We start from the raw sequence: 285,612 nt of genomic DNA, 5'->3' as shown, positions 1-285,612 counted from the left end.
GGTCCAGCCCGCTGTGGGTGGTGCCACCCTGGGCAGGTGGTCCTGGGTAGAATAAGAACAAACTGAGCAAGCCATGAGGAGCAGCCATGGCCTCTGCTTCAGTTCCTGCCTCCAGATTCCTGCCTTGGCTTCTCTCGGTGATGGACTGTGACCTGAGAGCTGAAATAAAGTTGTCCCCTTGCCCCCAATCCCCCAATTGGCTGTGGTGTTTATCACAGCAATAGAAATCTGACTAGGACACTGGCAAAGCCCTGCAGCTCCCCGGCCGGCCCAGCCTAATGGATCCAGTGAGAGTTACTATCTCAAAAACTGAGGTGGAGAAAGATAGAGGGACACACCCAACGTCGACCTCTGGCCTCCACGTGCACATGCATTCGCCTGCACAGCACATAGGCATACTCACCTCCCCACATACATGTGCATGTCCACATGCATGCGTGCACACCTGTATGCACACATAAATACAAACTCACACACAAACCCACAGAATAATCAGTGATAAACCAGACCATACCTCTTCCTTCACGAACTAGAGACAGTCTGTGATGTTTGTCACACAGTGAGGTGAACTCCGTGCCACACTAAGGGTCCTGCCTCAAAACTCCTGTGGAACTAGCAGCATCAGCAAATGACAATATAAGATGCCAGGCCAGGAACAGAAGTTTGAGGCTGTGCCTCGGGTGCGCAACAAGTTCAAGGCCAGCCTGGTCAACTATCAAGACCCGATCTCAAAATAAAAGGGTGAGTGGAGGGTCAAAAATGACATTCATAGCCAGGTGGTGGTGGCACTCAGGAGGTAGAGGCAGGCGGATCTCTGTGAGTTCGAGGCCAGCCTGGTCTACAGAGCGAGTTCCAGGACAGTCAGGTCTACACAGGGAAACCCTGTCTTGAAAAACAGAAGGAAAAAAAAGGGGGAGGGGGACATTCATGTGGCAGAGAACGGCATGGAGGCATCAGGGCTGGGAGATCTGGGGAGAACACCCTGCCCAGGCTGAACCCAGGTCCTGGGGTGGGAGATTTATGTGGTGGTAGGTGGCTTGTCTAGCAGGTATCAGGCCCTAGGTACAGCCACCAATAAAGGAAGAAAAGAGAGAGAAAGGTCTGGAAGGGAGGGGAGGAGAGGGGAGAGCCACACAGGGGAGGAGGAGAGAGAGACAGGACACAGCTGGATTTAAAGTACAGATAACAAGGATTGAGTTCCTTGTCTATGTGCCCAAACAGTCCTTATGACTCTCATCCTATCTTCTCTAGGGGTCCAACCCTACCCTTACAGAGACACACTGAGCTAGCAATTTTGTGCCTGGTCTCCCCATGTAGGGGTGCTGAGTGCGAGTCCCCCAGGGCCTGGCCTTGGAATCCGCATGTCCCACACTGGCTGGGTGACCCAGTGATGGACAAATCATCAACCTTCTCTGGGCTTCAAACTGCCCTTCTCAGATGGTGACAGCCAGAGCAGAGGGCTTGAGGGGGGACTCGGAAAACTCTGGACAGAGCCCGATGCTGTGTGCCAGCTACGGGAGAGGAGAGTGTCGGTCACCTCCTGATTTGATAACTGAATCCTGATTTGTGATCACAATCTGCCAGTGATGGAGGGATGCTAGACAAACCTGTGACCCCACTCTAGCCCACGAGACTGCAAGAAGTCTGCTGGGATTCATGATCTGGGGAAACCACATCCCTTAAGGACTGAGCAGTACTGTCCCCAACCTTCATTTCCACCTTGGTCGTTGTAAGAATGTAATGTTAGATGCAGTGTTAGAGTCTGGTGTGAGAGCCCAGCTGCTGATCAGGACATGCAGCAGCCCCTCCCCTCTCACAGACACCGAGCTGAGACACTGTGGGTCCCCTAGCCAACAGACTTCCCAGAGCCAGGACCTCCCACCTGGGAAGTGAGTTTGCTGCACAGGGGTGCTGGTGGTCACACATGCTGCTTGCTCCCGCTCCCCTGCCTCCTGCCTGGGAATCAGAGAACAGGCTGTGGGCTTGTTCTGTACACACAAATTTAACTCCATCTCCCAGCAACCTTGGTGGGGGAGGCACATCCAGGTCTGTGACCGTGGCAAAAGAATACAGCAAATTTGCCGCGGGCCCAATGCCGTGGGCTAACCAGAGATGACACAGCATCCCCGGGGGATACTTGGGAGTGATGGAGGTACCCACAACTGCCCTGTTTAGGAAGGTATACCATGTGTGGTAGATGCCTCTTCTTGTGCTCAGGACAACAGGGAAAGATCCAGCCCTGCCTGCCTACAGAACTGCATCTGGCTGTGTCTATGGCCCAGGGAGGCGGGGGTTAGGGGGTGCTGACGGGCTTTAGGGCAGTGTGGGTCCACTCTAATCTGATTTCCTTGCCCTCTGTCCCCTCAGTCACATTTTTATCAAGGGACTGTTCACTTTGCCCATCTCTAAAGCAAATCTCCACAGCCCCACCCCCACCCCTTGAGGTGGTATGGGACACCGTCCCAGGGTGCCACATTCTGCCCGTCCCCCAGCCAGGCCCATTTCCACATGGTGGGCACAGAGCAGAGCACCATCCGCCCCCAGGCGGTTCCAGCTGGAAGCCAGACAGGCTTTTTGCTCCTGGAATGTGGGGCCCACGCCAGGCTGTGGAGAGGGCCCGGCACTGATAAAGACCGCTGACCGCTGCAGAAGCAAGCTTCCTAGAGAACCGCCTTCACCTCTCCTGCCCAAGTTCCCAGGATGTGGCAAGCCCCAGATTCCTGGGTCAGTAGGGCAGGTTTCCCGAATCTTCCATCCCAGTCACACGCATCCCAAGAAAGTACAGCAAAAGCTGCCTGGCTGAGGAATGCTGGGAGCTGATTAAAAATATAAGGGGTATTAAAAGAGTTTTTGTCTCTGGACCTTCTTCTTCGGGGAAGGCCACTTGTTTACCATGCTGCGGCAGCTGTGTCTCTCTACCCATCAGCCCTGTTCCAGGGCCTAGTGGCCTCTGTCACCAGGTCTGTCTCTTTACTGTGGGGTTTGATGTAGCCACCTTCTCAGGGTCACACAGGACACACAGGAAGTGACTGAGTGTCTGTGTTCTCAACACTCACCTTCCCCATGCTCTCAAACAGAGCAGGGGACTTGCTACATCTCTTTGCCCCTCTTTCCAACATGGCCACAATGAATAAATGTCCCTTCTTTCTGCTTTTAGATCGGCTCAGTGGTGGCCAGACCTGACTTGGGGTAAAGGTTCTGACCCCCAAATTCAATAATGACCAAGGGTTTGACGGAGACTGGCTCTGTACCAGCGAGTCCCTGCTCCCTGGTGAGAATAACGTGGAAGCTGGTCCATGTTCTGTGTGGGCCCAGGAGATCTCTGTGGGATTTGGTGGTCATTAGGTCGTGGCCAACTCAAGAATGGCCCTGGGTGGGCCACCTTTACCCAGTTCCCATTCTTTACTTTCTAATGACAACCTAAGCCCTAGCCTGAGACCCAGGTTCTGCAGATTAAAATAGATATGGCTGTCCCCAGCCTGTTCCCAAATACCCAGGATTCAGGAGCCAGTCAACACTCAGACCCGATGTTGGAGCCTCTCACTCCACACTCTGGATCGATTCTCAAGGCTCTAGGCCAATGGTTCTCAACCTTTCTAATGCTATGACCCCTTAATACAGTTCCTCATGTTGTGGTGACCCCCAATCATAAAATTATTTTTGCTGCTACTTCTTAACTGTAATTTTTCTGCTGTTATGAATTGTAACATAAATCTCTGATAGGTAGACTATCTGATATGTGACCCCTGTGGAAGGGTCATTCAATCCCAAGGGGTCGCAACCCCTTGGGTTTAGAATCATTGCTCTATACACTCTATGTCTGGAGCTCCCTCTCTGTTGGGAGCAGTGAGACCCTAGATCCTGAATTTCTTGTAAACAACTTGTTTTCCCCTGATCTGAGTGCCTACAGCTGCTCTGAGCACGAGACCTTCAGGCATTCCTGATGGCAAGAGAGTGGTTTCTGGTGGGTTGGCTGGGGCGTGGCTATCTCTATATAATCTGCCCCTGAACACAATAAAGGGGGCATTCTTGGGGAATTCAAGGATGACCCGTGTCGCTGTCTGTCTGTGTGTGTCTGTGTATTTTAACCTCCAGCCCCCTTGCCCGAAGCTCGCGAACTGGGTGCCAGCGCACAGAGCGCAGACACGGGGGCGCGGTCCACGGCAATTGGAGGTCTCCACCTAGATATCAGCACCTCTCCAGACTCCACTCACAGCTAGGGCCTTTCCTCTCTCTGAATCTGCTGTCCAGACCTCTATGTATTCAGACGTCACCTGCCTGGGTGCTTTCGCCCCATCCCCGCCCCAGGTAGCATTCCCTCACGGTGCCTCTCTTGTGTATATGTAATAGCACAAACTTGTAGGAAGCCACCTGGTTTGCTCAGCTGCTGCTGAGTGAGAGCAGTGTTGGTTTCTATGGACACTTGTTAGAAAAGCCATGGGATGTCTAAGAGTGAGGATCTTCCTGGGACCTAGTTGGGCCTGGGCACCCAGGGAGCACTTCCCCACAGAGGTGAGGCGGGAGCTGAGGTATGAGAAGAGATGGGGGAAGATAAAGGAAAATGATGGGAGATGAGGAAACAGGGCACGCCAATACCCAGAGGTGTTCCAAAAGGATGCAGCCGGGGGCGTCGGGGAGCAAACCAGCTCTGACCCAGGCTGTTCTCACCCTTTTGGACCTACTGTGCGCTGGACTCACAAGCAGCTTGCTGTTCCCTGTCGGCAAGCAGAGAGGGGGGACAAATGCTTCAGCCCAAAGACCAACTCACCCCAGCACAGCCTCAGCCAGCTGAAATTACAGACAGTTCGCTTCTCAAGAACCAGGGTAGATGCCGTGTGGAGAAACACATCAATCACACATGCCTGCACACATATGCACAGACACATACATACGTATGCACATGGGTACATTCCTGCACATACAGCAAACACATACATGCATGTGCATATATATACATGCACATACGTGTGCATACCTACAAGCACATGCACACACAGAGAAAATGAATAATTCCTTCATCACTCACCCAATAGGTATGAAGGAGCCAGGTGTGTCACCTCAGCACTCTGGAGGATGAGGCAGGAGGACAGTGAGTTTAAGGCCAGCCTGGACCTTAATGTATATAATCAAAAGTTCCTCCATCTTGTTATTCCACTGGTCACCCTCCATGCTGGGATCACCCTCCACACTGGCAAAGTGGTAGCCTCGGGGGAGTAAAGAGCTGGGCTAGGCAGAATCACTCACATGGACACTCCCTGGCCCTGTGTGGCCTCTGCCCACTTTGCCCAGAAGCACAGCCTGGCAGGCACAAGAATCTGTTGGGCTCTGTGTGAAGGACTAAAAACGGGCCACATCTCACGCCTCTCCAGCTCAGTGCTCAGCAATCAAAAAAAAAAACAAAAAAACTCCAGTGGACACCGGGCCTCCTTCCTCCATTCGGCCTCAGCAGTTGTTTGGCCCTGTCACCAACACATTCTCAACGACCTCATCCTTGAAGATGGAGTCAAGGGCAGCATGGCTGCAAGGAGCCTGAAGTCCTCTTGGCCCCAGAGAGAAGCCTTCACTTCCAGCTCTCAGTCATGGCCCTTTTTTAAATGCCACCGAGACTTTGTACCACAGGAGTAGCAGGGTGACTGAGAGGCGGCTGCTGCCGGGCCATGAGGGACAGAGGAGGAGACGGTGACATCTCCTTTGAGAAGTCAGCTGATGGTGAGGGCTGAAGGAAAGAAGGTCTGGGGCTCAGTCAGGGGCCGAGCAGGAGCCACACGGGCGCAGAGAGAACAGCTACTCCCTGACCAGGAAACGGGGAATTGAAGTGAGCAGCTCCTGCCACAGAGGCTCCTTCAGTGACCCTCCTTGACACCCTGGAGTAGGAGCCATTGGTGGCTTTAGGAACCGAACAGGAAGTAGATTAGTGGAGAGGCTGCAAGCCAGGGGAGCTCCCAGGTCAACAATGGGGAGGCGTGGAGACTGGCACACACTGACTCCTGCCCAGGAGGACTGAGAGCCTAGGGTGACCAAAACCTTTCTGTTCTGGGCCCACAGCAGCTAGACCCAGGCTCTGGTTCCCGATGGGTGCAGTGTGCTCTCCGTGCTTGTGTTATTTTCAAATTCATTCTTATTATTTTAAATTGTATCTCTGTGAGGGTGTGTTCATGTGAGTGCAGGGCCTGACTGAGGCCGGAGGTTTGCTTTCTGTGTGTGTGTATGTGTGTGTGTGTGTATGCATATGTGTGTGTTTTTAACATTGTGAAAAACAATCAAAGCATACATCAGAACAGGCACTGCCAGTTTGCGGCATTCACTCCACAGAGCCTTGGGAATGGTGCGGCCCAGCCATAGCCTTCTGGTCCAGATTATGCCACCCACAAATAAACGTTTGTTGATTTACTGAACAGCCAACAATAGGCACGCTGAAAACATACCAAACCCACTATTAATCCAACAATACCTGGCTTTTAATTTGATTCTCTTTGACTCATCCTAATCATGCAAGATTCGCCAGCCACTCTAGGTAACAAGATCAAGCACCTACTATGTGCTGGCATCTGGGAAACAGTTGTTACTGAAGGTAAACTAGCCGGACACTGTCTCCTGCTTGGAGTCTGAGGGACCATCCCCAGGAACTACAGGCAGATGCAGGGTCGTGCCTACTGTCCTCACTATATGCCATCCATACCTGTAACAGGGCCTGCACACAGTAGGTGCTCAGCAGGTGAGGAATATAGTAGCTGTTACTCAAACAGGCCGGAAGGGCCAGTGACCATGGACACAATGGCATGTGAGGTGTACTTAGTCCACAGGAGTGGCTGCCTGTGGCATCCATGCCTAGGTGTCTTCACAACACACACAAGCTTCCAAGCCTGAGGTTTATGTTGCAAATGAGTCTGATCTCAGGGAAATTCTAAAGGCTACGGGGTGGGGGGAGACTGGGAAACACTGTAGGAGGGGACACGGGGCTGTGGGAACACATAGTGGGGCTCTCAGCTCCACCTGGGAAGTCGGTGAACCCAGGAAGGAGAAGAAGGCATCTCAACTAAGGAAAGCCAGCTGATGGGATGAGAACATCGCCTCTATACCAGGCAAGTCCTAGCTGGTTTGCTTTCCCGGGTCTCTTGCAGCTACATAGTTCTGCTGTGGGAAATACACAGCTCCTAAACAAAACGGACAATATTGTGCCTCAATAAGGCTTTATTTACAAAACCAGATGAAGAGCCACAGCTGGCCCCCAAACCACAGCTATGGTCTTTTGAGCCCCGAGTTAACTACAGAGTAAAGGAGCAGGGCAGAATGAGCTGCATGGGTCTGTACAGACACCTCTCCTACAAGCATAGAACCCCAAATTCATTGGCTCTGTCGGTGTTTCAAAGCACTTACTATGTGCTTGGCACTACCCATACCCTGAGCAACCAAGAAGGAACCAAGATGAACAGCATGGGGGAGACAGACTCTAACCACATAGAGATGAACAGACAAGCAACTGTGGCCTTGAGGAAGTTACTTAACCTCTCTGGGCGCTAGGAGGCTAGGACACAGCGAATACAGCCTAGTGACTGCAGTGACTACAGTTATTTTAGGTCACTGTCAAACAAGCACAGTTTTTAAAGCATGCAAGTCAAATACCACACAGGAATAGATCGATGCGGAGGGAAGGAGCCTTGGACCCTGAGGAAATGGTAGCCAGGTCAAGGCCGCCTGGACCACATCCTGGGAGTGGGCAGCCTGGAATGAGCTGTGTCTGCAGCCTTCCTGGCCCCGCGGCTGGACGCAGCTAATTAAGAGGATACCCGCTTCTCTGCAGCCTGAGGTGTCTTCTCTAATTAGTCTGAGTGTAGGGAGCTTTGAAATCGAGGATGAAAGGGGAGCTGGGGTGAGTCTCTGGTCACAGGGCAATCAGTCGGGAAGTGGGCTGTGAACTCCAAGAACCTGACTCCTGCTCACACTTGCAGGCCTGTGGGAATTGACCTGGCCCTGCTGCTGAGTGGAGTTTCAGGATGCCCAAGGCGGGGCTGGGGAGGGGTGTCAGAGCCGGCTCCAAAATATGTGTGGCTTCCGCCTCCTCCCTCCCTCTCTCCCTCTCCTCCACTCTCCCTCTTTTTCTTCTTTCCTTTTTTTGTCTGTCCCCCCTCCCCCCCCCCCGCCTTCCCTCAGGTTGCCAGGTAGCCCAGGCTAGCATGGGACCTCAGCCTCTCAGGTGCTGGGATCACAGATGTGTGCCTCCACGCCCTGGCACGTTTTCACTTTCATTGTTCCCAGCCACTGCTCGTTGGCCGAGCCCAGGTGAGTGACTAAGCCCCACTTCTCTCTTCTGAAGTGGATGACTGCCATGCAAGACGCTGCCAAGCACATGACCCAGGGAAGAAACGATGGCCCCACTTGTCTTTGGGACACTTCACCATTGCCTGGTCAGTCTTCCAGATAAGGACACTGAGCCACCAGGGACAGCCAGGCACCCAGGGGGTTCCAATCACACAGACTATGACGGAAAAGGCCAGTCCCGAAGCTATGGTATACAGAGAGGTTAAGTTACTCACCCAAGTCACACGGCAAATCAGGCAGCCTGGCTCCTGGGCCAGCTTCAGCCTTGTGTGGGTGCCTCTTACACCCAGAGGGGACTGGAGAGAGAGAGAAAACTTGGTTTCCTCTTTGTGTGCAGGCAGAGGGCCCCAAGTCTCCCTCTGCCCAGCTCTGTTCTACCACACTGGGTGTTTCTGGGGACTTTACATTTTTATGTGTGTGAGTGTTCTGCCTGCATGTATGTCTGTGTGGCATAGGCATGCCTGGTGCCCACAAAGGCCAGAATCTGGAACTGGAGTTACAGTCAGCTATACGCTGCCATGTGGGTGTGGGGAACTGAACCTGGGTCTTTTGGAAGAACAGCCAATGCTCTGCGCCTCCCCTCCAGCCCCATTTCTGGGGATTTTTTGACCTGGTTAACGACCTCTAGTTTGTGATACATGTGGCCATCAGAGGTCAGGTTTAGTGTTGTTTCTTAGGAGCCATCTACTTGAGTTTGTTTATTGTGTGTGTGCTTATGTGCTTGGGTGCGTGTGAGTGAGCCCTGGCTTGTGGAGGTCAGCAGGCAATCCACAGGAATCATCCCTCACCCTCCACCATACGGGTCCCAAGGACTGAACAGGCCATCAGGTTTGGCGATAAGAACCTCTGCCTACTGAGTTGCCTTGCGGGTTCAATGTTGTTTTTTTTTTCAGGTCTACAAATGTCCAGCTTTTTTGGGGGTGCTGAGGATAGAATTCAGGTCTTCACACCCATGTGGCAGTTGTCCTACTCCCTGGGCCATCTCCCAGCCCGCTGTCTACCTCTAAAGCCATGCGCGTGTGCTGCCCTGTGCCTGTCACCATCCCAGACACTGCACGGGCATGGGCATGGCGCACGCTCCTAATCCTGGCATTTGGGATGCAGAGATGCCAGAAAGATTTTCAGTTCATGGCCAGCGTGTGCTACAGGATGAGGCCCTAACTCAACAAACCAAGGGCTGGGTTGTAGCTCAGTGAGAGGTCGCTTGCCCAGTGGGAGCGAAGGCCATGGGCATCCTCAGCCCTGCAGATAAAACAAACAAAAGCCAATGGGACCTGAACTTGAGAGTCTGAGTGGACGCCATGGGCTCACCCGAGGCCACATCCCGAGTGGACGCTGCAGGCTCACCCAAGGCCTTGAAAATGGCAAGAAAAAGCAATTTTTAAATATCAGAAAGTTGATGAGAAAAGAAAAGATATGGAAGGTGAAAGAGTTTGTTGGGGGCAAAGAGAAAGCGCCAGCTGCCAGAGCCAGGGGTTCTGGGTGTGCAAACGCCCCCAGTGATGTTAATGCAGGAACATTGGAATTTCTTTAAGAACAGAGGCTCTCTCGGCTTGGGGGGTTAGGGTCTTGGAAAATACAATGGCCACCAAAGTGGCCCTAAGCCTATGGCTTCAGGTTTTTGTCTCAAAAATTCAAAGACTGAAATTCACAGACCATGGAGCAATGGTTTGGGGAGAAATTTAGGTGGGAGCCATGCTGTTTACATTAGGCCTGGAGGTCAGCCAGCCAGGGGTGGACAAGCAGCCGCATGGTAGGGAGTGAGCTTCAGAAGAGTGGAGAAGCCCAAGGTCCCAGGGAGGGCAAGCTGGGCTCTGGGCAACACCAAAGAAAGGCAAAAGAAAAGAAGGAAAAGTTGTGCCCGGTTCTGACTCAGGCCCAACAGAACCTGACATCTGTCAGGGCTGTGCTGGGGCGGGATTCTGGGAAGGAAGAACATTCTTCTCATTAGAGGGCCATTTATCCTTCACCTCTGCAGCAGGCTTGAAGTGGCCCCTTGACCAGGTGATTGGCAGGCTGAACTGGATTAATTCTCCCATCCAGAGGCAGACCCCATGTTGTGCTCTGACAATACTGGGGGGGATGAGTGTGTGTGGCCAGATGTTTGTCCTCAGTCATAGGACAGCACCCAGCATGGGCCTGCCTTTGGCCACCAGCTCCAGAGGATGGGACAGTATAGGCAAGTGGGGCTCTGATTGCTCTAGGAAAACTCACGCTTGTGGAGGCTGCTGGGGGCACGGGTCTCTGAGCCTTCCTGTCCACTTTGCCATGATCCTTAAATTGGTATGTGTACATGTGTCTGTATGTATGTGGGTGTTCACCCAAATTGTGTGTATGCAGGTGTACGTGCATGCGGTATGTATGTGTGTTATGCATGTATTGTGTGTGTGCCTATGTGTATGTATGTATATGTGTGTATACATATATGCATGTGTGTATATGTCTGTGCATTTGTATGCATGTATATGTATGTATGCCTGCGACTATGTGTCTATGCATGTATGCTTGTGCTTGTATGTGTATGTCTGTATGTGAATACGTATGTGTACATTATTATATGTTTGTGCATATGTATGTATATGTCTATGCATGTGTATGTGCATATGTGTGTGTGTTAGCAACTACTATGATGTCCACAAGGTGGGAACTAGTTCAACCATCCAGACCACTTCCTTTCACACCAGCCCTCCAGGCAGCGCAGCCCAGAGACTCAGGCAGAGGAAGCCATCTAGAAGATTTTCACAAGCAGAGTGAAAGAGAGTATGGGCAGACAGGAAGGATTAGGATTGGTGACAGCCACTGATGTCAATGGAACTCCACCCTGGGCTGTCTGCACAACCCACTGAGATCCCCAACTACGTGGCAATCTGAGATAAGAGCGAAAGAGCTGAGTCAGCCTGGGGCTCAGATGCTCTGAAATTCCTCCAGATTTCCTACCAGGCATGGGTGCAGCCTGCGAGCCTACTCTCTAGAGGCTGGGCTACATCAGAAGCCCCTATCTGAATGCAACAAGAAGCCACCACCTCTGGGGCTACAGTGACCCCAGAGAGCCCTGAGCACCCCCAGTCAAGGCTGGCATCTGCCCCCTGCTGGCCCATGGTGAACCCCCGGGTTGAACCACAGCTCACTGGCTTTCCTGTTACTTGCAACCAAATGCACTGTGGCCTGTCCTCCCTCCTTGGGACTACAGCCTGCCTGGATCACAGTACACACAGGGACAGACTGAGTCTGGAGCACGGGGACCTGTCCCTGGGGTCACACCATGGAGCCTTGGGTTCCCAAGCTCACCCAGGGCCCTGTCTCTCGGTTTTGTGTTTCCTTCAGGCTTCAGTGGCTCAGCCTTCAGCTGCTCTGAAACTCAGGCACTTCCCATAGGAGGCGGCACTGACCTTTCCCCTGCTCTCCCTGTCTCTGTCAATAGCCCAAGGCCACTGTCCAAGCTTTGGGACCCAGAACAGCTCCCCACATCCTTTGATGGAGAAGATGACCAAATGCAGCTGGTGCTCCCGGGGAGCAGTGAGTCATGGTCACAGAGCTGGGGTCCCTATCAGGAGTCTGCTATCCCGATCACTCACTCAATCACTCCCTTGCTCGGTGTCCAGGCCCCCAGGCTCCTGAAGGCCCTGACTCAGCAGCTTGTGGTCAGCTCTGACACTCAGATCCTTTTCTGCGCGTCTTGTGCCCAGCTGGTGGCCTCTAATTAGGTGTAGTTAATTTCCTGCCTCTGTCCATGTTGTCGGCCCCTATTTTTAGCATATTATGATAAATATTGAAGATGCCATGATTGTGGCAGAGAAAGCTGTTAGCATTCACTATGTGCTGAGTACTTTCATTTTTTTTTTCTTGAAAATGTCCATTTTTTTTTAGACAGAAAATTAAGCTGGGTATGCAGTTTATAGAGTCCCACTGTTATTCCCAAAGCTCCCAGGATCAGGTAAAACCCAGCATGGTAGCTACATGCCCGTGATCCCAGCACTCGGGAGGTTGAGGTAGAGAGACTAGGAGTTGAGAACCATCTGCAGCTGTGGTCCACGGGACCCTGCCTCAAAACCAAACAACAATGCCTAAGGCTTGCAAAAGTGACTCACTTGCCCAGTGTAGCGGAGCTGGAGGCCTTGTGCACAGAAGACTTCAAAGTCTGCCTTTGAAGCACAAAACCCACCCTAGGACACTACCTGAGCCTCGGCTAAGGCTGCTGCCTTGGTGGGGATTATTGCGACCGCTACTGTTTGTTTAAGAGCCATCTGGAGCTTGGAGATGGGGAGTATGTGGCGCCGCAAGGTTGCCGTACAGGACCCAGACTCATCAGTGACTGGTCTTCACATCACAGATGGCTGCCACCCCTCACTCATCACCTCTTCACCCAACCATGTCCGAAGCAGGAAGAGAGGAAAAGGGGCCACCGGCAGCGCATTTGCTTTTTTCTTATCTGAAACAAAACACTTTCCCAGAAGTCTCCAGGAGAGTATGTCCTTAGCCAGAAATGGGTCACAGGACCGCTCCTGGACCAATCCCAGGCCTGGGAAGATGGGCTTGCTATAGTGGGCTTAAATCAATCACACTTTCTTCCCTAGGGCTGGGCCCATGGCCAGCTGGAGGTCAGCATCAGTCAGCTGATGGGAAGGAAGGGCAGGCTGCTCACAGGCCAGTCCCCAGTGCCGGCACTCCAGCACTTTCCAAAGGTACCTGGTTATGGGCAGGGTGTGGGGGGGCGTTAGGAACGGGGTTAGGGGTGTGGGTGGGAGTGAGGGGGCCGTGGTGGGGGGGAGTGTTGGTGTGGGAGTGGGAGTGTGGCGGTGAGGGGGGTTGGGATGGGAGTTGGGGGAAGTGGGAAGGAGGGTTGGTATGGGGATGTAGGTGGGAGTGTGGGGGTAAGGGGGATTGGGGTGGAGGATTTAGGGGAAGTGGGTGGTGGGGGGGTGGTGGGGTGGGAGTTTCCTTGCTGGACTGACAGTAGAGTTCAGTCCCTTCTGCTATGTCATCTCTGACTTGGTGAATTTAGGGTTTTATGGCCTCTCCCTACTTCTCATAAGGTGCCACCACCACAGGGTGCTAGAGTCAGGATGCCCATCTAGTACACAGGTTACTGGAGATTTCGTTTCCCCGTAGGAATTTTCAAAGTTCCCCAAAATATGAAAACATTTTACAAATGTTATATATCTCATCCAAAGATCTTCATTAGCTGGTCATGGTGGAGCATGCCTGTAATCCCAGCACTTGGGAAGCTGAGGCAGTAGGATTGCCACAAGTTCTAGGTCAGCCTGAGCTACAAAACAAGACCCTATCTCAGATAGATAGATAGATAGATAGATAGATAGATAGATAGATAGATAGATAGATAGATAGATAGATAGATAGATAGATAGATAGATAGATAGATAGATGTGGTGGTATAGCCTTGGATCTCAGTGCCTGGGAGTCAGAGCTAGGTGGATCTCTTGTGAGCTTGAGGCCAGCTTGGTCTACACAGTGAGTTCCAGGTCAGTCAGGGTTACCCTGCCTCAAAAGGGGGTCAGGGCTAGAGACATGCTCAGCAGTTAAAAGCATGTATTACTCTTCCAGAGAACCCAAGTCAGACTGCCATGTCTGGAAGTTTACAACTGCCTGGAACTTCATCTCCACTTCTGACATACTCTCTCTGTCTCTGTCTCTCTGTCTGTCTCTCTCACACACACAAACCCACGCATGCAAGCACATGCATACATACACGTGATTAAAATTTAAAACCTATTTAAAAATTATATAGGGCTGGGGATGTACCTCAACTGGTAGAGAACTTGCCTGGCCTGTGCCAGGTTCTGGGTTCTATCCCCACTGTCACCTAGGAAATTAAGTAAACAGGAGAATGCTGAAGGGACGGAGAGAGGGGCTCGGGGGCTGTGGGAGGCAGAACACCTCACCATTTCTGTTCTAGACTCCTCCTTGTCTCAGCCCCAGGAGGAGCAATGTCCGACTGACTTCCAACCTCAGCTGCCGAGCAAGGAAGCAGCTAGCCCCCTGGGGCAGCAGCTGTGGAGATCCTTTGCACACCGTGACCAAGTGTGCAGCCTCGTGCCCACTGAAGCACCAGGTGCAGACTGTAAATGCCAACTGGATTTCAGAGTCAGGGTGGTTCACATGGGGGTGCGGCTCTGCCTCCCCAAACTCTTCAAGTTTTTCCTCACCGACCTCTTTTTCCTAAGGAATTCTTACGTGACCTCAAGAATATAAAGTCAAACAAGTCAAGTGTTTGCTGATAATAAATAGGGAAATTTACTTTAGAACAATTCTTTGGAAGACACACAATTTTAACATTTATTAAGGATGAGAGCTTGGGCAGGTGAAATGGCTCAGTAGGTAAAGGAGCTTGCCACCAAGCCTGACGATCTGAATTCAATTCCCCATGTGATGAAAGGAGAGAACAATTCTCCCAAGTTGTCCTCTGATCTCTATACGCACAACCATGGCACACGCACACACCTGCCCACGTGCATTTCTGTTCACAATGCACACGACCCACTTTTCAAGGTCACACAGTCTCTAAAAACTCAAACAAAAGTTCAGTCTCTTTAAAGTATCCAAACATCAGGCTGGAAAGACGGCTCAGAGGCTGTTCTTCTAGAGGTCCTGAGTTCAATTCCCAGCGACCATATAGTGGCTCACAGCCATCTGTCGTGAGATCTGGTGCCTTCTTCTGGCCTGCAGGCATGCATACAGGCAGAACACTGTATACATAATAAATAAATACATCTTTAAAAAAGTATCCATTCTTTGAAAGTTTAAATTTTTCTCTGAAATATCCAAAATCTCTCTGCAATCCCCAAATCTCTTAACTGTGGGGACCCTGGGGAAAAATAAGATAATAAAATATATTCATGCAGGGCTGGGAAGTGGTTAAGAGTACCGGCTGTTCTTCCAGAGGAACTGGGTTCAATTCCCAGCACCCACGTGGCAGTTTGTAACTGTCTGTAACTCCAGTTCCAGAGAATCTGGGATCCTCCCACAGATAGACATGCAGGCAAAACACCAATACACATAAATCTTAAAAATAATAAAAATAAAATGCATGCCTTCTTACTCTGAGAGGGATGGACCAGAGAAGGACTAGGGCACCATGCAGTCAGACCAAAGCAAAACCAAAATTCAACAGTGCAAAGAATTTGGTGCCTGGTGTCCTAGCCCCTCTGACACCTCCTACCCCTGGGCTCTGAAGACTCCGAGCATCGCACTTCTCTGGCTCTGCCATCTAAAACACACAGCCCGTGCCCTAGGCTCAGGCTGCCTCTAGTCCACAATTGCTGCTGTCCTTAGTGGTCATCCATGGTACTGACATCTCAAAAATGCTGGGGTCTTACTAACAGTCTCCTCCCAGATTAAAACCTTCCATCCTGCAGGGGAGCTCCTCAAGCAAAAAGTAGCTTCAAGAATTCCTTGAAACTTGGCCAGGCAGTAGTGGCGCATGCCTTTAATCCCAGTACTCATAAGACAGAGGCAAGTGGAACTCTGTGAGCTCAAGGCCAGCCTCATCTACAGAGCGAGTTCCAGGACAGCCAGGGCTACACACAGAAACTCTGTCTGTAAAAACAAAACAGCTAACCAAACAACCAAACAGAAAACCTCCCTGAAACTCACCAGATTCACTGGTTTCCTCCCCGCCAGAGTAGACAAAGAAGACTGTCAGACCAGCCTAGCTGCCTGGAAGAGCTTTAGACCAATTGAGGCCCTGTGGTGTGCCTGCAGGCTGTGCAGTGTGCTCCAGGTTCCCAACTTTGCGAGTTGTCAGTCAGGCTGGGATGGCTTTGGTGATGCTGCTGTGTTTGAGTCATTGCTGCTCCTGTACATGACCCTTCACCTATATTCCTGTTAGTAACCCCAATAAAACTCATGGTTCACCAAGTTGGACTCCAGTGGTGTATGTACTTTGGCCTATCTTGGGTTCCCTCTGTGGGTGAGTAGATGTGTGTGCATCTCCCTAGGAAAAGTTTGGTCACCAATAGGTCACTGTGACTGGACTGCACCTTCACCAACAGCCTTTCTTGGGCTCTCTCCAGGGACTCTACCCTGCCACATGGTGCCTGGCCCTGAGGCCCTGGCCCGTCTTCCCATGATCCCTTCAATCACAGAGATTCTACTTTTAGAGTCCACCCCTTTCCCAGCAGCCTCTCCTGCCTCTGTTGGGGCCTCTAGCCCTACCCACAATGTCGAGCCTCAGCTGAACTCCATGTTATGACTTTAGAAACGAGTGTTCCCCCCCCAGGGAAATTCTTACACATTTCCAAGGGTCAGCATGAGGTACCACCTCAGCCTTTCTGAACCACAGCTTTTGTGTGCTGACCCTGAGGAAGCACTTCCCAGAAGACCAGTCTCTTAAGTGTGGCCAAGCCCTCAGCTCCAGCTGACCAGCATTGTTTGTCCCAGCAAAAGCAAAACTTTCGCTCTAATGCATCTGGTCTCCTCTTAATCACAGCTGTGTTTCCGCCCCGGCTGATCAGAAACACAGATTCATAATTCAAAATATCACATAAATGGTCCTGACAGTCTCTTTGCTTCCCTCTGAAATCTCACAAGCCAGGCCTCCTTCCATCATCTACACTACTCTCAAGATTCTTCTCTCCCACAGAGCAACCCACAGAGCTCTGAGCATGAGACAACCTTTCCAGCCCAGAGTTCAGATCCCACCACAATCCTCCCCAAAATACACGGTCATATCTGTCATAGGAAAGTCCCATCCTGGTACAGTTGTCTTAGTTAGGGTTTCTATTGCGATGATGAAACACTATTACCTGCTGTGGAATATTTGTTTAATGATGCAAAGATGTGCTATATTCTTTTATGTTCCATTGATTTAACTCTGTGAAGCTGTTACTTTGCCTGCCAGAAACACCTGATTGGTCTAATAAAGAGTTGAAGGGCCAATAGCTAGGCAGGAGAGAGGGATAGTGGGGCCAGCCGGCAGAGAGAATGGAAAGGAAGAGAAATCTAGGCTCAAAAGAAGAGGAAAGGAATGCGGATTGAGAAAAGGAGAAGGCAAGGAAGATGCCAGGGGCAGCCACGCAGCCGACAACCAGCCATGGAGTTAAGAAGGGAAGAAAGACATATAGATTAAGAAAGGTAAAAAACCCAGAGGCATAAACATAGAAGAGAAATGGGTTAATTTAAGTTGGAAAAGCTGGCTAGAAACAAGCCAAGCTAAGGCCAGGCATTCAAAAGTAAGAATAAGTTTCCATGTGTTTATTTAAGAGCTGGGTGGCAGGCCCCCAAAGAGTAGGAAAAAAAAAATAACTTAAAAGCAAGTCGGGGAGGAAAGGGTTTATTCTTACAAAGTGTAGTCCATCACTGAAAGAAGTCAGGCAGGAACATGGAGGCAGAAGCTCTGCAGAGACCTAAGCCACGCTGCTTTCCTGCTTGTTCCTCATGGTTTGCTCAGCCTACAGTTCTGGAACTCACTTTGTAGACCAGGCTGGCCTCAAACAGGGATCTGCCTGCCTCTGCCTCTGCCTCCCTAGTGCTGGGATTAAAGGCCTGCACCACTACTGCCTGGCCTCAGCATACTTTCTTATTGCACCCAGGACCACCTGCCCATAGCGAACCTGGCCCACAACGACCACTAATTAAGAAAATGCGCTACAGCCTTACCGTAGGCTCTTCCTATGGAAGCCCTTTCTCAGTTAAGGGCCCTAATCCCAAAAGACTAACTCGTGTCGAGTTGACTATCCAACGCACACCACTTCACACACGTGTGGTACAAATGGCCGAAATCCATCGGAAATTCTGCCCTAACCTCAAGCTAAAACTCATTAACAAGTTTTGTTTTTATCAAGACTCTGCAGCCCTGGCTGACCTGGAACTTGCTATGTAGACCAGGCTCACTTCACAACGCTGGGATTAAAAGCTGGCACCACCCCCATAAATGCCTGGCTTTTCAAAGGATTTTTTTTTTTTAATGAAAACCAAGTCAGCAACTCAGACGGTAATTTTAAAAATCAAATATTCTAACATGATCCAGTGAAAGAGACAGTGGCTCACACACACTGAGGCCTTTGCACTCTCTAGTTAGCTGCTATTTCTACAGGAGCAGGAAGCTGTAGAGCAGAAATGCCTCTGTGGGCAACACTCGGTCTCAGGTCTGCGCTGAGTGCTTTGGCATTGTTTGTGGCGTGGTGGCGGACGGGCAGAACTGAGGCTGCAGGCAAGTCGCAGGTGCAACAGCGAGCGCCACCAGAAACGTGGGTGGTGGGGAGTGGTGCTTTAGGTGTTGCTTTTGTTTATGCCGTGGAACCTTTGTTTACTGATATCCAAATGTGTTGCTTTTGTTTATGTTGTATTGGTTTACCTCTGTGAAGCTGTGTTACTGTGCCTGTCTAAAACGCCTGATGGTCCTAATAAAGAGCTGAACGGCCAATAGCGAGGCAGGAGCAAGAGTAGGCGGGGCTGGCAGGCAGAGAGAATAAATAGGAGACCTGAGAAAGAGCAGGAGCAAAGGAGAACAAGAGGTGGAGGCTGTCAAGGGTCAGCTGCCCAGCCAGCCATGGAGTAAGAGTGAAAGATACACAGAAGTGAGAAAAGGAAAAGCCCAGAGGCAAAAGGTAGTGGAGGTAATTTAATTAAGAAAAGCTGGCAATAAACAAGCCAAACTAAGCCAGGCATTAATAACTAAGAATGAGCCTCTATAATTTATTTGGGAACTGAGTGGTAGAGCCCCAACCCCCCAAAAAAAAGCCAAAAGAGTAAAACATCACCCAACACATTTGGCTTGTTAAGTCTCTGATTTTGGATTAAGTTTTGATCTTTATGTGCTTGGAAACCCCTTATAGTTGCTCAGTCTTTGGGCCCCCACATTATCCCATATATACGCCTATTAAACGGGGGTGGGGAGATGGGGGTGGCTAGACCAGCATGCATCTCTTCCTGAGGGTGGGTCCCAATAACCTAACCACCTTCCCGTAGACCCCACCTCTTAAAGGTTTCAGAACCTCCATCCTGTCAGCTGGGGAGCAGGCTTCTAGCTGTGTTTTCATGGAGCCCCTCCTTGCCTGACTGCATGTCTGTCCCTTAACAGGGAGAAATGTGGGCATCTGCCTTCCTTACGGCTGCTCCCAGAGTCTAAAACTCAGTCTAGAGTAAAGAGGAACCTCAGGAAAGCTTTTGGAAGAGGAGGGGCCGTCCCTCCAACAGTAAAGTGGTCAATTGCGCAAATCTGAGTTCAATCCCCTAGGACCTATGCCTGCAACAGGTGTGGTAGTGAGCCCTTGTCAACCCAGTGCTGGGGGAGGGGTGGAGGCAGGAGGATCCCTGGGGCTGTCAGGTCAACCAGTCTGCCTAATGCTATCTCAAACAATAGTATGAAGGTCTGGACACGGGAGAATATCCTTTAACTCCCAGAGGCAGAGCAGGCAGATCGCTGTGTTTGAGGCCAGCCTGGTCTACATACTAGGTTTCAGAATAGCCATCGTGAGACCCTGTCTTAATCTATTTGTTATTTTGTTTGTTTTGATTGGTTAGTTTTTGGTTTCTCTGTGTAGCCCTGACTGTCCTGGAACTCACTTTGTAGACCAGGCTGGCCTTGAACTGCTTGCCTCTGCCTCCCAAGTGCTGGGATTAAAGGTGTGCGCTACCTACACTGGTTTTATCAAGTGAAGAACAATTGAAGTCAATTTACATCAACATGAATACATGTACAGACATGTACGCATACCCCCCAAAATACAGGAGGGGGCATTCTTAGCTGCTCCCAAACACACCAGGGACACCTTGTCCATGTGGCTTGTGTCAGGCGTGTCCCCTCTGAAACAGTCCTGACTCTGTCACCATCCAGAGTTGTCTCCCAGGTCCAGGCAGTCACAGAGAAGAGCCCTGGGCATCAGACTCAGACTGGAGCAAGTGCTGGAGGCTGCTGCTGTGGCCTAAAGAGCGATAGGGAACCAGGCATACCTGGGAGCCCCCATGCAGGAGGCAGAGAAGAAGAATTGCTGAGTTTGAGGTTAGCCTGGGGGTGGTGGGAGAGACCTTATCTCCAAAACCAAAACCAAACAAGCAAACCGGCCATTTCGCTGGAAGAGCATGGTCCCCACGGACCCAAGGAGAAGTATCACATGCTCAGCGTCCAGGGGACAAGTCTGGCATTCCGAGTTCTCCATGCCATGCAACCTGGGGGCCTCTTGGCTTGAACCCCTGAACTCTGGGATGCTATGCCCTCTGTCCAGGATGCCTGTCCTCCCTTCCCTTTGTCCCTCACCCTCCCAGTCTTCCCCTTCCCCCGTGACTCCTCCCTTCCCTCCCCACAGCTCTTTAGTAGGTTCTGCTGTTATTGGCTTTGCTCTCATGTGGACCCAGCTTACCTGAAAGGTACCAGGAAGCCTGGGAAAGAGCCAGAAATGATACCAGCAGCCCTTAGCACCTGCTGTGCCCCAGGCAAAGTTCCCTGTCCTCAGCTCACTGAAGAGGCAGCACTGTGGCCTGCCCGCTTTGCAGATAGTGTGACACTGTGACCCAGTGGATGAAGCCTCAGGGCTCAGCGCAGGAAGCTGCCCTCCATTTTCAGAGCACAGATGGAAACTGGGACCTCATACTTCAGGCTGGCTTCGGGCCCCAGCTCATCTTGTCATTGAAAATAGCATGGTGCCGCATGGGTTTAATCCTAGCGCTCGGGAGGCAGAGACTGGCCTGGTCTACAGAGCAAGTTCCAGAACAGTTAGAGCAACATAGAGAAACCCTGTCTAGAAAAAAAACAAAAAAACAAAAAAAAACCATAGTAAATAAATATAAAATCAAATAGAATTTGCTGAGTATGCCAGGTGCTAACCACATGCATACTATTTGGTCTTGGGTTCTGTTTTGTTTGGACTTAGGTTTGGGGTTTTGAGATGGTATCTCACTAGGGAGACCAGGTTAGCCTTAAACTCAGGACCTTCCTGCCTCAGCTTCCGGAGTGCTGGCATCTCATGTGTATAACCACACCCAGCTCACCTGGTGTTGCTGCAGCCGCCTGCAATATCTTTCCCTCATCACCCTGGGGCTAGCAAGATAGCCCAGCAGGTAAAGGCCCTTGTCCCACAAGCCTAGTGACCTGAATTCAATCCCCAGAACCCACATAAAGGTGGAAGGAGAGAGCTCACCCCCACACCCTCAATACTAATAAATAAAAATGTAAAACATAATAGCGTTGTTGACAAAGAAACCACGGAACAAAATTTACTTTCTAAATTGTGCAAGCCAGTGTTTTCCGCCTTCACCAAGCTGCGCACAGTCACCATGCTGGAATGTTGTCATCACCCCCAAAAGAAACCGTGAACTTCTTAGAAGGCTCCTCCTTCTCCCCTCCCCCCACCTCTTGCTTCCTGTCTCTTCCTGTAAAGGGATCCCACCGCACAGGGCCTCTTCTGCATGCATCACCAAAGACAGTTCATGTTGTAACACACACCAGTTCTTTGTTCCTTTTTGTGGCTGTATAGCACTCCCTTGTAGAAGCTGATCACGTTGTTGGTTTTTCTTTCGTTTGTTGATGGACGTGTGTGTGTGTGTGTGTGTGTGTGTGTGTGTGTAAGAGAGAGAGTCAGGAATTGCCATCATGGAATGGGAATGTCAAGTGTACTAGTGTGTGCAGCAGGGGACTGAACAGTAGGGTCCTGTTCATGCTAGGCGCTCCACTGCTGAGCTACACCCCGCCCCCCTTTTTATTTTAAGGCAGGGTCTCAGAAAGGTTCCCAGGCTGGCCTTGAACTCACTCCTACCTCAGCCTCCCCAGCAGCCTGGAGGACAGGCCTGCACAGCTAGGGCTCATTTGATCTTTGAGGAACTGCTGAGCCATTCTCTTTCTTTAAATCCCCGCCCTCCAGCTGTGCACAGGGGACAGAGCTGCTGCTTCAGGCACACTGCTGGGAGCCCCCTCACCTCCCACATCTGTCTTGTCCCAGTCACTTTGCAGAACCTCACTAACCCCACTGGGTACTAGGAAGCAGCCATGGTAGCTTCCACTTATGCCAAGTTCCAACCAGCAGGAGCCATCTTAGGGCTTGAGTTCAGTACCACAGGTGACCTTAGAGGACTTTCTAGGGAGCAAGACAGGATTGTGGGCTGCTCCCTGTTCATGTGGAGGTGGATGGCACAAATGTGTCCACTGGGTGAGGGTTTATCCCATCCTGTATGTAGATGTGTCTGAGGATACTTTCAGTGTGGTGTTCTTGGGGTGTGGCTGTGTTGAGCAGAGTACATGGTTCATGTTTCTGCCTTGAGGGGTGCATACAAACATCTCAAGGACAGGAAACAGCACCAAGAAACCTGTGTCAGATCCTGGCTCAGTCATGGCCAAGGGTGGGACTTTGGACCAGCCAGTCACTTCAACTGTTTCAGTGTGGACTCGGTAAACACAAGCCACATGGACAAGGTGTCCCTGGTGTGTTGGGAGGGGGGGCTAAGAATGCCCCCTCCTGTATTTTTTGGGGTATGTGTACATACTTGTACATGTATTCATGTTGATGTAAATTGTTCTTCACTTAATAAATCCAGTGTAGATAACACATGCCTTTAATCCCAGCACTTGGGAGGCTGGGAGGCAGAGGCAGGCAGTTCAAGGCCAGCCTGGTTTACAGAATGAGTTCTAAGACAGCTTGTCTGATGAGCCTGCTTCCTGCTGTTTGTCTGGTTCCCCGGCTTCAGGGTCCTCAGAAGGTTCAGGAGATGATACATCTGTAAGCGCACTTCCAGGCTCCGGAGGGACAGCTCACTTGGTAAAATGCTTTGCCCTGAAAGCCTGAGTCCTGGGTTCAATCCCTAGAACCCACACAAAATAAAAAGGCTGAATGTGGTTCTAATGCTAGAGACGCAGGTGGGTCCCTAGGGCTCAACACAGGGACAGCCCAATCTCCTCAGTAGCTCTAGGCCAGGGAGAGAGCCTGTCACAAAAACAAACAAAAAACAAGGTAAGGGCTAGAGAGGTGACTCAGTGGTTAAGAGCACGTACTGTTCCTGCAAAGTTTTCAGGTTTAGTTCCCAGCGCGCACATGGCTCATAGCCACCTGTAACTTCAGCTCCAGGAGATCCAAAGGCCTCTCCTTGCCTCTTTAGATACTGCACATGCGTGGAGTGCACTCACATAGATGCGTGAAATCAAAAAGTAAGCTGGTGTGGCGGCGCACGCCTTTAATCCTAACACTGGGGAGGCAGAGGCAGGCAGATCTGTGAGTTTGAGGCCAGCCTGGTCTACAAAGCAAGTTTCAGGCCAGCCCGGGCTACATAGTGAGATCCTGTCTGGAAAAAAAAATCAATAAATCTAAAAATAAATATTGACATCTAAGGATTGAGAGGTGAGGCTGTTCTCTAGTCTACACCATACAAGCAGATGTGTAGGCAGATGCACGCGTGCATGTGCGTGTAGGAGCGCGCACGCGCGTGCACACACACGCACGCACGTATACACGCATGCATGCATGCATGCATGCACACTCAGAAACGGTTGCAGAGAACTAACTTCCCTGAGGTGTCAGACAGACCTAGAACTCCCTTGAGATACTTCAACACTAAGCAGCTCTGCACCTTTGTACCCACAGCCCCGCCCACCTTCCGTTCTATTGGTCGGTTACCTGGAACAGAATCCTTCAGGTTCCCATTGACTTCTTCCTATAAGATCTCAGTAGCATGATCTTAAGTTGTTTAAAAGACAGGAGGAAGGACCAGTTTACGAGAGTCTATGTCTTCTGACACCTTTGCCCCTCGCCCCCACCCGCCCCCTCCCGCCCCCTCCCGCTCCCTCCCGCTTCCTCCGGCTTCCTCCCGCTCCCTCCCGTCCATGCATGCACGCTCGCTGCTCGCTCGCACATGCGCACTGTCTCTAGGTGCTTCTAGACATCTCTATGCAGGCTGGTGGGATTGTATCCCCCTCTGTTCTGTTTACTAAAAGGTCTAATGACTTGTGTGCTCCCCTGTCCACCTCAGCCTGACTTCCTATTACAGAGTATTTACCGTCCTTCACTTGGTCTGCGGGACTCTCTGTTGTTTGCGTATCTGTCCCCTACAATGGCTCGGAGCCACAGAGGTCAGCTGGGACCCCAGATAAGCTCACCCTCCCCCCAGCCTCCTCCTCCCCTCCCCCAGCCTCCTCCCCACACCCAGCCCCACCCTACTGGTGGCTGTGTTTGGGCCTTTTACAGACTTTTTTTCAAATTGACTTTGGCTTCTTGGCCTGAACTCTGAAGTACTTGAGCAGATAAGATATGAGCTTGGCTGAGGTTGAGGGACTGAGGGGAGGGGAGGCTAGGAGCACAGCTGGGGAGGAGGGGCAGGGCACAGCCTCTCCTAGGAAGAAGGGAGGCTCCCAGTGACAGTGGGCAGAGGACCACATATCCACGGTGGTGGATCCCAAGCTGCCATGGAAGGAAAGGAGGTTGGAGGTGGCCATACCCTGGCCCAATGCCCACAGCTCCTCATTACCTCCTGAGACAGCTAGACCAGACATGCGCTATCTACACAGCCTCCCAAGCTAAACCAGACCCTCTGGACAAGTTACAGCAACATCCTATAGGCCTGAAGGCATAGCCCAGAGAGACCTTGCACCCTGCAGGCAAAGAACCTGTCTCCACGGTACCCGCATGGTGTGGCGGGTCAAATGTCACCCTCTCAACCATGTCGTCAGACAGCTGTAGTCACCTCTCTGTGGGGTTTGCCTGCTAGCAATCTGGGCCAGAGCAGGGGCCAGAGTCTTCCAGAAGGGCTGAGAAGCAGGGAGAAAACCAGAGAGGCAGGACTGGGTGGGGAGGGGCTCAGCTTGCCTAGTTTTTTTTTCCAGCCCATGAGGAGCAGAACTCCAGCCCCAGCATGGGGTAAACCAAATGCGGTGTTGCCAGGATCCCGGCACTCCTCTGCAAGTGGTAATGGGAGAATTAAACTTTAGAGGCATTCTTGCTGGCTGGAGTTCCACCCTGTCTCCAAAAAGTGCTTGGGATCTGTGTATACAGTCCAGTACTGAGTCAGAGCACGGACCCAGCACAGCATGGGACACAACAAGACGTCCCCAGCCATGCCAGGTCCTGTTGGAACTCTCTGGCTCCCCAGGAAATCTAGAACCCTCAAGGCCACCACCCATCCCTGTCCCTCCTCAGCGTAGCCCTCTGCCTGCTACCTTCCCTTCCCACCTCCCACTCACACCTCCTCCTCCTCCCTGATGGTCTAGCTGATCATTCTCCGCGCCCGCCCTGTCCAGTCCGAGCTCTGGCCACTTGTTTGTGACCAGCATGGCCAGAGCCTGAGCTCTACAGCCAAGGCCTAGGATCCAATGCTGCCTCTTAGCCATGCAGCCCTGAGCCTGCACCCCGCCCCCCATATGCATGTCACAGCAGGTTGGGAGGAAGAAGAGGGTCTGTGTTAATACAAGCGCTTAGAACCTCACCAGGCATCCTCGGTCAGGATGTTATTACACCCTGCTCCCCACCCCCACCCCACCCCCAGCCACCACAACAGCTCACTTAACATCTGGTGACCAAAACAAAGCGGCCTTCAAATATGTTCATGAAGATGATGGGGAAGAGGCCTGGGACAGAACAGAGGAACTGTGACAAACAGCACAGGACTAACACATGTATCACACACACACACACACACACACACACACACACCCTCAGGAGCCTGGCTTGGGAGACAGAAACAACAATGGCTTCTTTTACTGTGGTCACACTGGAAGGGATGGAACAAGAAATAGGTTTTCTTCCTTCGTGTTTGATGTGTTTTTCCTAATATTCTCTAATAAGCACATTTTCTGCTAAAATGGGAACAAAGTCACAGCAGATCTAGCCAAGAGGGGCCACAGGCTTTTGATCCATGGCTGTCCCCACACAGGAGCCAGCAGAGGTGAGGGAGAAGCCAGTGTTGGGGCATGGCAGTGCCTGGCCAGGGCTTGGTGCTGGTCGGTCAGAAAGCGACCCCTCCCCCCACTCAGAGTGGAAGATGTTCTGGATGCCACCCCACAAGTGCCTGTTGAGACCCCTAGAGAGCCAAGACCTCTGCTGTGTCCCCTGGTCACCATCACCCCTAACCTTCCAATCCCGACAGGACCTGAATGGGCTTTGTCCCCAAGCTTCCTATCGGCTTTCCATGCAACCCTGTCAAATGCAGGGCCTTATGAAGTATAAGAGTTATTGTGAGGGGAAGCAGATCTCAGGGAGTTGAGTGGGGTCTGCAGGAAAACCCTGGTAAAGGATGAGACGTGGGCATAGGCAGAGCTGGCCTCTGTCTCCACCACAGTGTTCCCCACTTGTGTCTTTGCCCTGTGACGACTTCTGCCATCTTTTGAAGCAGCCAGATGTGACCTTATGACTTTGAACTTTCTGTCCTGCAGAACTGTGGGACAAGATAACCCACAGTTACTTAACAACTACCAGGTCTCAAGTATTTTATAACGGCAACATAGAGTGGAAAAAAGCCCATTTCCCAGAAGGGAAACTGAGGCTCCAACGGAGTTCGCTAATGACAGCTGACAGACAAGCAGAATCTGACTAGAATATGATGCAGTTTTATCCTTGTGTGTGGTCCATGTCTAATGCCCACTAGACTCGACGATGAGCTCCCCAAAGATAGGAATTAGATGCTGGCCTTTGCCATGACCCTAGGACTTGGCCCAAGGATTCAGTAGACAGTGAAGAACCCATGATGATAACACAAGAAATGAACTGACAGGTGAGGGTGTGAATGGGTGAAGGAAGGATAGATAGGTAAATGGTGGGTGAACTGGTTGATGGGTGGATGGGCGTGTGGATGGTGGGTGTGTGTGTGTATGTGTGGAATAGTGTGGGGGTGTGTGGATGGTGTGTGTGGATGGATGGCGTGTGTGTGTATGGCTGGTGTGTGTGTGTGTGGATGGATGGTGTGTGTGTGTATGGCTGGTGTGTGTGTGTAGATGGATGGTGTGTATTTGTACGTGTGTATGTGGATGGATGGTGTGTGTGTGTATGTGTGGATAGTGTGCATTTGTACGTGTGTGTGTGGATGGATTGTGTGTGTGTGTGTATAGATGGTGTGTGTTTGTGTATGGATGGTGTGTATATTTGTACGTGTGTATGTGGATGGATGGATGGATGGATGGATGGATGGATGGTGTGTGTATATGTGAATGGATGGTGTGTATTTGTACGTGTGTACGTGGATGGATGGATGGTGTGTGTATATGTGAATGGCTGGTGTGTGTGGGGGTGTGGATGGTGGGTGGGTGAAGGACAGGTGGGTAGGTGGACTAACAGACAATAGAAGGATGGATGAGCGTGACAGAAATGAAGTAGCCAACGATGAGAAGCGGTAGAGAGTGTGTCTGTCCCTGGAGAGACGACTGCCCTGGGGAAGCGCTGCAGGCCGGCAGCTCTCAGCAGCAGGAGGCTCCAGCCGTGCTCCTTCCCAGGGTTTTAATTGTTTAAATGAAGTCTCATTAAACACTAGGAAATTTCACATTTAAAATGTTTAAAGATTTTCTTGCAAAATTGATTCAGAAACAATGATTTTGGCCCCTGGGGACACCCGCCCCCATTTCCCAGGCACCAGTGTTTTTCGTCTGGTAAAACCATAGAGGAAATGAAAGCCAGCTTCTACTTGGCTCTTCGTCAAAAGCGGGGTAACTAAGTCAGGTGTGTGGCTCGCACCTGTAATCCCAGCGTTCAGGAGGCAGGAAGATTGTGTTGGAGGACACAGCCTCAAACGTAATGTAGCCTGGGATACATAATGAGATCCTGACTCAAAACAACAAAACAACAACGTGAGGAAATGGAAACAGGGCCGACGACAGGGCTCAGTGGGGGAGGGGCTTGCTGCCAAGTCTGACCACCTGAATTCTGTCCCCAGAACCTCCGTGGAGGAGGAGAGAACCCATTCCATACAACTGTCTTCTGACCTCTCTATATGCACGATGCGATGCACGGTGCTTGCTCACACACTAAACAAATACTTGTAAAAAAGAAAAGAAAACTAAGAACAAGGGTGTGTTTGGTGTGAGCGGAGGACACTTGGGGGCAGAGACATGAATGGTGCGTGTTTTCCTGCTGGGCCGCGGGCACCGCGGGTGGGCACCGCGGATAGGGCAAAGGCACTGGAGTTGGACGGCCAGTCAGGTTCAGCGCCTCTCTGGGCGTCCACTGCTGCTCTGTAAGGGCAATGGTGCCTGGTTTCCATCCTCACCTCACAGGCCACTGGTGTGTCCCTGTGTGTGAAACTCTCAACCAGGGCTGGCTTCTGTCCCATACGTAACCTGCCCAAAGAAATACTCAATCGCGGGGGCATGTGGTGCCCTCCTGTAGGGCATCTGGAAAAGTCTAGAAGCAGCTTGAGCTCTGACTTCAGTGGGAAAGGGTACCCTTCTGTTAAACTCCCTGCTGACAGTGCACACACATGCACACATGCATGCACGCACACACACGTGCACGCACACACACGTGCACACACACACAAACACATATCCTTGCTGGATGATGGAGTCATCCTCACGCCCCACGTCCTGGCCTAGCTGAGTTGGAACCACACAGCTCTGCAACTCTGAAGTCCCTGCAGAGAGGTGAAAGCTGACGGGGCTGCCCATGTGCGACAGGAGATAGCCCTCTGCCCCTGAGTCACCTGCCCCCCAGCCAGCAGAATCTTCAGGTCCCAGCTTCATCCCAGGATGCCAGGGAGGCTCTTCACGGCCCTAAACACCCTGCAAGGAACATGTCTCTAGCGCTCCCCCAGTGGCCTGTACCCCAAACGACAAGCACTTCCAGCTGAAGGTGAAGTGTGGGGAGACCCGGATCACTACAGCTGTTCCTCAGGCAGAAGCCTGGCAATGAGGAATCTCAGAGTCACAGAAGACACATGGCTGGGGAATTGAGTCCTCTGTCATTGAGCAGCCTGGAGACCTTGGGTAAATCCTTGACTCCTCTGAGCCTCAGCTTGCCCATCTGTAAAACGGGGATGGCTGGTTGTAAGTCTTGGTGACCGGGTCTCCTTAAGACCACATGATGGGTGATGTGGATCCGGTGCTGTTCCTCAGAGCCACAGCCATTGAAGTTCCATCTTGATACATTCTCAGGGATGACCCTGAACTCTGATCTTCCTGTGGCCGTCTCCCAGGTACTGAGATGACGGGCTCAAGCTGCCACAGCCAATTTCTGCAGTGCTGGGGATCAAGCCCAAGGCTTCCTGAGCCCTAAGCAAGCTATCTACCAATGGAACCACATCCCTAGCTGCAGACTAGAAACCCTTAAATAACTTCATTGCAAAGGCACACACACACAGAAGAGAGCATGACCCGTGGCCTGTGGGGCCCATCTTCGATACATGTTTAAAGCATGTCCATTGCCAGCATATGTGACACCGAAGTCCGCGCTCCCTCGGCATTGAAGAATCCTGACCGTGTGTAAGGGTACACACCTGGCTTTCCAAAACCGTGGGGAGGCTGAGGCAGAATTGAGAATTCCGGGCCAGCTTGGGATACATAGCAAAGCCCTGTTTCAACACAAAAATGTAAAGAACAGTTCCCGCGGATCTGTAAGAAATATGACTGTTCATAAAACTAGAAAAATGGGGGCGGGGGGTAGCTTCTCTAACAGAAAAGCAAGGCGAATGGCCTGCACATGTATTTCTTGGAGCATATGTTTTCATATTTATTTGTCAGGGAAGGGGTATGTGCTTGCCGTGTGTGTGTGTGTGTGTGTGTGTGTGGTCAAATGATGCCTGTGGGAATCTCTTCTCTCCTTCACCACGCAGGTCCTCTGAGATTTGAACTCAAGTCATCGGACTTAGCGGCAATCTCCTTCACCCTCTGGGCCCCCTCACTGGCCCTGGCCAATCATTTTAAAACTCCATCGCTGGCACACAATGAACGAAGTGCTATAGGCTAGACCGTGGGGACCGTTGTCCTCCACTGGTCAGATGGAGACAGAGGGGGCCAAGGCGCCAGGCAGGAAGAACTAGGACGCCACTGAGTAGGCTCCACCTTGAAGAACATTTAGACAATCATCGTGGAAATGTCAAAGGCCCGTGCCCTGTGACCGACAGTGGAGCCTCTGGGAATGCATCAGAGGAAACAGGCCGCTCACTGGCTTGGTGTTAACTGCGTGCGCTTTGTAACTTACAAAGCCTAGAAACACTCCCAGCTATGGCCAGGGAACCAGCAAGGTTCGAGGTTATGTTCAGACGTGGAATGTGTGAAGTGTGTTTTCCGGGTGCTGATCTGGAGCGGGGGTCACCAAGGTGCATTGTTAAGGGGGAAAAGGAAAACAAACTTGCTCAGAACCGGGTGTGGAGCCCGCTGGAGAACAGGAATCTGCTCACGTGTCTAGCGTCTACCTCCTGGCTGGCTCAGCAACAATTCCTGAGACGTGGTGGCCAACAGGGCTTGGGGGAGGGGAGCGTGGAATCCTGCGGCGGCGGGAGCTGTGAAGAGCCCACTACTCCTTCGGCATCCAAGTCCTAACCTGCTAGTTCAGTCGAGGAAGGAAGAGTCATGACTGCAAAGTCTCCCACCCTCCACTCTGTGTCTCCGTTTCCTATATGATGGCGTCCCCCATGTGTATTCATTTCTTAGTTGGTTTTTTTTTTTTAAGATTTATTTTTGTGTGTGTGTATGTCCACGCTCGTGCCCCAGCGTGTCTGGGAAGGTCAGAACTGGCTCTCTCCTTCCACCACGGGATCAAGTTTGTCCAGCTTGGCCGCAAACACCTTTACCCACTGAGCCTTCTTGCCAGCCCACGAAGATTTCAATGACACGAGAGAATAGAATATTGTCAGGAAAGACCTGCTTCAAAACTCAAGTGGGCAGTCCTCCTCCTCTTTCTCCTTCTCTTCCTCTTCCTACTCCTAAGCCCAGGCTGGTTTTCAACTCCCGATCCTCCTGCCTCAGCCTCCTAGAGATTTTTAAATTAAAATAATAATAATCTTTCTTTCTTTCTTTCTTTCTTTCTTTCTTTCTTTCTTTTTTGTCTTTTTTTTTTTTGGTCAGGGTTTCTCTGTGTATCTCTGGCTGTCCTGGAACTCACTCTGTAGACCAGGATGGCCTCGAACTCACTGAGATTCGCCTGCCTCTGCTAATAATAATTTTCAAGGTGCAATTAGATGACTTAAGAAAAAAAGTTTTGAAGTCTCCTGTTTTCTTGCTTAGTGTCTGTCAGAGGCGCTGTGCCTCTTAAAAACAGAATAGATAGTACAGGTGTGACTCGGTCTGGGGCGGAGTTCTGTCTCCCACACACCTGTTGGGACCCCTGAGGCTCCCCAACTCTCTCAGCCTCAGTTTCCCATCTATGATCCGAGGCGTGAGTGTAGAAGTGCTGGTCGGCTCGTGGGCAGCAATGCCTAAGGGGCAACTTGCCTGGGCGTCCGTCCAGATAACTTGGTTCAAACAGGGTGCGGGCGGGAATCTGCGGGATGCTGGCGCTGCGCAGGGAGCCAGGGAGCGTCGCTGCACCTTCCGACCGCTGGGACAGGGCGACACCTGGTGGACATGCCTGGAACTGCTCCCGGTCCTCCGCATCACTCCGCAAACGCCCACCTGTTGTTCACACGGAGCAAGGGGGAGGAGGGTCTTAGAGCGCACACCGCATGGCCAGCACAGAGCCGGTCGTTCCTGGGCAGTGTCCCCGTGTAACCATAGCACACCCAGACACCGCTACGATCGCCCATCCCTCTTTGGAACAAAAGAGGGTCGCAGCCCTGCCTCCAGAAGTCGGGATGGAGCGTATAGTATTTCAGTTTCACGGCCAACTTTTGTGGAGATGTTGTGAGAATTCTTTCCCTGAGGAGAGGTGAACAACGTCTGCCCGCCCCTCCTAAGGTCCCAAGCACAAACCAAAGCACGATTCCCAGTTTATTAGGGTTAGTTACAGAGCATGGGGGAGGGGCTGCTGACAGGCTCATGGGTGACTCACACTGGAAGGTCTGCGCTCAACGTAGATGATGGCTTCTCTCTGGCAAGGCAGATGGAGCCCCTCTCGGTTAACCTCCGCACCCCCCCCCGCGCCCCCTCACCCCCCCCCCCGCGCACACACACTCCAAATAGGGCAGAGTTGCGTTCAAATGGCTGGGGGAGGGGAGGAGCTAAGAAGCTCAGGGGAGGAGCTGGAGCCTCCCTCGCCCACCCACTTCTATTAGTGAAGGTCGGAGGTCCACCGGACTGATGGACCAACCCGTGCAAGTGACAAGGTGGACAAAGATTCGATGAGGACAGCACACTCCAACAGCAGGACAGGCGCCCGGCTGCCATCGCAGGTGTGTGGTAGATGGCTGTAGGAGGATTTTACTAGGTGACCTCCTTACCGGCATCAGACTGGGCTCCTCCCCAGAGAGAATGTAAGCGGAACTTCTGAGCAGCATCTTCAGGAGCCATCCTTGGCTCTCACACGTGCTGCTTTTTCTCTGCAGTGGGAATGGCCTGCATCTGACCAGAGGTGGGCGATACACACAGATGGGAGATGTAACCAAAGGAAGGGACCAGCAAGTCTCATGAGTGGGTGTGGAAGCCCTTCTGTGACCCTAGCACTTCAGAGGCTGAAGCAGGAGCAGGAAGGCGTTCAAGGACAGCCTGGGCTACATGAAACCCTGGCATGGGTGGGGGCTGTCAACAAGCTGCTGAGATTCCGGGGCCTCCGTTGCCCTGAGATGATGTGCACCCTGGAAGGAGACAGTTTCCTTTAAAAGTCAGAGAAGCAACTCAATGATCAAAGTCTCTTTCTGTTCTTCCAAAGACCCAGTGCAGTTCCCAGCACCCGCTTGGCAGCTCACAACCATCTATAACTCCAGCTCCAGGGCATCTGATTTTTCCTCTCTGGTCTCTAAAAGCCTCTCTCTCTCTCTGTCTCTCTTTCTCTCTGTCTCTCTCTCTCTCTCCCTGCCCCTCTCTCCCTGCCCCCCCTCATACACACACACACACACACACTAAATCTAGAAACTAAATTTACTTGGGACTAGGGAGGTAACTTTATTGGCAGAGTGCTTGCCTAATCTAGCATTAAAATCCTGGGTTTGATCCCCAGCACCATATAAGGTGTGGGGTACACATCTGTAACCCCAGGACTAGAAACATAGAGATGGGAGATTAGGAGTTCAACATCATACCAGACTTTTTAGAGTGTTCAGTGACAGACCAAAAGCCTGTCTCAAAAATAAATATCCGCTTAAATAAAAGAAATGTGCTTTTTAAAGAAAAGTGGGACAGAGTTGAGCAGCGCGAGGGGCAGCATTTGTAGCAAAGGCTGTGGCGGATGAAGTTTGGGGAAACCGAACTAGAGCTTTTTGTTTGTTTGTTTGTTTTCTCTGTGCAGCCCTGGCTGTCCTGGAACTTTCTCTCCAGACCAGGCTGGCCAAAAACTTGGGGATTTGCTTGTCTCTGCCTCCAAGTGCTGGGATTAAAGGCGTGTGCCGCCGCCACCCAGCTGGACTCGAGTTTTAAGTGTAACAGTTGTTACTCCAGGTTGGCATGGCTCATGCTGGCATCTCCCAAACATTGCCCAAGTCACGCCACAGAATCTCTGCCTGCCACCTTGTAGCCAGGGTTTGCTATTAGATGCTGCTCAGGTCCCTTTCCTGCTCTCACCGCGTGCGTGGCTCCCTGGTGCCCTCGGGGTCAAGCCCACCCCCATCTTGGCCCACCGAGCCTACCCTCATCTGGTATAAACACCGCTGAGAGAGAATCAGAGTCCAGAGCCACGAGCGATCTAAGTCCCCACACGTAGCTTCTTACATAATCAGCAAAATATTAATTAATACCTATTCTGACCCTGATGACAATATCCCAGAGAAGAAATCTTAAAATAAGTGTTGTTGGCTCTAATCTATTGTTGTTGATTAGTGCAAAGACCCACATGTGTTTATTGTGTTATCGAGCCATACGGCGTAGCCCAAGACGGAGACCAGCCAAGAGGGGCCTCCTGAAGTTGGCAGTCATGGTTAGATGCGATTTTGAAACCATATGGCACAGGGCTCCTCCAGGGGGTGAGGAATGTGTTGCATCTCCGAGTCCAAACTCTTCTGGGTTCTTCTGTAACGGTTGGGGCTCAGGCAGCCAATGGTCGGACATGCAAGTGTGAGGACCCAAGTTAAACCTCTAGTGCCCCCTAAAGGCCGGGTGAGGTGGCACACTCTTGTAGTCCCAGGGCAGGACAGGTGGAGACAATTGGATCCCTGTACTCCACAACCAACCAGCCTAGAAGTCGCGATCTTCAAGCCAGCCAGAGCCCCTGGCTCCAAAAACATGGAGAAGGGATGGCAAGATGGCCCCATGGAGAAAAGCACTTGGCATGCAAGCCTGGCTAGCTAAGTGAGCCACATAAAGGTGAAGGGAAAGAGCAAACTCTACACTGCTGTCCTCTAACCTCCACATGATGGGGAAGCTTCTACATCCACACACACTGTGGCACACACAGAGATACCCACGATGATGCCCCCTCAGGATCACTAGGGAGGCCCACTACTAGCTGAAACTTCCCAGCAGCTCTTGCAGCAAGAATTTGCCCCTTGACTAAGATATGGCTCGCTGATGGACTGAGTGCAGAACATGGGACCCCCCCCAGCATGACTGCCAGCCTCTGATACCTCTGAGGTACAGAGCTCCCCCACCCCCACCCCCAGGCATCCATGTGAACACCGTGTATCACAGCCCAGTACTATGATCTGGATTCTATTCTGCACATGAGATGCTATTCTAATAACACAGCTCTGCGGACGTTCGTGTGGCTTGGAAAATTCCATAGCATGTCTCCAGGAAGATCTCTCTCTCCTTCTCTAAACAGGAAGTGGTAGTTGGGTTTGTTTTCCTCTGTCAGTTTAGCTCTGTGCAGACAATTCTTACAGCTATTGAAAGAACGCCACCAGCCAGAGTCCCCTGGCTTTTTCCGAATCACTGTCTGGCATTGTGAGTCCCAGTGCTCTCATGCCCGGGCTGGCTGAACAGCGGCAGTCGCATATGGGCGTCTTTTGAAAACAGCTCCTGGGAGTTTGGCCCGTTACGCAGAACCAGATGGATTCTGGTGAGCCGTCATTTTAAAAGCCCGCCCACCAGACCAGCTGTGCAGCCATGAGCGGGTTGCTTAACTACTCGGTGCTCGGGGAAACTGAGGACAGCCGCAGCACCTAGGTCTGCTGGGAGGCCCAGGACAGAGAAGATGTGCATATTCGGGTGACCGTGCAAAGAAGCTGACAAATACTACCTGGGGGAGAGGACCACGGGCCCCGCGTGCACCAGGACGGGATGTGGAGTGGGAAACTGCCCCGGTTCCTCCGCAGGAGCATGCGCACAACAGTCTGCCAGGTACCATTCTCATCACCTCGGCAGCAAGGTCCAGGGTCAGAGACGGCACGTGGAAGCAGGATGGGGCCGGTGTGTCTTTCCTAAGTCCATTTCTGTTAGAGATGAGATACCCCGACGAAAGCCATCTACGACTGTCAAGTTACAATCTGTGACGGTAGGTGACTCACAGTGGCAGGACCTTGAAACAGCTAGGCACATCCACAGTCAAGAGCAGAGCTGATGAGTCTGTGCACGCTGGCTAGCGGGCTCGCTTGTGCCCACAGAGGACTGGGTTGCCCGCTTTAGGTAGTGGAATTAACATAGTTAAGGCAGGCCCCACAGAAACATGCCCACAGGCCAGCCTGGTACAAACAGCCCTGCGTTGTGATGCTCTTTCTCGGTGATTTTAAGTTGTGGCAAGTTGGCACCGCCAATCATCACGTGGTGGCTATGCCCTCTGGAGTGCCTGAGAGTGGCTGGATATGGACAAGCAAAGACAATCCACAGGGCAGGCGAGTGCTGCAAACAAGCAGATGTTTCTGTAAGAACCCCTCACCCATGCTCTGTAAGTAGGTCACCCACGTTCCTATGAGAACCTGTGGTACTTTGAATGAAAAGGGGGTTCCATCAACTCGAAGGGACCTCACTATTGTGAGGTGTGTTCTTGTTGGAGTAGGTGTGGCCTCCCTGGAGGAAGCGTGTCACCGGCGGCAGGCTTTGAGGTTTCAGAAGCTCAAACCAGGCCTAATGGCTCACTGCCTGCGGATCCAGATGTAGAACTCAGCTACCTCTCCTATGCCGTCTGCTTGAGTGCCACCACGCTTCCCACCACGCTTCCCACCACGCTTCCCACCATGCTAATGGACTAAACATCCGAACCATACGCCAATCCCGATCAAATGCTTTCCTTTGTCAGAGTTGCTGTGGTCATGGTGTCTGACTAAGTTCTATTGCTCTCCCATGCTCTGTAAGCAAACTCAAGCCATAGGTCACCAAGGTAGATTTAGACGGTTGGTTCTTTGGCCTGTCACTCATCCTGTCAGGGTGGCAAATGATCATCCTGCTCTCACAGCAACAGCCTTGCATCACGGCCTGATCTGAAAACAATACAATCAAAAAAAATTTTTTTTTTCGAGACAAGGTTTCTCTGTAGCTTTGGAATCTGTCCTGGAACTAACTCTTGTAGACCAGGCTGGCCTCGAACTCACAGAGATCCACCTGCCTCTGCAGTCCTGCTTCTAGAACTTGCCCTGTGAGTTCATTCATAGGTGCCTCAGTGACAAATTTGGAGCTAATCACTGCCATTTTTATTTAACTGATATTTATTTATCTGTGTGTGGGGGGGTGCGCATCCCGTGGCATGTGTGTGGAGGTCAGGGGACAGCGTGCAGCGGCAGTCAGCTCTCTCCTTCCACCATGCAGTCTCAGGAACCAAATTCCAGTGACCAGACTTGCTGGCAAGTGCCTTCACCCACTGAGCTGTCTCGCTGGCCCTCGGGAGTTTTAACAACAAGGTCAAAGAAAAACAGATGCCCCTGAATGGAGGGCTGACTACGGAACAACTGTCCCTCCATGAAGCAGAATGGTACAGGGAGAGAGTAAAGACACCAGGCAGGGTCAGCAGGAGCAGCAAACACAAAGGCCCCGAGGAAACTAAAGGGTGCTGTATTTCAGGACCCAAGAGGGACCCTGGGGGCGATGACACGCACCAGGTGGCTGCCAGATGCTTCGGGGTTCTGTGGACCACCATTGAGGAACTGGGTGTCCGGGCCAAGCGTGGGAAAGCATTCAAAAGAGCCTGGCTGGTCCTCATTCCAAGAGCATCTTGCCGCCATGTGGAGAAATTCAGGGAGGAGGCAGGAGGAAATTGTGAGGGCTGCAGGGGACTGGGAGGGGGGGTCTCATGAGATCAGGCCAGGAAGGGGTGTGACAGTCACAGAGCCACCAGCCCTGGTACAGTGTGGCAGGGGACACACTCACCGAGCCGTGGCCTCCAAGATCTGTGAAAGAGACCCAGGTTTAACCCATGCCCAGGGCACGGCCCGAGGCTGACATCAGTAAGCACACACAGGGGTGGCTAGGCCAGATCAGGCAGGGGAACTGATGAGGCAGATTCCATGGCAGAAGCAAGACAGATGGTGGGGGATCCCAGCTACAGCCCCTGCCTATCCCTAAAAGGCAGCTATATGAACACCAAGGATCAGGTACAAAAGCCACACCAACATCCTCAAGTAACCCCAGTCTACATGTTCCTGTGAGCCCTCCTATAGCAGAGCCTATGAGTTCATCTCAGTGCACATGTCCCTTATACACACACACACGCACACACGCACGCACACACACACACACACTTTAATTACTCAGACATCTTGGGTGTCACGTATTGCTCAGCACCCATTACTTTAGAGTGTGTACATGTATACACACAAATTAAGACAGTGGTAGCATGGTGCCAATACCTCCCACCCAACACGTCTCTCAAACCTCCGCAGAGCACACACTGTGCTATTCCAGTTCCATGAGATTCTGGGAAAAGCGAAATCTTCGCTTTGGGTGGTAGACAGCAGTCTGGGAGGCATCTCTAGGTAGGGAAGGGAAGAAAAGAGAAATTTCTCAGGGTCGGTAATGTTCTGTCCACAGATCCGGGGGACACCCAGTGTCAAGCACTTTAAAAGATGCATTTTTATTTTTAATATATACTTTATTTTTATTTTATGTGCATTGGTGTTTTGCCTGCATGTATGTCTGTGTGAGGGTGTCAGATCCCCTGGAAATGGAGCTACAGACGGATGTGAGATGCCATGTGGGTGCTGGGAATTGAACGTGGGTCCTCTGGAAAGGCGGTCAGGGCTCTCAACTGCTGAGCCATCTCTCCATATTTTATCTTTTAAATGTGTGTGTGTGTGTGTGTGTTGTGTGTGTGTGTGTGTGTCCTAAGAGGCCAGAGGCAGTAAGTTCCCTGATGCTGGACTTGCAGGTAGTTGTGAGTTGCCTGACATGGGTGCTGGGAACTGAACGTAGATCCTTCTGGAAAAGAGGGACATGCTCTTGACTGCTGAACCATTCCAGCCTGTAAAGCTGAGTGTATAAAGCTTCATATACTTTACTATGGCGGCGCTTTCAAACAAAACGTTAGGACCAGGGATGCCCTCGTGGTAGAACATTACCTAGCCTGCATAGGCTCTGAGTTCAATCTCCAGCAGTGCATGTATACACTCTCACACACACAGTCACACATACACACGCGCACACACGTGTGTGCACACACACCCTGAATAATAACTCTGAGCCAGGCATGGTGGCCCACACCTTAATCTCAGCACTCAGAAAGCAGAGGCAGACAGATCTCTGTGGATTTGAGGCAAACTCCAGGACAGTCAGCACTATATAGAGAGACCTTGACTAAAAACAGTAAAATAAGATAAATAAAATATAATATAATAATAAAATAACTTCAACCATTGCCCCCATTTTGGAAAGGAGAAAGTGAAGCTGGGAGAGATTGGGTAATTTTCTCTCAACGCTGCCTTGAAACTGGAAAGATGGCTCAGAATTTAAAGCACTGGCCCCTCTTGTAGAGACCCAGGTTACAGCGCTCTGTAACTCCAATTCCAAGGAATCCAACACCCCCTTTGGCTCCTACAGGCACTGCACACATGTGGTAAATAGATATGCTAAACACAGGCAAAACACTGATGGACACACACAAAAATAATAATTAAATGCTATTTTAGCAAACTGAGTCTGATATGGGCTCTGGTCTTGAGATCACAAAGTCAAAGTATTTCAGAGTGTGGCAGGCCCAGCGTGGTGCTTGGAATGCCTGCCATGCCAGCACCTGGGAGGTGGAGACAGGAAGATCCATAAGTTCCAGGTTATCCTTAACTACAAAGGGAGCACAAGGCTAGCCTGGGTTACAAGAGCTCCTGTCTCAAAACAGCAATGTTGGCCATACTAACAAAATGCGTTTTATGACCTGAGGCCTGGTGTGAGCGTGTGAAGTCAAGGCGGGCTTCCTGGAAGAGAAAGCACCTTACCTGACCTCAACTGCAGTGGCCTCATGGGGCCAAATGTGCAGAAGATGGACCCAGACCTGCCTCCACGGGGGCCCACACCAGGGCTGTGGCCATGACGGTTCCCGTCTCTGTGACTGCTTTGTGTTACCATGCTCTGCTTGGTCTGGGTTCCCTGCAGAAATGAAAGTGACCTCTCCTTGGCCTTCAAAATATTTTTCTAATGCAGTTATCTTCAGAGCTGCCGGCCATCAATCACCATTTAGGAACAACCGGAAGCAGAGTCTTCCTCTTCCCAACTCCAGGAAAAAGGAGGAGGGGATGATGGACCCAGGCCCCTCAGGAAGAGCGGGAATGAGTGGGTGTGTCCACAACCAGGCCTGTGCCTTGCAGGCCAGAGGTGTCAGATTCCCTGGAACTGGAGTTGCGATGGCTGTGAGCCATTGGCATGGGTTCTGGGAATCAAACTTAAGTCCTCACTGGGCAGTGGTGGCGCACCCTCAATCCCAGCACTTGGGAGGCGGAGGCACACGGATCTCTGTGACTTTGAGGCCAGCCTGGTCTACAGAGCGAGTTCCAGAGCTGGATCCATAGATACTGGGAAACCCTGTTTTGAAAAACCAAAAAGAAATAAACCCAAACCAAAAACCAAAACAAAACAAGGTCCTCCGTGAGAACAGTACCTGCTCTTAACCTCCCCACCTCCTCTCCAGCCTCCACCTTATCCTTTGAGCCAGTCTCTCACTGAACCTGGAGCTCACCAATTTAACTGGACTGGAAGAGCACCCCACCCCAGGGAGGCTCCTGCCTCTGCCTCCCCAGCTACGGGCCCACAGAGCCGTACCACACCCAACATTTCCCACGGGTACCAGAGATCCAAATTTGGGTCCTTGAGATTATGCGGCAAGCTCTGCATTAATGCGGTCATTTCTCTAGTCCTGGATCTCTGTGTTGTGCTGGGGATGGACATGCGGGAGAGAGACCCCCAAACCCTGCCCGGTGCTCTCCTGCTGAGTCACATGCCCAGCTTGGCACTGGGGGATCCTGGGCCACATTGCAACCCAAGCACTCCCCGTCCTTGACTTTTCATCCCGGACTCCAGTTGCTATCCTGCCTGCTGTAGTAGAAAAGGAAAAGGGTTTTTTAAAATGCTCCACCCAGCCAGCTTGGATGCTGACGGCAGGACGTGGTTCAGAAATAAAGGAAACCATTCAGATCACAGACATCACTTTCTAACTTAAGAGCCAAGCCGTGAAAGTCTCTCCCTGGATTTGGTGACTTGGGGTGTGTGTGCACGTGCACGTGTGTGTCTGTGTGTATGTGGTGTATGCATGTATGTGTAGGTGCATACATTTATGTATGTAAGGTGGATATGTGTATAGGGTACATGCGTATATAGGGACATGTTAAAGGCTTTGTTGTTGAAATACCAGAAGTGGAATCCTGGGCCCTGAGCATGCTAGACCAAGAGTGAGTAGGAGCAGATCTGCCGCACCCTGCCTTCCGGAAGCATAAGGAGTGTGTTTGTCTGTCTGTCTGAGTCTCTCTGAGTTCACATGCTTGCCTGTGTCTGTCTGTCTGTCTGTCTGTCTGTGCCCCGCACCTCCTGTATGGACTCGGGAACAGAAGTGGGACACAGAGGGCTATCAGGAGACAAGGCGGGAACCCGGATACCAGAGCTCAGAACAGAAGCATGGGGAGGGGACCCCTTGTGAGGAAACACCTTGGAAATCACTAGCTCCACACTGAGTCTCCTGTCATTTTGGGGGAGTGTGACCCCTTTGGTGAAAAAGAGAAAAGGCGATTATCAAATATCTATTGTTGAAAGGACAAGAGGCCTTCCTCTTGCCTTGTGTGTTTGTGGCAGTGCTGGGGGACCAAGCCACGGCCTCACACCTGCTAAACAAGGCCCCAGCTGCCGCACAGCCTCAACCCTGCTTTGTCTGTTTTTTTTTGTTTGTCTGTTTGTTTTATTTTTAAAAGATTTATTTTTAATTGCGGAAGGACAACTGTGTGTAGGCTTGTGCATATGAGTACAGCACTTATAGAGGCCAGAAGAGGGCGCTAGATCCCCTGGAGCTGGTGGAGATGATCCTGATGTGTGTGCTGGGCACCTTAGGTCTTCTGGGAAAACAGAGCTCTGAATTCTTGAGTCATCTCTCTAGTTTATTACTTAATTTGTTGGTGTTGTTGAGACCCTGTCCCAACTCAGGCTGACCTCAAATTCACTATGTAGCCCAGGCTGTCCTTGAACTCACAGCCATCCTCCTGCCTCGGCTGTTCAAATGCTGTGATTCCAGAGTGTGAAACTATCCACCACCCCATTCATGACTTTCCTAGGGCCTTGTGAGCACCCAGCTTACAGTTCCTGAAATGGTCCAACTCCTTGACCAAAGCCGTGAGGAAACCAAGATTCTCAACCTGTGAGTGACACCCTGGAAGCTGCCCCTGCCCCGCTTCATTTCAGGCCCCATTACCAAGACACCAGAGTCCCTTCGTCGCTGAAGAGCACAGCTTCTCCTGGAGACCCTGGCTTCAGGCTCTGGCTGGCTCATGGTTTGAGAGGATCTGAAACAGTATGGGGGGAAAGGGGTTGGGAGATAGTTGTAATTTAGGAGTGCTTAAAAGTAGCGGTTCTCCACATGGTCGCCTCTGGTACATAAACAAGGCAGGCTAGGGCCCAAGCTCAGTGCCCAAGGGCTCCCTACTGTAGGGTCCATCCTGCTGCACCCCAGGATAAGAAGCAACCAGGCTGTCAGCCCAAGCGGCAAGCCCCTCCCAGCCACCTTAGACTGGGGGTTGGTGTACTGGGCAACAAGATTGCAAGAGCTGTGGGAATCCAGGAGACTTGAGATGCCTGTGTGAGGTCAGAGGACAGCCTTGGGGGTCAGTGGGTCAGTTCTCCACTTCCACTGTGTTTCAGAGTCTCCTGATGTGCAGGCCAGCCTACCTGGGCCAAGAGCTTCCTGGGGCTGTTCCCTTTGCCTGTCCTCTTCCCACGGCAGAACAAATGCACTCAGTGCAGCCTTTACATTGGTTCTGGGGACTTGAACTCAGGACCTCAAGCTTGTGTGTCCAGCACTTTATTTCCTAAACCTTCTTGAACGCCACCCCCCAGGCTGAGGTTTTATTTTATTGTATATTTTGTTTTTTCTAGGCAAGTCCTGTGTAGCCCTGGTTGTCCTGGACTTGCTTTAAAGACCAGGCTGTCCTGGAATTCAGGGATCTGCCTGCCAGACTGAGTTTTTGTTGTTGTTGTTGTTGTTGTTGGGGTTTTTTTGTTTGTTTTTGTTTTTTTTAGATTTATTATGTATACAGTGTTCTGCTTGCATGTGTGCCTGCAGGCCAGAAGAGGGCACCAGATCTCATTATAGATGGTTTTGAGTCACCATGAGGTTGCTGGGAATTGAACTCAGGACCTCTGGAAAAGAAATCAGTGCTTCCAACCTCTGAACAAGCAAAAAGGACTGAAAAGGTAAACTTTGCTCAAGGTAAGCAGTATTTAATGAAAAATACACACAAACACACAGAGAAACACACACACACACACAGAAGAAAATTTTGGTCTTTTTATGGCTTTTACTTTAGATTCGTTTATTTAATTTTGTGTGCGTTTTCCCTGGGTGTATATGTCTGTGCACAGCATGAATGCAGTACTGGCAGAAGCCAGAAGAGGGCGTCAGATTCCCTGGAACTGAGAGAGTTACAGGTGGTTGGGAGGGGTCATGTGGATGCTGGAGGCTGAAGCCAGGTCCTCTACAAGAGCATCCAGTGCTCTTGACCCCTGAGCTATTTCTCCAGCCCCAATTTTGGGTCTTTGTGGACATTTGTGTGTCTATAAATGCACGTTCCTGTGTGTAGTCTGAGCTCATATCCACAGAGCACATGTAGGGGTCAAAGACAATCTCTGGAGTCTGTCTTCACCTTCTGCCTTGTTGAGACAGGATCTACTGTTCACTTCTCTGTGCGCTGGACTAGCAGCTGGAGACCCTCCTGTCCCACTCCCATCTCTGTGTGGGAGTGCTGAGGTTACAGACTCACGCTCCCATCTCGGGCTTTGTGTGGGCTCTGGGGACCCCAACTCAGGACCTCTTGCTTACACCCAACGGTTCTACTCGGTAATCATCTCCCCCAGAACCTCCTCTAACAAAGGCAAGTATAGAACCTAGCCAATAGCTTCCCGTCAACTTTAACTCAACTGACTATTCCCAGAAAGCCTTTCAACAGGAGGGAGAGACGCCTCAGGCTAGAGACTCAGAGAACAATACCGTGGATGCCATTCCAGTGAAGAGTCTCTTTCTACAAAACACAACAAAGGAGGCCCTGCTCCTGTCCTAAGACTATGACTGATGCCACCAGTGGTTGGCACAGCCTGGTTAGGGATGTGGGGGTGCAGCCTGAGCCCCAAATGGAAAGCAGGAGATTGTTAGTGGGAAAACTGCCTGGCGTGGACTGATCGTGTGTGTGTGTGTGTGTGTGTGTGTGTGTGTGTGTGTGTAAGCCCACATGTTTTTGGGCATGTGGAGGCCAGAAGTCAACGTGGGCATCTTCCTTTATCACTCTTGACATTTTTTTTTGTTTGTTTGTCTTGTTTTGTTTTTCCAGACAGAGTTCTTCTCTGTGTAGCCCTGGCTATAGAAATCACTCTATAGACCAGGCTGGCCTTGAACTCACAGAAATCCTCCTGCCTCTGCCTCCTAAATGCTGGTGTTAAAGGCATGCACCACCACCATCCTGCCTCAACATTGTTTTTGAAGACAGGATCTCTTCCTAAACCTGGAACTCATTAATGAGACTAGGTGGGGTGACCCCCCCCCCAACCCTGCCCCCGGGATCTTCCTGCCCTGTCTCCCAGCTCCTAGCTTCTTATGTGGGTACTAGCGATGCCAGCTCAGGTCAAGCACTGTGCCCACTGTGTGATTTCTTGTAGCCAGAAACACAGCTGGGTGAGGGGCCACACATAACCCCAAACACCGGGATGGCTGATGTAAGTGGAGGAGAGTTCAAAGCCCGGCTGGCCGCCAGGGAGACCCCGCCCCGAATGTCCACAGAGCCTCTCTGCAGTTTTCATCTAAGTGATATCTGGCTTGGTTTAGCCCCCCTGACAGCACACCATGAACCTTGGTAGGGCTCCCTGTGCCAGCAACTCATTGGAGGGTACACAGAAAAGACTAACGGAGGGTACACAGCGAGCCACGGAAGGCAGGCACCTGGCTGTTGGCAAGTTATGGACTCAATACTACCATAGTGGTAGCCAGTCCCCAGTCTCCTGCCTAGGAGGTCAGGGCTGGGGGACTTTCCACACTGTGTAGACAACACCTCACTAGCCGGAGGACGCTGTGCAGCTGGAAGAAGAAGTCTTTTTTTTCTATGTTCTAGGCCATTGCACTCCAGCAGCCAGAAAGAAAGAGCAAAACAACATTTAAATACAGTGAAAAAGAAGGAAAAGCCAGGCGGTGGTGGCGCACGCCTTTAATCCCAGCACTCGGGAGGCAGAGGCAGGTAGATCTCTATGAGTTCGAGGCTAGCCTGGTCTACAAGAGCTAGTTCCAGGACAGGAACAAAAAAGCTACAGAGAAACCCAGTCTCGAAAAAAAAAAAAAAAAAAAAAAAAAGAAGGAAAAGAAGAGGGGAAAATAATGATTACAATGATGCTATGCAGAAAGGGACAGGTGTCACCTGTTAGACGTTGACAGGAACCAGGTGTGGTAGCACTCACCTGGAGTCCCAGCACTTGGGAGGCAGCCACTCTCAGGACAGCCAGAGCTACACTGAGAAACCCTGTCTCAGAGATTAGAAACACAAAAGACCTCTCTAAAGCGCGTCGTCCTTTCAGCGCCTTTATTAACGCCTGTGATAGCCACAGAGAAAGACCTGCTCAGACGCGCTCTGGTCATCAAACTTCATGCCCAGCACGGAGAGCGACTGTAGGGACCTGGGGACACAGTGGGGGAGCTGGTGGTTAGCAGGAGGGAGGGCCAGATTCTTGTGGGTGTCTCGGCTCAGCTCTGCTGACCTCGTGACCTGCCTGTGTGTGACAAGAAGTTCAGCAGTGTCCAAGGCCTTCACTCACTGGATGCCAGTATCAACACCTACATTCAGCCATGATAAACAAGATGTCTTCTGGGAGGGCCGACCTCCACATTTGACAACAACCTGTAAGAGCCGGATAAGCAATGCAGAGGGGAGCGTGAAAACAGGTCACGAGGGCTCAGAACCCAGCCAGGTCCCTGAGGAACTGTCCTTACAATGACAGCCATGTGATGTTAGCACACAGAAGGCAAGAAGAGACGCTTGTACATACACAGCACACGCCAAGGCCTTGTGGCTGTGGATTTTAGACTGAACTGTGGTCACATTTGCCTTTTAATGACATTAAAACATACAAACCATGTGCCCCCCCCAACACACATACAAATACTTATTTTTTAAGTGACCAGGCATGGTGGTGTGTGCCTTTAATCCTAGCTCTCAAGAGGCAGAGGCAGGCAGATCTTTGTGAGCTGAGGCTAGCCTGGTCTTCATAGTGAGTTCCATGCCAGACAGAGCTAGTGAATCCCAGTCTTAGAGAAAAAAAAAAAAAAAAAAAAAAAAAATATATATATATATATATATATAAATAAATAAAAGCAGAGATCAGTAGAGAAAGGCATCCTCCATTGACTTGCAGAGAAAGTGAAGAAACGGTTTCAGAGTCTACTGGAAAGAGTTCAGGACTGGTAGTGCATACTCGAGACACCAGCACTTGGGAGGCTGAGGCAGGAAGATCAAGAGTTCAAGGCCAGCCTTGGCAACGCGGGGAGACCCTACCTCAAAAATAATAAATAAAGCCGGGCGAGGTGGCACACGCCTTTAATCCCAGCACTCGGGAGGCAGAGGCAGGTGGATCTCTGTGAGTTCGAGGCCGGCCTGGTCTACAAGAGCTAGTTCCCGGACAGCTAGGACTGTTACACAGAGAAACCCTGTCTCGAAAAACCAAAAAATAAAAATATATAAATAAATAAAGCACTCTACCGGGCTTCATCAGTTGCATCATAGAGGCGGGCAAGTTGGGGAAAAACCGTGGGGCAAATGTCGGGGTTAGCGGTCGGGGGCCGGGTGGCCACACCCACTGGGGGAGCGGCAAGTTCAAGATGTATAGATTTGGTTGACTAGGTCAAGGCCAAAGCCCTTTGGGGAGATGCTGGGCCTCAATGACCTTTCTGAGCTTAGCTGGTGGACAGCCTACCCAAGGGGAAGGATCCTGCTTGCTCCAACTCTTGGTCCCCTCTCAAGTGGCTGTATTGAATCCTGACACTGTCTCCAAACCTTCAGAGAGCTTCTGAAGCAGGTCTGACAGCTGTCATCCAAGCAGATCTTCCAAAGGCCCTGTGCTCCACACAGTCCTTGGAGCAACCTGGTTGTTGTATCTGTAAAGGGAAATCTTTAGTGGCACTAAGAGCAGCACATGTCCAAGGAGCCAGTGACCCCGTAATTTCAACACTGTGGTTTTCGTCTTACAGCCATGGGGACTTCCATAGAAGTTCCAGTGTTATTACCAAGAAACACTATGAAGGAAAAAAGAAAAGGGTCAAGAAAACAGGCAGAAACCAGTGTCTGCTGGTTTCCAGGAGTTCCCGTGGTGTTTCTTGGTAAAACCATGGGTGGCAGGCCTAGGCGCTTAGCCGCTGTGTGTCCCGAGAAGCCCCTTGTTCATCTGAGCACCAGCTTGGTTGGTTCCTCAGTTCAACCATGGAGGTGACTCTATCTGCCGGAGGGTGAATGCTCGTCCAGTTGCTGCCCAAACAGATGTTCTCGGACAAGTGGTTTAGAGCCACATCACAAGGTCTTACACTCTCCGGAGATGGCAAATATCAAAGTCAGTCTAGGAGCCACTGGCAAAGGGTGGACAGAGCTGTAGCCATGACCATCTTCATCGTCAAAGCCAAGTCCAGCATCCTCCAGTCTCTAACCTGTTTCCTTCTTCAGACCATGCTCTCTGACCTTGTCCTCCATACCTGGTGTTTAAAAGGAGCCTCGCAACGCACAGGGCCTATCTGGAGAGGCCAGGCTGCTTTTCCCACTGAAACGCCTTAATTGAGGTCTTTAGTCATGCATCCAAATCACAAGCCCAGAGTGGAGAACTCAGAGACAGACAGGCACCTCCGGCCAGCTAGCCTGGGGTACACAGGAGCAATGAGACCCTGTCTCAAATCAGGTGGACAGCAAGGATTGACACCCGTGGCTGGATATCCAATGAACCTCCACCTCCACACTATTGCGTGCTCATACCTACAATCACATGCGCACACACATGCATGTACACACACACAAAGGGTATCCAATCAGACTCCACTTCCATACTGAAGCACAATTAATAAAAACTCAGAGAGAGAAATTGGGGTTCAACCTGAAGATCCGAAAAGCAAAGCAGTCAGTTACTGACTCTTACCTCAATCTCAGTCTGCAATGGCGATCCTGCCTCCAGGAATCTCAGAATGAGACTGTGTGTGAGAGCTGTCTCCTCACACTTTATAATCCTCTCTAGGGCTGGGATTAAAGACACGCACCACTGTGATTAAAGGCATGCACCGCCCGGTTTCTATGGCAACTAGTATGGCTACTGGGATTAAAGGTGTGTGTTACCACTGCCTGGTCTGTAAGGCTGACCAGTGGGGCTGTTCTACTCTCCGATCTTCTGGCTAACTTTATTTATTAAAATAAAAATGAGGGGGCTGGAGAGATGGCTCAGTGGTTAAGAGCATTGCCTGCTCTTCCAGAGGTCCTGAGTTCAATTCCCAGCAACCACATGGTGGCCCACAACCATCTGTAAAGAGGTCTGGTGCCCTCTTCTGGCCTGCAGACATACACACAGACAGAATATTGTATACATAATAAATAAATAAATATTAAAAAAAATAAAAATAAAAATGAAATACCACTACACCACACTATGGCATGCCCATTTCTATAATCACGCACACACACACACAAAGGCACAAATATAAAAAAAGACACCAAACTTATGTGATCATGGCAATGTTTTAATCCTGTATGAATATCAATGTGTTGTTACTATTGGGTTGCATGGCAAACAGAATCTAAACTTAGAGGCTGCCCTGGTTAGTTTGAAAACTAACAATTTTTTTTTTAAAAGTCACCTTGACACAACCAAGAGTCACCTGGAAAAATGGAACCTCAAATTTAGGAATCACCTTCATCACATTGATCTCTGGTCATATCTGTGAGAGATTGTCATGACCATGATTGATGTGGGAAGGTCCAGCCCACTGTGAGCAGCACCATCCCTAAGCAGGTGGGTCTGGGCTGTGCAACACACTTAGCTGAGGGGCTGGCAAGATGACTCAGCTGTTAAGAGCACTTGCTGCTCTTGCAGAGGAAACAGGTTTGGCTCACAGCACACACATGGCAACTTAGCAACCATCTGTAACTCCAGTTCCAAGGGATCTGATGGGCACCAGACACACATACAATGAATACACATGCATGAAGGCAAAATAGTCAGACATATAATAAAATAATAAAATAGTTCGGTTCTTTTAGAGGTCGAGCACGTGCCAGTGAGCAAGCTAGTAAGCAGCGTTCCTCCATGGCTTGTGCTCTGGGTTCCTGCTTGAGTTTCTGCCCTGACTGTCCTCAATGATGGTCTGCGACCTGTAAGTGTAAGACGAAATAAACCCTGTCATCCCTGAGTTACTTTTGGTCACGGTGTTTATCAGAGCAACAGAAAGCAAACTAATATGGAGGCTTAAAAACTACAGTTTAGAGCCAGCAGAGGTGGCACACGCCTTTAGTCCCAGCACTCGGGAGGCAGAGGCAGGCGGATCTCTGTGAGTTAGAAGCCAGCCTGGTCTACAGAGCAAGTTCTAGGACAGGCTCCAAAGACTGAGAAACCCTGTCTCAAAAAACAAAACAAAAAGAAAGAAAGAAGAAAGAAAAGAAAGAAAGAAAGAAGAAAGAAAGAAAGAAAGAAAGAAAGAAAGAAAGAAAGAAAGAAAGAAAGAAAGAAAGAAGAAAGAAAGAAGAAAGAAAGGTCACATCTTAGCAGAGGATGTCACTGGTCTATAGTCCCAGCACTCAGAAAGCTGAGATAAGAGAGTCCAGTCTGTCTAAGAGTTCTAGACCGACCTGTGTAAGACAAATCCATCTCTAACAGTTTCCATCTCTACAAAGAAAAACAGTTCATTGGTCCCACGTACAGTTCTGGGCTCAGCTGAGGGACTCTCAGGTTTGGGGACTCTGGAGCTTGTCTCAAGCATATGATCAACAGAGTTGACATCATCATGTCCTGGACTGGCAGCCCACGGTGGAGTGACTGAGAACCTTCACACGGAAGCTCAGGGACTGGGGGACTGGAGTTCAGAGCTTACCCAACATCATAACCTCTAAGATCAGAATAAAGCCAAGGTCAAGGCTAGCCCAGATTGAAATTGGTGAAACCAACTTTGCATGTCCAGGGGGATGGAGCGCTCACAAGGAAGAGTAGGAAGTGCTGTCCCCTCTGAGTTAGGCTGCCCTGTGCTTTCAGGGTGCCTCTTTCTTCCATAAGGGGTATGTCTCTGAGGAAGTTCAACCCTGAGTCAATGCTTGTCCCCTCCTTTAGCTTCTAGAGAAGCTCTCCCAGTTAAAACCCCTCCCACTTCCTGTGCTGGCAGCTCGAGCCCTTGTGTGGACGCTACAGGTCTGCCACCTGGCCTTAGCTTGAGCGACAGTCATGTGACCTCGGCCACGCCTAGGCCAAGTCACACACTCACTCTGAATTTTAAATCTCAGAGGGCAAAACAAAGTTCTGAAAAAAGCAGCTTGCACTGAACACAGTGGGTGACTCTTGCCAGCTGTTGTACCCAGCAACATGCCTGACCAGGCTGGGCCGGCTGCCTAGCACTCTCAACCTTAGAGACAGAAAAGGGATGGGTGAAGCTTCCTGTGCATCACGAGGTTTGTGGATGCATCTTTGACTCCCCTCTCCCTGTCCTTCCATGCTCCCCTAGATTCTACTATCACCCACAGTCTATGTGACTAGGATGTGACTCAGAAGGTAGAGGGCCTTCTGCCTAGCATGCTCACATCCTCTTGAGTGTTATGCCCAAATCCACCAAGTCCCCCAAAAGCCAACAAGGAGACCAATACCCATATGTAAAAGCAAAGAGCCTTTTTTTAATGCAAGTTTGCAAACTCCGTCTCCCCGCATGTCCAACGTATTGGAATAAATGGAGAGCCCCGAGCTCAGTTAGAGTTGGGTTTTATAGTAGTAAAGGTGAGGGTGAGGGGTTTCTGAGGTTCAGAACCCCTGATTGGCTGACATTTGCCTAGGGGTGTCCTGGTGAGTGTGTGCTGGCAGGTGATCCTATCTACAGCGGTTGGAATGTTAGGCATTTCCTTTGGACGGTCTGTTTTTGAGTGGTGCTCAGGTAATCTCAGCCTGTGGTTCCTCCTGCAGCCAGGTAAACTACTGAGACTCTGGCCTCTTATTAAGTTTATCCACGGCTGATAATGGTTGGAAGTAAAGGACTTCCTTTGGGTGATCTGTTCATCATAGCTGGCTCCTACATTTCCCCCGTCACAAGCACCGATGGCAGGACCCAATCTTGGGTCCTGCTTGCCTCTGGTTTTGAGGAGGTATAGAAGGACTTAAATTAATAAATCTATCAATTAACAACTCTGGACCTAGTATATTAACAGGCACTATAGGTAGTTATCTTGTTCCCCATGCCAGGGAGTTCCCCCTTGTCTCAGCCTTTCAACCTATTTTGGGCAGGGGGCATAGGGCATGGAATGATGTGTTCCTTTCCACAACCACTTCAAGCTGACTTTGGGGCATTGTTATCCAGGCCCACGTAGGTTGAAAGGCTAGCCAAAGGTGGTGGAGGGGGGCATTTAGGCAATGGGACACTCATCAGACGTGGTTGAAGGGACAGGGAGCATTCATGTTCATATCAGCTGGACTGGTCCACATCAGCTTTCAGGAAGTTTAGGGCTTGCCACCATTCAGAGCAGCTTGTAGTCAGCAACTGATGCTTAGATGTGTCTGCCTATTGAGATAAGTTTAAACTGGGAACAGAAATTAAAATTTAGAAAAAGAGCAGATAACAGGTGTCTGTAAACAGAAAGAATAGACTCATACCTTTGAGTCCTAGCAAAGATTACAGATTTTGATTAGAAGCATGTATATTTTTCTGCTATCCAGAGAACCATGTATGTATGGTTTGGACAGAGATGTCTTTGGCTCAATGAGAAACACCTTTAAGTTTGTATTATGGCAACCATAATAGATCTAAAATCTTGAGCTTATGACCCACACAGTAAGCAGTCATTGCTCTATTAGCTTATTAGAACTATACCATAGAGGGGGGAAGAAATCAGAAACATTTATTTACATCTTAAGTTATTTTTTTAGACCCTCAAGCTTATGAACTTTTATATCCCCAGACCTTAAAACAGTTTTTTAATGATTTAACAAGCTGACTGTAGCTTTGTGGAAGGATCTGGATACTTTTTGTTGCTAAACTGACATTATAACTGCCTTAGCCATCAATACTATCAGAGATCCTAGAAGGATAAATAAAGTATATCTGATTACAGACCAAATAGTTTCCAAATCTATTAAAAAATGACAGGGACCAGAGTCCATACACAGTTAGTCATACCCAGGTCTCCATAGCATTGGAGGCAGAAATATCCAGAACAGCAGTCTTACTGTCTAAGCCTTTAATCCCACCTTGAGGAAGATAGAAGAAGGAGGGTCAGAAGTTCAAGACCATCTTCAGCAATGTTGGGAATTTGAGGCCAGCCTAGAGTACACAAAACTGTGTTGTTGTTGTTGTTGTGGTGGTGGTGGTGGTTGTGGTTGTTGTTGTTTTAAAGACTGGAGAAATGACTCAGTGGTTAAGATGATATAGTGTTCTTTTCTTTTAATTCTTATTTTATGTACATTGGTGTTTTGCCTGCATGTATGTCTGTATGAGGGTGTCAGATCTTGGAGTTACAGACAGTTGTTAGCTGCCATGTGGGTGCTGGGAAATGAACTCTGTGCTCTGAAAGAACCGCCAATACTCTTAACCACTGAGTCATCTCTCCAGTCCACTGTATACTATTCTTATAGAGGACCAGGTTCAATTCCCAGCAACCATATCAGGCAACTTACAACTGCCTGTAACTGGAGTTTCAAGGGATCTGGTACTTTTCTGGTCTCTATGGGCATGGACACATAAATAATAATTCATGTATATATGTATACACACACACATATATATATTTAAATTTGGCTGGAGAGATGGCTCAACACTTAATGCTTGGTGTGAGAAGTCCTTCTGTATATGTGTTGCTTTTATTGGTTAATGAACAAAGAAGCTGCTTGGGCCTATGACAGCGCAGAATAGAGCAAGGTGGGAATTCCAAGCAGAGATAGTGGAGGAAAGAAGGTGGAGTCAGAGAGACGCCATGTAGTCACCCAAGGAGACATATGCCCCACCCTGGAACCTTACTGGTAAACCACGAGCCTTGTGGTAAAATATAAAATAATAGGAATGGGTTAATTTAAGATGTAAAAGTTAGTTAATAAGAAGCCTGAGCTAATAGGCCAAGCAGTGTTTATATTAACTAATATAGTTTCTGTGTGATTTAATTGAGTCCAGGTGGCCAAGAAACAAATGAGCAATCTCTGCCTAAAAATGCTTTTGCAGAGGACATGAATTTGTTTCCAAAATTTACACCAGGCAGCCAACAACTGATCATAACTCCAGTTCCCAGGAATCTGGTGTCCTCTTCTGGACTCCACTAGCTCCCGCATGAACATGGTACACATACATACACTCAGACACACACACATGCAAAGCAAATAATTCTTTTTTTAAAAAAAAAGTCTTCATATACTAATAGTGAAGTATCTGAAATCAAAAATCAAGAAAGAATCCCCCTTGCAATTGCTCTAGAACACAACAGCAGCCACACCAAGATAGCAAGAGATCAGTCTAACCATGTGTTTGGGTTCGCTCTCTGCTGGTGTGGTACAACACCGACCTGAGCACCAGGTGAAGATTATTTATATTGTTAGATTAGTAAACAAAACTCAGGAGTCGGATACTGGGGTAAAACCTGATAGATCCAGAGAGGGATGGAGGAACAATCAGCTGACCCTGCTTTTCCACACTACAGATTGAAAGGCCCATGAATCTTTCTAAGCCCTTCCCTATCCCTTCCTGTGTCTCTCTATCCTGATCTGGGTCCAGCAAAAACTCTATGGTTAATTCTGGCCAGCTGAATGTTGGCTCCACCCTCTGATTTAAGGTTTGACTTTATTGCCAGTCTCAGGAGTGTCAGAGTGTGATCAAAATATCCTACATTTCCCCCCTTTTGTCTAAATAAAAAGGAAAGGTTTTAACTGCTGAGCCATCTCTACAACCCCTCAAATCTAATCTTTACCAATCTTGATGGTATTCATAGCTTCTCTTCTCCTGTGGAAACAAAAGCAAAACCTCTTTCCCAACATAACACATACCCTCGTTTTCATTCTAAGGTCAACACATCTTTAAAGTATACAGAGAATCAATTCAGCAGTTTTTTCTACTATCCATATCTCTCCACAAATGTCATTCCTTTCTCATTAGTATTTTAGAAATTCAAAATTAATAAAGCATTGTGTAATCTATCTCAGAGGGGGTTTATTACCCCTTTCTGTTGATGTGGGATGTTCTTCTGTATATGTGTTGATTTGTTGGTTGATGAATAAAACTGTTTTGGCCAATGGCTTAGCAGAGCGAAGCCAGGTGGGAAATCCAAACAGAGAGATATAGAGAGAGAGTAAGAGGAGTCAGGGAGATGCCACGTAGCTGCTGAAGGAGAAGGACATGTCAGAACTTTGGGAAGCTCACCAATTGGCCACAGTCTCATGGCAATACACAGATTGATAGAAATGGGTTGATTCAAGACGCAAATGCTAGCAAAGAATACAACTAAGCTGTTGGTCAAATAGTATTGTAATTAATATAGTTTCTGTGTGATTATTTGGGTCTGGGTGGCTGGGAAATGAGTGAGCAGTCTCTGCCTATATTCTGTTTATTAAGACTATCTTGGGACTGGAGAGATAGCCCAGTGGTTAAGAGCACTGACTGTTCTTCGAGAGGTCCTGAGTTCAATTCCCAGCAACTTCATGGTGGCTCACAACCATCTGTTATGAGATCTGGTGCCCTCTTCTCTCCTACAGGCAGACATTCAGGCAAAACACTGTATACATAATAAATAAATTTTTGAAAAAAGAAAAAAAGAAAACCTTTTAAAGTATGATTACATTTTTCTTTAATGACTTGTCCTGCATGATTGTGTAGTATACTGTAATATGTTTTATGCTGTGATATGCAAAAAAACTATTTCATTTACCTAGAGACATGTGCTGGAGCACAGTCAGTCTTAATTTGTGCAGGTATCCCCATGATGGCCATAACTTCTAATAAATGTATAATTACAGAGCATCCTTTTCAGAATTCAAAACAATTGCCCATTGAGATCCTGAATATGTACCTATGTATGGTGCACATACTTTAGTTTTCCAAATTCTGCAAAATGAAACAGGCCCATTTGTTAAATTTTGTTTCTTTGAGTACCCTTGGGGTTACTTCCTGCAGGTAGTGGAGTTTGGTTATACAATGAACAAGTAAGACATTTCCTTATAATTTCCTTGGCGTGTTGCCAAGTAATGGAAAAAACCTTTCTTCAAACCTTTGCTATTAACATGGTGTTTCTTGTGAAATGCTGAGGCTTCTAGTACATTTCCTATCAATAGCTGATCAATTTCATTATTAACTTGTGTTAGAAGACCTGGTAGGCCCATATGGGATCTGATATGTATTATATACAAGGGATGAAGTCTATTTCTTGTAAATGAATAAATAATAGTTAATTATTAATCATCTGGAATAAGTACAGTGGTTTCAATATGTAAAACAACTCTTTCTGCATATTGAGAGTCAATTACTATATTAAAAGGTTCTGGAAAATCTAATAATGCCATGAGAATAGTATATAATTCTGACTTTTGAATGGAATTATAAGGGCTTTGAGCCACTTTACTTAAATTTCCTGATTTATAATCTGCCTTTCTGATTTATTTACATCAGTATAGAATATAGGGGGCTCCAGAAACTGGTTTTCCTCATACAATGTGAATAAGAATCCAATTAGTTCTTTTTAAAAACTAAAATCTCTTGCTTTGGGGATATTTGCTGTGAATCTCTCTCAAGAAATTACCACCAGGTGGTGGTGGCACACACTTTTAATCCCAGTACTTGGGAAGCAGGGGCAGGTAGATAGATCTCTGTGACTTCAAGGACAGCCTGATCTACACAGCTAGTTCCAAGACCCTAGTGTTGTTATACAGAGAAACCCTGTCTTGAAAAACCAAAAAAAAAAAAAAAAAAAAAAAAAAAGGAGAAAAAGAAAAAAAGAAAAGAAAAGAAAAGAGCTGGGCGGTGGTGGTGCCTGCCTTTAATCCCAGCACTCAGAAGGCAGAGGCAGGCAGATCTTTGTGAGTTCGAGGCCAGCCTGGTCTACAAGAGCTAATTTCAGAACAGGCTCCAAAGCTACAGAGAAACACTGTCTCAAAAAACAAAAACAAAAAACAAAAAAGAAAGGAAAAGCCCCAAAAAAAGAAAAAAAGAAATTATCATAAACTCTTTGCCAATATTCATTTTTGTCCATAATGGGGCAATTTCAGCATTAATAAAAAGTACCACAATTTCTGTTGGGTCTATTCCTGTTAATTGAAGTCTCACTTTTCATTTCAGAATCAATTCAAAAACCTTTTCTGCATAGGTTATTAATATTTTATTCTGTTTATCCATTCTAAGATATCATCTTGTCTCTGTATGAGAATTCCAGTGGGAGAGTGCATAGAAGGTAGTATGACTAGGGTACCATGAAACTCTGAATCCAAGAGATCCACATATGCACCCTGTGATTTCTCGTCTACCAAAGTCAATTCTCTTTCAGCCTTAACTGATGATTTTCTCGGACTATTTAAGTCCTTACCACCTTGTAAGGTTCAAAATAAATTACTTAGTTCTTGAGTTGTTAATCCAGTTGTGGACCATAACTAGTAATATCTTCCAGCAATTTTTGAAAATCATTAAGAGCTTGTAATTGATCTGTGTAAATTTGTATTTTCTGTGGTTGAATTTTTTGTAAACTTATCCAATATCCTAAGTAATTAATAGAATCTCCTCTTCATATTTTTTCAGGAACAATTTGTTATCCCCAACATGGCAAAATTCTCTTCATCAAATATTTTTTTCCTAAGGTCTCTGTGTCTGAATCAACTAGTAAGATGTCATCCATATAATGATATATTATAGATTGAGAAAACTGAATTATTTTTATTGAACATTTTACAAAATATTGATACAAGGTGGGGCTGTTTAACATCCCTTGTAAAAGAAATTTCTATTGATACCTTTTAACAGGCTGGGAAGTTGGGCAGTGGTGGTACACACCTTTAATCCCAGAAATTGGGAGACAGAGGCAAGCAGATCTCTGTGAGTTTGAGGTTAGTGTGGTCTACAGAGCAAGTTCCAAGACAGGCTTCAAAGCTACAAAGAAACCCTGTCTTGGAAAATATAATAAAATAAAATAAAATAAAAGAACCAGGCTGGGAATTATAGGTAAACACTGTGAAGACAAATTTATCTCTATCCTGTTCTTTTTATGTAATGAAGAAGGCAAGGGAATTCCAGATTGCAAAGAGCCCTTTGGCTGGATTACCTTATTAACAGCTCTCAAATATGTAACCATTTTCCATTTTCCAGATTTCATTTTAATGACAGAGGAGAATTTCCAGGACTGGTTAATTCTTCGATGTGTTGAGCATTTAGCTGCTCCTGTACCAGCTGTTCTAATGTCTGTAATTTTCTGATGTTAAAGACCATTGTTCCAGGGCTGGAGAGTACTGTGAAAGCACTGGGGAATTCTGGTCCCCTGTTGGCTGATCCAGCAGCAGACGCCAGCCTCCCTGTGTCTCTACCACAAGCTGCAATGAAGCCCATTTGCTGTGCCCAGCTGTGTCCCCTGTGACATTCCAGGTGCTGCTACCAAGGCTCAGGAAAGATCAGATTTCACGGGAACAGGCCAAAGAACAAATCAACTTTGAATATATTCTAAGATCATGGTGTGTGTGTGTGTGTGTGTGTGTGTGTGTGTGTGTGTGTGTGTTTGACACAGAGTCTCTTCTACCTCAGGGTGGCCTTGAACTCACTGTAGCAGGACAACCAGGAACTTCTGATCCTCCTGCGTTCACCTCCCTGGTGCTGGGGTTACAGATGATTACAGATGTGCACCATCACTTTCGTTTCGTACAGAGTTGGAGATGGAACCGTGGCCTTCATGCATGCTAGGCAAGCACTCCACTGACTGCACCGCAACCTTGGCCCCAGATACTTCTAAGTTCCTAGACAGTACCGCAAAGACGCCATGTTAGAGGTAGCCACACGGCCCCACCCCACCACCCCCAAGAACCACAGGACTCATCAGGGCATGAGAATTAGGCAAACGGGCAAGAGCAGCTTAGTGCTATCAGCCATCCTCTGTGGCCCCTTGGAAGCCGCATATCCCTCTGTGCCTCATCCTCAAAGGAGGAGCACATTCACTTCTCAGGGAGGATGTGAACTTGAGTGGCAATGACATAGTCTCACTGTATCCAAATGTGTTTCAACTCGTCGAGGTGTACCCATGAGATAGTAGTCGGTACCCAATATTCTCTGTCGAAACCTCTGCTTTCCCTCTGGGCAGAAGTAAAAATAGTAGGATTCGAGGTGGCAGAAGCAGGCATGGAGGGTACGGCCAGCTGGTACACAGCCCTTCTGCACTCACTGATTCCTCCATGATCTCAGGAGGAGAGATTCAATATCGGCCTGTGCCTTACAAACCCAGAGCCTGGAGTTCGTGAATGTGCCCCAAGCAACCTTGAAGGAATGAGCTTCCATCCATCTCCCTCAGATCCTGCAACCTGCCAGCTTCTCCACATTCAAACCTTGAGAGAGCTCTGATGGCTTAGTGAGTTAGAGAGGAGTCATTCCTGCCCTTCTAGAGGACCTGAGTTCAGTTCCCAGCACCCACATTGGCTGACTTACATCCACCTGAAACTCCAGCTCCAGGAGATCGATGCCCTCTTCTGGCTTCTGTGGGCATACAAACACACACACACGGCACACAGACCACACATATTCTTTATATTAAATGCTCAGTTCGTAGAAACTGTTCAAACTGTGTATTTATTAACATATGTGTGATGTTTTTCTACCATTGTGTGTGCACATGTGTGTATACTTTTCCATTTATGCTCTTAAATTCAAGAAAAAATTTCCAGAGACTGGAATGAAGGCTGAGTGGTTAAGAATACTGACTGCTCTCCCAGAGGATATGGGTTCAATTCTCAGCACCCACATGGCAACTCATAGCTATCTGTAACTCCAGATCCATGGATCTGATACCCTCACACAGACATACATGCAGTCAAAACACCAATGCACAAAGAATATATATATATATATATATATATATATATATATATATATATATATTGTTTTTCAAGACAGGGTTTCTCTGTAGCTTTGGAGCCTGTCCTGGAAATCGCTCTGTAGACCAGGCTGGCCTCAGACTCAACAGAGATCTGCCTGTCTCTGCCTCCTGAGTACTGGAATTAAAGGCATATGCCACCCCCGCCTGGCAATAACTTATTTAAAAGAGAGAGAAAAAAAATAATTTCCAGGACTGGGAATATTCCTCACTGCCTGCCTCTCAGCCTGATGACCAAGTTCAGGTTCCTAGAACTCACATGAAGGCCAAAGTTGGCAGCCATGCCCCTAGAATCCCAGTTTTCCTACAAGAAAGAGGGAAGCAAACACAGGGCAATCTGGCACTTGTGAGCCAGCTCACCTGGCTGATGCAAAGGCATAGAGTCTCTGTCTCAAAGACGAGGATAGGCAGGGACTGACACTGGAAGGCTGTCCTCTGACCATCCCCATTCACACACATGAACACACACACACGTGAACACACACATGTGAACACACACATACACACACTGATACATCACACACTTACACAGGCAGAAAGAGTTCAAGTTTGAAGCCATCCTGTGCTGTCTTGGATGCCCAGGCCTGTCTTAGCTACAGGTCCAGACCCTGTGTCAAGGGAGAAAAGAAAACCATTTGTACATGATCACCATATTCTTAATTTTTTTCATTGACAAGAACTTGAGTTTCAGATTTGGTTCAAAGCTTTTGTTTAGGCTGTCTGTGGGTCCCCCATCTCCAGCGCAACTGGACTGTGGGAGTGGGGGGTGGGGGAGTAGAGGGACGGTGTACACTCTCTCCTCCCTTATTTGAAGCCACAGGAGAGGGTGGAGGCTGACATTCAGCTTACTGACTTCTCCATGGGGCCTGCAGGGAGGTGGCTGGTCCCACTGACCTTTGAATTTAGCCTGGGGAGCTCCAAAGACCCTTAACTTCCTCTTGCTACTCGGTAAAGGACCTAGCCCAAAAGCAGGCCTAGTGGAATCCAGGATAAGAATCTCAAACCTTGTTTAGGTCCAGGACTATCTAGATGGTGCTACTATAGCGGTGCCAGGAGTGTCTGGGTTCTGAGTTCAAAAGAAGACACATCCATTTGGCTGGGAAAGGTTGAAGCCTTCTGTCTTCTGCTGAGGTCCTTGGAGCTGCATCTTCTGAAAGAGGATTGGATGGAAGTACCCTATCTGAGACCCCAGGACAGGTGGTGGGAGACACTGAGGAAAGGAGGGGACATCATGATAGCCTCTCATTGGTCAACTGAATCAGTCCTTCTAGGGATTATGGGAGACTGCCTTGGTCAACTGTCTGCCTTTGAAGCAGGTTGGTGAGCTGGTGAACACCCCTTCCACATCATCAGAATTGAATGCTATAGGGTGCTCCTGAAGACCGAGACCTGCTCTCCTGACAGGGCCCTGGGTGGAGGATCAGAGTCCACTCAGGGGTCTGAGTAAGTGCCCAGCCACAGAGTGTCAGGGAGATTGTCGGGGGCAGAAGAGCTGTGGAGGGTTTGCTGCTGGGCGTAATGGTTTAAGTAAAATGCTGAAGGTCCCCAAGTGGCGGCAGTGAGCAGAGGGCCATGAGACCACACCACAGGTCCCAGAGGGGTGGCAGGCAGTGGGCAGTGGGTCCCAAGACCACGGTAGGCCACGAAGGCAGCAAGTCCCTGGCAGGGAGCCATGTGGTGAGTGAGAGACCAAGACGAATAGGCACAACATGAAGAGTGAAGTTGGATATTTATTTAGTGGGTTATGGAAGGGAAGGGGAGAAGGGGGAAGAGCAGGCTTCTGTCTCTCCCTTTTCCCCACTTCTCCCCTTCCCCCCTCTGTTTCTCTCTCTCTCTTCTCTCTCTCTCTCTCTCTCTCTCTCTCTCTCTCTCTCTCTCTCTCTCTCTCTGCCTCTCTCTTTGCTCTTCCCCCTTCTCCTCTTCACCCTTGTGGCCTTCTGCCTGGGACTGACTGCCTTCATGGCCTGCCGTGGTCTTGGAACCTACTGCCCACTGCAGCCCCACGGGGATCCGCAGCATTTTACTTAGACCATTACACCTGGCCCTGCAGGGAAGCTAAGCCCCAGGTTGTGGGAGCTATTGTCAACCAAATGTAGCCAAAAGTAAGCCTCTGTCATTATTTTCCTAAAGGCCAGGTCTCATGTAGTTTAGGTTGGCCTCTAACTCAATATGTAGCCAAGGATCACCCTGAGTTTCTGATGCTCTTGATTCTCCCTCCCGAGGGCTTGGTTTACAGGCATGCCCCACCAGACCTGACTCACATGGTGCTGGGGGCTGGATTCAGTGCCTTCCCACATGCTGGATGAGAGCTCTGCCAACCAAGCCACATCCTCAGGCCCTGAAAGCATTCCTGAGAAGGGCAGAGGGAGGCTGGCAGTGAATCATCCACGACCCAGAGCAAGAACGGACAAGTGACAAGCAAAGCTAGGGACACACGTCCACAGTTCTCAGAAATGCCTGTGGGGCGAGAACTTGCATTTTAGCTGTGTCCAAAGATGGGGATTGGACCACACAGCGTGGCTGGCGAGGAGCGAGGGAACCAACCTCTGATGACTGACAGAGCAAGTGCTGGAGAAGGGCAGATGATCCAGCAAAGGGAGAAATTACAGGGCTAGAGGAGGAAATGGAGGGCCAGGAAAATGGTGAACAAGGTGATGGGGGGTGGCATATGCCTGTCATCTCGGCATGTGGGAATCTGAGGCAGGAGGATTGCCTCAAATTCAAGGCTATATAGTTCAATATAATGCTCATCAAACTCTCAGCATGGGCTGTCAGCAGTGGAGAGCACCCAGGTGCTTCTTGTGACCACATTTCAAGCTGTTGCCACAAGACATGTGTCACAAACCGGTGGTGGTGTCACACCTTTAATCCCAGTACTTAGGAGGCAGAGGCAGATGGATCTCTGTGAGTTTGAGGCCAGCCCGGTCTACAGAGTCTCTATGTAGTCAAAAGCTACATAGAGAAATCCTGTCTCGAAAAACAAAACAAAACAAAAGGTATGTGTCACACAACAATCAGAAAGAAATTTCGAAAACAATGCTGGGTGGTGGCGCATGCCTTTAATCCCAGCCTTTGAGAGGCAGAGGACGGCAGACAGATCTCTGTGGAGTTCAAGGCCAGCCTGGTCTACAGAGTGAGTTCCAGGACAGACTCAAAAGCTACATAGAGAAATCCTGTCTCAAAAACAAAAACAAACAAAAAACAAAACAAAACAAGAAAGGAAGGAAGGAAGAAGAAGAAAGAGAGAGAGAGAGAGAGAGAGAGAGAGAGAGAGAGAGAGAGAGAGAGAGAGAGAGAAAGAAAGAAAGAAAGAAAGAAAGAAAGAAAGAAAGAAAGAAAGAAAGTGCCCGGCCTTTCCTGCTTGTCTGTCTCGTTTTCTCAAGATGTCCCAGGTTAGAGAGGGATGGGGCTGAGGAGGCAGGGGAAGGAGGATTCAACAGGGCTTGAGAGCTGGGATGGAGCTGACCTCATTTCCCTCTACTCGTTCTCTTCAAGAACCATCTTGTCCTGGATGACACGGGGTGTGGGGGCAGGAGACTGGCTGTGTTCAGGGACTCATTAAACTGGATTTAGATGATTCATTTCTGATATTCATTCAGCAAGCACTCAGGAGATGCCTCCTCTCACCCGGATCCTGTCTGAAGCCTGAGATCTGTGCCCACAGAGTCGATGCCTTCCAACAAGGCTGTCCCACTCCCAAGAGAAGGGCCATGGGAACAACCGAGGTTCCCATGAAGGTGGGAGTTCTGTTTTTAGGCCTCTGTAGCCACATCTCCAGAAATGAAGAAGTCGGGAGTGATGAGGGAGATTTTGACTTAGAAGGGCGTGGGGACAGGGTGACTTGGGTTCTTTCCAAATGAGTGTTCTCAACTTCCAGAGCTGGGGGTGCTGGGGGGAAGGTGGAATACCTGGAGGGAGGTAGAAATCAAAGACAAAAGTCATGGGAGACTGGGGCTGGACCTCAGCCGGCCAAGTGTTTGAGCACCACATAAACCAGGTGTGGTGTACACGTCTGTAATCCCAAGGACTCAGGTAGTAGAGGAAGGAGACTCAGGTGTTCAAGGCCATCCTTGGCTACTTGGGACCCTCTCTCAAAAAGAAGAGAGAGAGAGAGAGAGAGAGAGAGAGAGAGAGAGAGAGAGAGAGGAAAAGAAAAGAAAAAAAAGAAAAGGTCACTATCATGTTGCCAGCCACAAGAAACCAAAGAGCCAACCTGACGCTGCTGCAGACAATGGGAAGGGGGTGTGGTCTCTGTCAACAGGACAAACCTAGTGGTTTTGGTCTCTGCTGTTGTCAAGCCTGCAGGTGCTTCCTCTCCTCTCTCTTTCATGGCAGCTGGTGACACCCCATCCCTCCAGCATGTCTCTTTTCTAAGACGGGCAACGTTCCCAAGAAAGCCCTCAGCAGACTGTGCCTCCTGCCCCCACCCCAGCATTGCCCAACACATCCAGGCCCTGATGCCAAAAAGCCCTGGAACGGGGCCGCCTCCCTTCTTCAGCATGCTGGGAGAGAAGGGGGAAGGGAGGTGAGGATGTAGGCAGTCCATAGAAGGGAGGAGGTAGCCTGTTCCAAGCCCAGCTGCTCCCTGAATACCAGCTTCTCCTTTAGTCTCTAATTCCATGGCTCGGGACTTTAAGACCCAGCTGCAGTTAGGTTCTTTCCAACGCTGCTCAGAACCTAGGGGGAGGTTTGACTGTTTTTATTGGTTGCTTGACAAGTGCTACACACCATTGTTCTTAAGGCCCCTCTTTTCCTTGTCTCCCATATCTTTACCATCTTCCCAGGGTGCTGCTCCCACCCCGGTACCATATGGAGCAGGACACCTAGCTGTGGGAGTGGGACCTAGCCCTTTTTCTTGAACAGCCACCACCCAATGGAGTGAAAGACTACCATGGGTTTAGTAACTGACTAGGGTCCCAGTTGACAGAGCCTCAACTGTTTCTTTGGTTTACGTATGTTTTCTTGACATGTGCACTGTATATGTGTGTGTGATACCCATGGAGGCCAGAAGAGGGCATCAGATCCCCTGGAACTGGAATTAAATACAGCTGTGAGCCACCATGGTGGGGTGCGGAATGGAACCCAGGTTCTTGGCAAGAGCAGCCAGTGTTCTTGACCGCAGAACCAGCTCTCTGGCTGCAGCAGAATTCACTGTAACAACGAGGAGACGTCTGGAAGCAATGGACCAGAGGATCTAGGCACAGGGCTGCATGTGGGTCCTCTGGACATCTCTCTTACATAACCAGCTGTGCATGCTCAGGGTGAGAGCAGGGCAGGTCCTTCTATCTTGTTCTCGTCCATCTTTCCACTTAGCTCTTGTCTGCACAGTTCAAACTCGTGCCCAGTATTTTACATTCTCAGCAGTAGAATGGACAGAAGGTAAAGAGAAGATCCTGAGCCAGGCGCTGATAGCACACGCCTTTAATCACAGCACTCGGGAGGCGAAGGCAGAGGGATCTCTGTGAGTTTGAGGCCATCCTGGTCTACAGCGTGAGTTCCAGGACAGCTAGGTCAGGTCAGGGCTGCACAGTGAGACCCTGTATCAAAAACAAACAAACAAAAGATCACGTGTTCCCCGCACCACGCCCACCCACCTTTAAGGTCAGTTTTTAAAAGTGGGTCACACGTGAAGTCCACTCATAGCCTTTGTACCAAAGTAGCATATTTAACTTCAAAGGGTGCTGAGAATTTAGTCCTAGCTGGATGGGCTAATGTCTAGTTTTAAACCCATTTGTATGAAAAAAGAGAATTAATATTGGATCCAATTAGGATCTGACACAATGGCTCAGTGCTACCAACACAATTCTCAGGAGCTGTCAGGGTAACAGATGGGACACACAAAGTAGAAAAGGAGCCCCCACAATAAATTGTCCACAGTTTTATCCGCAGGGCCACAAGCCCCTTCTAGGTGTTAAGTGTTTCCTGCCGCCCTCCTGCTGGCCTCGCATTCCCAAAGTCAGCTGCTGCTCATGGTAGCCAGCCTCTGTCCCCTGAAAAGGCTACTCTGAGCAAACACCCCCCACACACACTCCCACGCCCCACTTCCTCTCGCCCCTGATGCTGCCCACTAAGAGTCTGGCTTTCTGGTCTACCCCAGGCCATGAGCGGCAGGGACAGCCAAAGCCCTTGGCTCAAAGTTCCACCCTTCGGCGCTTCCCCACAGTCAGGGAGAGGCCATCTGGATAGCTGAAAATACCTTTCCCAGGTCCGGGTCCCTCCACATCCCAAATGGGAGTCTTCTCTGTGGCCTCTCCCCATTCTAAGGAACCTCACCTTCTAGTCAGTGGGAATCCCAGACAGGGGCCATTTTCATCTCCAGATGCAGAATGTGAGTCTGGGCATGGTAACACCCTCCTGTGAGCCCAGCACCAAAGAGACTAAAACAGAAAGGTTCTACAAGAGTTCAAGGTCAGCCTGAGCTAAGGGGGAGACCCTGTCTCTCTGAGCAGATGACCCAGCGTGAGAGCTGAGTTTGAGCCGCAGAACTCGGAGGACGAGGGAGAGATCCAGGCTGAGTAACCGCAGTGCAGAGTCAGGCCGATTCCTGGGCCAGCCAGCCCTGACACCTTGGTGAGCTCCAGGTCAGTGAGAAGCCCTGACTCAAAAACAAGATTGACAGCATCTGAGGAAGGACACCCAAAGCTTCCTCTGGTTTCCACACACACATGTGCACACACTTGCACACACACACACACACACACACACACACACACACACACAGAGGAGCAAAGGCCCAGCCTGGCCAAAGATCTGCTCTGCTTATGCATGCAATCCCCTCACCGCTATGCAACCGAAGACAAATCACAGGCCTCAATTTCCTCCCACCAGGTCATTGCGGAGAGCCGAAGAGATGCTCACTTAGCACCAGAGCCAGTGGGAGGTTCCTACCCAGTGCATATAGACATCCGTTTAACAACCCCTATTACTGGCTTGATGGGCAAAGACTTGCTGCCAAGATTGACCCAAGTTCAATTCCCAGGACCCACCCACACGGCAAAGGAGAGAAGTGACTCCTGCAGTCGCCCTGTTTTAGGACAGGCCGCCATTGGTCTCTCCCAGAAGAACAGGGCAAGACTATACATCATCTTCAAAGAGACTGCTCTGACTCTGTTCTAGTTTGGATTTAAATAAAATGTCCCCTAGAGCCTCGTGTGTCAGGACACTTGGTGCCCGGCTGGTGGCATTATTTGGGTGTTGTGGGGCCTTTGGGAGGTCTGGCTGGTGAACATCAGGTCTCTTGGGGTGATCACTGGGTTATAGCCTGACCCTGTTTCGGGTCCTGCCAGGATGTGAGAAGCTGCATCCCCAAATTCCCACTGCCCAGGATGAAACGGCTCCAGGACGCCTCTCCCACGGTTTGGGCAGTATTGTTTTCTCCCTTGGAGTCATGTGCACCAAACAAACAAATAAACAAACAAACAAACAAATAAATATTATAAATATAAGAATTGAAAACAAGTAAACCAACAACAGCAAAACTCCCCTTGTCCCTTCAATTGCTTCTGCCGGGTCACTAAGACGTGTCTTTCAAGAGCCGGATCCTTCACATCACCCCTCGAAGACCACCTATTTAAAGAGGGCTGGGGATGTAGCTCAGTGGTACAGCTCTTGTCTGATACACACAAGGCCCTGGGTTCAATTCTCCAACACTGCAAAGACAAATAAGAAGTAAAAAGTGATTTACAATTTCAAGATTAATGAAAGTACAACCACCAAGGCTGGGCTGGGGGCGGGGCCGAGCGGTTGTAGGAGTCGCAGACACCAAGCCAGCCCTACTTGGGGCGGCCGAATGAAGCCCCAGAGATGTAAGTTACAGCATGCATTAGGAAGCTTCTAGAGCTAGCTGGTACCTGCACTGTTGACACCACTAGAACCGAATGTACGAAGACCTTACTGCACACCTGGGAGAGCCGAGCACTTGATGCTCGGTTCATTTAACTAATGCCTCTCGGCCTTACGTAAGACAGAAAATTGAAGGTCAGAGAGATGAGGAAGTAGTTTGCCCGAGGCCTCCAGGTTCCAGGTTCCAGGATCCATACTCAGAACAGCAGCGCAACAACTGCCCCATCCCATCAGGGAGGATGGAGAAGTGCCCTGGCCTCTAGCAACCCTCCCAGACTCCACCTTTGCTGAAAGCAGGAGGCCAAACCTCATTTCCATCTCTGGGTTCCACTTCCCTCCTCCAGCCACGCCCCCATGCCTCTCTGCAGCCTTTCTCAGCACACACGTGACTCCCCCTCCCCTCCCCCCCCCCCCCCGTTCCCCTAAATGCCTCCTCCTCCGTCTTTTCTTACGAGACGGCCAGTTTGGGATTATATTTGTGTGTTTATTTATAATGGCTTGGACTCAAGTCTGAAATGTTTTCCGGGGGCGGAGCTTCGGGTGGGGCCACCTCTCTTCCTGAAATGGTACAGAACTCAAATGAACAGAACTTCAGCACCCGACGTTCAAGTCCTGTCCAACTGTGGGCAAGCTCTCTGTGCTGCAGTTCAAATAGGATTCAAATAGTATAGACTTTCACAGTGTTTTTGAGACAGGGTCTCATGTAGCTCAGACTGGACTTGAACCCTCTATATGGCCAAGGATGACCTTGTGCCTCTGGACCTTCAGCCTCCACCCACTAGTGCTAGGGTTACAGGCGTGTGCCACCACGCCTAGTCTTTCAAGTAGTAGATGTCACCATGATTGGCATTCTCGGGGCCACTTGTGCTATTTTTAGAGCTCATGAGAATTTCTGGGGAGATTGTACAACATCCTGCAGGAGGGCACGGACTCTGAGGTTAGAGGTCCGCACTCAAAGCCTGCTTTAGCCTTGCTGGCTGCATGGCCTTGGTTAAGTCATTGACCCCTGTGAGCCTGGGTTCTTTCATCTGCCAAGTTCTCCTCTGGACAGAGATTGGCTTAGAGATGACATATGTCCCTCCCTCCATGCGACTTAGGAGACGACATGCCAGGATGTGTGCTGTGAGAGAGGAAAGCTGACCCAGGACCAAAGCCAGCACAGGGCAAGCAGAGAATCAGAATGACATTGAGCCCCTAGATCACACTGTGCCTGAAGCAAGAGGCTTTTTGACTTCCCATTTTCGTGAGCCAAAAACTTCCCATTTTGCAAAAGCTACTTTCAGTTGGGTTTTCTCATAGGAAATTATCTAGGCCAACATTAAGAGGTTAAGAAACTTGGTCCAGGCACACGGGCTGTGAGACGCAGACGCTGGGCTCGGAAACTCTGACGTGACAGCCACACGCTCTCTGATCCAGGCCAACTGTTGGCGCTGGGATGTGCATTGATTGTTCCTCTTTACTCCCTCTGAGCAGCAACTGTCTACACCTGAGAAAATCAAACAAGGGACTTTGGAGCTTAACTGAAGCCCAGACTGGAGCCTGTGCCTTCCGCTGCCAGTGCTCTGAACTCCCCAACTGGTACTTCATCTCAGAACCTGGGAGGATGGAGCAACCCAGGTGCCCAACTCGGCTAGGAAATCCAGTCTTAATGCTCAAAGAGGCGGGACCACGCCCTTCCTGCCTGTGGGCTCCTAGCACTCAGTAGTTGTGCTGGACCATCGAAGGGATTCAGTCTGTCAGAGGCAAAGAAGCCCTTGTCATCCTGATATCTAGAACCTTCCAAGGACGGGTGGGGGTTTGGGCAGAATGACTTGCAGACTTCCAGCTCAAGGAAGATGGTGTTGGGCAACACAACTCAGCTCCACATAGTCACAAAGTTTACAGTTAGTGGCCAAGGGATGATGATAAAACCACATCAAGTCATAGCACGTAGTAGGGGGTGGGGATGGGGCTGTCAGGGGAGGAGTAGGGACCTCCCAGATGGAGCAACATTAAAATCTTAGCTTCACTGTTACTTTGGATCCTACCCTCTAAGCTACTGATAGGCCAATGCCACTACTGTCCAGGTCACTTGCTGGCCTCGCTCAGTCAGGGGTCAGCAATAGCCCCATGTTTCAAAAACAGCTCTCCTCCTCAACCACACATCCTGGGATGATTAAAAAGTTGACTGGTCACTGACTTGAAGTGTTGATTTCTTCCCTTAGAAAAGAAAGAGAAAGTCGTGAACCTGAGGGAGAACATTGGAGCACTTCACAGGCCTGCCTGACTAGAAAGGGCTTTAGCCATGGTGACACAGGCTGCCTTGTTTACTTTCTAATTAGCCACCATTAGGTTGGCAGGGCCGACTTTGTCCACAGGGCTTCGGGGAAAGTTGACACTTAGAGTCATTGAAGTCTCTCTTTCCAGCAAACATCAGGTGCTTGGGACGTGGAAAAGGAGAGGTTCCGTCCTGCTGGGAGATGAGTTGGCAAAAGCGCAGCAGAGGGGGCATTAACTGCAGGCCGGAGACCTGCTTGGGAAGTGATACTCAGCTTGAGACCTGAAGGGAGAGAAGACACACAGAGGGTCCTGGTAGGGACTGGATGGCACAAAGGTCCTGCGGTGGAAACCAGCCAGGCGTACTGGGGAGGGACCCAGAGTAGAGGGAAGCTGGCGCTGGAGAGAGAGGGTGGGGAGGCAGATGGGGCAGGTCACCATGGTCACCTGGGCATGAGAGCTAGGGCTAGGGATGATCGCTACTTTTTTTTGTTTTTAATTTTCATTTGTTTTTGTTGGTGGTGGTGGTTTTGTATTTGTTTTTTTGGTTCTTTTTTTTGAGCCAGGGTTTCTCTGTATAACAGCCCTGGCTGTCCTAGAACTCACTTTGTAGACCAAGCTGGCCTTGAACTCATAGAGATCTGCCTGCCTCTGCCTCCCAAGTGCTGGAATTAAAAGCATATGCCACCATCGCTGGCTATTTTTTTTTAAATACACACATTCGTTTAAGTGTGTGTGTGTGCGCGTGCGCGTGTGTATGTGTGAGCGTGTGCACGCGCGCCGAAGGAGCACTGGATCCTCCAGAGCTTACAGACAGTTGAGAGTCACTGTGTGGCGACTGGGAACTGGATAGGGTCCTCTGTTAGAGTAATAAGTGCTCCTAACCACAGGGTCATTTCTCCAGCTCTGAACCAGGCTTTTTTTTTAAGCAAAATAAGAAAGCCTCGTGGTGTTTTCATCAGGAAGGCATGGCCATATCCGGTGCTGGTGTATGGACAGTGGACCTATGACACCCCGAGACTCAGTCTCTCCTCCAGAGTTAGGACTTCTGATGGGATTTCATCGTCTGCCACTTCAGTGGGTTAAGTGGGTCCCCGAAAAAGTCACATCACCAGTGTGACCTTATTTGGGAAAATATTTTGCATGTAATTGACTTGGGAGCCTTGGGAGGAGATGTGGATCACTGGACCGGCCACATCAATCTGGGACACAATGACAAGTGTTCCTACAGAACAAAACAGGAAGGTTTGTCAGACAGGAGGAGCAGGAGACGATGTGGAAATAAGACAAGGGTATGGGGATACTGCCAAGGAAAGACAGCTTGCTGGAGACAGAAGAAGCAGAGAAGGGGTCTCGGGCATCAGGAGTACCGCCATGCCAGTCAACTCTGGGGCCTTGTGAACAGTGAATGACTGGACCTGGTGGCACAGGCCTCTCATCCCAGCTTTGCAGGAGGCTGAGGCAGGAGGATCAAAGGTTCAAGGTCTGCTGAAGCACTTTAGTGAAACTGTGTCAAATACAATGTAAAAAGAGACGGAAGGTATGTGGCTCAGGATTAGAGCGACTGCCTAGCAGTGGGGGCCCCGGGCTTCACCCTGAGCATTGCAAAAAAGAAAGGGATGGGGGGCTCCAAGTCACTGGGTGACATCCAGCAGGCCTGAGCAGCACTTGGGTTCAGGATGGGCACGTGATACGTTCATCCACTGAGCTCTGTACACATGGATGAAAGAGTCACCTTTACCCCACTGAGCTACTCCTCAAATGTGTGCCATGGGACAGGAGGCGCCCACCTGCTCAGAGTCTCAGAGCCGTCTACATAGGCAACGGCTTTATTAAGCAGCCTCCAAGGGTGGGGTCTCGAAGTTTTCGGCAGAATAGTCAACTTTAATTTTCTCTTCAGGGAGTACTCTGTTTCTAAGGATATAGCTTATCAGGCAGCTGTCTCCATCCAGCAAGGATTAATGGAATGGCGGGATGGCTCCCTGGGGATAGCTGCCTGCTGGCAAGCCTGACAAACTGAGTTTGATCCCTGGTTCTCACACATGGAAGAAGACTACTGCCCCTAGCAAGTTGTCCTTGGACCTCAAATTGCAGGTGTGCCATGAAAAAAGTAATTGTCTACTTACCCTTTTGCTACTATTTGAAATAGTGGCTGAGCCCCTGATGAACCCAACCACCTTTTATGAGGTAGATGCTCTTTTTTTAAATATATATTTTTTTTATTTTTAGGGTTTCTCTGGGTAGCCCTGGTTATCTTGAAACTTGCTCTGTAGACCAGGCTGGCCTCAAACTCATAGAGATCCAGCTGCCTCTGCTTCATGAGTGCTGGGATTAAACGTGTGCACCACCAGCTGCCCATCCCGAGGTAGGCATATCCCCCTTTCACAATGGAGAAAACCAAGATGCAGAGCTTACCAGGAACCCACCCCAGGCTACATCATGGAACCACAGAACCTGAGTCTGGCCCAGGGCAGCCTAGTTTCTAAACTAGAGATCCTCGGAAGGTCATGATGGAATCCAGCCTCCCTTCCTGTTTGCAAGACTGCTTTGCTCATGGCCTTTTAAAACAGGGTTTTCACTCTGTACCTGGAACTTACTATGTAGACCAGACTGGCCTCACATTTTGGGTGATCCTCCTGCCTTAGCTTCTCAAGTGCTAGGATTCCAGGCATGTTCTGCTAGCTGCTAGCTCAGCTCGGCAATGCTGCCTTGGATAAGAGACTTGTCTCTGTGCACGGCTCCGGTCAGCCCTAAGACGGGAAATCAAAATGCCTCTAGTTGTGGAGAATCAATGGAAACGGGGGCTTTGCACCCCAAGAGCAAGCTGGAGTTTACCACACCAGGAGCTAGCACTGGGCACAGGGCGCTTATCCCATGCAGTCTTCCTTTTTATCATTTGCTGAGCCCAGAGTGCAAGGTAACAACTCCAAATTCCAGCCAAGCTTCCCACAGGACGGCAGCTCACCATTCTTTTACCTCAAGGAGCCTAGGAATCAGATTCAACATTCAGTATTCACCCTGGGCAGTCTGAACACACCAGAGAATTTGTACCTAGATGAGTTCCTCAGGGAGATTTTGCTCTTTCTTTCTTTTTAATGTTTTTGGATTTATTTGTATGAATGTTTTGTTTGCATGTATCACATGTGCCCCGTGTCTTGGAGGTCAGAGAGGGCCTGAAATCGGAGGTACAGACAGTTGTGAACCACCATCACCCCAAGGAAGATTTCATTTTATTTATTTATTTATTTATTTATTTATTTATTTATTTATTTATTTATTTATTTATTTTTATTTGTTTTGAGACAGAGTCTCACTGTATAACTCTGGCTGTTCTGGAACTCATCATGTAGAACAGGCTGGCCTCAAACTTTGCCTCTATGTCGGGAATGCTGGGTTTAAAGGTAAGTACCACCACATCTGACTAGGATTTTCCTGAGAGGAAACTAGCACAGATCCCCTTCGCTCATTCTTCCTGGGTAGAAAGTTCATGAAATTCTCCTGTTTCACGAGAGCAAAGTGGACAGCCGGGTGTTGGCACATGCATGAAACCTGGGAGACTAAGGCCAGTGGATCGTGAGCTGGAGGCCAGCCTAGGCTACATAGGGAATTCCAGGCCAGCTCAGGCTACAGAGTGACTCACAGTCTAAAACAAACAAGAAGCTGGGATGTGGCTCAGTGAGCAGAGTGCGTCCTAGCACGCAAGGAGCTCTGATTTCATCCCCCTGCAACACATGCCTGTGATTCCAAGACGTGGGAGGTGAAGGCAAGAGGATCATCCTTGGCCTGACAGCAAGTTAGGAGGCCAAACTGGTATAGTGGGAGGATCATCTTTGGCCTGACACCAAGTTAGGAGGTCAACCTGGTATAGTGCAACCCTGAGTTAGAAATACGGAGGGGAGCCTGGAGTGGTGGCGAACGCCTGTAATTTCAACACTTGGGAGGCAGTAGTGGCAGGTGGACCTCCATGAGTTCGAGGCCAGCCTGTTCTACAGCGCGAGCTTCAGGGTAGCCTGGGCTACGCAGAGAAACCCTGGGGGGGGTGTAAAAACAGAAAGAACGGGACAGGAAATGCCGCTCCCCCTCCCCCCCAACACAACACCCCAACTACCACGCCTTCGCCACACCTTCGCCACGCCTTCGCCGCGTGACTCAACGGGCACGCTCGAGCCTCGAACTCGCGGTCCCGCCAATCCCGCCTCCGCCCACGCGCCTTGGGCGCGCCGCCAGGTGTCGCCTGGGCAACGGGCGCGCACCCGCCCGAGCGCGGAACCCGAGAAGCGGCTAGCGGCGCGCGCAGCCGGTCATCTCTTTCTAGCCCAGGCCTCTTCCACTCAGCTCCGCCCCGGCCCCGCCCCCGCGGAAGTGCCGGTGAGCCTTCTCGCTATTTGATTGGCCCTTCCGTAAAGAGGGCGGAGCTCACGGCGAGGCGGGGTGCGTACTTCCGGCTGCCGGCTTGACATGCAGAAGCCGCGGCTCGGGAGGCTGGGGCTGCGGTGGCGGCGGGCGGCGGGCCTTGGGGCGCGGAGCGACACGGCCTAGCGCGGCGGACGGCCGAGGGGACGTGGGCAGCCGGCCCGGCCCGCCATGGAGATGGAGAAGGAGTTCGAACAGATCGACAAGGCCGGGAACTGGGCGGCCATTTACCAGGTGCGGAGCTGGGGCCCCTAGGCCGCGCAGTCTCCTCGGCCCTCCGGGAGCAGGAGACCCCTGTCGCGCGACTCCGCCGTCTAGACCCCCCTCGGGGCTCGTACGCCCCCCCTCCCACAGCCGCCTGCTTCTTTCCGCGGACCGCGTCCTCTCCTGAGCCCCCACCCCCACCCCGACATGGCCCAGCCACCCTTTGTCCCCACTGGTCCACACCCCCGCTGCTTCCTTGTCTGGACCGGACCACCTCAGGCCCTCTTCCTTTGTCTCCCGGGGAGGGAGGTGAGCTCGGCAACACCCCACCCCACCCCCGCACATTTCCTTTGCTCTGGCCTCGGTGTGCGGTCGTGGAGGCCCCAGGATGACAGCCCCCTTACCCATTCCTGTCCATTCATTTGTTGGTCGTGAGTTGGGGAGTCTGTTCGACTCTAGGCACTGGAGATGGTGTGTGTTGAACGCTACCGTAGTCTTACCCTGCCCCAGAGAGGAGTAACAGACACTCAAATACAGATCATCGCAGCTGGTGACAAGTGTTGGGAAGAGAAAGACATTTAAGGTGGGGGTGGCTGAACCCAAAGAGTCTGCTGCCTTGGAGAGGGGGATTACGACAGGGCTGCTAGAGAAGGAGGCTTGCTCTTTGAACAGAAAGAACAGGGAGCGGCAAACCGTGAGATTAGACGACTAACCTAGGGGGACACAGATCCCATTCCTCCGGTTGCCAAACTCTTTCCTTCCAGGCAGGGAAATGTAGATGGCCTCGTTCCTTGATGAGTGTCTTTTATCCTTCGGTCGTGGGCTGAGATGGCCCTGTTTTCTGAGATCCGGTCTGCTTGAGGGTGTCTGGTGGTACATAAATAAAATATTATGAAAGTAGATTCTCTCTCTCTCTCTCTCTCTCTCTCTCTCTCTCTCTCTCTCTCTCTCTCTCTCTCTGTGGCTATGAAACAGCGAATTGAAAACACAAAGATGTCTTTACGAGCAACTAAGTCCTCTAAAGAAAATAAGTCTTCCGATTAAATGTCAGTGCGGGGGTTGTGAGGATTAACCAAAACCACACTCGCCCAGCATCTTAAATAAGCATGTGCAAAATAGATCCTGCTCCTTGTGTAAAGGGAGCAGGCAGTTTATTCTGCTTTCAGCTTATGGGTTCAAAGGCAGCGGGTGAGACCCATCAGCTGGAGAATTGAAATCTATTTTGAGCTTCACTTGGAAAAGTAAAAAGCCTCAAGCTGCTGTGTGGTGTGCTGGACTGACAAAAGCTTTTTTTGGGTGGCCTTGATTTCCAGATTCCTTGACAGGGTTCTTTTTACTTGGGCTGTGATGTGGGTCAGGCTTCTTTGGGGCTGATATTTATAGCTAGTGTAATCTGTGTAAGTAGAACAATCAATAGCAGCGTTTGTGTTCCAGGTCTAGTCTCTGAGACAGTTGGATGGATTCCACTAAGGAGTCAGATCTGTGGGCAGATTTTCCACATCAGATTGAGTGCAAGGATAAACCAGGGTGACATGGCGTGGAAATTGTCGTGTCAGTCATTCTGAAGTGTGGATGGTGTTCACTAAACCAACTGGCCCAAGTGGAGACAGTTGGATCTTAAATACTGAAATAGACTGATCTGAGCACATTTGTGCACTCTTAGGTCGGAGTGGCCTGCCCGGACATCTCAGCCTTATTAAGGCTGTGTTAAGAATGCTGCTGGCTCGTAGTGGGCTGCCTTTGGAATCATTTCCCTCGTTCTCCAATTTCTCTACCACACTTAAGCCCCCACAAGTTAGTAAGAGGTCAGAGTCTCCACAGCTTGTTCCAAGTGTCCTCCACCCCCACCATAGGATTTCCTGGTGTGAATATTTGTGTTTTCTAAGATGGATATGGAGGTGTGTCCCTGTTTTACATTTTAAAAGTAGCTCTTTATCTTACAGGTGTACCTTTTTTGGTTGGCTGGTTGTTTTGCCCCCCCCCCCCCCCCCCCCGACAGCGTTTCTGTGTGTAACACTCTGGCTGCCCTGGAATTCAAAGAGATCCACCTGCCTCTGTCTCCTGAGTGCTGGGATTGATTAAAGGTGTGTTGTCACTTACCGGCCAACTTACCCAAGCCATTATTTTTTTGAGTTCAAAGAAATGTGTTGAAATGGTAGTGAAGAAATTGGTAGAAAATGGAAGGATTTTTTTTTTAAATATTTATTTATTTATTTATTATGTATACAATATTCTGTCTGTGTATATGCCTGCTGGCCAGAAGAGAGCACCAGACCCCATTACAGATGGTTATGAGCCACCATGTGGTGGCTGGGAATTGAACTCAGGACCTTTGGAAGAGCAGGCAATGCTCTTAACCTCTGAGCCATCTCTCCAGCCCCTGTTTTTTTTTTAATAAATGTTTGATAGTGTGTCAAAATAAGGGCAGCATTATCCAAAGTCCTACTTGAGCTTGTCACAATTAGAAAGGAGTGTGCAGCTTTGCTTACACTGTATAAGCACAGCAGCGAAATAAGTTCTCCTTATTCTAATTTCTTTTCTACGTAGACCAAAAAGATCTACAGACTCTGTAACAAATGGGCAGAGAACAAACAGTAAAGTGGACTTTTGAGTGCTGGGGACTCAAATGTGTGGCAGCCTAAGAAAAAAATATCTTCAGGCACCAAGTCTTGGGCGTTTCTCAACTTTACTGCTAGCTAACAAGTGGCTGAGGCTGTGGACTGTTTTAGGCCTGTAGAGTCAGGGTTGTTTGCATATGGAAATAGTCTGAAGAATTGCTTTCTACCGTTCACAATTTGCAAAAGGATTAATTTGCAAATGTTTTAGTGGGAAACTTGGCTTGATTGTACGGAAGGAGTGTGGACACTGCCCTCCTTCGGTGGTCAGGCTTTGATTCTGCCGCTTCCAGTGAATGATTTGTTTCAGATGAAGAGCATCTCTCTCCCCAGTAGCTCCTGACTTAAAGGCAAGACAACTCCTTTACAGGCAGTCATTGTATGGTGGGGCACTCTTCCCCCTGACACTTGTTATAGCTGCCTCCATGTGAAAATACAACCCACTGGGTTAAAGTCCTATTTTATCAGTAATGCCCTAAAATTCCTTACTGTTCTAGACGGCTGATGCTGTCATGCTCTAGGAGATGCCTTCCAATAATGTTTATTTAGACACCATTGACTTCAGAGGTGGGGGACGGTGTTTATAGTTTGTGTAGAAAAGAAAAACTTATACACCATGATTCATTTTGATGTATGTGTGTGGTGGGGGTATGTGACATGGAGATTGGGAAGTTCTTATATTTTTTGTTTGTTTTGTTTTAGGAGACAGGGTTTCTCTGTGTAACAGTCCTAGCTGTCCTGGAACTAGCTCTTGTAGACCAGGCTGGTCTCGAACTCACAGAGATCCGCCTGCCTCTGCCTCGCGAGTGCTGGGATTAAAGGCCTGCGCCACCACCATCCTGGCGAAGTTCTTAGACTTTGAGTGACCTCTGAGACCTAAATGTTCTTGCTTGGCCTGGTTTGTATGAACTAAATTTAGGTTTCTAATGGGCACTTTGAGGAGATGTGAGACCTTTGAAATTGTCTGGGCTGGTAGGAAATTAGCAGGGCGTTCCAGCAGAGCCAGGAGGGACAAACCCCTTGGTTGCCAACCTGACTGCGTTTACAGTAGCTGGGCGCTCTGGGGAGTGAGTGGGACCCATTCAGTGTCCGATCCAGCAGCTGGGTAATGGGAAAACAGGGAAGAGCAAATGGTTTTCAAGGACCAGATCCCTTTGCTAGGCTCCTGGCCTGCCTTGCTCCATTTGCATTTTAGTAGGAACTACGGGACCTGGTATTTTTGAGTAATGGAATGAAATGCTGGTATACTGAGTGCTGAGATGGAAATGATGAGAAGCTCCCTGTGGAGGCTTTTTGGATGATAATCTACTGAGATAATTGTCTTTTCTCTTTGTTTTCTCTTTTGGTGGTGCTGGAATGGTACCTTATGCACTCTAGGCAAGCATTGTACCCCTGAGCCACCTCTCTGGCACTTAGGGATTTTGTTTGATGTTTTATGAGATGCATATATTTTTTTTAATGTATATGGTGTTCTGTCTGTGTGTATGCCTACAGTCCAGAGGAGGGTGCCATGTCTCATTACAGATCATTGTGAGCCATCATGTGGGTGCTGGGAATTGAACTCAGGCCCTCTGGAAGAGCAGCCAGTGCTTTTAACCTCTGAGCCATTTCTCCAGCCCTATGAGATGCATCTTGCAGTGTGACCCAGCCTGGACTCTGATAGACATGAGCTGCCACACTCACCCCCCCCCAAACAGTTTTCCTTTTCTAGTCTCTTCTAGAACCCTTCCTTCCTTGTGTATTTTGCCTTCCCTTCTTTCATGCAGCACTGGTGCTCATCTCCAGCAGTAGCTAGTACTGGCAAGAAGACTGGGCATGTTCTAGAAACCTGGAGTCCTGTCTGAGTCATTGCTTCTGGATGACGTCTGCACCTACGGTGCCCTGAGTGGGTTTTGAGTAGGCCGGAGTGCTTGACTTGAGTAGCTCTGAGAGTCCCTCCCCTACCTTCCATTGCTTGGTCACCCTGTCACCCACCTTGGTGTTCTAAGTGCCCATAAGCCAGCCTACACTTACATGTCCTTCACACTGCAGAGATGACAAGCTGATTGCCTTTATTTTGTTGTGTGTACAGCCTGTGTGTGTGTGTGTGTGTGTGTGTGTGTGCATGTATGTGCACCTGGGCTTGTATCTGTGCTATAGTGTACATGTAGAGGTCAGAAGACAAGCTTGGGTGCTGGTTTTGCTCTTCCATCTTGTTTATAACAGGATGTCTGGCTTATGAGCTTCCGAGGATTCTGGTCTCCCATCTATCTCATGTAGCAGCACTGGGGTTATAGGCAGCTCCCTGTCTCAGCTAGGATTCTGGTCTCCCATCTCATGTAGTGGCCCTGGGGTTATAGGCAGCTCTCTATCCCAGCTTTCCATGGGTTCTGGGGATCCAGTCCTCATACCAGTATGACAAGTGCTTTGCCCACTGAGCCATCTTCCTAGCCCAAACTTATTGCTTCCTAATCTGGCCTATCAGGTTCTTCACCCATAGACTCTGCAGTTTATTGCTAATGTACTTTTTTTTTTTAAATTCCCGAGACAGAGTTTCTCTGTATAGCACCGACTCACCTGGAACTGGCTCTGTAGACCAGGCTGGCCTTAAGAGATCCTCCTGCTGCTTCCTCCCAAATGCTGAGATTAAAGGCATGCACCACCACCTCCTGGCTGACTTGTTTTATTAATAGCACTGAAGTTGGGTCTGGTGGTGCATGCCTTTAGCCTTTAATCTGGGAGACAGAGACAAGTAGATCTCTGTGAGTTCGAGACCAGCCTGGTCTACCTAGTGCATTTCAGGACAGTCAGTGCTACATGATGAGACCCTGTTCAAAAACACAAAACAAACAAAAAAAACAATAGCACTGAGCCTGTCACTTTCATGACACCCGTTAAGTCCACACTCAGTGCTGCGATTCACACTTCATTTTAATTCTGGGAAATAAGATATGGTTCTCTGTCAGACTCCAGTTAGTAAAGGCAAGTGTTGTTCAGCCCATCTCACTAGACTATCTCAGTGTCAATCAAGGGAAGAGTGTAACTTTTTCCTCATCTGATGTTCTCGTTGGCTGGCCGTGTGTTACAGTCTCAACTAGAGCCAGGTGGCTCCCATCTTTCTGCCTCGTTTCTTCACTCCCCCTTTCTCTCCCTCCCTCTAATAAAAAGAACCTGAACTAGCTGACCATTAAGTTCACCTTAAGTCATAAAAATTCTTATTGTTCTTAAATAACCCTTGTAAAACTGAAGACATCCACCAGCTCATACGGTTAGGCTCAGAAATTTATAGGCTTGCTAGTGTGGCTAGCAGCTTAAAAGAGTTGGTGGTTTTTTGGGTTTTTTTGTTTGTTTTGTTTTTGTTTTTTTCTTTCATTCTCAAGGGACATTCAAGGTTCTCACTGAGAGGGCTCCCTGGAGTGAGCAACATGGGAAAGTGAGTGTCCGGCCACAGTTAGGCATCCTTCTCGAGTCAGTGCTTGGGTGCTTTTCCTGTAAAAGACAGAGGAACTGACTCTTGAGAGTTCACGAAAGCGGGGTGCACGAGGGGCAGCTGCCCTTATGTTGTAATTTTAGAGAGAGCCCACATCTGCTCTCAGCTTCATTTGAATAAGTTGAGAGTTTACACATCTGCTGGCCTCCAGGAGAAAGTACCTAAGTCCCCACCACTGGACAGAACCATTCAATCTGGAGACACCCTGTGCCACAGTCTCCCTTCCTCAGCTCCACTTCAGACACCTCAGCGGCTTTTCTTCTCTTCCTTTAGAGACAGGGTCGTAGGCATCCCGGGCTAACTAAGTATCAAACTGACCTTGAACCCTTATCCCCGCCCCCTTTTCCATAGTGTGTGCTGCTGTGCTGGGTTTATGCAGTGTGTGTGTGGTGGGGTATGAATCACAGGTCCCCTAGGCATGCACTCTGCCAACTGGTCTTCCCTCCCCTCAGTCCCTAATTCTCTTTATTTTTGACACAGGTTTTCACTATGGAGCTCAAGTTGCCCCGAAACTCACAACTCTCCTGCCTCAGTCACTGAATTCCTGGGACTACAGGCATGTACCATCATGTCTGACACATCCCAAGCCTTTGCTGACAGTCCGTAGATTTTGAATGTCTGAAAACTGGCAACAAGGACTGCCATATCTCACAGGCTGCCTTTCCCCCTAATAGCCAGAGTCCAAGCCTGAGTCTAATACTCCTATGACTTTGGCACAGGTCACACTGTAGGTAGAACCATGCTTCCGTGTGTGAGTGGTGTCCAGCCTTGTATGTGATGGTCCAGTTTCAAATGCTCAGGAAACCATCCAGTCTGTGACTGGCGTTTCTTAGATGCCAATACTCACTAAGTAGTGAGTGCCTCAGCCCTTCACTGTGCACTCAGTCAGCATCAGCCTGTTGGCTGAGTGGTGGGTCTTGGTTTTCTCTGGGAAATATATCCAAGCCTATGCCACCTGGTAAAGGGACCTGGGGGGCCAAATGGTCTCGTGTCCCCAGGTCCTTCTCTTTCAGCCAGATCTGGATTTTTGTTTGTTTTTTGTTGCTGTTTTGGGGGTTGTTGTTTTTGTTCGTTTGATTGGTGGGTTGGTTTTTTTTATAGGGAAAAGTCTGGGCTGTGTCTGTGGCTTTTGTGGCTGATTGGCGGCCTAGAGGATGAGTGCAGCAAACTGGGCTCCCAGAGTACCATTCTGAAGGTGCATTGATCAGAGAGGGGCTCCTTGCCACATCTCTGTCTGGAAACAGTTTCTTGTGCCTTTTTTCTTTTTCAGTGTTATGGATACACCATTTCCTTTCCAAAGAGTGTTGTTTATTTACTTGTGTGTTCACCCATGTGTCAAGTCAGAGGACAGACTGAGGAAGTTGGTTCTCCCCTTCCACTTTTGGGTCCTGGGGATGGAACTTGGGTCACCAGCTTTGGCAGCAGGTGCCTTTACTTCTCAGGCCATCTCACTGCCCAGCACACCTCATCCCAAGGAGGAAGCTTACTTAAATAGTGACTGAATTCCAGCCACCAACTTGCTGTTCATTCTGAGCAGACTGGCCGCTCGAAAGACACGTGCCGTGGCAGAGTTGTCTACAGCAATGCACATGTCCGTGACGTCTCAGATGGAGTCCCTTCTGAGCACAGCCTTATTCAGTCGAATAAATAAGGAACTGACTGAGAGAGAGTGTGTCAGTAAACCACACACCCCAGCCGAGCATTGTTGTGTTGTGGGTTTGCCCCTTGTAACTTGTGTACTGTTCTCCTATCCCAGCAGAGTTTTTTGCTTCTAGAAGGATAAACACAAAGCAGGCCCTCTCTGAGTCAAACATGTGTGACTGAGTTCTAGAGAGAAGGGCCTGCGAGAGAACACCAGTGGTTGCTGTTGCTGCTGCTTTTTTTTTTTTTTTTTTTTTACAAGGTGTGTGCCTGTCTTCTTTCTCCATGTCTGGGTGCAGGTGAGCATATGTGTTGCAGGTTCCCACATAGGCCAGAAGAGGGCGTAGGATTCCTTGCAGCTGGAGTTACAGGTATACCATGCCATTGGTGCTGGGCACTGTACTACAGGAAGAGCGGCCTGTCTCTCCAGCTCCTGGTGTTACTGTGAGGAGGGCATTTTCTTGTGTAGTTATTACTTTGGGTGTTGCCATTGATTGTTCCTTGGTGCAGCTTGAGTGAGACCCCTGCTGTGATTGCTCTCCTGTGCCTAATAGCCTCCTGCCACCTTGTAGGTCGGTGAAGCCATGTGGCACTGAGGAGGAAGCTGTCAGTCACATGAGGCCACATCTCTGGGCAGCCCTAGTTACAGCAGGTGATTTAGCCTCAGCAGGTTCACAGTTCTCTTGAACTTGAGAATACACCATTTCTTGAAGCTGGGTTTCAGAGGGTTCTGTGTCCCAGTCATGTGGTATCCCAGCCTTTCTAGATTGCTGGTGTTACCAGCCTGTCCCCGACAAGATAGCAATGTCCATGGGTTGGTAAAAGGCAAGGAGATGGACCACTCCAGAGACAGTTTCAGGAACAGCATCCACTTTATTGTACGTGAGCAACCACTTACACCATGGAAGCCTATTGGCTGTGGTCTGATTTTAGCACATTACTTGGACTGGACAGTGAACACTTGTACACCAGGGTCTCTTTGCGGAAAAAGCACACTAGAGACGTGGAGAGCGCAGACTGGTCCACGGCTACTCATGCTGTTTTAGGATTGAGTGATCTGACTTCACGAGCATGATGTGCCAGGTAGGCTGGCTGCCAGGTGATGCCTGCACTAGCTACTGTGTCTTCTGTAGCACAAATAATACAAACCCAGAGGCAAATTGGGTTCAACCCGAAAACTAGAAAAGCAAAGCAGTCAGGCCACTGGAGAAGTCTTACCTCTACCAAGGCCGGCAGACCACAGACTAAACAAACAAAGCCTTTCCTCTCATTTCATTCCCTCTAGTGCTGGGATTAAAGGTGTGAGCCACCACCACCTGGAGTTGTTTCTGCATTGATCTTGTGTAGCCCGGGGTAGCCTTGAACTCACAGAGACCCATCTGCCTCTGTCTCCAAAATCATGGGATTAAAGGTGTGTGTCACCTTTGCCTAACCTCTAGTGGCTTTAGCTTTGCTTCTGGTCTTCAGGTAAGATTTCTTTATCAAAATACAAATAACATACCACTCCAGTCTTCCTGTGTTTCTCACGGGTAAATCCTAGAAGCATCAGCACCTGGGGCAGTATGTAGTCTGTTACAGTGCAGAGGACTGCCCACGTTTGCTCTACTCTCTGCTAGTGGGAATGCTTTGCCAGTTTGGCTGACACCGTTGAAGCTGGCTAGCAGCAGACAGCAGGCTCTATCTTCTTGCTTTATTCTTTGTGAACTTGAACCACCTCTCTTCATCCCAAATAAACATATCACAAAATTAAGCAATTATGGAACAGAGGGAATCACCATTCGAAGCCAAAGGTTGACAAGCAAGTGGCTTTCCATGAAGGGTTGCTCTTCAGCCAGTCCGTTTTTGCAACTTGCTCTACCCCTTGGTGGCAGCCACTATGGTCTTCTCAGTAAAGCTGTCGGAAGGTGTTGCTTTTGAAAGGTGGGAGTCCTGGCCTTAGTAGACAGGCCTACAGAGGTAAAGGAGCATGGCATTCCCCAGCTGCTGTTGCCATGCAATTGGAGATGGGTGTGGGCCATCTTCTACAACTTCCTGTCTTCAGTGTGACGGGGTGGTGGTTCTCTAACCACTGATGAACTGTGTGAAACGTGCTTTTTATTTTTCAGGGCAAACCGGGCTCTACTGGCTGCCCTTGGCTCACCTTCACGTCAGCGAATTGCCACCCTTGGCAGTCTCCATTCAGTGTCCAGGGCCAAGGCCGTCTGGGCAGAGGAGGGGCAGAGCCAAGCGTCCCTTCATCTTTCTTTTGCAAATGCCTTTACTGCTGGTGTTATAGATCATAAAGGAAGTGATGAGTATCCGTGGTCTGTGCTAACTTTAGTAGTCTCTTGTTCACGGCTCATTTTATGGCCTTCACCATTAAGGCTCACTTTCTAGAGAGACACATTTGAATGCAGGGCACTGCCTGTGTTCTGCCCTCGGCTCTGTTTCAGAAGCTGCCTTCTTGGTGCTCTGGGGCAGCTGCAAGTGGGATCCTGGGGAGATTATTTCCACACCGACTCCTTTGCTCAGCGACACCCTCCTGTCCCAGCAAGTAGCTCTGCTCTTTGTTTGAAGTATGCAGCTTTTGCCAAGGGGATCAAAGGCAGTGTGCCACTCAGAGACTCTGCAGACTGATTGAGAGGCCTTCCTCAGCCTCCTCCGCATTATAGGCATTGTTTGTCTTTGTTTCTGGTTACTCTTAGCAGGACTCTGCGTGCCAAAGCTTTAGTCCCAGGCTGTGAGGCTCTCCTTCACCATCCACGCAGGACAGGCACTCCCAAAGATAAGAGACAATGAGATCAGGTTCCCACACAGGCTGCTCTGGGTCTTTGAGGAGTTACCTGGTGTCCAATCTGTGGCATGCAGGCTGAGAACAACCACAGCCTGACAGCATAGCCTGCATCTTTTGCCCCCAACTGTAGTCATTTGAATTAGAAGAGGTCTGGCATTTCTGGAAGAATGGAGACTTTGTGTTCTTACCCTGGGTTTGGCATCACTGTGGCTACTTTGTGATCCTGCTCATCTCCAAGAGGGACATAAACTTTAAAATTTCACAATACCCCAGTTAGAACCATAAGAACTTTTGTTCATCCTTAGAAATAAGATGTCCTTTGAGGTTGTAAATCAGTATGTTTTATAAATTCCTAAATGTAATGAATGTGAGTGAAGTTGCCTTTGACGTTCTTGTGTCTGAAGCTGCAATTGTTGGGTTTTGTCATCAGACCCCAGCCTCATTCTGCCTTATTTGGCACAGCACCCACCGTCTGAGTTCTCTTTGAGCCCAGGTTCTGTGCAGTGCCTTCACCACAGGGTTTGTAATAAGGAGTGTTTGTGGAAGACCGTTGGGTCATAGAGCCTCAGTGTTCTTCACCAGCTCCCCAGTGACTGCAGTCCATCTTTCCAGTTACTGCTAGTGTGGCCACTGCCTGAGCTTCCATGTGCACAGCCTCCCTGGGTCATCAGGATGATTGATTGTAGAGCTGACTTTTGCCTGACTTTGTAACCTCCTACCTAGATGTCACTAATTGACTACCCACAGTCATTTGTCGGTCTGCACTATTTTTAGAAAAAGGAGCCTAGCCGGTTGGTGGTGGCGCAAACCTTTAATCCCAGCACTCTGGAGGCAGAGGCAGGTGGATCTCTGTGAGTTTGAAGCCAGCCTGGTCTACAAGAGCTAGTTCCAGGACAGGCTCCAAAAACTACAGAGAAACCCTGTCTGGAAAATTAAAAAGAAAAAGAAAAAGGAGCCTATTAGGGGTTATATTTTGATGTGGCTATGGGGGAAGCATGATATGCCTTAGAACCAGGGTCCTGGGGCTGGAGAGATGGCTCAGTGGTTAAGAGCATTACCTGCTCTTCCAAAGGTCCTGAGTTCAATTCCTGGCAACCACATGGTGGCTCACAACCGTCTGTAAAGAGGTCTGGTGCCCTCTTCTGGCCTGCAGACATGCACACAGACAGAATATTGTATACATAATAAATAAATATTAAAAAAAATTAAAAAAAAAGAACCAGGGTCCTGCTGTGTGAACTACCTTGGCCCTGGTCCTGGAGCCAAGGGTCACTGCTTCTTTGGTTGGACATGACTGCAGTCTTCACTTTGTCTCAGTCCCATGGGCTTACGTTGTCCCTGGTGCTGTGTGCTGCCAATCCTTGGGGCCTCGAGTCATGGCAGGTTGGGGTTCTTTAAGTACATTGTTAGTGCTGGGACTGGCACGGTGTTTGGTTTGGAACATGGTTGGTGTGGTGTCACTAACAAAATCAGAGTAGAGGGGTGAAGGTGGCCCCAGGGGAGATCCCCTGACTGCACAATACGGAGTAAGACCACCATCTGCAGTGGCTCCTTTCCTGCCAGCCTCCCTTCATCCTCAGGTCCCTGCTACTTTAAAGGAAATTGGAAGCCATCATCACTCTTTTTCCACCAAGACAACTGAGTGTGATTTTATTTTTGTCCTATGTTCAGCTGTTTCCAAGAACTTTCTCTGTGTGCATGTGGTGGTGTGTTTTATAGTCTCCTTGTGTAACCCAGAATGGCCTCACATCTCCTTATGCCTTGGCCTCCCCGGTGCTGGGATTGTAGTCCTGTGCTTGACTTCCAAGAATCATGTTTGGTGACCAGTGGGCAGTTAAATTCGATGGACCCTGTGGGAAGAGTAATATGTCCAAGTTTGTTTGTGCTGAGAAATGCTAGAAGCTTGTTTTAATGCCTGGCTCCATGGCTTGTTAGAGTGCTATGTGTCAAGTGTTTGAGTTTGTGCTTAATGATTTCTCCAGTCTGTCCCCCTCTGTCCAGGGGTGAAGTCAGCCTTGGAAGACTTGCATGGAGAGAGTAGTAAAAGCAACGACAGTCCCCTCAAGCAAATTAAGGGACAAGCTTTCTCTGGAACACCTGTAACTCATAGAGATGTGTGTGTGCAACAAGAAAAAACAAGCCATCGTTATTGGCAGTTCTTCACACTGTGAAACAGTTGGTTCTTTGTTCTGAGCTTTGTACCTTCCCTCACAAAGCAGAGTCCCCGAAGGACAAAACCAGTTCCGCACTGGAGCACTCTGCACCACTGGGCAGATGGCACAGTCTCAGTTCAGGGCCAGCCTCAGGACTCTGGTGTTCTCAGCCGTGCTCTTCTAGCTCTAAGCCCCTGACTGCCAGCTTAGCTCATTGTCAGGTGCCCCAGCCGCTGGGCCCCCATGCTCTGTGATAGGCAGTGCTGGGCAGGAAGCTCCCTGCCCTTAGGAGCTTGTAGTCCAGGTGACAGAGTCCCAGGTCACAGTGATAGGAACTCTGCTCCCATGAGAGCTAGGAATCCAAGTGGAGAACAACTCCTGTCTCTCCTTATGTGTTCACACACATTTTCCCTGCCTTCTTATCTGTCCCCTCTGTCGGGGTGACATAATAGGTGCCAGCATTTAAAGACAACACATTACTAGACGGGGCACCAGTGTCCGTTGTGATGAAGTAACATCTGCACAGAAAATAAAAGACTCCCAGGAAGAATCAGGGACTGAGGATTAGCTAGTCTAGTGTGCATAAAGCCCTGGGTTTGATCCCCATCTCTGCATGAACCAAGCGTGACGGCACATGTGTAGAATCCCAGTGCTGGGGAAGTAGAGGCAGGAGGAGCTTCAGCTCTACAGTGAGTGCCAGCCTGGGGTACGCAAGTTCCTATTGCAAAAGAAGTAAACATACTTCAGACACTGACTGTCTTTTTCCTAAGAGTATACTGAAGGTGCGAGTGTCGTCGGCCCTTAGTCTGCAGCAGGCACTGAGAGTAAAGGTCTCAGGTGTTTGTGGATTTTAAGGGATATTTTTAATCGTGTTGGGTGGCTTCTCCTATCATATGGTCTGTTTACTAGTAGTTCTTGTTATCCACGTGGTTTTTCTTTGAGTGACTTTCAAGTATAGTACCTTGTAAGAAGATTTAAGATCATTCCAGGGCACGCCGATCTCTGAGTTTGAGGCCAGCCAGGTCTACAGAGCAAGTTCCTGGACAGCCAGGGATACACAGACAAACCCTGCCTCAAAAAATAAATAAATAAATAAACAAAATAAATCAATTATAACCATCTATTTTGTTGTTGTTCCTATTATTACAGTGCTCTAGGTTGGACCTCAAGCTTCACACATGCTAGGCAAGCACTCTACCCCTGAGCTCTATCCCTAGCCCTCTTTCTGCTTCTGTATTTGGGTATGTATGTCTATATCTGTGTGTCTGTGTGTGTCCATGTCTTCTGTGTGTCTCTGTCGTATGTATGTGAAGATCAGAGAACAACTTGCAGGAGTTGGTTCTCTTTCTGTCATGTGGAGCCTAGGAATAAAGTTCAGGGTGTCAGGCTAAGTGACAAAGTGCCTTTATATACTGGGCATTCTCCCCAATTCCCTACTTTTGTAATTTAGATAGAGTTATCTCACTCTGAATGGCTGAGTCACAGATGTTTAGGCATTTAACCCTTCACATAGGATTACAACTTGTGAGACTTGTGGTTAAGTAAATTTAAAAACAAAAATTATCTCAAGTAGCTGTGGATAGCTTAGTGCTTACTGCCAGTTTTCTATTTACAGTCATTAACCTCCTGACCACATAGAAACAGTCAAAGCTAATTATCTACAGACACCATCCTTCTGAAAGTCTCAACTGTTTACTTTGGGGGTGTTGGTGGTGCTAGGAATTGAACCCATGGCCTCTCATGCGAGGCTAGTATCCTACCACTGAGGTGTAGTCCCAGCCCTTCTTTCCTTCTTTTAATTCTGGTTATGAAGCTTATGTATATGAGAAGCCTCAGAGCACATCACATTCTCTCTCTCTCTCTCTCTCTCTCTCTCTCTCTCTCTCTCTCTCTCTCTCTCTGTGTGTGTCTGTCTGTCTGTCTGTCTGTGTCTGTCTGTGTCTGTGCACAAGCATGCAGTGCTGAGAATGAATCCCAGAGCTTCTGCATGCCAGGCTCTACCACTGAGCCATATCCTCGGCCAGTACAAGTAGTTTTTAAAAAACAATTCCTGCACTGGGCATGAGAACACACAGCTGTAGCCCCAGCACTTGGGAGGCTGAGGCAGGGGGATTGTGAGTTTGAGGCCAGTCTGGGTTACACACAAAGATGCATTCTCAGAACAGAAGCAAATGGCTGATTACTAATGGCTTGAAGACCTCAGAGAGGGTTTTCCCTTACTGGTGGAGGACGACCTAGAACAAGCAGTGCTGCTTTGTCTTCAAGGTGGAGTGACTTGGGTCGTAGCTGTCCCTGTCTGGTTTTACTGTGCCTTCACGTGTATGTCTGAGTACTTATCTTAGCCCATGTGGTAGAGCAGAGAAACTGTTCATAGTCCCACGCCTGTGGACCTGTTTGCGGAGACACAGCTGTCCGTGGCCCAACACTGGCACTAGACAAACACCTTCAGGAGAGCAATGGGGCTTGCACAGTACAAGCTTTGCCTTGCAGCCCAGTTCCTTGATTACTCTCTGACAGGAGAGGGAAACCCCTTGGGGTTGGAGAGGTGCGGGTGTGTGCGCTTGCCCACAGTCGTGGTTTGGGGCTCTTCTGAGTTGCTGTGCTGGGCTGGGAGTTTAGCCTGGCCTTGCTTGTGCTGCTTGGATTTTAAGCATGCCCTTCCCTTCGTTCTTTGTTCCTCCACTTTACCTGGCTCAGGGTCTGTCTTGTCTCCCTCTCAAGACTGCTGCACCACTCCTGGGCTGTGTCAGTGTCCTGGGAACTTTATGTTCCACATTTCCTTCCACATCTGGACTTGTAGCCCAGTTTGGCCTTAAACACAGGCCTTCCTGCCTCACCTTCCTGAGTCCTGTAGCTGCAGGTAGATTTTGCAGTAAATTAGCACTGTGCCCATTGTTCACCTTCCAGTTACTCCCAGGCACAGGGAAGCTGAGCTTCATGTTCCCAAGCCACTGACATAATGTCTGACACGGAGGTCCTCTGTGCTAGCTATCTTCCGCTTTTCTCACCCATGATGCTTCACATCCTGATTGAGCACCATTTAGTGTGGTTGACCTCTGTCTGCTTCCTCTCTCTCTCTCTCTCTCTCTCTCTCTCTCTCTCTCTCTCTCTCTCTCTCTCTCTCTCTTCCTCTCTCAGTTCTTCTGCCCCTCTCTTTTTTTTTCTTTTTGCTTTGTTTTTGTTTTGAAACAAAATCTCTGTGTAGCTCTGGCTGTTCTGGAATGCTATGTAGACCAGGCTGGCCTCAAACTCACAGAGATGCCCCTGCTGTGCCTCCAAGTGCTTGGATTAAAGGCCGTTATGCTCTGCTCTGTTGTGTTCTTGACCATTGTCACTGTGGAGTTGGGCATTGCACTCCTCATGGATGTGGGTGGCACTGAGAGCGCCCCAGAACTTCCTGAACATTGTCTTTGGTTCCCATAGCTTTCTCTCTCTTTTTTAAAAAATCTCTACCTCTCTGGTTTATCCTGGGCCTGGATCCTGAGTGTGTCCCTGTTTGTTCTTTAACTCCCCGATGTTGCCCCAGCCACTGCCCATCTCTGTCTCATATATATTTACTCTTAAATACTGGAGGCCTTGAATTCAGAGCACTGCCTTCCCCATATTGGGTGCAACTTCGAAGGCTCTGTTCTGTCCTGAACTGATTCTGTCACTGTGAAACCTTGCATGTACTGTCTGCCTTCCCTGGAGAGAATTCTCGTTCTTCCTCCCAGGTGCACCTGAGGCATCTCTCCCTGCACCCCCTCTGATGGTTCTTTCCCAGATCTGTGTTGGGTGCCTGGCTCCTCCCACAGCATCAGCGTGACTATGCTGTGACTGATGGTTGGTTACTTACTGATGAGTCTGTCTGTGGTTTGTGTCTCTCAGGGCTAGCACATAGAAAGTTCCTGTGTGCTGGGCCAACAGGGAGGCCTAGGATTACTGTGTTCTGTGGTTTTTTTTTTTTCCTCATGTGCATGCGTATTATTAGTTTAGCCCCTACCAAGCTTGTTGGTGACTCTCACAGAACTTTGCATGTGCCTACACTTCAGCTGAGAGGGCCCATCTAGGCCATGTTGATGTTCCTCTTTTGCACGCCCCTGGCACGCACAGGCGCTGCCACTCCAGCTTTGTGTTCTAGGGCGCTGGCCCAGGGAGAGATGGCAGTGGTGGGAGCTGCGCTGAGCTGAGAGGAAGTGGAAGGACTGAGTCAGGCTGTCAGCCTGCAGGAAGCAGCTCCCTTAGCATGAGTTTTGTAGCCGGGGACCTTCTAAACATGAAGAGCTAGCGAGAAGGGAGGCGTGTGTTCTCAGCATTTTACCTATGTTATTTCTGCATTTTCATTTGTTTGGTATTTCCTGAGATTTTGATCTTGCCAAAAAGTGCCCAGCAAAAAAGCTCTGGGCAGGCGAGGTGTTTATCTGCATTCAAAGTCTTCGCTCTTTTCTTGAAGTGTGTCCTTGTCCAGTCCTGAAGACCAGTTGGTGATTGGCAGTTCTGGACTTCTTTCCCCAGGGCTTACGAAATGAGTGGTGTGAAGTGAATGGAGGAGAGGGAAGGCCTGTAACAAGCTGGAAAGCCTTACTCTGTCAGGGTGGGGTGGGGTGCGTGAGCTGTCTAACCAGTGAGGCACTCCAGTGTAGAAAGTTTTTCAGGGTGCTTGAGCCGCAGTGCATTTGACACAAGGGGATTCCTATGTGATTGCCTTTGAAACAAAGGCCCATACTGTTGCCTTTGGGATGAGCAGAACAACTCCTGTGAATACCTGATACAGAGGAGAGCAGCTTGATCAGAGGGCACAGGGCAAGTGCTCTTCCCTGCCGGCGGGCAGCCTCTAATGTGCTGCTGCCCTGGAGCCTCAGGTCTCCTTTCTTTAGAGTAGCTGAGTACGAAGGGAGCAGACACTGTCCTCTCTGCTGATGTGCCTGGCCAACCAGACCAAGCCTCTGAATCCTCAGAGCTTTGACGCCTGGAAGAGCCCTCCTTAGGATTCAGTCTGAAGCAGAGGTAGAAGAGATGAGAACTGAACTTTTTTTTTTTTTTTTTTTTTAGATTTATTTATTATGTATACAACATTCTGTCTCGATGTATGCCTGGGCGCCAGATCTCAGTACAGATGGTTGTGAGCCACATGTGGTTGCTGGGAATTGAACTCAGGACCTCTGGAAGAGCAGCCAGTGCTCTTAACCTCTGAGCTATCTCTCTAGCCCGAGAACTGAACTTTTGAGGACAGTGTTGTCACTGGGCCCACATAGAAACCAGGCTGGGTTGTGCCTAAGCCCCGTTGCCCTACCTACAGTCCCCCTTTTTCTGCTGTTGTCCCCCCTCCTGTGGCCACTGCTGTGACCACTAGCAGTTGCAGACATGGAGGATGTCAGGGCTGCTTCCCTGTAAGAAGACAAGAATGTGATGTTAGCCATGGACATGGTAACTCAGCTCTGTGGCCTCTCCTTGAGTGTATCTAGTAGTGTCTCACGGGCTGCAGGCTAGCCATAAGATGCTTTTTTTGTCATTCTGGTCTGTCATGGCTTCTGTCTGCCTCTGTGTTTGGGGATTCTCTGTACCCTGGCAGTGCCCATTGAAGGAGATGGCAGAAGCAAGCAGAGTTTATTGCCACAGAGACGAGGAAACACCAAACAGGGGACGATGGCAACCTTCAGAAACAGATTTTAAATAGCCTTGTGCTGAGAGAGGCTTTGGTGAAAGCTGTGCCAGGTCTTAGTGTCATGGGATACCTGACCTGTGGGGCTCTGTGTCTGTTACTTGCTACACAGCACCTTAAATCTTACTTGGATCAGTTCATAAAACAATATTCAGATGGATTTTTTTCAGCTGGCATAGGGTCAGAATGGTAACCATGCATGCAAGTCCAGACAATTCTCATCCACAGATGTGTCACGCCCCAGGAGCTCAGACATTGGTTGGCATTCTGGCTGTGTTTTCCTGTAGAAACAGTGCAGGGAGTGGAGGTTACAGTACACACCCTGCACGCAGCTGTAACCGCTGCCGTGTACCTGAGGGGTTCTGTTACTGCCATAGGATTTCACTTGGCAATGGTTCTTATGCGTCAGCATCATTGGAGTTCTGCCTAGAGGATTGTGTCTGCAGACCCCTTCCCAGACTCCTGAGCCACTGGAGGCCATCTCCTTCCTTCCTTCCTTCCTTCCTTCCTTCCTTCCTTCCTTCCTTCCTTCCTTCCTTCCTTCCTTCCTTCCTTCCTTCCTTCCTTCCTCCTTCCCTCCCCTCCCTCTCTCCCTCCCTTCATCCCCCCTTCTTTATTCCTTAAAATCAGTTTGATGCTAAGGGATTAAAGAGTACAGGCTACATTTGGGGTGCGGGAAGTAGGTTTGAGCCCCAAAGACTATGCCATCAGGCTGGAGTTTCTAGGACTGGAGAACAGTGTCAGGCCGCGCCTAGGGCATCTGCATGACCTCCATACTTTCTGGATTCCCAGGTGTGGGCATCTTGGGTTGCCTCTGGTCTACAGAGACACCTGTTTCTGAAATATATGGTTTGTTTTGGTAGCCTAGTGCAGATTTAAGTGCTTTGCTAGGTTCTCACGAGTAGTGCTGCCATGAGGGCTGTGGAGCTCAGGTGACTCATCACAGACATGCATGAACTTGGTGTCATTCTCCTCCCTGGGGATCACATTGCACAAGATAACAACTTTTAGAGGCAGTGTCACTGCCCTCCCCGCTGTTTCTTAAGTTTTCAGACAAAGCCCCTCATGAGAGGCCGTGGCACTACACAGGACAGGCACTCCCTACCCACCAGCGCTTGAGAGCAGCCAGGCTGTGACTGGATAAGTCTCTGGGAAGCAGTGCTCCACTTCCTGATGGTTCCACTGAGCCCTGCTGGGTGCAGGAAGCCTGGCAGGCAGCCTGTGACAATTTGATTTGTCACTTCAGTGTTCATCGCCCTCTTCCTGTACCCACAAATGGCCCAACTTGCCCTTCACCAGACATTGCCTGGGTCTGAGCTTCTGCTGGTGACCCCAACCGGCCAAGGTGTCTTTGGGGACCTGTTCTAAACTAGCTGGTGAAATGCTAGTTCACACAGGCATGTGTTTCCTGGCTTGGCATCTATCACTTCACCTGTCAAAGGATGGGAACACCAGAAGGGAAGGTTTGATGGACTGCTCCTGACAGGCCTGCCTGGGAGTGCTGCAGCAAGGAGGGACCATTGAGGCCAGAGGGGACTGGTTTCCTGGGAGCACATATTGCTCCTAAGTATGCCTGGCACACTGTGACAGAAGGGTCTTGGACTTTTCCCCACCTAATAGTTGTGATCTCTGAGGGGTTGGCTTTAGCTGTGTATGTTGTGTTCTGAACAGCACACTCTGCTGTTGGTTGATCCCTCCCTATCAGCCTGGGTCTTCTCCAGCTCATGGCAAGTTTCTCTAAAAAAGTATGTTAGTCCTAGAAATCACTTACATGTCCAGCCTTTAACCTGTGCAAACAGCATATTTCATAAAAATTAAAAATGTATAAGTCACATGTCCATAAGGCCCAATACATTTTCTAGTGCATTCCTTTTTTTTTTTTTTTTGGTTTTGGTCTTCAAGACAGGGTTTCTTGTAGCTTTGGCTGTCCTATAAGTCAGTTTGTAGATCTTGCTGGCCTTAAACTCAGAGTTCTGGGGCTCCTGAGTGCTGAAATTAAAGGCATATGCCACCACTGCCTGGGTCTAGCACATTCTTTATTAAGTGTGGCTTTGACCCTTTTACTTGGGCGGTATTTTGTAACGGGCACGGCTCCTTTTTCTGTCCTGTCCCCTTGATCCTTATTTGTCCTGCATTAGGGTGGCCTGAGGAGTTTGAAATTCAGTGGAAACCTGTGGTGTTTCTGTCTTTGGCCATACTAAGATCATCACTCTTTCATGTGTTTGCACTGCCAGTTGGTACCTCTCTTCAGCGTTCTTGAAACTGATGCCCCAGAATTGAGCTGATGGCTTATACCTTAATCTTGCATTGAGGAGACTGAGGCAGGAGAGTTATTACAAGTTTGAATGAGGGCAGCTCTAGGTACAGAGCAAGACCCTGTTTCAACATCCACATCAAAAGAAAATGAACACCCATCCTCTGGCCCTCACTTGTGGCTGGTGCCCTTCTCATCTGGCCTTTAGTCAGTCTTAGCTGCTGCAAATGCCTGTCTATCACAGATGTGCTGTATCTCTGTCCAAACATTTCAGGTGTGTGCAACCCCTGCCCCCCATCAGAGGCCGTGCTTGAAGCCTCATGGATAGAGGCCTCAGCTTCACAGGCCCTCCAGGCCAACGCCACATCCTTTCCTTTATGGCAGTCCCCTGCCTCCCCTGGCACTGAGCGGTATTTTCCTCTAGTATTGCAGTTTAACTTTGCACCAGTTATGAGAAAGTTTAATTCCAGAAAGAGCAGCTCGGCTCTGATTGGGAGGGGGCAGGGGGCTCCTGCTCTCCGCTGTCCTGCTGAGCAGTGCTCCAGAACAGTTCACCCCACTCAGCGTCTCACTCCCTTCTCCTTAGCTGTCATCAAGCGCTCCTGGAATTCGGGGTTGTCTTGCTTCCTTCAGTTTTATGTCTTGATTTGTGCCCCTGCTGCCTGACCAAGAGTCCCCTGTAGACTTGTCACTACAGGTAGCTTTCAGGTGTTAACTACACACCATCCCTTTTCCTTTCAAAAGAAAGAAATTCCTTTAATTACCGAAATGCTGATGCCAAGGATGAAACATGTCCCCCAGGGAAAGGGGGCTTCAGTGGGGCACTTTTTCTCTGACAGACTAAGGGATCTGAGGCCTTGGGCTTGCAGCTAATTTAAGGAGAGTCATCTGGATATAATTGCATATTGTTTCATCTTGCAGCTGACTGCAGGTGTGGTGCATTTGAGATGGGATACCTCTGTTTCTGGAGACAGAGTATCAGGGTTCTAAGAACCCTTCTGACTGTCATACTGCAGCCAGAATAGGCCTTTCTCCTCTCAGCATTCTGTGTGTCATTTGCAAGTTCAAGTGCATTAGGTGGGCTCCTACGTCATTCACACTACATCTGACTGCAGTGGCTGGGCAATGTGTGTTAACCAGGATCCTGTGTCGGAGGTCGCAGGAGAGACCCTGGGCAAGATGCAGAGATGAATGCTGGGAAGGAAAGGTTATGGTGAGCAGCTTAGGCCCTGGCTCCTCTGAGGGATCACCAAACACTTGAGTGGTGCCTGGGTGTAGCCTGTGCTTTTTCTTTAGAAATGGCTTCAAGTACAGTTCAGGGAGGAAGGCGGGGTGGGTATGTGACCTGAAGAGTGGATCTCTGAGCGTTTTGCCTCCTGACACTTCCTGGGGAAGTGAAGTTGCTCCTTTCTTTATCCAGACTTTTTAAGTGTTAAGAATTTTTCTTTGACCAGCTGATAATCTTGGGTACAGTGTTTTATACACCAAAGTCCCGCTGCAACCTCTTACCCCTGTTTAAACGGTGATGCACACTTTGAGTCCAACACTCAGGAGGCAGAGGCAGGTGGATCTCTGGGTTCCAGGCCAGCAGCCAGGGCTAATCAGAGAAGTCTTGTCTCTAGCCCCCATCCCCCTCCCCAAAAAAGAAAATATTTTCTTGCATTGTACTTCATCTTTCTTGTAGAAAAGTGATTGAGACCTTGACTCTGTCACAGCAACTCCTCACTAGAGGTGTTTAGTGTGATTCTGCCACTCAGATTTTTTCTGAAAATCTCAGAAATCATTGCAGATTCATGTCGAGCTATGAAATAATGCAGGCTCCTTTCACCCTTCCTCCCCACCTCTATCTGTGAAGCCGCAGCATGGCCAGAGGTGTGTGTGTATGCGTCTGTATGTGTATTTAGTGATTAGTAATGCATCTGTATATGTAATGCAGTTGAGATGGTCTTACCATGTAGCCCAGGCTGTCCTGGAACTCCCACTCTTCCTCACCTGTAATCCCAGTATCTGTGCTCAAAAAGTCCCTCGCCAGCCATCATGGTGAAATACCCTTTAATCCCAGTGTTAGGGGGAGGAGGCAGCAATTATAAGCATTAATCGGTGTCACCCTTCCTCTCTGAATTATGGGATGAATCCCAGCATCATAGCCAGTACCTTTTTAAGAGTCAAGGGAGTCATTGCCACCTCCACCTTGGATTTGGGAAGGAGGGTAAAATCTCAAGGCCAGAAGATGCCTGGGGCCTCAGTTGCCGGGTGCATTCTGTGTGGGCTGGGCCTTCTGTCAGCTGGGGCAGCAAGCAGAGCTCAGCAGATTGTTTCTTAGTGCCACCAGTGCGTGTTCCCTGTTGGTCTCTTAATCAGCATGCCCAGGGCTTCCTGTGGAAATCTTGTCCCATGTAGATCCACTCATTCCTGTTGGGCGGGGAACTGGAAGGAGCCCAGAATCTGCTTGTGTGGAATGTGGTCTTCAGTAATGTGCCCGTTGGAGGGGACAGTTCTGCAGCAGCAGCACTGAGCAAAGGCCTGGTCTGAGGAACTTATCTCATGCCCTGCTGTGCCCCCAGGTAACAGAGCTGGAAGTGCTCATTGCTGCCATAACCCCTGAGCCTTCTGTGGCTGCGGGGGATGGTAGTGTCAGTTTGATTTGTGGTACATTCTCTTTGCTGCCTGTCATACTATGCATCCCAATCCACACCCTCCCATTGACTCTTTCTGACATCATTAGACCCCCACATGTTCCTTAACTGAGCCGTGCCCATGAGTAACAGCTCCTCTGAGTATGTCCCCTGTCTAGAAAGGAGAGGCAAAAAACCTAGCAGCTGTGTGTGCTTTTACAGACTGGGCCAAAGCTCACTGTCACGTGGCAGGGGCCCAGAGTGATGCCGTGGGGAAGGGCAGTCCCTGCTCCCCCTGGCCCTGTATGTGGAGTTTCCATTGAGCACCTGAAGCACGGCATTTAGTTGGTTTCCTACCATAGGGACAGGCGACTTGTCACTGGTCTTCTGCATAGCCACTTTCAAATTCATTACTTTAGATTTCACTAACCAGCCTTGACACCTCCCTTCCTACACTACATACTCGTGACTCACTTTCTGCACAGCACAGCGAGCTTGTGGTCACAGATGGTTTATGCCCTCACTGAGAACATGGACCTTGGCAGAACCACCTGTCCCTTCAACACTTGACCCAAACTGAAGGCAGGGACAGAAATTGGTGGCAAGTTCATGACCCTCATGCACAACTGCTTCAGAAAGCACAAGTGGCTGCAATTCACTGCTTTCTCAGAACAACCTGCAGGACGTCACAGCCCTCCTGTGGCAGTGTGTGTGGCATGAGTATTCCTGAATTCCTTTTCCACCCTGGGTTTTAGGAGTCCTTGGCGCTTGCCAACGACTGCCATCTCAGGCTCTGGAGAGTGGTGTGTGCATTTTCAGAGGATGTTCATGCTACAGGAGTTGAGGGGGCTGGGAGTGACCGGCTGGGGTCCAGCAGTGTGATAGTGGGTATTACTTCCTCTAGAGTTTGGATTGTGGCATTGAGATGTGGAACAGCCCCTTAAGGAAGGGCCCGGCATCCTCCAGCTCTAGACACTTCTGCAGGTGATTACATGTTGCTAGCGAAGGCTTGCTGCCTGTCCCCATTGTTAAATAAATAAATAAATATTTTATGTATGTGTATATATAGTATGCCATATAACATTGTTGTGTATACATTTGGTGTGTGCGTGCATATGTGTGTGTTTCCAAGACAGGGTTTCTCTGTGTAGCCTTGTCTGTTCTGTAACTTGCTTTGTAGACCAGTCTGGCTTTGAACTCAAAAAGATCCACCTGCCTCTGCGTCCTAAGGAATACCGTTGAGATAATATTTGACGTGGCGTGAACCAGAGCCACTCTGCCCATTCTTCCTCCAGAATTTAGGGTGGAGTAACTTTTCTTCAGCTTTCTACATGCTACTGTAGGCCTTGAAATTCTCTTTTCTTCTCTGAATGTAGCACACACCTTTACTCCTATAGCACTCCAGGGGCAGAGGCAGCAGCTGCGCTGGGCCAGCCTGATCTACATAGTGAGTTTCAGGCCAGTCAGGACTGTACAGTGAAACCCTGCCTCAAAACACCCCTAGTTTTTTTCTTGACCTTAAAAAAAAATATGTATATGAGTGTTTTTCATATATATATATATATATATATATATATATATATATATATGCTTGTGTGCCACTTGGTGCAATGCCCTTGGTAGCCAGAAGAGTGAGTCAGACACCCTGTAACTGAATTTACAGACAGTTATGAGCCACCACGTGGGTGCTGAGAACCAAACTGGTTCCTCTGCAAGAACAAGAAACAGTGCTTTTAACCACTAAGCCATCACCCCAGCCTGCAAAACAGAGTCTTTCTATGTAGCTCTGGCTATCCTGGAACACTCTGTGTAGACCAGGCTGGCTGGCCTCAAGCTCACAGAAATCCTCCTGCCTTTGCCTTCTCAGTGCTGGGATTAAAGGCTACACCCAGCCCACATTTTCTTGAATTTTATTATCCCTAGTTTTCTTTATCTTTGATTTACTAAAGTGTTGAAAAAGTATGTTGAATTTAACATACTTTGTGGTTTGATTTGGTTTTAAGACAGGATCCTTCTATGTAGCTCATAAACTTGGCATCCTTCTGTCTCCTTCTAATGTTGGGATTGATTACAGGTGTGCACACCATGCCTGGACCCACAGTCCTATTTTCCACCTGGAAGTGAAAGCTTACCTCCACCTCTTCATGCAGGACTGAGCAGCTGAGGTCTAACGATGTTGCTCCAGGTCTGGGTACAGTGTCCGGATGAGTCAAGGCCTGTGTAAGCCTCACTCTTGCCTCCTTGCTTGGGAAGTCACACAGCTTCTCTGCCTCAGCTTGTGATTTTATCTTTGTGACTTGACAGATCCATCCTTCCCAGTGCTTTGAGTGTTGCCATTCCTTCCTCTCTGTCCCTCCTTCATCCTGGTTCCTCTCATGGCAGGTAGAAGTGTATGGCATCTAGAAGAAACTCTGCAAACTCATTTGACCAGTGGTGGTAGTGCATGTGCCTTTCTCTTGGTTCTCGTTAGCTTCCCACAGCTTTCCAAGTACTTGGGAAAGTCTTAACCAAAACCATTTCATTGTAATGAGCTGTTTTCTGCTCATTCATACTCCTAAATGTACGGGAAGCATCCTTCCCTTGTGTAAGGAGAGCAGTATCATTTCAAGGCAGGGATTTCGCTGGTGTTGTATGTTGCTTGTCCCCTGGGACCTTGAAAGGAGGAAACATGGTGGGCAGCCTGGTTCCTGCCAGGAAAGTTATGGACCTTGCTTTTGCAGATGCTGCCAAGTCCTTGTTAGTCAGCTGTCCCACTGTCCCCCGGCAAGCAGCCAGGAGCCGGGGTGAAGTTCTTACTGGCCTGATGGAAAGCAGAAGGTAAACAAAACAGAAGTGAAAGTCGATTTTTTTTTTTTAGCTCATTCTTTTACGGGAACGGTTTTGTGGTTCTCAGCACTTCAGTAGATACTGGTTCCAATATGTTTGATTGACATAAATTACTGTAAGTCTGATTCATTTTCTCACTATTGATTTCTGTCCAAGGTGAAATTCATGACATTTAACAGAAAACACAAGTGATTTTTAAAAGATGCTTGTGTCAAGGACTGTAAAAATTAGGGTCAAAGTCGGGGACACTTGAGAGTCTAAGGCAGGCAGGTCATCCTAATTATTCGTGCAATCCGTGTAAGGTAAGGGGCAGCTCCAGTGCCTGTGGCCTGCTGCGTTGAATTCAGAGTGCTGCTTGTAATTGCAGTGTGAGACCAAACTCATTACCTGCATTAAGTCATTCTTTCCTAGTTACCCACCACAGGGCCTTGAACCAGACTGCTTCCTCCCCCAGCCACAGGTGGCCTTCTCAAGGCTGTTATTCTCAGTGCTGAAACTAGAGCCCTTAGGGACCAAGGAGTCATTGTTAACGAGATTATGAGATTGCGTACAGTGGCCTGTTCTTATAAATGGCTTGGGGTTAGCAGCAGTGACAGAGGTCCCTGCTGGTATTTTAAGAGTTTGGTGTTTTGAACAGCTGTCTTAGCAGTAGGGCTGGGAAGTTCCTTCCAGGAGCTGCTCTGAAGATGCTGCTGTTCTGTAGCTTTCTCTCTTCTCTCTCTCTCTCTCTCTCTCTCTCTCTCTCTCTCTCTCTCTCTCTCTCTCTCTCTCACACACACACACACACACACACCACACACACACAGAGAGAGAGAGAGAGGTCTGCTGCTCTTGCAGCCTGGGTACCTGCCCCTGTGGTCACTTTCAGCCTCCTAAGCCTTGACTGTTAGGAGACTCTTCACTTCCTGCCTTCTTTGTGGTCGTAAGGCCCACCATGGACTGTGTGGAACAGATTGTATCAGGCTGGAGCATCACTTGTCTGCTAGAGCTGGTCCTATCCTGGAACTTTAGCAGGTCCACTTCAGATGGGTAGCCTGGGCTTTCATTTCTGCTGTGTCTCAACCTAGACTATCTGTGGTTTTTCTAAATATAATTAACTGGCTAGCGCTTCATGCTCAGAGCAGAGGGTGCTCAAAGAGTGAAATTGCCTGCTGGCCCCAGCAGAGTTCCCTTCTAGCTTAGTGAATGTCCACTGCTGCCTGTGTTCCTGTCTGGAGAGCTCTATGGCATGATTTGGTCTGCCTTCCCATGTCATTTCCACAACCTTTTGTTCTAACCCTGGTTCGGGGCTTGCTGGAACCTGTGCTTCCCTGCCTGGCATGTCTGTCCTTCCTCACTCTCTGCATTTGCTCTGGGAAGCCTTGGGGGCATAGGCTTTCTTTCTAGCATCTATTTTTATTCAATATGCTTATTTAAAATCACTCAGTGGTGAAGGGTGAGTACTGCAATTCCAGAGGATCCAGTTGGTTCCTAGCACCCACAGGGGTGAGGCTTGAGCCACCTAAAAGTCCAGCTCCACAGGGATCTGACATCCTCTTCTGATCTCTGTGAGCACCTTGATTCATACGGGACACACATAATTAGCATAAATCTTTGAAAATTTTAAATTAAAACTGGCTTGGTGTTGATAGCTAATTGAGACTCTTACTGTTTAAGCACAGTAGTTTGTATTAAAATACAGTTGCATTAAGCTCATTACCTCTTGCATATTTGTTATGTGAATGTGTAAATAAGGTAGAAATAAATTAAAAGTGTGTGTGTGTCTTACTGGGAATCAAGCCTGGGGCCTCAGGCGTACCCAGCAGGTGGCCATTTAACTACACCATTTCTTAAGTCTTTGTAGGAAGTTATATTGTTAACTTCTGTGTGTGAAGACTGAAGCAGGCTGGGGGTGGAGCTGTTGGTGGAGTTTTTTAGCATCATGAGAGCTGGGCCCCATCCCCATCACCCCGTGTACCAGGTGTGTTGGTACATCCTTCCCAGGACTGGGAGAGACTGGGAAAATTAGTTCAAGGTTATCCTCTGCTTAAAAGGGAGTTTGAGGCTAGCCTGGACTATAAGTTTTGTTTTCATTCAGAAGACAACCTCTGGTAATCTGAGTTTTGGTTATACTTTGTTCTACGTAAATTTTCTGTTTCAGTTATAGTGAGACTTGGTTAATAAAATCTGTTCTCTACTTGTTACTGTGTGGTACTTATACCCATCATAGGTGAGCTGGCTGGACATAAGCACCATCTCTCTGCTCCTGGGTTCCAGAAAGTGCTTGCCTGTCAGTCACCACTGTCTGGTTTTTCTGCCCTTCCTTCAGTCTCTCATCTGACTATTTCTGAGAAACTATGGCTTCCCCCAGCACCTCAGATCAGACAGCCATTCAGAGAAAAGCCTAGATTGACCAGTGACAGGGACTTGGTCGTCTCCGGAGTTCTAATAGGTCACAGGTGCTGTTGGTGGCTTCCCTCTTTTAGACACATGGCACCTGTCGGAACACTTAATAAATAACCCTTCCTGCTGAAATATGGGTGGTTTGTGCTTGTTTTTTTAATTTCTTGACATACTTTTCACCCCTCAGTGCTACCTTCAAATCCCTCTCCGCCTCCTACTGACCTATCTTCCCAACAAGTCCCTTCTTACTTCCATGTTTTGGGGTGTTGTTTTGTCTTTTGGTTTTGATTTTGTTGTTCCTTGAGTTTAATTAGTGTTGCTTGAGCTTCAGTGGGGGCCACTTACTGGAATAAGCATCTTGCCAGTTGCTGTACCACTGAAGAAGTTACTCCCTTCCTCCTCCCTCCCTCCCTCCCTCCCTCCCTCCCTCCCACCCTCCCTCCCTCCCACCCTCCCTCCCTCCCTTCCTTCCTTCCTTCCTTTCGTTTTGGGACAGCCCAAGCTGTCTTTGAATCCTCCATCCTCCTGCCTCAGCTTGCAAGTGTTGGGATTTCAGGTGTGTACTGGCTCACCCAGCTTCTCTGCTTTTACTCCCTGTGTTAGTAGCTAGTATGGTACTATCTTGTCAGGAGGCTGTGTATGACAATTGCAGAAACCAAACCAAGCCCCAGGAGCTTCATTCTGTGGCAGCTAAGATGGGTTTGATGGGGTGTTCTCGGATGCATGCTCCCTCTGGGGCATTTCCACCCTGTGCCGGGAAGCATGCTGGTATGGAGTCAAAAGCTGTCCATTTACGGCATTAGCACCGTCCTTTCGGTCAGTCAGCAGTTTATGTTGAGGGCCTGCCCTGACCCCGGCCTGGGGTTAGAGGTGAGGACTTCACTCTTAACAGATTCCTGACACTTTCAGGCAGACTCCACTGCTCTTCCTCATGGCAGGTAGTTGTAAGCAAATCATGCATTCTACCATGGAGCCAGAAGCACACATCCGCTGTGTGGCACAAGACAAATGGGTTAAAACCAGCACTGCTGTTCCACTTTGCTTGGTGCACATGGAAGTATTTCTGTGTGGTCAGACTGGCTTTTATGCCTATTTGTTTCCAAAAGAAGTAGATGTTTCAAGTTAGGGTGTGTCAACTGTTCATCAAAATTGGAATTTTTGACCAATCGGATGTACAAGACACTTAAGTAGTGGTGGAAATGAACTTCCCAAAATACAAAACTATTGTTCTGCTTATTTTTTGTTGTTTGTTTTGTTTTGAGACAGGTTTCATTATATAGACTAGGCTGGCCTCAAGTAGTTCACAACAGTTCGCCCACTTGCCTCTGCCCCCAGAGTGCTGAGATTAAACTTAGTACTTACTATCTTTCTGATTCTTTGAGAGGGGATCTCACTCTATAGCTCAGGCTGATCTGATCTCAACAGCAGTCTTGCCTCAGCTCCTGAGTGCTGGCATTACAGGTGTGCGTGGCCACCACAACTGGCACTTGGGCCTATTGTGCCCAAGTGGTTTAATGCTAGCTTTGTGAGCAGTTCAGACTCTCGGTTCCAGGTTTTCATGGAGGCATCCAGCTGCGGGCCAGAGGCCTGCACTTGGGTCTGCAGACCTGCCATGCTTGACTGTCATCTAGACCCTAAAGACCTTTCTTTGTCTTATGTCTCAGTTGGAATCCCCTGTTGGCTGGATTCAGGTCTCACTTCCTCGGGTAGATTGATGTCACAGTTAGTGTGCTAGAGAAGGCAAGCTGTTGACACCGTTGTCTTGGTCATATTGGCAGAGTCTGTCAGCCTTCAGTTTCCACGGAAGTTTCCTTTGCCATCATTTTCCATTTTGTTTCTTTCCCCCTCTTTTCTTGGTCTATTTCTCGTGCTGTGGAAAACCTGTTGGAAAAGGGTGTGACTTCTATCTTTGGCTGTCCTTTGAAAGGGGGATGGGAGGAGTTCCTTATCTTTTCAACTGAGCTTGTCATTTTTGCTATATTTTACATTACAAAATACATTTTTATTTAGTATATATCATGGCATCCTGTTCTTAGGAGAGCTTACTGTTGTGAGTGTGTTGGTAGTATTTGTTCTCAGGCTTTCTGAACTCTGCAGTTCGTGTCCTCTGAAGGGTTCTTTCCCTGGCCCTTGCTTTCCTGTTAGATCTGCTATCAGGGGCATCTGTGTGAGGGAGAGTAGAGGCCCACGGACAGGCAGCTAGAGCCCTGAGCAAACAGGCACACCCGGATGTTGGCATCCTTCGGTTCTTCCCGCTGTCTGGTCAGATCAGCTGAAGGCCTCCCACCAGGAAAAGAAATGGAGCTGCTGCAGCCCCGTGTGAGCATCTGAAAGAGGGCAGGGCCCGAGCTTGGGTGTGCACAGCTTAACTCGTGCCATGGATGGGCCGTTCGCTTTGCGCCGTCCCACTTTAGCTAGTCTAAAGACCTGATTGACTCTTCCCGAAAGTCATCCTTTGATTTCTGCAGAAGTGAGAGCTGGCATAACAGCTTGGAGGGAAGGCGAGTTGGTTGTGGTGGCATCTAACCCTGCTCAGAGGGGGCTTCATCCACCCCCCACTGGGAGTCTCACCCTTCCTTCCAAGGTGACAGCCATCTACACCCTGCATGTCTCCGGGGACTGTGGAGCTGCCCTACTGCTGAGCTGTCTGATTTCCAGCTTGTAGACTGCTGTCCCTATGGCCTCTTCTCCTGTCCCCTTCTCACTGTGGTAAAGTCTACCAACCCTAAGAGTTTAAACTGTTTGTAGACGTACAGTTTCATGGTGGTAGCACTTTCACAGTGCACATGCGCCTGTCGTTGCTAATGAAAGCAGATTCCCCCAGACTGCTCCCTGAGACTGGCGGCATCCCAGCAAGAGCAGGGTGGGCCTGTGTGCAGTCTGATGAGCAGGAGGAAGCTGCTTCTGTTCGTGCAGGGGCGTGTTTGCCTCCAAAGACAGCAGTTGGATGGTGGAGTGTTTATTGACGTGTTCCTTTCCAGAAGGTTCCAGTTGGAACTCCCAGGCTTGACATTCCAGCACTTCAAGATCTAGCCTGCCCACCACATCCTCCAGCCATCTGCCATTCTTCCCCGCTGCCCACTCACTGTTCCTGACATAAGCCCTCTGGCCTCTGCTAACAGGCCCTCCTAAGTAGCACAGCCTTCTTCCTCTGTGTCCCACCAGGCCTGGGTCTGCTCAGCGTGTTCTGTTCCTGTAACCTTGGATGTAGTTGAGCATCATTGGTTTGGCCTGCCCACACTGCCAGGCCTCTTTGATGTTTGGAATGATGAGTCCTTAGTGCCCGGCTCATCTCTGGTGCTCATTAACTCAGCCAGTGCCCAGCTCATGTCTGGATAAATTCCTGGTGTAGATTCCAAAAGAGAACTCTTTATCCTTTTTATAGGATATTCGACATGAAGCCAGTGACTTCCCATGCAGAGTGGCGAAACTTCCTAAGAACAAAAACCGGAACAGGTACCGGGATGTCAGCCCCTGTAAGTACTCACTGTTCCCACTGCCCCATCACACTTCCCAGTTACAGCTGCCACTGTCCCGGGTGGGGTAGAGGTTGTGACCTCATTGTCTCTTGTTGTAAGCACAGGAGACACAGTGTCATAGCTCGCTTTCACTGTTGCAGACACTGGGGCTCCAGTTTCTGGAAATCTGGTGGTTGAGAGCCCTTCTCTTTAGCTCTGTGTTGTGGTGAGTCATTTTCCTCCCCGAAGTGGAGTAGCTTGGGCTTAGTGCACTGCCTTTTTGGGGTGACTCAGCAGCTGTGCCCCTGGCTCATATGAGCCCGGTTATGAGCCACAGTGATGATCACAGGTACTCCACTCCACCAGATGTGTAGATCCCGCTGGCCCTTCACTTTGACTGCTTAGGACTGGCAGTGCCCACTGGCCTGAGCCCGCCCCCTCTGCCTGGCTCCTGGTCTAGAAACACCTTCAGAGTAAATAACCAAATGTGTAAAGTGTGGAAAGCAAGAAAAGCCAAAACTGGATGCAGGATCTGAATCTGCCATTAGGACCCAGGGCTACTGACTCCACTTGAGGTCTGTAGACATTATTCCTCAATGAGGGTTGTGACTACTCAAATCTACATGGCTGCCAATCAAGTTCCTGGGAAACATAAAGTGGGTCTAGGGTTAGAACACAAAACTTGTGTCTCTTGGCCGGCCACCCTGGTGGCTCTGGTTGTCACTATGGGAGTCACACTCACCGTACAGGAGTGTGTGGAAGTGAAGCAGCGGTGTAAGCCACTAAGCCTAGTGCCCCCCAGGTGTGCATTTAGTAAACACGAGCCATTTGCAGCGCACTTGTAGGTCCCTAGGTGGAGGGTGACTGAGAACAAAGCGACACAGCAGAAATCCTTGCTGATGCTCTGGAGTCCTGGCTGACCATATCAGACTGTCCCCTCTCCCACTGCCAGGATGCCCTGGGATATCCACCAGCTGTCCTAGATGGGGGCCAGCACTGCAGTGTTCCCTTGCAGCACATGGGATTATTCTCAGCATTGCACCCCAAGCGTATTCTTGTCTCTCTCTTTCTCCACATACTCTCATAGAAAAAGGAATTTTCTGTTCATGTTTGGGGCAGGAAAGATGGTTCAAAGTGAAAAGAGACCTTTCCAGCTCAGAGTGCTGCTGGTACCATGGGCGTTGTGAGTGCAGACCCTGCGCACCCCCAGGCTCCTCTTTTTTTTACTAGCTTGTGTTCAGCAAGGAAGTTAACAAGATGAAGAGTTTGCTCAAGGCCAGCTGGTGTTGTTGGAGTCCTTGAGGTCATCAGTGCCTCTCACAAAGGTTTTATTGTTTGTGTATTGAGAAGTAGGCTCATGCAGCCCAGGCCAGACTGAAACTTGCGGTGCCACCAAAGCCAGCCTTGAACTCATGATCCTTCTCCCCTCCTCCCAAGTGTTGGGATTATAGTTGAGTGTTACCAGGCCTTATGGGCTCGCCCTACCTACCTACCTACCTAATCTTTTTTGGTCCACTTAAAAGTAACCCAGGCACCTCCTGACCTCCAGGAAATAGCAGGTACAGCTGTCTTCCGAATAGAACCCGCAGGCTGCTGTACTCCCTTCCCCTCTAGGCTCAGGTGAAAGATGTGATTGAATCTTCCCGACCAGGTTCCCCTGGGCCATAGCAGAAAGAACAGGTTCCCGCCTGTGACAGCCGCAGGGAAAGAATGGCAGCCCTTGGGAGCCACTGCTCTGTGACAAAGTAGTGAGGGAAACAGAAACAAAAGCACAGAGCTTTGTTTGTCAGGAGCCTGCGCAGAACTTCCCTAGCGAGTTTGTTCCTGGAATTACATCTGTGCACTTTTACTGTGAGAACCTTTTACTTCATTAAATCGCCCCCTGCTTGAGACAGGGTCTCACTATGCAACTCTGACTTTCCTGGAGCTTACCGTGTAGACCAGGCTGGTCTTGAACTCCTGGGTGCTGGGATTAAAGATGTGTGCCACCACTGCCCAGTTTAAACCCCCTTGTCAGTGTCTCAGATCAAAACGTCCAAAGAGTTTTTCGAGACAGGGTTCTGTTGTAGTTTTAGAGCCTCTCCTGGAACTAGCTCTTGTAGACCAGGCAGGCTGGTCTCGAACTCAGAGATCTGCCTGCCTCTGCCTCCCAAGCGCTGGGATTAAAGGTGTGCACCACCACCTGGCCATCCAAAGGGTCTTGAATCACTTGATTGCACATGGCTCACTGCTGCACATGAGGTGGATACTCTCTTCTCTGCAGTGCTTGAGACTTGGGCCAAGTCATCATGTTGGTACCACCTGAGACATCTGTATGTGACAGCAAGCTGGGCAGCTCTTGGTCAACTGCTTCCTCTTACAGCCTCGACTTTACCCTGGGAACCTGTGTCGAGCATTAGGAGGTGGATCCTTGACATTCTCCTGTGATCTGTAGCCTAGGATCTGCCTTCCCAAGGAGGGCATGGTCTGGGTTGATGGCTGTTCCTGTGGAATGTGACATTTCTGGTACTCAGAGATGACTAGTGTCACTTGAATAGGGAGGCCCTGCCAATGTGCACGCTCTTTAGACTGTGGGTCCCTCTCTCTGCCTTCCTTTAAAATGTAGGCACTTGGACCCCAGGATTAACCCAGCTCTGCTTTTGTCTTTCAGTTGATCACAGTCGGATTAAATTGCACCAGGAAGATAATGACTACATCAATGCCAGTTTGATAAAAATGGAGGAAGCCCAGAGGAGCTATATTCTCACCCAGGTAACAGGCTTTCTGAACTGTGTTTTTCATGTTACCTCAAGAGCTTGAGAATGCTGTTGTGTTCTCATCAGATGAGATCAACATGTCCTTGAGAAGTTCAGGGCTCTCATTGGCCAAAAAGCAGCAAGAAAAGAAGTGTGCTCCCTCAGATCATTGTGAGCACAGCGTCTGCCCTGGGCACTGTGAGGTGACACACTGAGCTGCCAGTGGTCTCCTAATGGGCAGGAGAAGACCTTAGACCTTGTGACCACAGAAGCGTGAACCTCGGCATTGAGTGCTTGTGGCAGCAACTAAGAGGGCTAACGGTTGGCCAGGCACCTCTGGGCCACATTAGAGGATATGACATCTCTTAAAAGTCCCATAGCTCTGGGCTACCTTCTGAGAAAGCGTGATGAACTTCCTGTAATACACCTTATGGTGTGTGACCAGAAGACTGAATGTCTGGAAAGAGGATAAAGCTTATTCTCAGTCCTTTTCTTCAGTCTTAGCCTGTTACCAGCAGGTTGGTGTTGTTTATCTTCGTCTCCTTGGTCATTCCATATCACATACCCTGGGCTGTAGGGTATTTGAGCATGACCTCTGCCTGCTATGTGGAAGTCAAATCCTAGTGAAGCCAGAAGCTCAGAGCCATCACAACTCTTTTCCCTTTTTTGTCCCAAGCCAGTTTGACTGACCAGAAGCATCCCAGGTGTGTCCCTGTCCTCTGTCCCTGTCCCATCCAGTCCCCTCCCTGTTCTCCCACCCTGGCCAATCAGTGTGTGTAGTGTCAGTGGGCTGTTTTCAGCTCTGTGGATGCAGGGCCAACCTGGATCCTTGTGCAGTGCAGAGGTTGAAGGACCTAGGTGGTCATCAGGTATCCTAGACATTCACCTGCCACCTGCTGGCTCTGTTACCTGAAGGAAAGTCACCTGCGTGACGCTGTTGTCAGTGTCCTTGCCTCACACTTGCAGACAGAGCACTCAGGGAAGATGAGAAGATGCCAGGTGCTGGCATAGGGAAGAAAAACATGCTGGGATTTACAGGGTGATGGCTTGGATCAGAGTAGGTGTGAGCTGTTCTAGAAGAGGTTTCGGCCCAAAGATGTGGCCAGCCCTGGTGTGGGTTTTCCTGTCCCACAGGACTAAAGCGAGCTCCCAGGACACTGCCATTCTTCTATAGCTGTCCACTAGCACTAGGCGAGCTCGGTGCTCAGCAGGCACCAGCTATGCCCAGGTCTTCGACCCCTCAGGCCGCCTCTGAGATGGTTTGTGGACCACATCTGTCACTTTCCTTGGTCCCGCTTTCAAGGCTGTCCATGCTCAGACTCCCCAGTGCTAGCTGTAAGAAGAGAGGCTGACTCTGCTCCATGTGGGTGCTGTGTGAGTCCTTCACCTACAGTAACACTGCAGTCTGTGAACAACTGCTGCCCTTAATCAGTGGTCTCAGGCAGAGAGGCTGGGGTGATCTCCTGACCTTAGAAGGTCACAGTGGAGACCCTGCCCCATGCCGCCTCTCACCCACATAGGAGCTTTGTTCTCTACCCCCATGCTTGTAGGCAAGGAGCCCAGTAGAGCCCCTCAGCCACCATCCCAGACCAAAAGACATTCTGTGCAGAGGTGACCTTCACCGTATGATGGACTGTGGGACTGGGTGACTGACCACAGAGCAGACAGCCTTAGCAGCCATTCTGCCTGAACCTCCAAACACTGTCCCTGGCTGACTGCATGTTGTGTTTGTGTGTCCAGTGTTGTAGAGTGTATATCTTGTGTGTTTGCAGGGCCCTTTGCCAAACACGTGTGGGCACTTCTGGGAGATGGTATGGGAACAGAAGAGCAGGGGTGTGGTCATGCTCAACCGTATCATGGAGAAAGGCTCGGTAAGTTCACCCCATGCCCCTTGCTGCTGCGGTCTATGTATGCAGTCCATAAAGCTTTCATTTCCCTGAGTTCCTATTTTCAAACTCCTTTACGTGACACCTTTTTATTTTAAAAACATAAATACTACATAGATACACATTTGTTACCAGCAAGACAGGTATGACTAGAGAGAGAAGCAGCAGCCCGGCGTTGTGGCGCCTGATGCGGACGCTCTGCCTCACTGGCTCTACTTTCTTGGTACTGCCTGTGTAGTGAATACTAAGCCCACCTTTTTGACTGGCAAGACTATGCCTCTTGATGGCAGAGGTGGCTCCGCAGAACTGTGGGACACTGGCTTCTAGATTTGATGGGCCACCATAGCATCTGCTGGTGAGTTGTCTTCAGGACACGTGGCATTGTGAGTTCTCAAAACTCTGGGAACACCTCTCCTCAGGCTCTGTCCCTTCTGTCTCACACGTCCAGAATGGCCCGCGTCACTTGGGTCTCACTACATGCTCGCCTCTAAGGGCAATCAATGATGCAGCCTGCAGACCCTGAGTGGCTGGTCCTGTTACCTAGACCTGTCTCTCTCATTCCCCAAACCATAGCCTAGACAGGTCTCAAGTTTGTTTGTTACCCTGCCCTTTGGTCCAAGGGTCTAAGTCACAGTGGCACTGTGTCTCAGATCTACACGTCATCAAACAACCAAACCTCCTGTCCCTTCTCTCTTCCCATTTCTGTGATGGGCACTGAAGTCTGATTTTGAGTGCTACCCAAGATCAGCATGGGGCAGAGCCAGCTTCATTTCTTCCCTCCCTGGACATGGTTGTCACTTAGAGACTTTCCAGCTCCAGAGGTTGAGGTCCCTGGAAAAGATGAACTGAGAATTGTTGGGACCAACTGGAGCAACAGCCAGTAGCAGAGAACAGGAACAGAATGTCCGAACGTCTTTCCAGGCACAGGCTCTGTGCTGTCTGTTGCTCAGCTGGGGTACTGCTCTAGCTTCTTCAAGCTCTCAAGAATCCTTCCATCCCCTCCGAAGACAGCAGTCACACCCGAGGGTGGAACCAAGTGCACAGAGTGAGGGCACGCATCACCAGCAAGTGGCATGCACCCACAGAGCCTAAGGGTCCCAGTCACTCGTGCTAGCTTCCTTGAGGCTGCTTGACTCCATACTGTTGTCTGGCTTCCACCTCCTGTTTTTATAGAACATAATAATAACAGATGCAGAGCCTGCCAAGTGTGGTCAGTTGACAAAACCAGAGGGCGGAATTTTAAATCAACCCATTATCACAAAATCATTAGATATGGGGGGCTGGAGAAATGATTCAGTGGCTAAGACTGCTTACTGCTCTTGCAGAGGACTCAGATTCTATTCCCAGCACCCACAGAGTAGCTCACAACCGCCTGTAATAAAAGTTCTAGGGGATCCAGCAACCTCTTCTGACCTCAGTGGGCACCAAGCAAGCACATGGAACACAGAAATATGTGCAGGCAAAGCATCCATACACATAAAAAGTAATAAAATATTAAATCTTTTTTAAAAAGTCACCAGACATGGCAGGATTTACTGTGCACGTGTGTAAGGGTACACATGCTTGTACACATGCTTATACATGTAAATGTGTGTTGCTAGGGGTCCTGGTGGCCCCTTGTAGTTAGAAGTTTGCATTAGAGCAGCTGTTGTCACATCACAAGGTCTGCTCTGTAGTTGGATAACTGCCACCAGGTCTGGCTTTCAGTACCCTGGGCTTATCATAAGTAGATCCTCCATGACCACCTTCCCCAGGATTCCTGTCTTAGCCATCGGAAGCACAGCCGGTCCTCTGGTTGCTGTAGCCCATGGCAGCTTGTCAGTGGTCCTTTAGAACTATTCTGCTCCACTTAGGGCCGAGGGAGCAGCGTGCTCTGTGGGGTGCACATCAGCAGTCCCAGGGGTGGGTAGAATCCAGGATGGTACATGTGCTGCTCCCCTTACCTGCTTCCAACCATCCCCATCCATAGAGCTGGGTCTCAGAGGCCTGAGCTGCATATAGACTCTATACTGTTTCCTCTCAGACCTCCCGCCTTCATACATGGACCAGGTGCTTATGAAACCAGCTGTACCATAGACAGTGTGCATTAGCCTGGGGCTACCAGGGGCCAGAGTTCTTGTTAGTTCAAGAACTTAGTTGAAACTTAGCTTAGACGTGGCCACATGGTGTGTGCTGTGTGTAAGCGCAGGACTGCTATTTATACAGTGGGAGAGAGCTGGGTGAATGTAATTTGTATTCCAAAACACAGCCTGTTTGTCTCGTAAAACTCCGTGAGAGCCAGAGTTGGGGTTCAGGCACTTGGTAGCCCAGGCTTCTTGGCCTACATCCTTTGGGGATGAAAACAGGCCACCCTGTCAGGAAGACAGCAGTGACTGTCATAGTTTCTTCCCCAGACTGTCTGGCTCTTCGTTTTGTAAGGACTTGCATGAGCTTCAGGCTTCATGGTGGAGATGACTATAAACTTGGGATGCCAGCATTCTGGCATTGCAGCCTTCCTGGATTGGATGGGGCTGGCCAGAGGGCCTTGGTGTCAGTTCCAGCGATGGCCTGCTCACATTCCAGGAAAAGTCAGGCTTCCGCTCAAGGCAGCGTGTGAATGCATGCCACCAGCTAACTGGAAGTAGGGATGGTGTGCTGTTTTGTTGTGTGTTTAAAAGCAGAAATTTTTATGGGAAATGACAGAATGTGGTCCTATAGACACCTAATTAAATGTTAGTTGATGGACATTTGACTGTGTGCCAAAATGCCTCTGAAATTGTAGATTTTGCTTAAGTAGAGATCTCTCAGGCTTGTTCTGGGTTTCTAGAAGTAAAAGTTAGAGTCTGCCTGCCTTGCTTCTAAGGTGAGGACACCCACCACCTCCTCTGTACTGACAGCCCCTTGGCATTCTCCCTGCTCATGGTGAGTACCCACCCTAGCATAGTGGCCTGGGATCTGACTATGGGAACAAGTGACTCATTCAACTCTCTCTGTGCACAGTTCACTAGCACCTAGCCTTTGTGTTATGATCTGCTCATGCTGACAGGGTGGCCCTAGCTGAGGGGCTCATCTCTCCAGTTGGTCTTTAAAGGTGGGATGGGTCATGGGTTGAGCAGGCCAGACCTTGAAACCGAGCTCTCTCCTTCCCTTGTTGGCGTTGTAGACCCTTAATTCCTATACTGCTTTCTCTACCTTTTGCTTTGGTTTGGGGGGAGGGCAGCACTGGGCCCTAGAAGAACAGGACCCATAGGTCTGCAGTTCTGTTCAGCTTTGTCTCTTCCCAGCCCCAGGTCCCAGTCCCACTGTGCTCTGCCTCCTTGTCTTGTCTCCTGCTTTCCCCTGAGACACTACCCTGTCAGCCATCAGGACCTTTTCTCCAAAGAGCCTCTTTGACCTCTGTCTTTGCTTGGCTAGCCTGAGCAACCCCGCCCCCCCTCCATCCCTAGGTCATCTTTATTCCCTGTCCCCCTCTATTCTCTCCCCCATCCACCCACCCCGAGAGAGGGAACATCTCCCAGCAGACTAGGCCAGCCCTGGAACAGGCCAGGCATGTGAGCTCTGTGTGTTCTGTACCAAAGAGTAGCTTATTGCATTCCTTGAGGAGGTTCAAGGTCTCTGAAGTCTCCTCTGCCTGGGCACCCTCTCAGTCCTGCCTTGGAGAGCCAGAACAGCTGTCTGCCGCAGGACCATCGGAGCATCTGAACTTACTTCATGGGGTCTGTGAGATGGAGATCCAGCCCCATCTCCTTTCCTAAATCCCAGACCAAATCTTTGAGTTCATCAAAAGCTGTAATTATCAGCATTTGAATGAGGATCAAGTGGTTTCTGAAGGTAGCAGAATAGAGGGTCAGGACAGTTGTACCTTCTGAACTGAACCGGATTGGAATGAACTGGTGAGCTGCACCTTGCAAGTTGTCCTCCCACCTCTAGTGGCTGACTGGAGCCTCTCAGCCTGATGAGGCTCCAGCCCTGTCCTGTTGCTGTGCGTTTCCTTGTGGGGCTCTGGTCTGTTGAGATGCTACTGAAGACATCTGAAGGGCACAGCTGTGTGGTGTGGTTTCACATCACAACAAGGACCAGGATCCTCTGTACTGTGCTGCTGTTGCTGGGTGGGAAGTGTGAGCCTTACAGGTCAGGGTAGGAACTGTTTTACCTGGGAGACCCCGGCCTCTGAGTTCTCATAGTTAGCAGACTGCCCTCCAAGTCTCCTGTCTCATGTAGCAGCCACTCAGGGTAATCTAGTGTTGTTTTCCCCAGTTAAAATGTGCCCAGTATTGGCCACAGAAAGAAGAAAAAGAGATGGTCTTTGAGGACACACATTTGAAGTTGACACTGGTATCTGAAGATGTCAAGTCATATTACACAGTGCGACAACTGGAGCTGGAAAACCTGGCTGTAAGTATGGCGTGTGTGAAGTCTTCTAGAAATTGTTGGCTTGCTTTTGTCCTTAGTCCTCAGGTGCTGGTTCCAGCTGGAGTGTTCCCAGGAATTGTGAGCCCTGTGCACAGTGTGGCCCCACACCATGTGAGGTCTTGCTGCTCTAGGAGCCTGTACCCAGGCACCAACAAAGGACAAGCAGCTCCTACAGCGCTCTCTCATCTTTGCACCAGTTAACACAGTTCTAAGGGAAAAAGGCAGCTTCTTACCTGAGAGTGGTCTGTTCTGTCTGTGGAACTGGAGGGCTGAAGCTGTGCTTGCAGGAAAAATGACAGCAAGCTTGCACCTTTTGTCTGGTCTGCCTTAAGGAGGGCTCACCTCACTGCCCAGGTCTCCTGTAGCTGAGACTTTCTCACCAGGTCTTAGGTAGACTTGCCAACAAAAGGAGGTTCAGGGGCATGGCAAGAGCCTGGAGTTAGGAACAGTAGAAGCTCTTTGGTACAGAGCTGTGACTGAGGAGGCCATATGAGTCCCAGGTATGGTGGAGCCACTGCTGGCCACTTTGCCTAACTGCTGAGTGGGTCCGAGGGACATCACCCCATGTCTTTGCTTTTTCTAGTTTCTTTCAGACCTGAGCTTGCGACGGTCCTGGGAGGTCTTGGGTGAGAGGTCAATAGGTACCTAGGATCCAGAGAGCAGAGAGGAGGTGAGGTAATGGCTGGACCACCAGAGTAAGGCTTGTTGGGCCATAAGGAAGAGTTGGGGTCTGCTGCAGAGTGACAGTCACGTATCCTTAGACTTCTCTTGACTCCCTGCTGGTGGTGAGACCCAAGTCCAGAACTTAGCTCAGGTTGCTGGAGTCTAGAGAGGTGTGAGGCCCTGTAGTGGCCTAACAGAGGAGCCTGGAGTGTGGGGTGAGGTCATGGAAGTTCTGGAGTGTCACTGATGGATGGGGGTGTGGTAGACCCTGTCCAGTGCTCTCCAGTATTTGCCAGCCTGGCTTTTTAAGAGTGACCTCTGATAACCTCTGGGAAATATCTGCTTGTTGAGGGAGACAGACAGAGCGAGCAGCAGAAGTGTGTCTGTTGGTGGCAAAGCCAGGGCAGGAGCACTGAGGCTTTGTCTAGGCTTGCTGCTTTGAGGTGGTTTCCTTGTAGCGGGACAGGTCTCAGGTCTCACTGGTAGTCCATTCTGGCTTCACATTTACAGTCCACCAGGCACAAGGCCAGCTCAAGGGCTTCAATATTAGGACTTTTCTGGAACCTAGAACAGAATCCATTTGGAGGGATGGACAGGCTGGAAGAAGGTGGCAGATGAGGAGCCCTGTGCTCTTTGTAGGGATGGAAAGAAGACTTTTTGCATACTTTCTTCTAAACCAGTTTTTTAAACATATTTGAAACACCTCCGTCTCTGCACCCAGTATAGGTGGTGTTTGCTTTTGCAGGGCAGTAGACAGAGCCGCTGCAGGGTTTAAATGACCCCAGCTGTGCACACCACCCTGTGTCTATAGCCACACTGAGGGTTGGCCATGTCTTTCATATGTTTATACCACAGCAGGGACCTCCTGTACTTTGCAGACAGATGGCACCTTGCTATCACCAAGCCTAGCCTGGGCATCTGTAGCTGCTCCTTTCCTCTCACAGGCTGTAGCCCTCTCTGTAATTCTAGGGCCCTGTCCCCTGGGGTCTTGCCTGCAGTGTCCTCCTTTAAGAATACTGAACATAAGTTGGGAAGTGGTGGCACATGTCTTTAATCCCAGCACTAGGGAGGCAGAGGCAGGCGGATCTCTGAGTTCAAGGCCAGCCTGATCTACAGAGTGAATGCCAAGACTAGACAGAGATACCTTGTCTCTGTTTAAAAAAGAATGCTGGACTGTGGAGCAGGTGAGATAGCTCAGTGTGCAGAGGCATTTGCCAGTGACCTGCAAGTTGTTTTCTGACCTCCAGATGTGCATGTGACACCCCTCACCCCCAAATATCTGTAAAATTACTGGATCATCTAGGAAAGGGCAGAGTGGAAGCAGTGCTGCAGGCCATTCTTTTTGCTCAACTGCAGGGCACCATGGGACAGTTCTACAAGTGGGTGTGGTCCCTAAGGTGAATGAGTGTGTGGCAAACTCATAGGCAGTTGCCAGTGGAATGCTGGCTTGTGTACTGTATGGCAATCTGTCTTTGGAGACTTGAATTATCACAGTTTCTTCCAAAGTAACAGTTGCCTGACCCATCCCAGAGGTCCCCAAGCGATCCAGACTTGGTGCTAGACCCCCCCACACACACTCACAGGAGCCCTTCCTGAGATTTAGGGTGCCAATGCCCCCCCACAGGAGCTCTTCCTGAAATTTAGGGTGCCAATGGTGACTTCTAGGCTAAAACGGTTGTGGCCACCTGTGCATGGGTATGGAAGGGACAGAAAGATAAGAGGATTGTCTACTGCCTAAGAAGGTTGGCCAGGAAGTCACTTGATGCTCACGTGGGGTCTGTGCAAACGATGTGCCCAGCCTAACTGCAAGTCTCTCTTTTAGACCCAGGAGGCCCGGGAGATCCTGCATTTCCACTACACCACATGGCCTGACTTTGGAGTTCCCGAGTCACCTGCCTCCTTCCTCAATTTCCTTTTCAAAGTTCGAGAGTCAGGCTCCCTCAACCCGGAGCATGGTCCCATTGTGGTGCACTGCAGCGCTGGCATCGGCAGGTCGGGGACCTTCTGTCTGGCTGATACCTGCCTCTTGCTGGTGAGGAGGCTGTGCAAGCCCAGGAAGAAAGGGAGCATCGTTGAGCCCACCCTGTGGCTATCCACAGACACTCTTCTTGGGGGATGCTTTGTTGTAGCCTTTGCCTTCGCCAGTTCCCATGGCAGTGGCTCAGTCCCTTCTAGCTTTGTTCCCAGGGCACTCCCAGATGTCATGGCAGCCAGCCATCCCAGAATCTGCATAGCTCATGTTTAGAGGGTCCCAGTTTGCTGCATTTTTCTCCCATTTTCTTGAGTCCTTTACCAGCCCTCTGTGACTTTCCTCTGGCTGACCCAGTCTTCCTGCCTTGCAGATGGACAAGAGGAAAGACCCCTCTTCTGTGGATATTAAAAAAGTGCTTCTGGAGATGCGCAGGTTTCGCATGGGGCTCATCCAGACGGCTGACCAACTGCGCTTCTCCTACCTGGCTGTGATTGAGGGTGCAAAGTTTATCATGGGTGACTCCTCAGTGCAGGTCGGTGCTATTCTGCTTAGCACATGTGTGTTGGTGTTGGGGCTCAGTTTGTAGCTGAGGATAGGCCATGCAACCTGTGCACATACATCAAGACTTATCTTTGATAGTAACTCCAGGTGTAAAAGATCCAACTTTGGGGCTGGAGAGATGGCTCAGAGGTTAAGAGCGCTAACTGCTCTTCCAGAGGTCCTGAGTTCAATTCCCAGCAACCACATGGTGGCTCACAGCCATCTGTAGTGAGATCTGGTGCCCTCTTCTGGCCAACAAGCATACAGACAACACTGTATACATAATAAATAAATCTTTAAAAAAAAAGGTCCAACTCTGTTGAGGTCAAAGGAAGTAACTCCCTTTTGCATGTGCCATTGCTAGAGTCACTAAGTGGGCCGCCCTTCTGCCTGCCAGGTGCCCTGCAGAGCCCTCAACAGAAGAGCACACTTGGTTCCCTAAAGACTGTCCCAGCCCTTTGGAGATGGAGGCAGGATGGCAGGAGTCCAAGGCCTGCCTGGCCACCTGAGACCCCACCTCAGAAAGAACAGATTTACCTCCCAGATAATTGCCTAGAACCAAGACCCTCAGAGCTGCTGCTGAGCTGTTGGCTGCTCACCTGGGGAGACCTAGAACAAGTACTCATGGGCTTCTGTCACTGTTCTCCCAGGATCAGTGGAAGGAGCTTTCTCATGAGGACCTGGAGCCCCCACCCGAGCATGTCCCCCCACCTCCCCGGCCACCCAAACGCATCCTGGAGCCTCACAATGGGAAATGCAAGGAACTCTTCTCCAACCACCAGTGGATGAGCGAGGAGACCTGTGAGAACGAAGACAGCCTGGCCAGAGAGGAAGGCAGAGACCCCCTAAGTGCTGTGCATAGCATGAGCAGGTGATGGAGGGGCCTCTATCCTGGCAGAAAGTGCCCATTGCCCCTGGATGTCCCTATGCAGTGACAGGTTATAATGGGATTCCAGTGCCACCTTGTGGTGCTTGTATGATCTGCTCAGTTTAAACTGGGCAGGTGTTGCAGCTTGCTTGCTCACCCTGGTTGAGCACCCACTGGTAACCGGAGCTGCAGACCCTCTACTTGGAGAAGGGGCGTGTGCATAGCAGTGTGTGGTGGAGTAGGGATGATAAAGTATATGCCTGTAGGAAGTGGCACTGTGAGCCAGCTCCCGGGGCATCTTTCCTAGAGGGCAGTTTGGAGGTGTGGCACACACAGTCTGGTTCTCAGTAGGACCCACCCAGAGCTCTGAACACAGTGTAGAGAGGCATGGCTAGCTGCACTCATTCTAGCATCCTTGGTCATAGAAGATACAGAGCTACCAGTGTACCAGGACTAAGGAAGCCATGTTTCCCCTGTAACTGGGATATGATGGACCTGAGCTCATCTTTGGCTACAGCTAGGAGTTTCCATTTCTGATAAAGCACATACATTGGTGGGCTGCAGGGGACTTGAATGAAGCCCAGCCCTGGCCATGGGTATTACCCAAGGTCCCCAAGAGCTAGAAGACAAACAGGCTGCTGTCTGTGCTGACCTTCCCACCCAGTGCAGCATGAACGGCTTGCTTCTCCAGAATTCCTCCTTCATGGTAATGCCCTTGTCCATCTTCTCGAGGTGAGTAACCTACCTCTTCCCCTCTCCCCAGCATGAGTCAAGACACTGAAGTCAGAAGAAGAGCGGTGGCTGGAGGTCTTCAGGGCGCCCAGGCATCTATTCCCACCAAGGAAGAGCTGTCCCCAGCGGACGAGGAACAAAAGGCACACTGGCCAACTCACTGGAAGCCCCTCCTGGTCAACATGTGCATGGCCACGGCCCTGGCAACTGGTGCGTACCTCTGCTACCGGGTGTGCTTTCACTGACGGACTGCTGTGCGCGCGAGTGTGCTGGGCACTGCTGCTGCCCAGCTTAGGATTCGGTCTGCGGCGTCTGACCCACTGTTGGGAACAGCTCGCAAGCCTGTGGTGGAACTGGAAGGGCCAGCCCCAGGAGGGGCATCAGTGCACTGGGCTTGGCAGGAGCCCCATGGTCCCAAGAACAGTCTAATCTCAGGGCCTTAACCTGTTGAGGAGAAGTAGAGGAAATGCCAAATACTCTCTCACTCGCTCTCACCTCACTCCTCCCCTTTCTCTCTCTGTTCGTTTGTTTTTGGAAAAAAAACTTACAACACATTGTTGTTTTTAACATTTATAAAGGCAGGTTTTTGTTATTTCTGGAAAAAAAAACGCTAGGCACTCATGAGATTCTCTTGTGCCCTTTTGCGTGTGATTAGATTCATGATTTACATAGATTTCCCAAATGGTCAGGATGTAAAGCTCCTGCTGGCTTGGGCACCCCCACTGTGTACTCTGAGCTGGCAGGTGTCCTGGAGCCGCCCTGTTGTGAAGAGAGCAGCACATGCTGCCTCTAAACAGCAAGCCCGGCTCTGCTTTGCTCAGGTGTCCCCGCTGCATTTCCAAACTCACCTGCACCCTCCACCTCCTTGTGAAGCCATCTTGCTGATATCCCCGCCCTCAACATCCCATCCCTATAAGTGGGTTTCCCTGGGGCCCTGCCTCAGGGTCAAGTTCATCTTAGGTGGCTGCCAGCACTCACCCTGCGGTTTCCATTTCATTTGGAAAGTAAGCACCATGGTGGTAGAACCCACACTGCTGAGGTGCTAGCATGACTGACAGGAGGAGGAAGGAGCCTTGGTGTCATGGAAGCCACCTCGCAGGACTGTTACCAACTTCTGAAACATTCAGTCCTGTGCTGGTGACCATCCTTGAAGGCATCAGATGATTTTTGCAAGCTGCAAAGACTTTTTCCTTAGTGGTGCTTTTCAGAGTCAAGACTCATAAACCACCACCAAGCTTGCCATGGCTGCCTCCAGTGCTGTAGTGGCCAGGCTGTGGGGAGGCGCGTGTTCTGGAGAATCCAAGGCATGCGCTTTCATGGGGTTGCTACCCAGCAGCACAGCTTGCCCTCCAGCCTCTTGGCTGCAGGCCAAATGGCCATGCCGGGGAAGGAAAGCCACTAGCCAGCCGAGCAAGCTGCCAGGGAGGCTTGTTCACACAGAGCCACCACCTCCTTCAGCCATTATCTCCCTTTCTGCTTTATCCTTCCCTGGAGTCCCAAGCCCACGATCGTGAGGAGTGCAAGGGAACAGCAGAGCAGAGCACTGGCTCAGGCAGGCAGCACGAGTCCCCACACCCTCCCTAGAAACCGCCCACTCTTTATTTATTCACCTTTCCCAAAGGCGTCCCCACTGCGTGAGCACGTCCTTGAGCTGATGATGTAAGGTGTCAGCCTGGCACCTAGGGCTCTGTCAAGTACAGTATCAGATGAGTCCTGGGCTTGAGGCTGACGGGAGCCACTGTACAGCCAGAGCTGGGGCCAGGAGCAGGGGCTGTAGGACATTGGGAGCTATCGAGCTTCAGGAACATGGGACAGTGTGGGCATGTGTAAAGGCCCTGTGGCTACTGATGTGATGTGCGAGAATGAGACCTGGGCTTTCTCCCCATGACCTTGTAGATCCCGTTCCCAATCTCCACTTTCCCTGAGAATTCGAAAACATGAAGTCTTCTGCCCTGGTGTTACCATGTTCTTGACATGGGGAATTTTGATGCTCACTCAATAGCAGCCCATGTCCAGCCACCTCTGCATACTCTGACCAGATGTGGCCATTGTTGAGTAACTGCCTCTCTGTGGAAGCAGTTCTGTCCAGTGCAGATACTGCATCACTCCGGCAGGACACCCCAGGCTCGCTGGCCTGCCCTGCCAAACCCCACCGCACCTCAGACATTCCACGGTCACACCTCATTCCCTGGACATTAGGCAAGCAGGGCCCTTCCACCTCTGGATTCAGTCCCTCCATTCCAAGTTCACGCTCTTCTGGAGCAGGCCAGGATTGGAAGGGAACAGCCTGGGTGACAGTCCTTAGAATCAGCTGTTGTCATCGCTGGCCTGGGTCACCTTGCCCAGAGGCGTGTCACTCTTGAGCCTGGTAGAGACTGATGATGGTGCTCATGACTCTTCCTGTGAGGGACACAAGACCTCCACATTGGGTGGCTTTTTTACAATAAGAAGCGGAGGCAGCTGGAAGTCCAAACTGCCTCTTGCCAGCATTTCACGTTTTGCCTTTCACCCAGAGAAGCCAGCACAGAGCCACTGCTGGGAATGGTGGTGGCCTTGCCCACGGAGCCTGGGGAGGTGGCACAGCCATGGTCCAGACTGGGAGCAGTTGGCAGTGGACTGTACCTGTAGTAGTGGGGTATGTACAGTAGCCTTCTAGGTGGATGTCCTGGAGAACGGGCACGCTCCACCCTGTTGCCTGTGTTGGAGGTAGCAAGCTGCTGTATGCCTTAAACCAACATTTACTCAGCAGGTCGTTTTTTTTTTTCGATGGCCATAGAATAAACCATTTTTACAAAAATAAAAACCAACAACAAAAAAGTTTTCCGATAGAGTACCTTTGCAGGTGTGTGGGGTGGTGCATGCCCCGGTGGGGGTGTCTCAGGGTCTTCTGTGACCTCACAGAACTGTCGGACTGCACCATTTCCAACTTGCTGAATCACTAATGGGTCTGCATTTTAGTTGCAACAATAAATGTTTTTAAAGAACATAGATGTGAGATGCTTCCTGTTTCTTTACCTGACAGACCTGAGCCAGGATGGGCAGCCATCTATCTGTCCCTGACAGCATGAGGTAGATGTCTGCCCTGCAGGGTTAGCGTGCTCTGGGTTGCGAGTGCTAGTGGCTGGCCAGCCTGCCTTCACTCTGTTCTTTCAGGAACCCGCTCTTTGGCACCTTGCAGTACTTGAACAAGGCCCACAGGCATCATTGGAGTCCCTGTTTCAGGCTCCGCACCACACCTCGGCCAGCTGCCTGGCACGCACCATGGTCATCCCATCTCAGGACATCCATAACGCCACATTTGATGTATACATGACAGATTGAAATGGGACCCAAAAGTTCGTGTACAAGACTCAGCATATAGGGTCCCCAAGTGACTGTTTCAGTTCAGACTTTGCGATGACAGATGTGGTAGAAAGCACAGCCCTACCTTTAAAGCCACCACAAGAGGCTGAGAGATCTGTGTGTTCAAGGCCAGCCTGATCTACAGAGCAAATTCCAGAACGGCAGGGATACACAGAGAAACCCTGTCTCACCGCCTCCCCCCCAAAAAAGAAAAAGCAGAGCCCTGTACCCCTCAGTTTCACAATTTCTTGTGCAGTAAGTAGTCCCCGCTATGATCCTGGCGCCCCGGAACCATGGAAGTGCCGTGCCCACTGTCCCAGCGGAAAGCTTCAGGTGTGGGACAAACCCCGTCGGGTAAAGGCTTGCAAAGGCCTGGGGTATTCTCAAAGTGTCCCCAAAGGATAGCAGTCTGCCATAAGCGTGGGAATCAAGTGTAGCAAGGATCCCCGATGGGTTCAGAGTCCTGTGGTGTCTGCCACCCTCTCCTGCCTGACTGTACAGACACAACCATATCTACGTGGACAGTACGGTAAACCATACACTACAGAGGTTTTAATTGAGATTTTAGAGAATGAACATGAATGAGACAAATAAATACCAAGATAAGTCAGCACACATGGTCCACCTAACTAAATGGGGGTGTCTAAGTCAGCCCTGAGAGCCACTCGGCCCCTCATGGCCATCTCAGATGCCCAGTTTTCAAGTGTTTTACCCACTCAAGTAGGAAACCCATCGTGTGCCTCCGTAGCCACCTCAAAGAAAACCTCACCTCATCTCTGGCTTCTGAAGCAATTCATCTAATGGGCAGCGAGTTGGCATGCGTCAGAAGTGGGCCTGACCACTGGCTAGCTGACCAGAGGGTGTGCAGGGAGCTCGCATTCCATGCATGTCTGTCTTGAACCCTTGGATCCTCAGTCAGCACCAGCTGCCCCTGGCACTGTACCCCAGGAAGGCAAGACAAGCAAAAACAGCATTTGGGGTACGCCACATCCTTGGAGGTCCCACATACCCCTTCTTCCTGCTATGGGAGTACAGCACTGTGCCCTTGGGCTGGGTGCTGACCCAGCTCACACTTGTGAGGGAGTGCCTGGGGTGCTCAGTTCAAAACTTGCCCTATGGAAGCTGGGAAGCATCAAGGAAGAAAGGTGCTGGATTGGATCTCGTTGGTCACAGCTTAGAAAATTGTGATTTCAACATCTGCTTCCTGGTAGAGTTCTTGTTCTGACTGGAGCTTGTCCATCTTCTCAAAAGCTAGGCGGCCCTTCTCACCTGGAACACAAAGACATCCGTCACCAGCTCGTCACCACCTTGGTGTTCTGCTTCCAGGTCTTGGTATCTCTAGAGGGGCAGGACAGTAGTCAGTGGGGGTCCCTTGCCCCTGCTGTTGACTGAACCATCCACACTTGAAACAGCCTTTTATGCAGGAGGTCTCCTGAGCACTGGCCTGACTTTGCCTCTGCCCACCGCTTGCCAAGGACCATAAACAAAATGGGAGAGGGGGAATTACACCCTAGCTGTCAACCTGCTATAAGGGGAACCTGCACTGAGCAGGGGCTGCAAAGCACAGGTAGCCGGCAGCCAGGTCCCTAGCATCCCTGGAAGCCCACTGTGCTTCCCAGGGTGGGGAGGCTTTGGCTGTGCTTTACCAAATGATAGTGTTGCTTCCCGCGCTGCCACCCGCACGGCCTCCAGGTCCGACCGACACAGGCTGGCGATTTGTTCAATGCTTTCAATACCCTATGAGGTCAGGAAGAAAAAGGTTTGTTAGGCAGCAGATAGACCGCACTGTGTCATCCCAGCATGCCAACCCTGGTGTTCCTGGAGGGCCTGTCTGTCCTTCTCTAGAGACCTCCAGGCTTCCAAACCCCAGTGCAGGCCAGCAAGCAAGGCCACCATCAGCTTGTCTGTAAACATCATCTAATACACCCTGACTGTCCTGTACTCTGGAGACCCAGGGCCTGATTGCCACACATCCATAGACAGCGCTCCCACGCAACCTTTGACCCCTTCACCCTTAGCAGGGATCCTCCTGTTGGGGCAGCGCTGAGCGAGTTGGGGGCAGTGGGTTTTCTCTACACTGACCCAACTCGCATGTACAAGTAGGCAACAAGGTTAGACAAGGCGGATCCCCAGCATGGGTGGAGGTGACCTAACAAGGTCCCCTCACTTCCACCGTGAGAGTGCAGGGATGGTGGGGAAGGCATGGCTCGGAAGCTGTCCTGTGTCATCCAGCCCAGGATGAGCTGGAACCCAGCGTGACTTTTTATAAAACCTTATTTACAAAAATGCTCGTAGTGGCATTTATGAGACAGAGTCTCACTATGAAGCCCAGGTTGGCCCCGGGTCATGGGGATATGCCACCATACCTGGCTTTTTCCCCTCAGTGCATGAAAACTACATTTTTCTGTGGTTGAGTGCACATGTGCGCCCCCTGCACACACAATGTGAACAAAATTAGAATTTACAGATGCCATCCACACCATGTTTTGAGATGAAGCCTCTCCTATCCTGGAGCTCACAAGTAAACTATGCTGCCTAGCTGGCTAGTCCCGGAATCCCCTGCTTCTACCTCCCCTGCGCTGGAATGACAGGTGTGGGCCACTATTCGGAGCTTTTCTGTGGGGATTCCACTCAGTCCCTCATGCTTGTAGGCACGTAGCCCTCGGCTCATGTAAAGTCATGTTTTGTAGCAAAGTTCAGGGTACGCATGTCCCTGCAAGCAAGAAGGAAATAAATATGCCAGAGGTGGCCAGCCGCTCCTGTTGAGGTCGAGGGTGACCGGGTAGCTTTCACATTCCTGCACCTTGTCTTTTTCTCATTCACAAGAATTTATCATGTTGCAACCTGTGGAGCTGGGCAGGGAGTTCCTTGGTGTGGGGACCTCTGCTGTTGGAGTCTGGGGGGCTGGCTGTTACTAGGGTGTCAGAGTTATTGCTACTGGTGACACCCTCTACTATATACATATACACATACACACTGTTCCAGTGAAAGCATTTTGAAGCTGCTGCTGCTGCTGTTGCTCCAGCCCTCACCATGGGTGGCCTCCTGTCAGTCACTAGGGAAGACGGGACTCACCCCAAGCTGCTGCAGCGCCATGCACGCTGCCTGCTGGAGCTTGGTGTCACTGTCGTTTAAGGCGTTGGTGTAGTACAGCAGAGCCTGGGGGAGGACACCAGGATTGGACAGAGGTCAGGGCAAGCAGGTCCCCAGCTGCTTCAGTGACCCAAACTCAGCCTTTGTCAGGAGGAGGGCTAACCCCAGACTGAACACTAGCTGGTTAGTAAGTAAATTCCACAAAACTTTTTTGGTTTTGATTTTCAAGACAGGGTTTCTCTGTGTGGCCCTGGCTGTCCTGGAACTCACTCTGTAGATCAGTCTAGTCTGACCTCAAACTCAGAGACCTACCTGCCTCTGCTTCCCATGTGCTGGGATTAAAGGCGTGTGTAATCATGCCCAGCTCCACCTGAATTTGAACCTGGAACCCATGTTGTGGAGGAAGAGAACTGCCTCCTTCAAGTTGCCCTCTGACCTCCAGACTCATGATGTGGCACACATACTCACAATGAATGAATAAACAAATATTAAAATTTTAAAGACAGCCCTCAGAAAGATGCCGTGCAGGTCTGAGAGACCAAGCCCAGGCTGTGACTTGATGCTGGGTATATTCCTCAACCTGTGGGTCTCAACCCATCGGGGGGGGGGGGTGTGACATATTAGATATTCATATTACAACTCATAACAGTAGCAAAATTACAGTTATGAAGTTAACAATGAAATAACTTTATGGTTGGGGGTCACAACATGAGGAACCGTATTAAAGGGGAGCAGTGTTAGGAAGGTTGGGAACCACTGCCCTAGTGACTCCAGCCTTCTTAAAGCACTTGACCTCAAATCTGGTAAGTGTAGCCCCCATCACCCACTTTATACTCTTTTTTAAAAAGATTTATTTATTAATTATGTCTACAGTGTTCTGTCTGCCTGTATGCTGCCCCAGATCTCATTACAGATGGCTGTGAGCCACCATGTGGTTGCTGGGAATTGAACTCAGGACCTCTGGAAGAGCAGTCAGTGCTTTTAACCTCTGAGTCATCTCTCCAGCCCCTCCCACTTTATACTCCTGCACACCCAGCCAGAATGCCCATGCGTGCACCACACCTTTTCCCGGAAGCGCCTATTCCTGGCTGCACTAGCCAGGCGTGATCTGGCAGCCCTGCACAGCCTCGGCGGTCCATCCAGCTGCAGCAGGGCCCAAGCTTGAAGAGTCTGGGGCAGGGGCTGCAGCTGGCCCAGGCGTTTCCCATGCAGCTTCCTCAAGCCCTTGGCTGGACTCGCACAGTGCAGCTCCTCAGTGAGAGTAACTGAAAAGGAAGGGGAGGCCGGTACCATGAGCTGCCCTAGCCGCAGGGGCAGCTCCACGGCAGAGGGAGCATCGCCACATCCCGACAGACGCTTCTACAAACGGATCTGACATGCCCCTGAAAAACGAACAGAACCACTGGCCAGGCTGGGCGTGTGGTACACACCTGTAATCCCAGCACTTGGGAGGCTGAGGCAGGAGGATGGTGAGTTTGAAGACAGGCTAGGCTACATAGGGAAACCCTGACTCAGAAAGAAACCAGACGGGCAGACTTTGTGGCTCCCATCTCCTCTCCCTGGTGCTGCTCTAGGCTGTTCACCTCCCGCTTTTGGTTCTGAGAGCTACAGGGAGAGCTGCATGCATCTGGTTTGTGGCCCAAGCCAGAAGGGACAAAGCCCCCAGGGTGGGCTGTAACTTGCTTCCAGGCCATCGCCATGACCAGGCCCTACCTTCCTTGGTGAGCTGGATGAGGTGTTTCTCCAGGTCAGAGACGCTCTGCCGCTGCAGGTAGCTGTGGAACTGGAACCAGGTGACCATCTGCTCTTCCTGGAGCCCCACTGTGGCCAGTAGCCCACCACAGCTGACCACCTGCTCCAGGAGCCTGCGACACACTGGCAGAGGGAAGGGCCCTGAGAGGAGCTGCACAGCCTCCTCTAACAACCCTTCAAGGCTTGGTGGGAGGCACAGAGATTCGCAGCCTGCTTTCCCAGGGGCAGGGCAGTGAGGACGTGCATGGAGATACGCAGGGCCCGAACTGTGAAGACACCCCCAGTTGTAACACCACCATTTCCTGGGGAAAGTGGCAAGCAAGAAGGACGCTACCTATTTCCAGCTGGCCAGGGTACTTCCCTCGGACTCGATGTAGGAACATCTTCTTGAGCTGGCTGAGGAGTGTAGAAGCAGGGCAAGCCAGGATGCTGCCAGGCTGGGTACATCCTTGCCACAATGCCAGGCCACCCTTCCTGTGAGGAGCCTGTGGGATGACTGAGAGCGAGCAGCTGCTCAGCAGCCTGGCGGGAGCAGCCACAGGCACCAGAAACCCCTTCACCCGGACCCGAAGCTGGAAGTGAGGGCAGGGGACCCAATGCAGGGACCTCCTCTCAGGCCCGTGTCGCTCCAGTCACCTTCCTTGTCCCCACTCATAAGGTCAGCCAATCACAACCACCCCGATGAACTAGGAAGCTGGACTCCCCAGAGAGGTCCGCAGGGGCAGACAAAGAACTGAGGTGACAGCCGTTGCTCCTTGACGGAACCACCAGGACGTGGGTGGGGATGGCTTTGGTGAACCCGACAGTGGCCTCCCCAGCATACAGAGACACACAGGTGTGCAAGCCCAGCTAATCCACCCATCCGTGGAAGGGGGAGAGAGGCAAGGCCGCCGTGGGTGTGAGGCTGGTTGTTACTTACTCTCTTCAACCGACCTGGCCTTGCTGACCTGCTCTGAGTCAAGGACTGAAATCACTTCCAGAACCTGCCTTTGCTGCTCTGCTTCCTCCAGGAGGCAGTCCTGGACCATCCGTGACAGATCAGGGGAGGCCAGCTTCTAGAATCAGCCGGGATGCTCCAATTAGCTTGGCATGTACGTCTCTGCTCTCAGCTGCCCACAGTTGCCCTATCCCAGAGGTGGCTTCTGCCATGGCCTAAGCACCCTTGTCTTTGTTAAGCTGAGCCCCCAGAGTCAGCCTGCCCAAATTCAGCCAACCATCACAACCGTCATCTCAACCATCACAGCCGTCATCACAACCGTCATCTCAACCGTCATGTCATCACAGCCGTCATCTCAACCGTCATGTCCTCTCAGCCGTCCTCTCAGCCGTCCTCACAGCCGTCCTCACAGCCGTCCTCACAGCCGTCCTCACAGCCGTCCTCTCAGCCGTCCTCTCAGCCGTCATCTCAACCGTCATGTCCTCACAACCATCATCACAACCATCACAGCCGTCATCACAAGCGTCATGTCCTCACAGCCGTCCTCACAGCCGTCCTCACAGCCGTCCTCACAAAGCAGCGTGAAGACGGCCAGGCCCATCTCCCAGCATTTGGGCCCCTGGAAGTAGCATAGCCTGAAGCCCACCATGTTCAGTTCCTGGGGTTGAACCAGTTTGGACTGGTGTGGCACCTAACACATGTATACCAGAACCACCCTCTCAGTTCGGGGCTTGGCTCCCTGAGACCCACATGGTTCCTTACCTCCTGCCACAGAGTCTCCATGGCATCGGCTCTCAGAGCGACTTCCTTTTACCTGACCCCAGACTTTATTGCCACCTTTGAGCCCAGAGCCCCCCCCAGCCAAGCCCTACCCTGACACCTGAAGCAAGGCCTTGCAGACTTGAAGGTGGACAGTGAGCAGTGTGTCCAGCTCCGGGACACCAGCTGTGAGCTCGCTGGGTGACACCTTCAATGACGGCCGAGGAGGCGGGGGACTGTCCTTCCTGAGGAGACAAAAGAAATGAGCAAAGGAACTCCTTCCCTGACCGCCACCCCACCCCAGAGCTCCAGATCAGAGAGTTGGGCCCCAGGTCCATCAGGTGTGGAGAGCAGTGCCACCCAGGGGACCCGAGGCTGTGCTCCTGGTTGGTCGCCAAAGCCTCATTTTGCTCTTCTGTGAAGTGGGCAGGAAGCCCAGACTCAGGGTGGGGATATCACGGCTCACAGGGCTGAGCTGAACTGCCACCCCTCCCCTAAGGCCCAACTGGCTCATTAAACTTGTGATCTCCCTGTGGGACCACTGGATGAGAGAAAGAAATGACTGTCCCCTTCTGTCTGGCTGAGGTCTGGGGACAGAAGTGGCCCTGGGCCATCAGCATAGGTAGCGAGGCTGATGGATGGTGGTCCAGAATGAATGCTGGGCAAGACAGTTACTAGGAAGGATGGTCAGCATGGCAGCCACTGAGGTCAAGGTCAGGGTTTTGCTGTGTGCTGCTCTTACTGCCTGAGACCACCTCAGTGGCCATATTAGCTCTGTGGGGACAGTGATATGGAGAGGAGGCACCGAGCACAATAAAACTGGACGTGATGAGACCAGCATGGAGCTACAGCAGCCCAGAGGTGCCCCCATGGGTGTGCACTCACTCGGGAGCCTGGGAGCCCCCAAACAGGGACAGCTCATCACTGGCAAGGTCGGCATTCAGAAAGGCGAAGCTCTCCAGAATACAGTCCATCAGACTCTGCACTGACACCGGTTCCGGCTGCACCCCTCGCGGCTGTGGACAAGCACCAGGATGATGGCCTTGCCCTCCCACAGCCGTCCAGGATGTGACTGCCCCCCCCACACACACACCGGCCCCAGCACAAGCCAGCTCAGCAGAGTGAGTCTGGGATGTGGCACTTCCAGTGTCCCACCAGCATAGCCTGAGACAAGGTCACCAGAGAGACAAACCTGTCCCCAACACCCATGCGACAGACCACAGGGAGAGAGGCTCAGGTGTGGACTGCGCAGGGCAGGGCTTCCCCAACAAGGAGGCGCCACTCCCTCCCAGCAGACACCTGCCCCTGTGCTGCTGCCCAATGGCTCAATGGCTCGTTTCTCAGCAAATGTGGAAACTCACGCTGACAGTCACCCTGAGAGGATTCAGACAAGGCCGGACACAGTGACAAGCACATGTGTGCATGTATGTAGACATGGATGGACAGTGACAAGCACATGTGTGCATGTATGTACAGACACGATGGACACAGTGACAAGCACATGTGTGCGTGCATGTACACAGACATGGATGGACACAGTGACAAGCATGTGTGTGCATGTATGTACAGACACGGATGGACAGTGACAAGCACATGTGTGCATGTATGTACAGACACAGATGACAGTGACAAGCACATGTGTGCATGTGTGTACACAGACACGGATAGACAGTGATAAGCACATGTGTGCATGTGTGTATAGACCCGGATGGACAGTGACAAACATGTGTGCATGTATGTACAGACACGGATGGACACAGTGATAAGTATGTGTGTGCATGTATGTACACAGACACGTATGACAGTGACAAGCACATGTGCATGTGTGTACAGACACGATGGACACAGTGACAAGCACATGTGTGCATGCATGTACAGATAAGAACAGACACAGTGACAAGCACATGTGTGCAAGTGTATACACAGACATGGATGACAGTGACAAGCACATGTGTGCATGTATGTACAGACACGGATGAACGGTGACAAGCACATGTGTGCATGTGTGTACACAGACACGAATGCACACCATGACAAGCACATGTGCATGTATGTACACAGACATGGATGGACACAGTGACAAGCACACGTGTGCATGTATGTACACAGACACGGATGGACACAGTGGGTGCTTATGAATTGAGGTAATTATGTCAGCAAATTAGCACACATTGAGCCATGACCCCAAGGCCACACTGCAAACTCCCAGCCTCTAAGTACAAGGCCCACTTGTGCGCTTTTGTTTAATACCTGTTTTTCTTTTCTAGTGTAACGTGTGCATGTGTTGTGCATGTCGTACATATGCGCTTGTGCATGCAGAGGGGCCATAGAAGAACAACCTTGGGTGTCATGCCTCAAGAGTTGTCACCTTGTTTTACTGGTTTGCTTTTTTTTTGTATGTTTGTTTTTGAGGTCCCTCCTGCTGGGACCTGGAGTTTGCCAGTTAGGCTGGACTGAGTGGGCACTGACCCCAGGGAGCCTCCTGTCTCCATGTCCCCAGTGCTGAAGTGCTTGCCACCAGGCCTTTCTTTGTGTGGGTCCTGGAGGGTGAGGCCAGGTCTCCCCAGCCCTGCTGACAGCGACAGCGTAGTTAAGTGTCGTGGCGATACCCTCGGGCTCCCGTCAGCGCTCTGCACCTCCCACCTGAAGGAATCATCTAACTCTGGGATTTTTACCACCAGTCATGCCGGGGCTTGTGCTCAGGGACCACGAGCCCACAAACAGTCCTGCACATGGGGCCATGCACACAGCAAAACAGCACAGGTGGCCGAGCATGTGATGGTGACTGGGAAAAGGATGGCGGTTGCAGGGAGGCAGAGCAGCCATGCAGTCGCCCTCAGCCCTAAAGGAGCACACTGAGCATATCTTGAGGGTTTTCCTCAAAAAATGACAGCAGCACAGCCTGTGCCTTCTTCCCAGGCTGCACACGAGTCTTCAAGGGTAGATGAGCTTCAGGAGGGTAAGGGAGGGGGTCGACTGTGTGCACAGGCAGGTATGTGTGTGTGTACGCAAGTGTGTATATGTGCACTGCACATGTGCGTAACTATAAACACATGCATCTATGTATGTGTATCAGGCTGGAGAGATGGCTCAGTGGTAAAAGTACTGGCTGTTCTTGCAGAGGACCTGGGTTCGATTCCCAGCACCCACATAACCATCTATAAGCCCAGCTCCAGGGCATCGGATGGCCTCACCTGGCCTCAGGAGCACCTGACACATGTGTACATACATACACATAAATACACATAAATACACATATAAATAGTAATAAGTGTGTGTAAATTAGCCAGGCATGGTGGCACACACCTGTCCTCCCAGCCTTGGGAGGCTGAAGCAGGGGGATCTGGAGTTCAGGACCAGCCTGGGCCTCTTAGCAACACTGAGCCCATTTCTCAAGAAGTCTAGGAAGGCTCTGGGTGATTCCCCTTTAGAATCCAATTTTTATTGTCCTTGGCTGTTTTCCAAAAAAACAGAAGGGTCTCACTGGTGTTCTGAATAGCTGTGCTAGTTCAGGGTCGTACAAAGTGTGCGTGGTTTTTGAAAATACAGGAGTGTGACAGAAGCCTGCAACTCAAACTGTTCCACACGCAAACACCGGGAATGTGCAAGTAGAGGTGGCATCCTTCCTCAAATTCTCCTTCCTGGAACGCTGGGCAGGGCCTTTCGAAGGTGGCCGGCAGGCAGGGTGGGTTAAGAACTGGATAGAGACCATGAGAAGTGGCACTTTCTCTCAGCTGTGCTGATGTGAGAATGTGTGAGGTCCAGGTTGAGAACGAAGAAAATGAAACAAAATATTAGCTGAGAATTTTTTGAAGAGAGGTTTGTGTTGGATTGTTCTAAGAAAAAAAAATGTGTCATACCCAAGAATGGGCTATAGAAGTTGGTGTGTATGGTCTACATTTTATTTTATGTATTTAAAAATGTAAACAAAGCCATCCGTTGAGGCTAGCAGCTCTGAGAGCCACTGCAGGGGACCGGAGGACATCCTCTGGCTCAATGACCACTGTCGGGGAGGTACTGGGTGACCGTACAGACACGGGTTGGGGACAGGTAGCTGCAGGGCCTTCCTTGAATTCAACTCAGTCTGGCCCAAAGTTCTTAATCCTAAATGACAGCCCCAAGCACCCACCTACATCAGAACCTGATGGAGCCAGGTTCTGACTGGAAACAGCAAATTACTCACTGTGCACTCCGGCCTCCCCTGGGTATTCTCCTCCTAGGCCTTGAAAAGTGAGGGAACTGAGGGCGAGAGAGGCTCGGCCCACCCAGGTCACATGGGGGTGAGGCTGGGATGCTCACGTGGGCTGACTGGTCCCTGCACCTGCTCCCAGGCCTCAGGCGGGCAGCAAGGTGGTGCTGCTGTCCAGTGCAGGGCGGGCATACCTTCAGTCGGTCCCTGAGGCCGAGGACTTGGTACTCCAGCTCCCGGAGCTGGGGCTGAGCAGTGTCTGCAGACCGCAGCAGATCCAGGACCTCCTGCACAGGCCTCTCAACTCCATCCCCACCTCCTTCTTCCTGGTCCTTCTGGCTCTGTGGCACCATGGGGCTGTGGACTGGGGCATCTTGCAGCAGGGTCAGCCTCTCTCCTCTCAAGTCCCTCCAGCCAGGCTGTTCCACAAGCACACCGCTGACTGGGTGAGCCAGGCCTGGTAGCAGGCCCAGGGGTGGGGGCTCCTCCCTGGTCCCCTCTTCTATGCAAGCCGTGGGTACCGCAGGCATGGCCAGGAACCCCACATCTGAGGTGGATGCTGAAGTGCTGGTCTCAGTGTCTCTGGGGTCCTCAGAGCTGAAAGAGTCCATCTCGAGTCGCTCCTGGCTCCGGTTCCGCAGGCGAGGGCCCTGGAGCTCGCTGTCAGACAGGTAGCCGAGGATGGAGGTGGCCCTAGGCTGCTGGAGGACAGACTGGGAGGGGATGTAGGAGCAACCTCAGCAGCCACCCCAGGGACTGTGCTGAGCCCCCTCATGTGCCCAGGTGCTCAGGGTGATGTCGATTTGCCAAGGCAACTGGCATCCGGTGCTGCGGATGCTCCGTCAACCTCTGACTCTCCCCGGCAAACATCAACTTCATTGTTTCATCTTTGCAAGCTCCTGCCTCAGGACCGTGGTGCTGACTGTGCTTTCTGCCTCAAAGCACCCTGCACATATGCCCTCAGCACCGAGGGTCCCAGCTCAGATGCCACCGCTCTGGAAGCATATCCCTGGAGACCCTAAGTGCTCCAGTGGTCCCCCTCTGTGCCCAGAGATCGCTGTGCTCTGTATTGGAGAGATGTCGTGTGTCTCCCCAACCGTGTACCAATGTCCACACCTAAAGGGGGACAAGCCCTGGGGCCTGGGACCCTGGATGAGTGCAAGCTTGGGGAGAGATGTTCTTGCTGAAGATTGTTTATGGCCTGTGGACAGGCACAGCACAACACTGAAATGACCTCTATGTCTGTGGAGTGAACACAGTCACGTGTTGGGCAGTGTGGGGCAGAACTCAGGAGGCAGAGGCAGGTGGATCTCTGTGAGTTCAAGGCCAGCCTGGTATACAAGAGCTAGTTCCAGGACAGGCTCCAATGCTACAGAGAAACCTTGTCTCGAAAAACCAAAAGGAAGGAAGAAGGGAGGGAGGGAGGGAGGGAGGGAGGGAGGGAGGGAGGGAGGGAGGGAGGGAAGGAAGGAAGGAAGGAAGGAAGGAAGGAAGGAAAAGAAAGAAAAAGAAAGAAAGAAAGAAAGAAAGAAAGAAAGAAAGAAAGATCCCTGTGAGAGACCATCCCAAGGACAGCAAGAGAAATGCTGAGGGTGCCTGTGTCCACAGCTTTCAATGCCCCCCACCCAGAGAGGACAGTGGCCTCCGAGGGGACCTTGGCCCTGGGGGCATGGGGAGAAGGTTGCTTCTTTGTACATGGCTCCAGATCACATGCCTGGAAGCTCTGAGTCTCCTCAACAAGGTGAGGCCAAGGCCATGGCTAAGGAGAGGACACCCTCCACACGCACACACACACACACACACCAGCAGGTCCCAGACTCAGCCTAATTCCCATGGCCTCAAGCCACGAAAGAATGAGCCCCACAGCCCTACAACCCCAGGCTGAACCCCAAGCAGGCCGTGTTCCTCGCTGCCCAGTCCCAGAGCATCTCAGCCTGCTGGGAACAGGCTCACTTACCAGGCAGTATTTGTCCCGGAAGCTGGGGGTGCTAGGTGGTGTCCAGGTGTATAGTGAGCCCTTCCTGCTGCCCATCGAGAACCTGCCAGTGGGGCTGGGTGACACCGGCCTGCACTCAGAGTCCAAGGGGCTACAGAGGAGAGCAGAGACCGTCTGGGGATGGGACCCAGTGCTCTGCAGTCACAGGCAGCTGCCTTGTCTTTCAAAGTAACCTGTGTGTGCAGGAGTTCTGATCTTCCCACAGCCTCCACTAGGTAGTGAATGCCTGGGTTATTTGCACGGAATGAATTGTGAGTGCCTGGGTTATTTGCACGGAATGAATTGTGAGTGGCTGGGTTATTTACACGGAATGAATTGTGGGTGGCTGGGTTATTTGCACGGAATGAATTGTGAGTGGCTGGGTTATTTACACGGAATGAATTGTGGGTGGCTGGGTTATTTGCACAGAGTGAATTATGGGTGACTGGGTTATTTACAACTCTGAAATGATAAATGAAATGATGGCTTGAGACAAGAAATTTGATCAATATCCCCTCCAATAAGAGAGGACCAGAATCAAATTCACCCTACTTTTCTATCGCCCCAAAGCCTTTGAGTCAGTTAGGAGTGATGTTCATGCTGCACACTTAAAATGTGGTGGGCGAGGCTCAGGGTAGAGGCCAGGTGGCTACATGGCCCTCAGCTGAGGAGAGTGCACCAAACCCACCAGGAGGATCCGGAGCCCAGAGGCCTGCAGTACCTCCCCCCCTCCCACTTAGGGCACCTGTGGCCAGCAGGACTCGGGGACTTAAAGCCTAGGGTTGTGGCATCCACTTGCGGGGATCCTAGGTAACTGGGTTGGATGCTCAGCTCTTTCCTACCCTGCCACACCCACTCAGGGGAGAGGCGCCCTGGAAATGCAAGGTGCCAACAACAAAAACTTCAGAAACCACTGGCTCCTGGGGCTGTAGAGGGAGCCCCAAACCCAAAACAGGCCTTTTGAGCCTGGACCGACCTAACTGGTCTGCAGCCTAGAGAAGGACCTCAACGTTCAGCCCCAGACTGGAAGGGACAGGGGACAGCCAAGGGCAGAAGGTGGTGAAGAGGAGGCGGGTAGAAGGGAGATCCCCTGAGGAACTAAGAGGAAAAGGGGGGCCAGAAAGGGTCCTGGTTCAACCTGCGCTGTCACGTGTCCCGAAAACGAAACAGAGTGAAATTCAAGGTCACAGGAGGTGTGGGGAAAGAGGAGACAAGGCTGCTGTAAAGGTCAGGTAAACCTGGCTGTGGGGTAGGATGAGCGAGGTCAGGGCCTGCACCAGGAGCAGGGGTGGCCTTGGCGAGGGCAGGGATGCCACGGCAGCCACTCACTTCCACAGCAGTTCCAGCTGCAGCTTGATGGTGCCCAGCTCAGTGATGTCCACCACCACAAGCTGGGGTCGGGCCGTGAAGAAGTCAGCGATGTCACAAGTCACAGCACCCACCACCATTGAGCTCAGGCCTCGAAGCTCGGTCACCTGGCCGTGAGGGACAGGATGGTGGTGTCTGGCTCAGCACCCAGGAGCCAGGTCCCACCCTGTGCCCTGCCCCACCTTGATCTCTAGGTTTTCGTGCATGGTGGGCACAAAGGCCTTCTCCTCCTCATCCCAGGTCTGGCTGTCATCCGGCTCTATCCGGCCCTTCAGCCGCCACCGCTGGCGGCCCAGGCGCATAAGTACCTGCATGTGAGACACAGGAAGGGTACCAGAGGCAGCCCCAGGGGAACCCCCTTCACTGCCTACCCATGGACCGCCCTCCCAGGACCTTCCTGGCTGTACCTCATACTGGTCTCCGGGACAGAGGCGTGCATAGCCCACCAAGCCTGGAACACAGAAATAGGCTAGTCTCCCCCCCCACTCCCCCACCCCGCTCCCTCCCCGCCCAGGGACAATAGGGACCTCAGGGTACAAGGGTCACCTGGCGGCATGGAAAGGATAGGAGATTTTGATAGTCAAGAGGGTGGAGGGCATCGTAGCATACCCAGAGAGCAATGAGCCCATCTCCTGTCACAAGGGCACCAATCAGGGCTGGGCCTCTAGACCCTGGGACTCTGGCCTACACCGCCTACCCTTAGCAGGTTCTCTTGGCAGCTGGGAAGAACTGATACCAAACCCAGCCTGATTGGTGCTCACCTTTCATCTTGACATGGAACTCGCCCAGGTGAACTTCCAAGGCCCCCTCTATGAGACACATGTCCTGCAAGGCCCACAAGTGGATCAGTCATTTGCGAGCCCCACCCCCTACCCAGGAGCCCAGAGCAGGGGCTAGAGAGGCTGGCCCACCTCCATGCATTCCTGCAAGCTGCGGCCCAGCTCCTGCAGGCTCTCCCGGGAGGCGCGGCTTTGGGTACCATTGCTAAAGGCGCGCTGCATGTTGGAGGCACCATCTCGCAGACGCCACTGGATACAGTAGCCTTCATAGAGCTCATCCACCTGCAGCAGACACGCAGGCTGTGGGGCACACCAAGGGACAGCCTCTGCCCACCATCTATTCCTCCAAGAACTATCTCCTAGCCCAGCCTTGCCCTGTGGTAGCATGGCTCTTAGCCACCACCTCACACCCCGGCACCTAGGATCACACACACACTCAGCACGGTAGACACTCATGATTTGTCATGCACCAGTCTGAGTCCCAACTGTAGAATGGAAAGTGAGCCACGGCAGTGCTGCCCTGTGGGTCTGGGGAGGAAGGTGAGCTCTTGAAATTACTTGCAAATGAACTATAAGAAAATCTAGAAGGAGCTGGGCGTGGTGGCGCATGTCTTTGATCCCAGCACTCAGGAGGCAGAGGCAAGCAGCTCTCTGTGAGTTCAAGTCCAGTCTGGAGTATATTGTGACTTCCAGACTTCCAGGGCTACACCCTGAAACCCTATCTCCAGAAGAAGGAGGAGGGTGAGGGAGGAGGAGGAGGCAAGCCTAAGGGACTCGCTACTGGACTGTGAGCACATCCCTGTGGGTTGAGCCCCCACTTTCCTGTCTACACAGGGACAGTTAGAGCCTCCCAAGACAAAGCAGCAAGCCCTGTGTACTGACCAGTGACAGAGCCCCACCCCAGGGCTGAGACACTGCTGTCAGTCACAGTAGCTCTGCCTAGCCCTCCTCTCTGCGACTACCCATAACCACCCAACCTGGACACTCGCTACACACTCATGACACCCCATGATGGCCTGTGCCACCCACATGATGTCCAGTGACATCCTGTCTCCCTCTGACTCACAAGCAATACCCACATGACTCCCTGTGGCATCCCCATGACGCTCCGTGATGCTCAAGACACCCACCTTACTGATATGGAACTCCACCTTCCGGACATGTCTCTCTACCAAGCGTGTTTGCTTCTCCCAGGGGGAAAAAAAAGCTGCTTCAGAAGTGGCTGCGTTCCCACCACCCCACCTCCTCCCCAGGATCAGGGCACTGGGCTCAGATCACAGCGAAGCTCACATCAGGCCTCAGTTTCCCTGCTTGTAACATGAGAAGCCCAAGTGTTCTGCCCAAGGGCAGCTGGGATGGAAGGCCACCTCAGACGGTCTTGCCCACCCTGGAGACCGCACAGGGACATGGGCTCACCTTGTCCAGGTCATAGTAGAAAGCCTGCAGAAAGAAGGAGGAGGTCAGAATTCCAGAGATCCCTCATTACTGACACCTGAGCTCCAATGACAACGGCAGTGCCTGCAGCCTGTCCTGCTCATGGCCATGGATGCCCAGGGGAAGAACAGCATGCATTGTGGGCAAGCCAATTCTAGGTCTGGCACTATTTCTCTGTGTGTCCCAGGCAAGTTACTCAACCTCTCTGAGCCTCGCTTCTTGTGTTGATTGAGATGGGGAGACCCACCCGAGGCTGGGGTTCTGGGCTTTGTGGCAAAATTATAACCATTTAATTAGCAGCTCCCATCTCTCTTTGCCTGCTGACTGCAGATGCAGTAGGGCCGCCCAGCCCTCCTGATGTCGTGCCTTGAGTCAAAACTAATCCTTCTCTTACATTGCTCATGTGGGGCACCTTGTCATGACAAGGATAGAAACAGTAGCCACATGAGTGACTGCAAGATCATAAAAGTCACACTTCAGGGCCAGCTGGATGGCTCATAGGTAAAGGTGCTGGAGTCTGGGCCCACGTGGTGGGAAGAGGGAACCGACCCCCACTCGGCAATTGTCCTCTGACTCCGCAGGGGCACTGAGGAATGCATCCCTGCTTTGTTTCCCTCCCTCACACCAATAAATAAATAAAAAATATAGCATATTTCAAAATGAAATGAGGGCAGGAGAGATGGCTCAGTGGTTAAGAGCACTGACTGCTTTTCCAGAGAACCTGAGTTTAATTCCCAACAACCACACGATGGCTCACAACCATCGCTAGTGGGATCCGATGCCCTCTTCTGGCACAAAGTTGTACATGCAGACAGAGCACTTGCATTCTTAAATAAATAAATCTTTTTTAAAAAATGAGCGAAAGGAGCTGTGATTTTAAAGAGGTGTTCTGATACCGGCTTCTTGGGAGCCCATAAAACACTCCCTGTGGGACCCAGGCACTCTGTCCTCATTGTGGGGTCCTTATCCTTCCCCAACACTGGTGTGACCAAGGCGAGCTGGGTGACGCGTCCCCCGGGCAGCAGGTGGCGCCATAGTCTGCCTTGTAGAAATGAAGACAGTCTAAGGTGTTGTCTCTCAATGGGGCTATCTAGTTATGGAAACAACAGATACCAGAGAAGTGGGAATGTCTCAGGAAGTTCACGTGCGGGGAGGGGGAAGGACTCCAGCCTGATGCGAAGGACTTGATTTCATTTCACACAGTTCTACAGCATGAGAGTGGAGCCCGGATACAGTAGTGGGAGGCACCACGCCTTGACAGGACTGCTTAGATGTGCAAATCCCTGCCTCTATTCAAACTTGAAAAGACCAGTGGACTTCTGGGCTGTCTACTGGATCCCTTTCTTCCCCATCTTTTCTTAAATTGTTTTTATGGAGCTATATATATATATATTTCCTTTCTTCCTCATCTTAACACATTGAATAAATCTCCTTTTTCTGCTTTCTGCTTTTCATTGGCTCGCTCTTAAAAAAAAAAAAAAAAGATTTATTTATTATGTATGCCTGAAGAGGGCACCAGATCTCATTACAGATGGTTGTGATTACAGATGTGGTTACTGAGAAATGAACTCAGGACCTCTAGAAGAGCAGCCAGTGGTCTTAGCCACTGAGCCATCTCTCTGGCCCTAACTTGGCTCTTTTAATTGGCTTAGGAAGAACGGGTGACGGGACCTGACTTAGGATACAGGTTCTGACCCTTAAGTTAAAGAAGAGAGAGAGCGATCAGAGGGGCCATTTAAGAGTCCGGGAGACCCACGCCATGAGCCCCACATCCTGGTACCCACAGAAAGCTCTCACCTTGGACACAATAGCATGCAGGCTCAACTTGGGGCAGAGCAGGGCCAGGGATACTCAGAAATGGCCACTTTCCTGAGCCACATAAACTGCCCCGCTCTGGTGTGTGTGATGGCCAAGCCCTGAGGGATGGGGCCATATGCGCCTCTGCAGTGACCTGACCGCTCCTCCCAGAGGAGCAAATCCCAAGGGCCTGGGGTGGGGACCACCGTCCTTCAGCTGCTGTGAGCAGCTCTGTTTTCATCCCGGACACTCACCAGCCTGGAGCTCCTCTGGGTGTCGTTGTGTCGACCGCACAGGTAATCCAGCTCAGCCTGCTGCTCACAGAGGTGCTCCCTGTGGTAGGCAGTGGGTGGGGGATTAGGGGGCAGGATCCGAGCAGAAAGGAGGAGGGGGACAACTGACCAGGTACCCTCCCAGCATGAGGTTGACCAGCTCACGATCTGGGGGTCCCTCTATTACCCCAAAAACTCCTCAAATCAGTCTAGCCATTACTAGGCATGTTGCAAAGACGCTTACACACGGATCCTGGTAGGCAGCAAGGAACTGGCCAGGGACGCCTGAACTGAGGAGGGCGTGGTGGATAGAAGGGGGCAGAGGTTGTGAGAAGACCGGTGGGGGAGGGAAATGAGACCATGGGCCCAGAGTCTGAAAGGAGGAGGACTCGGTGAGGAGCTGCAGGAGTGAGCCTGTAGCTGAGGGCGAGAGTGGAGTCAGAGAAGGGCAAGTTCCTTCGAGTGACAACCCAGGGCTGGGCTCACTCTTACAGTGGGCTCAGGTAGGGCTGCTGGCTGTCTGACCATACTGGTTGGGCTCTGTCCCTCCTCCCTGCTCCAGAAGAGGGGACCCTCCAACCCCAAACCCAGGGTGCTTTGGGAGTTTTCAGCATCCTAGTTGGGTAACAAGGAAACAGGGAGTCAAGCCAGTCCTTCCCCAAGGTTCCTTCCCTCCTCAAGGCCAAGGACACACACCTGTTTCAGCAGGGTCTACAGCCCAAGCAGAGCCTTCCAGAACCTTCTGAGCCTTAACGTCTCCTACTCTGCAAACATTATCTAAGACAAAGTGAGGGTTTTGCAAACTGCTCCTTTCAGGGCACGGTGTGTCCTCCATCCCCTTGGGCAGAGTAGAGAAAGGGAGTGTGCCTCTCTGGTCTGACATTTGGGGACTTAGGTGGAAAATGCCTCCTGAGGCCATTCTCTTAGGGGGCCAAGGTGTGACTCCAGCTGTGACTGTTCCTGCCCCATCCACAGCATGGAACCCTCTTCCCGCCCCCCCCCACCATGTTTATCTTATCAAGGTCAGTTTACTTTCAACATCAGGTGCCCTAACACAAGAGGGACCCCCAAATGGGCTTGCTCATTTTCCTTCAAACTTGACCTGTTCAGCTCTCTTAGCGGGGACACCAGCGCCTCCTTCAGGCCACACTCAGCAATCACAGGGTTAGCATCCAGCTGCATCTATCCATACTCAACTAGACAAGCCTCTCCTGTCATTGTCTCTGGAGTCAGCTATCTCCTCTCTACTTCCCACGCCTGCACCCCCACATCCTTCTCAACGTGACCTCAAACCGATCCTGTCTCCTTCCCACCCCCCACCAGGAATCCACCAGCAGCACGAAGCAGAGTTCTTGAAGCCCAGGCCCGGGAGCTTGAGCGCCTCCCTCACCACAGAACCTTCCATGGCTCCACAGCTCACATGACCCTGAAGCATTGTCCCTCTGATGTCACCCTGTGTCCCTAGGAGTCCAAAGTCGGAGACCTCTGGCCTTCCCATTATCCCCAAGGGCCTTACTTCTTCCCCTGTGCTGTGCCATGGCCGAAGCTGCCCAGAGCAGTTCCTTTAAAACCATGCGGACTCCTTCCTGCCTCACCCATTTTCCTCTGCAGCACCTACACCGCCCAACATACTTCTCCGTACTGCTGTCTGTCTGTCTCTCCCCACTCACCTGAGGCCTCTCTTCACAGCATCAAAGATCTTCTTCACCTGCTGCGGCCGGGGGTCCAGGCAGAGCGAGCCCTTATGCAGTGTTCCATAAGCCCTGGAGGACTTGGCTGGCAGCCGTGACCTCACAGAGTTCCTGTTGATGGACTTTCTGTGGGAGGGGACAGAGAGTCAGGACAGCTGGCTGGGCTCCACTTCCAAGCTGTGTGCTCTTCAGAAAGCTGAGGTTCTTGGAGCCTCAGTTTCCTCATCTGGAAAATGGGAGGGCTGGGTTTGAGGATGAAGAGGATAGTTACAAACCTTAGAACCAAAAACAAGCTTCTGCCAGGCGGTGGTGGTGCACGCCTTTAATCCCAGCACTTGGGAAGCAGAGGCAAGCAGAACTCTGAGTTTGAGGCCAGCCTGGTCTACAGAGTGAGTTTCAGGACAGTCAGGGTTACACAGAGAAACTGTCTCCAGAAAGACAGACAGAAAGACAAAAAGACAGACAGAAAGGACAAAAGAAAAGAAAAAAGAAAGGGGCTTCCAGGGCATATGTAGTGAGCTGTCGGACTCCATGATTGGCATGCTCCAAGCACACACAGCAACATTGAGAGGACCGAATCCTAGCCCCAGGGTTCCTACAGGGTACAAGTGCTGCTCAGCTCCAACCTTTTCTGTGTCCCCCACCAGGGACAGCCCCCGCCCCCAGATCTGCTCTGTCACCTGTGGATTTTAGAGAAAGCGACAGCGATAGAGAATTGTAACTATTGAACTGACATGTGTGACCGCCTGGGAAGGCTTGCCTAAATCAGGTTGATCAATGGGGCATGCTGTCTTGGTGACCTTAAGTGATGTGGGAAGAGCCAGCCTGAGAGTGGGCAGCACCATTCCCTAGGTTTGGGCCCTGGAATTTGTCAGAGTAGAGAAAGCTTGGCAGACAACACACAAGGTTCGTTTTTCTCGCTCTTGACTATAGAAACCATGTGACTGCCTCCGGATCCTGCCCTTGACTTCTTCCTGTGATGGGCTGTGACTGGGACTGTGAGCCCAGTAAGTCTTCTCTGCCCTAAGTTACTCGTTATCAGGACAATGCTATCACAGGCACAGCCAGGACAGCGGCCTAACGTGTCTGTGTGTGCTTCTCCTTCAGAGGCTGGAGGACCAGGCGTGCAGCCTTCAGTTCACTCTCAGTCCTCAGACTTTTCCTGGTGGTTTTTACTGCTGCAGCTTTGGGGCTTCAATTTTTTTGTTTTTAATTTTTTTTTTTAATTTTTCAAGACAGGGTTTCTAATGTAGCTTTGGAGCCTATCCTGGAACTTACTCTGTAGAACAGATTGGCCTCAAACTCAGAGATCTCCCTGCCTCTGCCTCCCAAGTGCTGGGATTAAGGGCGTGTGCCTCCACTGCCCAGTGGGCCTTCAGTCTTAGAAGAAACCTGATGCAACTGTGTCTGGAACCAACAGGAAGCTGGGTCCCAGAGGGAAGTCACTAGGCCATCTCGCCAGTTACCTTCATTCCAGGAGGCAAGAGTCTTCATGCTAGGGATAGGGAGTGGCCATCGACTGAGCAAAGTGAGGACAGGGAAGTGTGGTCCTGGGCAGTCTGGAGGGGAAGACCCCACCCCCGTTCAGACCCATCACTCATGGCTGTGGGCATCTGAGCAGAGGGGTAGCAGCTTATTTAAGTTTCTGCCTTCTATAATCAAAGCAGCTCCCCCAGGTACTAGCACGCGCCCAAACCTCTGTCTTGTCACCTGTGAAACATGGAAGCTGAGACCCCAGTTCTGTGACTGTCACATGAAGCCAACCATAAGTAGCAGCCTTTTATGTGTGAATTAACAGGAACAACTACATCCCAGCCCCGGCTCTCTTGCAGCCTGGATGACGGATGCTCAGCTAACGGTGGGCCACACTGAAGCAGGGTAGGCTGCCAGCCCCGGAGGATAGAGACACGTGAATGGAAGGGCCAAGTCCCACATCCTGTTCCAAGAACTGGAAGACCCATCAGGTGTGGGGCATGGTGCACAGGGTACAAAGGTGTGTTGGTTACTCACTACAGACTGCAAACCCCTCCTCAGCACAGGTGACTTAGGGGGCCTGAGACTGCATTTCTGCCCCATTCCCAAGTCCCTCTATGCTGCTGGTCCCCAAGCCACACAGGATGTGCGTACACACCTGTGACCCTAATGATTAGGAGCCCAGGAGTTCAAAGCCAACCTGAGCAGTGTATTAAGACCCTGCCTTATGAAAGGCACAGCCAGGCCTGGGGTATAGGGAATTCCACCTGGGGAGGTAGAAGCAGGGGCTAGAGAATCCAAGGGAGTCATTAGCAACATAGAGTTCAAGGCCAGCCCCAACCACATGAGAGCCCATCTGCATAACTGTAAGATAAATAGATAGGTCCCCTCTGCCTCTGGGGCTCACTACCTCTGGGCTTTTGGGGTAACCCACACACTGAAGACATGGCTTTTCTGGGGTCTTTCTAACGTCCCTGAACCTTTTTTCATGATTCTTTCCTTTTTAGATAGGATGTCACTCTGTCCTCCTGCCTCAGCATCGCAAGCACGCTTTTAAAACCCAGGCGCTCAGGGCTTGTCCATCCAGATAGGAGCTCACTGAGCAGTCCCTGGTGGCCTGGGTCCCCCCTGAGAGTCACAATCTATAGCGGGAGGCAGAGGATTGTGGGCAAGCAAGTCAGGCAAGGGGCGGGGCACAGGGACATGGCTCTGCTCTTTCCTCAGCCCTGGGAAAAGTCACTGGGCTAGTTCTGGCTGGGTGAGATGCTAAACATTCCACAGGTGGGAGACACAACACAGACATGCAACTTACTCAAACCAGGTCTGCTTGTCACCCTGCTTTGGGACCAACCCATGCCTGGAGTCCCTGAAGCTGACAAGCCCAGCACATACCAGCCCACGAGGGCCTTGTGCCCGTACTCAGCCCCTGTATTCAAAGTGCAGTTGCAAGACTCTGAGCTTTTAGCCCACTCAGCCGGTTTCCTCACCTGTAGAGGGGAGATAATGATGCCTGCCCCTCTCCTTGTCATGACAGTGACATGACAGACATTTGCTATTTCTGAGCCCCTGCTATACAGTGACCACCATTCCAGGGGACAGGACGGGACGGGACAGAGCCTTGACAAAGACAAACCCCCGCCCTGAGAGATATAGGCCAGCTGGTGCGGTCAGTATCTGGCTCTCCCACAACCAAACTGTGTGGCCCTGGTCACTGATGGAGTCTCTCTGGGTTGGAGTTGTCTCTCAGTGAAGTGGGGTCCAGGGCTGGGATTGCCAGGAGGGTTCTGGGGACAGATAAATGAAAAAACTCTAAGCTGTGTCTGGTAAACAGCAGACACCACATGTTTGCCGAAGAGATAAGACTGGAACAAGCCTATCGGACAGGACCTAACGCTGAGAAGAAGAGAAAAAGCGAAGTGGGCAGGGAGGGAACACGCCCCCCCCCCCAGCAGTGCCCGGGAGAGGGTGTGCCACCACTGCTTGTCTCTGGGACTGACATTCACAGACTGTAGTAGATGGCTCTCCAAAGCCCTTCCACTCCCCCTTCCCCTCTCTCTCCCCATCCCCCACGGCCACATCACCCACCTCTTGGACCGGGTCCTCCACAAAGTTGCCATCTCAGGCCACACTGCAGATAGGGGTACAGTGGGTTTCTGACAGATGTGAGTCCAGGCAGCCAGAGGGACAGTGAGGCAGGAGGTGGCTCTGGGTGGCTCTGCAGCTCACTTCAGGGGTCCACAGGCCCACCCCTTCCCTCTCCCTCGGGCTCTTGAGGTTCCAAGCCCAGCGCTGTCTCTGAGCCTCTGAGGACAGTGGCTCCGAGGGCTGGCACAGCGCAGCCTGGCTGGTGAAATGAGGCTGCATGCTGCATGGCTGGCTGGTGTCTCAGGGCTGGGAGCAGCCTCTGGGGGTGGATGTGTGTCACCAGCTTCAGGAGGACTCAGTAAATATTAAACAACCCCAGGCCTGCCGGACAGGCTTCCAGGCACGTGCAGCCTGGCGCCCGGTGATCACAAGCAATCAAACAGCACTGACCGTCATGACTGTCCCCAGCCTCGAGGTAGGGAAGTCCCTGGACTGACCGCATAGACTCCTGACTGCATGCCCATCAACCAGGCTGGCCATGGTCCTGTGCCCCGTGACCCATGGGAGGACAATGACAGCTTTACCACGCTGAGGCTCAACTCCGCGTGCTTCAGACGCGCTATTCCATGGGTCTTTGGGTCAGTCACCAGCAGTGCTTTAAAACCGAGTTTGATGACCCGCCCCAACTCTTGGTTTCAGAGACACCTGCCCCACACTCCTGGGGAGGACAGCCCTGGATGCCAAGCTGCTGCTGTGCCTGTTGGTGGAAACTACTGTGGGCAGCTGGCACGGCTCTCCCACCCACAGAGCTTGAAAAAGGGAAATGCCTGTGCGATAGCAACCATTCACGCCTTCGTACTAAGTGATCAGATAACTTCCCCAAGTGAATTCTGCATCTGTGGGATAGAAAGGCCCGGTTGGTCAAAGAGTTGGGGTGGGCAAGGTGCAACAGAGGTGTGTCCTGTCCCGAGTGGAGACCTGCTGGGCTGTCAAGGTCATTCTGCCTTACCCACCCTGGCGTGGCCCCTCACCTCTGGGAATAAGGAGCAGAGATGAGACCTGCACCCCAATCCAGATCAAACCGGTGTCAGACACCGGGGAGATGGACAGAGAAAGGAAATTAAAACAACCATGCAGGGGCTAGAGAGGCCACTCAGCAGTTAAACAGCACTGACTCTGCTTACAGAAAACCTGGCTTGGATTCCCAGGACCCACACGGCAGCTCCTAAGTGTCTGTAACTCTAGTTCCAGAGGGTCCAATGTCCTCATCCGGCCTCTGTGGGCACAGCATGCATGTGGTACATACAAAATAATAAAACCTAAAACAAATAAAAAACCCACTATGCCTTTTCACTATCACCACGGGCAACCTTCCCCATCTTAGACAGGGGACTTCCCAGGCTGAGGTTGAACGGGAGCCACTCAGGACCTCAGGAGCAGCTAAAGCCCAAGCAGCCCTGGGAACTCAGGCCCTCTCAGCATCAGGGCTCACTTCTCTAGGCCACACACAGACATCACAGTTATCATAAGAGAATTGAATCACCTCCATCTTCCATGAATCCAGGGACAACAGAGTTGGGGACTTCCTTGGGACTTTTTGGACAGAAGTCCTGATGGGGCTTGAGGGGGCACTTTCCACGGATATGGGTGTGTTCTGAGGCCTGAAAGCCAGCAGCAGGATGGAAATGTGGCATGTGATTGTCACCAGGTGGCCATGAAGAACACTTGGTCAATGCCTAGTGATGGCCAGCAGCCCCTCCTCTCCTCCTGAACCACACAGAGACCTCTGTGCCTCAGTGGGCCATTGGAGATGGTCCCAGGCTGTGCGTTCCTAGGCCAGCTCTACATAGAGACCCCAGGGTCCGGTTCCAGGAGGCCCAGGCAGAAGCAGCATGGGAGAACCAATCTGAGAAACAGCAATTGGCTCCTCTGGTTTGCACGCACCCCTCCCAGCAGCATTTATTCAGCGCCTGCTGTGTGCCTTCCTCACGGAGTCACCCACTGTCCTCGCCAAGGCTCACAGTCAGGACCAATCACCATGGGTCTCTGCCAAACTTTCCCATCCAGAACTTCTGTCCAAGCCTTCACTGGTCCCGGACACTGAAGATGTGTCCCCTAGTGTTCCCTCCCTCTCTGACCACAGCCCATGTGCCTCGCGGCCTGCTCCTCGCTGCCTCAGGATCCTCGCACTTGCTGTCTTCATGTCCCATCACCGCCATCGGCTCCTGCTGAACGAAGCCTCTGCCGCTCAGGCCCTTGGGTGACACCACCTCCCTCTGCACCCTGTCCTAGGCCCAGCATAGCACCAGCCATGGCTGAGTTGATTTGTTTTTTTTCCTTTTGCTCCACTGATGGAAGATCAAGCGGGGCAAGGCCTGGGTCCCTCCCCACTGTTGCCAGCTGAGGAAGGAGGGCCCCCCTGAGACAGGCATGGACTCCTCTAGGGAGAGCTCAGATGGGACAGGCCAGGGCAGAGGGGAGCCTGCAGGCAGCCTCACAGGGCGGCTGTTGGGTGGATGTGAGTGAGGCACCTGGCTGGGCCGGGCCTGGAGTCTTCCCCAGGACATGTCAAGACAGCAGGGATAGGCCAGGGCGGAATATTCCGCCGGGACACACAGCATGTTCTAGGGTCTGGGAGAGAGAGAGAGATCAGAGTGACTGAAGCTCGGGCTAAGTTAACTCAGGGCCCTGGCCACGAGGCCAGAATGACCTTGAGGTCTGAGGGCAGCTGAGGTCTTTAAGCACAAGCACGGGTGTGTGGCATTGTGGAAAATGGTTGCTGATCAACTGCCCAGCCATCCAGGCTCTGTGCCCACTCTGGTGGGGACCTGCCCACCCATTGGCTCAGGTGCCTTTGCGAGGTAGTTCCCTGGGGGCTTGTTCCATGTCCAGCTAAGACCACGGAAGCTGGACTGGTGGGCCTGAGCTCTTGGGGCTCTGGCTCCAGAGGCAGAAGGGACTCATGGGGACGGGATGGAGCCCAGGGTGGAGTGGCAGCCATGGATTAGTCCTCAAGGCCCAACCCACAAGGCTGAGCCAGCTGCTGCCATCAGAAAGCCCCACCCCAGGCCCCGTGTAGCCGCTGGAGCCAGTGGCCTGCCCAGCGTTAACTCCCCTTCACAACAATCGTACAGGAAGCCACACCCCTTCTGTGTTCAAAAGTGAGAAAACCTGGGCTCAGAGAGGTAAAGTCACTTGCTTCAGGTCACGGAGCCAGGACAGGCAGCCCCATTGTCCAGACTTCTAAACAGGAAGAGCATTCCTATACACTCCACCCCTAGGAGGCTATGGCCAACTGGGAAGACATTTTGCTGTGTGACCCTGGAGTCATGGCGCTACCTCTCTGAGCCAGGTTTCTCATTTGGTGATAAGCTCAGCAGGGTGACTATGGACGCGAGATGATGTGGACCAAGCTGGCAGGAAATGACAAGTTTGTCCAGGAACGGGTGTACCCCACATAGCTGGCCGTCCCAGGCCGCTGGCTGAGCTCCGTGCCCCAACCCTTGAGCCCTCCATCCCCACGGCACTTACGAGACCCTCCGGCTTTGTGCACTGAAGCCTGCAAAGGAGGCGCTGCGGCCCACGGTCCCCACGGCCCCGGCATCCCCAGGAGACAGGAAGCGCAACCTCACAGACATGGCTGCCACCTGCGAGGAGAGGATGGGAGAATCAGCATGCCTGGGCAGTCTTCAGCAGCATCTGGCCCACGACTGCGGCTACGTGGGGGGGTGTGGGGCAGCCGGGGCAAGTGGCAGTTGTGGGGTCTAAAGCCAGGCCTCTGTCTGCCTTCATGCCCAGCCCACTGGCTGTCTGCTCCCCTCTCCCTGCTGAGCCCGCTGCGGATCCAGAGCCCAGCGCCTGCAGATGCCAGCTCTGTACTGGGCACACTGAGTGCACAAAACAAGACAGTAGCGTGTGGACAAAGGCCCTGTGACACCAGAGCTGTGACCCGGAAATAGAGCAGGGCTGTGGCCCCTGGTAGAACTGGGGGGTACAGAACACAGATCCCCAGGGAGCCAGGTCCCTCTAGGGAGGACTTTGGCCTCCCAGCTGGGCAGAGGTACCTAGGAGCCGTGGGTGGATCAGAAGCAACGGTGGCAGATGTCAAGGACTGCTTCGAACCTGGGCCCACTGCCTGTCTCGGATCCAGGCTGTAATGAGGCCAGCCCACAGAGGCCGGCATAGCTTCTCTTTTTTCCAAACCATCTCCAGGATGGAAAAATGGCCCCACATCCCTGGGGAGTACAGCACGGTGAGCTGGCATCTTCTAGCACAGGCAATCTGAAACTTCTTCATATCTAACCTAAATCTCGGCTGCTGCCATTTCATACTTTGCTCCTTAGCCAGGGTGGTACCAGTCTGAGGACTGCAGGAGTGCTCGTGCCCACACACAACCTAGGAATATCTCCACCCAGCAATACATGCTGCCCTGTATTGGAACCCTGTCCCCGGCTTCTCTTTCACTTCCACTCCTAGGCATGCTGCAACCTCTGTCCACAGCTGCCCAGTGCTGGTCTTGCATTTTTTCTTTAGAGTCTGTCTCTGTCAGGGGCTCAGAGGCCCGTGCATAACCTCTGTACACCTGTGCGGCACCTCTGCTTGCCCACCTGTGCAATCCTGCAAACCTTCCCTGCCTGCCTCCTACCCCGCGGCATTGCCCCACAGCACAGTACACAGGAAGGCATCTGAAACACAAAGCCAGCCTCGGCTCCAGTCAAGGCCTGGCCAGGGCCTTGGTGGTTACAACTTTAAAATGGGCTCAGAGGTTCTCAGAGGAACCAAGAGCTAGATGTGCTGGGAGTTCCCCTTGCACAAGGGTGTGTACCTGTATATGTGCATGCGTGTGTGCATGTCCGTGTGTGTGTGTGTGTGACTCACTGTGCACTGACTAGGGACCAGAGCCCCGAATGGATCAAAGGAGCAACTTCTTGCCCTGGTAAAGGGGTCTTGCGGTGTCTTCCGAGTCCCTGCTGGCTGTCCAGGGGCAATTGTGTTTCCTGCACACAGATGGGGAAGGTGAGGCAGTGTGAGGAGGGGTGAAGCCCTGTGATAAATACAGCCAATAAGTTCCCCTACTCAATCCACACTACCTCCTAAGGAGCAGGAGCTACTGATGGCTCAGTTACACAGATGGGGAAACTGAGGGTCAGAGAGGCAGTGGAGACCTTCTGTGGACCCTAGTGGGGAACCGCAAAGCCAGCTTGGAGCCCAGGAGTGTATGTGTCTCACCTGGCTTCCAGGTATCATCACTGGAGACAGAGCCCCTTCCCCAAGGAGAACCGCCTTACCCCTGCCATTGGCTTATACCAGCTCAGACAGGCATTGGAGCCACTGCATCTCCTTCCTGGCTTCAGTCAGCCACGGTGGGAATTATGAACACTCCAGCTTGGGCTGTCCCTCCTTCTACTGGGTCTCACCAACCCACCAAGGCTCCTGCCTTCGGTCTAGTCTAGGGTGGCCGTCACATTCTCCCACTGCCAGGCCAGGGAAAGAGGGAGCCAGGAGAGGGGCCACCCTGGGTTCCCAAAGTCTTCATTAAGTTTCTGTCCAGACGCTGAACAATCCTAGTGTCTGACAGTGACAGCCACTGTTCCCTGAGGGCTCGGGACAGGAGGCTGGGGCCTCCACAGGCCAACGACAGCCACTGTCCCCTGAGGGCTTGGGGCAGGAGGCTGGGATTCCCCACAGATCAGTGACAGCCACTGTCCCCTGAGGGCTAGGGACAGGAGGCTGGGGCCCCCAAAGGCCAGCAACAGTCACTGTCCCAAGGGCTAAGGACAGGAGACTGGGGCTCGCCACAGGCCAGCGACACCCACTGTCCCCCTGAGAGGGCTCCCCACAAGCCAGCGCCGTGAGGGAGTCAGCAACTCAGAGACCTGTGTCTTACTCTGCAGTTGTCCCCAAGGACTGGCTTCCTGGACAGTTCCACCCGCTGGCCCTGGCCACCTTTCCGGGCTAACCTTCTTGGGTATCTCCTGTATGGGATCTCCAGGTCTGGGCTGGGGTCAGAACCCTTTGTCCCCAGAATCCTTGGATCTCGCAGTCACCACAGATGGACCGTGGGGCTTGCCCTCCCCCTTGGCAAGGCTCCCTCAAGTGGCGGTATGGGCTCAGGGGTATCCAAAAGATTCCAGTTCATGAGAACTGAGACCCACAAGAGAGGCTGAACCTACCCCCTATTACCCCAGCAGCCCCATAGAACAATGACCACCAGGCAAGATAGGCAAAGGGCAGATGGAGGGTTAGGTGGGACATCTGTCTTTTCAGGCCGCATACATCTGTCCGCTTTGCTCAGCTCAGCCACTTCAGAACTAAAGGAACTTGAGCGATATGGAAATGAAAGGGTATGGTTCAGGACTGCATTATGGGTTTCAGGTAGCCCAGGCTGGCCTCAGACTTGCTATGGAGTTAAGGCTGATTGTCCCGCATCTACCTCCTGAGATGACAGGCATCACACACGCACCCAATCGATGTGGTGCCAGAACCCAAGGCCTCAGAGATGCCGGGCAAGCACTACCCACTGAGCCACATCCCCAGTCACCAATGACGCCATCCATTACAGAACAGGTGCCTACTGGATTACTATCCCAGGCCCTGCTGCAGACGTGGCCCTGCGACTCTCACACCCCACATTCCTCACAGCCCACAGCCTGCTCCCTGCCCGAGACTGGACCACCTTGGTCCCTATTCCCAACACAAGTTCTCTTACTAGCCCTCTTAGATAAAGAAGCTGAGGCTGGGGCCGGAGAGATGGCTCAACCGCTAAGAACACTTGCTGCTCTTGCAGAGGGCCTGGGTTCAGTTCCCAACGCCCACACGGCAGCTCCCAGTCACCTGTCACCAGTTTCGGGGCACCCGACACCCTCTTCTCGCGGACTCCGAGGGCTCCTGCAAGCACACGATGCACACACATGCGCTCAGGCACACATACACACATAAAATAAATCTTAGAAAAGAAACCGGAGTTGTCGTCCTAGCGCCTGGGAAGCTGAGGCAGAAGGATAGCTGTGGCTTCCAGGCAAGCCAAAACTACAGACTGATACACTGTCTCAAAACAAGAGAAACAAAACAGGCTGGGGGAGAGGACGGCTCCTCCAAGGTTGGTGACAGGAAACCCCAGAGCTGAGACTCCAGCCAGCACGCTGCGCTCACCTCCCCAGGTACACTGAAGAGGCCCCCCACCCATGAACCAGCAGCTGAGGGGAGGATAGAGTCTTGACTGAGCAGGGCTGGAAGGGACCCTGGCCACATAGCAACTGAGCTGTGCAGCCAGCAGCGCCCCCTCCTGGCCAACCAGGTAAGGGTCGTTTCCCAATCCTGGATTGAGTTTGGGCTCCCTGGACTAAGATAGGCCAGCTCAAGATTTCATGAGCAGATGCTGACAAACCCCAGGGAACATTCTAGCATCCCTGATGCATGCACACAGGGACAACAAAAGTGAAAAGCAAGACAGGCAACTGGGGCCCTTGGAGACCCCTTGGCCCCTCCAACTTCCTCTGCCGCATTAACCCTAAAGCTGCTAGCTGGGAACAGGGAAGCCCTGGTTATGCAGAGGGACCCTTGGGTGGCTCTGAGTCACCCTGGGCAGCCAACTGTCTGCAGGAGGCTAGGTGAGCAGTCAGGACCGACCGAACCCCTGGACAGAGGAGCAGGCACAACAGCTGCAGTTTCCAAACCTTTGGTGGCAGACAGGGCAACCTCTTCTCAGTCCTGCCCTTTGGTTGGTGCCCGGTACCGCTGGGACCCTGCAGACCAGTTGAAGGTGGCTTCACATGGACCTGCTTCCCCGACTCTGTGGGACCCTGGGGACAGTACCGGGCCTCTGCCCTCAGGTGCAGCCACAGGAAGCACAAGTTCTCTGTCCACAGTCACCCTGTGTCGCCGCCCACCAGAAACCTGCAATTTCACCTCATTGCGAGGCAAAGTGGCTAAATTTAGCATGGCAGGCTTGTGGGGCTAGGCTGCTTTTATGCCTGAGTCCCTCATTTATGGCTCTTTTTCTCTCCTAAATGATGGCCAGGGCTCGAATTGCCTTTGGCAGTTTCTGAAATAGCTCCCTTGGTACGGCCTGAGAGGAACTGGTAAATCAGACCCGGATGGGAATAAGCCTAAACAAGAGGGGCGGATGACCCAGCAGAAGGCCTTGGAACCAGACTGTCTGACCCAGAGGGGCCCCCAAGGGAGCCAACCTCTCATTTTACCACATGCTCACGTGACTTGCCTGGAAGAGAAAAAAAAACTGATCGCCTCCCCAGCTGAGTGGACCCACTGCTCCATCAAAGCCCTCCGCTGGGGCTGCTCTGGGGCTTTTGCACTGGCTGCCCTTCTGCCAGCTTCCTTCTTTTGCAGAGTCTTCCCTTGAAGCCTCCTCTAAGCCTTCAGGGCTCACAGCTGAGGCCACTTCTTTCCAGAGACATCCTTGAGCAAGCCCTGACTGGAGAAGCCTTATCCCTCATTCTGCCTCATACTGGCTCGCATATCTGTAGGTCAGGGCTCATTACATCCTTCACAAGAATCTCTGTTCCCAGGCTGGACCATTTCTGTTCCATGCACGCCTCTGGGCGTGACCTAGTAGTGACTTAGTGAATGATGGGATATTTCTGAGGTTTCTCCTTCCATCTGCTTGCTCGGCGACGGTCTTAAGGTTCCTATTGCCGTGGAGACACCACGACCACGGCAACCCTTATGAAGGATAACATTTAATTGAGGCTGGCTCACAGTTTCAGAGGTGTTAGTCCATTGTCACATGGCAGGACATGGTGGCGTGCAGGCAGACATGGTACTGGAGAGGAGGAGCCGAGAGTCCTACATTTCTATCCACAGGCAGCAGGAAGTGAACTGTGTCACACTGGCAGTCTTGAGCTTATGAGACCTCAAAGCCTGCCCCTGCGGTGACACACTTCCTTCACCGAGGCCACACCTCCTAATAGTGCCACTCAATATGGGCCACACATTCAAACCCATGAGTCTATGGATACTATAGCTATTCAAACTCCACAGTCAGGTGTACTGAGTACCTACTGTATGCAGGCGCTGGGCATACAGTTGTCGCTAGGCCACTAACTAGGCTTGTCAGTTCTACTAGACTGACTGGCCAGTGAGCCCCACAAATATGTCTGTCTCTGCCTTGTCAGAACTAGGGTTACAGTCGCATGCTGCCATGCCTAACTTCTGGGGGTCTGGCTTCATTGGTGGTTAAGTTTTGGGGGTGGCAGTGGTTTGATTTTGCTATTTTTTGATCTAAGGTCTTGCTATGCAGCTCCTACTGGCCTCTAACTTTCTGCCCTCCTGCTGCTGGCTCCTGGATGCGGAGGTGGCAAGCATGTGCCACCACACCCGGCTGCTGAATTATTTTAAGGAAACCTGTTTAGAGCAGACTGTGTGTTTGTGACTAACAGGTGTTAAACACAGGTCTCAGCTAGAGCAGAACTCCTGTCCCAGCCAGGCCCCTGGCAGCCATGGGAGGAAGACCCAGGGGTTCCTCTGCCCAGCAGAGCCCTGACACCTTCCTGCCCTGCTCAGCCTGCGCCCAGCCCTTGACTCTCAAAACCTGCAGACTCACTAAGGGTCTGTACTATGGGTGGACAGGTGGATCCCCCAAATGGCTCACACAACACCTTGCCCACTTTACAGAGTGTGAGCATAGCCATTCCCAGCTGAACATAGGAGAGAGGGAACGGCAAGTCTGCACTTGGCCCTCAAGAGGAAAAGCAGGTGATCCTTAGAATATGGTCTAGAGGGATGGCTGACACCAGAAGGAAGAGTTTGAGTTCAAGATGTTGAGTGGAGTGGCGTGGTAGCTCTGTAACAGCATGCTTGACTTGCATACATGAAGGTCTGGTCCTTACTGCCATAGTGAAGAGACATTGTGGAAAACTTCTAAGGTCAACCTCTGGCCTCCTATACACACACACGCATGTGCATACACACACAGGTGAAAACATATCCATGTGAACATGCCCATGCCTGAAAATTCACGTGTGACCAAGCTCTCCTTTGTTCCCGCCTGTGTTTTAGGGTGGACAAACTTCTCCCCTCAGAGGGAGAGTGCCCTGACAAAACCTACATCTCCTCGCAACTTTGCAGCCAGCAGTGTCTCAACCCCTGTCCCCTGCAAGAGACCATGACCAAAGACCCCCTTTTCTCAGACACCAGAGTCCACCTCCTCCAGCCCACTCTACCCAGGCAATCGGCCACCCCTTCACCCTGGGCTATCCAGTAGCCGATGGGACTCCAAATATTGCCGTAGCTGGGGACGTAGCTCAGCGGCAGAGCGCTTGAGAAGCGTAACGAAAGGCCCTGGGTTCCAGTCCCAGTACCACAAAAATAAGCACAATAAAGTAACATAAAAGAGAAAGCAAAATAGCAGAAAATATAGATAAAACCAGCCACCAGCTTGCTACACCCAATCTGGGCAAGAGGCTTCCGTGCAGTCTGGTCAGGAAATCAGCTCCCCAAGTGACGGTCCTCAGCCTGTGATACACACCCCTGTCACACCCCCTCGGTGACCAGTTTCCAGCAGGGCCTTATCGGCCAAGGTGGCAATTCCAGGAGGCGCCTCTAGGGCGTGCATTGGAGCAGCAGAGGGAGGCCAGCTCTCCACTCCTCACTCCTTAAACTTATTTTTATTTTAGATGTATAGGGTTTTGCATATACTTTTTTCTGTGTACTGTGCATGTCTGGTGTCCACAGAAGTCAGAAGAAGACAACAGATTCCTTGGAACTGAAGTTACTGAGCCACTGGGTTGGTGCTGGAAATCGAACCCAGATCCTCTGATAGAGCCAGTGCTCTTAACTGCCAGGCCGGCTCTCCAGCCCACCCCCCACCCATACTATCTTATTTGTTTTTTGTTTTTGTTTTTTTTTTTTTTAGTTTTTGGTTTTCCGAGACAGGGTTTCTCTGTGTAGCCCTGGCTGTTCCGGAACGAACTCACTCTAGACCAGGTGGTGCTCAAACTCACAGAGATTCACCTGCCTCTGCTTCCCAAGTGTGGGGATTAAAGACATGTGCAACCACCACCTAGCTTGTTTTGTCTATTTTGAGACATGGTCACTGTATGTAGTCCCGGCTGTCTTGGAGCTTGCTATGTAGACCAGGCTGGCCTCCAACTCAGAGATCCGCCTGCCCCTGCCTCGCAAGTGCTGGGATTGAAGGTGTGCAGCACCACACCGGGATCCATCCCTATGCCTTAAGTGTTGGGCCACAAACAGGAGCATCAGAATGATAAAAAAAAAAAAAAAAAGAAAGAAACCAAGATAGGACTGGTGTGTGGCTCAGCGTACTGGCTAGAATCTGCAAGATCCTGGGTTCCATCCCCAGTATCAAAAGGAAAAACAGAGGAAACCCTTGAATGTGGCCAGTCTAGAAGGCTCAGGGGGTAAAGGTGCTTGCTGCCCATGCCTGGCAACCGGAACTTCATCCTGGATGGACTCACGTGAAGGAAGGAGAGAACTGACTCCACAAAGTTGCCCTCTGACCACACACACACCGTGCATGTGTGCCATCCCTGCGGTGATAACAATTGGGAAAAATTAAACCGTAGACTCGGGGTTATCTCAGTACAGTGACATGTAGCTATATACAAAATAAGACACTGCTTCTTCAAACATTCCCAAGGAACACTTTTGACACTAAGAATGTGATAATTTACATCTGTTTTTCTTTTTAAAAAAATACAGTTTTTCTAGTCTTTTCCTGTGCAAAGAAATAATCACTGTCTCCCTCCCCTGGTTTTGTCAAGGCATGAGGCGGGACAACATGGTTATATACACAAAAATGTTCATGGCAGGGGGATTAATTGGTTTGATATATTAATATTTAAAGTATATTGATTAGGTATTTTTTTCCTTTGTTTTTTTTCCAGGAGGGTTGTTTGCTTGGTTGTTATTTTGAAATAGGGTATATCTGTGTAACAGTCCTGGCTGTCCTGGAACTGGCTTTGTAGACCAGGCTGGTCTACAAACTCACAGAGATCTGCCTGCCTCTGCCTCCTGAGTTCTGGGATTAAAGGCATGTGCCACCACCACCTGGCTCCTTTTTTCCTTTTTGAGACGGGGGTCTTTCTACATAGCCCTACCTATCCTGGAACTCACTACACAGACCCACCTGGAACTGAACTCAGAGATCCAGCTGCCTCTGCCTTCCAAGTGCTGGGATTAAAGGCGTGCGTCACCATACCCAGCCTTTGATTAGGTATTTCTTATGATGAGAATTTTTGCAAGCCAGATGTGGTGATTCACACCTGCCTATGATCCCTGCATTTGTGAGGCAGAGACAGGCAGGAACTTCTAGGCCATCCTCAGCCACATCTCAGAAAATTTGAGAGCAGCCTGGGTTACATGCAACCTCATCTCAAAGACTAAGAATAAGGGGAGGAAGGGGGGGAGGAAGGGGGGGAGGAAGGGGGGGAGGAAGGGGGGGAGGAAGGGGGGGAGGAAGGGGGGGAGGAAGGGGGGGAGGAAGGGGGGAGGAAGGGGGGAGGAAGGGGGGAGGAAGGGGGGAGGAAGGGGGAGGAAGGGGGGAGGAAGGGGGAGGAAGGGGGGGAGGAAGGGGGGGAGGAAGGGGGGAGGAAGGGGGGAGGAAGGGGGGAGGAAGGGGGGGAGGAAGGGGGGGAGGAAGGGGGGGAGGAAAGCGGGAGGAAAGCGGGAGGAAAGGGGGAGGAAAGCGGGAGGAAAGCGGGAGGAAAGGGGGAGGAAAGGGGGAGGAAAGGGGAGGAGGCAGCCAAGTTCTTCAATGACTCACAGAGGAACAGGACAAGACAGTCAAGAGCTCAATGCCTACCACCCTATGTCCCTTTCTGCTTCTCAAAAGTCACAAGGCCTTGGGAGAAGGCTCATTGCATGCGGTGCACTCTGTACCAGTGTGGGGAATCTGAGCCCGGGTCCCCAGAACCGACATCCATCTGGCTACAGGAGCATCTGTACTTCCAGGGCTCCTACAGTGAGATGGACTGCATAGACAGACAAATCCCTGGAAGTTCAGAAGCCAGGGGCACACATAGCAAGGAACAACAAAGAGCCTGTATCGCTTGAGCAGGGTAGAAGGAGGGTATCTTCTGACCTCTACACACGGACTGTGGGAGTGTGCGTGCCTGCATTCATATATGAAGACATACACACATCACATGTACATGAAGTTACCACCAGGTCCTGTCCCAGTAAGGCAAAGACTGACATAAGACAGCCATTTCTGCGAACACTGGCGGTGAGGCCAGCAGGACCCAGAGCGCTGGGCTCCCCAGCCAGCCTGCTCGCTTGCTGACCAAGACTGTTCACAGCCTGGGAAGGGACCAAGTGTTCAACCAGAGATGAGCCATCTGGTCACTCCACAACAAACAAGTCACGAGAGAACTGTAGACAGCCTGCTCTGATTTTCCAAGTCCAGTGAGATGTTTCTCTTTCGTCCTAGCTCCTAGGGGGACACAAGCCGGTCCAGGACCTGGGTCCTAGCCCAAGCGCCACCCTGGCCAGCAGCGCATCAGCGCTAGGGAGCAGGGACAGCAGCGTCTTCATTCCCTTCTCTGTCCTTTCTCAGAGACTATGCCAGATGGTCGACTCATCTCCCCGACAGGGTGATTTCTTCCCAAAAGGACAGAATGTTTTCTAGAACCCAGTGTTCCCTCCCAGTGTGGAGGTGGTGGGTGTTGCTTTGGAGTGCAGGAGCCGGAACCTAGAACCTTACATCTGCTGGGTAAGTGCTGCGGTCCAGCTCTCCAGCCCTTTGAGCACAAACCTCTTTTCCAGCAAGGGAGACCCCTACCGGTCACCTTCAGTATTGCCTCCTTGCTTAACCAGCAGGGTTAACCTCCCACCCAAAGGAGCACGAGGCTCGGTTCACACGCTCAAAGTGAGGTCCGTGGGTCCCAAGCACCAGACAGATGTGTGTAGCTGACCAGTTTGGGCTTAAATCATAATCCTGGAATTTCCAAAGTATTGCAGAACATTCTAGGCTGACGCTAGAGTGTGAGCCATGAGCTGTTTATCAATTAGTCCACTGTTTGCCAAACATTCTTTCCTGAGTCTCCCGGGAGATGGTTTAGTTGGGAATGCATGGCAGTTGAATGGAAATTAGCAGAGGATGAAGGCTTGGCTCCCAGAGAAGCGGTCACCATCTGGAAGAGGTAGATTCCATCAGGAGGGAGGAGGGAGGGGGGGAGGGGGAGAGAGAGAGAGAGAGAGAGAGAGAGAGAGAGAGAGAGAGAGAGAGAGAGAGAGAGAGAGAACTGTGTTCTGTGTGTGGGTGCGCGTGTGTGGTTGTGTGTACGAGAGTGAGGAGGTCAAAGAGCAACCTCTGGCTCCATCTCTTCCTTCCACTATGAGACAGGGTCTCATCACCACTGTGTACCAGCTGGCTCATCAACTTCCATCTCCACTGAGATGACCGTGTACACTGCCCTGTCTGACTTGGATTCTGGGGCTCCAAGCTAGCCCCTTCACACTCGTATGCATGCCATCTCCTCAGCCCCGTAACTAAGTTCTGAGTTTCTGTGGAAAAGAAAAATGACACATGGGAACAAACTAGAATTTGGGACTCTTTGAAGACAGCTAATGACTCACGAAACAGGCGAGTGCCTCCCTCACCCACATGCGGCTGCCAGGAGACCCCTGGGTTACAGCAAAATCCTTCACAACTCCCAGCCAACCCACCTGGGGGCCTGCACCCGTGTGGGGAGGAGAGGAAGGGAGCAGCTTAAGGAGGGGTAAGGAGTTTTGTTTGGTTTGGTTTTTAGATAAGATCTTTCTGTGAAGTCACAGCTGGCCTGGAACTCACTAAGTAAACCATGCTGCATGTGTATACACATTCATCTACACAAATAATAAGATTATAATAAATGAAGCTCTGGGTATACCCACACCCTTCTGTGATCCCAGAACTTGGGAGACTGAGGCAGAAGATTTGCATTGAGTTTGGGGTCAGGCTGAGCTATGGAGTGAGACTTTGCCTCAAACAACAACAAATTAACAAATTAGACTGGGTCTGGCAGCCTAGCCTATAATCCAAGCTACTCCAGAGGCTGAGGCAGGAGGATCCCAAATTCAACAGTTTGGGAAATGTAGAAAGACCCTGTCCCAGGAGAAAAATTAAAAAGTGGGTTGCTGCCGGGCGGTGGTGGCGCACGCCTTTAATCCCAGCACTTGGGAGGCAGAGGTAGGCGGATCTCTGTGAGTTCGAGACCAGCCTGGTCTACAAGAGCTAGTTCCAGGACAGGCTCCATAGCCACAGAGAAACCCTGTCTCGAAAAACCAAAAAAAAAAAAAAAAAAAAAAAAAAAAAAGTGGGTTGCTGTGTGTGGCAGAATGTCTAGAGTGCATGAGACCCTGGACTCAATACTTGGTGGTAGCCAGGCTTCGTGGCACACGCTTGGAAAGTAGAGTTGGGAGTTCAAGGCCAGTCTGAGCTACATTAGACCAGTCTCAAAACAACAAAAGTCACAATTAAAGGAAAAGGAAGAAATGAAAGAAAAGAAAGGGACTGAAGAACAGGCTTAGAGGTTAAGAGCACTGGCTTCTTTTCCAGAGGTACTGAGTTCAATTCCCAGCAACCACATGGTGGCTCACAACCACGTATAAATGAGATCTGGCGCCCTCTTCTGGCAAGCAGGAATACATGCAGGCAGAACACTGTATACACAATAAATAAAAATTTTAAGAATATTTCTTATGGTTCATTTAACTTTATTTTATGTGCATTGGTGTGAAGATATCAGATCCCCTAGAACTGGATTTTCAGACAGTTGTGAGCTGCCATGTGGGTGCTGGGAATTGAACCTGAGTCTTCTGGAAGAGCAGACAGTGCTCTTAACCGCTAAGCCATCTCTGTAGCCCCCTAAATAATTTTTTTTAGAAAAAGAATGAAGGAAGGTTAAAGGAACAAATAAAGGAATCAGAAGGGAGCATGCTTCAATGTGCCGGGTATGAAACACAGGATGGGAGAGTCGGGAGCTAGGCAGCTGCATGCTGGCTCTAGCATGTGGTACCCAGAGATGTGTGATCACTGAGCTATTCTGATGCACCCACCCCTTCTCCAGTCCTTCCCTGCACAGGCTGCTCTGGCGACATACCCTGGAGTCGCTGCTTTTCCTGCCTAAAGACGTGGACCCACTTGGCTCAGTGGCTGTTCCTGCAAATGCTGAGCTGAGCTGGAGTCTGGCCACCTTGTGGATGAGTTTCCAGGGACGGATGCCCTCGAGCCCAACCCCCTCCCACTGGCAGGAGGTGGCTCCTTCCCTTCCAGGGAGTGCAACGAGGGCCTGATTTCTAATGGGAGGCAGGAATGCTGTGGTGCCAAGAGCCCTGGCCAGAGGCCTGCAGATCTGGGCTCTAGCGGCTCACTCCAGCTGTCTGTCAGAGACATGCTCCTAGAAGGTGAACTGGGGACAGAATCATAACCTCATCCCTCCTCACCACAGCCAAGGATTAGTCGCAGCCTCTCAAGGCTGGAGCATCCTAGGCTGCACGGATCCTGAACCAATGAGGCTTCTGTTTTACTGTCATGGAGGAAACCCACAGACCAGTCCCCGACACAGTGGGGTCGGTGAGGAAAAGAGTGGCATTTGGTTCACATGCTTGTCAAGCAGTAGAAAGACAATGAACAGATTCTCTGGAGGAACCAGTGTGGTGGTGCATGCATGCAATCCCAGCATTTGGGAGGCTGAAGCAGAAAGATTGAAGCCAGGCAGGAGGAGCTACATGGTGGTGGACAGGGAGAAGGTTTGGAGTTACTTAACTTGGGTTAAGTACTCCTGAAGACCTGAATTTGATTCCTAGAACCCATATTTTTTTAATGTTTTATTATTTATTATCTATACAGTATTCTGCCTACATGTACACATGCAGACCAGAAGAGGGCATCAGATCTCATTACAGATGGTTGTGAGCCACCATGTGGTTGCTGGGAATTGAACTCAGGACCTTTGGAAGAACAGTCAGTGATCTTAACCTCTGAGCCATTTCTCCGGCCCCCCTAGAACCCATATTTTAAAAACAGAAAAAAGCCAGGCATGATGGCAGTGTGCTTATAATCCGGATGCTAAGGAAGTGGAGACCTACTGGGGCTTTGTGGTCACCCAGCCTAGTCCAAGCAATGAGTTCCAAGCCAAAAAGATGCAGGGGACAGCTGAGGAGCAACTGAGGTAGACCTCTGGCCTTCACATGAATGTGCACACACGTACACACACACCAAAACCCAGACTCACGCCTGTTATTCCAGTACTTTGTAAGTGGAGGCAGGAGGATCAGAATTTTAAAGTCATCTTCAGCCAGATAATGATTTCCAGGCTAGCCTGAGCACATACATACATGCAGCCCAAACACTCAAGATATAAATATAAACAAATACAATAGTTAAGGAAAACAACAAATCCAAGGAAAAAATTTGCAACATATGGAAAAAGGAAAGTAAAATAAAAGGACTTTCAAATGCGTCATCGTGGTGCATACTATCGCTGGCCGGGTGATAGGCTAGGAGGTTGCATCAATACATGTAGTCATCCTGATCAATAAACAAACAAAAAAGGTTTGGCTGTTAAAAATATTATTTTAAGATGTGTTACATTCAATTATGCTGCGGAATATTTGTTTAATGATGCAAAGATGTGGTGCATTCCTTTATGCTGCATTTGTTTAACTCTGTAAAGTAACTGTGCCTGTCTAAAACACCTGATTGGTCTAATAAAGAGCCGAATGACCAATAGCGAGGCAGGAGCAAGAGTAGGCGGGGCTGGCAGGCAGGAGAAATCTGAGAGGGTCAAGAAGAAAGAACAAAGGGAAAAGGACACTAGGGAACAGCCACACAGCCAGCCACGGAGTAGGAAGGAAAGAAAAGACATGCAGAAGAGAAAGGTAAAAGCCCAGAGGCAAAAGGTAGACAGGATAACTTAAGAAAAGTTGACTAGAAATAAGCCAAGGTAAGGGCAGGCATTTATAAGAAAGAATAATTCTCCATGTGTATTTATTTAGGAGCTGGATGGTGGGTTCCCCCCGCAAAAAAAAAAAAAAAAAAAAAAAGAGTAAAAACAACCAACAACAGTTGGGGGCATCTCTCTGGGACCTCTTTTCATGGCACTGGTTCCATTCAGGGAGACTCCACCCTCCAGCCCTAATCAGAAGAGTCCCGTTATAGCTCTGCCGCTGCCCTAGAGGGCAGGATATCAGAACGTGAACCGGAACCTCAAGATGACACAGACACCGGAGTGACACAAGGTCCCCAGTATAGCAGCTTGTCTGATTCTACAAAGTTCTGAGCAAGTAAAAGTAGTCCCTGGTCCCCTCTGTTGTGCTCAGTTTTGTGTCCGAGACCCTCCCTTATAGACACTACATGGAAACCACTCCTGTGACCCAGCTCTCTACATGTTTCCCCAGTGACTCTGAGGTTAGGACTCTTGAACCATGTTACAGGGAAAGAGCAAGCCAGACAATGGTTCCATGGATGAGAGGGATTTGGGGAGGCAGCCTCTACATCAGTGGTCTTGGAGACCTGGGGGCAGCTGTCAAGGGCATGGGAGCCTCCAGAAGCTGAAGAGAAGCTACTGCAAACATGACAGGGTTACTGCGGAGATGGGGGCTATAGCAGCTTCATGTCCGCTCCTGTGACAAGCAGGAGGACACCCTGACAAAAAGCAACTTAGGGAAGAAAGGGTTTGTTTGGCTTACAGTTCCAGGCAACAGTCCATCACTGTGGGGACATCAAGGCAGGAACTTGGAACAGCTAGTCACATCACATCTCACTTGCTTCTGCTAAGCTCAATTTCCCCATGCATACATTTCAGGACTGCCTGAGTAGGGGCTGATGTGACGCATAGGAGGCCAGCCTACAGGCCAACAAGTGTACACAGTTCCCCAGTTAAGATCTCTACTCGAGCTGACGAGATGGTTCATCAGATAAGAGCACTCACTGGTCTTTCTGAGGACCTGGGTTTGGTTCCCAGCACCTACCTGGTAGATCACAACCATCTGTTAACCTTTCAAAGGCTCTGACTCCCTCTTTTGGCCTCCAGGGGTGGCTAGGCATGTACACATGTAGGCAAAACAAACGCCCATGCACTTAAACACTGTTTTGAGACAGGGTTTCTCTGTGTAGCCCTGGCTGTCCTGGAACTCTCTCTGTAGAACAGGCTGGCCTCGAACTCAGAGATCTTCCTGCCTCTGCCTCCTGAGTGCTGGGATTAAAGGTGTGCGCCACCACAGCCCGGCTGTAAAATAAATTTTTAAAAACTTTTAAAAGCAACCTGGGAAGGTCATGTGGGATCAGAGCTGGGCAAGGCTGCCCACACAGGGAGCAGGGCGGCCCCCTCCTGTGGGAAGCAGACATCGTGGTCATGGTGTTCTGAGTGGGCATACGAGATCAGGACCAAGCAGGGTCCGTCCAATGCAGCCCAAGCCCAGTGACCTATCTCTGGCCCCTTCTTGCTGGCTTTCTTTGGAACCATGGAGTTTAAGACATTCCTCCTCAGTCAAACCTCCTTAGACTGCTGTGGCATGTCTGAGCCCTCAGAGGGAGAAGCTGACCGGAACATGTGGAGCAGTCCAGTCTCCCAGCTTTTGCCTGCATTCCGGGTGATCCAAACTCTTGATTGCCACGGGCTCATTTATTATTGGTAACCTTGTTGGGAATCAACACTAATTGTGCTATCCGCTCACCTTGAGGAATTACCACCACCCCTGTTGCACAGATGTCATAACTTTAATCTCCTCTTGACAGTCTGCATCTACGATCCCAGGATGTATTTGGATCCCCTTTAACAGGGCACTGCTTCTGCCTAATATAAGTCCCAAGGTACCCGGTGGTAAGGGCCCATGTACTCCTGTAGGGAGTGCTTGCACTCCCATTTGTGGAGTTAAGACTGCTCTGGCAGAGGCACAGAGGTCCAATCCTGAGCTCCCTGGTGTGGCTCCAACAAGGTCTGCAATGCAAAAGGATTGCTCTGCGGAAGGAATTGGACATGGCCTCTGCTGGGGTACCATTCCTGCAGTCCCGCGGTCATTGCTCCATACACTGAGGTTTTAGGGCCCTGGAGCAGGGCCCTCTGCCAGTTTCCCTGCTGTTGATTAATGGTTCGTGGCAGAGGTTTCCCATCTATATCTGTTTTAGAGAAACAGTCTTTAGCCCAATGTGCTCCCCTTCTGCATTTAGGACACAAGCCAGGTTTCCTCCTTCCCTTCACTATCAGCTGCTGGCATTCCTTTTGAAAATGACCAGGAGTTCCGCAGTTAAAACCATTACAGCCTCCGGCCCTCTCTCCCAGTGCTCCTGTTTCTCCGAGGTTGAATAGCTGCTGCTATAACCTGGCCTTGGATGAAATTCCCATCTGTATCTCTGCATATCCTGATATAGTCATTTAGACTCTTTGTTTTGTGAGGGCGTAATGCTTCCTTACAATATCTATTGGAATTTTCAAATAACAAGCTGTTTTATCATAGGCATGGCTGTTGTCTCACCTGCAAACAATCTACCGGCTACTTGTAACAGTATCTACATAATCTTGGAATGGTTCAGATGGTCCTTGTAGAACTTTTGATAATTGATCCCCAGCTGCCCTGTTAGGTAGGGCCTTCCACGCTTTCGTGGCAGCTGCAGCTATTTGGGCGAATACTCCTGCATACAGAATTTGTTGCTGCAGATTGGCATAAGCCCCAGCCCCAGTTAACGTATCTAAATTACGTTGAGCTTGACCCACTACAGCATTTCACTGGGCTGTTTGCTTACAATTTTCCTGATATTCCCTTCGCCATAGGAGATAATCTCTCCCAGATAAGACAGCACAACATAATTGCTGCCAATCACTTGGTGTTAAATTCATAGCAGAGAAAGATGATTCTACTATGGCATCGTGAAGGGTGCTTGAGCCCCATATGCAGCTACAGCTTCCTTTAGTTGTTTCATTTATTTAAATTTTATTGCAAAATGTTGGCATCTGGCACCTCCATCACTGGTGCAACCATGAGTACAGGACCGAAACAAACTCCCTTGTTTTGTTCAGTGCCAGAGCCCCTACTCAAATAAGACCACCAACCTTCATTATGATAAGCCGGTGGGGTGAGGGAGTTGGATGTGAGTCTTTTTTTACTCTAGGTTTTCTCGGCTTTTCAAAGAGATTTTTAAATTCCTTACGTATAATCTCTTCTGATGAACCCTCCTCACTATTCTCCACTAGCTCTAAATCATCAAACTCCTCCCTGTCGTCCGACTCTTTTCTGAACTAAGAAAAGATATCTCCCATCTTTTCTCCTCAATATGTCTCTGTCGGCCAGGAACGACGCTGTCTGCTTACCTCTCTTGGAGGGGCTTCCAAGGGCAGTCTCTCAGCATTCCCTTTTCCGATATCTCGGTGGGGACCTCCAAATGCCACGCACCGCGCCCCCGTGTCTGCGCTCTGTGCACTGGCACCCAATTCCCGAGCTTTGGGCAAGGGGGATGGAGGTTAAAATACACAAACACACACGGATGGAGAGACAGCGACACGGACCATCCTTGAATTCCCCCAAGAATGCCCCCTTTATTGTGTTCAGGGGCAGATTATATAGAGATAGCCACGCCCCAGCCAAACCCACCAGAAACCATTCTCCTGCCATCAGGAACTCCCGAAGGTCTCGTGCTCAGAGCAGCTGTAGGCACTCAGGGGATTACAAGAAATTCAGGATCTGGAGTCTCACTGCTCCCAACACTGCATGTAGCCTCTTCAGGTCCTTCACACCCCCAAATTCTTCAAAGCTTCATACTCCAAGGCCTTCCTGACTCCCTCTGTGTGAGCCAGTAATTACCAGGCCCATCCATGTTTAAGACTGGGTATAGCAAGTGTTTCATGGATGCGGAGCCATAAAAATCCCAAGATACCTCTGGAAAGACAAAGCTGGAGCCCAGGCAACAGTCTGACCCAGCGACCCAGTAGAGATGCACCAAAGATAAACAAATGTCCATGGCAGCCAAGAAAAGGACACAAATATTCCCCAGCTGCAGATGGATAAGCCAGTGTAGACTGTCTACACTCTGGGCCAAGGCTCAGCCATATAAAGGAATCAACACCAATGGGTGCTGCAGCAGGGCTGACTGGGGGCATGGCTGCCAGTGAAATTCCTGTGCTCTAGCTTGGGTTCCCAGCACCCACATAAAAAGCTGGGTCCAGCAATGTACTCCAGAATCGCAGCACTGGAGAGAGGCAGATGGGTCCCTAGGGCTCACTGACTAGTCAGTCTCACTTAACCAGTACCCCAGGGTCAGTGAGAGACTGCCTGGTTTGGGGGTGTAGTCCATCACCGTGGTTAAAGCATCAGGTCCAAGCCGGGCGATGGTGGCGCACGCCTTTAATCCCAGCACTCGGGAGGCAGAGGTAGGCAGATCTCTGTGAGTTCGAGACCAGCCTGGTCTACTGAGCTAGTTCCAGGACAGGCTCCAAAGCCACAGAGAAACCCTGTCTCGAAAAACCAAAAAAAAAAAAAAAAAAAAAAAGCATCAGGTCCATCGTGGCAGCAGCTTGTGGAGCAGACTGTTCACACCTCAGTGGGTCAGGCAGCAAGGGCAGGCTGTAACCCTCAAGCCTTGCCCAGAGGCACCTACTTCTGTACCCACTGTGGAACCAAGTGTTTGAACCTGTGACCCAAATGGTGGGGGAAACTTGTAAACCCTGCACGTCTGAAGCAGACACAAAAGGCATCTGGTCACATGTTTACATGACAGGCCCTCTGCATGGGGACAGAAAAAGGCGGGTGACATCTGGGAAAGGGGAGGAAGAAACAGGACAGTGGCCATAGGAGGTTGTGGAGGTGAGTGTCCATGGGTGACAAAGGCATCCTGGAACTAGATGATGACAATGGACCAACTCTGTGAGGGCATTAACCGATCAAGTGTGTATTGTAGGGGGGCAAAGGTCATATGAATTACATCTCCATTTTTTAACAAAGGTGTTTCTTTTCTGGTTGGAAGCTCTTTTTAAAATGCTTAATGTAAGCCAGGTAGTGGTGGCTCATGCCTTTAATCCCGGCAAAGTTTAATGTATTATTTTATACCGTCTGACTTTGTTCCCCTAACCTTGAAGCCCTCACCTTGACTCCTTACCTTTCACCCTTGACTTTGTACCCCCTGACCTTTCACCCCATCTCAGCTCATGCTGCTTTTCCATCTGTAACAGGCTGCAAGATCCTCTTTCTGCTCCCCTTTTGTTTTCTGAGATAGGGTCTCACTCTGTAGTCCTGGCCTAGCCTCATACTCTCAGCAATCCTCCTGCCGCAGCATCCCGAATACCAAGATTCCTACTGTGGGCCACCACACCCAGCCACGAGCTTCCAACTGCAGCAGAACAAACTCACTAGAAATGAACCCCAGAGGCAGCCTCTGTGGGCGGCCCTACTTGTCATGTCAGAGCAAGGGGACAGCTCCCCTTCCAGCCATCCTGACTGGGGCATTGGCCACCATCCTTTCATTCATTCCTGAGGGAGCCCCAACTGTCACTCATATGGCACCTTCACAAATGTCCCAGGCCTAGCACTACTGTGGCACAGGTCAGCACACTCCCCCAAGCTCAGTGTGTCCTGGAAGGTGACATGTCATTGCTGAGTCAGAATCTTCCCACAGACAGCAAGCAGGCTTGACACTGAGCGAGCACGCGGCCAGCACCTACCCAGCCACCAGAGCCTCTGCAGTGTCAAAGGGGAGATGGGTGTCTGAAGTCACAATAACCACGAAGGGACTTTCGAACCAGCACAGTCATGCTTGAAAGATCCTTGGGAAAGAGACTTAGGGGAGGGTGGTGGAGTCACTGGTAATTAACACCTTCCCATCTCTCTTGAAGGCCGTGCCTTAACCACCACTTTCTCAGGACACCATCCCTGTTCCTTATCTAAAAGTGTCAGCACCCTGTCCCACCCTGTCTTCCTAAAATTTTCAGTGAGTTTGCTTTGTTTTACAGGACAGAGTCTCACTATATTGGCCCTGGGTAGCCTTGAACTCAAGCAACACAGGGGATAATGGGTGTGCATCATGCCTGGCTCTGTGTCCCTAATTTAATTTCCTTTTAGTATTGAATTCCATTGGACACAGGTCGTCAGGGATGACAGCTTCACCCATCGAGTCACCTCTCCTTCCCAAGCCTGTTTTAAATAGTAAACAGAGGTGGCTTAGAGACATAGCCCCATCGGAGAATGCTTGTTCAGCATACACGAAACCCTGGATTCCACCTGCGTCATTGGTGTGGTGGGTGGCACACTCCTGTGATCCTAGTTTTCAGGAAGTGGGCACAGGAGGATTAGGAGTTCAGGGTTATCCCAGGCAACGCAGCAAGCTGGAGGCCAGCCTGGACCACACGAGACCCCGTCTTTCTTGAAAAGAAAAAATTAGTGCAGACTTACCAGAGAAAGATAGTCAGGACTCCAAGAAATGGTGAGGGTGAGGAGCATCAAGGGCTTAGAAATTCTCCCCCAGGAGCAGCTCTTGTCCCACCCAGGGCCCCTGGGACATGGTGGAGGGAGGGAAAGCAAGGAAACAATGCACTGTGGTCACCCAGGCACTTAAAGTACATCAAGATGGGCACCGTGACGCCAGCTGCAAGGAGCAAGGCTGGAAAGAGCCGGGTTGTTAAAGCTCACAGAACTGAGCCTCTTCTCACAGGAAAAATATTTATTTCACTGAGCTCTGCGTGTTGGAAAGCTGTGCCTGCAACAGCACACACATCGATTTCGCAGAGTTTTGGCTATGGCTGAGTTTTGTCTGCCTCCGGTCTCTGTCTGCGTGGTCTGGGCGCGCGCCTGGTGTGTGTGTGTGTGTGTGTGTGTGTGTGTGTGTGTGTGTGTGTTCATCCACAGCACCACTCCCACGAACAAGCAATCAGCTAAAGGACAGCCAGAGCCACGCAGCCAGAAAACAAGGGCTGCGAACTCAGCGGCTTAGCCAGGGCCCTGCTGTGTCGTCCTCAGGAGCCTGTGGAGAAGCTGTTACTCTTGCCTTCTCTTTTGACCTAATACACTGCTTTCTGCCCTTCCCTCCTACCCCCAGGTTTTGGGGGGGGGGTACAGCTGGGCTTGGTGGCACATGCCTTTAATCCCAGTCCTTGTAAATCAGAGTTAGGTAAGTCTGTGAGTTTAAGGCCAGCCTGGTCTAGGGGCCAGTTAAGGTTACATAATAAGACCCTATCTCAAAAACAATGCCAACAAAAACAAAGCAGAAAAACAGACAAGCATGGGGAAGTCAGTAAAAACCAGGGTCAGATTCACACACCTATAATCCAACATGGTAGACTGGTAGGCGTGGTGGCGCATGCCTTTAGTTCCAGCAGAGGCAGGCAGATTTCTGTGAGTTCGAGGTCAGCCTGAAGTTCCAGGACAGTCAGGGTTCACAGAGAAACCTTGTCTCAGAAAACCAAAATAAAAAATAAATAAATAAAAACCCAGCACTCAGGAGCCTGGGGCAAGGGGCTGGGGGAAACCATGGATGGCCTGCATTGTTATCAGAACCCTGTCTCAAAAGGAAGGGTCTGGGGGGCTGGAGAGATAGTTCAGCAGTTAAGAGCACTTATTCTTGTAGGGGACCTGGGTTCGACTTTCAGCACCCAGGTAGTGGTTCACAACCACCCATAACTCCAATTCCAGAGAATCCGATGCCCTCTTCTGGTATCTGTAGGCACTATATGCACAGAGTTGCAGACATACATGCAGACAAAACACCCATACATATAAAACAAAGTAAATGACTCTAAAAGCAGAAAGGAAAAAGTCTGAGACTGTCAAGATTCAGTGAGCAAGGGCACTTGCCCCCAAGCCTGATGACCTGGTGGAGGAAACAGCTGGTTCCTGAAACTGTCCTCTGGTCTCCACAAGAGCCACGGCAGGCTGGGCAATGGTGGCGCATGCCTTTAATCCTAGCACTTGGGAGGCAGAGCCAGGCGGATCTCAAGTTTGAGACCAGACTGGTCTGCAGAGCGAGTTTCAGGATTGGCTCCATAGCTACTGGGAAACCCTGTCTTGAAGGAAAAAAAAAACAAAAAACAAAAAAACACAGCAGATAAGCACACACACACACACACACAATAGGAAAATGTCTGGCCGGATCTGGCAGCATCCTATAAGTAGATCTTATTGTCCTCTCCATTCTTTGAAGGGTAGCAGAGCCTGGGTGGGAGCCAGACTCCCCAGCAGAGTTCCCATAGCGGACAGGTAAAGGACGCAAGATTCTGTTCTACACTGCACTCAAGGACTCCAGGGCCTTCACGGCCAAGCTCACCAGGAGGAGCCTCAGAGGCTGAGTTGGGCTCTTAATGTACCCACTCCGACCTTCTTGCGGGTTCTAAATTTAGCCAAACAAGTTCTTCCAGCCCAGCCGATGCCGCCGGTACACTATTACAGGATCAAGCCTTTTCCTGGGTGGAAGTAATAAAAGAATGCGGCTGTTTGCAGAAGCCGGCCTGCTGACCGCCATCTGACATGGACCCTCGGCCCCTCCTGGTCACGATGGACGTGTGGTTATTGACCGCCTTCTCGGGGACAGTGATTAAAACATTTCCTGAACCAGAGTCTAAATGGCATTTGTGAGTGCGCCAGAAACAAACCCCTAAGAGTTGGGTATGGGAGCTCATGGCTGTAATTCCAACACTTGGGGAGTTGAGGCAGGAGGATTGCCACAGGTTCCTGGCCAGTTGGGGCTACATTGTGATCTTGAGGCCAACCTGGACTAAAGAGTGAAATGAAAAGCTAATTCAGGGCTATCTGGGAATCAGTGTCCGGTTCGTTTGTCTTGAAACATAGTTTCTCTGTATAGTCCTGTCTGTCCTGGAACTTGCTCTGTAGACCAGGCTGATCTCAAACTCAGAGACCCACCAGTTTCTGACTCCTGAGAGCTGAAATTACAGGTGTGCACCACCACTGCCCTGGATCAACATTCTAACCAAAGTCAAGCTTAAACTTTTCCTACAAACAAGGAAGAAGTTAATCCTATTTTGGTAGAACACAGGCAGGGAGGCATCTCGGGGTCCTTGGAGACTCACTGGCTGAGTCCTGGGGGACTGACTGGCCTGCACCCCTGCTTAAAGCCTCCACTGTGAAACAGCACATGTCCCCCAGTCTGGTCCCTGGCAACTGAGCGCACCACAGTCACTGGACCGAGCAGAGACCATGCACTCACTGGTCACAGATATGGCATTAGATGTCTGGTCCTAAAGGACCAGCCCAGATATCAGCTTCCTCCCTGGGAAATGTGACTCTGGAGTCAGGGAAGTATCGTGCTGTGGGGTATCTGTATACTGTGTGAGGATGTATTGCTGTGATTGGCGCATTGAAAAGCTAAATGGACAACAGCTGAGCAGGAGGTATAGGTGGGACTTCCAGAAACAGGGGACTCTGGGAAGAGAAAGGGGGAGACATCAGGAGATGCAGAACAAGCAGGATGTGCAAGAGGAGAAGTAACAGCCTTGAGCTACATGGCAGAATGTAGATTAATAGAAATGGGTTCATTTGAGTCATAAGAACTAGTTAGGAACAAGCCTAAGCGGTAGGTCGAACTTTCATAATTAATAAGAAATTTCTGTGCTGTTATTTGGGAACTGGCAGGACAGAGAAAAAAATTGTTACAGGGAAGGGCATCCCAGCTGAGTCCATCCCTGAGACAAAGACCCAAGGTTTGGGAATGGGGTGCCCACTCTGAGACACATGGGGGGATATACGCAGCAAAGGGGTGAGCATTGTGGAACTCTGGGTTCCAGTGAACTACAAATGGCTTGAGCAAGCCTCCTCCAAAACCCAGTCTCCTCTCTGTTGCCATGACAACCACCCTGATGAGAGGAAACACTGGGAAGAAAGGGTTTAGTTGGTTTACATTCCTGGCTATTGCAGGAAGTCAAGGCATCACAGGCACAGTGGAGAGCAGAGAAAGAACAGACCACAGACCCTTGCTTTGTTTGGGCTCAGGTAGCTTTCTCCTCTTTTATAATGCTCAGGACCCTCTCTGCCTAGGGCATGGTGCCGACCACAGTGGGCTGGGTCTTGCTATATCAATTAACAACCAAGACAATCCCCCACAGACTGCCCACAGGCCAACCTGACCTAGATAATCCACCAAGACCCTCTTCTTAGATGACTCTAGATTGTGTCAAGGTGACAGTTAAACTGACCAGCGCTCCCACCCCACCCCCACCCCGAGACCCCTCGGTTACATGAACAAACTAGGTGTTCTTCTAGTGAACTTTGCTGAGGTTTTGGGCTTTCAGTGTTTTCTCTATCCCCAAGAAATATCTGTAGCCCCATGCAATGAACGTAGCCCTTCTTAGTCTGAATTTTAGTTTTGTTTTTGATATATTTAAGTTTTATTTGTATGTGTGTGTGCGCGCGTGTGTGCTTGTTTGTGTGTGTACACCATGTGCGTGCAGATGCACACAGAGGCCAGAAAAGGGCATCAGATCCCCTGAAACTGAAGTTACAGATGCTTGTGAGTTGTAGGCTGCTAAGTGGGTGCTGGAAACCAAACCTCTGCAAGAGCAGCCAATGCGTTTGACTGCTGAGCCATCTCTCTAGACCCTGGTTTATTCTTTTCTTTTTTTAGTTGTTGCTTTTTGGATTTGTTTGTTTTATTTTGAGACAAGGACTCACATAACCCAGGCCAGCCTTGAACTCCTGATCTGCCTGTCTCTCCTTCCCAAGTGCTGGGATCAACAGGTGTGCCCCACTGTGGCCAACATGGACGAGAAGTGTGTCTGAGTGAATTTCAGACTCACGGGATACAAACAAACCTCACTAAAGTCAGAAAATGTTCTTGTGTGTCCCAAGTGACCTGACCCTCCCCGCTGCTGAGGGCACTTGAAGGAGAGACAAAGAAGTTTAGGAACAGGCTGTCCTCCGGCAACCTTCCCCGGCTTAGAACCACTGTTATCATGGCTGTCTCTGGAAACCCAGGACAGAGGGTGAAAGTGGGCACTCCTGAGATCACAGGGCAATGGGGGGAGGGGGTGGTCCAGGCACAGGGCAATGGGGGAGGGGGGTGGTCCAGGCAGAAGCGTGTCTACCCTTCCCTGGGGCTCACGCAGCACAGGAGTGATCCAGGCAAGGCGGCTGTGGTGACGATTTGGGGAGGTGAACATGGTGACAACAGGGAGGGAAGGCAGTGAGTGACCTTGCACCAAGCTTCACCTTAGCGAGGCTCGGTGGTGAATGCTGGTGCTGGGTGCTGGGACTAGGACCTGAGTCTGCTGGACCCCAGCAAGGCCCCTTTCACTCCACACTAGCCTGGTCTGCTGCTCGCCAGGCCTCCTTGCCTTGCTCTTCCACCTGCTTCTCCCATCAACGGTCCCGACAGACTTGACGGCTCAGGAGGCTCCTGAAGCTGACTGTGGAGGCGGAAAAGGATCAGCCACAAACTTTACCCATCTCCTGCCTCTTCTAGACCCCAGGGAAGCGTGGGTGGGTCCCAGACAACTCAGGAGCAGCTGCTTTGGTCATCAGAGGTACCAAAGACAGAAATCTCAGGGAAAGACAGAGAAACCACATAGATTTGCAAGTAAACTTCCTCAGCCCCAGTGTAGAAGATACACAGCACAGTACCAGCCCCACAAAAAGAAGAAAAGTTCCACATACAATCAGCAGTAATCACCACTGGCCACACCAGGAAAATCAGGGTGTGAGTGCCAGGTACCAGGCTGTGCTAGAATTCCGTGAGGCTCACAGTATGGCTCAGAGGGGTGTGCCAGGGCTCCGGGAGGTGCCAGGTCACACTCGGCCATCCCTGGGCTTGAGTATTTGGCTTCACAGGTAGGAGAGTTATAATCCCGTCCTGTCCTTGGGGCATGCTTCCTTCCCTCACCTTGCATTTCTTCAGCTTCTGTTGGGCATGTCTCTGTTCACAAAGACCTGGTCAGCCTGGTCTCCAATTCAGGGCAATCCTCCTGCCTCAGAGTAAGCTACCATGCCTGGCTTAACTCTTCTAATAGGTAAGAATTCTTAGGGTGAAAGACCCCACTTGTGCTCGCGCGCTCTCTCTCTCTCTCCCCGGTATGATTCAGGGATTTCTAGCTTATAATAGTAAGTCGGGGGGGCTGGAGAGATGGCTCAGCGGTTAAGAGCACTGCTTGCTCTTCCAAAGGTCCTGAGTTCAATTCCCAGCAACCACATGGTGGCTCACAACCATCTGTAAGGAGGTCTGATGCCCTCTTCTGACCTGCAGACATGCACACAGACAGAATATTGTATACATAATAAATAAATTAATTAATTAAAAAAAAATAGTAAGTCGGTATCAGGGACAGCAACTGAGGGAGGGTCTGACTAAGGGGACAAGGCGTCACGGCTTTGTGGATTTCCCCTTCAATCTGACCAAGCCGAGACCTAGGACGCAGATTTAAAAGGACATTGGCTTCTTAGGACACGGGAGAGAACACTCTGGATGTTTGCTGTTGTTTCTTCTGTTTTAATAGCTCATCGTGTAGCCCAGATAAACCTCAAACTCACCATCCTCCTGCCTCTACTCTCTCTATGCTGAGAGTAGAGGCCTGTGCCGTCACACCTGAACATCTCACAGTCCTCTGTGGTCAAATGACCCCTGCTCTGGTGAAGTCTAAGACTCAAGGTACCTAGAATCTTCTATTTGTCCATTGCACTTCTCCTCAACAAAAATTTTACCAATGGTTTTTTCCCCCTTGACTTCTGGGCCATAGAAGCCCCTCTGAGAAGGACCACCAACTAAAGTTGACAAAGTCTCCTCCCACCCACCCGTCCCTGGAGGGAAGTCCCCAGGACCCTCACCCCCCACCCAGAGGTACTTCCCAGCTTGCTGCACTGGTTCCTAACATCCTATTGACAATGTGAGGGGCAGGCTTAGATCCTGTCTAGCACCTATGACGTGCCTGATGTCCGACTCTAAGAGATGTCCTCTCCAGGGGAGCAGGACAGCAGAGGTTCCTGAGTCAGGCAGACCTGGAGACAAGCCCAGCCTCCCTTTTCTCGTTTTGTGACCATGGACAAGTCACTTCTTTTTAATATTATTTTTTTATGTGTGTGGATGTTCTGCTGACCTGTATTTCTGTGCTCCATGTTCATGCAGTGCCCTCAGACCTCTCGTACTGGAATTGCAGATGGTTGTGAGCCACCATGTGTGGGTTCTGGGAACTGAACTGGGGTCCTTTGGAAGAGCAATCGGTACTCTTAACCACTGAGCTGTCTCTCCAGCCCCTCTTTGAGCTTCTTATGCTTTTCTGTGAGACGGGGATGCTGCCATTGCCCGCTATGCTGACTGGCTGAGAAGGTCAGGGCAAACGCCAGCCACAGCAGATGGTAGGCACGCATTAGCGATCTGGCTTCTCCCTTAGGCGGGCTTAGACTAGGGTGAAGGGAGAGGAAGTGTTTGGGACCTTTGCTTCTTCATTCTGCCGTGAAGTCCTCACCAACTGCCACAGCCACCATCAGTTTGGGGCTCACCCCCTCAGCCCCTGGAGAATCCACAGGTGGCATATCTCATTTTTCCCAGTGCACAGGTGGGGAAACTGAGGCTGGGCCTTTGCCCAGTTCCTGAAGTCAGTTGATAGAGGCTTCTGGCCACAGCATCCTGGACCTCGGCAGTGAGGCTATCAGGACAGAGGGAAAGGCATTCTCATAGGTGGGTACCCCTTGCCAGCCTCCCCCACTCTCAGTCCACCCCCATGCTGTGTCTCTTCAGGCCCTTGGTGGTCAGCCCCTCCCTCAAAGGCTTTCCTGTAGTCACTTTCTCCTTTGATTTGACTCCTCCTGCTCTTCACCGAGGGGCTCTCCAGGCATGCAGATGATGGATAGCCTTGAACCCAGGAGCCAATGAGGCTTTACACACACACACATGTGTGTGTGTGTGAATACTCACAGGAGTGCAAAAACACTCATTTGTTCACACGTGTACACAGGAACACATGCAGATCGGTGAATCCTCACCGGAGTGCAAATATACACACCCACACCTATATGCAGCCAGAAGCACAGGAGCACATGTGTGAACACTCACATGAGTGTTCAAACATACATACGCATGCACTCGAACACTCATAGAACATAAACACACACTTGACTCCAGCCATCCACTGCTCATTTGGCCCCCTGAGGGCACCTGGCTCAGGTTCACCTCTCATGACCCCTGGACTATGGTGGATGGCCACTGTCACACACAAGGATCGATCAGGACTGTGGCAGATGACGAACGTGACAGCGTCTATGGCTTTTCTGGGGACCCAGGCAGCCACCTGCCTGGGGGAGGTTTGCAGAAAGGAAGACCCTCGGCCACTCCAGTGCTGTGTTTTGCTACCAGACAGTGAACTGAGCTAGCACCACCAGGCGTGACCTCTGACCCCGCCCCGCCCCAGCAGGCAGGGCTGGGACCTGAAATCACTGTGGATGGAAAGGAAGCCAGAGTTCGGCTTTCCCTGGCTACAGTGGTCCCTCACAGGCTGGGGAGCGATGTGCTCCGACTTAGGTGGGGGACATCGCACTAAGACAAGGAGAGTGACTGCAGCAGGACTGGCGTGGCAGTGGCTCAGACACGATAGAAATCAACCAAGGCAGAGAAGCCACCCAGCTATATGCTGGGCCCAGAGTGTCCCCTCTCCCTGCTGCCACCTGCCATGAAGGGCCAATTCCCCACTTGAGACACACAGTCATCCATGGGAGGGCTACAAGGAGCAGAGGGAAGTTTGGGACAGAGCACTACCTAAGCCCTAAGGATGAAACTGATCACACTGGATATGGGCTCCCTGGTCCTTGTTCATTGATGGTCTCTGAGAAATGCCAGATGGTTGCAAGGAGAGAGGAAGGCAGGAAGTGTTTTGTTTTGTTTTTCGAGACAGGGTTTCTTTGTGTTCTATCCTGGAACTTGCTCTGTAGACCAGGCTGGCCTCAAACTCACAGAGATCTGCCTGCCTCTGCCTCCCCAACGCTGGTGTGTGCCACCACTGCCCAGCAGAAAGCAGGAAGTTAACAGATAGCTTTCTCCGCATCCCTATGGTAGTTGAGCAAACTGAAGGCCCAGGATGGGTCCTCAGCAGGTGGTCTATGAAGTGCTGTGTCCACAGATAGAGGACCAGCTAGCTCTGCTTCTACAGAGAAAAGGCATTGAAGTCAAGCCACGCTGTCAAGCCTGGGCTCTGGCCAGCTGTGGATGGCTTCTGCATAGCTGCTGGTCAGTTCCCCCCTTCTGGTGTGTGTGGGGGACGACCTAATGGTTAGAAGTGGCAAAGGGGAGGTCAGAAGAGGCAGCTGCTTTCAAGCAGGGTGTAGTGACTCACACCTATAACCCATTTACTTTGAAGGTTGAAGCAGGAAGATTGCAAATCAGAGGCCCTGGTGAGCTACAAAGTAAGATAGCTGTCGGTAAAGGAATAAGGTCACAGAGGTACTCAGAGATAGAGTGTCGCCTAGGGCAAGGCCCTGAGTCTACTCAGTGCTGAGAGAAAGAGGAAAAGGTGAGATGTTAATCTCCCTGATGACCTATAGCTCAGGATAGAGCAGGGAAGTCTGTGCTCAGCATGCTCAAAGCCCTGGGTCCCATTCCCAGGTCCCCAAAACAAAAGTTAAACCACGCATGATGTAAGCACCTCCCCCTACTTTCTCCTAGGCTTGCTCAATAGAACAAAGCAAGCGCCATGCTGAAGATACCCTGAAGGCAACATACTCAAAGCACCTGCAGCCAGCAGTCTACAGAAGCTGAACCCACGTGACGGTTAAGATTGTCACTTGACTGGATCTAAAGCCACCCTGGAGACAAGCCTCAGGCGTGGCTGTGAGTGGTCACCTTAATAAGGTTAGGAGGTGGGAAGATCCATCCCAAATGTAGGAGGCGTTTCAGGGGCCAGGGGCCGACTGAATAAAAGGGACACCAGGAGCTGAGGACTGAAGTCTTCTCTCTCTGCCTCCTGACCGTGGGTGACATGGAGACAGGCTGCCTCACGCTCCTGCCACCAGAACTAGCCCGCCGTGGTGGACTGTGAGCCAGAATGGATCCTTCCCTCCTCATTCAGGATTTTTTTTTTCCTTAGTTCAATTCCAGGATTTTGCCAGGGTGTTTTTTTTTTCATGGTGACTGGAAAACATAGCCCAGTGCTCCCTCAAGAGAACTGGGAAGCAGCCTCTACTGACCCCTGGATACAGTTCCATGCCAGTCCCTGAAGTGGCACACCCAGGGCAGCCATGCTGGGTCCCTGCTAGACAGAGGGCATGCAGTAATAAATGCATGTCCAAATACACCACGTTGTGGGGTCATCTGGTATTCAGCAGGAGACACGCCCTCGTTAGCTCTTGACCCTTGGACCAGTTACCTACCTGATCTCTGACTGTGTCACTTCATCTAAAATTGGGCAGAGGCTGCAGCTCAGCAGAAGGCTGTGTGCTCACCACACTCAAAGGCCTGGGTTCCATTCCCAGCCCCACAAAACAAAAGTTAAAACCAGGCATGATGTGAGCTCCTCCCCACAGGACCAGGCGTTTGCTTGGCCCTGTATTATTTTCATGAATATTAAATCACACTCTGTCATCCCTGGGCTCAAGAGACTGAGGCAAGAGGATTGTGAGCTGGAGGTCGGCCTAGGCTACATCCTGAGACCTTTTCTCAAAAGAAAAGCCTTTGGGGAAATGGCTCCATCCATAAAGAGTTGGCATGAGCTGGGTTTGGTTCCCAACACCCTTGTGAAAGTGAGGTGTGGCAGACACACTTTGTAACCCCAGGGCTGGGGAGACAGAGGTGGAAAGATCTCTGGGGTCACCGGCCAGCCTGCCTAGCCTACTCAGTGAGCTCCAGGCCCAAGAGAGAAAAGAAGGTGTCTCTCCGAGGAAATCCTCCATCCGCACTCCACTGGGCAAACTCTTAGAGCCTCAAAGAACCAGCGGCTGGATCCAGCTGTGGCCTTAACAGGGCGTGGAAGGGGTGTGTCCGAGGCTCTTGGCCCTGCCCTCCTGGGCTCTGCCTTCGCCTGCATGATTGGCCTGGGGCCCACTGTTACCCACAAGCCTCTACTTGGCTTGGTGGAGACAAACAAATCAACAGCATTGTATAGCTAAAAACGCACCCTCATGAGGGCTTAGCTCCTTTACTGTCCTATTGTCCTGTTGCTGTGAAGAGACACTGTAACCAAGGCACCTTATTAAAGAAATCATTTAGTTGGGGGCTTGCTTACAATTTCAGAGGGTTGAGTCCATGACCATCATGGCAGGGAGCATGGTGGCAGGCAGGCAGGCATGGTGCTGGAGAAGTAGCTGAGAGTTCACATCTGATCCACAAGTTACAGATAGAGAAGGACTCAGGGCCTGGTGTGAGCTTTTGAAACCTCTACCCCCAGCGGTACACCTCCTCCAGCAAGGCCACACCTCCTCCAGCAAGGCCACACCTCCTCCAGAAAGGCCACACCTCTTCCAGCAAGGCCACACCTCCTACTACCTCCCAAACAATCCACCAATTGTGAACCAAAGATTCAACTCTACGAACCTTTGGTGGCCATTCTCTTTCAAACCTCTTCAGGTGTCAGCGCTAACTGGTTCGGGTTCTATGGTGCAGTCGAGGCTCACTAAGTGTACAGGGGTCCCAGGAACAAAGTCTCTGTGACCCCCAAACCCCGGGCTGAACCCACCAAACTCTACCTGGGCATCAGAGGCCTTAACTCAACCCCCCTGCCGATGCCCTACAGGACAGACCTCAGCAGTGCGTATCTGTTTTCCCACCTTCCTGTTGGCAGAAGGGTCCAGGCTTGTCTCTTCTTCTAGACAGAGATGGACACAGGCCTGAGTTCCAGATGTGGAATGGGACCCTGCCCACCTCCACCCCAATCCCAGCTCCAACATCTCAGAATAGAAGACCTTAGCCCAGGCAGCTATATCCAAGACGGGGATCCATGCATGTGGGAATGTAAATTCCTGTCTCACCTGGTTGCTCAGTCATTTGTCTCTGTCAGGCCCTGGCTGTCCTCAGTGTTCTCCTCCATATCAAAGCAAAGGCCACATTCTTTCAGTGACTTCTCCTGGTCTGGCCCAAGATATTCCCGCTGCTGACCTGGCAGAGGAACTGCTTCAGAGCAGAACAAACAAGTCACTTTTTATTTTATTTTATTTTTATTTTTGATAGGATCCCTCTACATAGCCCTGGCTGTCCTAGAAGAAGCTCATTACATAGACAGGCTGGTTCCAAACTCACAGAGATCCACCTGCCTTCCAAGTGCTGGGATTAAAGGCGTGACTTGTGACCAGCCACAAATCAGACTTTCAATGAGTCACTTTGTGATGTGTAGCCCCAATACTGACTCCCCAAATGTTGCCAGGCTCATGAGAGCTGTGCACACTTCTTTCTACACATTGTAGCTAGAGGTTTCTCTCCTACCCACCAGCTCCCGAATAAACACAGAGGCTTATATCAATTACAAACTGTTTGCCAATGGCTCAGACTTCTTATTAACTAGCTCTTACAAATTAAATCAACTCATTTCTATTATTCTATATTTTACCACGAGGCTTATGGCTTGTTACCTTACATCTTGATTCTCCACCTGCTGCTGGCATCTCTCTGACTCCGCCTTCCTTCTCCCTGCATTCAGTTTGCCTTTCCCACCTAGCTCTATTCTGCCTTGTCATAGGCCAAAGCAGCTTTATTAATCAACCAATAAAAGCAACACATATTCACAGCTTAGAGAAGGACATCCCACATCAATACATGGCTGGCATCTTGGCATCTTTCTTTCCTTTTTTTTTTTTTAGGTTTATTTTATCCTGCAGAGAGACAGTGTCCTCCAGGCAAGGCAGATAGCTACTGCACTCGTGAAATCTCACCAATATGGTGGCCCGAACAATAACCACACTGGTAACCATGCCAGTGTGGATGGGGGAAATTTCTTGAGGCCTCTTCCCTATATTAAAAGCTACAGACAAATGACGGTTTCTGAGAGTCAAGGAATCAGCCCCAAACACATGTGCATATGGGCAACACTAAATGGACTCAGTCGTGTGTGTGTGTGTGTGTAAAATGGTAATAATTACAGAAACGATTATGAATTTAAAAAGAGGTGGGAGCTGGAGGGGGAAAAGAAGCAATGGAAATAATGTAAAATGTAGTACTCACATGTGAAAGTGTAAACAATATAAACATTTTGTGTGTGTGTGTATGTATGTGTGTGTGTTAAGCACACATACACTCGGGTGCCCTAGGAGAGAGCATCAGAGTCCCTGGATCTGGAGTTACAGGCAGTTATGAGCTGCACTCTGGATTCTGGGAATGTAATTCTGACCCTCTGCAGAAGCTCTTAACTGCAGAACAATCTCCCTATCCCCTACACGGTTTTCTCCCCACAGGAAAGTGGCAGGACCAGGATACGGCAGGGAGAGGCACCTGGAAGATGGTGAAAGCCAGGCAGGAAAGAATACATCTGTCTTGTAGACGTCCCTGTGGGAGTCCTGACTCTGGGTGGGGTGGGAAGGTGTCAAAACCCATCCAGTTTCAGAGGCAGAAAGAAAAGTCTCCCAGATTTAGCATTAGCTGGCTGTGTGACTTTGGGAAACTGAGTTCACTTCTCTGTTCCTCAGAGGAAACAACACAGAATGGTTGCTGGAGTAGAAGGGACCTGGACCACACTGGGCTCACAGTGTGAGTGAGGTCACAGGGGAGAGGGGACCACACCAACAGGTCTGTCAGGGGATGAGCTGTGAAAAGCACTGAAGACCTAGGACCAGATTTAGAAATTGGTCTTTAAAAAAAAAAAAAAAAAAGCTGGGTGGTGGTGGTGCATACCTTTAATCCCAGCACTCGGGAGGCAGAGGTCAGCCTGATCTACAAGAGCTAGTTCCAGTTCAGGCTCTAAAACTATAGTGAAACCCTGTCTCAAAAAAAAAAAAAAAAAAGAAAAGAAAAAAGAAAGAAAGTAGAACTGGGCACCAGTTAGGAACGGGTCAGGAACGGGTCAGCAAGAGCGGGAGGGGCAAAGAGGGGTAAGGGATGACTATGGTCAAAACACATTATATACAGTGAAAATGAACATGCCATAATAAAACCCATTATTATTATGTGTGATTTATATGCTGATAGACGTGTGTATGAAGAGGTAACCGAGGTGATACCCATGCCCAGTTAGCAGAGAGCATGATGGGACTCATAGCCAAAATTAATTTGTATTCAGACTATCAGGTCATAAAAACCTCCAAGAGCCGGCTCTGGGCCAAGCCAGGAGCCACTTTCTCTGGCAGGCCTCATGGTACCAGGTTGTCCGTTCACATCCTGAGGATGAGGAAACGGAATGAGATGGATCACAGCTCGTCCTACATCGTGGGACTAGGGGATGGGCAAGTAAGGTCTGTCCGACTCCCAGGTCTATGCCAGGTCACTTTGGAAAGTCCTGGCCATGGGAGGCCATGGGATCCGGGTAGGGACAGTGGCAGAATTTCCTAAAGCATCAGTGTGTCCATCTGCTCACTCACTCCAGGATTTCTGATAGCAGCAGTGAGGCCAGCATGGATGGCCCACCCCATACAACTCAATTTTTTGAGTCCCTGAGCCCCAATATCTGGATCCCCAAGTCCTGAGTTTTCTATTCTTCCAGCGAGGAGCAGTGGGGACAGAAGGAGACAGAGGCAAGACCAACCTTGCAGCTGGAAGTGTTTTTCCATCAGGAAGCCGCCCGGTTCATCTGAGTTTTTTCACCCTTTGTCCCAAGACGCAAAAATGTCAGAAATGCACAAGGGCTCGCTCTGCCACAGAGGGACAGAGGGACATAAGCTCACCCCATGTCCACTTCCTGCAAGGGGCAGAGGGTCAGGAGCTGCCTCTGGGGAGTGGGTCTGGCTTCAGCCTGTCACATTCTTCCCCTGGGACAGAGGTGAGGTGAAGCCCAATCCTAGGCCCTGGCTTCCCCGCCTGTGAAATGGAATGGCCACGCCCTGCTGTCCCTCATCTCACAGGTCACAGCCACCTGTACCTATACCAGGCTTCCTCCTTTATTCTCTTAAGTCTCAACTACAAGCCAGGAGCAGTGCTGAGGCAGGAGGATTGCCAAGAGCTCCATGCCAGCTGGGCTAAAAAGCAAGTGCCAGGCTCGCTGAGCTCCACAGGGACTGTGCCAGGGAGCTGCTCGGCAGGACAAACCCGGGAACCTGAGTTTGACCTCCAGAACCCACACAAAGGTCAAAGAGAATGGGCCCCAGAAAGTTACCCTCTCACCTCCACATGCCCACTGTGGCATGAACACAAGAAGAAAAAGAAAATAAGATAGAATAACAAGACAGGCGGTGGTGGTGCACACCTTTAATCCAGCACTCAGGAGGCAGAGGCAGGCGAATCTCCAAGTTCAGGGCCAGCCTGGTCTAAAGAGTGAGTTCCAAGATGGCCAGGGCTACATAGAGAAACCCTGTTTCAAATAAAACTAACAATGATAAAAATACATCAGCAACACAGGAAGTAATCAGTCCAGCCCCAAGGCCCAGGCTTACACCAGGTATCCTCAGCTCTGCCAGTCTGACCCTTTGTATTCACTGGATACCAATTGCATGCATGCATGGAGGAATACCAACTCCTGATCGGTGCACCAACAAACCACCATGGCATTTGCCAGGACCAAGCCGTGTGTTTTCTGCCTCATTTGATCTCATGCTCGCCCGGGAGCTCTGTGCTGTCAGTAGCCTGGTATCCCAGAACGCCCAGCAGGGCAAGAGGATTTGGCCAAGGCTACAGAGCCCGCAATCTCCTCCTGCTCTGCTCCTGCAGCCTGCAGGTTCCCGTGGTCCAGACATTCCGACAAGCTGGACATTTTCCGGCACTAGTTTGGATTTCTTGTGCTCCCCGTGTCTTATGTCTCTGACTGAGGTTCCCAGATCTTCCTGTGAGTTGTCTCTGGTGTAATTAACAGTTTCCAGGTTTTTGGATGAGGACATACAAGCCGGGGCTTTAGAGGTGATTGTCAAAGCTGAAATCAGCAACTCTGACCTCACATCTCAGGCTCTTGCTCTCCAGATATGGGGGTCTAAGTTGGTGACAGGTAAGGAAGAGGACACTGGGCCCTGGGGGAGGAAAGGGGCATGAGCTAACCCCAAAGGCTGGCATTCAGGAAGGTCCTTCCTCACTCCAGGGTCTCTTAGCATTCCTTCAATACACACTAACTGAGGACCAAGGGGTCCAGAGCCTTGTGCAAGGCTCATTCCTGGCTAACAGCTTGGGTGCTAAAGTCTGGTGCCTACTTGGAACCATCTCCCAGCCGCTCTGTGTTGCCAAGTGTTCCCCTCCTCTGCCAGGAATGCTCTGGAACCTGAACAGAAACCCTCAGCATCATTGTCCTGTGTTCAGCCAGCCTGGGGAGCAGATGATGCTAGTGCAGGCAGCCAGGGCCTCCGCCTAGGGCGACAGGAATCACACATGCTCTCCACAGTCCCTGACGGCCCGGCAAGGCCGTGGGTTTCTTCCTAGCTTCCAGAAAGCCAAACAATCTGTGGGACCCCTTTACCAGCGATCGGCCCAGTGGGACCCCCAAAGAGCACTTGTTGCTCTTGTGGGGGACCTGGGTTCGATTCTCAGCAGCCACACGGTGCCTTACAACCATTGTATCTCCAGTTCCAGGGCCTCTGGTGCCCTCTTCTGACTTCTGCAGGCACACCTTGGAGACCTGAGCTCAATCCCTGGAACCCGCATAAAGGTTGAAGGAGAGAACTAACAACACAAAGCTGTCCTCTGCCCTCCACACGTATGCCATGTCATCCATGTGCCCATATACACACACCACATCCCCATAATAAAATAATGACAATGACTTTTAAAGAGAACAGAGATGGGAAGTAATCTGCTCAGAGACACACAGCACTCAGGATCTGAGTCCCAGATCTATGACTGAGGGCTTAACGATGCTAAGCTGCTTGATACAGTCACGAGTGGCATGAACTCAGGGTGGGGAGAACCAGAGGAGCTGGATGCACACACATTCTGTCACCTACAAGCCGTATGACGGTCACTGTCTGTGCCTCAGTCTCCCCTCTACGCAAACTCTTAAAGACTCTGGTTTTAGGATCCAAAGGAAGAGTGAGCCCCTGAGTGTGGGATACGTGGCCAGTGCCTATCACAGAGCAAAAATATGTCCTGTTCCCACAGCATCCCCAGAGGCTGGTGCCATTGGGTCCTAAGTCTCTATCCTGACAGTCACCTGGCCATTTAGCTGCCAGGGTCCCATTCCTCTGAGAGCAGCCATAAGACAAAGACCCAGGACATATGGTCAGCGATAGCAGAGGGCCCTCAGGGACAACACACTGGCAGTTGCAGCCACTACGGAATCTGAGCTCATACTCCGCTTGCCTTGGCTTTATCTGAAATAAGAAGGTATTGTTCGTTGGTTTTGCAGAGGACGGAACTCAAACCCTCCTGCATCGAGACATTACCTAAGACCAAGCCTCTGAGAAGTGGCATTTGTGCAAGCCCTGGAGGGTTCAGGAGACCGGCTTCACCAGACCTGGCTGAGAGAGGAGGCATGGAGAGGGTATGCTGACCTGGCCTTAGAAGGGTGTGGATCCTTCAGGCCTTGTGTTCTGAGTGACAGGGAGCCAGGCTGGGAAGAAGTAGGTACGAACAGAGGACGTGGCTTTGCTGGGACAGTGGAGGTGACCAGAAGCCAGGGATTTCTGGGTCGCTGTTGAGGACAGCACCACCATAGTTCCATTTTTAAGTATGGGACATGGTTAGAGAGTGTTTGTCAAACTGTTTGACCCCTTAAGCCCATCTTAGAAGGCAGACAGGTGGAATGTGTGTGTGTGTGTATGTGTGTATGTGTGTGTGTGCACACACATGTACACAGAAGTAGAAGTGCAGAAACCACAGGACAACTTGTGGGAGTTAGTTCTCTTCTACCGCGTGAGGTTTGGTGGCAAGCGCCTTTATCCACTGAGCCATCTCACCAGGCTGGAATGTTCAAATCTTGATGTGAAAAGCATCCAGGATACACGGGTCGAGCAAAAGGAAGAGGTGTGGAATAACATGGGTGGACCGGTCTCAGGGAGCGCTCATGCATGCAATCCAGCCTGTGGTGCTGGGGATGGAATCCAGAGCCCACACAGGCTCCGCAAGTGCTCTGCCCCTGAGCTGCATCCCGCCCAGCCTGCTGCTGCAGAGTTCCAAAAGGAAGGGGAGGGGAGTGGAACAGAGTTTGGAAGGGTGCGCAGAGACACCTGACTTCACGCGGGTTAGCAGGAGTCCTGAGGATTTTTGGTGAGGAGCCACAGGGATAGCTAGGATGTCCCCTTGCTCAGACAGTCACACACCCCCTCTGAACACTTCTTACCGCACCAAATAATAAAGCATGACACACCGTACGGCCTTTTCAAATCACCGTGTGCCTGGCTCTGCTCCTCTAACACAGCTACGCAGCCAGCGTAGTTAAACGCCCCCACCTGGGCCTCCTCCTTAGCCCGACAACGGAGGAGAGGCGGGACTTGGGCGTGAGAAAGATTTTCCTTGCTCTGGCCGGCTCTGGGGCGGCTGGAAAGGGCCCACCTGGCTCCTAGGGTTTCTAAAAATAGAACGCTGTCTTAACTCCTCCATAGGGCTGGCTTAGCTGTTCCTTTGAATTGTTCCAAGACATTGTTTCTATTAGCACCGTCATTCAATGCACGGGAAAATAGAGGCTGGCAAGATCAAGACCTGAAATGGCAACTAATTAACCAGAAGCCGCCACTGAGGAAACCTACTCCGGATGTGCCTTGGAAGCAGAGCGTGCAGCACCAAAGATGCAGGGACCACAGGTGCAGAAGCCTAGATGCAAAACCCAAGAGTGCAATGAACTTTGAAGTGCGTGCCCCTACTCTGATGACCCTGGAGGCAGGAGACTGCCGCCCTTCCTGGGGCTGGTTCTCCCTGGTCTCACCCCAGGGTTAGAGCCAGAGAGGCCCGCAGGTTTGGTTGTTTGTCCTCCAATGAAAGAGAGAAGCAGAGGGTTTTGGGTCTGAAACTCCAGGAAGGTGGAGGCCTGTCAGCGATAAGATCTCTGAGCCCCTGGGCAGTGGTATGTACATCAGGGAGCCAGTGGCGTGGGTCAAAGGCTAATCAACCAAGACTCTGTGTTCATGCTAACCTATGTGCGCGCGCGCGCGCACGCGCGCGCGCACACACACACACACTCACACGCGCGCACACGCACATCAATGGTTGGCTATCAAGAATGTATATCGTACACTTTAAGAATAAAAATAAATTTTACAGGGACTGGAGAGATAGCTCAGTGTTTAAGAGCACTGGCTGCTCTTGCAGAGGACCCAGCTTCAGTTCCCAGCACCCACATGGTGACTCACAACCATCTATAACTCCACTTCCAGAGTTCAAGCCCCCCCCCCAGGCCTTCTCCTGGCCTCCTTGAACACTGCACACATGTGATACACAGACATACATGCAGGAAAAGCAGGCAGACACACAAAATAGAAATAAATGCTTATTTAATGGCCGGGGTGATGATGCATGCCTTTAATCCCAGCACACTGGTGACAGAGGTAACTGGATCTCTGAGTTTGAGGCCAGGCTGGTCTACAGAGTGAATTCCAGGACAGCCAGGGCTACACAGAGAAACCCTGTCTCAAACAAAACAAAACAGCATATTTTAAAAAATAAAATAAGAATGATAATAATACAAGATTTGCATAGCCAAGCCTGACAAGGCATGCTCTGTCCCAGCCCTCAGGAGGCTGAAGCAGGGGAGCATCACACACGACTTTTCTGAAGATCTCAAATGATCGGTTCATTTGCACGGAACCTCTCTGGCAGCTCTTATTCTGACTCTTGCATCGACAATGAGTGAAGGAGTATGGCTTTCCGGGAATACACGTGGGCAATCCCTGTACCTCAGTGTGTGCGCCTGTGAGGGAACTCACTGGGTCACCAAGTGTAGGCAGCCCCTTTCCTGTGTGATCGCCAGAGAAAAGGCAGAGGCGGGGGACTGTGAAGTCCTTAACCAGTCACTTTCTCAAACCCAACAGCAGACAGAATAACAAAGCCAGGTTGGGCCTTTGGGCAATTTCCCACCAAAGCCCATTTCAGACTTTAGAGATGAAATCGCTGAATGTGGAATTGGGAAGGGCTGTGCAATGACCTGCCACCTTCTGTGTTCCTGCCATTCAGACGCGACAGGACACAGCTTAGAGGCTTGGAACTGACACAGTGAGTTCTGAGGGACATGGCTCAGTGGTGGACTACACACTGAGCACAATTGAAACCCTGGCTTTGTTCCTAGCACAGAGATGCTGGCTGCTGAGCCAGAGAGAGGTTTGTTAAGGGACCGTTAAGAGCACTGGCTGCTGGATCAGAGTTCAATTCCTAGCACCCACTTGGAGGATCACACTGTCTGTAACTCCAGTTACAGGGGATCCAGCACCACACCAGGCGTGCATGTGGTGCATATAACACACCTATAGGCATATAACACACCTATAGGCATATAACACACCTATAGGCATATAACACACCTATAGGCATATAACACACCTATAGGCATATAACATACCTAGAGGTATATAACATACCTATAGGCAAAACTCTCACATGCATAAAATAAAAAAAGGTGAGGGGGGCTAGGAATGTAACTCAGTTGACAGAGTGCTTGCCTAACATGCTCAAAGCCCTGGGTTCAAACCCCAGCACTTCATAAACTGGGCATAGTGACATGTGACAGGTGTGCCTGTGATCCCAGCTGGTGGATTGTGAGTCTGAGGCCCTTCTAGGCTACTTGGTAAGACCATCTCACAACACCAAGAGCTGGCACTTGTCTGTGGTGTGCAAGGCCCAGACTCAGTCCCCACCACCACCAGTGAGAAAGACAAGTGACAGTTCTGTGTACTTGTTACCTGGTTTAACCGGAATTTGTGGCGCATTTACATAATTCTGGGTTTAGCAAGCAGTTCTCACCCAATTCCTAAGAATCTGACAGTGGGCGTTCTCAGCAAGGCTCCCCCGCCCCTGTGCGGGGGAACCACACGGTAAACTTGCCTTCAGGAGCCTGGAGATGTAGCTCCATCTCCGGAAGCCACACAAAGCAGAAGCTCTGAGACCTCCAAGTGAAATCGCTAGGCAGGAGCCCAGGCAGCCTTGTCGGTCTCCCCCACTCCCCATGCTGTTCAGCCCTGAGGACTTAAGCCTCCAAGCCTGCAGCTCAAGCTTCCAAACCTGTAGCTCAAGCCTCCAAGCCTGCAGCAGATGGGACAGCAACCACGTCTGCAAGCCCACCTGCATTCCTGGCACCCCACCCTCCCGCTGCTCTGGTGTTCTCCGGACACATCCTCATCCCCAGACACGATGGACAGGAAGTACTCTCCAAGCCCGGTCCCTGCCTGCCTCCCACACCCCGCCCCACCCTCACAGGTTGGGGAGGAGACCCAATCCAGGGCCTAGTACATCCAAGACAAGTGCCCTGTCCTGACCTACAGTATCCTTATCCTGGGAATGCTCCTGCCCAGACTCCCAGAATCCAGTTTACAGAAATGAGACATTTCCTCAAATAAACCCATTGTTGTGCAGATGAGGAAACGGAGGCTAAGAGAAGCATTTGTTAAAGTCACAAAAACCAGGTTCCCAGCTGGGCGGTGGTGACGCACCCCTTTAATCCCAGCACTCAGGAGGCAGAGGCAGGCGGATCTCTGTGAGTTGGAGACCAGCCTGGTCTACAAGAGCTAGTTCCAGGACAGGCTCCAAAACCACAGAGAAACCCTGTCTCAAAAAAACAAAAAACAAACAAACAAACAAAACAAACAAAAAAAACCCCAAAGGTCCTGAGTTCAAATCCCAGCAACCACATGGAGGCTCACAACCATCTATAATGAGGTCTCGTGACCTCTTCTGACCTGCAGACAGAATATTGTATACATAATAAATAAATTTATGAATATTTAAAAAATAAAAAACAACAACAACAACAACAAAAACCAGGTTCCCTAGGAATGACGGGATTTCTGGGCCCACTGCACAAGCCTCCACTTACCCTCAATGCAGGGGTTTCTAAGGCTGCCCAGAAAGGGAAGGAGATGTGGGTCCAGTGGAACATTCCAAAGGAAGTAAGACAGGCCACATCTGGGTGTAGAGACCTTCACCTCTGGCTGGGAGCCTGGCCCTGGGGGCTTCCCACCTGCCTTGCTGAGGACTTCCTGGCCCTGGAATGTAACTGAGCCTCCTTCCTAGCGCCCAAACTTTGTCTACCACTCGCTCCCAGCCCACTGCCAGCCGCAGCAGCAGAGACGGGTATGCAAATAGCCTGCCATGGTATTAATACGAGATTCCCCCCAGGGGAGGCGTGTGGAAAGTGCTGGTGTGTTTCACAATTCTGTTTTGTCCAGAGGAGCCGCGCGGGGGCCCAGGATGATTTAAAACAGATTTTTGAAAAGGCAAAATAAAATTGGAACAAAACCTAGGCAAGGCATGAACTACACTCCCCACCCCCAGCTCTTTCTCACCCCCAACGGCAACCCTTTTTCTCTCAAGTCTCTGGGGACCCCCTGGACAGCAAGGTTAGGCAGCAACAATGGGCACTGTCCTCCCAGCAGAGTGCCTGACCCAGCCAGTGCAACCATGGCCTTCCTGACAGCTGAAAGTGGCTTGAAGAACTGATGCTTATCCAGTTCAGTCCACTCCATCCACGCTTCCTCCCCTCATCCCACGCCTGGAATAAAGACCCGACTCCAGCCGGGCGGTGGTGGCGCACGCCTTTAATCCCAGCACTTGGGAGGCAGAGGCAGGCGGATCTCTGTGAGTTCGAGACCAGCCTGGTCTACAAGAGCTAGTTCCAGGACAGGCTCCAAAACCACAGAGAAACCCTGTCTCAAAAAACCAAAAAAAAAAAAAAAAAAAAAAAGACCCGACTCCGTTGCTTGTCAATGGCACTGATGGGTTTTGTGACCTGGACAAGTTACTCCATCTCTCAGCCTTTGCACGCGAGGGGAGGGGATCATAACCTTTACAAGGGGGAACCTCCCGTATCCCCTAAATATTCCTTGTACCAATCCGCTTCAAAAGTGCCCAGCACTAAGCCTGAGACATAGTGTCATGCAAGAGCCCCTTAAGGATTTTCCGGATAACCACTCTCTTTAGAGACGGACAGGGACACACAGAGGCCCAGAGAGGGAAAAGAATTTGCCCAAGGCAACACAGTAAAGTTCTCTCGGCTCCCTTCCAGTCTCCTTCTCCTGGTCCTGCTGCTCAAGGTAAGTCCGAGGAAGCGGCCCCTCCCCTCTCCACCTGCAACGTGCCAGCCTCCTGGGGACCGCAGTGACACTCACCGTGGAGCGGGTCTGGACCTCCTGGACCGAACCCCGCGGTCCGGCGCCGGCTGACTGTCACCGTCCGCGGGCGGGCGGAGCTCCCCGCAGCCCGCTGGCCACCACGAGTGCTGTTTCTGGGAATGCACTCGGTGGCCCCTGTATCCGGCTGTCCCCAGCTCTGGCCGCTGCGATAGAGCTTATCTGGTGGGTGTCAGGGTGCAGCGGCCGAGGGACCGGGGTTCCCGGAAGCCTCCAGCCCCGGCCCTGCGCCCCCGGATGCCGCGCTGGCCCGTCGTGTCACCGCGCTGCGCGGACACTCCCCTGCCGTAGCTGCAGGAGGCCACCTCCTACTCCCATCTCGGCTGATTCCAAGTCCGTGCAAGGCTCTGGCCCCCGAAGACTCAAACTTATATGCCGGGGTCCGATGCCTGTCTGGCCTGGGAGGGAGCCGAGGGGACGCCTGGAAGTTTCCGTTTACTGCGCTGCTCGGGGCTACAGCTAATCACTCACAGGCAGGGTCGGAATCCCTCCCTCCAGCTTCTGCCATTTACCTCCTTCTGGGCCCTAGCCCCTTTCCTCCTTGCCAGGGACCCAGCTGAGCTGACCTGGTTTCCCAGCAGGGCCTCCCCCTCTGCACCACGCTTTGCGGTTGGGGATCCAGAGGGAGGGTCCCAGCTTCTGCAGACCCGGTTGGTTTTTTTTTGTCTTGTCATTCATTCAGTCACTCGCTCACACACTTGTGGCACATGCCAGGACACAGATCTACCACATGGGTTCCAGGAGCCAACTCAAGTTGTCAGGCTTGGCAGCCAGCGATACAGGTGTTTTAATTTTTTATTTTTTTGAGACAAGGCCTCAAGTAGCCCAGGCTGGCCTCGAATTCACTGTGTAGCCAAGGATGACCGACTCAAGTCAGCTACCATGCTCAACTTGGCAAGAACTTTGAACAACAGGAATGATCATCTCTAAATAGCAGAACACACACACACATACATACATATACATACACATATACACATGTACACGTGCACACATGCACACACATGCAGTACACACGTGTACATGCACATACAGTACACATATGGATATACACATATATGCATATACACATACACGTGTACACACGCATATACTGTAAACAGGTTGGTACAGGAAATGGAGAGCACTTACCTAGCCATTATGTAACAGATGAATAAAATGGAAGCGAGTTGGACTACGGAGCAGTAGGCAACCACTAGTTGGGTGCTGTGGCCTGTGCATGTAATCCCAGCATTCAGGAGGCTGAAGTAAGGAGGTAGTAGGTGGGAGGCTAGCCTGGACTACATGACCAGACCTTATCTCAAGCAATAACAGCTACACAAAAAAGCCAGAGCTGCCAGCCTCTGAGACACACTACTGAGTGGGAAGGCCCCAGGAGGGGCTGAGAAAGGAGCTCTGCGGGGAGAGAGCTGGTCTTGCACACTCTAGGACCTGAAGTCCCCCGAGGTCATATTAGTGACCTCCTGGAATACTGCCCTGGGAGGGATGACAATGATCATGGCTAGAGCTAGCCCAGCCCAGCCTACATGGCAGCTCCAGGCCAATGGATGGCACCTGAGGAAGGACACTTGTCCTCGTTCCCCCCTCACACGTGCACACATGTAAACACGGATGTGGACACACATACAATGGGAACAAGACAATGGTTTTTAAGGTGCTTGATTTAATTGACTTAGTCAGTTGATTAGGTCACCTTTTGCAGTGTGTGGCCTCCCACACGACAGGCAAGTACTGTCCTGGTACTTCTTTTCACTGTGGGGGACAGGATCTGTCCTGGTTGCTCAATCTTCAACCTCAAGTTCACTATGTAATTCAGGCAGGCCTAGAACTTGTCCTTCTGCCTCAGCCTCCAGAGTGGTAGATGTCTGGAATTAAGGGACTACAGTACCAAGACCTGACTCCCATTTTATGTTTTTAGCACAGGAGTCTCAAGCCAGGAGTAGAAACTCACATATCTAATCCCAGCACTCAAGACCAGCCTGAGCTACACAAGATCCTGTCTTTTAAATAGAAAAGTCAGGAATGGTGGTGGGCATCTGTAATTCCAGCGCTTGGGAGGTAAGGGCAAGAGGATCAGAAATTCAAGGACATCTTTAGCTACGTAGCAAGCTGAGGCCAGCCTGGGCTACATGAGACCCTGCTTCAAAAAGAAAATAAAGCCGGGCGGTGGTGGCGCACGCCTTTAATCCCAGCACTCGGGAGGCAGAGGCAGGCGGATCTCTGTGAGTTCGAGACCAGCCTGGTCTACAAGAGCTAGTTCCAGGACAGGCTCCAAAACCACAGAGAAACCCTGTCTCGAAAAACCAAAAAAAAAAAAAAAAAAAGAAAGAAAAGAAAGACCAAAGTCTTTAGATATTGTCCAAGCTGGTCTTGAACTCTTGGCCTCAAGTGAGACTCCCAAGAAGTTAGACTACATTGTGTATTCTGGTACTCAGCCAATATAATCTCGACTGTAGAGCATGCCCCTTAACATGTTAATGAAATGAAATATGATTAGAAGAAATATATAAAGCCAGAAAGAAGTACTGAATGGCTGTAAACCAAGTTGAAATGCTTCCTCTTGGTACACATACATACATGCAGGCAAATACCCATACACATAAAATAAAATAAATAAACCTAAAAAAAAAAGTCAGCCAGGTGGTGGTGGCACACACCTTTAATCCCAGTATTTGGGAGGCCGAGGTAGATGGATCTCTGTGAGTTCGAGGCCAGTTCCAGGACAGCTAGAATGGTTACACAGAGAAAGCTTGTCTGGAAAAACAAACAAAAAAACAAAAGTCAAGGCAAGTCTTAGGCTCAAACTTCACCTTTGAATTCTGTGAACTCCAGCTTGAGGCACACTGAGAGGGTATTCAGGAACCTGAGTAAGAGTGAGCCATCACAGACCAACAGCCCTGCAGGCTGGACAGCAACTAGTCACCCCAAGTAGCTGAGTGTCCACGGGTACCGCCTCAATCACAGGGTTCTGTGCTGGGCAGGAGATCAGTTTCGGTAATGCTATCTTCTCGAGCTCATAAACCATCTGAAGAAATGAGTGCAAGATCAGAGGTCACAGAAAGGCCCTGGAGACAGTCAGTTTCGGTGTGACACCCCCCTGTCTCATTTACTGCCCAGTGCTCCTGACCCTTGCTGAGCTTGTTCTGTGATATCACGGGACTCCTCCAGGGGGCACTGTCCCATTCTGCACTGGGCAAATACCTGCTGATGGTAGGAGCCCTGCAGGGCAATCACCATAGAAGACAAAAGACACACTCGCCAGTGCCAGTCCCGATTCTGTCCTCTGGTTCCCAGCATAACCAGAAGGCAGGGTGTTTCCTGTGGGGGAGTCCTACCAGGGTGGGGCCATGCTGACATGAATATCATGTGACATGGTGGTGTCCTGGAGACTGAGCACTCAGCAGCCCTGGGTCTCCTAGAGACAGAAGCACTTTCTCCTCAGGCAAACCTCTTTCAATCCCAGTGGGCCTGGAGTCTCCCAGGAATAGGCCTGGCTTTCACACCTCTATGAGACTAGCTTATTTCTTTTCCTGTAGAAACAGCAGCCCCAGGCTCAGGTCCCTGCACTCACGGAATCTAGAGGAGTCAAGTGGGCCGGAGATGATATCTTCCATGGACCTGACCCCTTTGTCCTTGTATTCATTTATTGTACATGTGTGTGCGTGCAAGCACGTGCATGCATGAATGTGTGTATGCATATGAGTGCCGTGGTGTGCAATCAGAAGCCAGGGTCAGTTCTTGTGAGCCACAGGGATTGAACTCAGGTCACACTGGGCTTGGTAGTAAGTACCTTTATCTACTGAGCTATCTTGTGGGCCCCCTTTTATAATATTTTAAAGTTTAGAAATGGATCCACCTGATAAGGGAAAATGAACGTAACCTGAAGGACACATGGAGTTCAGGTAGTGACAATGTGTTAATTTATCCCTCAGCTGTGCTGAGCGTCACACACTGGTGAAAGTGGACCATGAGGGGACAATGAGACATCTATGCAGAGCCCTTCACACACAATGGCCACTTAGAAATAAAAGCAAAAAGTTCACGGGAAGCCGGGCAGTGGTGGCGCACGCCTTTAATCCCAGCACTTGGGAGGCAGAGGCAGGTGGATCTCTGTGAGTTCGAGGCCAGCCTGGTCTACAAGAGCTAGTTCCAGGACAGGAACCAAAAGCTAAGGAGAAACCCTGTCTCGAAAAATCCAAAAAAAAAAAAAGTTCACGGGAAATGGTGGCCCCTGCACTTGGGAGACAGAGACAGGAAGAGTTCAAGACCATCCTCTGGTACATACTGAACTCACTACGTAGTTTAAGGCCAGCCTGGGCTAAATGAGGCCCAAACAGAACAAATGATCATTTAAACAGTGGGACTCCCACCCCCAGCTATTTTTTGACTAGATGTGTAACCCAGGTTGACCTTGAATTCACTATATAGCCCAGGCTAGCCTCAAACTTGGAGAGATTCTCCTACCTTAGGCTTCAAGTGCTGGGATTTTAGAATACATTGTCATGCCTGCCCTAGAATATTTTAAATATTTCCGTACTTATTTTGCAGTTCTGGAGATGAGCCTAGGGTCTTATACACACTAGACAAGGGCTCTCACTAACCACACCCTCAACATTACAAAAGATCTTTAATAATCCACAATAGAGGGAAACTTTTTTTTTTTTGAGACAGGGTTGTAGGTGGAGTTTTTCAACAGGACCACCTGTTAGCTCTGTTCCACAGGCCACTCCCAAATAACCACACAGAACTTATTATTAATTATAAATGTTTGGCCAATAGCTTAGGCTTGTCTCTAGCTGGCTCTTACAACTTAACCCATTTCTATTCATCTAGGTGCTGCCCTGAGGCTAATTTACTTCATCTATGAACTCCCATGCTGCTTTTTCCCTGTCTGGCTCCAGACTGCTCAGACTCCACCCTTCCTTTTCCCAGCATTCTCTCTGCCTTGAAAGTCCTGCCTAGCTCTCAGCCAATGAGCTTTTTATTGACAATGAGAGCAACACATTTTCACAGGGTACAGAAGGATTATTCTGCGGCACAGGGTGTCTACATAGTCCTAGAACTCACTCTATAGACCAGGCTGGCCTCCTCAAAGTCACAGAGATCCCCCTGCCTCTGCCTCCGAAGTGCTAGGATTAAAGGCGTGCACCCCATGCCCAGCTAAAACAGTTGTTTTTTGTTTGTTAGTTTGTTTGTCTGTTGTTTTTTGTTGTTTTGTTTTGTTTTAGTAGCAGGCCCTTTCTTTGGGGCCACCAACCAGCTCTAAATCATGACATGGAGACTTACTAGTTTTGAATACTCAACCTAGCTGTTCCTCTTTATCTACTTTTTGGCTCCAAGCTTTTTCCTTTTCTTTCCTTTTGTATGCCTTACTTTCACTGCTTCTGTGTCTGCTGTCTGGTGGCTCCCTCATTCTCTCCTCCTTCTCATTATTCTTTCTTCTTCTTCTTCTTCTTCTTCTTCTTCTTCTTCTTCTTCTTCTTCTTCTTCTTCTTCTTCTTCTTCTTCTTCTTCTTCTTCTCCTTCTCCTTCTCCTTCTCCTTCTCCTTCTCCTTCTTCCTTCTCCTTCTCCTCCTCCTCCTCCTCCTCCTCCTCCTCCTCCTCCTCCTCCTCCTCCTCCTCCTCCTCCTCCTTCTTCTTCTTCTTCTTCTTCTTCTTCTTCTCTTGGTTTTTTGAGACAGGGTTTCTCTGTGGTTTTGGAGCCTGTCTTGGAACTAGCTCTTGTAGACCAGGCTGGTCTCAAACTCACAGAGATCCACCTGCCTCTGCCTTCCAAGTGCTGGGATTAAAGGCGTGCGCCACCACCGCCCGGCCTTCTTTTTCTTCTTGAGCCTAGATTTCTCCTATTTATCCTCTCTGCCTGGCAGCCCCATCTCCTCCCGCCTGGCCACTGGCTGTTCAGCTCTTTATTAGATGAATCAGGTGCCTTAGGCAGGCAAGGGAAAACAAATGTAACACATCTTTACATAGCTAAACAAATGCAGCATAAACAAAAGTAGCACACTGCTACATTAAAATCATATTCCATAGCAAAACAAATGCAACACATCTTTACATAGTTAAGATAATATTCTACAACATTTTTAAAAAGTTATTTATACAGACCTAAATAGAGAACTCTCAACAGAGGAATCTAAAATGGCTGAAAGACACTTAAGGAAATGTTCAACATCCTTAGTCATCAGAGAAATGCAAATCAAACAACTCTGAGATTCCATCTTACACCTGTAAGAATGGCCAAGATCAAAAACACTGATGACGCCGGGCGGTGGTGGCGCACGCCTTTAATCCCAGCACTTGGGAGGCAGAGGCAGGTGGATCTCTGTGAGTTCGAGACCAGCCTGGTCTACAGAGCTAGTTCCAGGACAGGCTCCAAAACCACAGAGAAACCCTGTCTCGAAAAACAAAAAAACAAAACAAAAAAAAAAACACTGATGACAACTTATGCTGGAGAGGTTGTGGGGAAACGGGAACACTTCTGCATTGCTGGTGGGAATGCAAGCTGGTACAACCCCTTTGGATGTAGGTGTGGCGATTTCTCAGAAAATTAGGAAGCAACCTTCCTGAAGACCCAATAATACCACTTTTGGGTATATATCCAAAGGATGCTCAATCATGCCACAAGGACATGTGCTCAACTATGTTCATAGCAGCTTTGCTTGTCATAGCCAAAACCTGGAAGCGACCTAAATGTCCCTCGATCAAAGAATGGATTAGAAAAATGTGGTACATTTACACAATGGAGTACTACACAGCAGAAAAAAATAATGACAGCTTGAATTTTGCAGGAGAATGGATGGAACTAGAAAACATTATTTTGAGTGAGGAAACCCAGACACAGAAAGACAATTATCACATGTACTCACTCACAGGTGGTTTTTAAACATAAAGCAAAGAAAGCCAACCTACAAATCACAATCCCAGAGAACTTAGAAAACAATGCGGACACTAAGAGAGACTTACATAGATCTAATCTACATGGGAAGTAGAAAGTAGAAAAAGACAAGATCTCCTGAGTAAATTGGAAGCATGGGACCTTGGGGGAGGGTTAAAGGTGGGAAGGGAGAGGCAGGGAGGGGAGCAGAGAAAAATGTAGAGCTTAATAAATATCAATTTTAAAAAGTTATTTATTTTGTATACAGTGTTCTGGCATGTATACCTGTATGTTAGAAGAGGGCATCAAATATCATTATGGATGGTTGTGAGCCACCATGTGGTTGCTGGGACTTGAACTTAGGACCTATGGAAGAAGAGCCAATGCTCTTAACGTCTGAGCCATCTCTCCAATCCCAGGCTGTGAAGCCCTGTCTGTCTTGGAACTCGCTCTGTAGACCAAGCTGGCCTTGAACTCAGAGATCCACCTGCCTCTGCCTCCCAAATGCTGGGATTAAAGACGTGTACCACCACTGCCTGGAATAAAAAAAAAGTCTTTTTTTTAAACAAACAAAAATAACAAATTTTTTAACAAGGCAATGTAATTAATTAATAAATGTACACCACCATTCTCATCCTCTAATGTTGCCCTTTTCTCCTCTCCTCACTGCTGAGGGGAGAGACCTTTACTGTCAACCCCCTGGTATTGTGGGGTCCCATGCCTAATTCCTGTGGGAGGGCTGAATGGAAGCCAGGTGACCAGGTTAACTGAGCTCTTTGCAGTTTATCCCTTTCCTGAAAATGACAGAGACATCAGAGTGTGACAGGGACCCCTGTGGAGGAGGGACTAGAGACAGTGACCAGGAGGGAAGCCCTTATCGATGGCAACTACTTTCAGCTCTGACCGGGTCAGATTACCTGGTCCACCCTGGAGATAAATGTTCTAATGCATCAGCCCCTGTCACCTCTGGGCTCTCATCTGACCTCTCTGGAGCCTCACTCCAGGCCCTTCTGACACCCCCTCCCCCATGACAAACTGACTGTGATCCTCTCGCATGGACCAGAAGCCTCAGTTTAGCAGAGAAATGAAGCGGCGCTGAAATCTGGAAACCTTATCAGTCAGGGGCGATTAGAAGAGGTCGAGGCCTGACCCTAAAGAAAGCTGGAGAAGCCCCCCCCTCCCCCCCCCGCAACGCCCGGGTCCCAGCTCCACCCCCGCCCCAGCCCCAGCCCCTGCCCCGCCAGCGTTAAATCTTTGCAGAAACCGAGTCCAGTTAAGTAAACTGTTTCCACACACAAGCACCCATGGGGCTTCTCTGGGGGCGTCTGGAGGGCCTGTGTTTCTCCACGTGCTGACTGTCAGTCCTCTGACATTCCACGGAGAGGGAGCCTTGCATTCCGGAGATGACTCCACCAGCTGAGGAATCCTGCTGGCCCCTGGTGCGCAGGACTTTCTGTGAAAGACCCTCAGCGGCATCTTTCGAGATTTGATAGGACACTCCTATTGGGTCCCCGCCACCACCATGCATGCCTGTCTTGCCACAGATTTCTAGTAAACCACTCAAATATGCACGGCCTAAATTGAACCCTGATGGCGGGGCGCTTGCTCCCAGGCCCCTCTTCAAAGCCCAGTGGTTTACGTGGTTCTGGAAACAATGGGCCAAGTGCGCAGTTTATTTGGGTTGGCTGATTTCGTGCTTCTCGGAATCTGCTTGGGGGTGGGGGCACAACACAACCCCTGCCTGTGTTTAGATTTATAATTTATATCCCAAGCACAAATACCTCATAATGGGGCTGGAAATGAGAGCCAGCCAGGAGCAGGCCATTACAGGCTGGCGTTGCTAGTGTGTGGTTACATTAAGGGACCCCAAACTGCTTTCTGTAAGCCACTTTCTTAACCGACAGAGTGGGCATGCAGTGAGCACACTGCCAGCCCGGCCTCTGGACTGGTGTCCCCAGTCAGCTCTTCCCCAGTGAAGGTGCCTGCTCAGTGCTCAACCCCCGTGCCTTCCCCACACCCTCCCAGCCCCCATAGGCATGAGTAGCCCCACTAAAATAAGGAGGAAACTGAGGCACAGAAGTATAAAAGCTCACCCCAGTCCCTACACCTCAAAGCAGATAGACTTTAGGTGTTGTCTGTTTTGTGGTGCTGGGACTTGAACCCAGAGCTTTGCACAGGCTAGGCCAGTGTTCTTCCACTAAACTACACCCCCAGCCCTGGTTTTGTTTCCTTGAAACAGGGTCTGACTATGTAGCCCAGGCTGTCCTGGAATTTAGGATCCTTCTACCTCCTCATCCCCACTGCTATAATTATAGATATGAGATCGCACATTCAACCTCAAATAAGAGTTTTCCATCATGCCAGGCAGTGGTGGCACATGCCTTTAATCCCAGAGCTAGTTCCTGGACAGCTAGGGCTATTACACAGAGAAACCGTATCTCAACCCTCCCCCCAACAAAAAAGAGTTTTCCATCAAAACTTGGCCAATTGTGGTGCATGCTGGTAATTCCAGTACTTCGGAGGCAGAAACAGGAGGATCACTGCAAGTTTGAGGCCAGCCTGCCTGGTGTATGTAGTGAGTTCCAGGACAGCCAGGGTTACAGAGCAAAACCTTGTCTCAAAAACAAGACAAAACAAAACAAAAACAGCAACAATTCAAAAGAAAGAGAGAGAGAGAGAGAGAGAGAGAGAGAGAGAAAGAAAGGAAGGAAGAAAGAAAGAAAGAAATTAAGAAAAGTAAAGTAGGCATGGTCGCTCATACCAGTGAGTCCAGAGCTGGGAGGCGGAGGCAGGAGGATTGCTGAAAGTTTGAGGTTGGCTACAAAGTGAGACCCAGTTTAAAAAAAAAAAAAGAAAGAAGGGGAGGCAGGGAGGGAAGGGGGGAGGAGGGAGAGAGGGAGGGAGGGAGGGAGGGAGGGAGGGAGGGAGGGAGGGAGGGAGGGAGGATGAGAACAGACAGGATTGGACACCGAATGTCCAATGTGATTTTGCTCCACTCATTTGCTCAGTATTTACCACTGTACTGGGGACTCAGGTGGCACAGGACTTTTGCTAACTGTTCCGACAACAGCATGGCAGGTTGAGGGAAGTCTTTTTTTATTAGTTGGGGGCAGAGCTTGACAGTGGAGCATATTCCTAGAGAGCAAAGGCCTGGGTCCTATCCTTGGCACTACAGTGATAATAAATAAATTAAAAAAAAAAAAAAAAAAAAGACCTGGTCAAGAAATATTTGAGTCCACGGCGCTGTGTTAAGGGTTGTAAATAGAATGGCAGGAATGTCACAAACCTAGACTGACAGCCTGGGCTGGGTCTGTCTGTGAGGGATCAAGGACTTTCAGAACGTCATGGGAAGAAAATGAGACATTGCTAATGGGGTTAAAGGCAGGGCGACTGCCCTGGTGCTGTGCAGAACATGCCTGGCCAGGGGTCAGGAAGGCTCGCTCAGGTCATGATGCCCTTAGGGGGCAACTAGAGTGAAGTGAAGCAAAAATGAGGTGGGGGAGGAACCTGTCCCACCCACCCACTCTGGGATCTCAGCAGGAACCAGGTTAATCTGGAGTGAGCGCCTCCTATGAGAGGGGGCTTCGCAGGTGGCTCACTGGGTAGAAGACTTGAGTTTGGGTCCTCAGGAAGACCTGAGTTTGGGTCCTCAGCAGGCAAGGGGCAGGAGAGGAATCTCGGTAGTTAGCACTGGCTGTGCTTACAGGTCTGGCTTCAGTTCCCAGCACCCACCTGAAGGCTCACAACTGCCGGTAATTCCAACTCCAGAGGATCCAATCCCTCCCTTTCTGGCCTCCGAAGGCACCATTCACACACATGGTGCACATATATACAGGCAAACACACACACAATTTAAAATTTTTAACTCTTTAAAAGAAAGAGGAAGATGTGAGCTGCAGCAATGGCTCCGTGGTTGACAGCAATCACTGCTCTTCCAGGGGCCCCAAGTTCAGACACAACACCCACATGGCAGCTTCCAAGTGTAACTCCAACCCCAGGCAATATGACACCCCCTACTGGCCTCGGGGAACACTGCATGCAGGTGCTACATACACATACAAATAAAAGAGAGAGCCGCATGGTGGTGGCACTCGCCTTTAACCCCAGCACTGGAGAAGCAGACACAGGTGGATCTCTGTGAGTTCAAGGCCAGCTTGGTCTAAAAAGAAAGTTCAAGGACAGCCAGGGCTGTTACACAAAGAAACCCTGTCTCAAAAAAAGAAAAAAAAAACACTAAAATAATAGACAGAGAGAGAGAAAAGACAGACAGTGAGAAAGACAGAGAGAGAAAAAGAGAGCGGACCAGTTAAGTGTCCTTTGTGTTCTCCCAAGTTCGGTTCCTAGCACCCATATTAGGCACCTTAACAATAACCTGTAACTTCAGCTCCAAGAGATCTGATGCCCTCTTCTGTCCTCTGAAGGAACTGCACCCACATGGACTAAATGCACATAAGCAAAAATAAAGACAATGGCCCAGTGTTCTGATGTGGGATTCCCCTCTGTATGCCATGAATATGTTTTATTACCACTGGTTAATAAAGAAGCTGCTTCAGTCTATAGCAGGGCAGAATATAGCCAGGCTGGAAAAGATAAGCCAAAAGCTTATCAAAAAAGCTGCCAAAGGAGACAGATTCCAGTACTTTACCTGGTAAGCCACAGCCTTGTGGTGACACACAGAATAATAGAAATGGGTTAATTTAATATGTAAGAGTTAGTTAATAAGAAGCCTGAGCTAATAGGCCAAGCAGTGTTTTAATTACTGCAGTTTCTGTATGATTATTTCAGGGCTGGGCAGCCAGGAAATGAACGAGCAGCCTCCACCTACAGCATTCTAAGTACTTTTTGTTTTTGCAGAGGACTCAAGTTCAATTCCCAGAACCCACATGGCAGGTTACAGCCACCCATAACTCCACTTCCAGGGGCTCCAATGCCCTCTTCTCACATTTTGGGGTCACTAGGCACACATGTGGTGCACAGACACACATGCAGGGCAGAGTGTCCACACACTTAAAACCAATAGCCAGAAGCCGGGCGGTGGTGGTGCACGCCTTTAATCCCAGCACTTGGGAGGCAGAGGCAGGTGAATCTCTGTGAGTTCGAGACCAGCCTGGTCTACAAGAGCTAGTTCCAGGACAGGCTCCAAAGCCACAGAGAAACCCTGTCTCGAAAAACCAAAAAAAAAAAAAAAAAAAAAACCAGGTGGTGGTGGTGCATACGTTTAATCTCAGCACTCAGGAGGAGTCTACAGAGCAAGTTCTAGGACAGTCAGGACTATACAGTAAAAGCCTATCTTAAAAACTGAAATAAATAAATAAATTTTAAGAATAAAAATAAATTTAGCCAGGTGCAATGGCACATACCTTTAACCCCAACACTCAGGAAGCACAGGTAGGTGAATCTCTGTGAATTCAAGGCCAGCCTGGGCTACCTGGAGAGTTTCTGGCCAGCCAAGGCTACACAGGGAGACTCTACCTCAAATAAAATAAAATACAAAACTAAGGAGGGAGATTAAGAAAGACACTGCCATCAACCTCTGCCCTCCACACACACTCATGCTTGCCCTTCACCTGCACACCCATGTAGACAGGAATATGCCAAGCACACATAGAAGTACAGAGAAGCCTCTGTGTGATTTGCACTGACTCTGCATTTCCTGGGAATTCTGGGACCTAGAAATTGCATTTCCTTGCCAGGCGGTGGTGGCACACGCCTTTAATCCCAGCACTTGGGAGGCAGAGGCAGGCAGATCTCTGTGAGTTCGAGACCAGCCTGGTGTACAAGAGCTAGTTCCAGGACAGGCTCCAAAACCACAGAGAAACCCTGTATCGAAAAACCAAAAAAAAAAAAAAAAAAAAAGAAAAGAAAGAAAGAAAGAAATTGCATTTCCTGGGACTTAGGGAAGTCAAGAGAAGACTATTCCATACTTGCTTAGAAAGTAGTAGCCGGGGCCAGGTGGTGGTGGCACATGCATTTAATCTCAGCACTCGGGAGGCAGAGGTAGGTGGATCTCTGTGAGTTTGAGGCCAGCTTGGTCTACAAGAGCTAGTTTTAGGACAGCCAGGATTGTTACATAGAGTACCCCTGTCTCGAAAAAAAAGAAAAAAAAAAAAGAAAGAAAGAAAGAAAGAAAGAAAAAAGAAAGAAAGAAACAGGCATATCTCCATGAGTTTAAGACCAGCCTAGTCTACAGAACAAGTTCTAGGATAGGCTCCAAAGTTACAGAGAAACCTTGTCTTGAAAAAGAAGAAGGAGGAGGAGGAGGAATAAAAAGAAGAAACTAGGGACAGTCCTAGGAACCCTTTGTAAACCAGCCCCGTCCTTGTGTCCCCTGCTCACAATTCACCCCCCACACCTGCACTGTCCCCACCACCTCCTGGGTCTAGCTATAAGCTCATTGCTTGCCTCTCTCATTGTTACTTCCAGCATTATCAAGCGTGTGCTCTGGAGCTGCTGCCCCTGCTCTGCACTTGTAGGCTGGGAAGGAGGATCATTTCCAGTGAAGGCCAGCTTAGCCTACAGAAGGGTTTCCAACCTTCTCAAAAATATCCAGAATAGGGCTGGCGAAATGGCTCAGAGGATAAGAGCACTACCTGCTCTTCCAGAGGTCCTGAGTTCAATTCCCAGCAACCACATGGTGGCTCACAACCATGTGTAATGAGATCTGGTGCCCTCTTCTGGCCCACAGGGATACATGCAGGCAGAATATTGTGTATATCATAAATAAATGAATAAATAAATAAATAAATAAATATTTTAAAAAAATATCCAGAATAGGGTTGCCTCGGGAACCAGGAAAACGAACTGGCAAGGTGGTTCAGCTAAGACTGTGGCATAGGCAGACACATTTAACCCAGCACAGGCAGGCGCTTGTAAGAATTCAAGGTCAGCTTGAGCTGCACAAAATCCTGCCTCAAAGATGCTGTGGCCAAAAAAAAAAGAAAAAAGAAAAGTGTGTGGCCGGGCATGGTGGTGCACACCTGTAATCCTAGAATTCCAGAATTTGAGAGGCAGAGGCAGACTGATCTCTGAGCTTGAGGCCAACTTGGTCTGCAAAGCAAGTTCCAGGAAAGTCTGGGCTGTTAAACAGAGAAACCTTGTCACAAACAAACAAGCAAACAAAAAGCGAGCTGTGGCATGCCCTTTTAATCCCAGCACTCAAAAGGTAGAGGCAGTTGGATGGATCTCTGTGAGTTCAAGACCAACCTGGTCACAAGAGAGTTCTAAGTCAGTCAGGGCTACACAGTGAGACCTTATCTATAAATAAATAAATAAATAGATAGATAGATAGATAGATAGATAGATAGATAAAAATCTCTTCTTCTTCTTCTTCTTCTTCTTCTTCTTCTTCTTCTTCTTCTTCCTCCTCCTCCTCCTCCTCCTCCTCCTCCTCCTCCTCCTCCTCCTCCTCCTCCTTCTTCTTCTTCTTCCCAAAAAATCCTAGAGAGGGAGCCCTGCCTGGTCTGGTGTGTAAGGACAGATCAGTCCCTCCGGGGCCTCTTTGAGCAAAACAATGAAGATTAAATCCAGCTGGAGGGAAAATGACTCAAGCAGGTAGAGGAGCTGCCGCCAGCCGGCTCCCCGACAGCACACTTGATTTTATAAGCAGAACACTCTAAGATAATGATGGCACAGCGCAGAAGCCACACAACGTAACCTCGCAGGCCACCGCAGCCAAGTGTTGCAATTGTGCCTAATTACACGTGCTGCGTGTTTACCCCACAGCGACACGGGGTGTGTGCACCAAACACGTGAGTGACTAACTCCCTGAGCTATGGTGTCACAATACACTCCTCACTGGGAGAGAGGGGATGCTGCTCTGAATTCCTGATGACTGATGCTTCCTTATGTAACGCACAGGCTTTGATTGACAGCCCTCAGCTCCTCATCAGCAGGGACTGTGTGATGGAATGGATCTGGATGCTGAAATAAAAGACTTTCTGGGTTTCTTGGTGTTTGGAGACAGGATCTCATGGAGCCCAGGCTGGCTTTGAATTCTAGACTCCACCCTCCCGTGTGTGGAAATGAAGTAGAAAATTCTTAATTCCCTGCCTTCTGGGAACGTATGCTCCTGTAAGGGGGGGGGGGGCGGTAGTCAAATAGAGGTGGCAGTGATGAGTAGGAGGAGGTGACAACTCTCAACAGCAGCAGCAAGCTGAGGGCAGATGGGGTGACGGGGGGGGGGGGAGAATCAGGGAGTAAAGATCAAGAGTCGTCAGGCTATCCTAACAGTTCACCCCTGAGTCGGACAGAACAGCTACTATGGAGGATGGACATCATCTGACTGGATTTTACCAGAATGCTGGCTTCTCATTCTGGACTTCAAGTGGAGCTGAGTGGAGAAGGAGCTCAAAGAAGAAGCTCGGTCAATGGTCCTTGCAGGAGGCGATGGTGGCCAGTGTGAGGGTGGGAGCCAAGGAGGTGGAAACTGTAGGGATATAGCCCCACCCATTGGGGGCGTGTTCGCCTCGGGCTAATGTTTACGGATAAATCTGCCGGGCGTGATCCCAGCAGCCCCTTTTCTTTTGCTCCGCTTTTCCTGTTCTCCTTGGGAACCTGTGGTCCTGTAAGTCTATTTCCTTATTAAAGCTGTATATATCTATATAATCTGTCTGCATTCATTCACGCCGCCACATTTTGGCGCCCCACGTTGGGCACCACTCTGTTGAAATATGAGCGGCAGGGCTGCTTCCCACCGCCACCCGGCTAGCTTTACCCGAAATAATTACACAGAAACTGTATTCTTTTAAACACTGCTTGGCCCATTAGCTCCAGCCTCTTACTGGCTAGCTCTCATATCTAGATTAACCCATTTCTAATATTCTGTGTAGCACCACGATCTGGTGGCTTACCAGGGAGATCTTAACCTGCGTCTGTGTCTGGTGGGCGAATCATGGCGACTCTTGACTCGGCTTCTTTCTCCCAGCATTCTGTTCTGTCTACTCCGCCTACCTAATTTTCTGTCCTATTAAAGGGGCCAAGGCAATTTCTTTATTAAATGAAAGTAACTCCTCCATCAGGAAACCTGCAGCTCCTGCAAGCCATGAGCAAGGACGGAGCTGACTCTGCTTGGATCTTTGAAAACATCAAATGGCTGGGCAGTGGTGGTGCACGCCTTTAATCCCAGCACTTGGGAAGCAGAGGTAGGTGGATCTCTGTGAGTTCGAAGCCACCCTGGTCTACAAGAGCTAGTTCCAGGACAGGCTTCAAAGCTACAGAGAAACCCTGTCTCGAAAAACTGGAAAAAAAAGAAAAAAGTGAAAACATGAAATGGTTGTTGCTATGTTGCACCTGTAAGGCCAGCATGCAGGGAGCTAAGACAGGGGATTAACAATTACCGTGAGTTCTGGTTCAGTCTGGCTCCAGAGTAAGATCCTGTCTCAAAAGAGAAAAGAAAACAAAAAGGCTGGTGTTGGAGAAGGGTGTTGGTTCCCAGCTGCTCAGTCCCGAAATAATCGCACAAAAACTGTATTATTTAAATCACTGCTTGGCTCTTTAGCTCTAGGTTCTTATTGGCTAACTCTTACGTATTAATTTAACCCATCTCCATTATTCTGTATATCGCCATGTGGCAGTAGCTTACCGGCAAAGTTTCAGCATGTCTGACTCTGGCAGCTCCATGGCTTCTCTCTGACTCCGCCCTTCTTTCTCCCAGCATTCAGCCTAGCTTTCCCTGCCTACCTAAGTTCTGCCTTCCTATAGGTTCAAAGCAGTTTCTTTATTCATTAATAGTAATCACAGCACACAGAGGGGACTCCCACATCAAGCTAGGTCTTTGCACATCCATGTTTTAAAACTTCGTGGATTGGTTTCTTTGGAATAGTTTTTTTTTTTTAAAGATTTATTTATTTATTTATTTATTTATTATGTATACAGTGTTCTCTCTGTCTGTATGCTTGCTGGCCAGAAGAGGGAACCAGTTATCATTACAGATGGCTGTGAACCATCATGTGGTTGCTGGGAATTGAACTCAGGACCTCTGGAAGAGCAGTCAGTGCTCTTAACCTCTGAGCCATCTCTCCAGCCCCTGGTTTTTTTTTTTTTTTTTGAGACAGGGTTTCTCTGTGGTTTTGGAGCCTGTCCTGGAACTAGCTCTTGTAGACCAGGCTGGTCTCGAACTCACAGAGATCCGCCTGCCTCTGCCTCCCGAGTGCTGAGATTAAAGGCGTGCACCACCACCGCCCGGCTCTTTGGAATAGTTTAAAGATTTATCTTGTTTGTTTTTGTTTTTGTTTGTTTGTTTATTTGTTTTCACTCAGGGTTTTTCTGTGTAATAGCCCTGACTGTCCCGAAACTTGCTTTGTGACCAGGTTGGCCTTAAACTCAAAAGATCCATCTGCCTCTGCCTCCTGAGTGCTGGGATTAAAAGTATGTGCACCATCATGCCCAGCAATTTTCTCTTATTTTAAAGATTTATTTTTATCTATATGTTTGTTTTATACTATGTTGTATAGATACCCAAGGATGCCAGAAGACACTCTTAGGTCTCCTGGAGCTGGTTGGAGCTATGGGTAATTGTGAGCTGTCTGTCTCAGGTGCTGGGAACTAACTCGGGTCTTCTACAAGGGCAAAAGGTGCTCTTTTTTTTTTTTTTTTTTTTTTTTTTGCTTTTTCGAGACAGGGTTTCTCTGTGGTTTTGGAGCCTGTCCTGGAACTAGCTCTTGTAGACCAGGCTGGTCTCGAACTCACAGAGATCCGCCTGCCTCTGCCTCCCAAGTGCTGGGATTAAAGGCGTGCGCCATCACCGCCCGGCTGCAAAAGGTGCTCTTAACCAGAGTCAGCTCTCCAGCTCTTGCCTCTCTGTGTAAATCTTGTGTATGTATGTGCCTATGTCTGTGCATGTGTGTGCATGCTCACAAATGTGTGTGCCACTGTGCGTGTGTGCTCACGAATGTGTGTGCCTTTGTGTGCATGTGCCTTTGTGTGTGTGTGCCTCTGTGTGTGTATGTGCCTGTGTGTGTGCATGCTCACAAATATGTGTGCCTCTGTGTGTGTGGGCTCACGAACGTGTGTGCCTTTGTGTGCATGTGCCTTCCTGTGTGTGCCTCTCTGTGTGCCTCTCGTGTGTGTGTGTGTGTGTGCCTGTGTGTGTGCATGCTCACGAATGTGTGTGCCTCTGTGTGTGTGTATTGGTGTTTTGCCTGAGTGTATGTCTATGCATCATATGTGTGCCAGGCCAGAAGGCTAGAAGAGGGTCTCAGGTTCCCTGGAATTGGAGTTGCAGACAGGTGTGAGCTGCCATGTTGGTGCTGGGAATTGAACCCAGACCCTGTATGAGAGCAGCAAATGGTCTTACCTGCTAAATTGTCTCTCTAGCCCCTGTTCCTGCCTTTTTGCATGTTTTATTTTATTTTGTTTTGAGACAGGGTCTTACTATATAGCTCTGGTTTTCCTGGAACTCTCTATGTAGACCAGACTGGCCTCAAACTCACAGAGATCCTCCTGCTTTTGTCTCCTGAGTGCTGGGATTAAAGGTGTGCGCCATTACACCCAGCTGTCATTTCCATTTTTGACTTCTCACAGGACCTTCTTTAAGACAAGGTCTCATGTAATCCAGGCTAGCTCAAATCTGCTGTGTAGCCAAGGCTATCCCTGAGCCTTTGGTTTTACATTCACCTCATGAGTGTTGGGATTACAGGAGTTTACCGCGATGCTCAGCTCATGAGATGACCTTAGAGGGCATGGGGACCAGTACTTGGGACACAGCTGACACAGCTAAGACCCATAGGACCCAGATCCCCTGTTGCCACTTCCTGGCCAAATGGCCTTGAGTCACTCCCTCCCTCACTCCTGCAGCGCTGGGTTTCCTTGTCCTGAAATACAGCCTAATAATTGTTCCTGTCTTCCAAGGTGTGGGAGAGGAGTGACATCATGCCTGTAAAGGTGGCCAACAGCCGGGATGACGGGACCAGGCCTGGAGGCCACTGAGAGTGGTGTCACCATTGTGCGCCAGGAGTGGGTATGGTCAGGGACAGAGAAGGCACGAGTTCATCTGGCTGCAGACAGAACAGGGGACATTGGGTATGGTGTGCAGTTCTGGTAGAAGGGAAGTCTAGCCTGGGAACTGCTGACCACCACAGAAGGAGCTGCTGTGGCTCATGGAGCTTAGCGAGAGAAGGGGATAAATTAAGTCACAGTCCTTGAGACCAGAGAATCACTGTGCCCTTCACAGAAACGCACGGCAAAGAAGACCAGCAGCAGAGTTCTGAGGGATTCAGGTGTGAAGGTCATCAGACTGGCTACCCAGTCTGATGGTCAACCAAGCCACCTTGCCAGCCTGGTCACAGGACTTTGTTGTTTGTAAGAGTTATTTTTATGCCCAAGAAGGAGCCCTTGGAAATGGAATTTATGGATGTGGGTGCTGGGAACCGAGCTCAGGTTCTCTAGAAGAGCAGCAAGCATTCTTTTTTTTTTTTAATTGATTTTTATTGAGCTCTACATTTTTCTCTGCTCCCCTCCCTGTCTCTCCCCTCCCCTTCAACCCTCTCCCAAGGTCCCCATGCTCCCAATTTACTTAGAAGATCTTGTCTTTTTCTACTTCCCATGTAGATTAGATCCATGTATGTGTCTCTTAGGGTCCTCATTGTTGTCTAGGTTCTCTGGAATTGTGATTTGTAAGCTGGTTTTCATTGCTTTATGTTTAAAAACCACTTATGAGTGAGTAAATGTAATAATTGTCTTTCTGGGTCTGGGTTACCTCACTCAAAATGATGTTTTCTAGCTCCATCCATTTGCCTGCAAAATTCAAGATGTCGTTATTTTTTTCTACTGTGTAATACTCCATTGTGTAAATGTATCACATTTTCCTTATCCATTCTTCAGTTGAGGGGCATTTAGGTTGTTTCCGGTTTCTGGCTTTGACAAACAAAGCTTTTATGAACATAGTTGAACACATATCCTTGTGGCATGATTGAGCATCCTTTGGATATACACCCAAAAGTGGTATTACTGGGTCTTGAGGAAGGTTGTTTCCTAATTTTTTGAGAAATCACCACACTGACATCCAAAGGGGCTGTAACAGCTGCAGTAAGCCTTCCTAAGCACAGAGCTCTCTCTCTCTCTCTCTACCAGGCACCACAGGACTTTTTAAGAGGCAGACAAAGCTCGCCTGGCAACACATGCCTGTAAACCCAGCATTCAGGAGGGTGAGGATTTCTTCAAGTTCAAAGTCAACCTGGGCTATAGCAATGGTTTGTCTCAACAAAGACTGAAAGGGGTGGGAGAAGGAGGGAGAAAGGGAGGCAGGAAGAGAGAGGCTAAAGCGGGCACACTGCCTTTAATTACAATCTTAATACCCCAGCTTAGGAGGTGGGGGCCAGTGAGTCTCTGCAGTTCAAGGCCAGCCTGGTCTACAGAGTGAGACTTTCTCTCAAAAAACAAACAAAACAAACAGAAGGAAAAAATGAAAGGAAGAAAGGCAGGGGGCCTGGAGAGATGACTCAGTGGTGAACACTGACTGCTCTTCCAGAGGTCCCGAGTTCAATTTCCAGCACCCACATGGGAGCTCACAGCCATCTATGGCTAGTCTCCTGGGATCTCATGCCCTCTTGGGTGTGCATACAGGCAAACAAAATGTCCATATACATAAAATACATAAATAAATAAACCCTTAGAAGAAAACAATGGGCTGGATGAGCCCAACTAACTGGTGGAGTGCCTACCTAGCGTGCAGGAGGCCCTGGGTTGAACACCTACTAGTACAGAAAAACAAAACAGAAGCCAGCAGCAGGAAATTCCAGACTCACCGGGTTCAGGGAGCTGTAGAGGTGTTTGTTGGTCTGTTTGTTTGTTTAGACAGGACCACAACACTGTAGCCCGAGCTGACCTCAAACTCTTAGCAATCCTCCTGCCTCAGCTGAGCTTGGTTGTTCTTTTTTCTTTTAATTTATTTATTTATTATATATACAGTGTTCTGCCTGCATGTATGCCTGCAGATCAGAAGAGGGTACCAGATATCTCATTACAGATGGTTGTGAGCCATCATGTGGTTGCTGGGAATTGAACTCAGGACCTTTAGAAGCACTAGTCAGTGCTCTTAACCTTTGAGCCATCTCTCCAGCCCCGGTTGTTCCTTTTTACTGATACCTTGATAAATGCTTCTATCTTTCAGCCTCTTGACCTGCAGGAGAGCTCGATAGTGAACTGCTTCTCTAAGATTGCTGAGAAACCGTTCTGTCTATCAGCAGGCCATCTTTCTTAGACACATCTGAAATGTGCACACCTTGTGACCTCTTGGAGCCTATCCTAGAGATACACACACAGGAGAGCACAGGGTAACTCCTCGGGCTGCTCACTGCTACACAAGTGAGTCACAGTGACCTTGACACCTATGTAAAGTATGATGTGCCTATCTATGCCTGGGAAAGCTAGGCAACCAGGAAAAAGAATCAGGAGGGCACATGAGAAGAAATATCCCATGACACATTGCAGAGAGTGTGCCTAGCAAGACTTGTCAGAAGTTATGTGTGGTATGTATATAATGGAAGCCTTGGAAGGAAGGGGGAAGGGAAGGGCAGTTTCCCCTGCGGAAGAATTTCCTTGTATAATGCAGGTAAAGTATATTCATCTGTAGAATAAATCCACAGAGACTAATCTAAGTAGTAAGAACGGGGAAGGGGATATTGTTGGTTAGTTGGATTGAGACAGGGTTTTATGCACCACAGGCTGGCCTCAAAATCACTATGTAGCTGGTTCCAGGACAGCCAAGGCTACACAGGAAAATCTGTCTTGAAAAAACCACCACAACAGCAACTACAACAAAAAAACAAACAAGAAAAGCCAGACTGTATTGGTGCTCGCCTTTAATCCCAGTACCTAGGAGGCAGAGACAGGCGAATCTCTGGGAGTTTGAGGCCAGCCTGGTCCACAGAGCAAGTTCCAGGACAGCAGCTACACAGAGAAAATCTGTCTTGAAAAACCAACAAAACAAAACAAAACCACAACAAATCTATGCATGTCACCATCCCAGCATACTCTGACCTTGAAAGTGACACCCAGGAAAGAGTTTTCCTCCACAATGTGGAACTGACCAGCTGAGAAAACGGGTGGAGAAAGAAAGGCCAAATGCTGAGGGCTTTAAAATCAGATGGGGACGCCAGTGAGGCAAACTTTCCCCATGGCCTCCTGAGGCCCTAGCAGGGAACCGGGGGTTCATGCAAGGTGTTCAGCCTTAAGCTGCTGCTGCTGCCGGCGAGCGCTATGAGCGCGTTTGAACACACTCCTCAGATTCCTGGGTGGTGACTCCGGGAGAAACGTTGCTGGAGCAGAATCCAGCCTTAGGGCAGTTTTCCGTTCCACCTAGAAGCCCTTGAGCTGTGCGGTACACACCTTCTACCTGAAATGTTTGCCTGAACTTGAGAGGGAAATGCCTCAATCAAGAAGACTTCCAGGCATACCTGTGGCGCTCTCCAGACACAAACAGGTCTGGAATTAAAGGGAGGCCGGCGTGGGGGGGGGGGGGAAGCAAAAACAAATGGCCAGGGATGGTGCCTGTCTGCAGTTCCAGCCCTCAGGAGGACTGAAAGTCTGAGACCAGCCTGGGCTAACAATAAGTTCTGGGCTAGCTTGGTCTACAGTGTGAGACTCGATCTCAAACAAAACAAAAAAACAAGCAAGGGAGCAAGCAAACAAACCAACCCGCAAAACCCTTCTGACAGAGCGCAGTCGGAGGAATCCGGGCCCCAAGGGTGGCACGGCCCCGCCCACTTGGCTGTACCTGTGCTCCTAGGCCTCCCTGAGATTCCCTCCCGGGAACTGCCTCTGGCTGGCTTTGTTGTTGTCCCCAAGCCTCTGTCCCTGCTGGTTTAGTTTTACATAAACTTGGCTGGCATTCCTTGAATTTTTTTTTTTTTTTAAAGCTCACTTCTTAAATATCTAAGGGAATAAAGAGTTCTCTAAACTGTCCAGTCCCCTTCCTTGGAGTCACTAGTCTTTTCTCCAAGGCTGACCCCTCCTTCCTGCTCAGGTGTGGGTTGTGAGGCAGAGGCTTCTAGAAGGTTCTGGAAGGCAATGAGCCTTGCAACCTGAGTCTCGTGGGTTGTTTCAGAGCAGGGAAAAACGCTCGACTATTCTTCTACCTTTAAAGGAAAAATTCAGTCCAGGAGTGGAGTGCTCAGAAGGCAGAGGCAGGTGGATCTCTATGAGTTCGAGGCCAACCTGATCTACAGAGAGAGTTCCAGGCCAGCCAGAGTTACATGGTGACACCCTTCCTCAAAAAAATAAATAATTAGCCGGGCGGTGGTGGCGCACGCCTTTAATCCCAGCACTTGGGAGGCAGAGGCAGGCAGATCTCTGTGAGTTCGAGACCAGCCTGGTCTACAAAAGCTAGTTCCAGGACAGGCTCCAAAACCACAGAGAAACCCTGTCTCGAAAAACCTAAAAAAAAAAAAAAAATTAAATTAAAAATACAATAAAATGGTCTTTTTTTTAATATTTATTTATTTATTATGTATACAATATTCTGTCTGTGTGTATGCCTGCAGGCCAGAAGAGGGCACCAGACCCCATTACAGATGGTTATGAGCCACCATGTGGTTGCTGGGAATTGAACTCAGGACCTTTGGAAGAGCAGACAATGCTCTTAACCTCTGAGCCATCTCTCCAGCCCCAATAAAATGGTCTTAAGCCAGCCACAGACATCTATATCTATATGCCCCATGCCCTGTAAAGGGCAGTCGAGAAGATTAGGGAATGTCCAACAGGGCAGGGCCAGGAATTTACCTGCTCTGTGATTGCATTTGCAGATTTACAGGGTTCCCAGTGAAGCTGAACGTGTGATACTCACTTGTGATCCCAGCACTTGGGAGGTGAAGGCAGGAGGGTCTGAAATTTAAGGTCAGCCTTGACTAAATAGCAAGTTTGAGGCTAGCCTGTGCTACATCTCACAAACACAATTCCCCAGATTTACAAACTGAGGGTAATAGTGTGGGTGTATGGTCTTCGTGACGTTGCTGTGGGGTTTGCTGGGAAGTTAGAGTCCCAAGACAAGGAAAGGAAATCTGTAAGCAGCCACGCCCTGAGGGGAGGGGCCTAGGCCGGCAGGGATGCCTGCTGGGTAGGTGAGTATCTAGGGCAGAGGAAAACAGTACTCTCCTTCCTTCAATAGGACCAGGGATCAAACTCAGGTCAGCAGGGTTGGCAGCAAAAGCCACCGAGCCATCTCGCAAGCATTCTCTGTCTCTTAAGGGTTGGACAGTGTGAAGTATAGTGACAATTTGTGCTCCAGTGCTAGGGTCCAAGGTCTCACACATGCCACACCCCCAGGTCAGAGGCAGGCTTCTTTCTCTTCCTTCCTTCCTTCCTTCCTTCCTTCCTTCCTTCCTTCCTTCCTTCCTTCCTTCCTTCCTTCCTTTTTCCTTTTCTTTTTCTCTTTCTTTCTTTCTTTCTTTCTTTCTTTCTTTCTTTCTTTCTTTTTTTTTTTTGAGTTTCCTGTATACTGGTACACTGGGCACCAAGTCAAATGTGTTAGGAACATTACATCAGGTCCACATGACAGACCTAAGGGGCAGGGCAGGTTTATTACTAACCTCCATGTAAATAAGGAAGCTGGGCCCTCACAGCAGCTCAGGTCTGTCATCTCAGCCCATAGCAGCTGAGGAAGGATCCCTGTGAGTCTGAGGCCAGCCTGGGCTATAGTGAGTGTCTTCTTGCACCTCTTTTCAAGCCGTGACTGGAGCCCCATCGAGGGTCAGAAGTCTGATGTGTTAACACCAGACTCTTGTTGGAATGCTGGGAAATACTTTCCACAAAGCCGACCGCTGCCACGATGCTGCTGCCACCATCCCATCAAATGTCCCTGCTCCAGATTAAATTGTATCCTCATAAAGGATATGCCGAAGCCTTACTTAAGACAGAGGCAGCTGGATCTCTGAGTTCGAGGCTAGCCTGGCCTACAGAACAAGTTCCAGGACAACCAAGGCTGCTCAGAGAAACCCCATCTCCCTGTTTCAAAAATCAACACAAACAAACAACCCAAATAAACAAACCAAAAAACCTTACTGTGACACCCGCTATGGGTGGGCCCATAGTCTGCCTGGGGGTCTTAATTAGGTTTTCTTTCTTTTTTATTTTTATTTTATGGCATTGGTGTGTTACCTACATGTATGGCTGTGTGAGAGTGTCGGATCCCTTGGAACTGGAGTTACAGACAGTTGTGAACTGCCATGTGGGCGCTGGGAATTGAACCCAGGTCTTCTGGGAGAGCAGCCAGTGCTCTTAACCGCTGAGTCAGCCTTCTTAATTTCTTTCAAGGTTTATTTATTTCTTTATTCTGAGATAGGGTCTTACTGTGTGGCACTCCCTAGAACTCACAAAGTAGACCAGGATGCCTTGAATTCACCGAGGTCCACCTGGCTCTGCCTCCCTAATGTTGAAATTAGAGACCTGCACCACCGCCATGCCTGACTGAACCATGCACACACATACTAGCGCCCTTGGAGGCCCAAAGAGGATGTTGTTAGAACTAGAGTTACAGACAGTTGTGAGCCACCATGTGGGTCCTTTAGAAGAGCAACCAGTGCTCTTAACCACTCTGCCTTCTCACCAGTTCCTTAGTTAAGGTTTCTTTCTATTGCTGTGACAAATTTCATAACCGAGCTGAGTGTGGTGGCGCACAGATGTACCTTTAGTCAGGCCGGAGCGCAAGCAGACCTTAGAGGCAGGGACTGAAGCAGGCGCCATAGAGAACCGCAGCTCACTGGCTTGCTCCTCAGGGCTTCCTCAACCTGCTTTCTCTTAGCACCCAGGACCGCCTACCTGCCCAGGGTGGCACTGCCCCCTGTGGGCTGGGCTCTCCCACATTAACCAAGAAAATGCCCACCAGGCTTGCCCACAAGTCAGTCTTGTAGAGGCATTTTCTCAGCTGGGCTTCCCTCTCCCCAGACCACTCCATTTGTGTCAGGCCGTAAAACACGCAGGGTGATAGTGCATACTGGACTAGGGAGTGTGCACAAGGCAGGCTTAGGCAAGGTAGTGAGAGAGCTGCTTGCCTGGTTCTGGGAAGGGAGGGAGGGAAAAGGAGGTGAGGGAAGAAGGAAGGAAGGGAAGGGGAGGGAGGGACCTGCGGGGGGGAGGGACCTAGGAAGGGGAGGGGACTATAAAGGAACGAGGGTTTTTTAAAACACATCACTTTCAGATAAGCTTCTTAGGGTAGGTCCTAAATTCAATCAGGTATCCTTATCACAGCCTGGAGACTGAAAAACCTGTATTGGAAAGTCCAGCACCAAGGGGAGACACTATTGTGGCTCAGCTGGAGCCCCAGCAGCCCTGTGGTAAGGGGCAGCTGCAGGAGGCTGGAAGACAGGCCTGGGACAAAGGGGCCAACCCTGACCACACCTAGGTCTCAGACCTCTTGCTGACTGATGTCACCTGGCTTGTGGAACACTTGGTCCCTAAGTGAGTTAGGAGGTGGGAAAGTGCATTTTTCTGCCCTCTGAAGTTTGAAGTTCATTTCATCCCAAGCTATCAGCTGATAAGATACTCTGGACTGGAGAGATAGCTTAGGGGGTCGGGGTGTGTGTGTGTGTGTGTGTGTGTGCGCGCGCGCGTGTGTAAAAGCTCATACTGACCTTCAAGAGGATGTACCTCGGACCGAATTCCCTCAACAAGAGGACCCGAGTTCAGACCCAAGCATCCAGGTGGTTCTGCTCACAACCTCCGGGGTGACCCCATCTCCAGCAGATTCCTCCGGGGTGACCCCATCTCCAGCACATTCAGTGCCGCTTCTGACCTCCTTGGGCATTCGGGCACTCTCAAGGGGGAGGGCTGGTGAGACTGCTCAGTGGTTAAAGGCACTGGTGGCTTTTTCGGATGATCCAGGTTAGGCTGTATCACCCCATGGTGGCACACAATTGCCTGTAACTCCACTTCTAGGGGCTCCGGACCCCAGCCTCACACCTGTTGTACATGCAGGCGCAATATTCATACACACAAAGGCAATGGATCTTTTCTTAAAAGTTTTTTCTTTTGTATTTTTGAGACAGGGTTCCTCTATGTAGATCTGGCTGTCCTGGAACTTGCTCTGTAGACTGGGCTGGCCTTGAACTCACAGAGATCCTCCGGCCTCCACTTCCCAACTGCTGGGATTAAAGGAGTATATCACCATACCTGGCAATATGTGTGTGTGTGTGTATAGTATGTGTGTGCATATATATATATGTGTGTGTGTGTGTATGTATGTGTATAGAATCACACACACACACACACACTCCAGCCCCCGCATCGTACCTGACTTGTAGCTGACATTCACCGATCACAAGTGTCACAGAGTGTGTCCGGCACAAAGCTTCCCTCTGAAGCTGCCTATCCCTCAGCCACAGGGACTGCAGTGAGCTCTCCACCTTCATCCAGGGCCTCTGCCCCTCTGCAGTCCCTCAGCACCTCTGCTACTGAGAGACCTGGGCCACCAAGCCCACTACCCACCGAGTTCTGGTCTTCGCCTGTCTACTTCGTTTTCCTCCCCAACTGTCTTCATTTTTTTTTGTTTTTTTTTTTGTTTTTTTTTTTGTTTTTCGAGACAGGGTTTCTCTGTGGCTCTGGAGCCTGTCCTGGAACTAGCTCTTGTAGACCAGGCTGGTCTCGAACTCACAGAGATCCGCCTGCCTCTGCCTCCCAAGTGCTGGGATTAAAGGCGTGCGCCACCACCGCCCATCTCCCCAACTTCTTGATTGCGCAAAGTTTTATTCCCCAAACTAGTCTAGCATTTGACCTGTGCCTGTTTCACAGCGAGATCTCAACAAAGACACACACATACACACAAACACCCACACACGCTCCACACCACAATCACACATACACATGCACTCACACACACACTCACATCTCTCACACACAAACTAAGAGCTGAATAAACGCCCTTCCTCCTCCCATGGGCCACCTCACTCATCTGGCCATCTAATCACACCCAGCCTGCCAGACTCATTAACTCCCTGCCCCCCCCCAAGCCACCTCCCTCAGTCGATCTTACAGAAAGGAAACACAAATCCGATTCTTCCAACCCCCGCATTTAAGCATCTTAGGAGCCTCTGAGGTTTTCCCCATCTGCTTCCCACCCATTTTCCACAGAGGTCTCCTCCAGTCCCTGCCCAGCCCCGGGCTGGCGCACAGCCCACCCTGTCAGCTCCCCGCCCCCTTCCCAGCGCTCTGTCCCTGGAATGCCCCCGCCCCCTCCCCAGTGGACTCCCACTCATTCTTGCCCTGGCCGCTTCACCCAGGAAACAGTTCACCCTCCAGCTGACTTAGTCATTCTCTCTGTTCTACCTCTTCTCTCTCTGGCCTGAACTCTGAGTAATAGCTCAAAATAGCAGCTGGTGTCTTCCCTGCCAGCCCTCGAATGTGCCAGGCACCCACCAGAGCAAGCACCCTTCAGCTATTTCACTGGGCCTGGGTAAGCTGCCCTGCCCCCAGCCACAGACTTAAGCCTTACTCACAAACCCAACCCCCAGAGGCAGTCCTGCCACACTATGGAATTAATTAATCCACAGGGTATTCCTCTGTGGCCCCAACGCCTGGGCTCAAGTGATCCCCTGCATTGGCCTCTCTAATTGCTGTAACTACAGGTGTGGTCCTCAGGTCCCTGATGGAAGTGTCCTTTCTTCCTGAATGTCTCACTCTAAGTCGGGCCTTCCCAACCCTATCTGTGGCTCACCATAGCAATTCACTTACTTCAAATATTGTATCTTCCTCTTTATTTCTTGTCCCCTTGTGGGCTGGGACTGAACCCAGAATCGCACCCACCACTGAGCTACATCTCCAGGGATACGTGTGTGTGTGTGTGTGTGTGTGTGTGTGTGTAGCCAGTGCTTGTGGAAACAACTTACAGAAATTAATTCTTGCCGGGCGGTGGTGGTGCACGCCTTTATTTAATTCCAGCACTTGGGAGGCAGAAGCAGGTGGATCTCTGAGTTTGAGGCCAGCCTGGTCTACAGAGTGAGTTCTAGGACAGCCAGAGCTACACAAAGGTGCCCTGTCTCAGAAAACCAGAAGAAGAAACAAGGAGGGGTAGGAGAGGAGGAGGAGGAGGAGAAGGAGGAGGAGGAGAAGTACTTGGTTCTCCTCTCCCATCACGCGGGGCGTAGCATTGAACTCGTGTCGTCAGGAAGCTTGGCCGCAAGCCCCTTTATCCACTGAGTCAATCCAGGTTTGCTTCTCCCTGCAGTGTCAGCGCCACAAAAGCAGAGATTTTTGGTTTTGCTTGTTTGGTTGGTTTTGGTTTGGTTTTTCGAGATAGGGTTTCTTTGTGTAGCCTTGGCTATCCTTGAAACTCCCTTTGTAGACTTGGCTGGCCTTGAACTCATGGAGATCTGCCTGCCTCTGCCTTCTGAGTGCTGGGATTAAAGGTGTGCACCACCACTGCCTGGCTGTGACGTTTTCTCAACTACTGGACACAGAACAGGAATTGGTTAACTGTTAACAGGTGAAGGAAGATGGATGTTTCTTTCTCCAGATTCTCCCCTAAGAAGACAGTCCTACCTAGGGTTCTCTGGTTGGTGTCAACTCTTGTGGTCCCCTCCATTCATGATCCTGGGCCACTGTCTACAAAGGACGTTCATGGTTACCTCTCAAGGGTTGAATGGAACAGGCACGGTATTTGAATCCTCCCTGGATTTCTCATCTGACCTTAGGTGACAGTCTGTGAGCCAGGAAGGGTTGGGATGGGAGGTGCATCGTTTGTGTTGCTTAGCTTGAGTTCAGTTTTGAGACAAGGACTCTGTAGTCCTCGGCAAGCCTGGAACTTTCCGCCATTCTCCTGCTCTCATCCATCCTCCTTCCCAATGCTGGGATCATGGAGGTTCCTCCGAAACTCATTTCTGTTGTTGCCACATCTCTGCCAGGATCCTGCGCACATGTGGGGGTACGGTGACATCTACTTCTCTAATGAAGCCTATTAAGACAACGAACAATAAAAACAATTAGACAGCAGTAATGAGAGCAAAGGCACCCTGCATAGAGTCCCCACTCCTGTGATCTAGTCTAAGTGTGCTGTGTGTGAATTAAGACCATCAGACAATTAGCTCTTATTATCTTAATTTTACAGACGTCTTAATGGAGTCTCAGAGGACTTGACTAAGGTCCCACACAGTGTGCAGCAGAGACAGGCTTCACCTGCAGGCTGAGGTCTGTTCTGGTTTCATTGATTGGTTGATTTTTAATAGTTTCACTCTGTAGCTGACTCCGCAGTCCAAGCTGGTTTGACACAGCTACAGTCATTCGAGAGGCGGGAACCTCAATTGAGGAACCACCGCCAGAAGACTGTGCTGTAAGCAGGCAAGCCTAGAAGGTGTTTTCTTAACTAGTGATGGCTGGGGGAAGGTCTAGCCCATTGTGAGGGGTATCATTGTGGGCTGGTGGTCCTGGGTTCTATAAGAAAGCAGGCTGAGCAAGCCATGTAGAGCAAGCCAGTAAGCAGCCCCCTCCATGGCCTCAGTACCCTCTCCTGCCTCCAGGTTCCTGTCCTCACTGCTTTCAAAGATGAACTGTTATATATTAGTGAGTGAAATATAAGCTCTTTCCTCCCTGAATTGCTTTTGGTCATGGTCACATGCTCATGACAAAAGGACAGTAACTAAGTCAGTTCCCTGAATCCTCCTGCCTCAGTTTCCTAAGGCTAGGCACGAGTCATAAAATCTATTCTAAATATTTTAAAAACAGGCTTGTTTGTTTGTTTTGCTTTTTTCAAGACAGGGTTTCCCTGTGTAGCTTTGGAGCCTGTCCTAGAACTTGTTCTGTAGACCAGACTGGCTTCGAACTCACAGAGATCCGCCTGCCTCTGCCTCCCGAGTGCTGGGATTAAAGGCGTGCGCCACCACCACCCGGCCCTATATTGACTCTTAAACCTAGGGCCATGGACATGCTGGCAAGTACTCTACCAGGGAACTGCCCCTCCTGTCCCTAATCCATGGTCTTAGACCTCTCTAAGGACTGGGGAGATGGCTCTGTCAATAAAGTGCTTGCTTTGAAAGCGTGGGGGCCTGAGCGGAGATACTGAGCAGGCTCGTAAAAAGTAGGCTTACCTGAACAGGGAGGGGCAGGAGAGGCAGAGAAGGGGGTGGGATCCCTGAATGGTCCAGCCCAGGCAAACCAACGAGCTCCAGGTTCAGAGAGGAAATCTGTCTCGGGAAATAGGTGGAGGTGATAGAAGACACTAGGTGTCAACCTCCGGCCTTCATGAGCATGCACATATAACACACACACATTGGTGCACACATACATGCACACACATATGCACGAATGCACACATATAACACTGGCGTACACGCACACACACAGACCATTCTAAGGTCGGCATGGCAGTTTACATTTGTAATCTCAGCATGTTGGGAGCCTGAGGATCACTGCAAGTTGGAGGCTAGTCTGGGCTACAGAGTCAGTTTCAGGGCAGCCCACACAACTATGGGAGACTGTCTCAAAGACAAACAAACAAATAAACAAACAAAACCCCACCATTTGGATTGGAGGACAGCTCATCAGTTAAGAGCACTGGCTGCTCTTCCAGAGAAACTAGGTTTGATTCCTAGCCCCCACACAACAGTATACAAGCCTCCTAACTCCAGGCCCAGGGGAACTGACACTCTTTCTAGTCTCTGCAGGCAACAAGAGGGTGATTAGCATAGAAATGCATGTCAGCTAAAACCCATATACATAAAAATAAATGAAGTCAAACAAACAAACAAAAAAAACACCATTCCAGGTTGACTGTTGACCTGTTAAAGAGATGTTCATTTAAAAAGTTTACCTGGGGAAGACAGCCATGCCCTGCTCTGGTCTCCACATCTGTGAGCACAGGTGCACGAACCTGTACTCGTGTGAATACAATGCTCACGAGTGTACACACACACACATACACACACACGCACACACGCACATAAAGTAGCCCCTTTTGAAAACAAAAACAGGTTTGCCACATTTCCATTTTTATTTCTAGGCCGTTCCTTCGGAGCTGTTGGTAGCACCGTTTTAGCCAGTAAGACTAGTGCATGTCTGCCTCAGATGTGGTGGTTTGCAAAGCGGTCTTGTGCCATTTCTCCTCTGAGCAACATGACTAGCTACGAGTTCACACTGCCAACACTATTGTCCCATCTCATAGAAGAGATGAGAGTGCCAGCTGCTTCAGTGCACAGGGCCCACGCCACCTGGTGAGGAGCAGAGCAAGGACTTCAGTGACCTGTCAGCCTAGACAACAAGCCGGATCTTCCGGTAGCCGTCTCCAGACACTATGCTCTTTCCTGCAATTTAAGATTAAATTAGTTAAACCGTGCAGAAGCACTTAGGCCCGGTCTTGGCACCTGTTCGGTTTCATATAAATGCTAATACAATCGCCATCTTCATCAGTTCCTCCTGGGAAAAGTGTCTTGGCCAATGATTGCAGCCTGACTATGGACCACAATGGGAAGGTTAGTTTTTCCATTCCAGCCCATGCTGGTAATGTTGAAATACCATCACTCTCTCGGAGATCCCTAGGGAGCCACAGAGTGTTGAGTTGGGAGGGATAGTAGAGATGACCTCATCCTGGGTCCCTGAGAGGCAATGCCGCCTGGCCCAGATGCCTCCTGCAAAGATAAGTTTTCTTAGCTAAAGCGGCAGCTGAACTCTAAAAGGTTACAGGGAGCAACAGTCACTCCCTAGCCATGGGCCCCAGGCCCCTCCAAACCAGTAAAGCATTATAAGTCATTAACCAGAAAAGAGAACATGTGACGAATTCCACCTCGGCTAAAGGGCTTAGAATGCCCGGGTGAGTAGCCAGAGATTCATAACACACACTTCAGCTATTTCTCCAAAAATCATTAACCATCTCCATCAGGAAAGAGAAAGAGCTGGTAGGGACATTCCTTGAAGGGCACCCTGTGTGACTTTGTGCCCCCTCTGGGTTTTCACACTCCCTCCCTTCTCTAAGAGTTGGAGGAAGACAATCTTTATGTCAAATGCTAAAAAAAAAAAAATCACCGTGGAAATTTACCAAGCGCTTCCATCACACAAGGTAGATGTCTAAAGAATTTCACAGTGTTTGGAGTTTTGACCTGCGCAGTTGTGCAGTGCACACATGCGTGCCTAAGGGTGTGTGTGCCCGCGCAGGCCACAGGACAGCTTCAGGAGTCATTCCTCAAGTGCTGCCCACTTTTTCTTTCTTTTTTTGATCTGGAACTTGCCAAATATGCTAGGCTGGCTGGCCAGTGAGCAAGGTGCAGGGGTCTTCCTGCCTTTGTCTCCCTAGTGCCGGGATTGCAAGGGTATACCACCATGGCCTGACTTTCTTTTCCCACGAGTTCTGGGATGAACCACAGTTCCCTGTGCTTCCACAAGCACCTGAGCAGCTAAGCCATGCCTAGACTGCCTTTTGGTTGTGTATATTTGCATTTCTCTTGTGGGTGTGTATGTGTGGGGGTGAGCATGCCACAGCATTTGTGTGGCGGTCAGAGGACAACCTGTGGGAGTCTGTTTCTGTGGGTTCCGGGGATGGAGTTCAGGCTGTAAGACTTTGTGGTGCCTGCTCAGCCATCTTGCTGGCTGGCCTGGAACTTGTTGTGTAGACCATGCTGGCCTTGAACTCAAGACTCACCTGCCTCAGCCTCCTAGATGCTGGGAGTGAAGGCCTGTACCACCACACTGGGTCCGGTCCTTATTTTTAAAGACAGAGCCTCAATCTGTAGACCACATTGGCCTTGAATTTAGGCAATCCACCTGCCTCACCCTCCTAGAGTGCTGGTATTACAAGTTGGGCCACCACTCAGGGCCGACTGTTTGTAATGTATAAGAAAGCCCATATTGGAAGAGGATAAGGTGAACCCTAACCCTTGCCCGAGCCGTCTCAGGGCTGGGATGGTGGTGTGTGGGTGTGGAGCTCTGGTGACCCACTCCAGACTCATGATCTCAGGAGCCTGTAATTTATGGAGCCGGGTCAGTCACTTTACTTATCTCTGAACCTACTGAGTACTAATTCACGAAGATTCTCATGCCCCATGTCAGTCTGCATCAGCTCCAGCTTGAGGATTTGGGGGCAGGGAGTGGAGAGAAACAAGGTTAGGATCAGTCTGTAAGCTGGAGAGGCAGGAGTTAAGGCCTAATCCACACAGCTCCTCTGGTCTTCAGGTTTCTTAAGCAAAACTGACAAGGCGCCCCCTCCCCCACGACACCTTTATCAAACTCAAACCATTTTCTACATTCCTTCCTTACACAGCCCTGGCTCACAGCAGATCCGGCCTGAGAGATCCAGGAAGCTCTGGCTGGCCCTCCCTTCTAGAAAGGAAAGTCCAGGTAGAGAAGGATGCCACACCCGGGGGGATGGGAGGATGTGAGGACGGATGTGACGCCAGCTCCAGGAATGCAGAGCCCACGCAGGTGCGCAGGTGCGTTGGCACCCGTGAGCTTCCTCCTTAGAGCCTCTGATACAGCAATCCCGATAACAGTTACAGCAGCCACCCTGGCATCATTCACGGGGCGCTCTGGCCACAGGGTTCTCAAGGCATGACCCTGCTCAGGGCAGAGGCAGGAGGAAGCCGAGATTGGAGGTCCGCAAAGGTGGACATGTTCTCTAGCACACCGCACAGATCCACTGGTACCTGGAACTCTTGCTAGGGGATTTCCCAAAGTCCAATTGTTCTCATGATTCTAAGGTGTCACTTCTCACCTTCCTTGTCTCAGGAGCAAATGATGAAGTTTTCCTGAAGGGACATGACAAATGATGACATCATCTTTGACTGCTTGAAATGCATATTGTGTATTGTTTTAAACCAGTTTCGCTTTTAACTCCAATACGATAAATACGCATAGACACACACAAACTTTGAGGTTCCTCGTAGTTTACTTAAAGGGGTGTTGGGACCCAAACAGCTCCAACTGTTGGGCTGACACAAGGATTCCAGGCTTGTGGTTGCCCCCTCACAACCAGGTGTCTTTCCTTTTTTTCTTGGTATTTCAAGACAGGGTTTCTCTGTAGCTTTGGAGCCTGTCCTGAAACTCACTCTGTAGACCAGGCTGGCCAAATTTCTTATTTCCCCCCCGGGCTCTATATAGGTATTGGTGGGGAACAGAGCCCCACCAATTCAGCTTGGGACAGTCTCTCTCTATCCAGTGCTCAAAGGCCAGTGTCTCCTACTAACATCTGGTGAGCCGATTTGTTCAAGGGAAAGAGCTTCTCATCTTTGAAGGCATAGGGTGTAGCCTGGAGAAGTCACACACTTGGCTCCTTTGTCCCCAAAGGCATACCCGAGAGCATATCAGGAGACTGGTTCTGTGAACTGCTTCAATTTAGCAAAGCAGGGGTATGCCCGCCTTTGGGAACCTCTAGTTTAAGTAGACGGACATAGCTCAAAACTCACAGTGATGGCTCATGCCTTTAATTCCAGTACTAGGGAGGCAGAGGCAAGTGGATCTCTTGTGAGTTTGAGGCCAGCCTGGTCTACAGAGCTAGTTCCAGGACAGCAAAGCTACACTGAGAAACCCTGTCTTGAAAACAAAACAAAAACAAAAACTTCACATGCACAAAGGAAAATAGGAAGTCTGGGCCCCACCACAGAGGAAAAGGGAAGGCGCAGGTGTCAGGCTCTGCAGTAAAAGAGGGGGCAGACAGAAGGGAAGCCCTCTGATGAATTCCTCAGCTCTCAGCCCATCCTGGCTCCCAGGCGGAATCTGGAGGGTCTCTTGAACTTCATTTTTCTCCTAGTCGCAGCAGGGTCAACAGGTAAACAAAACAGAAAAGAGGCAGGAGCCCCAGTGTGGGGCGCTCAGAGAGTAGGCTTGGTGTTGTGTTACTCCGGGACACAGCTCAGTCGCTGGGGGAACAGAACACAACCCAGAGGCTGGCGTTGGTACAAACAGCCAAAGGCCAAGAAATGGCTCCATGGAGAGAAGACGTCAGCCTCGAGAGGGCGGATGGTGAGGTCTGCAGGGAGCCAGGGCCTGCAGGGATCATGGCAGGCCTCAGCTCTCCGGTCCTCTCCCGGGGCCCAGGGTACTCTCAGGGCAGATAAGATCTGGAGCAGTGTTCCCAACCTTCCTGATGCCTTGACCTCTATTAATACAGTTCCTCATGCTGTGGTGACCCCCCAACCATAAAATTATTCCGTTGCTAGCTCATAACCGAAATTTTGCTACTGTGATGAATCGTAAGCACCTGTGCTTCCGATGGCACACACACACACACACACACACACCCGCCCCAAGGGTCGCGACCCGCAGGTTGAGAACCGTCAATCTAGACGAAGGCTAAAGCCTCCTCCCACGGAACCAGGGCCCCCAGCCTCTCCCCTAGTGACCCCCGCAAAGGCGGGAAAACATGAATCTTGAGGCCAAGACTTGCAGTGGGTGCCTAAACCCCGCAGCACGGCGGCTCGGGCCGAAGAAGGACGCGGGAGCCCGGCCGCCTCGAATCAACGCAGCAGAACTCCGCCGGGACTGGGGTACACGGGAACGTTCCCGCGCGTGCGCAGAACACACACACCCTCCCGAGCCGCTGTCCAGGTGCGCTCGCGCTTCCGGCCTGCCTTCCCCGAGTGCCTTCTCCGGGCGGAAACTCCCCAGCCGGCGCATGCGTCCTCCTGCTCCCCTGCTCAATACAGAGAGGCCCCCGAGTTTCAGGTGATCCCGCCCCTCCCTCGCAACACAGAGCCAATCGCGAGGCAGTGGGCGGGGCTTTCAGCCCGCGAGGCCCGCCCACGCGCCGCGCGAGCCGCGCAGGCCTCCCGCCGATTGGCTGGCGCCGCGGGCGCAGGTGCGCGCTTCCTATTGGGTGTGGGCGGAGCGCGAGCCGCCGAGGCTGCTCGGAGGCTGCAGGTGAGCGCGCGCACGTGCCGCCGCGGCTGCAGCCGTGCCTGCGTGCACGAGCGCCGGGCCGCGCGCGTGCCCGCGGGGGAGGCAGCCGGGAAGCGAGGCTGCGGCGACTGTGGGACTGTGCTCCGCCCTCTCGTCACCGCGGCCGCCGCCGCCCCCGAGCCTCCCTGGGAGGGACCCGCGTCCCCGCCTGCCGCACTGCCAGTCCGACCCTCGGGCCGCCGCGGAGCAGTTGGCACAGCGCGGCGCGGACCTCGGCAGGTGCGGTGACGAGGCGCCGTGCGGCGCTCCGAGTCCCGAGCCCGCGCTCCGCGGCCCCGCTGCCCGCGCTCCCGAGGGCCGGCCCCTGTCGAGGCGGCCGCCGGCCCGGCGCTCAGCATGAACCGCGGCCACCGGCACGGGGTGAGCAGCGGATGCCTAGGCACCATGGAGGTGAAGAGCAAGGTGCGCGGCAGGGCGGGGCGGCGGGGACGCAGGGTGGCGGGATGGTGGACCCGGGTTGCCCCGGTGGGGACGCGGGCGGAGGGCGATCTGCTGGACCGAGCACGTAGAAGAGAAACTTGGTGGAGAGCGGCGGCGGGGAGCGCTCGCGTCTGTTCCGCATCACAGCCTCTGTTTTCCATCCTTCGTATTCCCGCCTTGCTTTAGGGGTGGGATGGGGACCGCTCGAATGCTAAGTGATGCGATAGTTTTGGGGAAGCCCTTCACCCCGGGCATGAGTCAGAGGGTTTTGGAGCACCCTGTTGTCTCATGTCACCCCTTCTTGGGGTTCGGGGGCACGTCGAATGGAGGAGAGCCTCTTTTTCCAGCTGTAACTTTGGTATGCATTTAATCTATGGAATTAGCCCTATCGCCTTACTCTAGAGCAGCGCTTGACAGTTTGAGACGCTGCGGCTCTTTTCAGTGCGACCCTTCACGTCGATTGCTTTCCCCCTTGGCGGGTCTGCCAGTCTGCTGATAGTGACTTCAGTGTCCGAGGAATTCCTCAATCTCAAGGCCCGGTGAGCAGAGTGGCCTGTGGGGGATTAGCTAGGGAATGCGGTCTTCCCAAGGGAGCTTTTCAGATGGAATTTGAAGGTGATCTGCAGCCACCGGAACAGCAGGCAAGCTTCTCCTGACTTTGAAAGGCCAGAAGGGGCTGGAATAATGATACAGCCTGGTTCTTTGAGAATTCTGAGACAAGATGACCAGCTTCTACAGGGTGTGACGTCCCCCTAGCTCTGCTCTAGGACCAAGTCTTGCCGGATGACTTTTTATGGAACAACTTAATAGAACAGTGGTCAGAGGGCATTGCTGGTGCTGAGAATTTAGAATAGAACTGAGGTGAGACACACAGGAGCAGTGCAGCGCACACCTGTGGGGTGTTGGTTAAGGGACCCCTGGGGGAATGTCGGTCCCAGGAGTGGTTTGAAAGCTCAAGGAGCCTGAGGAAGCTGCTGGAGCCTTTGGGTGAGGTGTGATGTCTGGGCTTGAGAGCAATGTTCTGTTAACTAAGAATCACAGATCTACATTTGCTTTTAATGTCTTTTTTTTTTTTTTAAATCTACTTTGACTTAAGACTAATCTGGAACTCACCATGTAGCCAAACTAGTAGAGCTGGAGGAGTTCCAGGCCAGCCTGACCCATACAGTGAGATTCAGTCTTCATAAAGGGGAGGGAGGGACTTATCTACCAGAATAGGCACTAGATTCAAACCCAGATCTGCTTAGTAATAATAGGCTGTTGGTGCTGGAAAGATGGTACTAATGGGCACTGCTCTTGCGGGACACCCACGTTCAGTTCTCACCCCTCTCAAGCAAAAAGCACCTGTACGGTTTTTTTTTTAATTTCTTAAAGTGATTATTTTGTTTATTTAATTTTTATGTGTGTTGGTATTTGGCCTGCATGTATGCCCGTGCGAGAGAGTCAGATCCACTGAAACTTGAGTTACGGACAGTTGTGGGCTGCCATGTGGGTGCTGGGAATTGCTCTTTCTCTGGAAGAGCAGCCAATGCTTTCATCGCTGAGCTATCTGTCTAGCCCAGAACTTGTAAATTTTTAAAAATTTCCTATTTTATGTATATAAGTGGCTGCATGTATGTCTGTGTACCACCTGCATGCCTAGTGCTCACAGAAGCCAGAAAGAATAAGATTTCCGGGGGCTGGAGTTTTGTGAACCGCTTATGGGCACTAGGAACCAAACCCAGAGCCTCTGGAAGAGCAGCCTTGCTTTTAACCACCGAGCCTTCTCTCCAGCCCCTCACTAGGTCCAGGAGTTCTGATGCTCTGGCTTCCAGGGCAGCTGCACAGGGCACACGTACAGAGACATATGTACCCAAATTTTTTTTAAGGTTTTTTTTTTTTTTTTTGGTTATTGTTGTTTTGTTTTTTTAGAATAAAACTGAGCTGGACATGGTGGTGCACGCCTTTAGTCCCAGCACTTGGGAGGCAGAGGCGAGTGGATCTCTGAGTTTGAGACCAGCCTGATCTAAAAATAAATAAATAAATAAAACTGTATGGTAGTTTAAGAAGCATACTCTTCCTGGGCTGGGCTCTCCATGGCATAATAGCCAATTGAGGTGACTTGTTTGAATGCAAGGGTAACAGTAACTCCAGAAACGAACATCTTTTATCTGGCCCTGTTGTGGCTGTCTGTGCCAGGCTCAACACATGAACTTTCTCCTGGCATTTTTTTTTTTTTTTTTTTTTTTTTTTTTTTTTGTAGTTTGGCTTGTGGGACTTGAGGTCAGAAAAGAAAACCACTTGTGATGTTGCGCAATGCTAACCACTCAGTTTTATGATCTGATCTTGGTAGTGCGTCTTTAATTTTTTATCATAGGAAGAAATGAGTAGCAATTCTAGGTGTGCCAATAAATCAGATAGGAGTGGGTCTCTGGTGGTAGGAAACTGAGTTCTTAGGGACCGGAATTTCAAGATTTTTATTTTTCTTTTCCATCTACTGATTTTGAATATTTTACATAGTTCTGTCCAAAGTATGTGGTGTGTGTTTCAGCTGCCATCCTGCACTCCTAGTGAGCACACTCCCCTAAAGGGCAGCAAGGCAATCAGAACATATGCTCGGTGAAATGCAGTCTGGCTGTTCCACGTGCCAATAAACGAAAACATAGGTCTATGGACCTTAAATTTGTTGTTGTTTCTTGGTTTTTTAAAGACGGAGTCTCTGTGTAGCTGTGGCTGTCCTGTCCATTCTGCAGACCAGGCTGGCCTCGAACTCAGAGATTGACTTCCTCTACCATTGGAATTTACTTAATTTTTATTTAAAAAAAAAAAAGAAGAAAAGATTATATGTGTGCATGATTGCAGGTGTGTGTGGAATCCAGAAGAGGGCATTGGTTCCCCTGGAACTGAAGTTCCGTGTGCTTGTGAGCCAACAGAAATGGATGGGAACTACACTTCGGTCCTCTGAAAAAGCAGTTCATGCTCTTTTTTGTTGTTGTTCTGTTTTTGAGACAGGGTCTCTCTACATAACTCTGGTTGTTCTGGAACTCATTCTGTAGACCAGGCTGGACTTGAACTCACAGAGGTCTGCCTGCCTCTGCTGTGAGTAAAGGTGTGTGCAGGAGTCCTAGCTTAGCCCTGCTTGTAAAAAAAGAGTTACATTTTATGCTACATGATGGTAAACATTCATTAAATTATTACATTGTAATTATTTACTTGGTGCGCATGAGTCTGGGGGGAGGGGGATTCACCAGTACCATAGTGTGGGTGCAGAGGTCAGAAGACACCTTCAGGAGTAGGTTCTCAGCACCATTACCTGCTGAGCTATTTTGCTGGTTCGATGTCAGTTTTATAATACCACAGTTAAGAGATTGGAACCAAAACTGGATCTATGCAGGTCGTGCATGATGACCAGGAGCCTCCATCACAGAGACAGTAGAGTCAGCCGGGAGGAGACTGTGCCAGCACACCAGAAGCAGAGGCAGGCGGATCTCTGAGTTAGAGACGAGAGCTAGTTCTAGGACTGCCAGGCTGTGTAGAGAAACCCTGTCTGTCTGTCTGTCTGTCTTGAAGAAAGAAAGAGAAACAGTAGTGTCGACTTTATCATCTTTACTCTGGAAAGGGAGGCATGGTACAGATAATACAGTAATGGGTGGTGTAAATATAGGTCTGGGTAGAAGTGTGAAGCCAACAACTGGGTGATTTCTTTGGTAACTGATTTATCTTCCTGATTGTTTCTCCAGAAGTGGGAAAGTTCTCTGTAATCACTGTGACGTCCTTAGGTAACCTTGGTCCCGAGGGCGGGGGCTGTAGCTGTTGTCCCAGAGCTTAACTGGCCTACTGGGGCTGGGTTGCATCGCCCTCACAGCCAAGAGGCTTGCCCCTCACAGACAGCCTTGAAACAGACAGCTTCCTAATTGCTATTCAAGGGCACATGGAGAGTTCACAGTCCTTCTAAAAACACTTCACATTGCAGCTCCCACTGCAAGACCAACTAAAGCCACACAGGGAGATCCTACTATACAAACAAAATTAGGGACAGAGATGGGTCAGTGGTTAAGAGCACTGACTGCTCTTCCAGAGGATCAGGTTTCATTTCCCTTCCCTCCAAAGAACCAAGTTCTAGACTATGCCAACAGGTGCTGGGAAACAAGTCCACATACATCTGGATTCTAGGCAGACTGGTCCAGCCAAAAAAAAAAAAAAAATTCCGAGGCGAATAATTACTGATTGGGTTAATTTGATCTCTAATTTTTCTTCATGTCCTAAAAGTTTTTACAATCCTACTTTGCAGCAAGAGGTAACCCATTCCCACCACCTCCCCTCCTTGCCAGCATTGGCTGCCGAGGGCACCTGCTGTTTTTAATCTATGAATTTAAGCCAAAGAAGATGTTGGGCCAAGAACTTGCTTGCATAAGCTTTGGGGAAACCTAAAGGGTTAAATCTTTAGGTGCATTCCCATTCAGACTCCAGGGGAGGGGAGGGGAGGGGAGGTGATAGCCTGGGGTGAGTCAGCCTGCTCTCTGGACTCCAGAAAGCTGAGGAGAAACTGCCTTTGATAGCATCGTCAGAGGACTGATATGGAGGGTGTTCCCTGGGCTTTATTTATTCTGAAATGTGTAGGTGTGACTAACTTTTTGAGAGCTTTAGATATGAGTCACCTGATTTTTCTTGACGAATGTTAGTGTTTATATCTCAGGAATGTGTTTTGGAAACTTTGAATTTGCTAGGAGTAAGACAAGCGAATTTTGTTTTAATGTCAAACAGTGGGTATGCAGGCAAGAAGACGGCAGCCATAGGTAGCGGTGGGCTAGATGGCTGGGTGCCCTGGGCTGGCGTTGGTCGTGAAAGCCTGTTGGGATGAGAGCCTTTCTCTGCCTGGCACCTGCCGTTCCTGTGGAACATTCATGTTTCCTGGCCATCCTAGGAATTTAGACAGAAAACAAGTCTGCCGGTCAAACATGTTTGGCGAACATTTACTTTACACATTTTTTTGTGGTTCTGGCTGGAAAGCCTTGCACATGCTAATTTCATACTCTGCCACTGATGTACGCTTCCAGCCTCAAAGAAAAAAAGTAAGATCCCCCTCCATGAACCAGAATCCCTCTTCCTTTCCTTTTTTCCCCTCTGTTTATAAGTGTTTTGCCTGTATGTGTGTATAGCACCACGTGTGTACCTGATGCCCTGGGAGGTCAGAAGGTATCAGATCCCCTGGAACTGGAGTTAGAGGTGGTTGTGAGGGCGCTGGGAACTGAACTCCTGTCCTGCAAGAGCAGCTAGTATTCTTGACTGCCGAGCCATCTCTCAGCCGCGCCCCGGCGTTTAACTAAACATTTAATATGCGCTATACCCAGTGACTCCTAAAGAGAGGGTTAGAATTGTGTGACGGACACTTGGAAGAAGCCTGAAGAGCCTTTCTCAGGCTTCCCATTTGAGAGCACACCACACCAGTCCCACAGGGATTCAGGAGATACTTTAATGTGTGGCCTTAGGGAACCTGGAAGGTAAATAGGATGACAGAGGGTGCTTCCTGCCTGTCCTGTGATCTCCAGCCTCCCTGAGGTGATTATTCTCCTCACCCACTAATTGCTGAGCTTTTGAAGCAGGCTGGCCTCCTGGTCCCTGCAGCCCAACCCTGAGCCTAGCACAGGGACAGACAGACAGCTGGACAGATGGATGGACGGGACAGCTGTGCTTCTTAGCCAGATGGGGCAGGATTTTAAAGCTGATGTGTTTGATAATAAGCTCTTTTGTTCTTACACTAACTTGGGGAAGATGCTTCTTTTCCGTATTTCTTACATGATGACGTCATTTGTTTCATGCCACGACGCTCAAAGTCCTTTTCTCCATTCAAACCTCACTCTGTCGGCCTGTGAACAGATAATTCCTCTTATGGGGTGCTCTGCAGTGGTAGGAAGTTAGGTCTGTGAATGCCTCCAGTGCCCTGGTCTGGGCTCCAGGCACAGTTAGAGACCTGGGCACAGAGTGAGGCAGCACCCTCGGCTCCTGCAGTGAGGTTCACAGCATGGCTTTCTGTGGCCTGACATTCACAGAGATCCTCCTGTCTCTGCCTCCCAAGTGGAACTAAAGGCGTGCACCACCATGACTGCTAACTTCCTGCTTTCTGATGTTACATTTGTAGTTTGGAGCCGAGTTTCGTCGGTTTTCGCTGGAAAGATCCAAACCTGGGAAATTTGAGGAGTTTTATGGGCTGCTGCAGCATGTGCACAAGATTCCCAATGTGGACGTGCTAGTGGGCTACGCGGACATCCACGGGGACCTGCTGCCCATAAACAACGATGACAACTACCACAAGGCTGTCTCCACTGCCAGCCCACTGCTCAGGATTTTTATACAGAAGAAGGGTGAGTACCCTCGTATGGAGGCTTTGCCTCTGACCTGGTGGGTCTGCACCTTGCGAGGGGCTAACACGTGGTGATACTGCTGGCTTATTTAATGTCCAAGCCTTTCGGAATGTACAGAAGAAAGTCTGTGTGTTTAACCATTAACTCCCGAGAGAGAGACTGACTGCTGTGGCGGTCAGAGGACAGCTTGCGGAAGTCAGTGTTTCCACAGGCTTGGCAGCAGGTAGTGTTTTGACCTGCTGCTGTACAGTCTTGCCGCTGCCCTTCCCTCTTAGCGTTTTTAAAATTACGTTTATTTTTAAATTGTGTATGTTAGTGAGTGTGTGTTTGTGCATGGTTCTGTATACATGTGTACAGGTTAGAAGCCAGACATGTCAGGAACTGGGGTTACTGGCAGATGTGAGGCTGCTGTGGGGGTGCTGGGACTTGAACCCATGACTTCTGAAAGAACAAGCTTGTGCTCTTAACCACTGAGTCATCTCTCCAGCCCCCTCATAGATTTTTTTAAAAGTCAAATTAGGCCGGGCGGTGGTGGCGCACGCCTTTAATCCCAGCACTTGGGAGGCAGAGGCAGGTGAATCTCTGTGAGTTCGAGACCAGCCTGGTCTACAGAGCTAGTTCCAGGACAGGCTCCAAAGCCACAGAGAAACCCTGTCTCGAAAAATCAAAAAAAAAAAAAAAAAAAAAAAAAAAAGTCAAATTAGGAGCTGTGGGGTGGTAGCAAATGCCTCTGATCCCAGCAGCGCTTGGGAGCCAGAGTCAGAAGGATCTCTGAGTTTGAGACTAGCCTGAGTTCTTCTAGGGCATCTAAAGCTACACAGAGAAACCCTGTCTTAAGGGGGGCAGGGGGTATGTCAAATTAGGTGTATAGTAAGTCTTCATTTCACTGTGGGATTGATGTGGAAGAGTAAATTTGGCAGCAGAGGCTCACCCACCTCCAAGGCTTTATTCACTATCTCCTAGACAGTGCAGCAGGCTACTCTAGTCTCCTAGACAGTGCAGCAGGCTACTCTAGTCTCCTAGACAGACAGTGCAGCTGACTATTCTAGTCTCCTAGACAGTGCAGCAGGCTACTCTAGTCTCCTAGACAGTGCAGCAGGCTACTCTAGTCTCCTAGACAGTGCAGCAGGCTACTCTAGTCTCCTAGACAGACAGTGCAGCAGACTATTCTAGTCTCCTAGACAGTGCAGCAGGCTACTCTAGTCTCCTAGACAGTGCAGCAGGCTACTCTAGTCTCCTAGACAGTGCAGCAGGCTACTCTAGTCTCCATCCTTTGTGGAGCGGCTGTACTGCCTTAGCGTCACCACACGGACAAATTGAGGGAAGGGTGGCACCCAGCAAAACCTTCCATTTACAACAATAGTGTAAATGTAAAACTAACTGGGAAATGAGAAGGGAAGTGATGGCTATGGGGGCTGTAAATATGGTCTCTCAAAAAGTGCCTTGAGTCCTAAAACTCCTTTAGACTGGCCCTGCCCTGTGTGTGAGACAAGGAGACAGTGAGGCCACAGATGGGAGGGATGGACAACCTGTCCTGTTGGCCACCACTTGCTCCTTTCTCTCTGGTAAAGGAAAGATTTGAAAAGCCCACTTCAGAGGGATAAAGACCTCTCAGGTCTCAGGCCAACCCAGAACGCGGCTGGAAAGGGAGGATGGTGAGTGTTAGATTGCTCCCAGGGGTCCGACATGCCCACTACCTGATTACTTCGCATTTCTGGGTTTGGAGAAGCTGAAGTCTGTCAGCCGCATCTGCTGAGGGGCTGCAGTCTGTCCTGAGGGAGTTAGGGTTAATTCTCCCAAGTGACCTTAGGTGGATGACAAGCTCCATGCAGGCATGCTGTGGGCAGAGACCAACTGCGAGAGGCCCTGGTGTCTGCTCTCAAGAATCAGTGTGTGCAGAGCCAGGAGTAGGTGGCGGAGAAGTGAGGCGGGAAACTGGCCGACAGCAAGGGGCGCAGCAGAACACAGCTGTGGTTTTGATCCCGATAACAGTCATCATAGTCCAGCAGAGAGGTGGGTTTGCCGGGGAAATAAGGAGTTTGATTCTAGGCTTAACAAATTATCTCACCATGCAGATTAGAAGTGACAGTCTGGGGTAGAGGGTGGGGGTCTAGGGATCTGTTTGCCAGAAATGTGAAGGCTGTACGCGAGGGCTCATGCCTGTAATCTCAGCACAAGAGACCAAGGCAGGCAGAGTACTAAGTTTGAGGTTAGCCTGGGCTCCATAACAAGACCCTGTTTCAAAAGGACAAAACAGCGCAAAAACTGTTAGAGCAGCAAGACTAGCGAGCAAGGCGGTAGCTTGAAGCCAGACCTAGGGAAGGGTACATTATGTCACCTGGACAGGCAGAGAGGGGAGGGCAAGACACTTGATGGGACTCATCACTTGAAGCTAATAATAACCCTCTTATTAGCAGTTTTATGTATGTAAGTATCTACGTTTTTTACATTTATTTGTTTTGTGAGGGGAGAGGGACATGCATGCCACAGCACGTTTGTGGAGGTCAAGGACAACACCGTCTTGGTTCTGGGAATCGACACAAAGACAGACATAGAGGGAGACAGACTCGGCAGCAAACATTCTTACCAGTTGAATCGTGTCCCCTCTCCCTGAGGGTCTTACTCAGTAACCCAGGCTGGTCCTAAGTTGCCATCAGTTCCCCTGCCCCCGTTTCTCAAGGTCAGGGATTACATGTGAGCCACAGTGTTGTCTGAAGATAGCTTTTTAAACTACATCCCTTACAGCGTGTTGTTAGGGTCCCCTTTTGTTGAGCCTCAGTCTGCCTGCCAGTGTGGTCAATGGAATTTCATTTCATTATTTTACATCTGTTCATTGGGTTTTGTCTTTGTTTTCATTGGCTTTTTGTTTTGAGACTCATTGCGCTGTTAGCCCAAGATGTCCAACTGTGGCTTGGGCCCACTCCAGCCTTCTAGTACTGAGTTACAGGCGTGTACCACCATAGCCAGCTTCGTGGGCATTAAGGTTTAGAAGTTTGTTTATATGTGGATAAAGGTTGTTTTTTTTTTTTTTAATTTTTTTTGGATAAAGGTTTTCTATGTAATAAAAGTAGAGTATCCAGTAAAATTAATAACCCTTAGAGTTTGATGCAGGGGACCAGCAAGGTACCTAAGAGGGGAAAGATGATTGCCACCAAGCGTGATGTCCTAAGTTCAATCTCTGAGACCCACAGGGTAGAAAGAGAGAACCAAGCCCTTTGACCTCCACTTGTGCGCCATTATTCACAAGATACTTCCCCAACACACACACACACACATACAAATGCACATACGCACAAACAAAACTAAATATAAAATTTTAAATAATTTTATTGTGTTTTTTTGTGGTTATTTTGGGATATTTTGGTGTTTTTGTTTGTTTTTATGCTTCTCTGTGTAGTCTTGACTGACCTGGAACTCACCCTGTAGACCAGGCTGGCCTCGAACTCACAGAGCTTCACCTGCCTCTGCCTCCGGGTGCTGAGATTAAGAATTTTTACCACCACTCCTGACGAATTTTTAGTTTTAAAAATAAGATTTAGGGCCAGGTGGTGATGGTGCACGCCTTTCATCCCAGTGCTTGGGAGGCAGAGGCAGGCGGATCTCTGTGAGTCCGAGGCCAGCCTGGTTTACAGAGCGAGTTCCAGGACAGGCTCTAAAGCTACACAAATAAACCTGTCTCAGAAAAAAAGAATAAGGCTTAGGGCTAGTAAGATGTCTCGGAGGATAAGGACTCTTGGCCACCAAGCCCGACAGCCTGAGTTTTTCTGTCCCCAGGATGCACATGGTGGAAAGAGAGATCTCACTTCTGAAGTTTGCTCTCCTTCCTCCTCCTATGGCTGTGCATACACAACACAAGTAAAAGTGTAATGTAAATATATGTATTATATATTTGATTTTGGTGTGTGCATGTATAAATTTAAGTCAGGCATGGTTGCTGACCCTTCTAATCGCAGTACTCAGGAGGTAGAGACAGGAGGATTGAGAGTTAGTTGGTGGGTACCCTGGGCTAAGTTCCAGGTCAGCCTCAAGTGCACAGTGAGAGCCAGTGAGATGGCCCAGTGGGTTAGGGTGCTTACCACCAAGACTGATGACCTCAGTCTGATCCCAGTGCCCAACATGGTGGAAGACTGTCAACAGCTCCTAGAATTGTCCTCTGGTCTCCACATGAGCTCTGTCTTGAATACACCATGACTTTAGTGACAATTGGAAAGAGGTTGACCCACCAACTACTGCTTGAAGCATTGTGTGATGGCACCCACTGCAGCCAGGAGTCCTGGGTGAACAAGTACAGCCTGACTGTCCTGCATGAGAACTGGCAAGTTCACAGTCAGCCCACCTCAGGGCCTCATTCTGTTCTGTGGACTGGGAGCTCCCAGCTTTCTGCCTCTGGCTTTGCGGGGGAGGGGGGGGTCTCTCGGGACCTCCCTGACGAGTTTTCCTTGCAGATCTAGGCATACCTGGTTTGTTCGTGTGCTGCTGACCACCAGGTCCCAGCAAACAAGGCAAAGACTTGATTCTGAATCAGATTGAACGATTTTTAAACAGATGGAACAGAGGCTCAAGCAGGCACTGACTCTGCGTGGAGCCATCAGAGAGCCTGGGTTAAGGCTGCTTGCATCTTACTGCAGAATCGCAGCAGTCTGTGTTCTGATTTGTTTGGTTTTCCTTTCAAGACTGGCTGGCCTGGAACTTGCTCACTTGGTACGTTGGCCAGGCTGGTCTTGAATTCACAGACCTGTCTGCCTCTGCCTCCTGTGTGCTGGGATTAAAGTGAGGCCTTGGTCTGTTTTCCTAGCTGTTGTTTCCTTTCTGTTTCATGGTGGTTCTGGGTCTCAAAACTAAGCCCTCCGTGTGCAAGCACTAGGCTGACCACCCTGGGCTGTGCCCTCTTCCGCTGTGATTTTTTTCCAGAAACTTAACCAAAGCCATTTAAAGTTTAAAGACTGTGATCTTTGAGAATCTCCTGATAAGCTACTGAATGGAGTTTCTTTGGGGAGTGTATACATGCACAGCTGGTGCCTAGACAGTCGTGTCCCACACTTCAGAAAGACAAGTTTCTGCTAGGGAAAAATCCCACTCTGTTTTCTCTGATTGTCCTCAGGGAAGCCAAAATAAAGCAAAACCAAAACCTGATGTCTGAAAGTTGTTTTCACAAAGAGGGCTCCTGGGGCTGGAGTTTGTCCTGCTGTGTCTGGGCGAGGGTGAGACTGTGCAGCGAGCACTGTCCTGCGCTGGTGACCCCATGGCTGCACTAGACAGGCTAGAAGTGCTGGGCTGCCTTAAAAACTGCCCATGTCGGGCCAGCGGCATGGGGACTCGACCACCAGCACCAGTGTTTCCGTGCGGGCCAGCAACGTTGCTCACTGGGGAAAGGTACTTGCCACAAGCCTGACAGCCAGAGTCTGATTCTTGGAACCCACGTGGTGGAAGGAGAGACCTGAATTCCCCAAGTTGTCCCTTGACCTCCGCATGCACACCCGGGCACACAAACAGGCACACATACTCAGTCACATGCAGTAAATGAATGCATTAGTTATTGTGGCACGCACGCCTATAATTCTAACACTCAGGAGGCAGAAGCACGCAGGTAGATCTGCGAGTGCTAGGCCAGCCTGATCTACAGGGTGAGTTCTGGGACATCCAGGGCTACATAGTGAGCCTCTGTCTCACAACAACATAGATCTACCAGGTCATTCCTGTAGTGTTGGAACAGAGTCCGGGTGATGTGTTTCTAGAGATTTCCAAACAGATCTGCTCAGTCTGGGATCCCAAGACATGTTAGAGCACAGGCCCTCTCCCCAATCTAATCATTTCTGTGCCCTGCCTTGCTGTGCTGGTGTTCTGTGTGTGACAAATGTACTGTGTCCTGCGTTTGTGAGCAGTGCTGGCAGGGCCTCCTGCTCTACATGTGGTTCACACACCTATAACTGGCAGAAAACCAGTTCTTAGACCTTGACCTAGCACTGGACATGACTTTGTGTTTTAAGGTTACACTTTAATGATCCAGGGTTTAATTTTAATACAACCAAGGGATACACAGTAGTTCTTTTCTCAGGGCCAGCCGAGGCTCCATAGCAATAAGACCCTGCCTCAAAATAAAAACGAAAATATGCCGGGCAGTAGTGGCACACACCTTTAATCCCAGAACTCGGGAGGCAGAGACAGGTGGATCTCTGAGTTCGAGCCCAGCCTGGTCTGCAGAGTGAGTTCCAGGACAGGTCCCAGAGAAACCCTGTCTCAAAAAAACTAAATACATAAAGAAGAAATACAAAAATAGATACTTGCATAGTTTTTACTATGAAAACTGTAGAGCCACAGTTTACAAAATGATGTCAGTTGCTCCTTCCAGAAGCCTTGATCCCACCTCAGAGAAAACCTGTTCTCAGTCACTAAGTTCAGCGCACGCTCTGATTTATTTCCACATGCTCCCATCCCTGCTGTTTCTGCCTCAAACTGGTCACCATTCTCAGAGCCTACAGAGCCCAATGTTCTCCAGCCCACTGCAGGGAGCTTTGCAAAAACAAACAAACAAACCAGATGAGATTACCATCTCTGGGTTCCCAGGAGCTCTGAACCTCCAGTTTGTCCCCCTTCCTTCCCAATGTTTCAGACTTCTTCATCCCCTCCCCCCCCAACATAAATGCCCTCTCTGCATCTGGAACTGTCCTCCTCCTACCTGCTACTGCTCTTCTCGGGAGACACCTCAGTCCCACAGAGAATCCTGCCTTGCTCCGCCAGCCCGAGCTGCCCAGGATCTTCATTTCATTGTGGATTAGATGGAATTGGCAAGCAGAGGCCTGATGTTTCTTTCTGTAAAGTTTCCTTGAAACATATCTACTTATTCCTTTACATACGTGCCTTGTGGAACCAGACAAGGTCTGCTGTGTAGCCCAGGCTGGTCTTGAACTCACAGTTCCTTGTGACTGTCCTGTCTGTCCCCCATTCCCTGGGCCTCAGCTTCAAGTGATGTGAATATCATCACACCTGGCACTCTTCCCTTTTCTTGTTCCTAGGGATTGGCCACAGGGCCTCATGCCTGCTAGGTCAGTGTCCCACCATTGAAGCGTGCTAACCTCAGCCCGCCCTTCTTTTCTGCTTTTGTTAAGGGTGGGGGGGCGGCTAGCCTTGACCTTGCTGTGTTCCTGATCCTCTTCCTACACTCCCCAGTGTCCAGCCCTGCCGAGCCCTTTGTTTTATTTTGACACAAGGTCTCCCTCCCTAAGGTCTCCAGCCTGGCCTGGAGCCAATCCTCCTGTCTCAGCCTCCAAGTAGCTGACATTACAGCTGCTCCGTCTTCCCCTGACCTTCCAATGGGGCGAGCTCTCCAGCCTCCTGAGGACCGTTTGGTGTCTTTCCTGTCCAGGAATGCTTGGTGCCTGCTGAGGCTTTTGTTTGCTAGGTTCGCTTTCTGTTCTCTGTGGCCATTTCTATCACAATGGGCCCTGGCTCACCCCCACTCAGAGTGTATGAGTCTGGGCCTTCAGTGAGCTCAGATGAGGGAACCAGCTCCCAGAACTGATGTTTAAAGAAGTCTCGGCTCGGCCGGGCGGTGGTGGCGCACGCCTTTAATCCCAGCACTTGGGAGGCAGAGGCAGGCGGATCTCTGTGAGTTCGAGACCAGCCTGGTCTACAGAGCTAGTTCCAGGACAGGCTCCAAAGCCACAGAGAAACCCTGTCTCGAAAAACCAAAAAAAAAAAAAAAAAAAAAAAAGAAGTCTCGGCTCAGAGAGAGGCCCTGCAGGGCTCACTGTGGTAAAGCTGGGAACCAGTGTGAGGAAGATATCCCATTTGGCCCTTCAGAAGCTTCTGGGTGGGTCCTTGTCTAGGGCAGTGAGCAGAGGTTGTTGGCTGAGGGCCGGAGTTCTCAATGGGGTGTGTCTGTATGGCCCTGGCCAGGTCTGCTGTGGGTCTGTGGGACTCCCAGGGCCTCTGGGAGTGACCTTGGCCTCTAGCTGGGCCCTCCTGGATGGTCACCTTTACACTTTATGCTCACACCCTGCACCCTGGCCTGAGGCCAGCTGTTTCTTTCCCAGTGCCTGGAAACTGATTAGCTGGGTGGGAGAACAGAGATGCCTTTGTGCGGGCACCGTGCTTCTGAGAATTTAGAGCGAGCATTCAGAGGGAGTCTTAGGCCCTGCCAAATTATGCAGATTTGGGTTTTCTCGGTAGGGTTTCCCATGAGCAGGCATGCAGGCATGCAGGCAGCTCGGTAGCTCTCTCAGTGCTGTGGTCTGGAATTTCCCTCCACATGGTATGCAAGCGTCTGCTATTGGTTGTTCTGAAGTAAACAGTTTAGTATACGACTAATCCTCACGACTTTTCGCGAGATTTTGCCAAAAACTCCTGTTTCAATGGATTCATTTCTCAGACCAAACTATAAAGCACATTTCTGCCAAAAGGGCACAGCACAGACTTCTTGTGAGAGGCTATGGGTGGGGGGTGCCAAGACATGGGTCCCTGGTCCTGGTCACACAGCCTGAGAAGAGGAACCAGACACTCCCACCCTCTGAGGCGCCCATACCTGACCCGCATGGTAGGAACCTGGAAGTCACCTGTCCAGTCAAGAAACCTGGGTTCACCTCGTCTCCAATTATTCTGTACTCCTAATCCCATGGACTGGGGGACTGAAGATCATGCTGGCGTGTTCCTGGCCGTGGGGCAGGCCCTGTGAGGAGACAGCCGTTGCACAGGGCCCTGGCTAGCTCTAGCCTCCAGGGACCATGGATCTCAGCTGGGTATTTTGGGGGATAAAGGAGCACATTAGAGGTTTGGGCTTTTTGAGACAAAGTGCCATGTGGCCCAGGGTGTCCTCACTGGGAAACTGAGGTTCCTGATTCTGCCTCCATGTCTTGTACTCCTGTGACTGAAGTATACTTTGTTAATTGACCATTTTCCCAGTTAGTTTTGACTTTGACTATTGCTTGGTTGGTTGGTTTAGATTTTGCTTTGTTCTTTGAGATAAGGTCCCTGGCGCAGCGGAGCTGGGCTCCGTGTTCCCTCTGAGCCTCTCAAGCCTCGGGAGTCTAGGCCTGCGCACAAGCACCAAACCCAGCCCTGACGTGGCCTTCAGCCCTCCTCCTGCTGCTCATTTCCTTTTCCTTGTTGCCCTTCAGTCCCCGGTGTTTATGTCACCTGGTGACAGCGGTGTCTAGGCTCAGTGTCTCTAGCATGTGACAGACTGGCTGGCGTGAGGAATTAACTCAGCTGCAGGTGCACAATTAGGCGGCACATGTTTTTGTTGTTACTTAATAGGCATCAGCATTTTTTCTTTTCTGTTTATCTTAGCACGTGTGCCACAGTGCGCATGTGGAGGTCAGAGGACAGCTGCGGGAGTTGGCGCTCTCTGCTTTATGGGCAGCGGGGCTCAAACTCAGATCATCAGGCTTAGCAGCAAGCACCCTAACCACTGGGCCATCTCACCAGCAAAAACAAAACAAACAAACAAAAAACACCAAAGTTTTACCTGAAAATGCAGGGCTTTCCATCGTGTGTGGGGGAATATTGAGAACGGAGACTCAGGAGCTCCAAGTTTGCCAGTCTTTACCACTACCCCAGTCTGTCGCAGCACTGGGGTCACACTTCTGCTTCTGCTGCAGCAGGAGGTGAGAGAGCGAGAGCCCATGGGGCAGAAGGGAGTTTTATTTACCAAGAGACAAGTGTTCTAAGTATTTACTGCCTTCTTGCTTCCCTTAATTAAGCTGTGAGTGTTGATGCGTGGGTTAGGTCCCTTCCCTCCCACCCTTCCAGCCGCTGGTGCCAAAATTGAACCCAGGGCCTCGCCATTTCGAGGCGAGTGCCCTTCCTGCCTGCCACACCCTAGCCACCTTGCTCTCTTGAGCTGAGTGCCCGTTCCCTTGTCCTTGTTTGGGATGTGATAAATAGACAGAGTGGAAGGTTTTAAATAAACGAAAGAGAACAGTCTAAAGGGGCTGCTTTAAGTGGACTTGTTGGGACAGCGCTATATTCCTAGCACAGCAGAGGCAGGAGGATTGCTCCAGTTTGTTGTATGTAGTGAGTACCAGGCCAGCCTAGGCCGCAGAGTGAAACCATATCTCAAGTTAGTTTTTTGTTTGTTTTCAAGACAGGGTTTCTTTGTGTGGCCGGGCTGTCCTGGAACTTGTCCTGTAGACCAGGTTGACCTTGAACTCAGAGATCCCCTGCCTCTGCCTCCGGAGTGCTGGGATTAAAGGCATGCCCCACCGTGACTGGCACAAATGATTTTTATTTGGGCTGGAGAAATAACTTAGCCATTAAGATCTCTGTCTAGCCGGGCGATGGTGGCGCAGAGGCAGGCAGGCGGATCTCTGTGAGTTCGAGACCAGCCTGGTCTACAGAGCTAGTTCCAGGACAGGCTCCAAAGCCACAGAGAAACCCTGTCTCGAAAAACCAAAAAAAAAAAAAAATCTCTGTCTATTCTTCCAGGGGATCCAATGCCCTCTTCTGATCTCTGGGGGCACCAGATACATATGTGGTGTACATACATAGATGCAGACAAAATTCCCATAGTTTATAAATATTTTTAAATTAAAAAAAATTTTTGAGAAGGTTTCATGTAGCCCAGGCTGGTGTTGAACTCACTATGTAGCTGAGATTGCCCTTGAACTCCTAATCTTCCTGTCCCTGCTGCACCGGGGATAGGATTGCAGGTGCCAGCCACTATGTCTGATTTAAGATTGTGTGTGTGTGTGTGTTTGCGTGCGCGCGCCAACAGTATATGTGGAGCTCAGAGAAGAACTTAAGAGTTGATCCTTTTTCTGCCGTGTGGGTCCTGGGAACCAGACTCAGGTCTTCAGACTTGGCAGCAAACACCTTTACTACTGAGTCCTCTTGAGAGCCCAAGGTGATTTTTGAAAATGAGTTTAGGGGGCTGGAGTGATGGTTCGGTGGTTAAGAGCACTGGCCACTCTTCCAAAGGACCCAGATTCGGTTCCAGCACCCATATGGCAGAGCAAAACTATAACTCCAGTTCCAGGGAATCTGGCATCTTCACACAGACATACATGCAGGCAAAACCCCAATGTAAATAAAAAAATTTTAAAACTCTAAAAAAAAAAATGAAACCAGGTGGTGATGGCATGTGCTCGTTTAGTCCCAGCACTCAGGAAGGAGACGCAGGTGGATCTCTGTGAGTTTGATGCCAGCCAGGTCTACAAAACAAGTTTCAGGACAGCCAGAGCTGTTATACAGAGAAACCCTGTCTTGAAAACCCAAAAAAGAGACAGAGTTGAACATTGTGGCATATCCTGTAATCCAGTTTTTAGGAGGCTGAGGCAGGAGGATTGCCTTGAGTACAAGGCAAAACACTTCAGGGGGTCACGGGGAGTGAAGTTGTAGCTTGGAGTGGTGACATACCTACACCCATAGTTAAGTGTCTCAGCTGCCTGGGCAACTGAGGCCTGCCTAGCAACGCAGACACTAGCTGAGAAAACCAGGAGGGAAGTCTGTGAGCCTGCAGAGCTGCCGCAGTTTACTGTGTTGTTGTTTTGGCTTTTAGATTTTGAGACAGGGTTTCACTCTGTAACCCAGGCTGGCCTCAAGCTTCTTACATAGCTCAGGCTGGCCTTGAACTTAGATGTGTGGGCCACGCCTGGTTTATCAGAATTTCACTGGCCAGTCCAGTAGTTAGTGCCTTTGAGCTGTGTCTGAGGGGGCCCTCTAGTGTTCTCTTTATGGCATGACAGGCACCATTGCAGTCCTTGTCTGAGCATGTATGTTGGCTAGTGCCATCCTTTGCCAGGCCCACTGTGGGCAGCTGTGTTCCAGCGGTTCTGTAACTGTCTTTTGTTTGCTTTCTCCGAGCAGAAGAAGCTGATTACAGTGCCTTTGGTACGGACACCCTGATCCGGAAGAAGAACGTGCTGAGCAACGTGCTACGTCCTGACAACCATAGGAAGAAGCCCCATATCGTCATCAGCATGCCCCAGGACTTCCGGCCGGTGTCGTCCATCATAGATGTGGACATCCTCCCGGAGACCCACCGGAGGGTCCGGCTGTACAAGTATGGCACGGAGAAGCCCCTGGGTTTCTACATCCGTGACGGCTCCAGTGTCCGCGTGACACCGCATGGCTTAGAGAAAGTCCCTGGGATCTTCATATCCAGGCTCGTCCCCGGGGGTCTGGCCCAGAGCACAGGACTGCTTGCTGTCAATGATGAAGTTTTAGAAGTAAACGGTATAGAGGTGTCCGGGAAGAGCCTGGACCAGGTGACCGACATGATGATAGCCAACAGCCGCAACCTCATCATCACTGTGCGGCCAGCCAACCAGAGGAACAACGTGGTGAGGAACAGCCGGACTTCTGGCAGCTCCAGCCAGTCTACGGACAACAGCCTCCTGGGCTACCCGCAGCAGGCGGGAGCCAGCTTTGAGCCAGAGGACCAGGACAGCGATGAGGACGACATCATCATTGAAGACAGTGGCGAGCCACAGCAGATCCCCAAGGCTGCCCCTGATGCGCAGAGCCTGGAGTCCCTGACCCAGATCGAGCTCAGCTTTGAGTCAGGGCAGAACGGGTTCTCCCCAACACAGGACCCGGTGCCTGTGCCCAGCAGCCTGGACACAGAGTTTGAACCCCACGCTCCGAACCAGAGACTCTTAGAGGAAGACGGCACGATCATAACGTTATGAACCTGCCACGCGTGTTTTCAAGTGCTACAGCTATGGCACGAGACTGTCACTGTGGACCTCCCTGCCTCGGCGTTCCGTGGGCAAGCCTAAAGCGTGGCTGGGGTGCGCTGCTGCTGGCGGACTGATGGTGCAGGTGAGAGGCCTGGCTGCAGGGGCGGTGCTGCTCTCTGCAACGCTGGATGCTGCTCCGGCCTGCAGCCCTGCTGCAGTGCCGTCTCCACCTACCCTGCAGAGCCGATCATTTATCCTCTGTGATGTCTGATGTCTGCTTGGTCCACTAGGAACCTCAGTTCTTGGATTCCCAACCTTGATGTATTCTGACCCTTAAAAATGTTCCTCTGTTGATTGTGACATTTTTTTCAAGTACAGTTTTCATTCTGTTTTCCTAAGACTTTAGCTGGCCATGTTTAGGGGTGCTTCCCACCACCCTGCCCTGGAGCACCCCCTGCTGTTGTCTCCACCCTGTAGCTTCAGAGTTGCAGGGTGCCTTGGTCCTACTGACTGCCCTTTAACCTCTTGACTTCCAGTGAACCCCCCAGTCCATTGGAGATTGTTCTCACATGTGTGTGTGCGCGCGTGCGTGTGTGTGTGTGTGTGTGTGTGTGCATGTGTGTTGTGCGGTTAGTGTTCTCCACACTCTTCCAGTGTACCAGGCAGTGTGGATCATGTTGGATAAAAGGACCCCAAGTTAAAAGACTTAACACACAGGACAAGCGTGCACTTTTTATGCAAAAGATGGAGTTTTTCTTCCTGGGAATTCTAGGGCATTGCCTGCACTTCGGGAAGCCTGTGTCACATTCACCACCCGAACGGGTGTTAATTGTCTGAGTTATTTATTCTCGTCTGTGCATCCGTTCAGGAGGAGGGGACAGCAGTTGTCCTCCCTCGCCTGAGGCCCTCGGTGGCATGCACAGGCACCGTGATCCACATGTGTGGATCCCTGAGGCTGACAATTATTTATTACCTGGCCGTCTGGCGGGGCACGCATGCATGCCTCCCAGTTGTGTTCTTACTACAACAGCGAAGACTCCGATTGAAGGACGCTCTTTCTCTGCGGTGAGAGCCGCGGAGTTGAAGTCTCACCCAGTGAAGGGAGCTGGACTCAGTACTGACCGCGTTCTTTGCAGGCGCCTGGCCGAGGCTGGGCGCGGCGACCCAGTGACTTGGCTGCATTGGCCGAGTTCCTCCTCTCACATAGCACCACTTGCTGGCTGCGCCCAGCTCTGACACCGCGAGTTCGCAGTGTGGCTCTCGGGCAGAAGGTAACGTTAGGTATGGAAGGCTCAGTTGTATTCATGAGCTAAGTAGCACACGGGCTCAACGTTGTAAGTCCAAATACTTCCACATACTACCTCTCTCTTCTCTCTCTCTCTCTTTTTTTTTTTTAACAGAGTTTTAACATTAGAACTTTCTCTTGGGGAAAACACTTCAGGGCTTGACTTTTGTACAGATTTTAACTGTAAAACACAAATTTATCTTCTGTCTGAAAATGGCGATCAAAGCTGCTGATGCTTATTTTAATTTGGAGGACAATAGAGTTTGCACCAAGGTCTTACTGAAGTAAGTGACCCGGAGACGCCCTGTGAGGCCAACGAGCCTTGGTTGGGGGGGTCCGATCCCGCTGGCTCGGTTCTCAATGCACCTTACGAGAGCGTAAGCGTTAGCGGCTTGGCATGCGGTTCTGTTGTTGCGAACGTCGAGCCTCACTGTGAATTCTGTTCTGCCCTCAGCTGTGTCAACAAGATGCCGTGCTGTTGTGAACCATGAATTTTCTAATTAAATTTTACATGCTATAACATGATTTTTACATGAATGATACTTTGTTTAAACTATCAAATGTCAGTATTTTACTACAATTTTATTATAAAATGTACATTATCACTAAATGAACTTTGATTTTAAAAATCAAGTTAGCTCTAGTTACATATTATTTTTTACAAATAAAGACGGACTTGTGTAAAGGCTACTTTCTTGTTTGCAGTTGTATCCAAAGAGCACTTCTAGAATATCAGGCATCCTTTAGGTCCATAGGAGGGAGACTGAGTCACAGCTGGTTCACTGACTTCCCTTTCCAGTGCCCCCGACTGAGCACATGGTCCCTCCATTACCGCATCTCCACCCTGAGCTACATACCAAGCCTGTGTTGTTTTTGTATTTCTACAGATTTTTAGGTCTAAAATTTTTTATGCCTTTCTTTAATCCCAGCACTCAGGAGGCAGAGGCAGTTGGATCTCTGTGATCCAACTGTAAACCATGCGGTATTTAGATAATTTATTTTGTGTATGAGCACACGTGTGCTTGTATGCGTGCCACAGCTTGCTTATGAAGGTCAGAGGACAGCTTGTAGGAGTAGCTTCTCTCCACTGTGTGAGGGAAGGGCTCCTCATGTAGCCCAGGTTAGCCAGAAACTCATACTCTTGCCTCTGCCTGCTGGGCACTGGGTTCTCAGAGGCCTATGTCCAGATGTCAAAGGGTACAGTTTAGTTTTCTCTTTTGAATTTTTGTTAAATTGATTTCATTTTTTTTTTTTTTTTTTTAATCTTAGGGTAGTTGTTTTGGGAAAGTTTCCCATAGCCCCAGGCTGACCATGAACTCCTTAAACTAGCTTTTGGCCCTCCCGCCATTCCTGGGTATTGGTATTGCAGGCAAACACCACCAGCCTTGGCTTCTTTTCTCCTGTCTGTGCTTTTGATTTGGGCCTGGAACTTGGTTGTAACCAGACTGGCCTTGATCTCACTGAGACCCACCTGCCTCTGCCTCCTGAGTGCTGAGGTTAAACCATGTGTCATTACTATGGCCTCTTGGTTTTTTGAGATCTCGCTATGTAGCACAGGTTAACCTTGAACTCGGCTTTGTCTTGACTTGGGGTCCCAAGAAGCTTGGGTTGGTTTGCAAGCAGATGAATCCTTTGTTTTGTGAGGAGGGGTGGGTGGCCACAGCAAGCGTATATAGGGCAATGGGTAGCTCTCAGGAATAAGTCTCCTACGGCATGGGTTCCCTCCAAGCCATCTTGCAAAGGCTGGTATGAATGTTCTTGAGTGCTGTTTGTGGGTGAGTTCCTAGACCTGGTGATTATTTCCTATGGCCCTGTGCTGCCCCAGTGTAAACAGTGTGGTGGTCATGGGCCTGTGCCATGAGACTCTGTTTTGGCAGGGTGGGGATGGGGTAATCGATCCCAAGGTCAGTGAGATTTCCTGGCCTGTGGAACTGAATGGCTGGGACTAGGATTTCTGTTTTTTTAATTTTATGTATATATAAATTATATATATATTTGTGCATATATATTGACATAAAATATATATTTTATTTATTTATTTATTTATTTATTTATTTATTTATTTTGGTTTTTTCGAGACAGGGTTTCTCTGTGGTTTTGGAGTCTGTCCTGGAACTAGCTCTTGTAGACCAGGCTGGTCTCGAACTCACAGAGATCCGCCTGCCTCTGCCTCCCAAGTACTGGGATTAACGCACCACCACCATCTGGCCTGTATATTTAAATTATATATACACATATCTGCACACAATATATGCATATACACCACCACACATTTTTATTTTTTGAGACAGGGTTTCTCTGTGTAACAGCTCTGGACGTACTAGAACTCGCTATGTAGACCAGACTGGCATCAAACTCACAGAGATCTGCCTGCCTCTGCTCCTGAGTGCTGGGATTAAAGGCTTGCGCCACCACTGTCCAGTTTTAAACGGTATTTATTAATGTGAGTGTGCATGTGCGCTTACAAGTGACAACTTGTGGAAGGACTTGAATTCCCCAAGGCTCGATGGCAGAGCCACTTCACCTGCCCCATGGTGAGGGTTTCTGACACTGTCTGATAGCTCCGGATTTCAAGGCCTGTAGAATGGCCCAGCCTGGTATGACACCTGCATGTCCAAGATACAGATAGTGGAGGCTGGAGAGATGGCTCAGCAGTTAAGGGCACTGGCTGCTCTTCCAGAGGGCCTTGGATTCCCAGCAACCACACAGCAGTTACAACCATCTAACTCCAGTTCCAGGGGCTGACACCCTCTTCTGACCTCCACAGGCACCAGGCATGCCTATGGTGCACATATACACATACGAGCAAAACACACCCTTAAAATTATAGAAATAGCCAGGCATGGTAGCACATGCTCTAAACCCAGCACTCAGGAGGCAGAGGCAGGTAGGCACAGGTTCAGGCCAGCCAGGGCTGCACAGCAAGACCCTGTCTTTAAGAAAAGAAAATGATGTGATGTTGACAGTCCACCCGGGAGATGTCCACCGTTATGTTAACTGATGGTTGCCAGCCAGACCTAGCAGCACAGACCTGTCCTTCCAGCTCCTGGGGTAGACTGAGGCAGGAGGATGGCAAATTCAGGCCAACCTAGACAACTTACACCCCTTCTCAGAAGTGAACAGGGTTGAGACGTCGGTAGCAGAGAGCTAGCCTAATATGCATGAATTTGTAGGTTCAGTCCTGGTACCAAAGAGTAAATGGGGCGCCGAGGCAAGGGTTCTCTCGGGAAGGAGCTCATCGTACAAGCGCGAGGGCTTGAGTTCAGATCCCCAGCACCCACAAAAGAGCCAGGTATGGCTGTATAGCCCTGCCTGAGCCCGGTTGACCTGCCGCTCTGTTGGAATCAGCTCCTGATACAGCAAGAGATCTTGTCTCAAAAAAAGGCCAGCAAGATGGTGCAGTGAGTAGCGGAGCTTGCTGTCACATCTTAACAGTCTGACATCAGTCCCCAGGGCCCACATTATGAAAGCCAGCTCCCTCAAATTGTCCTCTGACCGCATCTGTGCAGTGTCATGCATGCTCACACACAAAAAAACTTTTTGTTGTTGTTATTTTTTCAGCCTCTCCATGTAGGCTGCACAGGAACTCACTGTGTAGACTAGGCTGGCCTTGAAATCACAGAGATCCATCTGCCTCTACCATCTGAGCACTGGGATTAAAGGTGTGCACTACCATACCCAGCTCAAATTCTTAAAAAAAAAATGTCTAAAGAAAAATAAGGGGGGCTGGAGAGATGGCTCAGCCGTTAAGAACATTGACTGCTCTTTCAGAGGTCCTGCATTCAATTTCTAGCAACCACATGGTGGCTCACAACCATCTGTAATGAGATCTGGCGCCCTCTTCTGGCAGGAAGACATGCAGGCAGAACATTGTTTCTATAATAAATAAATCTTTTAAAAAAAAAAGAAAGAAGGGGCTGGAGAGAAGGCTCAGAGATTAAGAGCACTGACTGCTCTTCCAGAGGTCCTGAGTTCAATCCCCAGGAACCACATGGTGGCTCGCAGCCATCTATAATGAGATCTGGTGCCCTCTTTTGGCATGCAAGCATACATGGGAGGAACGTTGTATACATAATAAATAAATCTTTTAAAAAAAAAAAAGAAAGAAAAGAAAAATAATATGGAGAGCAATTGAGAAGACATAAAGTGTCAACCTCAGGTCTGCACACATGTTTTCCCATGTATATACACATTTACACACATGAACATGTGCATGCCACACACATGCACGAGATAAGTGGCCTTGAGTGGCTGGTGACTACAACCTAGGCAGGACCCTCCCTGCTTACGCTTTTGAACTCAGTCAGCTTTTCTCTAAGGCACAGGATCCCCGCCTTGTGGTGGCAAAGGTGGCCTGCAGATTCTATTCTGCTATTCAGTGTCCTCGACCGGCTGTGCCTGAGCCAAGCCAGCCCAGAGACTTCATTACCCTAACCTGGAACACATGTCCCAGTCTAACCTTGGGGAGGTGCTCCCTTACATCAGGATGATAGTCTCATAGATAGAAGGCTAAGTGTAGAGAGCGTCTCAATACAACAAAAACAGCATACCGGACACAGCCTGAAGAGCTGGCTCCTCCGTGCCTGAAAACCAAGGCTGCTCTTCCAGAGGACTCAGGTCTGATTCCCAGCAGCCTGTAACTCCAGCTCCAGGGGATCCAGCACCCTCCTCTAGCCTTTGTGGGCACACACACACACACACACACACACACACACACACGACAACACAGGTAAACATCCCCTGCAGTGGTGGGAATCTATAGTGCTAATAGTTTTCTTGCTTGTTCAAATGTCCTGGAGCTAGAATGGGACAGGGTGGATGGGGCTGACAAATGGGGGCCCCTGAACCTTCAGAGTAGGCTCCACACTTCCAGGAATACCATTTGGGTATGTGTTGGCCCGAAGCTGTCTGCACTTCTGACTTTTGGGGTATTCCAGAAACCCACAGTTTTATATGAAACATTCTGGACCTCTGCAAGAGCTGCCAGTGTTCTTAGCCACGGAACCATCTCTTCAGACTGCCCACATTAATTATTTATTTATTTTTATTTATTTATTTTTTTATTGAAAAAACTTTCTGTTTCCTCCCAGCCTCCCATTTCCCTCCCCCCCTTTTTATTTATTTTTAAATTTGATTTTATGTGTACGAGTGTTTTTCCTGTGTGTGTGCCTGATGCCCACAGAGATCAGAAAAGTGCTTTGGATCCCAGGGATGGAGTTACAGATGGTTATGAGCCACTCTATGAATGCTGGAACTGAACCTGGGCCCTCTGTAAAACAAGCAGCACTCCTAACTACTGAGCCATCTCTCCAACCCCTGTTAATTTTTATTTGTTTGTTTTGTTTTTTGAGACAGGGTTTCTCTGTAGCTTTGGAGCCTGCCATGGAACTAGCTCTTGTAGACCAGGCTAGCCTCGAACTCACAGAGATCCACCTGCCTCTGCCTCCTGAGTGCTAAAGGCATGCACCACCACCGCCCCCTCTATTAATTTTTTAAGTACTGAGTTTCACTGCAGTATTTTCAAACGTATGTGTTTGTGTGTGGGGTCTGTGTATGAGAGGGTAGCTTAGAGTCACAGTGTGCTCATAGAGGTCAGAGGGCAACGTTCAGGAGTGCTTTCTTTCCATCGCTCAGCAAGCGTTTTTACCACAGAGCCTCCTTGCTGGCCCAATTAATCTGTCGTTTTCTTGAGATGGGGTCTTACTGTGTAGTGCTGGCTGGTCTGGGATGGACAGTGCAGATCAGAGGTTCCAGCGTGAGTGCTGGGGCTGAAGGGTTGAGCCGCTGCGCCTGCTCTCTCTGACGTAAGGACAGGGTTTCCTGTCATCTAGGCTGGCCTCCAACTCACTCTGTACCCCAGGATGACTTTGAACTCCTCATCTTCCTGCCTCTGACTTTCAAGTCCTGAGAACTATAAAACATGAGCCACCACACCTGGCTAATTTTTCCCTGCCCCACAGGGGATTGAGTCTAGAAACTTGGACAGGCTAGGCAAGCACTGTAACGCTGACTGGCACCCTTGGCTCTATAGTTTCTAGCTTTAAAAAGCCCTCAAGGGGTTTGTCTTCTACCCCATCTGCTCTGGTGCCACTTCAAGGAGAGAGCGCCCATTCCAGGAGCCTGGAATTCATTTGCGGTGGTGTCACTGGCTGGCTCTGTAGACAAGGCTAGCCCCCCAGTGTGGCTGAAGTTCTCACGGCAGTAACTCAGTGGTCTGGAACAGCCCTGGCCTATAGGTCACCAAGGTGCAGGAATGTGGCCCTTCAGAAACATTTCTGAAGGCTCCAGTCACTCCCCACAGCAGGGCAAGGCTCGCTGAAGGCATGCTGACAATGAGCCCCTGAGAGGCTCAGTCTGCATTTCTGTGCTGTGTCATCTGCGAGGAGAGACGCTGGCACGGGACCCAGTACAACCACCGATGCCTATCAGCACAGCCTTCTTCTCGGTCCGGATTCCCGAGATGCTTAAGGACGAGAGCAAATAGCACTCATTCCTTCATTTCTAATACCTGAGCAGACTGCCCTCAACGCGAGCATGCAGCCTCCACCGAGTTCTTCTAGAACATACCTTTTTCCCCAGGCTACCTGGCCAGGAGGGGCGGAGATACTAATCAGGCTATTTCCAGCCCTCAGCCGCTTGTCTCAGGTGTGTGCCCTCACCGACTGTCCGAATGTGTGCTTAGTGACTCAGAAACCCAATCATTAGCTTAGCAGAGCTGGAGAGCATGGGTGAGGAGGCTGGAGAGCAAGCTAGAGTGCCTGCCTTCCAAGGATGCCAGGACAGTGCCGAGCACGGGCAGCAGCGCCAGCCGCGTGGCTTCCCGGGGAGATGGGCGCGATCTTTGACTCGGTTGGAATCAAAAAGCGGCTACAGCTCCGCGACCCACACAGGGTACCACTTCCTTGGGTGAGTCATGGGGAAACCTCTGGTCTCCAAACCCACAGGGGACTGGTGAGATGGCTCAGCAGGGCAAGACACTTGCCACCAATCCTGATGCCTGAGTTTGATCCCCCAGATCCACGTGGCAGAAGGACTGACTCCTGAAAGTTGACCTCTGACCTCCAAATTCATACCATGGCAACATGTACCTACATATGCATACATAAATAAATGCAAAATAAAATTCAGAAAATAAGTAAAAACACATGGGGCCCAGAGTTACAGCCCAATTGGTAGAGCACTTGCCCGGCAACCACAGGTGCTGTTCTATCCCCAGAAGAGCGCTCACAGCGTTAACTCAGTATTTTGGTACATGTCTGGTTGTCAGCATTCTGGAGGTAAAGGCCAGAGGGTCAGGGGTTCAAAGGTCATCCTCAGCTACATAACAAATTTGAGACTGACTTGAACGACATGAGACCCTATTAATAAATAAATTTTTTAAAAAAATTATTTTTATTTCATGTGTCCTGGTGTTTTTGCCTGTATGTATGTCTGTGTAAGGGCATCAGACCCCCTGGAACTGGAGTTATAGACAGTTGTGAGCTGTCATGTGGGTACTGGGACTTGAACCCAGGTCCTCTTGAAGAGTAGCCAGTGTTCTTAACCCCTGAGCCATCTCCCCAGTCCCTAAATAAATTAACTTATACACATTGGCAGGAATGAGAGTTCATACTTGTAATCCCGGCACCTAGAAAGCTGAGGCAGGAGGATTAAGAGACAGTAGTCTCCTTGTGCTCTGTAAGAGTGCCTGTCTCAAAACCACAGGTACACTTTTCTTTATTCATTTGTTTTATTATTTTGTTTTGGTTTTTTGGTTTTGATTTTCCGAGACAGGGTTTCTCTGTGTTACAGTCCTAGCTGTCCTGGAACTTGCTTCTGTAGACCAGGCTGGCCTCGAACTCAGAGCTCTGCCTGCCTCTGCCTCCTGAGTACTGGAATTAAAGGCATGCACCACCACTGCCTGGCTTTATTCACTTATTTATTGTTTTGCCTTTTTAATCGAGGAGAGTGTGCATGCCATGGTGTGCCTAGATGACAGAGGACAACTTTGTGACATCAGTCTTCCCGGCCATCTTTAAGAGGGTTCTGGGGGTTGAACTCAGCACATAAATTCATCTTTACACGCTGAGCCATCTCACTGGCCTAAATATTAATTTATTGCTTTTTATTTATTGGTGAGTGTATATGTGTGCGTTTGCCGTTGTACCACACATGTGGAGGTCAGAGAACAATCTGCGGGAGTCAGTCCTCTCCTCCTTTGTGTAGATCCCGGGGATGGGACCTGGCTCGTAAGGCGGGCAGCAAGCGCCTTTACAAGACCAGGTAAGCCAGCCCAACTCTGATCAGTAAATTCTGAACACACACACACACACACACACACGCGCGCGCGCGCGCGCGCGATCCACCTGAATGTGCAGTTAAGCTTCCTGCACAGGCGCACACCCCAACACAGGCAAAGCTCTCCCGACTGTGGTCCCAGCCCCTGCAGAAGGCCGCAGGAAAGCCCGTGCGACTCTGCTGCCCCAGGAGCCTGTTCCCTGGAAGCTGGCCTCAGTGCCCTCCTCCCCAGGAGGCCTTGGCTTGTGTTCCCAGTGCCCGTGCCCAGTGGGGCTGGCGTGTGCCTCCAACAGCCGGGCACACAGAGCCAAGGAAGCCGGAGAAAATCCGTGGTAAAGGGAGAAGCGCCAACAGCAGCCGGGCTGGGCAGCTAGCCAGGCGAGCCAGGCGCCTCCCGCCTCTGCTCCTCAAATGCAGACATCCTGCTGGACTGCCCACTTACTGTGGGACTCCCAGGGGGACTCAGACCCCTTAGGAACCCTGCATGCAGTCTTAAAACCAGCATGTCGAGCCGAAGAATATGGTCCTGATCGGAAGGCTGGCGGCCGGAAGGGGGAGGTGAAGCCTCTCTGCCTGCCCTCACCGTACGGAAGGCAAAGGTCACCCTGTGGGCTCTCGCTTGCACCAGGGTGTCCCTGCAACGCCGTCTTTGGGAGCTCGGTGGCCGTTCCGTGACTAGACCTACGCGGCTTCCGACCGCAACATTTTTTTTCATTCCTCATTTAGCTGTGCTAAGATAAACCATGCTTAAGAGTGGATGAAATATTTAAGAGCGGCCATGCATAATTCATGGCCTGGTTGACGCTCCTTTCCGGCCCTCGGCCTTGCCCTCATTAGGGCCTCTCAGACAACCAACCATCTTCCGTCCTTGACATCTGCCTGGCTCGACTTTTCTTCCCAATGCTAATTGTTAGACATTTTTCTTGCTGACAGGTAGATATGTTTCTGTCTCCATCCTGGGCATCTCTCTAACAGAGGTCTTCACACTTAGGAAAGAAATCTACCTCGGGACATGGAACCCCCGAATCACAGTGCAGCACCCAATATTGTTTCATCCACAGGTAATCAAAGCAAAAACAACAATTTGTTGTCTGACCCTTGGGTTTGTCTGGGCTTCAGAACAGAAGCAAAGGCCCTGTGGTGGTGCATGCAATTAATCCCAGCACTCAGGAAGCAGAGGCAGGCTGATCTCTTGAGTTCGAGGCCAGCCTGGACTACAGAACAAGTTCCAGGACAACCAGGGCTACACAGAGAGACCCTGTTTTTTAAAAAACAAAACAAACAAACAAACAAACAAACAAAAAAACCAGGACAACCAGGGCTAGACAGAGAGACCCTATTTAAAAAAAAAAAAAAAAAATGGAAGGGGGGAAAAAGGCTTGGGGGCTAGTGAGACGGCCCCACTGGGCACTTGCTGCCAAGTCTGTGCTGAGTTAATTCCCTAGGAGCAACATAGTGGAAGAATAGACTCCCACGAGTTGACCTTTGACCTCTGACCTCCATAGGGCACCATGGCTTGTGTGTACCCATATTTATAAATAAATGATAAAAATTAACATTAGTTAGTTTAATGTAGTTGGAGACAGGGTCTTATGTGGTCCAGGCTGGTGTAAAACTCAAAACATAGTAGAGAATGACCTTGAACTTCTGATCCTCCTGCCTCCACCCCTGGAGCACACACACGTCAGCCTCTCCAGCCTATGTAGGGATGAACCCCGGGTTTCATGCAAGGCAAGATCTCTTCCTACAGGGCCCTGTCCCCTGTCCTCCTGAACTGTGTTTCTGTGTTTGAGCATTACTTGTGAAAAGTACACCAGCCACGGAAGTTCAGGGTCGTCCCCAGTTACACAGCAAGTATAAGGCCAAAATGAACTGCATGAGACCCTGTCAGGAAGGAAGGAGAAAGAGAAGAGGGAGGAGGGGGAAGGGAGAGAGAGCAGGAGGAAAGGAGGGACCGGAGGGAGGGAGAGAAGTTTCCTTCTTTCTTTTTTTTATTTTATATATATATATATGTATATATATATATATATATTTTTTTTTTTTTTTGGTTTTTCGAGACAGGGTTTCTCTGTGGCTTTGGAACCTGTCCTGGAACTAGCTCTGTAGACCAGGCTGGTCTCGAACTCACAGAGATCCGCCTGCCTCTGCCTCCCGAGTGCTGGGATTAAAGGCATGCGCCACCATCACCTGGCTTCCTTCTTTCTTTTTGAAAACCAGCATCTGCTTCTACCTGGCAATTCGTCCTCTGGGAATTCTCTTGAGGAGACACTGAGCATGTGCCGAGAGGGGTCTTTGCTGCAGTCCGGCACTGGGCACAGGCATTGAGAGGGGTCTTTGCTGCAGTCCCACACTGGGCACAGGCATCGAGAGGGGTCTTTGCTGCAGTCCCGCACTGGACACAGGCATTGAGAGGGGTCTTTGCTGCAGTCCCACACTGGGCACAGGCATCGAGAGGGGTCTTTGCTGCAGTCCCGCACTGGACACAGGCATTGAGAGGGGTCTTTGCTGCAGTCCGGCACTGCTGTGGCGGAGATAACCTGAAAGAGCCACCCACAGTTCTTCGGTGCTGTGCTCAATGTTGTCAGAACATGGCTGCAATACAGGCGCATGCTGGGATGCCGGGGCAGTCACCTCTGTTGGGTTGCATGGTTCATTTGATTTGTTTTGGAGATAAGGCCTCACTATGTAGCACAGGCTAGCCTCTAACAATCATCATCTCGACTTAGTCTCCCAAAAACTAGAAATACAAGGATAAACCAAAGGTTGGGGTCAGCTGGTCATCTGTGTATCATGCTTTTCTTGTTTTTACATTTTTATTTTGTGTGTGTGTGTGCATGCAAGTGTACTACGGGGTGTGTGTGGGATATCTTGTGTTCTACTGCTGTGGCAAAACACCATGATCACGACAACTCTCACAAAAGAAAACATTTGAGGCTGGCCTACAGTTAAGAGGTTCAGTCCATTATCATCACAGCAGCGAACATGGCAGAATGCAGGCAGACATGGTGCTGGAGAAGGAACTGAGAATTCTACATCTGGATAAGCAGGAAGAGAGAGACACTGGGCCTGGCTTGGGCTTTGGGAACCTCAAAGCTCCCCAGCAGTGTCATACTTCCACCAAAGGCCCCGCCTACTCCAAGGCCACACCTCCTAATCCTTCTCAAGTGGAGCTACTCCCCAGTGCCTAAACATTCGAATAGATGAGCCTAGGAGGGCCATGCGTATTTAGACAAGGTGGGCAGTCAGAGGACAGCCTAAGGAGTTCGCTCTCTCCTTCCTTCCACCATGTGGGTTCTGGGGATTGAAGACAGGTCATCAGGTTTGGTGGCAAGCACCTGTATACACTGAGCCATTTGTCCAGCCTGGACCGTGAATTTAGGGATGACTCTGACATGGGGTCTTGCTATGTAGCTGGGCCTCAAACTTTCTGTTCTCTGTCCTTGGCTTCCCAAAAGTAGGGACTGCAACTTCATGTCCCCAAATTTTATTATTTTTTTCCCTCAACTGTCTTCTGAAATCACCACTTCTGTGGCAGCTGGCTTCTTTAGGCAGTTTAGTTTTTTCTTCTTTTTCTTTCTTTCTGTGGTGGTTTTCATGGGAATGCCTCCCCGAACCCCCATAGGCCCATGTTTGAATGCTTAGCCCCCAGTTGGGAAAGATGAGGAGGTGTGGCCTTGTTGGCACACATATGTCACTGGGGGAAGACTTTGAGGTTTCAAAAGCCCAAGCCAGGCCTAGTGTCTGTCTCTTCCTGCTGCCCATGGATCTAGATTAGACTTTCAGCTACCGCGTTGCCTGAGTGGGGCTGCACTCCCCACCACGAAGATAATGGACTGAAACTCTGAAACTGTAAGCCAGCCCCAATTAAACACTCCCTTTAAAAGAGTGGATATGACCATGGTGTCTCTTCACAGCAATAGAAACACAACTAAGACACTCTCTTTCCTCAGTTTTAGGCAGCCTCACTGTAATCGTGGCTGGCCGTGGACTCACAGATCCGCCTCCGCCTCCCAAATGCAGGGATTAAAAATGTAGGCCACCATATTCAGTTTCTTCTCCCTTTTTTAGACAGAGCTCCGTGTAGTCCAGGCTGACACCACAAGGCTGGTGTTGAAGCCCTGATCCTCCTGTCTCCCCCTCCCGAGCGCTGGGATTATAGGAACGAGTCAGTTTGCTTGTGCTGGGAATGGAACTCCAGGTTCTGTGCACACCAGGCAGCCCTGAACTGCACACTGTGAACAGGAGAGGTGCCTAGGGTCAGAGTCACAGGTCAGGGAGGCTGCGCACAAGGAAGGACCCTCAAACTTCAGTCGTTTGAGATATGTCATTGTCTCCTCTGTCAGATGGTGGACACACCCATGATCAAGACAAACACGGCAGCCTTCCTGGGGACCAGACTCTGCCGTCCTGTCCCAGGAAAGAAGACGTGGGATGTGTGTGTGTAAGATCTCAGCAGATCAAGCGCTTGCTGCCCAAGAATGAGAATGCAAATTCAAGTCCCTGCTGCCCTGTAAGTGCAGCTGGATAAGTAACTGCCCGTCATCCTAGCATTTGGGAGCAGAAACAGGATTCCCTGGGGCAACTAGCTAGCTGGTGAGAGACCTGCATCAAAGAATAAGGTGGAGAGACACTCAGAAAGACTCCTAACATCAGCCTCTGGCCTCCACACACACATGGCCGGGTTTGCCTGTGTACACATGTAACATGCATGCACACACACCACACATAATAAAAGAAAAATGTTTCTGAGGCTATCAGAGATTCTACCACCTTCTCCTCAACATCATGTGAAGAACAGCTCTCAGGCCGCCACACTGGCCTGCTCAGGCTTCACGTTGGCCAAATCCCCAAGCACACTTGGTAAAATGGATCAAGGCACTTGCTGCCGAGCCTGGTGACCTAGAACCTAGAACTTAGAACCTTAGAACTCCTATGATGGAAGAAGAGACTGGAGTCTGGCTAACTGCCCTGTGACCTCCACCTTCACGCTGTGGCACACGTGTGCCTATGGTCCCCCCCCCCAACATACATATATACTCATAAGTATTTTTATGGGTCCCCAGGTGGTTTGTTACCCTTGGAACAACCGGGGATCCTGGGTCGCTTTTATGTCTGAGGCAGACCTCTATCTACACTGCCATCTGTCAACTTTACGTCAACAATGAACTCCGTCTATGTGTGTCAGGAATGTGTGAGAGGTTGCTGCCGCTCTGTTAGAACTGTCCGGGGGTCAGAGCGAGGGGCTGAACGTCTTGAGTAGAACGAGTGTCCTGGCGAGGCTCAGGCCTCCTCCAGGTGCATTCAGGAGGGTGCAGGGACACTTGTGGCCTGCAGCCCAGACTCCTGAACACCAGATGTTTTTGGTCACAGCGAGGCCGTCTACTTCCTTCCTGGCCAGCTGGAGGGACCTCTGCTGTCTTCTAACTAAGCCTTTCTCCATCTCCGAGTTCTCAGCTCTCCTAAAGAGCCGGCCCTGACATCAAGTGTGCCCTAGAAAAACAAACCCCTTTGATGAACTCCCAAGCAACTAATGGAACCACCGCCCAAGCTCTGAGAGGGTGCCATAATAGATATGTCCACCAGGGGGCAGGCATAGCCGGGACAAGTCAGAATTTGCCATCCTTGGTCCCCACAGTACAGCACCAGGTGCCGGTTCTGCAGCCTGGCAGGGGCAGACCAGCCTGCATAATCAGGTGGGGCATTGTATCTCTGGTTCACTGGGAGTCCTCTTTCTAGAGACCCCAAAGAGTTCACTGAATCCCTCCCCATCACCCTCCAGGGAATAGGTTTCTCTAGCCTCCACAGCCCCCCCCCCCCCAGCACACCCACATACTGCAGTGTCTCAGAAGGCCAAATGCATGCTTGCTCACAGAGACCCTGCCCGGCAGGTTCACCCGTTAACCTTGTGACCTGGCCAACTTTGCCTTCTCGTGAAAACACCAGTGTCCATTCCACTCCCACTGCAGTGCAGAGTGAGGCTGTCTCTGTCAGATGCTCTTACGTGGCGTCTACATGGTGAGTACCCAGCAGCCCTTAGCATACTGGCAGGCCGCAGGGAAGCATTAGATAATGAAGGAAAGGAGGCTGGTAGAGGTTAAGCGACTCCACCAAGACCACACAGGGTAGCTGTGCAGGCAGTTTTCAAACCCACGTAGGTTAGGTCCACCCGCTGTATGGTGGTCACTAGAAAGAGTTCCTTCCAAAGCTGCCTGCCATATTCAAGAGGACCTAGTTGAGGTTGCATACACCTTTAATCCCAAAACTCAGACAGCCAGGGCTCCTCAGAGAGAGACTATGTCTTAAAAACAAACAAACAAAAAACCAAAAACAACAGCAACTAAAAAGAGATATCCCAGAACGTGAGGACATTCGTGTGGACCAGGCTGGCCCCAAACTCTGAGATCTGCCTGCCTCTGCCTCCCACGTGCTGAAACTAAAGACGGGCTCCACTATGTCGACCTCTTCCCAGCACTTGGGAGGCAGAGGCAGGCGGATCTCTGTGAGTTCGAGACCAGCCTGGTCTACAAGAGCTAGTTCCAGGTCAGGCTCCAAAACCACAGAGAAACCCTGTCTCGAAAAACAAAACAAACAAACAAACAAATAAATAAATAAATAAAAAGAATTGTTTGTTTTGGGTGTGCACATTGTCACAGCCCAAGAGTAGATAGAGGTCAGAGGTCAACCTGCAGGAATCGGTTCTTTCCTTCCACCATGTGGGTCTCGGGGATCCAAGTCAAGTCCTCAGGGCCAATGGTAAGATTACCTGACAGGGATCTCACAGCCATGATTTCAGCTTTTTCTGGGGGCTCGCTGAGTTCGCTGGGGGCAGATAGTCATTTATTTTGTGCAGAAAAGCTGTCCGTGTGATATGGTCACACGCCAGCTCACCCTGTGGCTGAGACCTGGCCGGCATATGCAGCAGCCATCCAGAGCCTGACAGATGGTGAACTTGCTGGAGAGAACTGAGTCCATTCCTGTTCACTCCAGATAGGGCACCGTCGGCCAATGGGAACACGCATTCTGCCTAGGTTCAGCTTGCTGAGCCAATGAGTTTACTGGGGTTTCAGGTAGGAACCAAGTGACCCCAAATCAGCTGGCGGCCCGTGAGCTACTTTTCCGTCGTGTGTAAAACATCATGACCGATGTCGACTTACACAACAATGCTGGGTTTGACTTACTGTTCCAGAGGAGGGGGCCATAACGGCCACAGGCAACCAGAGCTGGAGGCTGAGAGACGGGCTCTCGACTGCACCCAGGAAGCAGAAAGAGCAAACACGGAGTGAGTGACCCGATTGATGTACTTACTCCAGCAAGGCTGCACCTCCCAAAGGTTCCATAACCCCCTCCCAAACAGCACCATCAACTGGAGGACAAGTGTTCAAATATGTGAGCCGATGGGGGGCATTTCTCGCTCAAACACCGTCCCCGACATGGGAGATGACTCCCAAGAGCTGGATGGAGTCCTTGTCCACTGGGATGGAATTGCACACAGCTGGGGAGGAGTTGGCTGGGATCTCAGGCGAGGGTCCAGACCTAGATCCTCCCGAGACAGAACAGCTGCCGGCCCGATTTGAGAGATCCCTCTGAATGGTCACAGCTGTTCTGGTGAAGATGGCAGTGGCCTCGAGGTGTGTCTGGTGTCAGGTGTCAGACTGTCCCTGATTGGGTCCTGGTCTCCGACCCGTGGTCCACGTCATACATGGGAACACGGCAGGGCTGACCTCACTGGTGGGATGGGGACCCGGGGAGCGGAGAACAGCGCCTGGCACACGGTGACACTTGGGCCACTGATGTGACGATGCTTGCAGGGCCTGGAAGTCCAGAATGTGATAGAAGGGACTGACCCTGGGTCATCCAAAGCTCAACGCTAAGGCTCCACCCCCCCACCCCCCCACCCCGCTCCCACTCCCCCACCAATTAACTCAGTATCTGGACGAGGTCTGTAGCCAAGCCTGCTGACTTAGTTCAATCTCTGGGACTTACATGGTGGGAGAGACCTGACTCCCACAAGCTGTCCTCTGACCCCCACACCTGCACACCCACACACAACAATAAACAAGTAAATGCAATCAAAATTAAAATGTGACATAAAAAAGAAGTTTCCACTGTGCAGGCAAATCTGGGAAGCATGGCTAGGTCACAACTTGCGAGGGTTTTTTTTTTTTTTCTTTTCGCTCTTCGCTCTTTGAGATAGGTTTGTATACATATCAAGGCCTCAAATTTGATGTGTAGCCAAGAATGCCCTTAAATTCTTGACTCTCCTGCCTCCACCTCACCTGGGGGCTTTAACAGACAACCACCACCACAGGGCTTAGACCTGTGTGTTGAGATCTAAGCCAGGAGAACCTTGAAAAGCAGGTTGACAACCATTGTGCCCTCGAGGTAATGCCAGAAGGTGCAGGAGCGGAAGGGCGTGACCTGGGGCACAGCTTGGGGCTCCCGGGAGACTCCCCACGGGGCAGAGACCGGCAGACACCCCCAACCACCGCACCCTGCTATCGCCACCCCGCATTCGCGCTTTCGCACTCGCATCCCCAGGCCTGGCTGGGGCCCCGCCCCCAACCGCGCAGACCTCTAAATAACCCGCTGCAGTTCTGAGCCCAACTTGGGCGCCAGAGGGAGCTCGAAGGGATTGGCCCGGCTCCTTCCCTCAGCTGGTTCAAACTGGTTTGGGCAGGGTGCGGCCTCTGCAGGCTTCATTCCAGGCCTCAGGCGCACAGCACTTCCCAGGCCTTTCAAAGGGCTGAGGAGCTTGGGCAAGACCTCCGTTAGCAGGGCCTTGGGGCGGGTCGCAACTACACTCCCTCGGGCAGGCTAGACCCGGGGCAAATTCAAATTCAACCCTTGGTTTAAAACCTTCCTGTGGCCTTGGGCAGGGTCCCTGACGGGGGGGGGGGGGGGGGGGGCAGGTGTGGCTCTCAGACTTTGAGTATCTAGAAGCGCGGTGATTGCTAGCTCCCCAGCTCTACCCAGAGTGTGACTCTTGAAGACGGGATAATTTCCCCAGAAAAGCCTCCCCAAGCCACTCACATTTTACACTTAGAGTCCAGGTTGGTTTTTTGAAACAGGAGCTCGCCTAGCCCAGGCTAGCTTCAAACTCATTAGGCAGCAGTGACCTTAAAAACATTAATCCTCCTGCCTCTGCCTCCCAAGGTCACGCTAAAGGTTGGCTATTATAACCAACTCACTAAAGAAACAGACCACAAATATTCAAATGTTGAGCACATGTCTCCCCAACTTCCTCTCTCTCAGCCCCAAATCCTGCCCCTCCACAGCGTCGTGGCCATATGTAGCCTTGCCTGGTGACGGCAGAACACACTGCCAGACCTCAGCCACTCACTCAGTTGCCACCCAAGGGCAGCCTGGACTCTTTTAGCTGTTCCCAGCCCTGGCCGGCTTGTTAGACAGCAGGTGACCGTGTGACCAGAACTAGGAAAGTCGCAACTATGATGGATGGATGGCCACGTGTGCCTCGGTGGATTTCTATAATAGGAATTCAAGCACCTGGGATTTTGCCAAGAATTTTCTAGAAGACGCTGGCCGGAAGGTCACAGGGAACGGATGGATATGGAAAACCAGCAGCCACACATCTGGAGGAGGAACACTATCATTGCTAGAGCTCACAACAGTCAGATGAAGTGTGTTTAGACGCCAAGGGTACCAGATAGAATATAATGCATATACAGTGGGGAGAAGGGACAAGGGCGGCAGGTGTTTATTCTCAACCCTAAGATCAGCCCATTGGAAAGTAAATGTAATATTTTAAAAGACATTAGCTGGAAATTCAAAACTAGACTAGAGTTTGACTCTTTTGCCTTTTGAATTTTCCCATTTGTATTTCAGGGAGGCGGCCCCACTCTTCAGTCCAGGTGATCCTCCTGCCTGGGCGACTCACAATCAGGGCTTTCTTTTCTTTTCTATTTTTCCCTCCTTTCTTTTTTCCTCCTCTTTCTTCCCTCCCTCCCTCCCTCCCTCCCTCCCTCCCTCCCTCCCTCCCTCGCGCCCTTCCTTCCTTCCTTTCTGAGACAGACTCTCATTGTAACCCAGGCTGGCATCAAACTCACTGCAATCTTCCTACCTCAGCTTCTAGGTTGTTGGAATTATGGGAAGGAGCCACCAGGAAGTGTGGCTTTTAGCTCCAAAGTCACCAAATTCCCTCCTGCAGCTTTTTCAAACGTGTGCTATATTTTTACATCTGTTACCTTTTTTTCTGCCTTCCTTCTTTCCTTCCTTCCTTCTTGGGTTTTTGAGACAGGGTTTCTCTGTGTAGCCCTGGCTGTCCCGGAACTCACTCTGTAGACCAGGCTGGCCTTGAACTCAGAGATCTGCCTACCTCTGCCTCCAGAGTGCTGAGATTAAAGGCATGCACCACTACTGCCTGGCGTTAATTTTATTAGTGTGTGTGTTCATGTAGTAGGTGCACACATGCCACCACAGGTGTGAGGCGGTCATAGGACAACTTCGAGAAGTCGGTGTCCCTCCGTGTGTGGGTCCCAGTGGTCTAATCCAGGTCCTGAGGTTTGGCTGCAGGCGCCTTCCTTCTCCGAGCCTCCTCACCTGCACGATTTTACTTCTGTGAGATGAGACTGGAACTGATTTTAAAAGCTGGAAGGACACACACACACACACACACACACACTTGTAAAATATATAAAAGCTGCCTGGAGGAGGGCTGCCTACCCGCCACCCCCAAGGCTTTCCTAATTTCCAGGACTCTTAATTAGGTCTTTTGTGTGTGGGGTGAGGAGGTTGCTTTTGTGACTAGATCTTACAAGGCCAAGACTGGTCTCGAACCCTGTATATCTTGATCCCCCTGCTTCTATCTGGGGAGTGCTGTGAGCAACAACACCTGGTCTGGTTTAAAAGCTCCGTGTGGGTTTCTGCCATGCAACGGGAGCTGGCGTACAAGGACAGCTCTCCGTGTGAGCTGGGCTGTTGAAGAAGCAGGCAGAGACCCGGTGCGCTTCGAGCTTCCGCGCTCCGCGGGTCGCAGCCGTTGCAGTGCTCACGTGCTGCCACTGGGCGGCGCTGTGCGCTCGGCCGGCGCCGAGTCCTGCGCTCGCACCTGCTCCGCCTCCGCCAGGCGGGCCTCGGGACATTAGCGGGCCAGGACAGGACATCCTCCAGATGTGGCACTCGGACGACCAGTCTGAGCCGGTGGGACACACGAGTTCGCGTTCTCTCTGATCCTAGAGCCCGGGCAGAGGTAAGGGCGGAGAGCCCGGCGGGGCAGCGCGCCGCTTGCATGTCGGGGCCTTGAACCGAGGGCCACCTCGGCTTCACCATGCCATCAACAGGGTTGGGAACAGGAGGTCGCTCTTCCAGACTGTGGCTGCTCGGAGCTACCCAGAGATGCGTCTGACACCCCTCCCCCCCCACCCCCAAGAGACCCTCCCAGGTCCATCACCACACCACTCGGATCATCTCCACCCAGGTACCATCCCCACCCATCCGCCAGGGACCCTTCCCCACCTGAACCCTTTTCCGCTCAGGACTCATATCCTCTCCCCCTAGTCCCATTCCCACCTGGGACCCACATCCCCTCCCCCTACTCCCATCCCCACCCTGGTCCCATCGCCACCTGGGTCCCATCCCCACCTGGTACCCATCCCCACCCTGGTTCCATCCCTACTACCTAGGACTCATCCTCATCTGAGATCTATCCCCACGACAGTCTCATCTCTGCACAGGGACCCCAGCAACCACAAGTTTCCAGTGCAGCAGGCTGAGAATGTCCAGAGTTACCACCTGGTGCCACACAGGACCCTGGAAGCAGGACCTGGTTCAACTGCAGGGTGTTAGCCTCCTCAGCTCTCCCCAGGCTGAGCCAGATGACAGGAACAGTGTGTAGGTTAAGTGGGTTCCAGGAAGCCTGGAAGCCCCGGGCAGCTATGGTTGCTTTGAAGAAAAATATGCGTCCTGGTCACAGGTTCTATTTTAAACGCATAAAAACAAAGTAGATCTCAGCCTGGTAGTGGTGGTACATGCCTTTAATCCCAGTACTTGGGAAGCAGAGGCAGGAGGATATCTGTGAGTTCGAGACCAGCCTGGTCCACAAGAGCTAGTTCCAGGACAAGCACCAAAGCTACAGAGAAACCCTGTCTTGAAAAAACCAAAACCAAAAAAAGGAGATCTCAGACTGGACTCCAGCTGTGGCGGGTGGTCTATTGTGGTGTATGACTGAAGTCACCCACCCAAGTTCTACACCCGCTCTCTTTTAAGACCCTCACAGTGGGATAGGGTGTTTGAAATAAAGAGTGGAGCTGTTGATGTGAAGCAGTTGACAGAGAGCTTGGAGGAGCTCACCCTGGCTGTGTATAACAAGCTCCTATCTCAGAAAATCAAGGGCTGGGGTTGTTGGTCCTGTGTAGAATTCTTATCTGCTGTGTACAAGGCCCTGGGTACCATGTACCATTCCCAGCAACACACACATACACACACATGCACACACACACACACACCAATAGAGACAGCAGTTCATTTGAAGGGGGCCGGCACAGCTCAGTGGTAGAGACCTGCCTAGCACACTCCAGGCCCTGGGTTCCGTCCCTCCCTCCAGCTATGTAATAAATGTAATGAGGGACTGGAGAGATGGCTGGCCCAGTGGCTGAGTGCACTTGCTGTTCTTGACGGGGACAATGATTCCCAGCACCCATACTGGACGGCCTACTACTGCCTGAAACCCCAGCTTCAGGGGTCTGATACCGTCTTCTGGCCTCCATGGGCACAGCAGGCACCTGAAACACAGACAAGAGGGCACACACAGACACACACACACACACACGTACACACACACACTCACAGACACACACAGACACACACACACGTACACACACGTACACACACACAGGCACACACACACAGACACACACACACTCACAGACACACACACACAGACACACATACACACGTACACACACACACTCAAATCCTTTAAAAATAAATCTAAAAACAAACCTTTCTGGTTCAGGGATCTTATTGCAAAGGTCCTGCATTAGGACAGAGCTCAAGGATGAAGAGAAAGGCCCTGCTGGTAGAAGGGCCGCCATTGAAGTGGGAGCTGGCAGAGCCATGCTGGCCTCTGGCACCGTCCTCCAGAGGAGCCGAGTTGGCAGGCTGTGTAGTAGTTCCACATTTCTCCTGCTTCCTCTTCTGAGGACAGGCAGTTCAGGGAAGGTCTCTGGAAGCCGCATGCTGGCAGGGGAGAGCCAGGTGTTTGAAGAGGGAAGTGACTCAGGGCTCTCCATATCCTGCCCCCTGGACCCATGAGCTCTGTGTTCCTGCTAGGACAGGGTTACGTTTGTCGTGCTGTGAGGTGCTCAGGGCAAAGTGGCCAACACCTTAACCCATCCACTGTGCTCAGTCTCGAAGAGGTGTAGTGCGTGTGACCTTATTGGAGGAGGTGTGTCGCTGGAGTCAGGTTCTGGGGTTTCAAATGCTCAAGCCAGGCCCAGAGTCTGTCTTCCTGCTGCCTACTGATCCTGATGTAGGATTTGCAGCTTCCTCTCCAGCACCATGTCTGCCTGCATGCCAGCATGTCCCACCATGATGATGATGGACTAACCCTCTGAACCTGTACGCCAGCCCCCATGAAATGCTTTCCTTTACAAGAGTTGCCGTGACCCTGGTGTCTCTTCACAGCAATAGAAACCCTAAGACACCATGGAAACGTAAATTAGCCAAAGATGGTGTTAAACTTCAAGAAAAATACGAGCTAGACTGTGTCATTGTGAAACTGAGAATATTCTCCTTGTCCAGCTTGCAAACCTGTGGGAGAACTGGGGTGTGTCTTTCCTTCTGACCTGCTGGCCTTGGGGCATTCCAGCTGAAGGTGTTGGGTTAGAAGAATTCCACTGAGGTCAGGGAGTGGAGACGCTGTAAAAGCCAGAGGTCATGAAGGACCAGAGCCAGACAGTGTCCTCTGGACAAGACAGGACCCTGAACTCATGAACTCAGCAGCTGTGGTTGCCAGCATGAGGCCCTACCTAAGACCAAGCAGTCTACATGGAGCAGGGAGGGGCTCACAGCCCTCACCCCTACTTGAGAAATGATTGGCAGCTGATGCCTTCTGGGAGGGAGGAGAGTCAGTTTTCTGTAAAGGTGTTGATGTATGGTAGGTCTTCCATGATCCAGCGGAATGCTCCACACCTACGCATGAACAGACAACACAAATTGGACTCAGCAGGTTATTTTGGGGGAGAAAAAGGGAGCCATGGAGTTGCAAAGGACTGAGTGGCAGGTGCATCTGGAGGGATCAGAGGGAGAACATGATCAAAGAGGAGAATATGATGAAAACACATGGCTTGAAATTCTCTGCTGGAGAAGCCGGGTGGTAGTGGTGTGCACCTTTAATCCCAGCACTCAGAAGGCAGAGGCAGGCACATCTCTGTGAGTTCAAGATTAGCCTGATCTAGAGAGAGTGAGCTCCAGGACAGCCAGGGCTACACAGAGAAACCCTGTCTTGAGAAACCACAAAATGTGTTTTAATTATAGTCATCAGCTGTGAGTGTAGGTGCATGCATGGTGACCGTGTGGAGCCCGTTCTCTTCTTCCATCGCGGAACTCACACTGTCCAGCTAGCTCTGCTTGCGACTTTACCCACTGAGCCATCTCAAGGAATCTGGCTTTGCTTTTTATTTGTTTGTTTGTTTGTTTGTTTATTTATTTAAGATAAAAAGGCCCAGACTACACTACACGGCCCAAACTGACCTTGAATGTGTGACCTTGTTTGCCCTTCCCGGTGAGCTTGCAAGACCTGCAACCTGCCTGGCTGATTTCTACTTCTTCTTTCATTAAAAATTTTTTTTTAAACTATTTATTTTATTATGTATACAATATTCTGTCTGTATGTATGCCTGCAGGCCAGAAGAGGGCACCAGACCCCTCTACAGATGGTTGTGAGTCACCATGTGGTTGCTGGGAATTGAACTCAGGACCTTTGGAAGAGCAGGCAATGCTCTTAACCTCTGAGCCGTCTCTCCAGCCCCCCTTTCATTTAAATTTTATGTTTTAGCCGGGCGGTGGTGGCGCACGCCTTTAATCCCAGCACTCGGAGGCAGAGGCAGGCGGATCTCTGTGAGTTCGAGACCAGCCTGGTCTACAAGAGCTAGTTCCAGGACAGGCTCCAAAACCACAGAGAAACCCAGTCTCGAAAAACCAAAAAAAAAAAAAATTTATGTTTTATATTATGTGTATGAGTATGTCACGTGCATAATATATGTCTGCATACTGCACATATACCTGGTGCCCACAGAGGTCAAAAGAGGGCCCCAGGTCCCAGTCCTCACAGAAGGCAGAGAGGTGGCGGCAGGAGATGGAGAGAGCCTTCCTTGTGAGGGAAGAGTGGCCTGACTAAATGGCTGGAAACTGAAGAGAAAGGAGGGGCTGGGAAGCCCTGAATTTTTTGACCTGAGCCGCTGGACACCTGTCTTTGCTTTTGAGTGGGAAGCGACCATGGGCGGAACAGCTTTCTGTCCCTCACTCATAGGCAGTGCCAGCCCTTCCAGGTGTTTGCCCACCCAACTGGCAAGCTCAGAATGACATTTTAGCAGAAAAGGCAACGGGAAAGAAGAAAGAAAGCGTGATTCACTGGTTGTCCCCTTTCCGTCCCTTAAATGAGGTTGTGCCTCCTTCCCCTCCGAGCAGAACAATTTATGCCCAGGGAGTTTACAAAGAGACGGACCAATGAAAAGGCACGTGGGCTGTGGCCTGCGGGATCCTGTCTAAGGCCACTTAGGAGATTACCTTGAGAAAATTGTCCTGTGAATGATTTGTGGGCCTGGTGGGGTGACAGCCCTTGAGTGCTTTCCTGTGGGTTGGAGATATTTTAGGATCACCCCTCCATTAGTGGGCAGTCAATAAGCCTGTCTTTGTTCCTCCCTGCTTCTGGGCACCACCCTAGGACTCACTGGTGATCAAGACTTAACATCACAGTCTGATGTGATCGGTGAGTGAGCATGTAGCGGGAGGAGGAGGTTCAGGAAATGAAATGGTCATCTCGGTTACTGCCCACCTGTGGAAGCTTCTAGCCACTCTGGACATTTAAGTCCCTGTCACAGCCATGCCCAGCCCCTAACAGGGCTCAGCAGGCCCCTCCTAGGGTGCAGGCCTGTGCAGGCCTTGACTCCTAAAGGCAGGGATTGCTGATAAATTAGGTTTGGCTTCCAGCCCTCACCAAGCATGGCTCCCGGCAGCTCATCAGGGTCAGGCCCCAGAAGGTCTGTGTTTATCTTTGCACTTGGTTACAAAGAGCTTTGTTGTTGTTGTTTTAATATTTATTTATTATGCATACAATATTCTGTCTGTGTGCAGGCCTGAAGAGGGCACCAGACCTCATTACAGATGGTTGTGAGCCAGCATGTGATTGCTGGGAATTGAACTCAGGACCTTTGGAAGAGCAGGCAATGCTCTTAACCACTGAGCCATCTCTCCAGCCCAGCTTTCTTGTATTTTAAAAATACTCTTGAAAAAGATAGAGGAAGGCAGATCTCTGAATTTGAGGCCAACCAGGTCTACAAAGTAAGTTCCGGAATAGCCAAGCTACACAGAGAACCCCCCAGCCTTGCTGGAATGTGTGGAGGCCAGAGGTCAACCTGGGCATCTTCCTCAAACATCCTCTACCTTATTTTAAGGCAAGATCTCTCATGGAACCCAGAGATCACCTGTTTTGGCTAGATAAGCTAGCCCCCCACATCCTCTTATCTAGACCCCCAGCACGGGTTACAAGTGTGCAGGTGTGTCCAGCTTCTTATGTGGGCACCGGGTATCCGAACCCAGATCCTTAGGCTTGTCCAGTCGCCGCTTTGCCTCCACTCCGCCATCTGCTTTTCCCACCGGTTGCACAGGCCTGAAGGCTGTGGGCTCCGGCCTACCTTGAACTCCTGCTCTCAACCTTAGGCGGGTGACCCGCTCCTCTCTGAGCTGCCAGCCCAGCGGCATTGCAGCACAGAGCAAGCGTGAGGGCAGCATTGCCATTCCTTCACTTTATTTATTTATTTATTTATTTATTTATTTATTTATTTATTTATTTATTTATTCTGTCTCTTCGAAAAGGTGGGTGGGAAGGATGGCCTGAGGCAGCTTAACCAGCCCTCGGTGAGTGGGGGTCAAGCTTGCTGCCAGCTACCGCCATTTTAAACAAGGTTTAAGAAGCTTTGGGAAAGGATTGGGGTCTGCAAGAAGCTGGATGTCTCTTTCCTAATTCCTTCCTTCAAGAGAAAAAAAAAAAAAAACACGAAGGGGTTTATCTCCCTGGAAACCATTGCTGATGGCAGGACGCTGTCTTTGCAGTCGAGGGAGGTGGAGGCGGCTCCTGGCTTTGGGAGAGTTTTGCAGCCTGACTGACATGTTGAGGGTCGGCTCCAGAGGTCTGGGTTCAGGGCCCCTCTCCAGGCCTCAACTGGAGCTTTCTGGGGAAGCCATGTTGGAGGTGACTTGGCAACCCGTAGGAATGGGCTAGTGGCCAGCAGGGAGGGGAGGATCGCACGCCTGCTCGCCTCCTCCCTCCTCCCCCATCCCCTTCAGTGCTTCCTGGGCAGCCATCTTGATCCACTCTTCCCCTGAGATGGTTTCTATCCCACCAAGGAGCCTGGAGCCGGCCACTAGGTGGCACTCTCGGGTGTGGATGCTGGTGGTGGAGCAGCGGGGAGCCCGAGACTATATTTAACTCTCCTCAGCTCCTTGAAGCTTGCCCTGCAAACATGGAGGCCGCCAGGAAATGGCTTCAGGCCTGTGAGGCCCAGAGAGGCCTCTTGCCCAGGCAGACACACCCGGTCTGCTTGTCAAGTTCGCTTCCCAGTGCCCTGGGCTTTCTCTGCCTTACCCACCCCAACGGTTTCCTGGAGCTGGTTGTCTTGGATGGGTGAGGAAGAACTAGGAGTTAAGATTCCCCATGACTGTGGCCAGCCAGGTTAGAATCCCTTAAGGCAAGCGTAGAAGGAAACCCTGGTGTGAGGCTTCCAGACTGTGACTGTGGCTGTCCCCAGAGCACAAGATACCTACCCCTGTGGACAGTGGACCTGAGGGTCTGGGGGAGCCCAACCGGTAACAGCAACACAGGCTTAGATGTTAAGTGAGCACCTACTATTGTGTCCAGCAGCATGACTTTCCCAAATAGACATTTCAATGCCCTTGCATACCAGAGCATCAGAGCTACCTGGGAGGGGGTTACTATTAGAGCCAGTGTTTTGCTCTGGAAACATTTAGTGGGTCCAGGTGAGAGCCAGTTCCCCCAGAAGGCTCTGGCAGTCTAGCTAGCACATACACTGTGCAGGCCTGAGGCGTTAGGGGGTAAAAGTTTCTGTCCTTCCTTGTTCCCATTGGATCAGAGACCAAGTTAGGCCCGGTGCTCTGTGGAGAGAAGGGTAACAGAAAGGATCTGTGTGGGAGAAAACCAGACAGGCATTGCTCGGGTCTACAAGGGAGGCCGATGGGGGTAAAGAGCCACCTTGGAGTTAAAGTTTGATGTGGGGGAGAGAAGGAGAGAGACAGACAGACAGGCAGACAGACAGAAGGACCTCAGAGCAGAGCATCCTGGCATGGAGATGGGAAGCTGGGTGAGGCAGAGCAGGAGATGCTGCGACTGAGACATGAAGGAAGGGAAGAGCTCAGATCCACGACTGAAGAGAGAGAAGGGGGTCAAGGCAGAGAGCTAGGGGGTCCCCTCTAGCGGCTGAATGGGTAGTGCCAGCCCCCAGGCCAGGCAGAATTGAAGCGTGTCATGGACTCAGGACCAGGGGAGTTCCCAGCATGGCCACGGGGGCCTTCCACGACAGAATGCCACTGTCCAGGCGGGGAATGTAACTCGGGGTAGAGTGTGTGCCTAGCATGAAGGAAGGAAGCCCACGTGCTGTGTCACCTGGGTGTGGTCACACACACCTGTTGTCCCAGCACTCAGGAGATGAATGAAGACAGGTGGGTCAGAAGTTTGAGGTTAGTCTCTCACACAGAGTCTAGGGCAGACTGGGCTATACTGAAACCCTGTCTCAACGACAGCCAGGGTGGCGGCCACACCGATGCCCCTGTGAGATGACTAGATTTGCAGGGCCTTCTGATGGTGCTTGCTGGGATTTGGCCAGCTCCTCTGGGCACTTAGAGCACCCCCCCATAGCCTCAGGCCCACCTTGTGCCCAGAGCGGCCGCCTCCTTCAGGACATAAATGGAGAAAACTTCCTTGTTGGCCTCCACCCAGTGGCTACATTTGGCTCTCCTTCCTAGGGCCCCAGTTATCCTGAACAGCCAGCTGTCTCTGATGACCTCAGCATCTTCCACGCAGACTTCTGGGTGGGGCCAGGGAGGGGAGAGGGGGCGATGGTGTCGGGGCTGGATCTCCTGTCTGTCGGGCTCAGGGGGAGCCTCCATTCCTCCTGCACTCACAGGTGCGTATCACAAGGCAAGGGGAGTGGGCGGGAAAGGGCAAAGCTTGGGTCACTTTCTCTTTCAGACACCTCTGTGAGAAAGAGTATTCCAGGTAATGTGGACTCCATGTTGGGGAGACTAGGGGAAGCCGTGAGAACCATGGTTAACCAGAGGGCAGATGTCCCCAGCTCCAGCTGCGTGCTGTGGGGGCCGTTCTTGGAGGTTCTCGGAGGAAACTGTAGTCCTGCGTCCTGGAGTGAGGGGTCTGAATCTGAGACCTGGCCCCATGGTGTTTCTGGTCTGTTGTAACTGATCTATCACACAGCTCAGGCCTGACAGCCCCTTTGTTGACCTGAGGCTGTATACCTGGAGGACATACCTGGATAGAAACTGTCCACATTTGGTTGTTACCAGGGCTGGGGAAACTTCTAGCATTGTTCAAAGATGGGTGTTTGTGCGGCCCGAAGCAGGCAGGGAGTGAAGGGGTCCTGAGGTTTCTGGGTGCATGGTTCTTGAAGAAGAAGAAACTGGGCTGCCAAGTGCACTATTATGGGAGTGGAGGATGCGCATAACCCATAACTGTCCCTTGCTTGATCCCACCAAAAGTGACAAGAGAAAACACAAGGAAGTTACACATGTAGGTGGGACCATCAGAATAACACGAGATCACTTAAGTGGAACTTTAGAAGCTTCACTGAAGGGCTTAGAACGACAGATTTCAATTTCTGAAAGAGAGCTGCCAACCTGAGTACTATACCCAACAAAGATAGCCACAAGAACTGAAAAGGGAAAAAGCACAAACTCCATGTTATTAACCAAGGAAAAGCCACCACCAACCACCCTTTCAAGGAAAACAAAAATCTCAGGCAAATTGTGACCCCTGAGCCAACTCTACCCAGGATGGATACTTGCAGAAATCCTACAGTCTGAAGAGAAAAACACGCCCCACCCACGAGGCCACAGGAAAGACTAAGCCATGCCAGAGGAATAGTTCAGTAAATGAGTGTGAAGAAAACACCAAACACAACAAAATCAACAAAATGGCAGCAATCCATAGACAACCTTCGGTAACGGCTGAATTAATAGTCTCGTTCCCCCAGTAGAAAGACACAGATCTGTAGGTGGACCAAAGTCAGGAGCTGTCTGTGTCTCTAAGAAGCACACCTCACCACGGATGGTCCTTAGGGGGAAAGGATGGAGAACGGATGCAAGAAAATGGACTGGAACAAGCTGGAGCCACCCTTCTACTCCCTGACGAAACGGACATTCCAGTTCTGAACATAGAATAGTGCTGCTCTCTGTGCTTGGAGGAGCAGCTCTCTGTGAAGATTGGAGGGTGGTGGCTGATACACAGGCTGAACCCAAGGGTTGAGAATAAATGACCGTGTGCTCAGCCCTCAATACTGAATGTGACATCCATATCACCGACCCCCGCCACATGGCTCAGGGAACATCAAGCAAGAGGGGGCAGAAAGAATGGAAGAGCCGGAGGATGGGGGAGGGTCACTGTCTCACAGCCGCTGTGGTGACCAGCACAAGAACTTACTACCAGGCCAAAGATGGTCTTGGGCCATAGAAATGATTCTAGCAACGCTGCTTGTTTAGTGGGCAGAGAGATGGGTGTCTAGGCCAAGTTGGTAGGCTGGGCTTGTGTCTTAGGGTCATCCCAAGTCCAACTTGAGGTTGGGTCAGTTCCCATTGTGTGCAAAGTGTGTGTGTGCAGGTGTGTCACCCCTCGGTCCTCTGGCCCTCTCCTACCACTGGCTGGAAGCTGCCCTCATTGCCTTCTGCATGACCCTTTACTTCATCAAAACCAGCAACATGGACGATAAGAGGGGGCGGGCACTCAGCAAGATGTGGGTGACAGCCTTCTCCATGTGTTGCAACTCACTGGTCCCTGCTGTCCTCCGGGGAAGGGGCTTACACAAGGCCATGGGCCCCAGGGAGCTGGGGTTGTTGAGAGACCACAAATACATAACAAATTACTCCCTGACCTATGTCCGTCCACACTGGACTAACCATGTCCACCTCACAGCATTTGAAGGAAAGATGGCCATTGTGAGGCCATCACTGTCCCTCCCTGAGGCAAAAGAAGGCTGGACCTTAGGGATCGGCTTCTGACATCATGCCAATGGCTACCCTGGAGCCCTAGTGGAAATGCAGGTTCCAGGCTGGGGAGATGGCTCAGTTTCTAAAGTGCTGGCCATAAAGGCCGAGTTCAGTCCCCAGAACTCATGTAACACTTTGTAAGGCTATGTGTGGTTATAACCTCAGCCCTAGGGAGCCAGAGACAAAGGATCCTGGGGCCCCCAGGCCAGGAGGCAGAGGCAGGCAGAGCTCTGAGTTCGAGGCCAGTCTGGTCTACATAGCAAGTCCCAGGACAGCCAGGGCAATATAGAGAGTCCCTCTCTCCTAAACAAAAACAAAACAAAACAACCCAAAGTGATCCCAGTGTGGTGGCACATGCCTTTAATCCCAGCACTCAGGAAACAGAGGCAGGAGGATTCCCATGAGCTTCAAGCTAGCCAGGGCATAGTGAGAACCTGCCTCAAAAAATCAACACAAATAAGGTAGTTGGCACCTGAGGAGTGACGCTCAAGGTTGCCCTCGGCCTCCACACTCCCGTGCACACATGTTTACAAACATCTGCACACACAGACATACACACAGTGCGTGTGTTGCCAGACTAATGGAACCATGCTGAGGGGAGGAGTCCGAGAGCCACATCTATAATCCCTACCCTGTGTGGGCTACAGGTGAGCCTCTGCACCCAACTGTTCATTGTACACGTGTGTATGATCTCACCTTGTAGCCAGGGTTTTGGCCAGTGTGTGATCTTCCTGCCTCTGTCTCCTGCTGGCTGAGATTACAGGTGTGAGTCACAATATCTGACACAGGAATTGGTCTTTGTTTCTTCCTTTCTTCTTTCTTTCTTTCTTTCTTTCTTTCTTTCTTTCTTTCTTTCTTTCTTTCTTTCTTTCTTTCTTTCTTTCTTTCTTTCTTTCTTTCTTTCTGAGACATGGTCTCATTGTCTAGCCCTGGATGTCTTAGAACGCACTAAGTAGACTAGACTGGCCTTGAACGCACAGAGATCAACTTTCCTCTGCTTCCCGAGTGTTGAGACTGTGCATGCTCCCAGCTTGGCTCCTCACTTTTAAAAAATAGAGTTAAAAATAAATAAATAAAACGAAAAATAGACTTGGTGGGGCTGGAGAGATGGCTCAGCTGTTAAGCACACTGACTGTTCTTCCAGAGGACCTAGGTTCAATTCCCAGCACTCACATGGCAGCTCACAACTGTATGTAACTCCAAGATTTGACACCCTCACACAGACATACATGCAGGTAAAACATAATGCACACAAAATAAAAATAAATAAATTATTTTAAAAAAAAAAAAACAACAACCAATCGAGCTAGATGTGGTGAATCTCTGTGAATCTGAGACCAGCCACAACTACACAGTGAGACCTTGTCTCAACAACAACAACAAATACATGCATACATATATCTATAATTTTTGCAATATAGATGTTTATATCTTCAACTGGGCATGGTAGCTCCTGTAGAGAGGGTTCCAGGACAGCCAGGACTATACAGAGAAACCCTGTCTCAAAAAAACAAAACTAAGCCGGGCGGTGGTGGCGCACGCCTTTAATCCCAACACTCGGGAGGCAGAGGCAGGCGGATCTCTGTGAGTTCGAGACCAGCCTGGTCTACAGAGCTAGTTCCAGGACAGGCTCCAAAACCACAGAGAAACCCTGTCTCGAAAAACCGAAAAAAAAAAAAAAAAAAAAACTAAGAAAGAAAGAAAAAGAAAAAAAACCTTTGTATTAAAATGTGAATTTGAACCTGGCAGTGGCAGTAGACACCTTTATGCCCAGCACTCAGGAGGCAGAGGCAGGCAGATCTCTGCTAGTTCAAGACCAACCTGGTCTACAGAAAGAGTTCCAGGACTGCCAGGACTACACAGAGAAGCCCTATCTTGAGTAAAAGAAAAGTGAATTTACCTGGTCTACAAGAGCTAGTTCCAGGACAGGCTCCAAAGCCACAGAGAAACCCTGTCTCGAAAAACCAAAAAAAAAAAAAAAAGAAAAAAAAAAAGAAAAGTGAATTTGAATTTGGGTGGTTCAAAAGAAAATGGCCCCCAAAAGGAATGGCACTATCAGAAGGTGTGACCCCATTGAAGGAAGTGTGTCACTGTGGGGGCAGGCTTTGAGGTCTCTTTTGCTCAAGCTTCCTTCAGTGTGACAGTCAGTCAACCTCCTGCTGCCTGCAAGACTTTCAGCTACAGCACCACAAATGCCTGCATGCCGCCATGTTCCTTGCCATGTTGATAACGGACTGAACCTCTGAAACTGCAAGTGAGCCATTCCAATTAAATGTTTCCATTTATAAGAGTTGCTGTGCTCATGGTATCTCTTCACAGTAATAAAAAACCCCAGCTATGATGAAGGAAGCTTCCTTTGAAAACCAAGAAATATGGATAACCCTGGCTGTTTTTCTTCAATACTTGAAGTACTTTGTTTTTTTTTTTTTTTTTTTTTTTTTTTTGGTTTTTCGAGACAGGGTTTCTCTGTGGCTTTGGAGCCTGTCCTGGAACTAGCTCTTGTAGACCAGGCTGGTCTCGAACTCACAGAGATCCGCCTACCTCTGCCTCCCAAGTGCTGGGATTAAAGGCTTGCGCCACCACCGCCCGGCCTTCAAGTACTTTGTGTGGGAAGTCCTTGGATACATGTGATTTGGTTGGCATTATTAATGAATATTAGCTATAATTATCAGCTTATTAATATTAATTCTGATCCATTAGAAACTGGCTTAGGAAGAGATTTGGGGGAGTCTGTGTCTGGGGCTTCTGTTACCAGGTGTTTGGAGCAAGGACTGATTCTTGGTTCAGTAGGTGATCACTGGGTGGGTTGGGGCCTGCAGGGGAGGAGGCATCTGACTTGTTCCTGAGTCTGCCCTTGCGCAGGGCGCTTGGAGCCCTGGCCATTGAAGGGGTGCGGTGACCAACCGGAAGAGCACTCAGACGCCGCTTTTTGGATCTGGAGTCACAGTTTGCTCGTGTTTGAGGAAAACATCCCACTGCTTAAGCCTACAGTGACAGAAATGTGTGGTGAGTGTGTCCAGGTGGGGCAGCTGGAGCTGCATGCAGAGGACACAGGCTGTTGTGGACCCCTTGTCTGCCTGTGGCCTGCTTCCCAACAGACTTAGGTGGCCTTGTGAAGTCGAAGCCCAAAGGGGATGGTGTGTGCGTGTGAGCATGCATGTGCGTGTGTGTGTATTCTCTCCTTCCACCTTTCATGGGTTCCGAAATCAAACTCAGATGGCCAAGTGCTTTTTTTCTGTTTTGTTTTGTTTTTCTCGAGACAGGGTTTCTCTGTGTAGCTTTGGCGTCTGTCCTGGAACTTGCTCTGTAGACCAGGCTGGCCTTGAACTCACAGTGCTGTCTCCACCTCCCAAGTGCTAGGATTAAAGACATGCGCCACCACTACCCAGCCTGGCCAAGTGCTTTTAATTAATGAAAAATATGGGGTTTTTAAAATTATTTCTTAAATCTTTAAGTTCTTGTTTCTATTATCCAGTGTATTTGTTTGTTTGGTTCTGGGGATAAAGTCAGGGCCTTGGGCATGTCGGGAAAGTAACAGTTCCAGCCCTTGGCCTCTTTCTGGTTTCTGGTTTTTGCTTTTTGTTTTTAAGACAGGATTTCATGTACCCTAAGATGACCTTGAATTCACTATGTAGCCGTGGATAACTAAACTCTTGATTCTCTTGATTCACCTTTTGGGTACTGGAGTTAGGGTTACAAGTGTGTGCCTCTGCTTGGCATGACTCCCCCTCCCCCCCTTTTAACCAGAGTATCTTTCACTGTATAGCCCAGACTGATCAAGAATTTATTTCAGCTGGGTGATGGTGGCGCACATCTTAAATCCAAACACTTAGAAGGCAGAGGCAGGTGGATCTCTATAAGTTCAAGGCCAGCCTGGTCTACAGAGCGAGTTCTAGGACATCCAGGGCTATACTGAAAAACCCCTTCTCAGAAAAAAAAAAAAAAGAAAGAAAGAAAGAAAGAAAAGAAAGAAAGAAAGAAAGAAAGAAAGAAAGAAAGAAAAAAAGATTTTTTTCCAGAGATTTTTAAGTCAAACTTCTATGCTGGTGTCCTTCTGTAATACAAAGCAGATTGTTGCAAGCTCAAGGCCAGCCTGGGTTAGTGGTGGTGGTGGCAAATGACAGGTAGGTCAACCTACAGTGTGTTTTAAAGGAGAGAAAGAGCTCCCTTGGATGAATTTGAAACATCTTTTGTAAATTTGGGGGGATGGAGAGGTGTTTTAGTGGGTAAGAATGCTTGTTATACAAACACAAGGACCTGAATTCAAATCCCTAGAACCCATGTCAAATGCCATGCATGGCCACCAGTGAGGGGCTCTGTCTCAAGGGCTAAGGACAGAGAAAGACACTGGCGTCCTCCTCTGACCTCCGTATAGGGACATACACATCTGTATACACACATCCTCCAGGCATACAACACACATGCATGTGCACACACTTGAACACACCCCGTATGCTCATTAGTTTTTGTCAGCTGAACATAACGAGAGTCACCTGGGAAGAGGCAGCCCCAGCTGAGGAATTACCTCCCTCAGATTGGCCTGTGGGCACATTTAATTGGCCCGTGGGCGTGTCATTAATGATCAATGGGGAGGGCTCATCCCACTGTGGTCAATGCCACTCCTGGGCAGGTGGTCCTAGGTTATATAAGAAAGTGGGCCGAGCAAGCCAGTAAGCAATGCTCCTCATGGCCTCTACTTCAGTTCCCACCTCCAGGGTCCTGTCTTGGCTTCCCTTGGTGATAGACTGTGCTGTGCTGTGGCAGACAGACACCTTCCCATTATGCTTTTGGTCAGTGTTTTATCATAGCAACAGAGACGTTAACTAGCACAGCTCCACACAGACACACATGTGGCAATTAAATAATTTAATTAACAGTTAAATAGATTTTAAAAAGAAAAAAACAGAAGCACAGGCAACTTGAACTCTCATCTCTCTCTCTCTCTCTCTCTCTCTCTCTCTCTCTCTGTGTGTGTGT

The 285,612-nt window shown here is 50.4% G+C and overlaps 3 protein-coding genes across 4 annotated transcripts; 2 read left to right on the top strand and 1 right to left on the bottom strand.

Annotated features, from left to right (window-relative positions):
• Positions 1-73,644: 73,644 nt before the first annotated feature.
• Ptpn1 (protein tyrosine phosphatase non-receptor type 1) lies at positions 73,645-122,206 on the top strand. The gene is made up of 9 exons (XM_057780869.1): positions 73,645-73,836; positions 105,561-105,651; positions 108,284-108,384; positions 110,141-110,239; positions 114,491-114,628; positions 117,132-117,341; positions 117,652-117,813; positions 118,472-118,692; positions 119,453-122,206. Exons 1-9 carry the CDS (start codon positions 73,774-73,776, stop codon positions 119,664-119,666), a joined length of 1,299 nt encoding a protein of 432 aa, XP_057636852.1. The 5' UTR covers positions 73,645-73,773; the 3' UTR covers positions 119,667-122,206.
• Positions 122,207-123,356: 1,150 nt separating this feature from the next.
• Positions 123,357-193,708, bottom strand: Ripor3 (RIPOR family member 3). Of its 2 annotated transcripts, none has more exons than XM_057781191.1 (22): positions 193,537-193,708; positions 149,899-150,014; positions 142,789-142,935; positions 141,101-141,179; positions 139,032-139,055; positions 138,746-138,799; positions 137,748-137,897; positions 137,598-137,661; positions 137,244-137,287; positions 137,019-137,144; positions 136,798-136,943; positions 135,451-135,580; positions 133,688-134,206; positions 130,190-130,320; positions 129,426-129,549; positions 128,528-128,663; positions 127,943-128,104; positions 127,570-127,731; positions 126,919-127,121; positions 125,839-125,922; positions 124,410-124,500; positions 123,357-124,032 (listed from the first exon to the last, which is right to left on the bottom strand). In XM_057781191.1, exons 2-22 carry the CDS (start codon positions 150,003-150,005, stop codon positions 123,938-123,940), a joined length of 2,778 nt encoding a protein of 925 aa, XP_057637174.1. In that variant the 5' UTR covers positions 150,006-150,014; positions 193,537-193,708; the 3' UTR covers positions 123,357-123,937. The 2 variants fall into 2 exon arrangements, with proteins under 2 accessions (XP_057637174.1, XP_057637173.1); XM_057781190.1 differs by lacking the exon at positions 193,537-193,708 and adding an exon at positions 167,637-167,817.
• Positions 193,709-230,283: 36,575 nt separating this feature from the next.
• On the top strand, positions 230,284-251,575 carry Pard6b (par-6 family cell polarity regulator beta). Its single transcript, XM_057780831.1, has 3 exons — positions 230,284-230,632; positions 236,769-236,991; positions 248,794-251,575. The coding sequence occupies exons 1-3, from the start codon at positions 230,567-230,569 to the stop codon at positions 249,615-249,617; spliced, it is 1,113 nt and encodes a 370-aa protein (XP_057636814.1). The 5' UTR covers positions 230,284-230,566; the 3' UTR covers positions 249,618-251,575.
• The last annotated feature ends 34,037 nt before the right edge of the window (positions 251,576-285,612 follow it).

Source organism: Chionomys nivalis, chromosome 9 (assembly GCF_950005125.1).
Source record: "Chionomys nivalis chromosome 9, mChiNiv1.1, whole genome shotgun sequence".
NCBI lineage: Eukaryota > Metazoa > Chordata > Mammalia > Rodentia > Cricetidae > Chionomys > Chionomys nivalis.
Note: the sequence above shows the minus strand (reverse complement) of the source record. Positions and strands in the feature narration are given on the sequence as shown.

Coding starts and splice junctions, on each gene's coding strand:
- Ripor3 (XM_057781191.1), bottom strand. CDS start 150,005: ATGTCTGTGAGGTTGCGCTTCCTGTCTCCTGGGGATGCCGGGGCCGTG. Junction 130,321..133,687: donor GCCTCAGGGACCGACTGAAG/GTATGCCCGCCC, acceptor GCTTGTCCACAG/CCGCGAGGGGTGCAGCCGGA. Junction 124,501..125,838: donor TGGCGCTGCAGCAGCTTGGG/GTGAGTCCCGTC, acceptor CTGACCTCATAG/GGTATTGAAAGCATTGAACA.
- Pard6b (XM_057780831.1), top strand. CDS start 230,567: ATGAACCGCGGCCACCGGCACGGGGTGAGCAGCGGATGCCTAGGCACC. Junction 230,633..236,768: donor CCATGGAGGTGAAGAGCAAG/GTGCGCGGCAGG, acceptor TTACATTTGTAG/TTTGGAGCCGAGTTTCGTCG. Junction 236,992..248,793: donor GATTTTTATACAGAAGAAGG/GTGAGTACCCTC, acceptor TTCTCCGAGCAG/AAGAAGCTGATTACAGTGCC.
- Ptpn1 (XM_057780869.1), top strand. CDS start 73,774: ATGGAGATGGAGAAGGAGTTCGAACAGATCGACAAGGCCGGGAACTGG. Junction 105,652..108,283: donor GTACCGGGATGTCAGCCCCT/GTAAGTACTCAC, acceptor TTTGTCTTTCAG/TTGATCACAGTCGGATTAAA. Junction 110,240..114,490: donor GTATCATGGAGAAAGGCTCG/GTAAGTTCACCC, acceptor TGTTTTCCCCAG/TTAAAATGTGCCCAGTATTG.